Consider the following 206592-nt stretch of genomic DNA (forward strand, 5'->3'; position numbering starts at 1 on the left):
ACAGGGCTTAATCCCAGCCCAACCGCCAACCCATTCCTGGCCTCCCCTGCGTGATGCTCGCTTTGTGTATGGCTTCCCATTAGTCACTGGTCTCCAACAAGAACGGGGCGATGAGATTTGCATGCGAACCCGTGTATATGTGAATTAAAAATGCACTTCTTTACCTGCATGAGGAGTCGGTGGGGAGAGGATAGTTTTGTGCTTGTGTAATGAAAACATAAATATGTTTGTGAGTCTGTGTGTATGAGTATTATGTGTATTTGTATGAGCTTATGAGTATGGGAGCTAGTATCTTTTTTGCGTATTGTATGTTTTAAGTATCTGCATGTGTACTGATGTGTGTTTTATGTGTATTTTCTGTGTGTCTTTGCATTTGTGAGTACCTATGAGCGTGTCTTGGTAGGTCCATGTATATATGTAAGGGGAGGGGGCAAACTGGGAGGGCTATGTATGGGTTCTGGTTTCAGAACCATTCAGAATTCTGGTTTCAGACCAATATTTAGGAAGCACAAATCAAGATTCTGTTTTTACTTCTTGGGTAAGGGAGGGCACAGGTCATGCCTCTTACCCATATTCTTTTGCTGAATCTTTCTAGCCCTTCAAACCCCAACCCAAATACCATATCCTCTAAGAGACTCTTCTGGATCTCTGAGTGGGAATTAATCTCCCCCTCCCCATTTTCCCACTGCCGTTTGTTTGTTCATTGATTATAGCCCTGACCTATCAATCTATCTCTCCCCTGCCTCTTCCTAAAAGGATTAAGGATGGCATTCAGAAATACATACAACAGGATAAATAGAACTGCCCACGTGATTTTATTACTTCTCACAGGCTTGCATCAGCGGGAACACTAGAACTTGTGATTTCTGTGTCTGTCTCTCCCATTAGGCTGTTCTCTCTGTTCTCAGTGCTTAGCAAGGGGTAATATGTGTGAGCATTGACCCATGCTGGTTAAATTGAATTAAATTGAAAAGAGATCCTGTGGTGCCCTGGGAAGAGCTTGTATCTTTAGCATCAGACAGATCTGGGTCATGATTCTGCCAGCTGTGCGACCTTGAAAGAAACCTTTCACCGCTCTGAGCCTCAGTTTCCTCATCTATAAAATGGGACCAATGAATTCTGTCTCACTTAGTTGAGCTGAGGCCTGAAGAGAATGTTTTTACAGAGCCTGGCACACAGAAGTTGTCTGATCTGTGGACGCTCATTTCATTTATACCAGTGCTAACTTTGAGTCTTGTTGGCCTAAGGACCACAACCAGAAACAACTTCCCCATCAGGGGACATGGCCTGACAGTCACCCTACCAGATATCCCAAGTGATAGCTGAAAAATGCTGGGTTGGCCCTAAGCTGTGCTATATCAGAGATTCAATGGCACTAGGAGAGAAAAGCTGATGCAGCTTCTTTGCCTGAAGAATCACAGAGAAAAGACTAGAAGGCCTTGCCAAAGTAATCCAGGCCAGCTCCCTGCCTCAGACAGGGATCACCCCCACCATGGGTTCTAAAATGAGTTAATTACCCTGTAATAAGTATAGAAAATGTTGAATTTTTTGGAAAGGTGATTTAAGTGTATTAACATTGATCCACTCAACATGTAATCCTTAAATTTCCTGTTCTGCCTTTATCTCTAAAGTGCAAGATAACGTTTTTGTTTGTTTGTTTCTTAGGAATAATATTTTATTTTTGTGTTTAAAAATTGGAAATGCTCCAAATATCCAAATCAGAGAAAGTTGTTATTAAATCTCTTCAATTTAATCATATAAAGTCATTGTAAGGGTGGCTATGAAGACATTATAGTGAATATTAATAATCGACCATTGAGCTCTTACTACATGCTAGACATTATACTAAGAGCTACACATTAATTCTTTTGTTTAATCCTAAGAACAACCCCAGGAAGTAGGTACTATTATTATCCCTATTTTACAGCTAAGGAAACTAGGCCACAGGGAGGTTAAGCAACTTGCCCAAGGTCACTTAGTAAATGATAGAGCCAGAAATCAAACTGAGGCTGGCTGGCTCTAGCTGGCACGCTTAACAACTCTGCTGTAAAGGGAAAATGCTTATGAAATAAGTTTAAGAAAAGAGAAAATAAAAATTAGAGCTATGACTCTCTGTGTAACAGAATGTCATTTGGTACTTTTCCTGTGGCTCCAGAATTGCAGCTAAGGCCCAGGGCTCTCAAGAGAGCTGTCAACCCATCCATGGCATCCGGGCCTCTGGACTTAATGAGGGGTGGTGAGGAGGCACAGAACAGCAGGGGGCAGAGAGGGCTGATTCCTCTTTGTATCTTCGGCACCTAGCACAGTGGCAAATACAGAGAAGTGAATTGTATGTTGAGCTAAACAAGGCCTTATGATGTGGCAGACACCGTTCCAGGAGTTTTGCATTCATAACCCATTTATTCCCCAAAGGTAGGACTATCATCTGTACTTGAAAGGAGGAGAAAAGGAGCCTCTGAGAGGTTAAGGGATTTGCCCAACATCTGCCCAGCTCCAAAATCCAGGCTCTTCTCCAGACTCCACAGGCCATTAATGTAGCTACTATGCCTTGCACATAGTAGGAGCTCAGTGAACACAAAGAAAGAACAGGTATATACCAAATTTAACCCTCCTGCTAGAGCAGCATTTAAGAAAAGAGAAGCTTTGAGAGTAAGGAAAGAAGGCATAATATAATCAGCAAAATAACTTCATCTCCAGATTTCAATAAAACACAGAAACTTTCCCCTTTCTGGTTTCATTGAAACAGCAGTGCTGACATGGACTATTTCTTTTTTTTTTTTTTTTAACATCTTTATTGGAGTATAATTGCTTTACAATGTTGTGTTAGTTTCTGCTGTATAACAAAGTGAATCAGCTGTATGTATACATATATCCCTGTATCCCCTCTTGCATCTTCCTCCCACCCTCCCTAACCCACCCCTCTAGGTGGTCACAAAGCACCGAGCTGATCTCCCTGTGCTATGTGGCTGCTTCCCACTAGCTATCTATTTTACATTTGGTAGTGTATATATGTCCATGTCACTCTCTCACTTCGTCCCAGCTTACCCTTCCCCCTCCCCACGTCCTCAAGTCCATTCTCTACATCTGTGTCATGGACTATTTCTAATCCTGCCAGAGCCTGGGCTCCTATAAGATGTGGCCAGATGCAACGTTTGGCATCATCTGCAGACAACTTTAGTTATTGGGGCCACTATTAGCAAAGCCTGCTCAGCAGAGTCACAGAAAGAGAAATACAAATGGCTAAGCCACATAAAGCACTGTGTATTCAACTTAAGTCATCAAAGATTTGCAAACTGAGACAATAAGTTACCATTTTTTTTAACCTATTGATTTGGCAAGAATTTTTTAAAACTGGTAATACTTGTTGCTGGCAAGGGAATGCCTCACATAACTGATGAGAATGTAAAATGTAAATGATATGTAAAATGATACAACCTTTCCAGGAAGCCTTAAGCCTTTGACTCGTTATTTCCACTTTAAAAATCCATTCAAGAGAAATAAACAATTAGATGTAAATAAAGCTTTATGTATGAAAATGTTCATCAGAGTGTTATGGATAATAATGAAAATTAGAACAATCTAAACAGATAACAGGGAATTCCCTGGCGGTCCAGTGATTAGGACTCCACGCTCTCACTGCCGAGGGCCCGGGTTCAATTCCTGATCTGGGAACTAAGATCCCACAAGCCAAGTGGCTTGGCCAAAACATAAAAAAAATAAACAGATAACGGTAAGGAGAGGTTAAATACTTTGTGCCGTTATGCCCTCCCTATGTTGGAACACTATACATCCATAAAAACTGATATTCATGGGGGCTTTCCTGGTGGCGCAGTGGTTGGGAGTCCGCCTGCCGATGCTGGGGACGCGGGTTCGTGCCCCGGTCCGGGAAGATCCCACATGCCGCAGAGCGGCTGGGCCCGTGAGCCATGGCTGCTGAGCCTGCGCATCCGGAGCCTGTGCTCCGCGACGGGAGAGGCCAGAACAGTGAGAGGCCCGCATACCGCAAAAAAAAAAAGAAAAGAAAAGTCCATATATTGTATGACTCCAGCTACATGACATCCTGGAAAAGGCAAAACTATGGAGACAGTTAAAAGTTCAGTGGTTGCCAGCGTACGGTGGGGCGAGGAGGGATGAATAAGTGGAGCACAGAGGATTTTTAGGGCAAACAAAACTACTCTGAATGATATTATAATGATGTATACATGTCATTATATATTTCTCCAAACCCATAGAATGTACAACACCAAGAGTAAACCGTAATGGACTGAGTGAATATGATGTGTCAGTGTAGGTTCATGAAGTTTAACAAGTGTACCACTCTCTCTTAATAGTGAGGGAGCTTATGCATGTGTGGGGCAGGGGATATATGGGAAATCTCTATACCTTCTCAATTTTGCTGTGAACCGAAAAACTGCAATAAAAAAATAGTTTTATTAAAAAATAGATTACATGGTTATTTGTACTATGATCTCAATTATGTAAAATAATATGCAAATATATATTCATATATTACTATATTCATATATTGTTTTACATAGTATGATACATGAATATATGAATATATTATTAATTATATATAATATGAATATATTATTAATTATATATAGTATTAACTATGTATTAATATGAATATAACATTTTATATATACATAAAATAAAAGACTAAAAGGGAAAATACCAAAACATTAACAATCTCTGTCTCTGAATGATTGTATTATGGGTATTTACATTTTTTTCTCCTTCATACTTTTTCACATTTTTCTTTTTTTTTTTTTTTGCAGTAAGCACATATTACTTAAATAATCAGAAATAACCCACAATAGAACTCATTTGGATCTGGGGATATGTCTGCCAACCACATTCTGGATCTGCCTCCATGGTATCTCTTCTCAAGATGATGAGGAAGAGAAAGTTTTAAGTTGTAAACTCACATTAACTACAAAGTGCCTTCCCCAAGGAAGCTAAATGTTGAAATCCTGCTTCAAAGTCCTTCTGATGCTAAAATAAGCTCAGAAAAGCATTTGCTGCAGTTCTTGGAGATCCACTGAAGGACGTCATTCACAGTGGGCACCAAATCAAACCCTCACTCGTCATCAGCACTGGCTGCAGAGCAAAGAATTTGAACCATCTAGAGGAGGAATGGGGTCAGAGCTTCACAGATAACTCTTTCCCTTAGGTTGCTATAATTATAATACAGGGGATTACTGACAGGTGCAGAACACACAAAGCTTTCCCAATCATTGTCTTGTTTGAGCTTTGCAACCACTCTGGAGAGACGGTGGTGGTGGTATTAGTAGTAGTAGTAGTAGTAGTAGTAGTAATAGTAGTAGTAGTGTAATAATAATAATAGTGACTAACATTTACTGAGCACTTATTATATGCCAGACATCCATGCAAAACACTTCATGCACATTATCCCTTTTAATCTTATACTGTGAGGTAGGAGTGATTATCTCCACTTTATAGGTCAGTAAACTATTGCTTAAAGAATTCAAATGACTTGCCCAAGGTCACCAAACTAATAAATGGAAGAACTAGGATTCATAGCCATTTTTTTAGTCCTCAGGTCCAGAGTGATTTCCACAACTGCTTACTGAACTTCCTCAACTTTAATTTTTATTGCTATTGTTATCAGGAGAGACATTAGTGCAGCAGTAAAGAGTGCCTGGCTCGAGAAGCAACTAAGCCCGTGCACCACAACTACTGAGGCTGTGCTCTAGAGCCCACGAGGCACAACTACTGAAGCCCACGTGCCACAACTACTGAAGCCCACGTGCCACAACTACTGAAGCCCACGTGCCACAACTACTGAAACCTGCATGCCTAGGGCCTATGCTCCACAACAAGAGAAGCCACCGCAATGAGAAGCCCTTGCACCGCAACAAAGAGGAGCCCCTACTCGCTGCAACTAGAGAAAGCCCACGCACAGCAACGGAAGACCCAATGCAGCCATAAATAAATAAATAAATAAATAAATAAATAAAATCTAAAAAAAAAAAAGAGTGCCCGGCTCAATCCTGGTCTTTCTAGCTGTATAACTTTGGACAAGTCACTTTAGCTCCGTGTTTCAACGTCCTCCTCTGTAGAATGAGGATCATAGTATCTGTCTCACGGGTCGAGGTCAAACAAAGCAATGTATACAAAGTGTTGAGCTAAAGCCTGCCCCAGAGTAAACACTCAGAAGACACTGGAACATATCTGATTTTCCTAAACCTTGTCTTTTCACATAGTGGGTCAAGGCCAGGAGAATACAATGAACTTGGGGGTCAATGCCCAGTATTCATACTCCCCATGACCTCGGCCCTCTTGAAGAGCCTCCTTCACTGGAGTGAGTACCTGTCGTTGGAATGTGTACCTAGTATCTAGGGCTAGGGGAGTGGCAGGAGTGCACACCTGGCTCCCCGGTTGTCCCTGAGAAACCCAGGCCTTTGGGACTAAGATGCTCTTTGTTGAATTATTTTAAGGTAGCCATGTTGATTTCATGCTGACTTCTGAGGGCTGGAAGATAAGGAAACCCAGTCCTAGTGGGGAGCAAATGTTTCCTGAAAAAAGCCACAGAAAGAGCAAATATCAGAGCTGGAAGAGGACTCAAGAATTCGCCCCTCTGAACCTGTCCTTGGACCAGTGATAAACCAGGACCCAGAGAAGGAAAGGGCCTTGACCAGATTCCATGCTGCACATTAGTGACAGAGTCGGGGTCAGATCCAAACCCTCTGCCTCTCAGGCCACCAACAGACCCAAATCTTTCCTCACAAAGGTGGCAGCTGAGGGCCAGCGAGGGACAGAGTGTCTGCTGGCTGGGAAATCCAGGCCCTTCCCACCCACATCACTGCCCTTCTGGCTTCTGGTCCAGGGCTTTTTATGTCACCAGGCTCCCTCACCAGGAACTTTCCTCCTGGAATCAAAGAAATGGTACCCTGCTGTCAGCTCTTTACCAATGGCCAAGGCAGTATTTTAAATGATAACAATAATCAAGGTCCGATCTCGGGCAGTATTTGAGACCTCAAAAAAGGCAAAAATCTGCCAAATTAGGCCACATGAAACTAAAGGAACTAGAAACAACATCTTTCCCATTCCATCAGGCCTAAATTAGAACAGCTCTGAAGAGGACCCTGGGAGATCGGGCCAGCTCTCAGGCCTGTGGGTTTGATTTTCTTCCTCAAGCAGTCACTGCACTTTTCTTGTGATCATTGGATATTTATTAGGTGTGTGTGATGCCTCAATGCAGCCTGGAATTTGGAACTGATTGTAATCCTTAGCCACATACAGGCACCTCTTTAGAGATAGGAACTTTGGAATCTCTGCCATCGGGTCCCATGCTGTGGAATTAGTCTATGAATCAGCCAAGCTGGGTTCCCAACCCAGAGTCTATCTCCCCTCAAGGTTAAATAGTCTAGTGGGAAGAGTTCATAATCTAGGGCCTGGCTACGCTACTTCCAGTCTATGTGACTAGGGCAAGAATCCATCTCTCTAAGCTTCAGTTTTGACATCTGTAAAGTGAGCATATAATGCCTGGTCTATTCATTGTGCTGCTAGGAGGATTCAATCCATTCATTCATTTATTCATTCATTCATTCAGCAGAAATGTTTTAAACACTGATCGAGAGATACCCTAGTGAACAACACAAGAAAAGGGAGAGACCTTGCATTCATGGTGCTTACAATATATCAAGTGAGATAACCAATTAACATATAAACAGGTAAATAAGCAAGGTATTTACAGCTTATGATAAATAGTACAAGGGAGATAAAAGGGTGCTGTGACACAGAGAAACTGGGAAACATTCCCTTAGGGTGGTCAAGGAAAGCATCTCTGAGGATGTAGCATTCAGTCCGAAATCAAAGAAGCTGGTTCTGCAAAAACCACAAGGAACAGCAAGTGCAAGGCCATGAGGTGGGAAAGGGTCTGAAAAGAGGCCAGAACACACAAAGCATATTGAGGGAGAGCGTATTAAGTGGTACGAAATAAGGTGGGAGCTGGAAATGCAGAGCTCTGTAGCCATGTAAGTAGGTTGGATTTTCTTCTAAGAGCAGTTTGAAGTCCAGGGAGAATTTTCAGGAGGAGATGGAGGTGGATCAGAGGGCGGCAAGGGCGGGAGCACGGTGAGAAGGCTGAGTGGTCCAGGTGTGAGAAGGTGGTGGCCTGCATGGGCCTAGAGGAGACTCAGGATCAATTTTAGATGTGGGGTGTCAAGACTTGCTATTGGGTTGGGTGTGGGGTGGGGGAAAGAAAGAAAACAAGAATGATTCCTAGATGGGGAAATCAATAGGATCACTCATTGCACAACCATCAATGAAGCACGTAGATCTGCGTGACCCTATGCTTGGTGTTGTGGACAAAGACAGGGATGAAGAGCATAGCTTAGACGGAGGTAGACCGGAAAATAGGCAAATGCATGCATTTAAATAAGTTTAGTAGATGTTAGAGAACATCTAACTCTGCTAAGGGAAAAGGATCAAAGAGGTCTTCTGGGCTTCCCCGGTGGCGCAGTGGTTGAGAGTCCGCCTGCCGATGCAGGGGACACGGGTTCGTGCCCCGGTCCGGGAAGATCCCGCATGCCACGGAGCGGCTGGGCCCGTGAGCCATGGCCGCTGGGCCTGCGCGTCCGGAGCCTGTGCTCCGCAACGGGAGAGGCCACAACAGTGAGAGGCCCGCGTATCGCAAAAAAAAAAAAAAAAAAAAAAGAGGTCTTCCTAGGGGAGAGGAATTTGAGATGAGTCTTGAAGGAAGAACAGAAATGAGGAGGAGAAGGGCTCTGGGGTCATGGAACAGAGCTCTGAAATAGCAACAACAAAAACAACAATAATAGTAATGGTAGGTGATATTTGTAAAGCCCTCACAATGTGCTAGGAACTGTTGTAAGTGCAAGTTAAGGGAATTCCCTGGTGGTCCAGTTGTTAGGACTGTGCACTCTCACGGCCGAGGGCCCGGGTTCAATCCCTGGTCAGGGAACTAAGATCCCACAAGCCAAGTGACACAGCCAAAAAAAAAAAAAAAAAAAAAAAAACAAACTCTTAAAAAAAATGGGTGTAAGTTAACTTATTTAATCGTCACATAAGAACTCTGTGTGGTAGATACTATTATAATCATGTCCACATCATGAACGAGGAGACTGAGGCACACTTAACCCCTGTTCTATCACTTGCCCAAGGCCACACCATCTCAAACCAGGCTTCAGTCTCATGCAGTTTGGCTCCAGAGGTCAGGGTTCCACCACCACAAAAACTGCCTCTCCCTGGGAGAGCACTGCATGTTAAGGGGTTGACAAGTGCAGAAAGTATAGGGCGTAGGAAGGTAGAAGTGGATGGAAGGGGAGATAAATGACCTGTAAGTATTTTGCAAACTAGTAAGTACTGTCCCCCAGCGGATGATCACCACTGTGATTAAACAGTGTGAGAGACAAAGGTTTCTCAGCAGTGTCTCTGGATTATTGGCCTTGGGGGACTGTGGCTGCTTGGGGGGCTGCCCAAAGAGAGGGGATCTTAGGAGAGGATGGGCTGAAGTGAATCCTACCCTGAGTTGGGAAGCAGTAGGTGTGGGTTCCAGCCCCAGTTCTGCCCCTGACTTAGTACATGGTTTCAAGTGAGTCACTTTTCAGCCTGGTCTTCAGTTTCCCCATCTGGAAGACAGAAGGAAGGAGGAGTGGGGATTCCAAGGGCCTGTCCAGTCTTCACATTTTGAACGATTGCTGTTGCAATTGGTGCCCTGCTTCTTGACTAGACAAAAAAGGAATGTCTGCTTGGAGCTCTTTACCAAAGCAAAAATGACAGCTCAGATGGGAGTGGCACCTTCCAGAAAGCAGGACCCACGCTAGATGAGAAGCCTATGACATGTTTCCTGAGTCCACAGATCTCTGAGTTAAACCCCTCTCATCCCTCCTGTCCCTGCCAGGATGCTGGTTTCCAACACCCCGCCCAGCCCAAATCCAGCCCATTCCTATCCTTTTTAATCTTCCAGGGGTGGGTCTGGGCAGCACAGACAGCATTTTAGACAGTATATTTCTGAGAATGCAGCCAGAAGATGCTTTTACATCCTAGGGGGTCTCGTTTGGAGTCTTCTGCAAACCAAACCCTCGGGGCTTTTTTGCCTGTGCTGCTCCAGGCTCCATCTGTGTGATTGGTTTGGGTCCACTGCCCTGGAGTAAAAAGTGTTCATCTGGAGGCAGCATGGGATCTTTCTCTTCATGTCTTGGGATCTCCATAGTGAGAACAGATTCACAGGCCTGCAAGAGAACCTTTTCCATCAAAGCAATGCAATCCAATGCTGTCTTGCTGACATAGAATTTTGTAAACTGTAAAGCACATTCATACATTATTAATTCACATATTATTCCTTTTGCACCTCATAAAATTCCTGAACTAGTTTGGACAGGGGTAGGGTTGCAAGATAAAATACAAGATGCCAGTCAAATTTGAATTTCAGATAAACCATGAAGAATTTTTTTACCATATCACAAATATTGTACGGGACATACCTATACTAAAATATTATTCATTGTTTATCTGAAATTCAAATTGTTGCGAAGTCTAACAACCCTGGACAGGGAACATTAACCCCATTTTGCAGGACTGGGGCTCAGTGGGGTGAAAGTATTTAACCAAACTCTCTGAGAGCATGGACTATGTCTTGATTCATTTGTAAAATTTTAGTATTCATTTATTTTGTAGTATTCATTTATTTTATATTCTCATAAAACCAGTGTATCAGTTCCTTTAGTGGTGATCTGAAAGATTTACGTACCATGAAAAGTTTTGGGCTTCCCTGGTGGCGCAGTGGTTGAGAATCTGCCTGCCAATGCAGGGGACACAGGTTCGAGCCCTGGTCTGGGAAGATCCCACATGCTGCGGAGCAACTAGGCCTGTGAGCCACAGCTACTGAGCCTGCGCGTCTGGAGCCTGTGCTCCGCAACAAGAGAGGTCGCGACAGTGAGAGGCCCGTGCACCAAGATGAAGAGTGGCACCCGCTTGCCACAACTAGAGAAAGCCCTCGCACAGAAACGAAGACCCAACACAGCCAAAAATAAATAAATAATTTTTTAAAAAGTCTTTTCCTCTGAGAATCTAACCCCTGTGTTTGCATAGGTATTGTATTACACAGAGCATTAAAAAGGTAATGGTTCATTTTTAATCCCCAATTCCCAGCCTGGAGTTAGCTCAGAGAAGATACTTGGGAAATGTTTACTCAACGACTGGGTTTTCTGAGCCTCTCACTCTCCCTGTAAGAACCCTACAGGGTGAAAGAAAGAGTTGGCTCAGGACAGAGAATGGTCCCAGGAACCCAGTACTAGGCTTTCCTGTTCTTCCAAAGTGGTTGTGCCTAAGATTAATTCAGATGAATTTCAGGAAAGCAGAATGAAACTATAAAACATCATGAAATCAACACAGGACATGATGAAAAGTCTCCTTTTCACAACATCCCCTTTCCACTCCAGGTGCAGGAACACAGGGAGGCTGCCACACCCAGGGAGGTCTTGGGATAAAGGCCACCCAAGGAGTCCCTACACTGTCAGTGACAGAGGCACAAAGTCCCTCTCCTGGTGTGGAGAAAAGGGAACCTCCTACACTGTTGGTAGAAATGTAAGTTGGTGCAGCCACTATGGAAAACAGTATGGAGGTTCCTCAGAAAACTAAAAATAGAGCTACCATAGGATCTAGCTATCCCACTCCTGGGCATATACCTGGACAAAACTATAATTCAAAAACATACATGCACCCCTATGTCCATAGCAGCACTATTCACAATAGCCAAGACATGGACCTAAATGTCCATGGACAGATGAATGGATAAAGAAGATGTGATGCATATATACAATGGAATGCTACTCAGCCATAAAAAGAACAAAATAATGTCATTTGCAGCAACATGGATGCAACTAGAGATTATCATACTAAGTGAAGTGAGTCAGAAAGGGAAAGACAAATACCATATGATATCACTTATAAGTGGAATCTAAAAAAAGGGTATAAATGAACCTATCTAAAAAACAGAAACAAACTCACAGGCATAGAGAACAGACTTGTGGTTGCCAAGGGTAGCGGGGGAGAAGGAGAGGGATGGACTGGGAGTTTGGGGTTAGCAGATGCAAACTATTACATTTAGAATGGATAAACAACAAGGTCCTACTATATAGCCCAGGGAACTATATCTAATCTCCTGGGATAAACCATAACAGAAAATAATATTAAAAAGAATGTATATATATATATATATATATATATATATACACATATATATATATAACTGAATCACTTTGCTATATAGCAGAAATTAGTACAACATTGTAAATCAATTATACATCAATTAAAAATAGTTTTTTTTTAAATTCCCTCTCCTGCCCCTTGGATGAGTAGCCCTGTCAGGGGCACTGGTGGGACTGACTCTGGACCAGATTCAGCTCATCTCTCTCCTGATAGACATGCCGGGCTCTGCCCACTGAGAAGCTTGCATGCCAATGTCATCTGCCCAGCCAACGCTGTGACTAAACACAGACACTCGGAGAAGACTTGAGCTTCTGATGATGGACGTCGGGGGTCTTGGTTCCTTGCCAGGCTGTCCACTAAGAAAGATGTCCTGCTGAAGAACTGGAGCCTGGCACAAGCCCTGGCCACAGGTCTGAGGTTCGCTGGGTAGCCTCCTGGAATGTTAGGATTCCAAGAGAGGCCCTTAGAAAGCATCTAGGTCTAATACAAATATTCTCGTTTTTCCAGAAATACACACCAAGGCTCAGAGAGGGAAAGAACTTAGTCAAACTCACACAGTACCTTGGCAACAGAACCAGGTCTGGAACTCATATTTTTTCGAGGTGCTGCACTCCTGGTTCAGTTGATCAGCTTTTCAGTGCAAAGCAAAGAGCAGGTGGGACAGATGTGGCTCCTCACCAGTGCACTGGCCCTGTGGGTCACCAAACTTTAACCCTGGCACAAAATGAGCATCTTAATCCAGTCTGTCACTCCCTGAAGGCCCAGCAGTCCACAGGCGGAGGACTAGAAATAAACTCCTCTTTGCCAAGGCCCTGAAATTGGAGATGAAATGGCTCACAAAGATCATCCGATCTAGTTCCCTCAGCAATGCTAAGTCCCCAGCATCCGTGTTGAGGCCAGTTCCAAGTACCTGTGAGCTCAGCGAGCTTGCAGGTTGGCAGGCAGGCCCCATGGACACAGAGGGTTACGAATGGGCCGTGGAGGGATGGACCAGGGGTAAAGCTAGCCGAGGGAAGCAGCAGCATGCTCTTTCGGCCTCTGGCAGCTCTGTTCAAAAGTACAATTTACATCCACCTCAAGTCTGTCTCTATGAGCTTCTGCCCAGTGGGTCCAGTCTGCTGCTTCTTCAGGCTTGGGTAGAGGAGGTGGCCCAAGTCACCCCGTAAGTGAAACTACCAAGTTAGGCAGGAACCCTGATCTGCATGCCGTCCAGCCAGGGCTCTCTCCTGTGGTTTATCCCACTCAGGAGAAGAATGAGAAAACCGAATGAAGAAGGGCGGGGGCAGCTCTGCCTGGGATTTTTGGACGGATTCCCCTGTACTTGCCAGCTCTCAGCGGAGAACAGAATAGCCTTTGACCCTGCCCTTGTGGAGCTGATGTTCTGGTTATAGAGTCAGACAGTATGTGGCTAAATAAATGAATAAAATACTTTGAGGAAATGACAGTGCTAAGAAGAAAACATAGGCTGATAATGGGATAGTAAAAGGACCCAAGGGGCAGCATGACCTCTTGGGAAAGGTGCCCACTGAACTGAAGGTTGAATGAGGACCAGACGGTGAGCATGGGATGATCTAAGAAGAGGGAACGCGGCAGGCAAAGTCTCCGGGGCAGGAACAAGCTTAGTGTATTTGAGGAAGAGAAAAGCCAGGATAGAACATCGTGAATGATGGGAAGCGGGGGAGGAGATAAAATCTGAGAGGTGGTCGTGGTCTGAGCCACAGCGTATTGCACTGGGCTTGGCTAAAGATTAAATCATGGTGCCAAGTCTACTGCCAGAGTAGCAGAGCCTCCACAGAGCAGGAATCACAGCATCATTGTGAGGAAAACTGTGAAGGCCAGGTGCTCACACGCAATGTGGCTGGGATGGGGTCACTGGAAAACTCCACTGGGACCTGCGGTTCTAGTCTAAAATCCAACAGGAAACACCCATCCCAGGGTTCTGTTGAAGCCCAACAACACTGAGGGGCCTTGTCTGCAACTCCCCTGGGCGCACTGCACTCCTGGGGGAGTCCCACAGGTCAGAGGCAGTAGAGGAGGAAGCCTAGGTTTTAAGAGATTTTGTGAAAGCCTGGACTCTGAGCTTCACCTGCTTCCTGGGGCCCTTTCCCCTGCTTTCAGGGTCTTCACTGGGACTCTTCACCTCCTTCCCCCATCAGGCCTATTCTCAGAGCCAGAGCTGATACATTCGTTCACCCTGGGGTATAAATGGCACTGTGCCCTCTCCTGTGTTTTATCAAGAGTCAAAGTCCTGATCCAGAGGAATGCATCTGAAATTGTGTAATTTCAGTCATCAGCACTCCAAGGTTGGGGTGGGAGGGAGCGCTTGCTGAGTCAACAGGTTGATGGCAAGGCCCTGCCTGGAGCTTGGGTTCCTGACTCCAGGGTGGGTCCTGTGCTCCCTCCACCATGTTGCCTTGTTCTGGTAAAACATTGATTCCCACCCAAAACAGGCATTTGACTCTCTCTTGGGAATTCACGGGAAATTCTAGAGAGCACCCAGCTCTGTGCTAACTGCCAAGGTACAATTCCAGCAGAGGTAGTTGAGGAGGTGGAGTGGCCCTGGATAGACTGAGAGTCTAAGGACCGGGATATCAGTTGAGGATGGTCTCACAGAAAAGAAAAATCCAGCCCCTTCCAGAAAATTCCGCCTGGCTCAGCAAATTGTCCTGTCACCTCATTGGCACTGCTTCTGCATTTTTTTCCCATTTCAGACTGGAAAGAACATGTGGGCAATCTCCACGCATTGGTTTTATCTTCCTTCAGGATGATCTAACCTTCAGGAAAGGCCAAGAAGCCCTATTCTTATCCTTTGCCTCCTTAATCTGCTTCCAGGAATTCATTCCAAGGGCGTACTTACAAAGATTGATTTAAAATCTTGCTTTGGACTTCCCTGGTGGCTCAGTGGTTAAGAATCCGCCTGCCAATGCAGGGGACACGGGTTCGAGCCCTGGTCTGGGAAGATCCCACATGCTGCGGAGCAAGTAAGCCCGTGCGCCACAACTACCGAGCCTGTGCTCTAAGAGAGCCCATGAGCCACAGCTACTGAATCCTGCGTGCCTAGAGCCCGTGCTCCACAACAAGAGAAGCCACCACAGTGAGAAGCCTGCGCACCGCAACGAAGAGTAGCCCCCGCTCGCCGCAACTAGAGAAAGCCCGCACGCAGCAAAGACCCAACACAGCCAAAAATAAATAAATAAATAAATAATTTAAAAAATCTTGTTTTAATAAAGGTTGATAGTATATATATAATAGCAGAAAGTTAGAACTACCCAGGCACCAAATGACAGGCGGATGAACAAACTCTGGCCCATTCACTTGAAGGAATACTATGAGAAGCTTAAAAATGATAAAGATAAACCTAGTCGGGACGTGGAAAAATATATGTGAAGGAATGTCCAACGAAAACATTAGAAACCCCAACTGTACAAGTCTATCTTCCTTCTGTTCCTTTTTTTTAAACCTCCTCACTGTGCCCTTGAAAGGCCCTTGAAAGGCTACCTGTCTACTGTTCTAGTTTCCTCTTGTTAATGGCTGAATTCAGGGAGACATTGCCCGGTGTGAACTGGGCCCCACGACTAGGGTTTTCTTCAAGGATGAAGAAGAACAGCCAGTACCAATTCCAATTTACTTTTTACCACCTCTAAGACTTGTCCTTTAATAAACAGTTAGCTCTCAGAATCTACAAGTTTCCCATCCTCGGATACAGAGAGCTGACTGGAGGTCTATAGATGAAAACCTGAAGAGCTCAAGAAAGATTTAAATAAAACTGAAATAAAGCCCATCTTCTTTTTCATGGGTATTTGTGTGCTTAGGTAAGGTAAATAAAATAATCCCTGTGAAAATGCTTTCTAACTTTTTTTGCGGTACGCGGGCCTCTCCCGTTGCAGAGCACAGGCTCCGGACGCACAGGCTCAGCGGCCATGGCTCACGGGCCCAGCCACTCCGCGGCATGTGGGATCTTCCCGGACCGCGGCATGAACCCGTGTCCCCTGCATGGGCAGGCGGACTCTCACCCACTGCGCCACCAGGGAAGCCCAATGCTTTCCTTTTAAATGTTATTCAATATAAAATTATTATTCCCTTTCTTCAAAGAGTAAAACATCACTTTAATAACTGCTAATTGCTCAATTCTGCATTAGGTGGTTGGGACAGAAAAATGATCGTTTGCTACCCAAGATTCAGAAGAGTGGGGATGGAGTCTTGACCAGGCCTCCCCTTCCCAGGTTACTCTGAGAGTTGGGTTACAGAGAAGAAATAGCGCATGCTCACACCCAAAGGATGGGAGGTCGCTTTCTCCGTCACACTTGTGCTGGACCTGGGGAAACTGCCCATCTTGTCCAAGCGGCCTGTCCTCCTAGAAAACTGTCTTGCTCCCATAAGGAATAACCTTAACTGTATCAGTTAGGATTCTTAGCTGCAAGCAACAAAAATCTACCCTGGATAGTTTAATAATAACAACTATTATTATTGTTATTTTCATCATTAGTGTCACGGCTGTTATATGCAGGCACTTGCTAGGCCTGGTGGTAAAAGGGTCTTCAGTGCATTATTTCTTTTTATCTACAACTTTGAAAAGAAGGCAATTCCTCCCTGGTAAAAATGAAGTAATCGAGCTTTGGAAAAGTTGAGAAACTTGCCCCAAGGCCAGAGATTTAGTAAGTGGTGGAGATGGTTTTCAAAGCTAGAACAGACTACAGAGCTGGAGGTCTGCATTGCCAGGTCCTGCTCTCTCGACAACAAAGCTCCTTCTGGGCTTCTGCAAGAATCCACCAAAGTGGCGATGGGGCCTCCATCCTCTGGGGGCCTCTCCTGGCCTTCATACTTCAGGGCAATTTCCAGAGGGCTGGCTAGAGGTGGCTGTTGACATTCCCACCAGCAGAACCATGGAACCAGCTTTCCCAGCAGCCACATGAACTGGCAAGAAGCAGAAATGCTCTCATGGCCTCAGGAAACATCTGCAAGTCCTCAAGGAGGCAAGACCTGCTCCTTTATCCCCTTTCCAGAGGAGATAGCGGGCCTGTCCCATCTGTAGAGATTGGACAAACTTACTGCTTTTACTTTCCAGGCCGGGTTTCTGCAAATGGAACAATTCACTCCTACTACACTTTTAGGACTGGGCACTTGGGAGCAGACCCTGTACTGGGCAGTGGGGTCGCAGTCCTGAAATCAGAGCCACCAAATGCCTTCTAGGGCTCACAGGCAGTGATGGAGACAGTGAGAAGTAGCATTTGCAATTCAAGGTGATTGTTGCAGGAGAGGGGATGTGGGGAAAGGGGAAAAGTATGAACTTTGGAGTCAGAAAGACCCGTTTCCTCACATCCTGGTAGTGTGACTTCAGGCAAATTTCCTAACCTCACTTAGGTTGTTTCTTCATCTGAAAGAAATGTAAATAATGATATTTTTATTGCATAATTCCCATAAGAATGAAAAGGACAAAGTACATCAATACTTAAAACTGCCTAGTACATAGTGGGGTCTCACTGAATGATAATTACTAGTAAATATTACTAGCATTATTGTAAAGGCTCTAGGAGGGGTAACTATAAATGGTGTTTTTAAGGAGACAACAACAGAAGAGACTTATAAGCTGGGTTTTGACAAGTAAGTAGGAGTCTGTTGAGTGGCTGGTGGGCAGGAAGAGTTTTCTAGTTAGAACAACAGCAAGAGCAGCTTCTGAAGGAGCATGGAATGTTCAGGCAGCATAAGAGGACCAGTCAGGAACTACTGGAATATTCCCATCAAGAGATAAGGGCCTTGCCTCAGGCAAGATGACGCTCTGAAATCCCCTTTCTACTGTCCTCAAATAAAGGGCCCTCATTGACTTAGTGTAAATTCACAGACCAGCATTCTTACAATCTGTGCTACCTTGAGGGAAGCAGCCTCCACGCCCCTGGCCGGCAGGTCTACAGAGAATAAATGAAGCTCAGAGCTTCCCCCAGGCATCCAAGCCTCCGGCTCACCTTCCCCGGAGTTATACAGGCTTGGGTTTCACTCCCGGTGGAGCCGCTCTCCTTGCTGTATAACCCTGGCAAGCCCCTCGTCTCTCTACCCTCTCAGTTGTGTTATCTGAAACGATGGGAATAATGACACAGTACGTAGAGGTCCTTACACACCATCTCAGCTCCCAGCACACAGCAGGTACCCTGCTTCCAAGAGCAAGGGGCTGCTCTGGCAGCTGAACTTATCACAGAATCGGGGCAGGACCGACATAGTCCTGGGGAAGCCTCGCAATATCAACCGCTACAGATAGAAAAAAAGACTTCCACCAAAATGGTGTACTTTAGATATTGCTCTGCAATTTTGCTTTTTTCAATGAGTAAGAGATCATGTCAATAGACATCTTCCTCATTCTTTTTTTAGCTGAGATAGAATTCACATCCCATAAAGTTCACTTATTTTTTATTTTATTTATTTATTTATTTACTTACTTACTTATTTATGGCTGTGTTGGGTCTTCGTTGCTGCGCATGGGCTTTCTCTAGTTGCAGCGAGCAGGGGCTACTCTTTGTTGTGGTGCGCTGGCTTCTCATTGTGGTGGCTTCTCCTGTTGCGGAGCACGGGTTCTAGGCACGTGGGCTTCAGTAGTTGTGGCACGCGGGCTCAGTAGTTGTGGCGCATGGGCTTAGTTGCTCCGCGGCATGTGGGATCTTCCCAGACCAGGGATCGAAACTGTGTCCCTTGCGTCGGCAGGAGGATCGGCCACTGCGCCACCAGGGAAGTCCCAAGTTCACTAGTTTAAAGTGTACAATTCAGGGGGTTTTAGTATATTCACAAGGATATGGAACCATTACTACTATATAATTCCAGAACAATTTCATCATCCCCCAAAGAAACCCCGTACCCATTAGCAATCATTCCCCATTCTTCCCTCCTACCGACCTCCAGTGACTACTTAGCTTGTTTTCTGTCTCTATGGATTTGCCTGTTTCGGAGATTTCATATAAATAGAATCATCTGAGGCCTTCTGCGTCTGACTTCCTTCACTTAGCATATTTTCACGGTTCATCCATGTTGTAGCATGTATCAGAAATTCGTTCCTTTCTATGGTTGAATGAGATCCCACGGTATGGGTATTATACCACATTTTGTTTATCTATTCATTATTTGATGGACATTTGGATTGTTTTTACTTTTGGGCTATTAATCCCCATTCTTTTTTTTTTTTTGCGGTACGCGGGCCTCTCACTGTTGTGGCCTCTCCCGTTGCGGAGCACAGGCTCCGGACGCGCAGGCTCAGCGGCCATGGCTCACGGGCCCAGCCGTTCCGCGGCATGTGGGATCCTCCCGGACCGGGGCACGAACCCGTGTCCCCTGCATCGGCAGGCAGACTCTCAACCACTGCACCACCAGGGAAGCCCCCCATTCTTTTTAATGCATAGTGTTCTATTGATTGGATGTAACATAATTTATTTAAGCACTTCCTACTTGAGAATAGTTCTGGTCTTTCCCATCTGGGGCCGGTGCAAAATGCTAATGCAAAAAATGTTGCCACAACATCCTTCTGGTCTTCCATAACAGGTAGTCAAAACTTACCCCATTTCCTAAGGAAATTATTCAACTGAAGCAAAAAGTTATGTTGACAAAGATATTAATCGAAGCAATTTTTGCAGTAACACAAATGGAACTACTTAAAGAGTCCACAATAAGGAGCTCTTTCGATAAATTCTATTGTTTGATGAAATAATGTACAGTCAGCAAAAATGAGAACTATGAAGGCAATGGAGCAACAAGTGAATTGCTAATGATGATCTTAAATTTAAAAGAAAATACAACAGAATGCAAAATGGTATCCCTTGCCCACGCTGGTTCTCACAATAGCAAGACATGGAGCTGGGAAGCACACCCATGCCCTCTGTCCTCAAGTGTCCTGTCTCTGCCACATCACCATGACACACAGAAGCTGGGCTTCCTCTCTAAGGAGCAGACTGGGGATCACTGCCACCCTGCACTGCTGAGGGTGCCTTGAGAGGATCACTCAGCAGTGGAGGGGCAGCAGTCACAGTGCCTTCCCTAAATTTAAGATGCCAACTCCTTATGTTGGCAGAGGGTGGGTCATAGCTGGCTGTGTAACTGTGATGAGCATCATGGATCAAGGTCATCTTGGGGCTGTGGAACCAGTCATTCGTGGAGGTAATGGGTGACCTGCTGTGATGGGTACCCTCTGAACTTCCCATGTGCTATGCTGGAGTCTCTTGCCAGCATTCAGCATCTGGGACAAAGGCTGCCTTCTTAGAGTCCTGCTTGATACTGTACTGTCCAGAGTAGTGATTGCAAATACATTCAACTGTAGCAGTTGTGAATGTATTCATGTGAATCTCTTTTTTTTAATGTATGCTTTCTATTGTCATAATCATGTATACTACAATCATTGCCATTAAAGTTACACAATGCAGCTACAGAACAGACTTGTGGCTGCCAAAGGGGAGGAGAGGTGGGGGAGGGATGGATTGGGAGTTTGGGATTAGCAGATGCAAACTATTATATATAGAATGGATAAATAGCAAGGTCCTACTGTATAGCATAGGGAACTATATTCAATATCCTGTGATAAACCATAATGGAAAAGAATGTACATATATGTATAACCGAATCACTGGGCAGAAATTAACACAACACTGTAAATCAACTATATTTGAATAAAATAAATTAAAAAAAGAATATACAATGTAGCAAAACCAGTGATGAACACACAGTCTTTAAAATATTAATGGGAAAAATTTAGCCCCAATGGAGGATGTTGGCTGTACGCTCGTTGTTGTGATTTTTTGTGATGGGTTCTATCAATACACTTAGATTATATTGATAATCTACTATGTCTTAGGTTATAAGTTATAATAAATAGCAAGAGATTACAGGTGTTATTTCTAAACATTCTAAACTTAAAATATACTAAATATATAATTTTTGTGAAATCAAAGTTTATATGAAGGAATAGAAAAGACCAATATTTTATGGTATTCTGTAAAGTGCATAGTGACTTCCAATCAGCTCCATGCTCTGCTACTAGCCTCTACTCAGCTCCATGAACTGTGAAATGACCTCCAAAATCTCCCAAATCTTTGGCAGAGGTTTAAGGTGTGTTTGTTAGGGTCACAGCTAAGCTGCTATAACAAAGAGATACTAAAATAGAGTGGCCCAAACGCGATGAAATTAATTTCTCCTAAAAACAGGTCGGCCAGTCTGGGCTGGTGAGGTGACTTTGCTATGGACAGGTAGGAGGTTCCCTGTTGCTCGGCCATCCCCTAGGGGGTCATTATTTGCTTAATCAAAGCTGGGTTGCTACTCCTGGGAAAGAGGAAGGAGCCAGCATCTAAAATAAGGAGCTTAAGTTAGAGATGACTCAGAAAATACGTCCATCACTTCTTTTTATATGCTACTAGTCCGAACTTAATCATGGCCACATCCAGCTGCAAGGCTCAGAAATGGACTCTCTACTCTGCCCAAGAAGAGGGAGAGGAGGGATTTGGGAGAACAACTACGGATCGGCAGAAGAGATTTTTTTTTTAATTAAAAAAATATGTAACAATAGAATTATATCACTTCACACAACTGCTGACATTTCTCTGTGGTTCCTTCCACACTTGATATGTACATATCTTTTTACAAAGTTGTAAAAATAGTGTCTATGCAATTTACGTTCTGCTAGAATAAAACGACATGATTAAAATAAATGATATACTGTTTTTCATCTGTGATATTGGCAAAGATTTTTTTAAAACACAGTAGCCAACGATGGGGAAACGATGGAGAAATAGCCACTCTCAAATATTACTAATGAGGATGTAAATTTGTGCAACTTTTCTGGAGGGCAATTTGATGATACATCACAAAGGCTTTACAAACCTAAGGGGGAAATTTCAGAGGTGTGTATACAGATTTGTATAAAAGGCTAGCCACCAAAGCCTTATTTATAGTGCTAAAAAACTGAACCAATATAAATAATCAACAGCAGGAAATTGTTTAAATGAATTATGACCCATACATCCATAAGATAGACACCACACAGCCATTAGAATCATGATTTTGGTAAGTCAGAAAGAGAAAGACAAATACCATATGATATCACTTAAATGTGGAATCTAAAATATGGCACAAATGAACCTATCTACAAGATAGAAACAGACTCACAGACGTAGAGAACAGACTTGTGGGTACCAAGAGGGAGGGGGAGTGAGGGAGGGATGGACTGGGAGTTTGGGGTTAGTAGATGCAAACTATTACATATAGAACGGATAAACAAGGTCGTACTGTATAGCACAGGGAACTATATTCAATATCCTGGGATAAACCATAATGGAAAAGAATATATATATGTGTATTACTGAGTCACTTTGCTATACAGCAGTAATTAATACAACATTGTAAATCAACTACGCTTCCATAAAAAAAAAATTTAAAAAAGAAACTTTGAGATACCTAAAAAAAAAAAGAATCATGCTTTTGTAGAACATTAATGATATGAAAATTATGATAATATATTAACTGAGAGAAACACATTGCAAAAGAGCATATGTGATCTGTGTTGATGAAAATAATCAATAAACAATCTACAATAGGAATAGAAAAGAGTTTTATTTGAGCCAAAGTGAGCACTATAGACAGAAGACAGCCTCTCAGATTACTCTGAGGAACTGCTCTGGAGAACCATGGTTTTCAGCACAGCTTTATGTCTTGTCAGAACAAGGAGCATCAAACACGTCAGGGGGACTTCCCTGGTGCTCCAGTGGTTAAGAATCAGCCTGCCAATGCAGGGGACACGGGTTCAATCCTTGGTTGGGGAACTAAGATCCCACATGCTGCAGGGCAACTAAGCCTGTGCGCTCTGGAGCCCACACGCCACAACTAGAGAGAAGCCCACATGTCACAACGAAGATCCCACGTGCCACAACCAGGACCCGAGGCAGCCAATAAATAAAACATTTTTTGTTTTTTTTACGGGTTTACTTCTGGACCCTTTATTGTGTTCCATTGATCTGTACATCTATCCCTCTGTCAACACCACATCGTCTTGATTATGGTTGCTTTGTAGTAAATTTTAAAATAGGAAACTTTGAGTGCTTCAACTTTCGTTTTTTTTTTTCCAAGACTGTTTTGGCTACTCTGGGTGCTTTGAGGTTCCGTATTATTTTTAGGATCAGCTTGCTAATTTTACAGAGAAGCCAAATAAATGTTAAAACAAACAAACGAAAAAACACATCAGGGATATATTTCTTTCAAGGTTTCAAATAAAGCAGATCAGCACATGCACAGCAAGTCAGGATGGCCTTGGCACCTAGGAAGGGAGTCTTATTATCGAAGGAGGACCGGCATTGGTGTCCCAGGAAAGAAGGCATTTAATCTTGATTTTTAACATGGACATTCTTTACTTCTGGTCAATGTGCCCTTTCCTTTGATAATTAAAGCAGATGTACAATGTACAAACAGGCTGTTTTAGTTAGCAGAAAATTCAAGTTAACTCATGTATAAGCCAGAATTAACTTCCCCATCCCTCAAACTGTGAACATTTCTTTTATCATCTAATTCCAATTTTTTTTCACTTAAAATTATCCAGAGTTATAAAAAGGGCTTGAAGAATATTCACCAAAATGTTAACAGTGGTTCTTGTGGGTGAGTGGTGTAAGCAGTGATTTTTACTTCCTTATTTCTTCTTTTTAGTACTTTTCAAATTTTTTGCAATGAATATATGTTACATTTATAATAAAGGGGTTATTTAAAACGCTGAATCAGACGTACAGAATCCTAACACATTAGAGCAGGATGGCTCCTCGGCAATAACTCCCTCAAATTTCTAAAAACAATTTCACCTCTGATAACTTAGTCCGTGTTGAGGTGAATACAAAACAAAACGTGTATGGAGGACTCAAAATAACTTAAAACACACACGCACACACTCCCCAAACTTCCGATACAACCAGTGCTAATGGGAAAATATACACTGGGAAAACAAACATTGACATTGGCAGAGATAGGAGATGAGAACTTCATTCATTCATTAAAAAACTATTTGTGAGCACCTGCTATATGACGTTTTTGACACACTAGATCCTGATAATCAATGATGAACAGATATGGTTCTTGCTCTTCTTGTCCTACAGTATTTAAAGTCTGCTAATGGTTGCTGAATGTCTATTATACACTATACATTTTCACAGACATCTCTCTGTCATATTACACCAATAGTATTAATCCCCACTTATCGAGTTAGGGCCTAACTGTTATGCATGGTTACATAGGCACTATTTCTAATCTCACAGCAACCCTATGAAACAGCTATCATTAAGCCCATTTTACAGATGAGAGAACTGAGAACCAGAGAGACAAAGAGAATTGCTCAAGATTGCACAGATAATTAGTGGCAGAGCTGTTTTCCAAAGCATGTCTCTCTGCCCTTAAGCCTAGGGTTCTGTAGCCTACCCAGAGCTTTTAGTAGCACCACTCATCCCAAAGCCTAAATAAAAGCCCAGGACTCAATAAATTTGGACCTAACCAGACTTACTGAATTTACTGAGATGGGGCCCAGGAATCTTCTGCTCTTTTTTTTTTTTTTAAATCAGTTGTCAGATTTATTTTGAAAGTGTTTGTCAGAATCTTCTGTTCTTAATAAGATCTCCATATACCCTCATACTCATTCTAAAGTTTAGGACCACTACCTTAATCTCTTTATCTCCCTCAAAATCCATTCTGCAGAAATTATTCAAGTGAAATGGAAGGGTGGAACTAGTAAAACAAAACATAAGAAGAGGCCTTTGTGGAGACAGAAGTCTGTCTGGATCTGGTATGCGTACCTGGGAGCGAGGAGGTGGGTACCTGCAGCCTGGGGAAAAGGCTGATGGAGGCAGCAGAGACGATAGGCCGGAGGAGAGGCCTTTAAGGTCAGCGATTGCCTCACCCAGGTGTTATCTTGGGATAAACACTGCCTGCCCCTTCCCATTAGAAACCAGCAGCACAGGTAGCCACAAGGGTCAGCCTATCAGAAAAGCAAAAAGCCCCCAATGAGAAAAAAAATAAAATGGAACTAGAGATGACACCCTAGAGAGACTGCTCCCTCCCAGTACTTACTATTGAATATTTAAGGATAAATCCCTGCCCAGAGAATCAATCCCACCTAGAAAGGTGGGATTAAACCAGAGGGGCCAAGAGTGATTCTGTGGGTCCTGTGGTCCTGTGTTCTGGGGCTTATCCCCTCCTCTCTCCTTAAACCCAGAGACTACAGCCTGGTCTTCAGCTCTCCCCCCTGAAAACACTACTGAGGAGCTGCTGTCCCAGGGGACCATGAGCTCCTAGACCAAACTAATGAGCCACCTGAGAAACACAACCACAGTAAAAGAGGACAAACATCTACCAGGACCAACATCTACCATCTGAAGCAAGATGATTGGAATAGACTGGCCAAGAATATGCTTGATAAATACACTTTGGAAAATAAGGGCTTTTAAAGTATAAAGCAAGAACAGGAAATCATTTTTTTACAACTTGAATGGTATATAATTAACATACAATAAGATGCACATGTTGAAAGTATTCAGTTTGATGAGTTTTGACATAAATGTAGTGAATAGTGAAACCATCACTATAATCAAGATAATGAAGATCTCCATCACCTCCCCACAAGGTTTCCTCCTGCCCCTTGTAATCCATCCTTCCCTCCACTTCCATCCCCACACAGCTGTTCATCTGCTTTCTGTCTCTTGAGGTTAGTTTTATTTTACATAGAGAATTTTGTATAAATAGAACCATATAGTTTTCATTCTTTTCAGTATTGTTTCTTTCACACAGCATAATAATTTTGAAGTTCATCCATGTTATTATTTGATGATAATTTTTCCTTTTTTTTTTAAAGAAGATGTTGGGGGTAGGAGTTTATTAATTAATTAATTTATTTTTGCTGTGTTGGGTCTTCGTTTCTGTGCGAGGGCTTTCTCTAGTTGTGGCAAGTGGGGGCCACTCTTCATCAAGGTGCGCGGGCCTCTCACTATCGCAGCCTCTCTTGTTGTGGAGCACAGGCTCCAGACGCGCAGGCTCAGTAGTTGTGGCTCACGGGACTAGTTGCTCCACGGCATGTGGGATCCTCCCAGACCAGGGCTTGAACCCGTGTACCCTGCATTGGCAGGCAGACTCTCAACCACTGCGCCACCAGGGAAGCCTGATAATTTTTCCTTTTTTATTGCTGAGTAGAATTCTACCATATGGATATACCTCAATTTGTTTATCCATTTAAAAACAGTAAAACACATCGGTTGAGGTACTCCTAAAACTTTTGCCCATTGAGTCTACTTCTTCTAAATCACTTTCAAGTCAAGATTGTCAGTGTCTGTGATTTTCCACATAATATCTTCCCCTATGATATCAAGAGCACTGGTTTTGCAGCATTTCTTTAAAAAAAAATTAATGAAAGAATTAAACGCCTATACTACTGAGCTCTAAAGCCAGATTTGCAATTACATATGATGCTAACTTACTTTTTTGGTACTTTTTCTTTCTTTTTTTTAAAAAATTTATTTTATTTATTTATTTATTTTTGGCTGCTTTGGGTCTTCGTTGTTGCACGCCGGCTTTCTCTAGTTGCAGTGAGCGGGGGCTACTCTTCGTTGCGATGTGCGCGCTTCTCACTGCAGTGGCTTCTCTTGTTGCGGAGCACGGGCTCTAGGCATGCAGCTTTAGTAGTTGTGGCACATGGACTGTAGAGCTCAGGCTCAGTAGTTGTGGCACACAGGCTTAGTTGCTCCGCGGCATGTGGGATCTTCCTGGACCAGGGCTCGAACCTGTGTCCCCTGCATTGGCAGGCAGATTCTTAACCACTGCACCACCAGGGAAGCCCGGTACTTTTTCTTATTGTGGTAAAGTGTATATAAAATAAAATTTGCCATGTTAACCATCTTAGTTCAGTGGCATTAATCACATTCACAATGTTGTGCAACCATTACCATTATCCAGTTCCAAAATTTTTCATCACCCTCAACAGAAACTCTGTATCTATTAAGCAATAACTTTTCATTCTCTCCTGCCCCAACCCTATGTATACTGAATCACTTTGCTGTACACTTGAAACTAACACAACATTGTAAGTTAATGACAAGTGTTGAAAAGATTGTGGGCATATGGAAACCCTCATTCATTGATGGTGGGAGAGTAGACGGGGGCAGCCATTCTGGTATAATCTGACAGTATTTAGTCATATGAGGCATTCACGCCTCCCCCCTGCCCCAGTGGAGAGAAGCTAATGGGAAACCCAGGAAGGCAGCCTGGCCAGAGATCCAGCATCCAGGGAAAAGAGAAACTTGGGCCAGGGCTGTCCCCATGATCTGCAACAGTGCTCCACCCAAGTGCATCCTGTTCCAGAAAGTCCTGGTTCCCCCACGGGCACCTTTACCTCTTACCTGGACCACACCACCTTGTGATCTCATCCAGGTGCCGGAGGGAAACCTTGAGGCACACAAATGCCCAGGAAGGCATGAGTAAATCTCTGTGATGGGGAAGCCACGAGATGGATGGGAAAACCTCTGGTTTGTGGATCAACAGACCTATGTTTGCTACCAGCCCCTTGGTCTCGGGCAAATTTAGCTCTCTAAGCCTCAGCTCTCAAATGTTAGTGGGGACAAAACATTAGATGACATCTGTAGAAGTGTGTTGCATGGACTCGATGCTCAATATTAATTCCGCTGACCACATTTTTGACACGCCAGTGCTGAAAGTCTCTGGGGACACAGGGGCTCTTTTTTCTTGTTACCCTGAAGGATAGCTCTAAGCAGTCTTCCGTATGCTAAATCCAAATCTACCTTCCATAATGTTAAAAAAAATTTTAAATATTCAAAATAAAATTAAATAGAGCTTGAAAAGAAAAACAGTTTTACACTCAGAATGAAATAATACACTTGGAATAAACCCGGCAGTTTCTGCCCTATTCTCTCCCATCCCTAAGTCCTGCTCTACAGAGAGCCACAGAGCTGACTGCCTCCTCCCCCCACATACTTGACTCCATATTTTTAAATAATGTGTGTTTATACAGCTATTTCGTTCTTAGGAATTTATCTCCTACGTGAGGATTTAGCACTGTTGAATGAACTGTCCTTTCAGCATCCTCATCTGCTAAATTAGTCATCACTCCTCCATACACAACTGCTTTTAACTTCAAAAATATTCTCAGGAGTCTCCCATTTATCGATGCGCTGTCCTCAGCTCCCTTTGCCCTTGTGTGTTTTTTTGCGGTACGCGGGCCTCTCACTGTTGTGGCCTCTCCCGTTGCTGAGCACAGGCTCCGGATGCGCAGGCCCAGCGGCCTATGGCTCACGGGCCCCGCCGCTCTGCGGCACGTGGGAGCTTCCTGGACCGGGGCACGAACCCGTGTCTCCTGCATCGGCAGGCGGACTCTCAACCACTGCGCCACTAGGGAAGCGCCCCTGGTGTGTTTATATACTGTTTTTTATCCTTTACTATCATGTTGGGTCTATAGAAGGGGAGAAGATAAAGGCAAGATGAACTTGCCATCTTTTTAAACAGAAGCCCCATGAGAGAGCTTCTTCGAACAAAACTTTATTGAAAAAAAAAGAAGTCATTTACATCATTTTTGGTGAGTAGTTAATTCTTAGTCGTTAAGTCTGAAACCGTGGTTAAATATCTTTTGCCCTTGCTGAATATATATACATGAGTTGAGATTCTCCAATCTGGTTAATGTCAAAACTAAAATTTTGAATTGGATTACTGATGAAGAATTTATCTTCATCTTTAAAAAAACACAGCTAATATTGAACTGAACACTCCTTTAATATTAACTGATCATAAACAATTCCTTCTCTTAAGGAACTGATTTTCAGGTATGCATTTTTGTCAATTGATTTGTTATCAGTTGTAATTCATTGGAATTTAAAATTTGTAATTTAAGAGATGAATAGCCCTATTTGATTCCTACTATATTTCTTTTTAGTAGCTTCTAACTTTGGCATTTGCCAAAATCAGAGATCATTTAACTTTCTCTAGGCTAGACCTTTTCTTTTAAAATAAGGAATGGGGTGGAAATATCCGAACCCCAAGTTTTCTAGGGCTTTTTTTTTTTTTTTGGCTGCACCACCATGGCATGTGGGATTTTAGTTCCCTGAACAGGGTTCAAACCCGTGCCCAGGCTAAACCACTGGATCGCCAGGGAAGTCCCAAGACTTCTGTTGCTTTTTATTCTCCACCCAAAAAAATGTTTTACAAAAGTCAGATATTATCTCACTGGTTTCAACCCTCCCTTGGGAGAGGGCTTTTGGTTTTTTTTCTCCATACTAGAGCAGATCTAAACCTTTCATCAATTTGGAGGGGAAAGCCAGTTTTGTCAATCTGCTTCAAAATTGGGGGGAGGGGTCCTGGCCCCATTTATAACATCAGAGACAGGAACAGAGTTCCAATCATGATTCCTTTATTTCATTTGCAGCAGATTAAATGGGCAGGTCGTTCTCTGCTATTTAGTAGCGACTTTAAACAGTAAGAAGGCACAATTTGGGGGTTAAATTTTCTCACAGAAACTTTGCAAACGCTACGTGGTTCATTTGTGGCAATGATGTAAAAGGGATCTTTCTGAGAAAGGTCCATATGTATTTTAGTTTGAGAACAATCACAATTTATGCCCACCTTTTTCATGAGACACAGGAAAAGATTTTAAATATATCCTGGGTGTCAGGAAGCTTTCAGTGTATAAAGGGACATTTGACCGAGGGATTCTTAGAAATACGACTTGATGGCAAGTGAGAAATAGCTTTCCTTTAAAATAAATTCATACAAGAGAAAGCAGTTGTTTCAAAGAAAAACATTAAGTGTGCAGAAATGATAAAAACTCCAGGGTGGTATTTGAATACCAGAAGGTCTTGAAAACATTGTTTAGTTCATTTCTTTTTTTCCAGAAATAGTTATTGAGTAGCTTCTAGCTTTCAGGCAATCTTTTGGGCACAGAATACAGAGGTGAGTGAAAAATTGTTTGAAAGCTCAAAGCTCAAAGCTCAAAGCTCAAAATATAGAGCTCATAGAATGTTATATCTGGACAGGCTCTGAATAGCCACCTAGCCCAAGTCTCCTCTTTTTACTGACAGGGAAACTGAGGCTGAGAGAGCAGACATGACTTTGCCAGCTCACACATTTTGTTTGTGTGAAAGGAAAATGAAGGAAGCCTGCCAATTTCCCATCCAGCGCGTCACTGTGTCTTCATCCCTCTGAATCCCGATTCTCTGGAGTCTGTTCCTGGGACTGGCATCTCCAAGACTTTTGTCATGAAGGTTCTGCCCTGGCATCACCCATATTGGAGGCAGCACAGTTTACACCTGGGGGAAGTCACCCTCAGGAGAAGGACTGCTCTGTTCTAATCTCAGGTTCTACTCCCATGATCAACATTAGCCAATCAGTGCCAACTGCCAGAAAATACTGGCCTTGCTTCATTCTGAAGAAGCTACCCCAGTGTTTGTTGGAGGGAGGAATGAATTTTAACTACATTTATGGTGACCTAGTCTTCTCTTTTTTCTCTGTGTCCAGGAAATCAGGATGCCTCTAGTTTTTTTACTACAGATTTTGCTTACAGTCATATAATTCATTTTGATTCTGTACATCATACAGTTCTATATGATAAAGCCAAAAGAGAATTAAGGAAAAATAAAATTGTGGCTGCAGGGTCTTCCCTGGTGGTGCAGTGGTTAAGAATCCGCCTGCCAATGCAAGGAACATGGGTGTGAGCCCTGGTCCGGGAAGATGCCACATGCCGCGGAGCCACTAAGCCCGTGTGCCACAACTACTGGAGCCCGCGAGCCACAACTACTGAAGCCCGCGTGCCTAAAGTCCGTGCTCCGCAACAAGAGAAGCCAGCGCAATGAGAAGCCCGCGCACCGCAATGAAGAGTAGTCCCCGCTCGCCGCAACTAGAGAAAGCCCATGCGCAGCAACAAAGACCCAACGCAGCCAAAAATAAGTTAATTAATAAAATAAAATTAGTAAGTTTAAAAAAAAGAAATCTGTGGCTGCAGAGGGGAGCTTGCCAGAGATAAAAGCACACCTCTCAGAGATCAAAGGACATTTATAATAGCCTCTGGTTTTGTTAATCCTTCTCAACCAAATCTCATCCATGTCATTGGAATCGATCACCATGGAGAAGTGCAAGAGCCGTATTGTTTGTTGCGCTGCCTGCCTGCCGTCATAAGAGCAGAAATGGTGTTCCACAGTGATAGCAAACGGCTTTATTTTCTATACAGCTCGTGTGCTATGTGAGATTCCTGAGAATTCCTCCCTGTTGGCTCAATTCACTGGGCCAAGATGACAAACAGCCACATACCAAGGTTTGAAATCAGAAACCCAGTTCCCGTGGATCCTGCAGAGTTCACTGTGTGCATTTCACCTCTTTGGGGGGGGGAAATTATAAGAATATTCTACAATTTATACAAAGCATAGAGATGTGCAAACTTCTGGCTCTTCAAACCTGATAATTTACAAAACCAGCTGCAGCAAATTTCTGGGAAGCATCTTGCGGTATTGCATCACAGTAGGGTCAGGAGAGGTAATTCACGGCCTGACATGTCTCCTCCCTGGCACTTCTTCTTGAAGAAAAGTGACTCTGCTTTACTACAGCCAGAGGACAGCCCTCGGCAAGCACGTGTATGGACATATGCACAGGAGCCCATCTGTACTGCTCATTGACATTGAAGAGAGGGTGCTGCAGATCAGGTGCCGGGAGTGGAAGGCTATGGTCGGGGAGCTCAGGCATTTACATCCGGATGGGGGGATTTTCCTGTTTAAAAACTTTGTCTTCCCCAGTACTGTTCAACATAAAGCCCAGTTTTACAGGTCTTCATGGAAGCATCTCCTTGGGGGTGAATGTGCTGCAGTCTACTTATAAGGAACAGGACTGGTTTAAGTCATGGAAATCCAAGCAAATGTTGGTCAAGCCAAAGAAAGTTGTTCACATTTCAGCACACACTGTCCTGGAGAGATGTGGTCCCTCCTTTGATGTGCCCCTAGATCCAGATGCTGGCTTTCCTTTACCACTGCAGAAAGCCCCTCCTGAGGGACGAAACAATAGGGCAAAGTAGTAAGTCTGTAATTTAAAATGTGGGCTTTGTGCTAAGTAAATTATACTTGACAAAAAAAGTTCCTAGATTTCCTCTAAAGGAGAGAGAACCCTGAGTTAACTTTTGACAGGAGGCCCAAAGTCAGGTCCAGATGCTCCAAGTCATCGAATACAGCTAAACCAGACTCTAGCGGGACTTCTCAAATACAATTACTATTGAGTGGCAAACTCCCTAGAAGAGCAAAGAAAGTCAGCAATTTGAGCAGTCACCTGACGGAAACATCCATTAGCTTTTGAATCTATGGGAAAGAGATGATCCTAGGTCTTAACAGGTTCTCTATAAATATTTGAAGGACATTCTCTTCCAAGGACATTTAATTAAAAGTACAGTATTTCAATTTTTCTTTCTTTTTGTCTTTAGAATAATGTTATTGGAAGCAGAAAAGAAAAACCTTGTATTTGAGACCTAGATCATTAAATACTTCTCTAAAAAAAGTCTTTGACTTTGCTCTATCAAAGCTCTTCTCAAAATCATGTCTATCAAAAGGTTGTGGTGCTGAAGATGTTAGATGTCTGTAAGAAAGTAAGAGATGCCTACTTGAATGCTGATTGTAATTTTGAAAGGATGTTTTTTCTTTTATAAGGATTTCATGGCATTTCTTGAGGGAGGCGCTCCTGGCATTCCGGATGGAGCAGTTCTTTGTTGTGCTGGAACATGTCATGCATGTCAGGAAGTTTGGCGTCACTAGCCCTGAGGCACAGAACAGTCTAGTAACCTAGGTCCTGGGACAGCCACCCACAGATCCTACCACTGGACAAAGTCAGCAGTACCAAGTGCCTCTAATCCAGGCACTGTGGCCGGCATTTGGGACACAGACATGAAACAGAAGCACACCCATTGCCCTCAAGGAACTTACAGTCTAATGGGGAAGGCAGACATCAAACGACTCAGATCAGGGGCTCTGGCCCAGTAGGGCCCACTGAGCTCGGCCAGCCTAGAAGTCAGGAAGGCCGCCTTGTGAAGGACTGTGCCACTGACCCCCAGGATGAGTAGGCGGTAGCTCACAAGGCATCACCTGTTGTGTTTAGTTCTTACGTTGCTTCTAGTTTAGTCTTCACTTCTAAAATAATTTCTAATTCTTTTCTGAATTCTTCATTTTTGAGTTTTTCTAATTCTGATTTATGCAGTTCTTTCATGTCTTAGGCCACTTGTTCAATGTATTTTCATTTGTTTTTAAATAACTGACTGCTTTGAACTGTTTCTGACATCTCCGAGGTGTGCTTTCATTGTCTATGGGGATAGCATTCTGCTCCCTCTTATCCTTTTAATAAGTTTGGGTGGAAATTGGCCTTGATACTTTCCTATTGTTTATTTTTATGCAAAATTATTTTTCCTGACTTTTTCGAATAAGGCTATATTCAGGAAAGATTTTCAACCTTCACAGAGCCCACTCTTGTTGTTTTTGTGTAAAAATAAAGCAGCTTGATTTCTGGGATTTCCTGCCTCTGTCCTTATCCTTTCTTGGGTCTGGTCCATCTCATTCTTTCCTTGTCCTCAAACTCTGGTAGTGTCTTACATGTTCCTCTATCAGCTACAAAGACCACCCCCGCTTGCCCCCCCCGCGCCCCATGAGTAATACAGCCTCTCTCTCTCTCTGTGTCTCTCTGTGTTTCTCTTCTCTCATCTCAGTCCTGCTCAATTCTGATTTTAGCCTAGAAGACAGCAGGTCAGCCTCATGAGCTTATAAGGGCTACGCTGCTTCAATCCTTTCAGGTGTTCTAACCATAGGCACTTGCACTCACCCACTGTTGGGGAGGACACTCTCCCAGCTTCAGCTGACATTTTCAGGTTGGTTGCCCAACTCTCCAGTGATCACCGTTGCCCATTTTGGGTTCTGTTCTCAGGTCCATGATATACTTAGCCCTGTTCCTTCTTTCTTTTTTTCCTTCGCCTCTTACACAAATGCTGTTCCTGTGGCAGTTTTTGGTTCGCTCCTCTAGTTTGTATTTTGGGGCTCATGGAGTTACCTTGTTACCAATTTTGTTGTAAGTATTGTCTGGTTTTTTGGTCTTGCTATTTAGTTGTTATTTTTATGTGGGGATTCGAAAAGATTGAAGAACTATGCCGCTACCACGAACCACCTGCTCCTTTTGTGTTGAGTGTCAGGTGTTTACAATGATTTTGTCTTCAAATTCTGGTACTGTCCTATATGTACTTACATTGATTGTAAAGACCCCTGTGATTAATACAGTCCAGCCAACCACATGTATCCTGGAGCCCTCTAACAAAGGCTGGTAATTTACAGGATGTTTGCATCTAGACTCCTCATCTTAGCTTGGGAACTTGATGGAGGGTTACTTCCTCTGGGAAATCTTGGTTATCACCCCAAGAAGAACTTCTCCCTTCTTTGAGCTTCCTTCATTACACCTCTTGGGATTTTGTGTATACTATCCCAGAGAACCTGGAGCCCCTAGAAGCAGGGGCCATACACAATTATCTCTGTATCCTCAGGCCCTAGCACAATGCCTGGTACAAAGTAGGGACCTAACATTTCCTGATAGAAGGAATTTTAGCTAAATGATGCCTGCAGCTATATTACATACTTATATGAAAATTTTAAAAAATTATTCTTAAAAATAATTTATGCTCATCATAAAACACTTAGAAAATACCCCCCCCAGAAAAAAGCATACAGAAAATATTCACCTATAATCTCATCCCCAAGAGAGAACCATTATTACCCTTCTGGTATATTTCATTTTGTTCCTGTGTGTATTTAAATCATTTAATTTGAATCATGGTGTATGCCATTTAAAAAATTTTATAATAACTTAATTTTTAAAACATCTTTATTGGAGTATAATTGCTTTACAATGTTGTGTTAGTTTCTGCTGTATAACAAAGTGAATCAGCTATATGAATACATATACCCCCATATCCCCACCCTCTTGCATCTCCCTCCCACCCCTCTAGGTGGTCACAAAGCACCGAGCTGATCTCCCTGTGCTATGCGGCTGCTTCCCACTAGCTACCTATTCTACATTTGGTAGTGTATATATGTCCATGCCACTCTCTCACTTGTCCCAGCTTACCCTTCCCCCTCCTCGTGTCCTCAAGTCCATTCTCTACATCTGCATCTTTATTCCTGTCCTGCCCCTAGGTTCGTCAAAACCATTTTTTTTTTAGATTCCATATACATGTGTTAGCATACGGTATTTTTCTCTTTCCTACTTCACTCTGTATGACAGACTCTAGGTCCATCCACCTCACTACAAATAACTCAATTTCGTTTCCTTTTATGGCTGAGTAATATTCCATCGTATATATGTGCCACATCTTCTTTATCCATTCATCTGTCGATGGACACTTAGGTTTCTTCCATGTCCTGGCTATTGTAAATAGCGCTGCAATGGTACATGACTCTTTTTGAATTATGGTTTTCTCAGGGTGTGTATGCCATTTTTTTTTTTTTGCGGTACGCGGGCCTCTCACTGTTGTGGCCTCTCCCATTGCGGAGCACAGGTTCCGGACGCGCAGGCTCAGCGGCCATGGCTCACGGGCCCAGCCGCTCCGCGGCATGTGGGATCTTCCCGGACCAGGGCACGAACCCGTGTTCCCTGCATCGGCAGGCGGACTCTCAACCGCTGCGCCACCAGGGAAGCCCTGTATGCCATTTTTAATCCTGTTTTTTTCACCTTAAGTTTTTGCACTTCCCCCACAAATTATTCTTCATAGCATTATTTGACAGCTGTGTATTATTCCAGCGTATGATAAGAGAAATTTTAATACAAAATTAAAGGTATTTATTTATAAAACAATAGGGAAGAGTTTGTGTAGTCTGCCTACTGATGTCTTGACATGAAATGCGCTATAATAACTGAAAATAAAGTAGAAGCCAACTCCAGTTTTAGAACACATTCAGAGTGGCTGTAATTTTAAGTGCAAGAAAGTTCTTAGTATAATTAATGCATTCTACAGCAACCGACTTCTGCTCAACTCATTGCCAGATGCTATTCCCAAGGATTCCACTAGATGGCAGAACAGGCTAGGTAAGAGCCATGGTTCTCAACCTTTGTGGGCGCAGGAACCACCTGCCTAACTCCAGCCTCAGAGTTTCTGATTCATTAGGTCTGGGGTCTGGCCCAATAATTTTCATTTCTACCAAGTTCCCAGGTGATATGAATGTGCTGGAAGGATATCACACACATCGGGAACACTGCATTATAGGAATCAATGCAGACCAACCCAAAGCCCATTCACCCACACACCCATCCAGCCCCTCCTTCCGAGTTTATATTAAGCCAGTTCCAGGCAATATGGGCACAGAGAAGAGTAAGACACAGTTCCTGTTCGCAAGACATAGTCTTGTGGGGTAGAAAAAAAGAAAGTAAGAAAACAGTGCTTAGTGTTGTCCGCTTAAGCTGACACATAGCCTTCCTAAGCGTTTTTTGTTTTTCTGATTCCCTCTCAAAGAGTTCAAGCAGGAATTCCCCTGTCGGTCCACTGATTAGGATTCAGCACTTTCACTGCTGTGGCCTGGGTTCTATCCCTGGTCAGGGAACTATGATTCTGCAAGCCCCGCGGTACAGCCAGGAAAAAAAAAAAAAAAAAAAGAGATCAAGCTTTATGGCCTTAAAGCTTGAACGATCAACAAGCTCAGTCTGCTGAACTAACAACCTCAGGAATGTTAGCTCTCCTGCAAAACCTCACAGATGGAAAATCTCCTCACCGAACTCACAGAGGCCCGAAATATAAAAGCACACCTGACAGCACCCTCTGCATTAATGAGTAAAAATAAAACACTAGGATGACTGTGTTCTTGGAATCTGTACTTGGTGCCTTCTGAATTAGTTCCTCAATTTAAATTTCAACACATTAGTTTTGGAGAAAAACCTTTTGATTCATGATTGCTCACATTTTCCTTTAAATATTATTAATCACCTGTGGTATATCTTCATTAGGAAAAGTTTAAATTAAGACAGCTCTGTATATCCAGTACTGTTGACTGGCTCTCTTCTGAAGTTCTAGACCTACTCTGACAGGCAATGCAGTTTATGACATATCATGTTAATTACTGGGATGTAAACAGCGATTGTTGATAGGTTTACTTAACACGAATCCTGGAATGAAAGAAAACTTCATTGCATGCCTTGGGTTGAATTCTTCCTTTCAAGTGATGCCTAGATTAGTGAAATTTCATTTGTGACTATAATTCATCTCAATGTTTCCCAAGTTTTTGAAAATGTAATAAAAATAAATGGGTAAAAGAAGAAGAGTTCAGAAGAAATACAAATAAGCACACATAAAAATGTCTTCACATGTTAAAGAAACGACAATTAAAGCAACCTTGAGATACCTTCTTTGTACCTACTAAATTGGCCATTTCAAATAACCACTCAACACTGATGATGTGTTGAAACACGTACACTCAATCCAGTAAGGTGGCAACATAAATCCCTTTAACCCATTTGGAAAGCCACATGATAAATATGAAGCAAAAGCCATAAAGCGTTCCTTCCTGGAAACAGAGGAGGTTTCTAGGGACCCAGAAATGTTCTTTCTTGATTTGGACAGTGGTTAGACAGGCGTTCACTCTATAGCTACTCAATAAACTGTGTGTGTTTTATGGTCTCTTCCATGTCTAAATGTTAAGAAAAAAATTTCCTTTGCTTTTATCAATAAGTCATCTACTGGGAACTTGTTCTAAGGAAATCATGTGCAAAGAAGTTCTCTGTAGCATTACCTAAAAAGCAGAACTAGAAACTACCTAATTATTCACCAAAACAGGAATGCTTTGGCAAATTATATGTAATAAAGGAATATTACAAAGTATTATGGTAATTGCAAAGACAGAGCACAATTCTGACAATACAAAACAATGATTTGTAATTACATAAATCTATACATATATGCATAAGGATTAGAAGAGAATATTAAAAATTGTTATGATAAAGGAGTCTGGGTAATTTTCTCCAGAAGTTTCTGTTATTGTTAGATGATCTTTGCCACAAAGAGAACAGAACATGTGGTTAGGACAGGGGCTTCCCTGGTGGCGCAGTGGTTGAGAGTCCGCCTGCCGATGCAGGGGATGCGGGTTCGTGCCCCGGTCTGGGAGGATCCCGCGTGTCGCGGGGCGGCTGGGCCCGTGAGCCATGGCCGCTGAGCCTGCGCGTCCGGAGCCTGTGCTCCCCAACGGGAGAGGCCACAGCAGTGAGAGGCCCGCGTACCGCAAAACAAAAAACAAAAAACAAACAAAAAAAACCGCAAAGGACAGGGACATCTCACTGGCAAGGACTACCCTTGTCTAATCACAGAGTGATCGTCAAACATTGTTCGAGTGTACTCAGAACACTTTAGATGTTTATAGAACACGGCAGAACAATGCACCCCTATGTTCATAGCAGTACTATTCACAATAGCCAAGACATGGAGACAACCTAAATGTCCAAAAATGGATGGATAAAGAAGATGTGGTAGACACATACAATGGAATACAGTAAGTCCCCTACATACAAACCTTCAAGTTGCAAACTTCCAAAGATGTGAATGTGCGTGCATCCTCTACAAGTGGTTGTGCTTTTGTGTACTTTACTGTACAGTCCTGAATAGAGTACAGTAGTACAGTATCTTTATTTCAAGCCCAGGATGTCTGGAAGCAAGAGGGTAGATAGAATTGAATCCAGCAAGGAACCAGAACCTGTGCCATCAGCATCAGGCATGAGCAAGACTGCAGCTTGCCCTCCATCTCCTGTTGCTGACGATCCTTCAGCTCTACCATCTCCCACCCCCTCTCCCTCCTCCAGTCAGTAACTTTTCTTGCCTGTTCACTCGATGCCAGCCCCTGTATGCCAGCTGTTGTATGGTACTACTGTACTTTTCAAGGTACTGCACTGTAAGATTAAAACTATTTGTTTTTTATGTATTATTTGTGTGAAAAGTATTATAAACCTATTACAGTACAGTACTGTATACCCGATTGTGTTAGTTGGGTACCTAGGCTAACTATGTTGGACTTACGAACAAACTGGACTTAAGAACGCGCTCTCAGAATGGAACTTGTTCGTGTGCAAGGGACTTACTGTACTACGCAGCCATAAAATAATAATGAAGTAATGCCATTTGCAGCAACATGGATGGACCTAGAGATTATCATACTAAATGAAGACACAGAAAGACAAATACCGATTGACATATATACACCAATATGTATAAAATAGATAATAAGAACCTGTGTATAAAAAAATAAAATTCAAAAAGACAAATACCATATGATATCACTTGTATGTGGAATCTAAAATACAACACAAATGAACTTACCTACGAAACAGAAACAGACTCACAAAGAGAATAGACTTGTGGCTGCCAAGGGGTAGTGGGGTGGGGGAGGGATGGATTGGGAGTTTGGGATTAGTAGATGCAAGCTATTATATATAGAATGGATAAACAACAAGGTCCTACTGTATAGCACAGGGAACTATAGTCAATATCCTGTGATAAACCATAATGGAAAAGAATATGTAAAAGAATTTATATATAACTGAATCCCTTTGCTGTACAGCAGAAATTAACACAACATTGTAAATCAACTATACTTTAAAAAAAAATACGGCAGAGTAGGGAAGTCTAAGACAGGGAGAGCTGTGTGTAATTGGTCTTTCATTTTGCTTCAAGGCTCTGACATTCTCAAAAGTTATTTTTCCTCCATAACATGTAGCCCCTAAGATAATTCATGGAATTTATTAAAATATCAAGAATTTATTGAGCATCTTGTAAGAACTCAATCTTAAAATGTTACTGGAGAGACAAAGCATTCACCTAAATTTTGAAAAATGTATGGCTTAAGGGTAAAAGTTAATGGTTTGCCAACTGCAAAAGGTACTACATGATGAATTGCCAAATGAATTGCACACCTACCTACCCTGGAACAAAACACTGAGTCAGGCCCAGTGCGGGGTGGTGCTCACCAGAGGCTTTAAAGATGGTGGGAGGTTAATGGGATCCTACAGGCTGGCCCAAAGACAGGTTGGAAAAAGCACAGAGGGCTTCCCCACGAGGACGGGGGAAGACCCAAGGTGCAAAGGCAGGAAACGAAAGAGCAAGAGTCCTTTGAAGAGATGAGCTGGGACTCAATTACACTGATAGAGCTAGACACCCTCTGCTGATAACAGGGAGTCATTAAGGTTGTTGAACAGAGATACGTGCTCAAAAGAGTGGTTGGGGAGAGGCCCTGGAAGCAGAGTCCATGGTGGCTCAAGAGGTACACACGAGTGCTGAAGGCAGATGGCAGCGGGCCAGGTCTGGATTGAAGAGACTGAAGTAGAGAAAATGGGAAGGGAAACAAGGAAAGGCAGGAAAAATCCAGGTCTGCAGAGGCTAAACATCAGGGCCCCAGCCTCATCCTCGCTACTTACTACTCCTCTAAGCAATGAGCCACTCTTTCAAGCCTCAACTCCTTTTATTTTTAAAATAAATTTATCTACCTATTTATTTATATTTTTGGCTGCATTGGGTCTTCGTTGCTACGCGCGGGCTTTCTCTAGTTGTGGTGCATGGGCTTCTCACTGCGGTGGCTTCTCTTGTCATGGAGCACGGGCTCTAGGTGCCCAGGCTTCAGTAGTTGTGGCTCGCGGGCTTAGTTGCTCCGCGCAAGCCTCAACTTCTCACCTGTAAAACAGGAAGGACAATCTGCCCTGTCATGGTGCTGCTGGGGATCAAAAGTACAGGACCATGTTTGATGACAAGGAGTCCTACAAGTTTAAATTAAGAAGAAAGAATGAACCAACTTGGGGATGTGCTCAACAGAGGAGGGCAAAAGAGAGGAAGCTGATCCCAAGGTCTCCACCCTGCATAAACGTACTTTCCCTCCATCTGCATCTATTCATGAGGGTCACCAAAATCCTTCCTTGCATTTTACTTTTAAATTTATTGTTTTCCCTCTTGGATCTCATTCAGAAATTGTTACATCGTTAGACTTACATTCTAGAACATGCAGAAACAGCAGAAGAACAGAGTCACTTTAGATCACTCGAGGGGCAGTTCATTTCTAAAGATGCATTCTAAAACACTCGCTTTTGAAAAGTTTCCTTGGAATTAGTTGGGGGAAAAAAGCAAGAAAATAGTCTTAACTACAGAATGTAATTTTTAAGGAAATGCAGCTTTATTTCTTTCAAGTACAAACAATAACTTGGGCTTGGCTAACCAAATGTTGCCTAATCAAGGGAACCTGCTTTAATGTATAGATATAAATGATTTACAGTTAGCACAATCACTCACAGGTAGAAGAATGCTTCTATGATGCATGAAAATAACTTCTCGTCTTATAGAGACATCTTGTTCCACAATCACTCCACTATTTGCTTAAGCAATCCCTTCTCCCCCGCCCACCCACCCCACAGACAGTTCAAATATAAACTTCACTTCATTCCCCCTAGATCACAACATACATCGAATAAGTGAAACATAAGTTCCATGTTGCCACAGATGTCGGATTGGTGAGGCCAGCCTTCTTCAACCTGAGCATTCTCATCAAGAGTACCAAGTCTAAATGAGTGAAATATGTTCACAATTTGAGTATGTGGACACCAAACAATTGTGAGCTTTTATCATCTGAATTCATAATTTGCCAGGTTTAAATACAGAAAAACACATTTTTATCTGAGCATATTCATGAAGAGTAGAAGTAGCTGGATTCTTTAAGCTGCAATAATTAAGTATGTTTACACTGGTCAAGTCGGTAGTACTAGCTTTAAGCAACTATACCATTCTGGGGGAGATCGGAAACGCATTGAAACAACTTGACAGCAAAACACCTTTCTGCACTGAGCATGATCATTCAGCCTGATTAGGCTGAAGGGAGTGATACAAAGACTATCCAGTAATCCACGTGAGGATATATCCTGAAAGAAATTCACTTTCCTAGAGTAAGTACAGGGAGCTACGGATCAGAACACTGCCAAAGATGGCTGGTAGGCATTTCTGTCAAGAATGCTAACCTGTTCTCTCCATCAGACATCCTATCTGGGGACTGCAGAATTCTCGAGTGTCTTGGTTGTCTTAAGTATCTTGGCAAGCACCAGCATAACCAGGTAGGAAGGCTGTGTCAAGGGGACAGACCTAAGGTGCCTCTCCCCTATACTGACAACTCTATGGCCCTAAAGGCAAAGGGCACAGTGTGCCCTGGCCCAGGCTGCATCCTAGGGCAGCAATCTGACTACACACTTCCCTACAGAGGATGGCAAGTGGTTCAGACACCAAGGCCCAGTAGAGGCCCAGACAAGGAGGAGGTACGGAGAACTAGAAGAGGGACAATGGGAAGATTCACCTCTAGGCTCCCAAGAAGCCAGGGCAACAGTCACGGCTTCAAGGAGTTGGCTGGGTTTGGCCAAAGCAACGCATAAAGCCAGGCTCTACTCTCCTTAGCTACTTCTGTTTGGTTGAAACGCCTCACCTAACAGAAACAAATTCTTCATGTCTAATGTAATACTGTTTCCAGAAGTATTTCTTTTCTCCCTAAGATTTACAAATGCAGAGCAGTAATCATTCTCCTGAGAACAAATACTAGAATGATTACATAACCCTCATTCACATTTTACTGAGCATTTTTAGTGGCCAGCACAGATTAATTTTAAACTATGAAAAATGAAGTACACAGCTTAAAATAGCAATATTCCCCATCTTCCATTTAAAAGCTATTCAAACACGTGTACTTCCTGTGGAACGTCTTCAAAGTCTAGCCCCTATCCTGGAGGAAGTCTTTCTTCCTACTTCTCTGATAGGTCTAACAGGTCAGGTTTGACAACACTTATTACTTCAAATAATGGGGCTGGCTGGAGGAAACTAGCTTCCTTTGGAATGGGAACAAAGTCTGCTAAAACCACACTCCCTCAGCTCTCCTGGACCCCGTCCTCCCCCGGAGCCTGAAGTTGTTATGGTTCCCTACACAAACCGGAGAGGAAAGAAGCCCACCTTCTACCACAGCAGGGCCACTCAAGAAATCCAACACTCATAAAGAAAGATGGAGTCTATCTGCTTATGATTAAGAATTTTTCAGAAATGAGAATATTCACAAAAGAAGAGGCAAAGGCAAATCCCTTGCCTCTGAGCTAAGGAAGCAGAAGTCAGTGTGTAGGGCAGAGGGGCCCCTGACTCCATGAAGGGAGACTGAGTTATCCCCTACCCACTGTTCTCACTGACTCCCCACCTTGCTTTATTTCTTTTTAAAGGATAAGTTAAGTTTTCCATTTGTATAAAAGCTGACAATACTATGAATAAAGCTAGCATCCATAAAGCAATTAAATAAAATGCTCAGGTGAAACAAAGACCTCTGTGAGGAGGATCAAAGTTAGGACCCTAAGCACTGCTGTCAAAATCAGCTGTACTACCTTGATGGTAACTTTGGTATTCACCTCTGAGAACTTAAATGGGACATGCCATACAGGTTTCAGGTTTGTCACTTTCAAAACATTTTTCCACAAAGGACTATAGTTATAATCACTTGGTCTCTGAAGCTACTGGATATATCTGATGGTGAGGTGGGAATAGGGATGGTCATTAGATTAGTAATCTCAGTTTTTTTGTTCTGGCTGGATGAAAAGGAGTTAAGTTGTTTACCCTTATCATGGCCCAAAGCCTCCTGAGGTTCCTGCAAAATAGATTCCAGCTTCTAATCTGGTTCCACTTCTTGAAGGACCGAGCAGAGCTCACACACAGAACTCAATGTGAAATGGATTTGGGGGATGGAGAAAGATAATTGTTCTTTTACGTAATTCCCTCAGAGCCTCAACATGGATATTAACTAAACCCGTCCTTGAAACCAACCATCAAAATTCTCTGAAACCCTAACTTTGCAGCATTCAGAAGTCCACTGTCAGGCTCTAGGCTGATAGGATTCTGGGAGAGCTGTGTCCCCACTGTACTCTGAATCATTCTCAGCTCTGCCAGCAACCCTTTTCCTACCTGAAAAACAGATGTGCTTTGTATCAGAGTTAAGAAGATGAATGAATACCTCATATTCCCAGGCAAAGGCTCTCACTCAGGTTCCCATTAAGTTCATCTTCAAACTAGTTTCCTGTCGGTCTGTGAATGAAATGCCCCCCTCACTCCCCTGTAACACAACGGGGAAGAGCTGAATTCTTCCTACTACTTGCTCCCTCGACTTTCTCCCTAGTGTTTGTGACAGTTACTTTAAAACAGTTCCACTGCGGAATCACAGCATTATCTAATTTACAGGAATGAGAGGGTGGAGAATACAAACTGGCAGCCCGCAGACATGCTTTGTTTAGCCCACTACACCTTGAATGATCTTCAAATCGCTGTCAACATTTTTAAAATTAGGGAATTACAAATAAAATTCTGGAGTTCTACCTCCTTCTGAAAAATCAGAAGACCTGCCAAACACTGGGCCTGTTTCTGCCTAACACTTAGGGCTCCATAACTGCCCTGCCGGATAAGCTTCCCCTGGTGCAGCCCCACCCTACACAGCATGCTGCACTCACTTATGTTTATCTGCGTGGCTCCCCTGGGCGTGTGGCTTTGCGAACCTTAATCTAGGGCAATTCCTTCATTTCCAACAGAAAGTTAACCTGCCTGAGGCTACACATCAAGTTAGAGGCAAAGGAGGACGAAAGTCAGGGTCAGGGATCTTTCTTTCTAATATGGCACACTGCCTCTCTAGAGGACCACAGCTGCTCTCAGCATTTCTTCTACCAATCACTTACATTTTTAAAGTGGAACATGTAACATTTTCTACATTCCCTCTTATCCATTCTTTTTTGTACGTTTGGATTTCCTTATATGTGACAACCTTCTATCAGTGATTTCATTTATATATTATCTCCAAACCTAAAGAAGCAATGAATCAGCAATCAGACAAAACTGAAATATCAACTTTTGCACACCTCAGCAGACACAGGACCAGAAGGAGTCTTAGAAACCAAGTGACAGCCTAACAACTAGCTATACAGACAGGGAAAATGGGGACCAGAGAAGTATATGCCTGGGGTGCAGGGTTCCTAGGTAACAGAGCCAGTCTTCAATCTGCCAGCTCAGTGCTCTTTCTACTGTACCATGTCACCTCTGTGCAGTGACCTAGGCCGTGGGGGACCAAGGACCAGCTTGCTCCACCTAGAAACAAAAACTACATAACTTCCTCACATAGACATGGCCCACCTTCACTCCGTCAAGAACTAGGGTTTAGAATGTGTTACAAACCATCAATTTATAGAGCTGGATTTGCACTGGAAGATGACTTTTCTTTAGAACTGGTATTTGGTGGAGAGTATGCATGTCACAGAACCTGGTGGTCTTTATAACACGGGTTGTTAGAACAGCTAAGCCCCATGTGAGAAAAGTTGCTGTAACAACATCATAGCACCTTTGCTTCAACTTCAAAAGAGAAAAAGGCAATGGTAAAAAGCTTTAATAATAGACTGAATGTGTTTTTATAGGCAACCAATTAGCAGATTAATGAGCCATTTAAATATCTTTACTTAAAACCAATATTCAAGAAAGATGAACCCCAAATGCAGCCTCTTATACTGACCAACATAACTAAGTACGAATGAAGTCAACGGTGCACCCCATCAGCATGCTGCGGTGTATGTCAACGAAATGAGCCCTCCCCGACCCCGAGCCCTGGTCCCCTGGCAAACAGAGATAAATGATTGTGCACTGCGTGATGATACCATTAGGTGAGAACTTTGGTTCATGCAGTCGGCTGCCACAGAGGTTGCACTCAAAACCCGCAGCCCCGGCGCCCGAAGTCAGTCAGCGGCGCAGCTCGCGGCATCAGCCGTGCTCCTTCCACAACACCAGGTGAATACTGTGGTCAGGCATGCTGGTGGCAAAGACCAAGCCCGTGTCATTGTGCCCATCCAGTCCATTCAGCCAGGACGCTTCGCCTGCTAGGAAGCTGGAGCCTCTCTTGGATTTCCTATACTCTGGGAGAGGCCAGCGGCTAATCAGGCTCTCTGTCCGCAAGTCCATGATATACAGGTAGCGGTTGTCAAACAGCAGGGCAAAGATATCTCCAAAGCCAAGCAAGGCCAAGTTTGCTATCTCAGGAGTCTTGATGACCCTACAAGGATGAGAGTTAATAAACATGAACCAGAAGGCACCTGTGCTTCTGTTTATGCTACTGTAATCTTTTCTGGAGAAATTTAAAACCAATGCAAAATTCAAGCAGCAAATTTAGAGTTAAATGAAACATTTTTATAAAAAGGAAAATATGAGGATAAAAAGCTCACCCTCCTTTAGAAAAAAGGCCGGGGAGAAGAGCCCTTCATAATGATAAGGGAATATAACATAGGCATATAAGGAGATGAATATTTATAAAAGCACAAAATGCCCATCTAAGCTGGAAAGGATCTTACAGATTATCTCGTTTAATACTCTCACTTTTAAGATGTGAAAACTAAAGTACAGCCAGGGTAAATAATTTGGCTAAGGATTCACAACTAGTTAGTTACCAGTCAGAACGAGAGGGTAACACTCAACTCTTACCACTAGGTAAAAACTACTATACAGTCATCCCTTGTTATCCAAAGGGATTGGTTCCTGGACGCCCTCAGATACCCAAATCCGAGGATGCTCCAGTCCCTTACATAAATGGCGTAGTACAGCTGGCCCTCCACATCCATGGATGCAGAGCACACGGATATGGAGGGCCGATGGTACTGGCCTGGGGGAACCTCCCCCAGCCCAGAACAAAGACTAAAAACCAAGTGACTCAGACTCAGTGCTTCTCTATTCGGCACGTAGCAAACACAGGTTCCTCTCTAAGAACAGCAGAGGCTGAATATATAAAGTTCCCCCAAATAATTCAGAAACATTTATTAATAGATTGATAATAAGTTAGAGAAAACTGTGAGAGTTGGAGGACAGCCTTAACCTTCTCAGGTTGGCAGTTCCTAACACATCGACGACAAAGGCAGAAAGTGGGAGGGACCTTGCCAAGCAGGAACACAAATGAAAAAAAACAAAACGAAACGAAACCCTCCGTCTCTCTTATCTGCACATTTAGTAAGGCGAAAAGTTGCTGTCCTCTTTGGAGGCACTAGGAAAAGAGCTATAAGACAAGGGCTATACAAATTCTGCTGTGACAATATATTTAGCCTAGGTGAGACTCCAGTTTATCCTACATCTTAACAAGGACACTACCAACTAGTGTATGTCCAAGAGGTCAATCAGAAGGGACAGGGCCTGGTGACCAGGACAAGCAAGGAACAGCTGAAGAATATGAGCTTGAGACGGGGAGAAAGCAAAGTGGCAGGGACAGGGAAGCTATACATGATCATCGCCTTTCAATAGTGAAGGATGCGTGAGAGGCCAGGCATCAGGCGCTCTAGCAGAGAGAACGAAGGTCAAAGGGAAAGGCCGTTACAAAGGAGCAGATTTTAGTCTGGTATCAGGAAGGGAGGGGATTTAGCAGTGAAGAGTAAGACCTGCTCCTCACACTCAGACAGTCCAAAGCAACCTTCTTAACCTGCTTCTCTTCTTCATTTCCTTGCTTGCTCATTCACCCAGCTGCTCAAGCTAGGAAACATGGCAACCATGCAAATCTCAAACCACAAATCCAATCACCAAGATCTACGGATTTTACCTCCTAAACTTTCCTTTAATTTATTCACTACTACCTGAACTGCCCCAACTCTGACCCAGGACATCACCTTTGCCTGCACTGCTACCAAGAGTTTTCAATGGGTGCCCCCACGTCTGCCCTTGGCCCCTTCCAGTCAGTTAACCTCACACTAAAATCTAATCCTATCATATTTTAAACTTTTAAACCCTTCAATGGCTCTCTACTGCACTCACATCTGCCACTCTGGCCTTCTTTCAGTCACTCAAAGGCACCAGGCTCTGGCGTCTCGGGGCCTTTCAGCAGACTCTGCCCTCGCGTCTACAATGCTCCTCGCTGCACTCTCGCCCCTGGCGCTTAGTGAAATGCGTCTACTCATCCTTTACAGCTCGGCCCCAATCTCCTCCTCAAAGAAGCTTTCCTTTACTCCTCAAACTAGGCAGGGTCTCAAAGTACCCTGAACCCTGTTGCTCTTATCCCAACCATGAAAACACCTGAATGTAGTCAGCTGTTTAATTTAGTCAGCCTTCCCTGGGTAGTCATTTCCACAATTTGGTAAGTGTCTCTGCTGGTTCCCAGTGTACATCACAGTGCCTAACATACAGGTTAAATAAATAATTATCTGCTAATGACTAGAGAAGTGGTGCAGTAAGCATGGGAAAATACAAATTCCTACAAGAGAGAGCCAAAGGAAACTGGGGGAAGCAGCAGGAAAGTCTAGTAAGTCCCACATCATCAACACAAGCAGAAAATGACCAGAAACTTGGAAAACAAGAGTGGCTAGGGGACAGGACTTAAGCCTGAGGAAGTTGAGCTGACTCCAAAGACCCCAGCACAAATGTGCTGCAGGACAAAACACAGGTCCTGACGGGCTCACAGCCTGTCTACTTTGATTACTTTAGAACTGTAAACAGACATCCCTGCAGTGCACTCTGGGCCCTTAAACCTACAAAACCCCACCTGCTGTAGTGAGATAACCTAGCTCAAGGGATTGCACCATAGCTTAGCTTTATGGAGCAACATGCTACTATTTGTGCTTTCTTTTCAATTAGCATCAAAGCTTACAGAATGCAACCTGGTCCTGGCAACTGAGGCCACAGGATTTGTACAAGATTTCAAAAAGAGGCTGTTATGTTCATGTTTGAGGGGAAAAAGCAAGAGATAAAATAGCCCCTTTTCAAAAAATAAAAAAATCTGAACTTAGTACTTGCTAGCAGCAAACAATCTTGCAGATTTATTGGTTACAGCTAGTATATTGAAACATCAAAAATTAACAGAACTTTCATCTGGGACTCTGGACTCTATATGCCATTCTGAGTAAGAAGCACGAGAATATAGGATCAAATTAAACCTTTAGAGACTCTCAAACTCTAAGCATTAATCAGATTATAATACCTCTATTCCACCTTGCCTCTTCACCCCTCTCTCCCAAATTTTAATTCAAAACAAAAACAATATTAAACTATCAAAGATCTGATTTTCCCACGGTGACTAAGGTCATATCTGTGGGGAACTGGTTCCAGGACCCCCCTGGATAACAAAATGCATGGACGCTCAAGTCCTTTGTATAAAATGGTGCAGTATCTGCATATAACCTACACACATCCTCCTGTATACTTCAAACCATCTCTAGATTACTTACATCTAATACAATGCAAATGCTATGTAAATAGTTGCTGGTGCATGGCAAATTCAAGTTTTGCTTTTTGGAACTTTCTGGACTTCTTTTTTTTTAATATATATTTTTGATCCTCAGTTGGTTGAATCTGTGGGTGCGGAACCCATGGCCAAATGTACTTCAATTTCTTACTTTGCAAAGAATCAAGTTCTTTCAAAAGTTCCTTCTCTCTGGCTTGCTGGTTCCTTAAGCATATGCCTGCCCGATGATCCAACCACAGATGGATGGATGGATGGATGCTGGACTAGGATGAGCTGTGGGATATTGGGCAAGGCCCTTATCCTCTCTCAGCTTCAGTTTCCCCATCTATAAAATGAAGAGGTTGGACTAATGTTTTCTGGTATCTGTTCCAGTCTTTCTTTGTCAAAATGTAATTATCAATCATTTCTAGAAATTATTCTGACAGCTTGGAAATCTAACTGGTTAGAAATGTAGGTCTAACTCCAGGAAGACATAAATGAGGTTGTAACTTTACAACCAGAGAGACTGGGCCCACCAAAGTCCTGCGGGCTAGCGGGATCAGATTCCATACAAGTTGACCTCAAACAGTCATGCATAAAAACAATGAAGAAAATGTTCAGTTTCTGTCCCCAGGCCAGCACTTCCTGAAGCATGCTATGGAACACTAATTCTGTGAGCTGTTAACATGTGCTCCTCAAAACCAGGGCTCTATGCACAATACATGTGAAGTACAGTAGGTTAAACAAATTAAAACAGGTTTCTTTATGTACGACTTCTCACACCTATTAGTAATAAAAACCTGTCAGGTCGTCTGCTAGGTCCTCATTACAGGCATTTCATTTAAACTTTACTTTACAGGTGAGACAATTCAGACACAGAAAGGTTAAGAAACTTACATAAAATCACACAGCTCATAAGAAAGAGAACTAGGTCTTAAACCAAGGTTTATTTATCACCAAAGTAGGTTCTCTTAATCACCATATGTCACTGGCTTCCATCAGCCTCCAATATGCTAACAGATACCGCCAGTCTCCAAGAGGGGTCTATGATATACAGTGAATCACAAAATTATTTGTCTACAGACCTCTATTTCTTTCTTTGGAGAGAAACTTTGCAGGTTGTAACTTTCTCCAAGTTTCTCTGTCTTTCTGCTAGTCAGCAGAAAGCCACTCAATCCCTCAACACAGAATTTCAACTGACCAGGAAGTAGAACTTAAAATATTAGAACTAGAAGAGATCTGAAAGATCTTTTCATCCAAACTCTTCATTTTCCAGAGAAGCTGGAAGGGGAATTCAGAAATTCTTAAAGTGGAAGTAACTCAAAGCAAGACGACTTAGAATCTAGACCCTTTACATTCTAACATATAACTCTAATTTAATTACTGCCTTTAAAACATTTTTATGTGTGAGATTGTCAGCACACAACTGATGGACTAAACATTTCCCCAAAGCAAGTTACTAACTGGTTTATGGAAATATTTAGTCTTGCCTTTATTATTATTATTATTATTTTTTTTTTGGCGGTACGAGGGCCTCTCACTGTTGTGGCCTCTCCCGTTGCGGAGCACAGGCTCCGGACGCACAGGCTCAGCGGCCATGGCTCACAGGCCCAGCCGCTCTGCGGCATGTGGGATCTTCCCGGACCGCGGCACGAACCCGAGTCCCCTGCATCGGCAGGCGGACTCGCAACCACTGCGCTACCAGGGAAGCCCTTGCCTTTATTATTAAACTGCAAAAGACTGTTAAAGGTAAAGGTCCAAGGGAATATTACCTGAGAATATCATAACTGGCAAAGTCCCACTGGTAGAGACCCAGTGCCGAACTACAGACAATGTATTTGCCATCAAAATGAAGTCTTGGCTGCAGGCAGATACTTCTATCCTCAGAGACAGACAACGTCTTTAAGCACTTACAGTTAATTTCTCTCCCAATTGGCCAAATCTACAGATAAGAGAAAATTAGGAAAGATGAGAGATCACATCACCATAGAAAAGCTTGTCCTTAAACAATGTGGCCTGTGTTTGCTGACGTCAAATACAAAGTGAAGTAAACTGGAGAGACCACAGGTTTTACAGCTGAAGCATGGGTTCAAATTCTGATTTGGCACATATGTGTTGCGTAATCTTGGGTAAAATATTTAACCTCTTTGAACCTTAGTTCCTGCAGTGAAGATGGTTAGTGCCTACCATATGGAACAGTTTAAAAGATGCAATAAAAACACATGTAAGAGTGCTCTGTAAACTTTTTTGCAAATTGCTATTATTATGACACAAGTAAATGTTTATGTTTTCATACTTTAGATCTAAGAACTGAGGAGAGCAGGAGATATATGTCTTAAGAAAAGGTAAGAACGCATCGAAGATAAATTTCTGTGGATTTTTTCCCCCTTCATTTACAAATCAGAGTTAGAAACTGCCTAGAACACAGGAAAATGAACAATTCTCTTTCCAGTGTGTTTAAGAGGGCTTAAAGACATTCCTTCCTCCCTTGAAATATTCCCCCCGTGCCACACTCTTTCATAAGGCAAAGTAATGGAGGGAAAAAAAACCTCACCTTGATCTCATATTTGTCTGCACTTAAGAGGATGTAGTCTCCAGGGCTGTGCAAGAGAGACTTGACTTTGCACTTTTGCAAGACCACCTAGAAATAATAAATATCCATGTTACAGAAAGATCCTTTTAGTACTGTTCCTACCCCTATGAAAATAGGAAAAAGAGCTCAAAATGATATGGTATATGAGTAATCTATAACTCTATGTTAACTATAACACAAGTTAACCTTTACTAAGAGTTTTACTATTACCAGATTCTTTAGATTATTAGCAAGACCTAAAAGTGTCTAATGTTGGCAGCATTTACTCTTAGCTTTAGTCTGGAAGCAAACATTAGGACTGACTTTAAAAATTATAAAACGTAAAAAAAAAAAAAAAAAAAAATTATAAAACGTGACTTCATAAAAAATGTGAGGGATAGGAAAGAAAAAAGTCCATTCACATAGTAGATACAAAGGACCTGTTTTCATAAGCATGTGCATCATAAAGGGAAAGGCACTCGACTTGGGACCAGAATCTGTCATATGTTGACTCTGCAACCTTGGGCAGGACCATCTAACCTCTTCATTTCTCAGTTTCCTCATCTTTAAAATAGGGGATGGGGCACCTATTATCTCAAATAATTGTAGTGAAAATGAAATAAAACAAAGAAAATAATAATGTAATGGAAGCTAACATTCCATTAGCATGTGGGATAATCTGTAAACACTAGCTTCTGGTTATTTTAGGAATAAATAAGCATAAAGTGAGAGGGGAGGCCAGGCTCACTCATTCAGAAGCCTGGGTTGCAGATTCAAATGAAACTGACAGACCTGCTACTGAGTGCCAGGCACCTTGCTGGGTTCTGTCCCATCATCTCATTTAGTACTCACAGGAACATCTAGCAGATGATGAAACTCAGGCCCTGAAGGGAAGAGTAACTTATCTAAGACATCTCAGTCAGTGTCCTGGCCCCAAGTCCACTGTTTTTAACATAACACCAACTTGTATTATATAACTTTTCTATTTAAAATTGAATGCACCCAGTACAGAATTTTTTTTCCCAATGTTTTTATTGTCCTAAAATACACATAACATAAAACGTAGAATCTTAACCATTTTTAAGTGTACAGTTCGGTGGTATTACTGGTCTTCTCACACAATCACCCACCCAGTCTAAAAGCCACTAGTCATCAGATTCTTTCTTCTTCTTTGCTCCCCATGAGTAAGTTCAGTTGGCTTTACCTTAAAGACACATCCTTCGTGTATGCCCTTCTCTTTCTTTATTGCCACCCAAGTCCAAGCCGTGGGTCTCTTTTGCTTAGACTACTGCAAAAGCCTAACTGGCCACCCTGCATCCACTTGTGCCGCACTGTAACCCATTTTTCACTCAGCAGTTATCTTCTTTTTTTTTTAAATTTGCTTTTAAATTAATTAATTTATTTATTTTTGGCTGTGTTGGGTCTTCGTTTCTGTGCGAGGACTTCCTCTAGTTGCGGCAAGCGGGGGCCACTCTTCATTGCGGTGCGCGGGCCTCTCACTATCGCGGCCTCTTGCGGAGCACAGGCTCCAGAGGCGCAGGCTCAGTAGTTGTGGCTCATGGGCCTAGTTGCTCCGCGGCATGTGGGATCTTCCCAGACCAGGGCTCGAACCCATGTCCCCTGCATTGGCAGGCAGATTCTGAACCACTGCGCCACCAGGGAAGCCCAGCAGTTATCTTCTTAAAAACATGAAATTACACCAGACTCTTGCTCAGAACTCATCACTTGCTTTCTACTATACTTACAATAATCCAGAATCCTTAATGAGGTCTAGTAAAGCGTACATGATGGCCCCTCTCCCACACCTCCCCCAACTACAGCACAGCTCCGCTGGCCTTCCAGGGCATCAGCTTATCAAATGTTCTAGGCTCTTTCCCACCCCAGGGCCTGTGCACATACGGCACCCTCTGAAACACTCCATTTACACAGTTACCTCCCATTTATTCTTCACATTTGGCCCCTTCTCTAAAAGCTTTACCTGAATCAAAATGAATTAGACCCTGCACTTTTCCTCCATAGCACTTAACACAATTTGTGAACTTGTGAAATTACTAATAACTATTCCTCCTACTAGACTAACATTCGCATCAAGCCTGGGTCTGTTTTGCTCATTCCTGCATCCTTAGCCCCTCACAGAATAGCACGATAAACTCAAGAAAAGTGTTTCTGCATGGCATTTCCACTTTTTACATGGCTTTTGATTCTCACAGCAATCGTTTTTTTGAAAACTAGAAGACATCACAACATTCTTCTAAAGATCCTGTACATTTTTGGTTCTTCTTGCGAGCATTATTTTCTCCTCCTTCCTCCTTCCCTTTCTTCACAATTTATTTAAACTAAAAAACCAAAAAACACTGTCCACCCATTTCTCCCACTCCCCACATCCCACCCCCGGCCTCTGGCAACTACCAATCTGTTCTCTGTATCTATGAGCTTGGCTTTTTTTTCCCCTGTAGAGTCCACCTATAAGAGAGATCGTATGGTATTTGCCTCTTTATTGTCTTACTTCACTTAGCATAATGCCCCTGAGGTCCATCCATTTGTCACATATGGCAAGATTTCATTCTTTTTTTTACGGCTAAATAATATTTCAATACATATACCCCTTCATCCATCTATGGACACTTTGGTTGTTTCCATATCTTGGCTATTGTAAATAATGCTGCAATGAACATGGGGGTGCATGTATCTTTCTGAGTTAGTGTTTTCAATTTCTTTGGATAAATACCCAGAAGTGGAATTGCTGGATCATGTGGAAGTTCTATTTTTCATCCTTCGAGGAACTTCCAAACTGTTTTCCGTAGTGGCTGCACCAATTTACATTCCCCTAAAAGTGAACAAAGGTTCCCTTTTCTACACAATCTCACGAACACCTGTTATTTCTTGTCTTTTTGATAATAGTCATTCTAACTAGTATGACGTGATATCTCATTGTGGGTTTTTTCCCCCTAATATTTATTTAGTTAGTTGCCTGTGCTGGGTCTTAGTTGTGGCATGTGGGATCTTCATTGCCACGTGTGGGATCTTTGTTGCAGCATGCGGGATCTTTTTTATAGTTGCGGCATGCAGGATCTAGTTCCCTGACCAGGGATCAAACCTGGACCCCCTGCACTGGGAGCGCAGAGTCTTAACCACTGGACCACCACGGAACTCCCTCATTGTGGTTTTGATCTGCATTTCCCTGATGATTAATTATGCTGAACATCTTTTCATTTACTTGTTAGTTGTTGTTTTCATTTATCATCTATATGTCTTCTTTGGAAAAATGCTCAGATCTTCTGCCCATTTTTTAATCAGACTGTTTGGTTTTTTGCTATTGAGTTGTATGAGTTATTTATCTATTTTGGATATTAGCCCCGATCTGATATATAATTTTCAAATATTTTCTCCCATTCAGTAGGTTACCTCTTAATTTTGTTAAGTTTCTTTTGCTGTGCAGCTTTTTAGTATGGTGTAGTCCCACTTATTTATTTTTGCTTTTGTTGCTTTTGGTGTTAGATTCAAAAAATCATTGCCAAAACCTATGTCAAGATGCTTATGATCTCTTCTTCTAGTCTTAAGTTTTATGATTTCAGGTGTTAAGTTCAAATCTTTATTCGATTCTGAGTTAATTTTTATGTATGGTGTAAGACAGTGGTTGAGTTTCATTCTTTTGTAGGTGGCTGTTCAGTTTTCCCAACACCATTTATTGAAGACACTGCCCTTTCCCCATTGTATATTCTTGGCTCCTTTGTCATAAATGAATTGACCATATATACGTGGGTTTATTTCTGGGCTATCTATCCTGTTCCATTGATCTATGTGTCTGTTCTGCCAATACCATAGTTTTAACTACTGTATCTTTGTCATATAGTTTAAAAGCATGATGCCTTCAGCTTTGTGCTTTTTCAAGATTGCTTTGGCTTTTTGAGTTTTTTTGTGGTTCCAAAATTTTAGGATTATTTGTCTTATTTCCTTGAAAAATGCCGTTGGAATTTTGATAGGGATTGCACTGAATATGCAGATTGTTTTGGGTAGTATGGACGTTTTAACAATACCGATTGTTCCAATCCATGAGCACGAAATACCTTTCCATTTATTTGTGTCTACTTCAATTCCCTTCATTAATGCCTTGCAGTTTTCAATATACAGGTCTTTCTGTTATGTACTGGTTAAACTTATTCCCAGGTATTTTATTCTTTTTAATGCAACTGTAAATGGGACTGTTTTCTTTCTTTCTTTTTCTGATAGTTCATTATTAGTGTACAGAAAGGCAACAGATTTTTGTGTATAGATTTTACATCTTGCAACTTTACATGTAGTTTACAAGTTCTAACAGTTTTCTGGTGGAGTCATCAAAATGTCATGCATCTGCAAATACTGACAGCTTTACCTCTTCCTTTCCAACATGGATCCCTTTTTTTCTTTTTCTGCTCTGTCTAGGACTTCCACTTATATGTTGAATAAAAGTGGCTAGAAACCAGCACAATGTTCTTTTAAAGAGCCTGTACATTTTTCTTCCACTTCTCGCAAGCATTTTCTTTTTTAAAATGAAAATTACTTTTCTGATTTAAAAATATGCTTATCCTAAAGGGAAAAAAGTACTCAATTCCACAAGAAATAATCATCTTCAACATTTTAGTGCAAAAACACATTTAGAAACTGTCGTCATACTCTACATAGTTTTTTGTAAGTAACCTGTTTTATTTGCTCCCTCTACCCACCTAATATATTGTGGGCATATTTCCATGTCCATAAGTCACTCATTCATTAAACTATTTACTGAGTGTCTTTTACATGCTGGCCACTGTTATACACCATCATGCTTTGTGGTTGTATCTATCCCATCTTATGACTCATCTACCACTTATGAGGCAGCATCTACCATCCTCCATCCCACCCCCAGCTCCCCCACCCTCAGCAAGACTGATGTCAACATTTCTTCTGTAAGTCTTCCTACCTTGGTGACCCATTCTGTGTGCCCGGTGAGTGTGTTTAGGCACGTCCCAGCAGATAAAGCCCATACTTTCACAGTGAAGTCTGCAGAGCCACTCACCAAGATGTCCAGTTCATCATTGTAGTCGACGCTAAACACTAGTATATACAACACACACAAAGTTAAAATACGCCTTTGCCTGTGGGTCTTTCATAGTAGAGTTCAATTACATTTATTCTCCCTAGCTGCCCAACTGTATAATTTCTCAACCAGAACTACTGTAGGAATGATGCTTTCTCAGCTAGCAATTTTATGCTAAAAAATATATCCATTTCAAAATTCTTGTTATTATCATAGCTTATAATTCTAAGGATGAAAAGCTCCTGGAATAGTACGATCTCTTATACTTGTACTAGGTTCCGAGTGAGAGGTAAACCAGTGTAGTAGATAATGGCATTTCTTCTCAGGACTGCCTGCCTGATACTACACGTAACTTATCTAGCCTATGCAGGAAAAACAGAACGTAAGTGGACCAACTCATATTTGTACTATTTACTGCAGTAAGATAAAACGTCAAGAGTATAAGCTGCAAAACAATACCCATACTCAAGAAAAGCCAGTGTAATGAGAAAAACAAAACAAAGATCTTAAAGGTCAGACTGAGCCATTCTCTCAAACTGTCTCATTTTCTTTAGAGCTCTATCCCCAGCACCTAAAACAGTGCCTGAGTATAGCAAGTACTCAAATATTTGTTTTTTAAATGCCTGCCAAGCTCTAAAGGAATACTGGGGACCCAAAGATGAAGACACTGCTCTTTTCTTTAAGGAACTCAGACTAAGTGAGGGGTGGAAGAGGAAGTCCAAAAAAAAAGATAAATAAATGTTTACCTCTTGCTAGGGAAACACCAAGGAGAATGACTAACTCTGCCCAGGGGTATCAGGGAGGACTTCAGGGAAGAGGCGATATTGGAGATGGGCCCTGAAGGATGAGTAGAATTTATCAAGAAAAGAAAGAGAATACTGCAGGTAGAGGGAACAGCAAAGGCATGGAGTTAGGTAAAGCCACAGCAATGTCCAGGGAACAGCAAAGAGGAAATTTTTTAGAACAGGGCTCTCAAAGCTGACCAGGTATAAAATCACCTGGAAGTCAATGTACAACCCTGGACACTGTGGAATATTACACTCAGTTTGATATATAAGTTCCATGTTAAGTCATATATCTTCAAAATATTAATTTCTACAACGAACAAGTGGTAGCAGAGAAGACTGAAGAAAAATGTACAGGATGACAAACAAAATGGGGGGGGACTCGGTTTTTTGCCACAAAACAGCTAGGTTTACATTAAAGAATTACTGAGTACCAGGTACGGTGCAAGGAATTCAGGACCTAAGTGTGAATAAGACACGCAGGATCCCTGTCCTTCTGGAGCTTACAGGTTGGTGGGGAAACAAGGTTATCATACTTACTTGTATTGATATGGTAAGTGTTAACACACGTATTGGGAAACCTACAGCAGAGAAACTCAACCTGTTTAGGGAGTACAGGAAGGCTGCTCATAAGTGTCTCAAGAGCATAGACTATGATTCTCAGGGGCTAATGCAGTGGGTAAAGGGCAGAAAGGAAGAAGGGAGCAGCTGCACAAGAGGCTGGGAACTACATCAACATGATTTCTGCACAGAGCTCCAAAATACAGTGAAGCAGAGGGAGAAGCTCAGATCTGAAGGGTACGTTCAAATGACCAGTTTTTTACAAACTAAGGCTGCTGTAAAATTATTGTCAACCAAGCTTCAATTTGATGTAATCTGTATAGTCACTCCAAATGATTTCCAGTCCTAATTCTACAAATAGAGTGGACTGAATTTACAAGTGTAGCACTTACTCAATTTGGAGGTATGGAATCTGATCAAAACAGAGGGGGTGACTGTTCAATAGGATATAAATGAAATAGGGGAAAAGAAGAACTGCCTCTCCTAGCATAAGGGTATAAAGGACATAAGAGTTAAAAAATGGGCCAAGGAAAAGCAAAATTAGGGGGAAAATTCCAAAAAAGAGTAACTTGAATAAAGGTATTAACTGTAGTGACTGAGAAAGAAATTGGGGGAAAGACAGGTTAAATTAAAAAACAAAAACAAAAAAGGGATCACATTCTTGGCTCCTGGCTTTAAGGAATGAGGGTAAAGTAGCTGTTGAAACCCTCGAAGAAAGGCAACCCACCCGCCCCCGTGTGCCCCCGGAAGTGCTGGGTCCTGGCTCCGGAACTCCATTCCCAGCAGGCCACAGTGTTGTCAAAGGAGCCTGTCACAAGCTTCTGCTCATCAAACTTCACCGCTGCACAAGTGTGGGTCTGGATGCCATAAACACACTGCCCTGTGCTCACATCCCATAGTTTTGCAGACAAATCATCTGACCCTTCAAGAGAAAAACAGGGAGGTTAGTAAGAAAACAAACACTAAAGAAGGAAAATCAATTCCCCAAACCATAGTATTCTTAAAGGAGAACCTTAACAGTCACCTCCTCTAGCACTCTCACTTAATAGCTGGGAAAACCAAAGCGTGGAGACAGTAACACAACTTGCTCTGGGTCACCAGAATACTGTTAACAGCCCTGGGACTGAATCCAAGCCTTTTGGTTTAGTCCTTTTCCCTTAACTTTCCAGGTTATAGCGTGGTGTTAGACTAAAGCACCCCTTGGTGCTTCCACTTGTAAATTCTCCCAAATTTTTGGCTATCATGAGCTCTCTGATTTAAGCTCAAAATGGTGGGTACCACCTATGACTGGATGTGTACACTTGCATGCCTGTCCATTACCCAACAATTCTGAACAAATAAAGAATGGTGAATAGTAAAGTTGTCTGCTGGAACATGTTCTACTCTAAGGCAAATCATAGATAAGCCTCCAATCACTGGTTAATTTCTGCAAAGACTAACTGCTAATTTCTTGAGCCATCCTGAAATATGTGAAGGAACTTCAAAGAAAACTAGACATAAATTATTCTCAGACGTTCACAACAACTCAACAAAGAGCTTGTAAAGCCTCTTAAGATTCTGCAGAAAAGAGGGTAGGTTTTACTTCTGCCTCTGATGAAAATATTATACTGATTATGGTGACAATTCAGGACTTTGTCTTAATCACATTTAAAATCCTAATGATGAACACATGTCTCACAATTTACCTGTATAAAAGTAAGAATAAGAACTGACAAAGAGGGAATTCCCTGGCGGTCCAGTGGTTAGGACTCTGCGCTTCCACTGCAGGGGGAACAGGTTCGATCCCTCATCAGGGAACTAAGATACCGCATGCTGCACAGAGCAGCCAAAAAAAAAAAAAAAAAAGAACTGACAAAGAAAAAACCATTCTGAAGCTACAAAAATGTAGTCCCTGTAATAAGGACATGGTATCTTGGAAAAGCACCAACTGATCAGTTTTCTAAAAGTTTAAATGACTAAATAAAATTAGCCACAATGCCACCTTTAAGGGTTGATCAAGAGCCACTGTTTCAGACAATGGAAAAATAGCTATCACTTATGAAAGAGGCAGAGCATGAATTTCAACTGGGACAAACCCTATGAGAGCATACTGAAATGAAGACTATATTTGTTGTTATTTTACTATTTAAGGATTCAGTTTCCTCTCTATAAAATGAAAGGCGAGATTTGGCTGGTGGTTCTCAATGGGCATATGAGGCATCAGAATCTACTGCGGAGCTTTATCAAAACACACGTGCAGGGCCCTATCTTCAGAGATTCTAACTTAGAACATCTGAGGTAGGATCTAATTACTGTAAAAGCTTGTTAGGTGATTCTAATGTATTAGCAATGCATTGAGAACCAATGATCTAGAACAATACCGTCCAATAGAAATATAAGGCAAGACACATACACAATTTAAATTTTTCTAACATCTACTTTAAAAAGTACAAAAAAAAGGGGACTTCCCTGGTGGCGCAGTGGTTAAGAATCCGCCTGCCAATGCAGGGGACATGGGTTCGAGCCCTGGTCCGGGAAGATCCCACATGCCACAGAGTAGCTAAGCCTGTGCGCCACAACTACTGAGCCTGCGCTCTATGAGCCCGCAAGCCACAACTACTGAGCCCACGTGCCACAACTACTGAAGCCTGCCCGCCTAGAGCCCGTGCTCCACAACAAGAGAAGCCACCAAACGAGAAGCCCACACACCGCAATGAAGAGTAGCCCCCGCTCGCCACAACTAGAGAAAGCCCACGCGCAGCAATGAAGACCCAACGCAGCCAAAAATAAATAAATTTATTTTAAAAAGTACAAAACAGGGAAAATAATTTAATATTTTTAACTCAGTATGCCAAAAATATTATCATCTAACATGTAATCAATATAGAAATTAATGAAATAGTTTACATTCTAAGTCTTCAAAATCCAGTGAGTACTTCCTATTTCACATCTCAGTTTGAACTAGCCGTATCTCAAGCGCTCAAAAGCCATACGTGTTGAGTGGCTACCACACTGGACAGCACAGGTCTAGATAATCTTTAAGGTCCTCTCAGCTTTTTGGTCCAGTTAGCATTTTGTGACTATATTTCTAGGAAGCAAAGCAGGAAAAGAAATCATTTCAGATCCTATCTTAGCTTGGTTCTGATTTATTGCCAGTGTTCAGCCAGGGTCTCATTCATTCATTCATTCAACCCATATTTAGAGAACTTGTGTGTCAGGCAGGGCTCTTGCTCTTATGGTGCTTAGTCTTCCTATGAAGACAAAAAGGCTAAACAAACAATAACACTTCAGTACAGTAAGTGGTGGGCAGTACAAAAGCCCATAGCAAATACAAGGGGGGGATAAAAGGAGAAAGCGCCCCAGGTGAAGCTCCACTGAGTTTACAATCGTGCACCTCAACATCGAGGTGTTCCACGAACATGCCTCAGGAGATGGAGCGACTGGCTCCACAGCTATATCCTCTACTCTGCTGTTAAGCCGGGCTGTGCTGTAGGACTGTTGGAAGAAGGAATTTCATGGCTTAAAAAAAAACCCCAAACTTTCAGGTATTAACTAGCTGAAATCTAAAGGATGAATAAAGTAATCAGCACCCTCTCCTCAACCGAAAAAAGCAGTATATGCCAGAGCTCAGCCAAAATTTCTGTAAAAGACTAGACAGTAAATATACGAGGCTTTTTGAGCCCTAGAGTCTCTGTGGTAATTACTCCACTCTGCTGGATCCAGCCCCTGCAACTCGTGGTTTACCAATCGCTGGAATATAACTATTAAAGCACCTATTAAATATCCCTATATATTACATAAATATACGTGAATAGGCATTGGGGTCGATTCATAAAGAACTACTTGAATCCATTCTAAAAGCTACCTAGGAATTATTTACAATGCTTGTCAAAATGCATTGCCTAAAACATGGACACTGATAACAGTTCGGTATGACTGGGAAATAGTGGCAAGGTTAGGCTGGAGAACTCGGTCGGGAGGATGTTTAACTATGACCTTATCTGCATTTCTGAAAGATCACTATGGCTGCATCAAAGAAAATGGTTTGAAGGGGAGCAAAACTGGAAGCAGGAAGGCCAGTTATAAACTAGGAGGGAGAATAAAGAAAACGCGGCCTATACATACAAAGGATTATTATTCAGCCTTAAGAAGGAAGGAAATTCTGACATACGTGACAACATGGAGGAACCACGGAGACATTATGCTAAGTGAAATTCAGTCAGTCACAAAAGAACGAACACTGTAAGATTCTACTCTAGGTATTCTAGGTACCTAGAGTAGTCAAATTCAGAGACAGAAAGTAGAATGGTGGTTGCCAGGGGCTGCGGAGGAGGGAATAGGGTGTCATTGATTAATGAGTACAGTTTCAGTTTGGGAAGATGCTAAAAGTTCTGGAGATAGATGGTGGTGATGTCTGCACAACAATGCACTTAAAATGGTTAAAATGATAAATCATATAGTTTACCACAATCTGATAAAAAAAGGGAAGGAGATTATCTAAATTAATTATTTAAACTAGTTTATATAGGAAAACACGAGGCCATTCAGTTTTACACCCTAATAAACATCAGAAAACAATCAGGTTGGGTAAAGAGGTTGTAAATGATACGGTGTAGAGGAAAGTGAAAGGGAACTAAATGTAGACTATTTTTCATTATATAAAAGGGGGAAAAAGCCCTCTCAACTCAGAAAACCATCTTTGATATAAAAATTACAGAGATGGGTAATGTAACAAAGGTAAGCAGAAAAATGAGCCGTAACCCAAACAGAGTAAGCTATCTTATCAAGTTAAGTTTAAATATTTAACTGGTAGAATCAGATCTCAGCTCTCAAACCACCCCTCTGAGTTATCTGACTCTGTTAACCAACTGAATAAACATTTACCAGTGCCTCTTCAAGTCAGGCAACTTTCATTCTCCTTCTTGAAACTCTCTTCATTACCCTTGTTTCTTTACCTCTCCCCTTTCTCTGAGTACACACTCAAAGGATCCTCCTATGCTATCTTCTCCTCTCTCCATCTCCTTTTAAAATTTCACTTACAGCCATAGCTGTGATGTGACTAACTCCTAAATCATTCTCTCTAGCCCTGAGCACTCTCCAAAGCTCTCACCCAGCATTTCCAGATACTGTGGGAATCTCCACTTAGACATCCAACTGAATTCAGTTCATCCCAAATTGAATTCCATCTATCCTCTTGAATTTATCCCTTCATTTTCTATTCTTTTACTACTACTACTATCTTCCTAGTTATACACGCAGCTAGAAGCCTTCAGCCATTTTTGAAATCTCCCTATTCCTTACCACATACCCAATTCATTGACAAATCCTGTCAATTCTATTTCAATAGCTGCTCTTCTCTGCAACTGCTACTTTTAAAAATCTCTACCCTGACTATCCTATATCTAGACCTATTTAAGCTCATCTAAACTGCAAGACTAGTCATTTAAATTGCAAGCGCAAGATGTGTCTATGTCAAAGGGTATCAACAGAATTAGTATCATCTCCTAGGGGGAACACTTCAGAAATTTCTAGGGTGGCTTCACTGTCACAATGAGAGGACATTACTGGCATCTACTGGGCAGAGTCCAGGAATGCTGGACATCCTGCAATGTTTGCAGAGCACAAAAAGAATCTGTATTCTGTATGACATTCCATAAGGCTCTGCCAGATATTTGTAAGTGAAAATCTTAGTTATCTGACTGAACCTAAAATCTGTTTTACAAAGAGTATCAGCAGTTTAACTGTATACCTAATTTTCTATGAGTGTAACTACCAGATAAATTGAGGAACGACGTACTTTCCTGGGAACTCTGCTAAGAGTCTTTCACCATTTGAAAAGATGGTGTCACAGATGATACAAAATACAACATGATACAAATGTGTGACACAAACACAACATTCTGCATTCACAGCTGTCATGTTCACAGTAATAGTACACATAGGTGTAAACATCTGATTACTTTACCACCTTCTAAGCCATGCTTGAGCACGTGTTCAATATGTATTACTTTAAATCACAGTCCTCTTATTTCTCCTCTGGATCAAAGTTTGGGTATTATATTGATTTTTAAAATGTGTACTTATAGATAAGTTACTTCCATGATTTTTACTTCATGATAGGAGAATACTGTAAAATATGTCATCCAAAGAGGACCTGGGTCTGACAGAAACAAGAAACACTAGCTTATCTGAAATGGAAAGCTCTGAACTCGGCCCTTTTTCTGCTCAAAAATCTTTCATAGTTTATAGAAAACTGTCCAAATACATGTTCCTGGCATTCCAGGCTTGTGAAAACACAGCCCAAGCCTATTTCTTCAGATTATACTCTAGGAGTCTCTCCCTAATTATATTCTAAGATTTCAGCCAACATGGGTTTTCTTTATTTTCATCCTCCATGCTTCATGCTTGGCCCTTTCGAATGCTGATATTCCTATTGGAAAGCCCTGTGTATCTCAACTCTCCAAAAATCTATACATTCTTCAAGACCCAACATAAACGCTGCTCTACTTTCCCAAATGGAAGAAATCATTCCTTCTTCTGAACAATTATATAATTTTATTCCCTCATACAATTCAACAGTATCACTTTTTTGGTTGGTCTCTCTTTTAATTAAGATATAATTGACATATAACATTATATTAATTCCAGGTGTGTAATGTAATGATTTGGTATCTGTATATACTGTGAAATGTTCATCACAGTAAGCCTAGTTAAATATATCATTTGATCATACCTCTTTTATAGCTCTCGTTTTTCCCATTCGAATGTTAAGCCAGAGGTTACAACACAGCCACTTATAGGTTGAATATGACCCAACCACAATATTTTAAAATTCTGAATAATACTTAAAAATTAATACTTTTTAAAAAAATGAGGGTATTTCACAAAAATTTAGACTTGGGGCTTCTCTTGAAAAGTCAGATCTGACAACTCTGAGCCTGAATCCCACATGGCAATAATTTACTACAGTGGAGCAGCAACTATCCACTTCAGTGTTTTCTTATTAGCCACAGTTCACACGGAGACCTTTACTTAATCAGGTTACCTTCCTGATCCCAGTGTGTACGTTCTCTGCAGAAAGAACTGCTCTAATTCAGCTATGCATGCCCTCACACAGTCTGTCTGTCACACAGTAGGCATTTTATAAATAAATACCTACTGAACAGCACAAAGCACAACAGTTTCCTTTCTTACCATTTCAGAAATAAGCGGAATAACTACCTCATTCAATCCATACCATGTTAATTTTTAGCATTATCGATCTTTTTGGTAATACTGTTTTATTGCTTGCTTAAGGGCTAATTTGAGAGTCACTGTAAATTTATTGCCAAATTCAGAATTTCCCAATTCAACCACAGTGAAAATACAAGCTCTTAAGTAACAAAGTGATACAAACACATGTTTAATTCTATTAACAAATATTTCTCACTAGTTAACAGTCCCAGGAATGCTGCTTTAAACTAATGCTTTGGATCATTTTCAATAAACAAAGCATAATTTTCCATACGCCAACCTGGTGAATTTAATCATACTAAAAATAACATAGCATATAGACCCACCTGGAGAATAATCTTAAAATGCACGGTTGGGTCCACAGTTATCTGCAGATATTAACTGTCCAGGTAGTTAAGGAATTCAGTGAATGTATTCCATTTACTTCTGTGACAAGTAACAGGTTTCACGGCATTTTAAATGCGAAGTTTAACAAGAAATTAAAAAAAAAAAAAGCTGGAATTGGTTCTGAAAATGAGTCAACTGCCAGTATTGACCCAAGTGTGAATAAATGCGAAGCTCAAAGGCAATACGGCATCTTAATCTTTAAAAAAAAATTACCTGCCGGTGATCATGACGCGAAAAGGATATTGAAAAGCCATCACCACAGCTGGAAAAGTACATCAAAGTGTAAAAGAACAAATGATGTTGTTCCAGTAATCAGGCTTTTTATAGGACAGGGAAAATAATGTAAGCACGGAGTAATTTCAGGATGGCAAACAAACAAAACCATGAAATGCCTTAAATTTAATGTTTATTTTATAAAACTGACAAAGTGTCTAGCATTTCAGAGAATGTCACCACGTGAGAAAATGTACATCCTCAATGAATAAAGAAATGCCATTTTAAAACAATATTGAGAAATCATACCTCTCTTAATTATTAAAAATATTAAAACTGAGTCTGGTAGGACTCTGAGGGAGAAGCAGGTTACTTTAGACTTTGCTGTGGGCATAGCATCAATCCACTGTATCTGGAAAGGACATTTAAGAGGAGCTAGAAAATTATTCATACGTCTGGATCTTGTGATTCTACTCTGAGGCTTCTGCCCCAAATAAATAATTCAAGGGGAAAAAATAATGCAAACAAAAATATTCATAAAAATAGAAACAACCTGAATATGCATAATACGGAAATGGCTAAATAATTATGATATATTTACACAAAGGAACAGTATATACTATTAAAAATGACAACTATGTAATTTAGGTAATACTCAAGTGTTTATTAGAAATCATCCTGGATGATTTCTAATCATCCAGAACATGGAGTATCCCTATACTATATATATTATATATGATGGAAATAAATAGGCATTGCTATCATTGGTTAAGAACTGCCTAGAGCCATTCTAAATTTTGCTTGAGAATTATTTACAACACCTATCCAAATGTATTGCCTAAAACATAGGCACTAATTATAATCACACATGTAGAAACACATGCCCATTATAATTGGAAGATACACATAATTCTAATTTTAATGATTACATTTGTTATAAAAAGTTACCTAACTACTTGCTTAGTTTTAAAATACCCAACTGTCTTCATTCCCATGCCCAAACTCTTCTAAATCTTCTCACCACAGGATCTTAGAGCAAGACAGAAATATCTCCTTTTCCATATTTTACAGACAAGGGAACAAACAGAGAGGTTATATAATTCTTCCAAAATGACCTATTTGCTAGGACTAGACAGCAACTTTTCTACTGTTTTTTCCCCTAAAATCATAGCTGATAGAAAAAAAAAAAAAACCCAACATGGAGGACTGTACATGGAAGAAAAGCACAGAAACAAGTAGAGCTTTCTGACACACATCACGTTTAAAAAAATGTCTGGAGCTTTCTTCTCATAAAATTTTATAAAAATAATTGTCTTCTCAGAGTGAAAAAGGATAAAGAGGAGAAAAACCAGTCAGGGATGGAGGGATAATGCCATTATAGATATATAATTAACAATTGCCATTCTCAAGCCTGAGGAGTATTTTGTTCTATTTGTAAGACTACACTCTATGAAATGCAAAAAAAAGTTCCAGGCTCTCTTACCTGTACAGAGGAGTCCATCTTTGTAGTAAAGTGCATACACTCTGGCACTGTGTCCAATTAATGATGAGGTCTCAAAGGCTTCATGGTCCTCCAGTTGCTTCATTCTCAAAATAGCCTTCAAATAAACCTTCTTCCAGTGCAAAGCGTCCTGAACAGAATCATCTATCTGCCAGCCCAAATTTTTACAGGCAGTCTGCCACACCTCTGTACAGGCACTTATCACCTTATTCCACTGTTTAGAGACGAGGCAGCATGTGAGTAAAGTCTGAGGATCGAGCCATTTTAACAAATAAAAACTGAGCTCCAGGGGAAGGAGTTTGAGGAAGTCCCGCTTGAGGAGAGTCTCCAGGTTATTGGAGAGATGCCTGAGCTGGACTGCCCCACTCAGACTAATCAGGTGATCCAGAGTTTCATTTTTCTGCAAGTCCGTCAGAGAAAGAAATGTAACAGAAATGTTATCAAGCCATGTCTCAAAGTCCTTTCTCTCCATAAGGTTATGGAAAAATTTACCTGTGGCACATCAAAATATTGTATTAGTTCTGCTCAAAATGACCGTTCAAGCAAGACTGCTAACAAATGAAGTATTAAAAATTAGTGTAAAAAACTTGGCATTACAACATTATGCTTAGTTACATTACAACTTTACAGTTAATACACTGTATTTATCTGAAAAATTTCCATGCACACAAAAGAAAATACATTTGTGAAATCAAACTTTAACAAATCATGACCTCAAAACATAACTCAATGAAATTTATGCTGGTGTGTGCGTGATTTGCTCCTTTTGGAGTCTAGCACATGCTACATGCATCTCCACAGTAAAAGATTTACAGAGTATTCATTCCTTATGAAACAGTGTATTCTATACAATGGAACCCCCATCAAAACCATCATAATACCATTTCCTTAATACACTCTATTTGGGCACTAAAATCACAAAAATAAGCACAAGGATGTGACAACCAGAAAACAAGTCTCCGGAGCAGTAATTTGAGACATTGGTCATCATGCTAGGTACAACGTGACCTGTTACTAGAATCACAGAACTGACTACTGGCTTTTGCAATAGATATTCAGGCAAAAAGGTTTGGGGAAGAAAAATAAGCAGATGCAGTAAGTTATACGGCTCATGTATTCTGGTTCTTCCACTTCCTTTATGGCACTGCTTGTTATAACGTGAATTACCAAAGGCCTTATCTGGCCTTACATAGTCTGTTTTTATAAGCCTCATATGAGCTGGTGACAGCTCTTAACCTCATGTACCCCCAGAGAGCCAGGAGGGTCCTGGAAGCCTGCACAAATAAGACAAATTAGTAACTCTGATGCTTAAAAAACACCCAAAGAAAGGGACCATCATCTTCACTTTGCCGATGAGGAAGCTGCAGGTCAGGGAAGGTAAGTGATTTGCCTACAGCCAACAGAGCAGACTGAAAGCCAGTGCTCTCAAGATCAGTACTCTTCTAAACACACCAAGTGTCTCTCTCTGAAGCCAGCTACCACCAGGAGAACTGCAACCTGGTGATAGAATCTGGGAGCACCAAGCCTGATTATATGCCACCTTCCCCTTTAGGGCTAGATACAACAAAAAAAATTTACAAGTATCCAGCAAAACATACTATGTCAAGGTGTCAACACACTCTTAACAACGGGGACTAAACTAACAGGAAGAGAACAAAAAATAAAGCAAATCACGTAAAAACCATCGTTCCCAAGATAGGCCATGTTGGTAGATATTAGTGCTGGGTGATGGGTACACGGAGGTTTTTTATTCTATTTTCATATGTTGAAACATTTCAATGATTAAAAAAAAGAATAAAAACTTTCCTTCTAATCTGATCCCTCAGTTTCCCATCAGATTATCATACTAATTTAAAAACTTTATGTCCAAATTAAGGGCTTCCCTGGTGGCGCAGTGATTAAGAATCCACCTGCCGATGCAGGGGACAAGGGTTCAAGCCCTGGTCCGGGAAGATCCCACATGCCACGGAGCAACTAAGCCTGTACGCCACAACTACTGAGCCTGCGCACCAGAGCCTGCGAGCCACAACTACTGAAGCCCGTGTGCCTAGAGCCCATGCTCTGCAACAAGAAAAGCCACCGCAATGAGAAGCCCTCACACCACAACGAAGAGAAGCCCCCACTCGCCGCAACCAGAGAAAGCCTGCACGAAGCAACAAAGACCTAATTCAGCCAAAAATAAATAAATAAAATAAATAAATTTATTAAAAAAAACCCTTTATGTCCAAATTAAGTTAGAAGAGGAAAATAAACTCCTTTCCATATATGTCACCTAGATCAAGGTTTACACAAATATCCAGATCTCATCGTCCAACTTTGTTAATGTTAAGGTATGTAAAAATCATTTTCATTAATTTCCCAATATCAAATTTGGTGGGAATGTTATTAGACAAAAAGCAGTCAAAGCAAATAAACCTCTTCCAATCACATCATCTGTTGTCTAATATTTTTGAACAGTGAATGGACTTTAACCCTCAGGGTTTGGGCTAGGTAGGATTTATTAATTTAAGGATTTACTTGGCTGCCAAAAAACGATGATTTGACCAAAAGTTTTATCAAGTTAACACAAGATAACAAGCCTCCTGGGACTTCCCTGGAGGTCCAGTGGTTAGGACTCTGCGCTTTCACTGCCAAAGGCCTGGGTTCGATCCCTGGTCAGGGAACTAAGATCCCACGAGCCACTCGGTGCAGCCAAAAAACAAAACAAACAAACAAAAAACCAAAATAACAAGCCTCCTCCTTTTTCTGTATCCTAACAACCTTTTATCTATAAAATTTCTGGAAAAGTTTTACTTTAAAAAAATCATTCACAGCAAGACCAAAAAAAAAAGTTTCTGTGGACATTCACAAAATGTCACAACAGCTAATTAGTTAATACTGGCCAATTAAAAACATAACCAAAACATCTGCCCAGGCATCATTTTTTACAGTGAAGAAGCAGGGGGGCTTCCTCTATCTCACCTGCACCGCCACACACACACAGTATGCCACAGGTCCATCACAGAAACGCTGACATTTATGTAAGACGAACTGTCATTTAAATGGACACAACGCAAGTTTATAATACCCGTGAAAAAGATATCATTACCAAATAACTAAGAGACATCATACAGCATGCCAAATCAATGTACCCGTGACACTACAGAGATTATGGGACGACTTTTCCAACGAGCACCTTTAAAAACCCAGCCATTTCTGATATTTATATACTCTCCTAACTCCTAATAAGAATTTTTCTTCCCACTCTTACATTAGAAATTGCCCTTTAAGCTACTGAACCCTTTACGGGAGGCTCTTTTCCAGTTCTTCATCTTTCACTGTCATGAAAAAGGAATCTTTTTAAAATAGAGCAGGCCCCATTAACTTTGCAGAATGCACTATTAAAAAAAATCAGCTTTTGTTTCTCTAAAAAATTGAACTGACTCTGGAGAGAACTTTCTTAAGGTCACAGGTCTAAACTGAACTCTTAGAGAGCCTCTAGGAATATCATGTACTGGCAGCAAAGGTCCCACGGGGAAAACTTCAGGAAGTGGGATTTCAATTCAACTGAAGGAGGAGCTTTTAAAACACCAGAGCTTTCCAATAATGGAACAGCTGCCTCCGGAGTGGTGAGCTTCCCATTACTGGGAATGGTCAAGGACAGCTGGATACAGAGGCAGAATGAGGTAAATGAAAATGCTTTGGAGCAGTCAAACCTTTTACTGATTCAGCCACTTCCTCTGTGATCATGGACATGTTCAACTAACTTCTAAGCTTCCGTTTTGTCATCTGTAAAATGGAAGCTAGCTCACCTTGAGGGCTGTGAGAATCAGGACCAGAGTAGGGACATGCCTAGCACAGGGCCCTTGTAAGTTTTATTACTATGAATACCTGGCAGGAAAGCTCCACTAACATCCCTTTCAACCCTATGATATTACCACAGTTTATCTTAAGATGGCTTAAAATATACAGACCAAAAAACTCAAGTGCTCAAACTTACTGGGAATTTAATTTTATAATTAAGGGCAGTTACTGACTTGAGGCTATGATTTCCCACCAGGTGCATTTTCTCTCCACCCTCTCCACACTCCATGGTGTCTCATCCTTTTTTTCCCCCTCACTTAAGACTAAACATTAAACTTGCCCTTCTGCCCTCAATAGTAACAATCACAAACCTCTGAAACAGGTGGATGATGAAAAGATTCCTAAACTGGGAGATGGGAGACCTGGGTTTGGTCTCTGGTTCTACCATTAACTCCCTATGTTCCCTTAGGCAACTCTCATCTTTGTACTGGTTTGACAGACTGAAGTACTACTCATAGATGTTACCTCACTTGATTTTCACAACCTCGTGGAAGGTATCAGAATTGCCCTTAACTAATAAATGAGGAAATTTATGGCCCCAAAGGTGGAGTGACTGTCCCAGGGTCCCACAGAAAGGAACAGGTGCAACATCTGTCCCAGCCCCCACCCTCCAAAACCAAAACCAAACCAAACCTATACCCCCAGATCTTACTAAAGATACAACATTCTCGATTAAACATGATGAATGCATTTTCCTCTCCTCCCTCAGGACCCGGCCTAATCAAGACAGAAAGCAAGACACTTGTTGCCCTTGGCTTCATCTTCCCTCTCTTTTCTTATTAAGTATAGCCAGCAGTTTAAGAGTACAGAGGCTCTGAACTTATCTAAATGAACTTACATACTTATATTCTGAATATTCAAGAAGCTAGTAACACTGGTTGCTTCCAGAGAATGCTGGAGGGCTGAGGAATAAGGGTGAGGGTCCCTTTATGAATTTAAAACCGTGTGAATATCCGTTCTATGTAAATCCGCCTTCAGTTTTAAGATGAATTTTTAAAAGCTTTGAAAGAATACAAATAGTGTTTCTGAAATAAGGGCTCTGCAACACCACTTGTTGCTGGGTGACCCTGGGCAAATCGCTTCACCGATCTCAAGCCCAGTTTCCTCACTTACAAAAGGTAACCATGAACAGGTAACCCTACAAGGGTTTTTAAGAGGAATAAACAAGATAATGCACTTAAAACGTTTAGCACAGTACCCGCACACTGTAAGCCTACAAGAAATGCCGATTACCATCATTATTCAGCATTAACCTTGTTATCTTTATTGCAAACAGCACTACACATACACACCTGTTTCCATGGCATACCCACAATTATGGCGCAGTCCCTCACATTAGTACAGCGCTTTATACTTCATAAACCACCTCTCCACACTTCATCATCTTTCAAACTCATGGCAGCCCTGGGACATGACTGTTAACTCATTTCGCAGCTAAGGAAACTGAGGCACTAGGAGGCAGTCACTCCGAGACTCAATTCTCCCATCTCTAAAATCAACTCCAGATCCCTTCAACCCGTTCGTCGCTCCCGGGTCCCCTGCTCCCGGAGCCGTGTTCCGCGCGGCACTGACCTGAGCGAGCGCCCCGGGGCCCGGGACCTCGCGCCGGGCTCACACCGACTAGGCGCGTTCGGGCCGCCAGAGCCTCGCAGCGGCCGGGTCCGCTCCGCAGCCATGGCGCCTGCAGGGAGAGAAAGACAAACAGCCCGAGGCGCGGCGGGTCAGCAGAGGCGCCGGCGCCAGGCAACCCCCTCCCCGACCCGGGCCCGCCTCATATACAGACCTGGACCTGCGGCCGCTGCTCGGGTCCGCAGCCTCACAGGGGAGCGGCTTCCGGTGCTGCCTACGTCATCTCCGCGCGTCCCTCCACCCGCGGCGCCCGGCGGACGCGGCTGCACTTCCGGCCCCGCCTTAAAGGGGAACTGGGAGAGCTGAGGAGCGTAGAGGGAGGCGGACCATGCGTAGGTCCGCTTAGACCTGTGGCAGATGGACCAAAGTTTACTTCCAGGCTGTACACACGGATTTGTCCCGCAGGTTTATGTCCGTCATCCAATCTGATCTTGCACCGACTGTGCGGCACTTTTTCTTATTATGCTTACTTTACGGAGGAGAGAGGGAGAATTTAAGAGAGGTGTCCAAAGTCAAACAACGTATAGACATAACATGTATATAGACAATAAGGCACCCGTATGTCCAGTTAGTGGTAGAGCACATCTAGGGTGCTCTTGAAACATGGGAAATAAAAAGTTGATTCTTTGTGGTGGAAACTAAGTATGGAGTCCAGAAAGGTCTCAAGAGAGCAGATTTGATTCGGTAGGCAACAGGAAGCCTCTGTGAACTTCGAAGCCAGAGAGTGACTGATGACAACATTACAAGAAAATTTAGGAAGACATGGGTACACAGATTGGATAAACTTTATGAAAGAAAAGGCAGTGCTAAGGTAATCAAGAAAACCAGGCACCCCTATCTATTTGCAGCAAATGGTCTCAACCCCAGGATGGTAGGAGTTTGATGAATGAAACTGAAAATTCCAGATGGAGCTGCCCCAGAGACAACACTGTTTCAACCTCTCATGGACAAAGAAACCAAATTGTCTAAGTTTAAGCCCAGAGGCTATCCAGGAGCAAAATTTATGGCTCATTAAAAAATGAAAAGAAAATTGCAAAATTGAATTTGTATTTAATTAAATCCAACACCTGTGTAACTATTCAATTTAGTATATGTAAAAATTCCCTTTCATTTGAATTTTTTTTAGGATATATATTCCCACTTTGCAAAAATCTCCAAGATTGCACAATGATTGTTGAGAAAACATAGCCAACTTTAAAATGTAATGAATTATTCCTAGCCAAATAACTACAAAAACTGCTATGAATGGCAGGTAGGAAGATCAACACGCAAAAAGAAAAACATGAAATATGGCCTGGCGTAGGAACCGAATGTTCATTACAACTGCTTATGTGACAGGAACATATAAATATGCTGGATGTTTTTTCTTTCCTTCCTTCCTTCCTTCTTTCTTTCTTTCATAAACTTGCTGCTCAAATGGTATTTGGAGTAATTCCTACACATTCACGCAATAGGAAAATTGCAAACATCAAATGCTTAGTTTCTCTGATTCAGGCTAAAATGGACTACACGTTTTCCATTTTGAGATAAAGTTGCCTGGGAAAGGTAGATGGATGACATATAATTTATTTAGGAATGTTCTTCCATGGCCTATACTAGGAATTCAAAATCCTTCTTGATGAGACATAAACCAAACCACACCATAAGTTTATTTGGGTAGAAAAAAAATGCACCCACTAGGGATGACAAGTATCCCTTGATATTTAACACATTTGTTGCATGTGCAGGTACCAGGGAGCAGAAACTACTCCAACTATTTAGTTTCTTGAGATGCACTCCTTCTGTGATGATGCTATGGAGAGATGATATAGGTGAACTAACTGTTCTTTCAATTCCCACACACATTTCACCAGGCACTTCACCAGGATCATTTTCAAGAGGTAAATAAGGTTGGAAGCATTTGAAGAGGTTTGCTTTCTAGTCTTTGTTCTGGATTCACTCTAGCTGTAACATGATCAGCACTTGCTGTCCTATGGAGCCAGCAGGTATTCTGGGACAAAAGCTCAGGTTGATTGACAAGAAACCTTATCCTTAAAGTCTCAGGCACAAGGTACTGTACCTCAATTGCTGTTAGACTGAGTGATCCTGAGATACATTTGGGCATACTTTGGCATCTGGACTCAATAATTTCCAAAGCCCTGAAATCGTTCACAGACAACATGCAGGCAAGTTTCTTATAATCTTTGAAGCATTTTATATCTATTAAAATAAGCTTTTAGTAGGCTGAATTTTCTTCTGTGTGTAAATCATCAGAACTGAGAAAATGGAAAGGAGTTCAGATTATAATTGTGAGTTTGTTTTGCTTTGTTGGTTTTTCCTATTCAATAGACACGGGAAAGTAAAAGATGGAACTCAGGATTCTCTAGTGGTTAAGAGTGAGCTTTGAAATCTGACAGATTTGAGTTCAAATCATGGCCTTACCTCACCCTCTTATTCACTGAGAGATCTTGGGCAAATTCCTATACTGCCTGTATGCTCAGCTTAAGTTTGAAGATAACATATCTGAAAGGGATATTACCAGGGCTGAATGAGTTCAGGCATGTAAAGTGCTTAGCACAAGTGCCTTGCCCCCAGCAAGCGCTCAGGAAGAGGTAAGTGTCATTAGGGGAGTCTTTGTTGATTGAAGCTCCAATGAATAGAGATTTAATTCCTCCAATGTCCCCTGGCTCTGTTATATTGCAATACTACATTGTATATGCTCTTCTAGATGGAAAGTTTCCATCTCTTTTGATGAGGTAGAGTAAGCTTGGCACAGGTATGTCCTAGATTTCTGAAGAGGTGCTATACAGATAGCAGAAATCTGCCCATATTGATAGATGCGTCAGATGGATTAGGGGACATTGTCAAAACAATGTCAGAATTTATTGTTAAATTGAAAAGTCATACTAGAAGAATGTAAATGTTTGATAGTAGCCATTGTTCAGTGGCCAACAAAAGCTACCACTCCATTGAAAAACAGCCTTTGACCTTTGTAGTTAGAGAAGAAACTGATCCAAGTGCTTCAATTCCAGAAAGAATATCATATATTTTCCTGTAGGCTTTTATCACAATGGCACTTGTTACTTTATATCCATGTGTCTATGTCTGATTTCTCTTTGCTTCCCCAGTGTCTAACACAGTGCCTTGTATATAGTAAGTAGGCTTTCCTCCAAGCAAGAAAACAACCAGCATTTTATTGATAATGCCTGCTGTCCAGGGGGCCATGACATAGTGGGAGAGACAAATAACAGAACTAAATAATAAACACTTAAAACAGTGTAGTGCTAAGTGTTGTGAGAGGTACATATAGTGTTCAGTGGGGACGAAAACAGAAATGGAGATGGAGCTTGAATGTGTGTTCTTTTATTTAGGTGACATTCTGCAGACTTCGGACTCACCAGTGGTGTTTCATTCTGTTTAATGTTATTCTATTTCATGCCTTGCTTTTTGGGGCTGATTTTGTGGAAGAATATTTTCTGCATGCTTTGCCTTATATAGATATGAAAGTTCTTGAAATTAAGGATAAGGCAAGAAAATTGAACATGGAGCCCCTAAGAAGTAATCTTTCCAAATACTATATCCTGAGCCAGTCAGAGGTGTGTAAAGGGAAGAACATATTTTTGCTCTCTCTTATCTTCAGTAGCCCAGGAAATGGAACAAGGCGGGACCTCATCAGGAAAACCTGGGGTAACATGACCAGTGTCCGAGGGCATCCCATTCTCACACTGTTTGCTTTGGGAATGCCTGTTTTGGTGACTGCCCAGCAAGAGATAGACAAAGAGTCCCAAAAGAATAATGATATAATTGAAGGAATCTTCTTGGACAGTGCTGAGAACCAAACTCTGAAGATTATCACCATGACGCAGTGGGCTGTGACTTTCTGCCCTAACGCCCAGTTCATTCTCAAGGTTGATGAAGAGATGTTTGTCAATCTACCAAGCTTGGTAGACTACCTCCTCAATCTGAAAGAACACCTTGAAGATATCTATGTAGGAAGAGTTATCCATCAGGATACACCCAACAGAGACCCTAATAGCCAAGAATTTGCCCCTTTCAGTGAGTACCCAGAAGAGTACTACCCAGATTACTGCAGTGGTGAGGCCTTTGTTATGTCCCAAGATGTGGCTCGGATGATGTACGTAGTTTTCAAAGAAGTCCCCATTATGGTGCCTGCTGATGTGTTTGTAGGAATTTGTGCTAAATCCATTGGCCTAATACCCATACACAGTTCAAGGTTTTCTGGGAAAAGCCACATCAGATACAACAGATGTTGCTTTAAGTTCATTTTCACATCCTCAGAAACTACAGATGCTGAAATGCCCCTGGCATGGAAGGAAATTAACAGTGGGAAAGAATGTACTCTGTTTGAAACCTACTATGGGCTCATTTCCTGCAAACTTCTGACATACCTTGACAGCTTTAAACTTTTTCACATGGGTACCATAAAAAATAATGTCATGTATTATGGTGATTAGGATTTCTTTGTTTTTCTTAAAAGTGTGTTCTTTAAAAATTCCTTCCTACCTTGTTACAGAAAGTGTCCCTCCTTCCTTGTGTTTTATGTAGTTTCTCTGAATCTTTGATTGTACTCGGCAGGTTGCAGTGTTCTTAGTGCTCTGATGTACTACATTGAATTGAGATCTCATTTTAAGAAATTTAAGTTGGTGTAGCATAATTCTTTTCAAAATAATACCTTTTGTCTAGAAAAGAGAGAACATTAAATTTAATTATAACCAAGAGTCTTGTTTCTCTTTACAATTAATGGATTTCTAAAAATCACATTCTATGGAACTGTCATGACTCAGTGATAGCAGCTGTGACTGATTTTTGAGAATTCTCAGAATTAAAGGAAAACACTAAATAAGGAATGTAACAAAATGTTCATCTTGTCTGTAAGATAAAACATTTTAGTAATCTGAGTGGTGGAATTACACTTAAAAGTTTTAGCTACCTAGTATATATTAACTTAAATCTCACTAGTGTAAAGACTTGGATCTCTAATTTTTGTGAAACAATTTTCATCAAGTCCTAATTAGGCAGTATTTTACAAACGGGATGCAACAAATACACATTTCATGTTATGTATACACTCTATTAGTTTCCTAAAGATGCCTAACAGAGTACAACAGACTAGGTGGCTTAAAACAACAGAAATTTAGTGGTATTAGCAGTAGGAAAATGGCCCATATAGAAAGATGGAAAAAGGGGACTCACGGATACCAGAGATGGCGGAACAGAGATGACTAATCTGGGGACAAGAAAATTCCAGTCACTTGAGAATCATTTTGTAACAGAGCAGGGCTGGTTTATCAACATCACCACCATGGCTTGAAAGAAACCTATCTCTCCATTCTGAACCATCACACTCTGATAACATATTCATGTAGAAACCTCTGGATTGGTGATCACTTTGCTGTTTAGAGAGCAGAGCACTGGAAAACAGGTGGGAACATTTTTTGTCAATGAAAAGCAAGTGCATCCTTTGTTAATCAGTAAGATGGTATCCTGGTTTAGGCATAGTGACCCCTCCATTCTGACTCTAGTTATTAGGAGTCAGTTTCCCTCTCTCTGATCAACTCAATATGGACCTGATGGATCTCAGAAATTAAAAGCAAAGCTCTCAACAACGATGACCCACCAATAAATAAAATAACAGTTTGGGGACCTTTCTGGTTTAGCATGTTATCACTCCTCCCCACCCAAAACCACAACACAGTAAGATGCCTTGATAAACAGCAAAAAAAAGCATCGAGGAACACTAGAAACATTTTAAAAAGATTTATTATCTATTTTTCAAAGGAATAATAGTAACAAAAAAGCAGAAGAGACCTTATTAAAAGTATTTATTCTTAGTATAGGGAACATAATTTTAAGACTGCATATTACTTGTTTTTCAAAGAATATTTATATCCAAGACTTTGAAAGTGGAATCAGAAGGGAAAAACAGACCAAAAAAATAAGGGAGTGGGGGGATAGAAAGAAGTCAGAAACAATTTGGTTCCATTTTAGTTAAAGTGGATTTTAAAATAAGATGGTAAGTCCACGAAAATTTTCTGGGAGAAGAACAAAACTTCCATCTTCTTGCAAAGATTAAGGCAGCCAAAGGAATCTGAGAAACATCTGGTTCAATTACGATCAACTTTACCTGCTTTCCTGGCTTTACGTTGAATTTCAATGTAGAAACACAACAAATGTTGGTGATAAAATTACATTAGACACTCCATGATAATTCTGGTGGGAGGGAAGTCTGTTTTGTAAAATGCAGATGGATTCAAATGCCTCAGGAGAAATTTTGGTCAATAAATGGTCTAGACTCTAGAAGAAATCACTCTGCTCCTTCCACTGCTGTTGTGGAAATAGGTTTCACATAGTATGGACCTTCGCTCAGGTAAGTTCTGAGCCTCAAATAATTTGGGTTCCCAAAGATTTCTGCAATTGTCTTAGAATTGGCAAGTGCTTTCACCAGTTCATATTTGGCATCCTTTGAAGCTCTGTCACGCTCTACGGACCGGTCCATCACATATTCTACAAAACCTGGACTGTTAAACATAAGTTTCTGAGCCCAGGGTTGGTTTGCAATGGCCTGAAATAGAAGGGGGAAAGAACACAATTCCTCTGAGCCTTAAGTTAAGTTTGTTAATAGGATGGCACAAACCTTAGAAAGAAATTTGGCAACATGAACCTTAAAAATGTTACATTTTGCCCAAGTAAATTCCCTCCTGAAACTCTAACTTAAGAAAATAATCAAAATATTAAAAAAATCTGTAAACGAAGATGCTCATCACACTGTGAAAGGTACACTATGAATCCTTAATAGTGCGAAGATGAGTTAGTAAATTACGGTATATAGCAATAATAAATTAAACATTAAGAATAAAGTTTATAAAGGATAAGTAAATCTGTTATATGAAAAAAGTAGATCCAAATTATACATATGGCGTGATTACAACAGTGGAAAAATCAAGACAAAGACTTGAGAAGAAGACTACCCTAAAGAAACTCTCATAGATGTGCATAAGAGGATATTTTTGAGAATGTTCATTGTAGCATCATTTGTAATAGATGCTATCTAAATCATTTACTGGAGATTGACACACTGTGGCTATACAATGAAATACTAATGACTTTCTAATTGCGTCTTTTAATATAGATAAATCTTAAAAACATAACATTAGGGAGAAAAAGGAAATTGCAGAATGATATGAAGAGCACGATACCATTTGCAAAGTTTAAGAATATTTAAAATACTGTAGTTTAAGCATATATGCATAGATAGTAAAAGTACAAAATCATGCATGCACTTGTAAACCCTGAATTCATGACAGTGATTACATTCAGAGAGGGAGGAAGGGGAATTGGATTGGGCAGAGGTAGCAAGGTATGACTGTATGTTTGAAATATTACACCAATAAATAGATAAATACTAATACCAATACTAAAAGGAAACACCTTAAAGTCATACCAAACAGGTATGACTCTATGTGCTTTAAAAAATTTCTACGTCTCAATCTTTTCCAAATTTAAAAATAATGAATAAGCAACGTTTATTAAAAATGTTTTTAAAAACCTCACTACTATATTTTAATGAAGAACAAGGCACAATCAAGTTTACAGCCTATGTCTTCCTCTCAAAATGTGTTCTGCAGGCCATCAGCTTCAGCATCACCTGTGAACTTGTTAGAAATTCAGGATCTCGGGCTCTATTCCAGAAGCAATGAATGAGAATCTACATTTTAACAAGACACTACAGTTTGAGAAACATCAGCCTACTTCACAATAGTTGAGGATGGATGGGTTGAAATAAAAACAGCTGCCCAAACCAGTAAATCAAAAATTATCTCTACAACTATGGCTAAGTGGAGCATAACGTAGAAGAGTGGGAAAAAAACAAATCATGAGAATACCAGTGCAGGAGCCAAAATGACCATCACAGTGACTACTGACAAGGGTGAAACAGTCTAGAAACAACATTCTTGAAGTTGACAGGTATCCTGTACCCTTCAAGATGCAGATCCTGTATCACATCCTGTGGGAAGCCTTCCCACTTTTTAAAAAAATTTTCTTTATTTTTGGCTGCGTTGGGTCTTTGTTGCTGCGCACGGGCTTTCTCTACTTGCAGCGAGCGGGGGCTACTGTTTGTTGCGGTGCGCAGGCTTCTCACTGTGGTGGCTTCTCTTGTTGTGGAGCACGGGCTCTAGGCGCATGGGCTTCAGTAGTTGCAGCACACGGGCTCAGCAGTTGTGGCTCGTGGGCTCTAGAGCGCAGGCTCAGTAGTTGTGGTGCATGGGTTTAGTTGCTCCGTGGCATGTGGGATCTTCCCGGACCAGGGCTCGAACCCATGTCCCCTGCACTGGCAGGCGGATTCTTAACCACTGCGCCACCAGGGAAGTCCAGCCTTCCCTCTCTTGTCGCCCCCACCCTCCTTGTTCCCTCCCTCTCTAGGCCAAGCGTGCTGCCCGAGATCCCATTATTAAGATTACTAAAGTGATGACTACATTTCTATGAGCCCAGGGAACCACAGCAAGTGCTGAAGCTACAAAGTTAAATCAGCTATGGCTCTTATTTTCAATAAACTCTGTTGAATAGGTCAATAAATAAACATTTTTCAACAAAGTGTAATAAACAGAACACAGAGGTATGATCCTTACCACAACTATAATTATACAATTAACTTTATAATTATATTTACTGCTTGGGTCCTTCAATAGACGATGAGCTACATGAATGGAAGGTCTTTGTATCTTTTGTTCCCTACTATATCCCCAGAACCTAGCAAAGAAAAGAAACTCGACAAATATTTGCTGAATAAATGAATAAATGCAAAGTAGGAAAGCCAGCACTGCTTAACTCAACCTTGTGGGTTTGGGCAAAGCTTGCTGAAGAGACACCCGACTTAGTCCTTGAAGAATAAATAAGAGGTTAACAAGCAAAGTCAGGGAAGAGTGTTGAATGTAGAGCGTACATGAGGGTCCAGAGATATGAAGCAAGCAGTCTGCTATCACTAGAGCTGCCAGTGCCAGAAGCGAATGGCAGGAAATAAGGCTGAGGGAAACCAGGGCTAAGGTAGCGAGGGCTTGCTTGATGGCAGATAAGGAATGCGGAATTAATTCTGTGATCCCACAGCACCCTCGAACATTTTGCCACAGCACCTAATACCTTTTACTGAAACCATTTGTTTACATATTTGTCTCCCTAATTAGTCTACAATAATAGTAGAGGGCAGAAACTTCCTATGCACTTGTGCATCCCCAGGGCATGGCAGAGAGACTGGCTCACTGTAAGTACGCGTGTGTTGAACTGGCAGAGTCCCAGAAGGCATGGAAAAGAGGATGCCTACCGTGAACACTTTTAAGGCAGCACAGTGTAGTTCAAAGAAGGGTTGAGTACTGATGCCACGGAAGAGCTCCATCGGGTCCCGAGATAAAGAAGAAAACCAGGATTCTGTCATCCTCAGGAGGTCATCAGTCTGCTGCTCAGCCTGCAAGACAGAAAAGGAAAACCTCAAGATATTAGGAAGTCAGGAAACCTGTGTTCTGCTCATACCCTGTCATTAACTAGCTGTGTGAGCTCTGCCCAGTCTGGAGCATTCTTCCCCAACTCAGCCCAGACTTCCCCAGTTTTGTCTTGTTTCTTTTTTGATGGGGTTGATTAAGCAATCTCTAGGGTCCTATCCAGTTCTAATACTCTATGATTCCACTTTAACTTTAAAAATGTCACTAGTCACATAATGAGGGTTATCTTCTTTCACTAGGAGTGGGAGAGATGGCATTTATTTGGTCAACATTTATAGTAAGTTAACTAGTATTATACAGACATATTCTCCCCCAGATACACCACTGTTCTTCATTACTTTCCCAATCTACTTACTGGTAAATAAAAAAGAGACGAAATTGCATCCAAACACCTAATTTTGAGCTCTGTTGAGGCATTCTTTGCTTGATATCCTATTCTCATCAGCAAGCGTTCAAAGCGAGTTCCTTTGAAGAATAACAAGATATTTTTTACTGTGGTAAAATACACATAACCTAAAATTTATCATTTTAACCATACAGCTCAGTACATTCACACTGTTGGGAAACCATCACCACCATCCATCTCCAGAACTTTTTCATCATCTCAAACTGAAACTCTGTACTCATTAATCAACAACTCTCCTTTCCCCTCCCCCCACAACCATCCCCTGGTAACCACTATTCTATTTCCTGTCTCTGTGAATTTGACTATTCTAGGTACCATGTATAAGTGGAATCATACAATATTTGTCTTTTTGTGTTTGGCTTATTTCACTTTGCACTATATCTTCAAGGTTCCCCCATGATGTAGCATGTGTCAGAATTACATTCCTTTTTAAGACTGAATAATATGCCTTTGAATGTATATACCGCATTTTTTTAATCCATTCATTCATTCATCAATGAACACTTGGGTTGTTTCTACCCTTTTCGGTTATTGTGAATAATGTTGTTAATGAACACAGATGTACAAACATCTATTTAAGCCCCTGCTTTCAATTCCTCTGGGTATACACCTAGAAGCGGAATTGCTGGATCATATGGTAATTCTATGTTTAATTTTTTGAGGAACCACCATGTTTCCACAGCAGTTGTACCATTTTACATTCCCACCAGATATGCACAAGGGTTCCAATTTCTCACATCCTGTCAACACTTGTTATTTTCTGTTTTTAAAAAAAATAATAGCCATCCTAATGGGTGTTAAGTGAACAATGAGATTTTTAAAAGTATGCTTTCATATACTATGACTGTTACCAACCTAAACCAATATAAAAATAAACATGAAGTCAGAAACCAAGTGACAGGCCTAAAACACATTCATATGCAATACAGCATATATAAGTTAAAGTGTAGAGCTCTGGAATCAAAGGACCTGGATTTGAGTAGCAGCTGCCCCACAGTCTGAATGATCTTAGAAAATTTTCTTAACTTCTCTGAGTGTCACCTACCTTATCTGTAAAATGAGAATGACAATAGTATGTTCTTTGCAAGACTGTAAAAGGATCGTATGTCATAGGTACAAGCAGTTAGAAAAGTACATATAACCTGGATACTAGCTGTGATACACAACAGCATATATAATTTTCAACATATATTTCACAAGGGTTTTAACAGTGCTGTACATTTTTCTTTTTCTTTCTTTTTTTTTTTTTTTGCTGCACGCGGGTCTCTCACCGCTGTGGCCTCTCCCGCCGCAGAGCACAGGCTCCGGATGTGCAGGCCCAGCGTCCATGGCCCACGGGCCCAGCTGCCCCGCGGCATGCGGGATCCTCCCGGACCGGGGCACGAACCCGCATCCCCTGCATCGGCAGGTGGACTCTCAACCACTACGCCACCAGGGAAGCCCTGTACATTTTTTTGTGTGTAGAATTCATAGTACTTGCAAGATACTCATGAATGTGCCATGAGAGTATCACTCTTAACATAAAATCTTGTAACATATTTTTGTTTTCCTTCCTTGACATACAAATATAAAACAAATGTGTCTTTTCAGTAAATATTCACAACAACCCTGAGAAGTAGTTGTTATACACTTGTTATATATGAGGAAAGTGAGGCCTAGAGTAGTGAAGTGAGTAAGTGAAGCTCAAAAAGCTAAGTTAGTGTTAGAACTGGGACATGAATCCAGGTCTTTCTGACTCCAGACTATGGCCTTTGTACTATGAATACTATTTAAGAAAGATGTAGAGGGGAAAGAGTGCTTGGTCCAGCCAAGTTAAAAAAAAAATTCAGTAATAATTATGAAACTTTTTAGGGATTAGTCCAAGGTCATGATAAAAAGACTGCCATCTGTAAAAGTAGTTTCTACTATGCAGTTAACATACAAGCAAATGAACTTATATGATGAATTCTTTCCCCCCCCCCCAAAAAAAGAGATATCCTTAAGGAAAGCCAAAACAAGGCATACCAACCTGTTTTCTGTAAAACTTGTTTTCCTTCAACATTGGATCCTAGAATTCCAATTGTGTCCACTGCTACACCAATCATGGTGGGGTCTTGACTTTCTGTCATTTCAAAGACTTTTTCCACAAAGACAGGATAACGCTCACAGATCTGCTGAGGACTATCCATGATAGCCAGGTTTCCAAAAAACTTCACAAATCCTAAAGATATTTACAAGAATGTATTTTAATAGAAAAAGAAGATAGCATAAATTGTGGGCCCTAGGTTTTCATGGGACAGTTAATAAACTTCAGGCCAGAAAGAGGAGAAAGGTTACAGTACTGTGTTGCCTGGAAATCAGACAGACCATGAGGAGATACTGAAGGACCTGTGATGTGTGGTCCTGATGGAATAGAAACCCCAGGGTGTCAACGGAGCTGGGTCCGAATACTGAAGCATTGTCATATGCAAGAGGGAGGAACAAAGAACAAGGACCAGCGGATACAAATTATAGGAAGGCAAGTTTGGAGTCATTATCAGGAAGAAATTTTTAAACAGAGATGTTCATCGACAAAATAAGCGAGGCTATCTAAAATTAATATCCAATTTCTGGAAGTGCTCAAGAAAAACTAATCAACCAAGTCCTAGAACAGAATGGCTAGAATAATTCTATATTAGATAAAGATTCCAACTCAAGATTTGATGAATCGGTGAAATATACTGTAAGTATCATTACTAGTAGTTTTATTATGATTCTTTTGGCTAAGGTTCAAGGGAAACAGCCTAATGCTCTAAACAGCAATATTTCCAGAAAATTAGAATCAACAGTGCATGGCTCCCAAGGCAATAGATTCCACTTCATTAAGGGGCTATGGGTATCATCTTAAGGGAATCAGCTCTACAGAAAACAATCCCTGGCCTCCTCTGTCAGAGATAACTCTGAAAACAAATATACACTGTCATTTCCACAAGTGTCAGTATTTCTTACCTGGCAAATAGAAGCTAGAGAAAGGGTCTGAATCTGCCCCAACAATTATATTAGAAATCTGGTCAATTACTCCTTCTTGAGCAAGGTACTGTCGTCCATGATGAGTATATGCCAGTGATGTCACCATTTCTATACAGGTGGCTCTGAAATGCCAAGATTTTGCATATGATTAGTATAGTTTATAAACTGTTTTCATATAGGTTATTTTATTTAATTCTTCCCACCAAGTGTGAAAGGTGACTGATCCTGGCTCTACTTTTCAGATCAGGACACAAGGATGAGAAAATTGTAACTTGTCCAGAATCACATTGTTTTAACAAGGCAGTTAAGACTTAAATCATGACCTTCTGACTTGAGGCCCATTATTGTTTTCATTATAACACAACTACCTCCTCAAAGAGTTTTTCAACCTTTGTTTTATTTTGAAATGTCAAACATGAATATTTTCTCACAAAATTATAATGCCTTTACCACATATTTAAAAAATAATTCTTTGGTATCATCTAAAGCCTAACCATGACCAAATCTCCTCAATTAACTAAAAAAAGTATTTTTATAGTTGATCCTAAGGTATTTTAACTGATTATTTGCAAGGTTTTTTCCTATGTCACAAAGTCTGATACTAAGTTAAAGAAATTTAACAAAATAATTTCCTTATTAGGAAGGCTTTGAAACAATGTAACTCAAATGCTCTGAAACAGTATGACTGAGGACTGGTTTATGCATGTGAGTTCAACAAATTCAATCACATTTAAAGAACACAGGACAATCAGAAAATCATTTAAGATAAGAAAAACAAAGTCCTGTGTACACAAAGGTAACTATAGCGCTCTTATAACAGCAAAATACTTGAACCAAGTATTCAGCAGTGGGGATGTGTTAGTAAATTGTGGAATATCCAAGGAAACACTTGGCAGATACTCAAGGGGACTTAAGGTATAGGGGCTGGGAGTAAAGAGACTGGAATTAACATTTCTTTGAGAGCCTATATCGGCCATTGTAGTGGTCTCTATGGTCAATTCACTTAATCCTCATATTATCTTCTTTACAGAATTGTCATTGTTCCATTTAGGAGATAAGGAAATTCAGGTGCAGAAAGCTTACAATAATTTGTCTAAGGTCAAACAGCTACTAAGTAGTAGAGATGCATGTAAGCCCAATTCTCACTCATTTTCAAAAGTCCATGTTTCTTCTATCATGCCGTAGTGCTATTATTTAACAACATCAAAAAACGTGCATGTTGGGAATTCCCTGGCAGTCTAGTGGTTAAGAGTTGGCGCTTTCACTGCCGAGGGCATGGGTTCAATCCCTGGTTGGGGAACTATGTTCCCATAAACCACACGGCATGGCCAAAAAAAAAGAAAAAACTTATATACATACATACATATATATATGTACATATAATGTGCATGTTAACACATTAAGTCATACAAAATGACAGTTACCATGTGATTGGCAACTTTTAAACAGCACACATGTCTAAGGACAAGGAACACTGTTATTCAAAAGTAGCTGAATTGTCATGCTAAGTTCCAGTATGTTGTCACCATGTAAGCTGAGCAATTTTCAAAAAGCCCCTTCTTAAGGACATAATCAGTCATGAGATTGCAACCTGAGCATAGGCTCTACTAGGGGAGATCACACTAAGTTCCGATGTTGTCTCCTGTCCCCCCAAGAAAGGACATTTTGCTTTAAGAACTCTCTCCATCAACATACCTGACTAGCACATCCTCACCGGTCAGTTCTCGGAGGAGCTGCGTTACCAATCCACTGGTGGTACAGTAGTTTAAAGATTCTGGTGACACAGAAGATATCTCCACAATTAGCTGAAAGAAAACAGAAAAAGCAGAAAGGTCAAAATAGCCCCAAACTTGTTAGATGGCATTTTAAGTTAAATGCAGGACTAGGAAGTATATTACATACTACTATATACTAGTATAAATTATATACTTAATATAATTGAATTTTTAAAAATCCATTATTTGTCTCCACAAGCAAGAAAACTTCATTGAACACACAAGAAATTACTCTGGCACAGAAACACTCACCCAGATATACCTGGGTATATCTGCCCTTTTTAAAAAAGAAACCATCAATCAGGACAAAAGCCCCTATCAACAATAACGAACAGACTGTAAAAATCATTCATTCATTCATTCAATCAGTCGGCTATTCACTTACTCGTTCAACAAGTATGTTCTGAGGGCTTACTGAGAGATCTAGGACACCGAGTATTTTAAGCAGAGGAACGACAGAATCAGATTTCGATTTTTAAAAGATCATTCTGACTACATGTAGCGATAGACTAGGGGTGACAAAACTGGGAGCAGACCAGTTTGGATGCAAATACAATAGTCCAGGTGAGAGATACTGGTAGCTTAGACTAGGGTGGTGGCGGCTATAGCAAAGCAGAGAAATGCACGAGTTTACGTAAAACTGACACAATGTGATGACTGAGTGGATACATGGCAGGGAGGACAGGGCCTCACAGAGAATAAGCTGGAGGTCCAACAGCCAGCCACGTGGACTGGGAGACGGGGTCAGTTTGTTGCTGCTGTTTTTATTAGGGGCATGAGGTGGATGGAGAAGATCAGAAGTTTGGTTTGAACTTGAGCATAAGGGGCCTACCATGCCTTCACAAACTCCAACAATTAAAGGTCAATAGAGGCTAAGGAGCCAGGAGACCAAGAAGAAACAGCTACAGAAGCAGAAGGAAAATCAAGATTGTGTAATATTAACAATGCTGAAGACATTGTTCTGAAGAGGGAATCAGACTGTAAACGGTTCTGTTTTGAATATACAATCTATTAATTGCATGGCCTTGGGTCAATGACTCCATCAACAGCGAGATTAATGATAATGAAGGATCAGGTTTACTGTGAGAATTGAAGAGAATATATATGAGAGGATTTAGCACACTGCTCAGTACAAAGCTTCTTCTTACTACCACTACTACACTAATTTTTTCAGCCTAATTTCAATGGGATCTCCTCTATTATAGTACTCAGAGTGCAGTGTAAATATTTTTTATATGACTGTCTCACACACTAGGCTGGGAGTTCATCCCTACATCCCAAGCACCCGGTATATATAGGGCCTAACATAGATTATAAACTCAATAAATACATGTTAAATGAGCCATCTCGCCTTCTGATGTAAGCCTTCATGCATTCTGAATTATAGGCACCAGAAACGATGCTTTTAGTCTTACCTCATACACCCTGTATCGAACAATGTCATTTGTTTCCATTACACTTTTCAAATCATCCAGCAGATTACTTTCAAATAAAGCCTCCAGTCCAGCCTGGGTCAGTGATATTCTTGACAGGGATTTAATGGCCTTATAAGGAAAGAAAATATCTCTTAAGTCATAAAAATACCAAACTGTACTTTCTACTTCATAAGATTTATGTGAAAGTTAGTGTATGGAACGCAGCTTACCCAAGGAGCATTCACTACATTTTAGCTATAATTACTTATAGTTGGAAAAAATACATAGTATTCCCAACAGAAAATAGAAAAAGCTTCTTATCAAGCAACCCAATGTAAGCTCTATGATGGTTAATTTAGAAATGTGCATTCTAGAAAATAAAAGGGGTTTACTAGTTTTATTTTGATGCCATTTATTTATTTCATACCATCGATATGAGGCTGCAAATTCTATTACGCAAATCATTCATTCTAAACCTCCACCTCTCAGTCCAGAAGGCCTTTCTCTGTCTTTTAGGACATTAATGTCTCTGCATGTTTAGGCTAACGGTTGTAGCTGACTCACCGCTTTAGCTACAGATAGATTCTCTCCACCAATACAATAAACGATTTGTTTTAATAATTCAGCATTATTTAGAATCTCAGTAACAGCATCAGAATTTTCAACAATTCTTCCAACCTGAAAGGAAAAAAACAATCAGAAATACTCTTCCAAGGTAGGGCAACATGGAAACACATGATGGTCAAATTTCCTTAGTGTGCGGTTATTTTAGGAGTTACTAACTACAGCTATGAGTCATTAAAAAATTCCAAATGACCCCAATTCATTAAAGCCAAACACACAGATGGTATAGTCACATCTTTGAAAAGAAAGAAAAAATAAAACAAAACAGGTGAGTTAAGACTTGAGACACCTCAGTGAGTGAAAACAATACAGATCTTAGTTCTACCAACTTTCAGTTCTTGATCTTGAGCAAATTAAATAACTTTTTTTGAGCCTAATTTCTTGTCTGTAAAATGGGAATACAATACTTAACTGCAGGACAGTAATAACGATTAAATGAAACTAAATAGGTAAAGCACCTCCTACAGAGTTTTGCACGTAAATGGTCAATGGATAAATCGATCCTTTCTCCTTTTCTTGAATAAATACTTTAGAGAAAAAAAGAAAAAACAGTAGTTGAACATCTAGTGGATAACTAACTGCTCAGCTTCTATCCCTTCAAGATAATCCTCGGCAGCAGCTCTTCATCCAAACACTAGCATGTTTGGTTACCAGGGTGGTAAGAGTTACTGTCTTAATTTGTTGGTATAGTGACCTTTATAATAGTACTTCACTCATGCCACTATAATAAGACTTACCATGGCAATCTTTCTCTCTAGACTAGGGGCTCCTTGGAGGAAAGAAACAGGCTTTATTTATCTTGGTAGCTCTAACAGCATATGGTACAATGCCTGATAAAAGGAGCTCAGTATTTGATGACTAACTGATTCAGACGGTACTCAGTGGAACTTCTTACTTTAGCTTGTAGCTGCTGGTTATAGTTAGCTACGCATACTAGAATAGACTAGATACTCCCTACACAGAGAGCACATGTTTTCTTCACCTCTCTGTCTTTGGCTCCCAGCATACACCCTGGCCCAGGGCAGGTGGTCACTAAATGTTGATGCCCTTATTATGTGCTAGTAAAATTTCATACCTGGGACAGAGTGAGGATTTTTACAGAATCATTGGGGTGAGTCAGTCCCCTCTGCAGGTCAACCCTGAGGTTCCGGGCCATGTGAACTGGCTCCAAAGCTTGCAGCAATCTCTCCAGGATGGATACACACAAAGTAGTCTGTTCCCTAAAAGAGACACCACAGATCTCATCAATTCATGTCCTACCAGGTAGGAAGCAACAACCTAATATCTGACACCTAGCTTAATGAGGCTCTTCTCCACACAGACTTCCCTTTGAAACACCAGCTTCTACTAGTTTATTCAAAGTTACCTAGTACCAGGCTTCCCTGGTGGTGCAGTAGTTAAGAATCTGCCTGCCAATGCAGGGGACACGGGTTTGAGCTCTGGTCTGGGAAGATCCCATGTGCCGCGGAGTAACTAGGCCCGTGCGCCACAACTACTGAGCCTGCGTTCTAGAGCCCACGAGCCACAACTACTGAAGCACACGAGCCACAACTACTGAGCCCACACGCCGCAACTACTGAAGCCTGCGCACCTAGAACCCGTGCTCTGCAACAAGAGAAGCCACCGCAATTAGAAGCCCGCACACCGCAACTAAGAGTAGTCCCCGCTTGCCGCAATTAGAGAGAAAGCCTGTGCACAGTAAAGAAGACCCAATGCAGCCAGAAATAAATAAATAAATTTACTAAAAAAAAAAGATTCTAGGTTTACATCTATCAGAAAAGATCTCGAACCAATATATAGTGCAGGAAAACAGCAATATATCTAGAGACTGCCAATCCACCATCCAGAGAATTATTCCCACAAATTGCAATTGGTATCTACAGTGTACTAAGTTCTGAATTACCTTGTCTTTAAATTTCCATTAAAATTGTTTCCTAGAGAGCTGCTCCTTCATTCAGCAAACCATGACCCCACAGACCTTATTCTTCAAACTCCCCTTCATTTCAGTTCCTAGTGCATCTCTGGTGTTAACTTATAGATCACTGAAAGTCTCTTCATCTATAAAATGAAGTGGTTGGACTAGGTGGGCTCTCTAAAATTTATGAGTTTAATCTTTTATTTGGCATATATTGTATTATGTGCTTCATCCTAAGAGGGATGCAGAGAAGAATTCTTCAAAGAATTTACAAACTAGACAGAAACACATATGGAATTACAACATAAGGCAATAGTGTCAAGTATTATTAAGAGAAGTAATGATAATGTCCTTTAGGAGATCTAAGGCCAGTCACTTGCAACTGGAGTGACCAAGAAATACTTTTTGGAGGGGGTGGCACTTCACCTGGGCCTTAAAAGATGGACAGATTTGGAGGGGAAGGCATTTCAGTTAGAAGGACTGGCATGAACAAAGTTAGGAAAGTGCCAAGTCATGCTCAAGGGAAAGTAGTGCCACTTGGTAGCTGGAGCAGATGAAATATGTGTAGAGTGGAAAAAGATGAGGCTGGAAAAGTAGGATGGAAATATATTGTAAAGGTCAAAGTGCCAGACTAACAAGTCATGATTTTACACTGGAGGCAATGGGAAACCATGGCAAAGATGTGAGCCAAATATCCTGAGAAGTTCCCTGTGGTTGCAACGTGGGAAGGACACACTAGAAAAGGAAACTCAGAGGTAATGAGAAGTCAGACTAATGCAACAGACCTAGCGAGAGGGAGAAAATGAAGGCCTGAATTAAAATGGACAAATAGAGATTTCATAGGCAGACCTGAATAATGTTAATTAACAGAATTAATGAAGGGAGAACACATATGAAAAAGGGAGGATTCTTAGAAGGTCAGAGCCAAGAAAGCCCTCTGAAATCATCCAGTGTTGATTCAGTGATTCACTATCTTTTCAAGAAGAATGGCCACTTTTAAATTTCTGGATCACAAACATTTAAAAAGTCTTTTAAGTTATCAGATGATCAAATACAAAGTGTTTTTAAATCAAATACCACAGATGTACATAAAATGAAAAGTAAAAGTTGCCATCCTACCATTCTAAGTCCCACTACCATATTAATAGTTACTGATGTATCTTTCAGCTATTCCAAAAGCTACACTGGCCTGTGTTCAAGTGGGTGTGGGAGGGTGGTAATCCTTTTTAAAAATTACACATAACGGGATTATAAACTCCTACAATTTTCTTCTTTCATTCAGCAACATATATTAAAGATCTTTCTATGTCCACATATATAGATCTACCTCAATTTTCCTAATAGCTGCATAGTATTACAGTCATGTGTCATAATTTAAGAATCCCCTTTTAATAGATATTCAGGTGGTTCCGTTTTTTTGTTTTGTTTTGTTTTTTTGCTGCCTCCTTCTGTTATGAATATTCCTGTATATACAGTACATTTTGTGTGTGAGTAAACCTGCATGTTAAATTTCTGTAACAGGGAATTACTGGATCAAGATATGTGAATTTAAAATATCGATGGATCCTTCCAAATTGCCAGGATAGGACCCCTTCTTAAGAGGTGGGAAAAAGTCAAGGACTTGGATACGTGGTTGTGGAGTCCCCCCCGTAGGTGGGCAACCTTGCTTTCCTCCTCCTATTCCAAGGATGAAGGCAGTGAGGCTAGGCGACGGCCACCTCAGAGCCTGGGCTTGAACCCCGTCTCTCGCCTCTCAGCCCGGGATCCTTCCCTCTCTGAAATTTCAGCGATATTCAACCTTCACTGTGACTGGGGAAAGCCTCCCCCGTCACCACCACCCCCATCCCCTTCTCCATACTTGGGGGTGTCGCTCTCCCCCGCTCAAGCTGCCGGGTCATCTCACCGATGGTTCTCGTTGAGCAGGGAGAAAAGCGGGCCAAGGCGCAGTTCCGCCGCTTGCTCGCGGAGCTCGCTGAGAGGCACCGACTGCAGCACCGACTGCAGAGCGCGCAGCTCCTCCAGCGGCGCTTCCAGCCGAGACACCTCCCTCAGAAGCGACAGCACCTGGGCCGCCATGATGCCCCCTCCCACCCGGGCTCGCCAGTCAACTCTCCCAGCTCCCGGCTCCCGGCGCGCTTTTCCAAGCCTCGCGAGATCTGCCCGGCGCAGACTCCCTTCCCCGAGTTTTGGCTGGGCCAGAACGGCCCGGGCTGCACCAATAGAGTTGCGGAGCTGCCGGGCAGCGCGCGCTCGGGGGCTGCCAAGCCTCGCGAGAGCGGGGCTGACTAGAGTCGCCGATGGTTAGGGGGTAGCATCATGGCGTTGTGTTGGACGCTGCTCAGTTGGTCCTGCCGTCCGACTCTCCGGTTGGTTTGCTTCTGTCTCACTGAGAGCGAAGGCTGGGTAAATGCCTGGCAAGCGGTGTGGTGAGAATGAGGACCAGCCAAAGGTTGAACGGCCTTGGGGGCGGCCCCCTGGCTCTAAAACCAGGCTCAGCAGCGGCTCTAGTGGACGCCGCTGCGGCTTGGGCAGGGGCTTAGGCCGCCTGGGGCGGGGCGGAGGCGGTGGGTATCCTGCTCCCGGGCCAGACACGTATTAAGAGGAGGCGGAGGGTCATGTGTCTGGAAGACGAGATGAAAATTCTCGAGAAGCTGGAAGAAGGGTTTGCGCACCCTTAAGCAAAACGAGGAGGCGGTCAGGACCAGCATGGAGAGTGTTTCGCCCGTCTGCTCCTAGGTGCTGTGCATTCCTCAGGACGTAAACATCGAGAAGATGGAGACGAATTAATCTTTGGGGTCTAGGATTAGACCAAAGGAGGAGGGGGCAGCCTGTGACGCTGAAGGCCATCTGCAGCCAGGCCAAACGGGTTTACATGCAACTGGTGGAAACCACTGGCAAGGGCAACCCAGAGAAGTTTCATGCGAGCAAGGGATGGTTGGAGAAGTTTAGAAATCGCTATAGGCTGCTGAATTCGAGGTTGATAGGGGAGGAAGAACCGTTAAATGCCCAGTCGGCACCCACGTATTCCAAGCAACTCCAGAAACTGATCAGAGTTAGTGGCTTTGTACCTCAACAGGTCTTCACCGCCAAGCAGATGAGCCTGTTTTGGAAGTGCTTGCCTTCGCGTACTTTTGGGGAAAAAGACAAAATTCTGGAAAGCTTAGAGGAAGCTAAGGACCAGATTTCTTTCAATTTTTGTGCCAGTGCCGCCGGTGACAAAACCATGGCTGCTTTATGAAGCAGCACCTGTTTTATGGAAAAAAATATAAAACGCCTTCCTCTTTTCCGGCGATCACTAACAGTATCATTAACAGCTGCCCTCATTTTGGGTTGGCTTCGTAATTGTTTTATTCATTGAACCTGGAGTTATTTAACAGAAAAAAATCTTGCCTTCAGAGTGTTACTGTTTTCGGACAGAGGTCTCAGTCACCCAGACTCCATTCTTTGCTCATCCCAATGATGATATTGTGTTTCTTCATCTGGAGGGCAGTAGCTATCTTAAGCCCTTGGATCAGGGTATAATTGAAGCATTCAGGAGGTAATACACCAAGCATATGTTGGACTACTTTGCCGACTTCTTGAAAAAAACCCTTGCCTCACTTTGAAAGAAACATGGCAACAGTACAACTTTAATGATGCTTTGGTAGTAATAAAAGAGGTGATGGATGATATAAAAACCAGCCTCTCTTAATAAAGCTTGGTGGAACCTTTGGGATGATGTTGTGAATGATTATGCATGTTTCCCTAGAGCTAATGAAGAAGTTGAAAAAAATCATAGAGTCTGAAAATGGATGGGCTTTAAATTCATCGATATTGATGAAAGTGAAATTAATAAGCTACTTAAGTTTCAAGCTTTGGCAATAACAGAGAGTCTATATCTGTAGATGAGGAAGAAGGCAAATCTCTGGAACCAGAGAGAAAGTTGAACTTAAGGAAACAATTCTGTCTTACACCAGGTGTCAGACCTCATTGAAGCTGCAATTGATCTTTACTGGATTGAAGTTTGGCCTTTAAAGATTTCAGTAAAGTGTTGTATACCTGTAAAGAGGCCCAAAAGAACCTTCAAAATAAAGCAAAGGAGATGAAGAAAGAGAAGGAAGACACAATAAAGAGGAAGTAGTGTGGGTGAAAGAGATGGGTACAGAATCTGACTCTGAAGAGGATTCTGAGTCCATATCTGAATCCAGTAAGGAGGAGGAGAGAAAGAGGGTAAGAAGCCTCCAGAAGAAGAGCTTATAATCTCAGGCAGTGGCACTGAGGCTCTTACTAGAGCTGAAGAATCTGCCAAGGCCATAAATGCAGAATTGGACTTTTGGAATCTAACCTTGGAATTGAATCTGAAGAGAGTGGAAGTGCCTGAGTTGAAGTAAGAAGAGAATCCAGAAGCGGTTTCTTCCAAATAACAGTTCATCTCTTGCCATCCTTCCCCTGCTGCCCCAGCATCGCCTTCATCATGACCATCCTTATAATCACCAAATCAACAAACATTTATTGAGCATAATCTCTGTGGGATCCTGTGCTAAACTCTGGGACATCATCTCAGGATCTAAGGTAAAATGGTCATTAACAGTGGCCTTTCTTATTAATGTAATAGATTTAAAAGATCATAGCCTTGATTTATTTTAGTGGACTTTGAATATAAAGCGTTTTTTTTTAGGATCACTCAGCCTCATTTTCTCTAACCGTTTTTTTCACACACGCTAAGTTTTTCAATCACAAATGGAGATTTTCTGAGTTAACCTTGTTTGGTAGTTGACATGAGACTACTTGCTCATGAAACGCTGACATGGTCTTACATTTTATAAAGCACTCTTATATTAATCTTCTCTGTTAATCCTCACTTTAAACCTATGAAGGAGGTATTAGCCCTTCCTTTACCAAAAAAACCCCAAAAAGCTCAGAGAGGTTAAGTTATTTGCCTGAGGCCACATAGCTATTGATGTAAATGATAGGACTAGGGCTACAGCTGACTTTGTTAGGCACTTTGCCAGGAAGTGTATCAGGCCTTTAAGAATTTATAGTCCCAAGGAATGAGACAGACAGGTAAACAGGTAATTAAAATAAACACAGAGGCTGTGAACTGGCAGCCTGCAGGCCAATTTAGGTAACAGGTGTGTTTTGTTTCGTCTGCCCAGTTTAAAACAATTTTGAATTGTTTTTCAGCATTCCCCCCCTCCTTTGTTTAAGGTACTATTTACATACAACACAATTCACCAATTTAAGTGTATAGTTTGTTGAATTTTTACTGTTTGTGTAACCACTACCACAGTCAAACTATAGAATAGTTTCCTTGGCTTAAAATTTACTTATGGCCTTGTGTATTCAATTTCTTCCCCTGAAGTGTTGTCATTTAAAAATTAAGATATTTCACATTAAAAAGCTGGATTAAAAAATTGGAAACCCTGACAACAGTGAACTCTGCATCCCCAAAGGGCAACAGTCAGTCCTTAGCTTGCTGCTTTTAAAGATTTGTTTAATAGTTGTTAAATGCTGCAACGGAAGTGTGGACAAAGTGCCTTAGGGGAAAGAGAGGACTGTGGGGATTAACCTTGGGAAAGACTGCACAGAGCAGCTGGCCTGGAAAGACAAATGAGTTCACGGGGAGAGCAATGAGGAGCCAGAGTGTGTGCTCTAAGCCAGAGAGGATTAGAAGGGAGGTCCTAGGAGGAGAGAGTGATGTGTGGGGGACAGGGAAGGGAAGGCAGCCACGTGTGTGCTTCATTTATTTGGGTTTATTTGGTCGGATGGTCCTCTACAGCGGTCCCCAACTTTTTTGGCACCAGGGACCGTTTTCGTGGAAGACAGTTTTTCCAGGGACTGGGGCGGGGGTGGGGGGTAATGGTTTCGGGGTGATTAAAGCGCATTCCATTTATCGTGCACTTTATTTCTATTATTATTACATCAGCTCCACCTCAGATCATCAGGCATTAGATCGCGGGCGTTGGGGACCCCTGCAAAGTGGAAGAGTTTTGTGTATGTGTATTTGTGTTTGGGCTGACGATTTTATATATCTAAGAAACTTAGGTCTTTTAATCTGTACATCTCTGGGGATTTTATGGGTTTTTTTGTATGTGTATGTTAGAACGGGAAGGGAAAATTAGTATTTTTACTTTTGCAGGGGTTGGAGGTTTGCATATGGTGCTTGGGTTGTATGTTTCCAGAAGGAGAGTTGCCCAGTGAAAAATTACTCCCTCTTTCCCCGCCCCCTCCACTATCGCCTTCCGGCCAGCCTGGCTGGGACCTGGCTGGGCAGTGGGGCAGGCAGCAGGTGGTAAGGGGAGAGGCAGTTCAGGCCCTTCGTGCCCGCCCGTCAGCCAGCAACTCGGCCTCAGGCCACAGTTCCAATAGGCTGTGCTGCTAAATTACCAGCGACGCCATGGACAGGCTGGGCTTACGGTGCCCTTGGCCAGGCTACCCGCGGCCCTCTGTCCTTTTATGCCTTTTGGTGAGTGTTCCACACTACAACGCTATGAACCCTCTCACCTCTAAACCTCCAACCTGGGGACTGAGGGAAGAACGTGCATTTCTCTTTTACTCTTCCTGGGGTTTTGAGCTGGGGGCGGGCAGGTAGTGGGTGGGCGGTAAAATCCTTGGAGGCATCACCCTGTGTCTTGGAGATTGTGGTGTGAGTGTGAAGATTACCAGCACCTCTTTATGCCCTGCCTTGTGAGGAGGAGTGACTGGGCTGTGTTTCACTGCCAGGGTCCTTGGGGTGGTGAGGGGTGTCTGCTGGTGAGTTCTCATGTAAGGGTCACATGATAGGTTCTTTCCCTCTTTCCAGTGCAGTTACCGTCTCATTTTTCTGGGGGCTTTGTTTTCTCATCTCTGAAGTATGTTAAAATGTTAAGGTTGGCAGTGGCTACAGAGTCCCTACAGTGGTGCTGGTGGTCGCAGTGGGCGGGGGCTGAGTGGGGTGGGGTGCGGGGGTGGTGGAAGGGAGAGCTGTGTGGGAGGGCCACAAGCCTAGGGGTCTAGCCCAGCTCTGCTGCTCACTTTTTGGTGATTTCTTCCCCTCTCTGGCCCTTAATTGACTGGCACAAATCAGTGGCTCAACATTTTGGGGACATTTCTTGATTTTGTGTGTGTGTGTCTATGTGTGTGAGTGCAAGTCTGGATTTGCACCCAAGGAAAGTGTATAAACACAATGTCAATTTCAGAGTATTCACAGATTCCTTAAAACTAGATGGATTACAAATTTAGAACCACTGGGTGGTTTCTGAGGTCCCTTCTGCCTTAACACAGACAGTAGAGTCAACCATAATCTCTTAAAGGCTAGGCGAATACTGCAGGACGAAAAAATAATGAAATAATTGAAAGGGTACATAAAATATTCTAAACGAATGTAAAATTAGAAAAGGTATATAGTAAAGACATAAATGTGAAAATGCTATAAACTTAGAGTAAATCTTTTCCCGTTATAATGTTTCTATTAGGGAATATGGTGATGTGTGTATTTTGCATTCATATAATATCACTTTCTAATATACTGTAGTCCACTTTTGGTTCCAAACCGACCTTTACATGCTTCTGATTCTTTGTTGATATGGTCCACAAACATTTCTCAAGCCCATACTCCTTGTCAGTGGGTTATAAAGTGCTGGGGATACAGAAATGTATGAGGCCAAAGAGCTCATGTCCAATGAGGGAGACATATGTAAACAACTGTCTGTATTTCAGTGTGATTGATGGTACAATAGAAGGATGTTTAGCAGCAGTCCTGACCTCTACCCACTAGATGCCAGTGGCATCTCCTCCCCAATCATGACAATCAAAATTGTCCCTAGATGTTGCCAGATGTCCCCTAGGGGGAAAAATTGCCCCAAGTTGCGAGGCGCTGGATTAAGTGAAGCTGAAATAAGCCCACTGTATCAATTCCTAGTCGTGCTCCTTGCAGTTCAGAGAGCCCAGAAAAGGAGGCAGGAGTCTTGGATTTAAGTCTTGCTTCTGTCACAGAATTTCTGTATGTTCTGCCTCAGTAACATTATCTGTTAAATGAAGGGTTATCTTAGATAATACCTGAGGGCCCAAAGTACCTCTTAGTATTTTTTGACTATGAGTTCATACAAGAGTTTCAATACATTTTAGGTGAGTTTATAGTTAATCCTGTTAGCTCAGTGTTACACTGATAACTGCTGGCCGAAATGCCCTAGATCTTCCTTAGGAATGGTTTTTTTGGTTGAGGGACAGACCATTACTCCTTTTGTTCAGAGTCTGTACAGGAAGCCACCTTAGAGTCATGTAGTTGACCCCTTACAGTTTTTTAGTTTGTCCGATTCTCTGCCAAAAGCTCTGTGGGTGACCCAAAAGCCCTACTTACTTCACAAGGCTATTTTGTCTCAATATCAACATCTTGCTGGTGTACTAATTCACCAGTCTACAAGTTATTTCTTGAGAACCTGCTGTGTGCCGTGAACTGTCCTGGGGACACAGTGATGAGTAAACCACAGTCCCTTCCTTTATTGGATTAGTGATTATATATTGTTTTTCCTATCTTGTTTGAACCCATGGCAGCTCTGAGGCAGGCAGCACAGATGTCATAATCTCCAGTTTCTAGATAACATTTATAGAAGGCAAAGGAAGTAACTTGTTGAAGACCACAGGCAGCAGTACTGGCGCTAGGATTTAAATCCTGCTCTTTAGTGCCTTTATTTTTTCCCAATATAATCTAATTGAGTTGTCACCAAAAGCTTCATTGAAAAGCCTGGTTCTTTTTTTCTTGTGTGGTCACTGGTTTAGTTCAGAGGGCTAGTGTGTTGGATTGGAGGTGTTGGTGGAGGTAGTGGGAGGGAATGAGAAACCCACCCCAGACAGGCTTCTAGTCAAACTGAAGCTAAAGACATAAAAACGCTACTCAGGCCCTGCCAAGAAGTAGGAGCCAGGCAGGGCCGGGCAATAACGTAGGAGTGGGAGGACAGAGGTTTATTTGAGCGAGATGTGAGCCCCGGGCTGGGAGGCAGAAGCACGCTCTTGTTCAGTCTTGCCTGAGTCACAGTGGGACTCCTTGCAAGTTGCCTCTATCCCTATTAATGACTCCTTTGTATTCCCCCAGCAAAGAACCCTGGAATAGAAGATGTCCTCCAGTTTTCATTTCCTCTTATTTTAAAAGTTTGTCATTAAAAAAGCAAGAAAAAGTATACCTTGCCTGTCTTTTCCTCTCACGGTGTCACTGCCGTTTTCTTAGCTCAAGATCTTAATGTCTTTTTCCTGGAACATTGTAATGGCCTTTTGAATGGACTGCCTTCTGGTCACTCCCCATCCTCCTTCAGCTTGATCATATTATTACTCTTCTGCTTTAAAACCTGCAAAAGCACCTTATCACTTGAGTATGAACCCTACATTCCTTAGCCTGACCCCTTATAGTTCTAGCCAGTCTCATTCTCCTCCCAATCTCTTATCCACAGACTAAGACCCATGCAGACTAGATAGCTTATCTGTCCCTACATACCTCTTGAGTTTGTACATATTATCATATCTCTCTCTTTTGTAATTCTGCTTATTATTTCAGTTCCAACTTAGATAGTACCTTCTTTTCAAAGCCTTTTCCTGTCTCCAACAGGTAGAGCCTTCCTCCTGGACCCTCCAGTTGTCTGTCACAGTAGTACAGGTCACATTACTTTAGAATTAGCCTTCCTTTTCCACTAGACTCCCTGTAGCACCTGGCACATACACAATTGAACGAAGGTGAAATTAACTCCCTAAAACATCGGCAGGTGTAAGAACTTGTCATTCATAATAATCTCCATAGGATGATAGCAGTGCAGTGTATGCTAATTGGCGTTACCTCCAGCAGCAGTTTTGTGCAGTAGGAATGGATTTCAAGTTATCCAGACTCGACTCCTAATCTTGGCTTCAGTTAAAAGCTGTGTGATTTTTTTTGGCCACACTGCATGGCTTGTGGGATCTTAGTTCCCCTACCAGGGATTGAACCCAGCAGTGAAAGTGCTGAGTCCTAACCACTGGACCGCCTGGGAATTCCCAAAGCTGTGTGATTTTGAGCAAGTTTCTTGATTTTTGAGCCTCTGGTTTTTTTCTTTTTTTTACCATTTGTAAAATGCAGAGGCAAATAATCTAGACATGAAAACTTTAAGCACTAAAACTCAATACAGATCCCAGGAATTATTTTGTGGATGGGAAATAGGGATGAAAATATGGGGCTCAGCTTTGGTTCCAGTCTGCTTGAGCTGGCAAATAGTGAGTTGGCCATGTCACTGCTGATCTGTGCTTCTCTTTTCCCACCGTGTAGATCCTGACTGCTTCTTTCCTGACATACCCCATGCTCAGGACCCTTAGCCAGCAGCTCCTTTCAGTTGTCACTGGCAGCTATGTCTCCGGCACTTACTCCATCGTTTTTGTCAACTGTCCCAACGAGCAGATTGCCAGAGATATTGCCAGGTATGGTGAAGGGGCTTAGGTGCTGCCCCAGGAGGCTTGGGAGCTACCAGGATGCTCCAGAGGGGCCACTTTGGGGTACTTCTCTTGCTTTTGACAACCCCATCTGTCCAGTGATGAACTACACAGCTGTCTGCTTGGGGTGATATGAGAAGCATGGCTGAATGACACTTGGATGGATCCTGCTGCTGGGCCTGAAAATGCTGAGTGGTGCATGGGGGCGTAAAAGTGATATGAGACCCAGAGAGATAGCTGGCTTGCGCAAGGTGTTAAGATAAGAGAACAGTGGAACTCTGCAAGCTGAGAATTTAAGAGTCCTAATTCCTGACCCAGCTGTCTTTTTGGAGATAGTCTTTGCTCAATCCCAGAGGTGCCCACCATGACAAGAGGAGGAGGAGACCAATTCCAAGTATATGGCAGATTTCTAAAAGCAGCTGTGCTGTGGTGGAAAGAGCACTGGATTTGTAATCAGAACAGTTTGAATCTTGGCTCTGCCGCTTGCTGTGTGACCTCGGGCAAGTTGCTTCCCTTCTCTAAGCATTAGTTTTCTGAATTATAGAACAGGATAATGCCACCTACCTCACAGGGTTGTTGAGAGGATTATATGATATATGTACAGTCCTTATACCAGTAACTCAAATGTAGTAGATGCTCAAAAAATGTTTGTTGTATCTGAATTTCCACCCTTCACTTCTCTTTTTTTTAAATTTATTTTTCTTTTTTTGGCCGCGCCTTGAGGCTTGCGGTATCTTAGTTCCCTGAACAGGGATAGAACCCAGGGCCACGGCAGTAAAAGCGCCGAGTCCTAACCAGTGGACTGCTAGGGAAGCTCCCCTGCCCTTCACTCCTTTATAGCTGCAGCTTTGAAGCGGGTTAGTGGGGCTGAGGGGTACTGGATTTGGCTCCTGGCTCCCTTTCTTCTTGCTCTACAACTCAGCGTTCTTGAGGTTTGATGATAGCTTAAGTTACAGTGTTTTATGTGTTGAATTTGGTCTTTGGGGGCACATAGCCTCCAAACTGATGGTCACAGGTTAACTTTGCATTTGATTCCATCTTTCCTGCCCCTAACCAGAATGTCTATTTTTTCCTTATTTACATTACTTTTGGAGAACAGCTCTTGTCTAAAAGAACATGTGATTACTCCAGAAATATGACCTAGTATTGTATTTAGCAGCTAGGAATTGAAATCCCTCCTGTGCTTCTGGTATACCCAGGATCTGTGCTGAACTCTCTGGACCCCTGGATTAGCCACTCTGGGTCCTGTCAGGGAACAACTTCAGCTGACATCTGTGAGGTGTTGGGTATCAGGAGGAGAAGGATTCCAAGGCCTGGATTCTAAATACAGTAGTTGAAAGGCCAGTTCAGGTAAATGGATCAGTATCAGCTTGGAGAGGGGTCTCTGTTGTCTTTGCATCCAAGGTTGCTGATGAGAGGTCAGGAATGGGGTCTCATTGCTTCATAGGTAATGCTTTTTCTCTCTGGTTTTTCTCCTAGTTTTTAGGAATTTCTCTTTGTCTTAATGTTCAAGTATTACTTTGTTAAATATAGCCTCTCTACTCTATCTGCATCACGCTTTCCTGGAACTCCTTATAGATGTTGAATTTGTTTTCTGTGACTGAACTTTATAGTTTTCTTTAGACTGAATTTTATAGTTTTCCTTTTCAAGATTTCAGATTGTTTTTAATAACCAACTGCTCTTGTTTTGTAATTGTCTGATCTTGTTTTATAAATGCAATAATCTTGCTTTATCTTTCTGTGGATAGTAATTATACTTATTTTATGCTTAATTTTCTTCCAGCTTTATTGAGATATAATTGACATATAACATTGTGTAAGTTTAAGGTATACAACATGATGATTTTATATGTGTATATATTACAAAGTGATTACGACAATAAGGTTAGTTAAACATCCATCATCTCAGTTACTTTTTTGTGTGATAAGAACTCTTTAAGATCTACTCTCTTAGCAATTTTCAAGTATACATAATTGTACTTATTTTTAAATCTTGGTTTCAATTATCCTTCTCATGTAAATTCTTTTTTGTTGTTGAATTTTAGTCTCTCATGGTGTTGACTTTCCTCAAATACTTTGTAATTCTTAATTGTAGCCTCTCTCATCTTCTTAGCTATGCTTATGGGGAAGTGTAGAAACAAATGGAGGAATTGACCTTAGGTGGTACTCTGCAGTGTGCGTGTGGGGCATGTGGACATTCTACTGGCTGGGATACCCAAGTAACAGGTCTTCTGGGCATGCACTCTCCCTTTTGTCCTTGGCTGTCGCCGGCCACTAGGACAGTGTTTTGCCTTTTGTCCAAAATTCCCAAGCTCACTGCTCTGCCTATATCAAACATCCCATTACTGTTGCCTGGGCCATGGGAGATTTAGGGGGTCTACCTGCTCCTGCTGTGGCATTCCAACTATTTACCTTGATGGTTGCCTCCAAGTTCTTGCCTGCTCTGGTTCCCATTACATCTAGATTTCAAACTGTTGCTTTCATTTTCTCTCCCCCACCTCCTGCCCCAAGTTCAAAAAGGCACATTTATTTACAAAGGAACAGTATAAATGTAATAAGGAATAAAGGAAATAAAATAATAGGCATACATATTTACATAGCAGATGTAGGCAAAACTTACTAAGAAGATTCTTGAAATACTTTTACAATCTAGGATTCAACAGTTAAAATCAGTTTCTAAGAATAATTTATCACCTCAAGAAGAATTTTTAGGATGGTCAAATTATATGATTCAAACTATGGCTATGTTAGTGAAAAAATTATAATTTTATATTCTTCAAAATTCTCCAGGTTGCTGGAGGCCAAGAAAACCAGATCACTGCCAATGTTTAAAAGATTCAAAGGCTCTTAAGTTAGGAAGTCCCCCTACATGCTCCCATGCATGTCTCAGGGCTGCCTTTTTTCTTTAGGGCCTCCTCCTAGTTGCTAGTACATAAAGCGTTCTTACTGTGCTCTGGCACGGTGAAGAAATGTTTTGTTGTTTCTGGTGTGGGGTGTAAAAGGGAGGTTGCAGTGTGTGTGCAGCCCACCAGCTGAGCTGGAAGTCTCAACTGGAGTCCTGAGTGATGTGGCAGTGGAGCTCTCCCCTCAGCTGTTCTGTTCAGTATTTTTCGTTAATGATTTGGGTAGAAGAGAGGCAAATGGGTTCGCTTCCAGGATTTGTAGAAGGAGAGTAAGTGGGTACATGGTGGGGAGGGCCCCACAAATGTTAGCCGGCAGGAACCCCAGCTCTGCCTGCGGAACTAGTGCTGGGACCAGGTCTTTCAGCTCCAGTTTAGTGCTCTTTCTTCTTTAATGCTCTTTAGCGTTCAGTCTGCTGCCTCTCAGTTCTGGTTCAGTTCCATTCTGGTTCCTGGCCATGTTCTTAGAGCTCTTCATTGACAGATGCATTCTAAACTGGAAAAATCTCTTATTGGGGCTAGGGTGAAAACCTGAATGTTGAACCAGGAGACCTGGATTCTAGTTTCCTTTTTGCTGCCAACACCACATATGACCTTAGACAAGTCTTCCTTCTCTGGGTTTTGATTTCATACGTAGGGAGAGGGAATTGGATTAGGCCAGGGTCACAGACAAAGATATCACAAGCAGGCAACTTAAATGAGTGAAGTGGGCTGGGGTGTCGCGCTGAAGAATGACTGTAGTTAGCAACCCTTACTTGTCCCAGGTGTTGAGAGGGAGAACAGTGGAAACTGACCCGAGAAGCATATGTCATGCCTAGAGGGAGTAGCCCCTGCTCAGCTCTAGCTAAATCTGACCTTGTAGGACTACAGGTCCAAAATGTTATAAGATTCATTTTTTGGTGAGAAGCTGGGTAATGTGTATTTTTTTTAATGTGAAATACCCTGATAGTAAATATTGGTAGCAAAATCAAGATTTTTTTTAAATGCCGTGAGAGCCAAACCATGTATCTGGTCTGTGAGCCTCTAGTCTGTGAACTTTGCAGTTTCTAGAGACCCCAGAAGCTCTGTCTTCTGCTTTACTCACATGAGCATGAGGGCTTGAGCTTTCCGTCTGTGACTCACTGCTGGGCTTTAGTGTGTGTGTTTGTTTTTTATTTGTCTGTTTGGCCACAGGAGCTTTTTGAATAACACAGCCCTCCATAACTTTACAGTCTTTTACCCAAGGACAGGTTGCTGTGATTACTCAGGAGTTGACACTACCAAAGAGATTGGAGGCCCGTGAGGCAATGGATTATTTTTTTCTAGAGGTTTAACTCACTCCCTCTGTTTGCGTGCCACCTTCAGAACCAATGAAGTGTAATTTCTCAGCAGATCATTTGATTGAGTGAGTGAGACTTGCAGACGTTGCTTAAATTTGTGCCGTGTGCCTCTCCTTACAGTCAGATTTATTTAGCACCTGGAACTTTCCAAGGGAATGAGGGTGGTGGTAATACCACCTTAAAGTGGAGCCTTAAATAGAGCACTGTTCAGCCTGGAACTCAGGGGAAGAGAAAGTAGGTCAGTTCTCTTGGCAGCAGTCAAGAGAAGGAGAGATCAGTAAGCAGGGCTCAGATTAGGGTTATCTGGCAGGGGCCACACACCGCAGAGAACTGAGACCAGGCCCCCTCGGCTGACTGAGACCTGAGAGGGGGTTGTCAGGGCCTGCCTGATTGCGAGGGCTTGAGGTTTGATACTTGGGGACACTTCTTTGCATCGATGACTTGGTGGTGCTTTTGTTTCTATGACACTTGTACTAGTTCAGGCACTTTTTATTGTGTTCACCAGGGCTCTGCACAGGAATCAGACTATCAGAGCAGGAATTCCAACCTGTGGTCCGTCAAAGAAAGTTTTTAGAGGTCTGCAAAGGTGATGATAATTGTGCTGTTAGGATTGTGGTAGGAACCTTCACAAAAATAAAAAGTGAAAAGAGCCTGTATTTGCCAAAGACAGACATAGGATAGGATGCCTTTTTTTGCTTTCCCTTGGAGTTATATCAGTTCCATGTGGTCACATGATATCTACAGACCAGAAACCCTGTCAGCCTAGTACATATCCAAGAGAGAAAAGGAGAAGGTGACATAATAAAAGGAGTTTTTGGTGGTGAAAAGAGTTGGAAACCACCGACTGAACCAGTCCTCTGATTGTACAGCAGGAGTCAGGCTGAGTGAGGGGGTTGTGCCTGTCTTGGATAGGTGCTCAAATACTTATTTCTGTAATGAAAGAAAGAGCTTGCATAAGGTCACACAGCCATCCTACTGCAGGGCTGGATTGGAATCCAGGTCTTTTTGTTCTCCGTCCATTGCTAATAAATTCCCATTCCCCAAGCAGACTAGGCCTGTCCTTTAAAACTGCCTTCCCATAGCTGCTTCCCTACTTCTCTCCCCACCCAGGGAAGGACTTATAAACAACTCTGTCTTCAGAGGTTCTGTGCACAGTAGTTACGAAACATGTTGGTTTGAGTTGGGAGGGGCACTCTAAATGGTTATCTATTTAGAATTAGGTTTCCTGAGTAGTTCCCAGGAACTGCTGGACACTTGCCACAGTAACTGTCACTCTCTCTTTGCTTTAGGGCTATACTGGATAAGAAGCTGACTGCCTCTGTGAACATCCTGCCTAAGGCATACTCACTGTGAGTTTTGCTGTGGCCAGTGGAAGGGTGTGGGAGTGCTAGGTCAGGTCCTGCCTGGTGGAAAGAGCACTGAACTAATGGGGAATTGTCAAAGAACAACTCAAAGACATTTAATTAATCAATAGTTCACTGTCAATTTCTATTCAGAGGAAATCAACCAGTGGGTTTATGTCATTCAACAAAAGCAAAAACAGGCTGTGTTTAGAGAAGGGAGAAAAAAATCTACAGTTTAGGAACAGTGAATCTTGTGTGCACATTCTTTGTTTAAATCAATTAGCTTGCTTTTAGCAAAGAAGTCAAACTGGGCATTCCATCCCTGAGTAAGCCAACTAGGGATATCAAAGATTATAATTTCCATTACTTTTGGATTCTCTGGAAAACTTTGAGAGTTTAGCATATGCGACAGGCTGTTTCTGTGTATTGTCTGCCTTTCATTTCATCAGCTCCTTTACTTAAGCCTGGTCTGCACCATTTCCCTCATCAAAATATGTCAGTATCCCAGTACTGGCTGTGCAGGATTTGTCTTGTGCCTTAATCTCTCTGATCAGCCTGTTTCTCATCTCCTTCCTCCCCTGATGAGCAAGAGGGAGGGAGGGAGGGAGGGAGGGAGGGAGGGAGAGAAATAACGTCTACTCTAAAGGTCAGCACAGAAAAGTGCTATATAGTGAAAGCTTTCCCCTGCCCAGCAGTGCCATTCCCTCAGTGGCTCACATCACCTGTAGCTATGGTTCCCAAATTAGGCTATGCTTTGGATTCCTGAGCTCCCTCCTGGATCTACTCGATCAGTCTCCCTGAGGATGGGCCTTGAATCTGAATTTTTAAGAGGTTATGTAAGTGATTCACATAAAGCCAGCCTGGGAGCTACTGCTTTGGAGCTAGAACAGAATTTTAGCCTACTGTTTCCCCTCATGTGTTCATCCTTCCTTGTAATTCATCCTTTTACCACAGCTCTGTGAGATGAGGCCAGTGGCCTAAGTCATCTTAGATTTGCCCTGGGTTAGCATAGGCATTCTCAGGCCAAATTTCTTTCCCTTCCCATGATGCTGTTCTCGTACTCTTTTCTAAACATTGTCACTGACTTTGTTTTTAACTTTTGGACCTGTTTCCATATTTTATAAGGCTTACTTCTTCCCTGAATCTTCCTGTGCTTTTTCATTTACCCATTGGTGGGCACTCAGCTTTGAGAGTCAGTGATACAGATAGCACCAGTGCAAAGGATGGGGAGGTGCCTGGAAGCCAAGAGTATGGGATGAGCATTGAAAAAGCTGGAGATGGCCAGTTTAGAGGAGAGAACATATAGGAGTTTCTGTAGGGCTGTCCTGAGGTGGTTCTTCATGTGGAAGTTGGGGAAAACAATTGGGTGGCAAATGTTGGCACACCATAAGAAAAACCATCTCATGTGAAAACCTTTCAGGAGATGGTGAGCCCCTCACCTCCAGGAAAGTTAAGGCAGGTGCTAGAAGCGTGCATTAGAATGTTTAGACTAGATGACCTGTAGGGCCTTGGCCAACTCTAGGCTTTTTTATATGGGCTTGGAAAGATTTTAAAGTTTCCCCCTTAGTAAGTCACCTAATTGGGCCAGGCTTATTTCACTGAACTCATCTTGTAAGCATGATAATTTTTTTTGTTGTTATTCTCTTCTCCAGATACTATTGGAATGGAGAAATAGAAGAAGCCACTGAAATCCTGCTGGTGAGTGAGGATAGGGGGATGCGGCCTTGATAGGGAAAGAATGAGAGCACAGTTCCAATTAAAAATTAGCAAAGATCAATTAACTGAGGTTCTTGCCCCACATAAGATGCCCTAGGTTCATTTGTAAGCCACTAACAGGGCCTGGGGACCCGGAGGAATCTGTCTCCTAAACAGCCAGTTGAATGAGCAGCTGCAGAGCTGGGGCTGATCCCCTGAAGCAGTGATTTTTTTTTTTTCTTTTACAGTTAATAAAGACAAAGACTTCCAAGGTCCGTATGCTATGCAGCTACATCAGGTAATAGTGCAATCTCTTCCCATCCGGGACATGCTGGGAACTAAGTGAAATGAGCTTGAGAAGTAGGATACCTAGAGCTTAGTCACCAGCCTCCCATGTGACCCTGGGTATGGCCCTGTCCCTCAGACTCTCCATCTGTAAAGTGAGTGAGTTTTAAACCAGCGGTTCTCAAAATTTTGGTCTCAGGATCCCTTTACACTTTTAAAAATTATTAAGGACCCAAAAGACCTTTGTTTATGTGGGTTATATCAAAGTTTACTGTATTAGAAATTAAAGCTGAGGGGCTTCCCTGGTGGCGCAGTGGTTGAGAGTCCGCCTGCCGATGCAGGGGACACGGGTTCGTGCCCCGGTCCGCGAAGATCCCACATGCCGCGGAGCGGCTGGGCCCGTGAGCCATGGCTGCTGAGCCTGCGCGTCCGGAGCCTGTGAGGCCACAGCAGTGAGAGGCCCGTATACCGCAAAAAAAAAAAAAAAAAAAAAAAGTAAAGCTGAGAAATTTTTAAAATATGTATTTTTAGTTCATTTAAATTAACAGTAATAGAACAATTACATATTAACATAAATACAGGCATACCTCAGACAGCTTTGGTTCCAGACCACCGCAATAAAGTGAATCATATGATTTTTTTTTTTGGTTTCCCAGTGTATATAAAAGTTATGTTTAACCTATACTGCAGCGTATTAAGTGTGTTAATAGCGTTATGTCTAAAAAACACAATGTACATACCTTAATTTAAAAATACAAAACAAAAGACAATTATAGTAACATCAAAGATCACTGATGACATCACCATAACAAATATAATAATCATGAAAAAGTTTGAAATTTTGCAAGAATTAGCAAAATGTGAGACAGAGACACAAAGTGAGCAAATGTAGCATCAATAGACTTGCTTGATGCAGGGTTGCCACAAACCTTCAATTTCTAAAAACACACAGTATCTGTAATAAAGCGTAGTGCAATAAAACAAGGTATGCTAGTAATGTATTTTTATGGAAAGTAACCATATTTTCCAAAAAACAAAAAAGTGAGAAGAATGGCATCATTTTCCATTTTTGCAAAATCTGGCTTAATAAGAGAGCTGGATCTTGTCAAAAGCATCTTTAAGTGTTGGGACACTTTTAAGCTCATGATGATAAATTCAGGTTTTCCAAACTTCTGATTTTTGCTTAAAAACATGATTTTTTTTAAATTTACAATATTGTGTTTAATTTCTGCTGTAGAGCAAAGTGACTCATTTTTATATATATATATATATTCTTTTTCATATTCTTTTCCATTATGGTTTATCAAAGGATAGGGAATATAGTTCCCTGTGCTATTCAGTAGGACCTTGTTTACCCATCCTGTATATAATAGTTTGCATCTGCTAATCCCAGACTCCCAGTCCTTCCCTCCCCAACCCCCAAAACATGAATTTTTAAATTGGCATTAAATGATATAAATTGTCTTCGTTTGAGTGATGGGCCCACTTTGTTCATATTTGATAAAATGTCTACCTAATACTCAAACCTGAGTAACCTTAATTTGTAAAACTGACAAATGATGGTTACTCAGGCTTGAAAGTAAAAATGGTATTCTTTGGGAAAAGTCTAGTTTAGCTTGTGTCTCAGTCAGACAAGTGTAAGACAACATTGAACTTAGGTATATAGCAGAAGTGCTTTATGTATGCTTCCCATTCTGTCACACAGAATATTAAAAAGGCACACTCAAGGGTCAAACTTTAATAAAAATAGTAATTTTTACCACATTATCAAGAATGTTCTTAAGTGAATTTGACTTTTTTAAAATGCAAGTATTGTGGTGGTGAAGAATACAGTGAGAGCTAGTACAGTTTGGTGCTGTTGTCTTGATGCATGCTAAGGTGCCACCAGTTTTACCCATCATTGCTTTTGTACCATCAGTGCAAATGTCAACGTAAATGAAAAGATAAATAACAGTTAGTATTATTATGAAAATAGTTTTGGCCTCATGGACCTCCTGAAAGAGGCTTGGAGTTCCCCAGGGGTCAGTGGACTCCACTTGAGAACCACTGGTGTAAATCCTTATTTATCATTCAGAGTGTAGTTTTGTAATAATTGGCATCACCTGGAAGCTTGCCATAAATGCAGAATCTCACACTCACCCCAAACCTACTGAATCAAACTACAGTTCAACAAGATCCCCAGGTGATTCCTATGCACAGTAAAAGCTTGAGATTCTCTGGTCTAAACCAGTGATTTTTGATGTTGGCTACATATTATAATCACATGGAGACTTTCTCAAATTACCAATTTGGGCTCCACCTCAGATTCTGACCTAATTCATCTGGAATGGGGATCAAATATGGTGTTCTTCAAAGCACCCAGGTTGACTCTCCTTGCAGCCAGGATGCAAGTCACCTGTCTGGATGATAAAACCCTTTCCTTTCACATCTTAGGGAACCAGGCAGGATTCTATGGTTATATGGCTATACTGGGTCTCAGATCTATTGGTAGAGAAGGCCCTCATGTTACTGCCTTAGCGCAGGTGTGGAAATAGGGTATCTTTGGTAGAACCAGTGCTGTTGAGAAATTACAGCCTGACTGGTGAAAGACAGCTTCAGGGTTAAGACAGTGAACCCCAGAGCTTGACCTCCAGCGTCAAATCCTGCCTCTTCCACTTGCTGGTTGTAGCATAAGTGCATGCAAATTACTTTCTGTGCCTCAGTTGCCCCATCTATAAAATGGGGACTATACTAGTACCTTGGGTTGTTATGCATATTGGAAAGAACTTATGTCAAGTATACGCATGAATTGCTGTATCAGTGACAGCTCTTACTACTAAAGTGTTATTAAAATGCCTTATACTGGGGGCTTCCCTGGTGGCACAGTGGTTGAGAGTCCGCCTGCCGATGCAGGGGATACGGGTTTGTGCCCCGGGAGGATCCCATGTGCCGCGGAGTGGCTGCGCCCGTGAGCCATGGCCGCTGAGCCTGCGCGTCTGGAGCCTGTGCTCCGCAATGGGAGAGGCCACAACAGTGAGAGGCCTGCGTACCGCAAAAAAAAAAAAAAAAAAAAGTCTTATGCTGAATGCTATTCAGACCTACATACACTGAATTCTGTGTGTCTGCTTATAAAAACACATACACTGGTCTAGGTATCCGTGAAATAAGAAAATTCATTTTTCTCAGGCATTAGATAAAATTACCCAGCTTACTGCTAATGTTTAAGCACCTGTACATACACATGTTGTGATTTAGTAAACATTCTATCTCATGAGAACTTTACAGTGCCTAATTCAGCAAAAAAGCAGCAGAGGATCATTACTCCTGTGTGACAGATGGGACCAGCGCCCAAGGCCTCATGTTTTTTCCATTTGGAAAGTGAAGAGAACTGGCATTTTGTGCCAGGACTAGGTGAGGACTAGGTGAAAGAAATGGGGAAAAGGGAGAGATTGCTGTGGGTTTGGATGGTCAAGGAAGATCCCTGGGGAAAGGTCAGTGGTTGAGTTGAGCCTTGAGGAACAGAGAGGCTTTTGATTTATCAGCAGGAACAGGGAGAACTTTCTAGGTGGAGAAGAGAATACAGAGGTACAGGGGAAGGGGGAGTTGTTTGCGGAAGGCCCAGTGATGAGTGAAGGATAGTAATAAAAACAGTAGCTAACATTTACTGAATGCATACAGCGCCAGTGTACCAGGTATGTGCCTTATATACCTTGTCTCATGTAATCCTCAGCAATCCAGTCACATAGGTACTATTTTTATCCCCTCTTTTGCAGGGCCTTTAGGGAAATTAAGTGATTTGTCCGTGCTTACATAGCTAGTAAGTGGCAGGCTTAGAATTTGAACCCATGTCTGTGAGACTCTAAAGCCGTCTGGCCTAACTCATCACTTGGTGACAGATGGGTAACAGGCGTAGGAGTGGTGGGCTGTGGGGCTGGAGCAGTGGGCTGCAGGCATATTGCAGAGGGCCTCAAGTGAGGCTGCCCAGTTGGGTTTTATTGCATAGGCTGACTAATCCTGGTCACTCACAGAGCTCTGCTTTCTTTCCAAAGGTTGGTGCATCCTTTTGAAATCCCAGAGGTCTTCAGTCTTCCCATGGACCAAGGAGATGTGCACTATTTAAAGTGGCTGGAGGAGGGCATGGAGGAGGAATGAGTGGGGGCTTCTTGTGCCTCCTGCTGGCTGACTCTAACCTTCATCAGCTGTTCTCTGGGGGAGGGGAGGCTTCTCTCTGCCCCCTCGCATCTCTGGATTCCATGCTTTTGTCAGCACAGAGGAGTTAAGTAACTTGTGGAGGGTGAAGGCCCAAGGCTTCTGAGGCTGGAAGAGGACGCTGGGCCAGTCAGGCCAAGCAAGAACCCCGTGGATCTTGTCTCTGAGTGCATCATGCGTAAAGGTGGCTGGGGGTGGGAGGGCGAGGGTGACTGTGTATGGGGACCAAGGGGAGGCAGCAGTGAGGGTGAGGTTTGTCATCTACATTCACTGAGCCTATATTGAGTGCCTAGTATGTTATTACTCTCCTGCCTCTCATGAGGAATGGACCTGTTGACCTGTCACCCAGAAGTGTGTGGGGCGAATGCCACCTTCTAGGGGAACTGGAAGTGCTCTATCCAAAAGCATGAATTGCTAATGGTGGAATTTCAGGGACAAGCAGGATTTTATTTCTTCTAGCTAAAGATGGTGTTTGTTATTCCTGAGTCCTGAGGAAGTGGGACTGGAAGTGGGCTTCCTGAGTGCACGTAGCACTAGGGAGTATTAGGGCTTAGACATAGCCTCACGGATTGGGAGTAGGTCTTGACTCTTTCCTAGCCTGAAGGGGCAGACATCAGAAGGTTCTGGTGCCCTGATCAGTGGAGACATGGGTTCTGAGCCCACCATACTAACCTCTCCACTTGAGCATTGAAACTGAGCATCCTGAAGGAGGAAGAACCCAGGGGGACTGCTAGACAAGTGTTTTTCAGACTTGCTCCACAGAACCCCAGGGGTTCACAGAAGGTATCCTGGGGGCTACTCATACTTCAACCAGTGCAACTGTGCTTTTATTATTTTTATGTATTGAGCTAAGTTTCTGTTGTTAAAAGTTTGTAAACCAGTGGCCTAAGCCAGTCTCCATTTTATAGGAAAGGAAACTGAACTGCAATGAGGTCCAGAAAGTGGGTGGCAATGCTGAGTTACAGACGGGATAGCCAAGGCTGCTCACTCTGTCTGGTGCTCTCCTAAACCTGTTCCACAGGTGTCTTCTCCACGGGGAAGATCCCTGTGGGGTGAGAAGAGAGACCTGATCTAGGCTGCTTCCATGGCTCTGTCACAAGGTGACTCCGCTCTGGGGACACCATGGGCAGTTTGGGTGGGAGTCCACAGACATCTGCGGTATCCTAGGTCTTCCTTCTCAAGAGGGAAGGGTGTGTGGGAAGGGTGTTGCCAGCCTCTGGTTCTGACACCTTCTGTGCTTCTTGGACCTTAGTTCCTCCAGATATAAAATGAGGGAGGATCTGCAAGGACCCTTCCATGAAGACCATGTAGCGACTTCAGGCTGAGCCCCTTCCAAAGGTCCAGAGGATCCTGTTTGTGATAGTGGGGAGTTTGGTGGGCTGCCTCAGGAGAAGAAAGAAAATGTTAATGGTGATGTCCTTTTTTTTTATGACAGATGTTTCTGGTGCATGTGAAAATCTTGTGTAAAGTAAACCCTACCGAAAATGTACTGGGGACCCCAAATGGACTGTCCGTATTGCTTTCACGATAAAGTCAATTTCTTGGTCTGGATTTCAAGGCCCTTCAGAGCCTTGTCTCAACTCAATTTTCAGTCCTCACCTATTCTGGCATGTGGGTGCTCCAGTGTGCTGTGCTGTTACTCCCGTGTTCAGGCCATCCCCTCTGCCTGATCACCCTTCTGCATGAGTGCTTAAGAAGCCTTCTTGGCAAGGGCTGGCATCCCTGGTTGGAAGGAATCTCTCCTGCCTTGATGTCCTGTTATCCTTGTGTGTCACAGTCAGTCTCCTGTTTCTAGACTGTGAGCTGCTCGAGGTGAGGGATATGTTTGAATCCATTTGATCTCTTGCACTGGGTTTGGCAGATAATTTCCTGAATTGATGTTACAAGGATTTGAATAGCTAAAGCTTTCTCTATGGTCCACAATTACTTCCTAATTTATGGAGTTGGCAAAAATCCAACTTTTTTTCCTTCAACTTTTTTTAGGTGGGACTAATTCCAAAGGAGGTTTTTCTTTCTATCTCTGGCCTTCATTAGTTCATTTTCTGTGCTGACTGTGCATTGAAAACTGTTTCTTGGTGGCCTTCCTTTGTGACAGTGTCACAGCTGACTATAGGCAATAGGAGAAGACAGGGACAAGACACCAGCTGTCTCTGCCAGGTACTGCCCTAGGTTCTTAACATTATTTTATCCTTACAAGTCAGTGTTATCCTCATTTTGCAGTTGAAACCTGAGGTCAGAGAGCAGGAGACACTTAAAAGTAAATGGCAGAACTAGGCTCCTAACCCAAGTCTCTGATTCTAAATCTGATGCTCTTACTGCCTCTTTCAAAGAGGTTGGGTGTATCCCTTTGTAGGCCAAAGATCCAGAGAACCTGCTGTAGCCAACTCTAAAGGAAGAGTTATTCGCTCTGAAAACGTGTGGTAGTTGGTGTTGATATATTGCATTACTTCTCCCCACAGATCTGTATGTTGGTGATATCTTCAATTCTGCAGATGAGGGAACGGATTTAGAGGAGTTTAATGGTTAGGGTCTGTGTGACTCCAGCTTACATGGTTTGGCCACTATACCACATTGTCCTCCCAGATGATGCTGTGGGAGCTGGGGCTAGGACCTTCATCAGGGTTTCCACGCGGGAATTCCTTCCCAGCATTTCTCAGGAAACTTATGTTTTTTGATCCCAGAATCCCTGGGAGAGGAGAGTCAGTTGAGGAAATGTGAAAAAGTATTAAAGTTTTATCCGTGAACACTAAAGCTTAAAAGCATAGAGACGTTGCTGGTTTGAGGGACTCCAGCTTCATCAAATAAAAAACTAGAGCAAGAAATGCTAACATAGAGTTGAAGACTAAGAGAACCAGGACAGGAGCATGTAGAAGAGAGATGGTTTCCACTGAGTCAGTCTTGCCTGTGATTGTTGGCACGTCATAAGAGTGTGTGTGTAGCCCTGTCTGCCGCAAACTGTGAGTTATTCTTGCAAATAAGATAAGTTTATACATGTAGTGTACTTTATACAAATCCTATGAGCAGTGTTCCAAGAAATAAGCTTTGGAAGCAAAATAAATTCTTAATTTGGCAATTTTGACACATGATTCTGTATACTCCTAACCTTGTTAGGATATTTGAATGTTACATTATTTGAATACTATCCAATAATGTTCCCTGGTGTTTTCCAGTGTTTAAGTATTCCCTAGAGGCTGTAGTTTTCTCTAAATTCTACTAAGCTTACTATTCCTATTTGTTAATTTTTTTTTTTTTTAGATATCTGTAATAACGGGGAAAGTATGAAGAATGTTCACAGTATTTTAAGAATAAGTTATGATTTGGGGAATTTTTGAGAATTCTGATTTCTTGCTCCTAAATTCTAAACGTAGATAGATATGTGTTGTAAATTTGTGAACACTAACGTAGACCACACAGGAACAGCAGGGACTCCCCAGCTCGGGGAGACCACTCACCTCAGGAGGGTGTATAGGGCTCTTCACTGTAGAACTTGGACTAGAGCCCAGATCTCTGGATGCTTGGTGCCGTTCACTTTTTATTCCATTACGCTGATTTCAGCCCAGAGAATAATCCCATCCTCTACCCCGCCCTAGCTCCAACTGTGGTTTTGTTCCAAGGGCAGTTATAAAGTTGCAGCAGAAAGAGTGGTAGGAAAAAGCGGGAGCCGTAGTTAAAGAAGATTTTTAAGGGCAGACATTAACACTTGGGGTTTAACATGCTACACTAACCTCTGAAAACAGAGTTCAGTTGAACTCATAGCCTTCAGTTCCCTGTAGCTTTTTCCTATCCCTTCATGCTGCCTCTTGTTCTCTCTCCAAACTACCCCCGATTTAGAGAAGTTTATTTAAGGTGGTAGTCCATCACATTTGTATGTGAGAGGGCTCCCTCAGTATCTGCGGTGCTGAATACAGCGGGGATTCTCCCAGGCATGTGAAGGGTGAGGAACTGGAGCAAAGGAACCTGACAAAGTGGTGCAGGTTCCAACCAGCAGAGCCAGGCCAGGAATGCACTTCAGATTTCTACAACTGTGTGCTTGCAAACTCTGAACGAAGTTTTACAGTGCCTGTACTTAAGCATCTTCGTAGGGTCGCATTCTAAACTCAGTCCCCAGCTTTCACTTCTCTGTGGCCCTCAGCAAATGTTTTTTGCCCCCATGGGTCAGGTACTCACAGAAAAAAGGTTCCACATCCTTCTGGTGGCAAAGGTGAGAATATTGCTGAGAGAATGTGGTGGTGGTAGGAGTGGCACAGTGGCCAGAGAGAGGATGGGGTCTCACCATTCCTCTTCACCTTCCAGGAAACCAGAGCTAATTCCTCCTGGTACCCAACAGCTGATATTTCACTAGGGGAATGACAGGCAGTTTTTCAAAGTGAGCCTTTAAATTGTAAATCAGACACATTAATTATAATTTTAATATAACAAATGTTATTAAAAGCAGCAATTCAAAACCATAAATCTTTTCGAAGGTGCACAGGGTTATGATAAGGTCAGTTGGCAGTAATGCAGCTGTTTTCAGGTATGAATGAAATGCTGGGGTGTGGAGTCAGTGTGACCTTGCCAGGCCTTACACTGACCTCCAGGTGAGGAAGACACTGTCTCCCCCCGTCCTCCTCTTCAAGGCCAGAGCCTCTGGAGCTTGAGTGGAGGAGGTACAGGTCCACTGACAGGCTGTGTTCATCCTGCACTTTCTCAGGAGCCTGGAAGGCAGGCCTGGGAGGCTGCTGTGTTCTCTGGAGCCAGGCAGGAGGCACCCGGTTAGGTCTGGCCCCGTACTTCAGGCGGTTGGGAGCTGCCTTCTCAGCTCCCCTTCCACCTGGCCCCAGTTGCGGGCTTCAGTGGCAGCAGCTGTGGAGCTGAGAAGGGAGAGAACTGGGCCCAACCAGCTTGTTCCTGCCTGGACCATGCTGGGAAGCAGAAGGAAGTGGGTGGGCTGTGTACAGGAGGTGAGGTCCCAGTTGAAAGGCACTGTTGGGGCTGAGGTTTGAGGCAAGGGGCATCTGAACTCTCTCAGGGACCCCCCTGAATGCCCACAGATGGGGAGGGGTCAGCCTAATGGAAAAACCAGCTCCAGGCCTGCTGCCCTCAGCTCACTGTTCACCCCCCTTCACCTTGCAGCCGGCAGCCTCCAAAACCCAGCCGAGCCGGAGGCCACAGCAGCAGTTGGCAAGGATGGTCCCCATCAGGTAACACCCCTCGCCCCAGTCAAGGCACTTCTTTCCAATCAAGTGAGTCAGTTTCTAATACCTCTGGAAGCAGCAAAAATGAGGGGTCTCCTCCCCCTCCCATTTTTGGTCTCCCTCCAGGTGGGTCTGAGTTTTAATGTTGGTTCTAAGAACTCTATGTATATTCCCACTGACAAAGGCTTCCCTTTGAGGGGACTTAATGACTCAGGCCCTTTAAAAAAATCCCAACCTGCCCCAAAAGTGATTGTCAATTTCAGAACGGGGCAGGGGATAAGGAAGAGGGTATGAGTCCCCCGTGCCTCCCTCTAGGGTCGCAGCTGGTTCACGGGCAGGTGCTGGATGTTCACATTGAGTTGCAGCACATGGCCCCCAGAAGAGAGCCAAGGAAAAGCCAAGGGCAGGAGCCACGCTGGCACCCTAAGGAATGTGTGTGGGTGTGGGTGTGGGTGTGGGTGTGGTGTGTGTGGTGTGTGTACACCTGGAGGCCGGGGCCCGTGTGTGTGCCTGGAGGTGAAAGCACACATGCAGATGGAAGCTTCTGCGTGGGGGGGTGAGTCTGCGGGTGGGAGGCAGAGGAGACAGTCTGAGGTGTAGCAGGACACAGCTTCCTTTCCTTCAGCCTCAGGTTTGCGAGGCCAGGCCCAGCTCCATGGTAACAGAGAGGGATGTGGCCAGGGGAGGGAACACGGGTCTCAGAAGCTGACGCCTGCAGCCTGCACTCTGGGCCTTAATAACTGGGCTCTGGTGCTGGTGCCTTCGGAAGCAGAGGCCGAGTCTCCTCACGCCTCAGATCCTGAGGTCCCAGGGCCTCTGCCACACGGGCTTTCCAGAGGCATTCTCTCTCCCACCCTCACCACCTCTTCCCAAGGGCAGAAGGAGAGGCGGGAAAGTGAGAGGGAAAGGCTCCTCAAGGCATCCTCTTACCCACCTTCACCCAGTCTTTCTCAAAGGTTTCTGTTCTCATGATGTGGTCCCTGGGATGGGTCAGGTGTAAGGATGTCCAGTGGAGGGTTGGGTGTGTAAACACACACACCCAAAAGGGGAAGGAAAGGTAAAGGGACGCACTGGGGACAAAGACTCGGGCATCAGGAACAGCCCTCAGAGCCAGCAGGACACTAATTCAGAGGAACAGGTAAACAGTTTGAGGGAGTGTGTGGAGACACTGAGAAGTAGCCAGCGGGACCTCAGAGACACAGGCAAAGAGGTGGTGAGCCTGAGGGGGCCGGAGAGCAGAACGGGCACAGTGGAGGCACAGCCCTGGCAGGCAGGCGGGCAGGCAGGGCTCTGGCCAGGCACTTGCAGCTCCGTCTTGCTTCCCTCCCCCACCCCAGCCTGGAGAGAACTGGGGAGCCTGTGGCTTCCGCTGTCTCTCCTTTGGTTTCCAGGACTGCTGGCATCCTTTAGGGGCTGGTCAGTAAGGGGTAGTCCCTTCCCACTCCACCAGGTACTGAACCTTGCCCTCAGGCGTGACCCTCCGAGCCAGCACCTGGTACTTCTCCCCACAGGCTAACCGCCCGGCTGCGCCAAAATAGTTGGTGATGGATGACTTGAGGTGGGACAAGGACGAGTCATCTTCACTGATGCTCTCGAACGTGTGGCTGTCGATGCCCTCGTCGGGCCGCTCAGGGCCTGAGGCCCCCTCTGCGCTGCTGTCGGAGGGGCAGCGTCCACCCAGCTCGGCCGCCCGCCGCTTTGCCCTCAGTGGCATGTACGCTTTGGCTGCCAGCTTCCTCTTGCGGCTGCCCACTGTCCGTCTGTATCGGAAGGGGAGGAGGACGACGACGGGAATGAAACGGGATTATCCCACCAAGTCCCTGTCCCTGAGCACTCCGGGCACCAGGCCCTGGGCACCGATGATCCCCCTGGATCCCTACAACAGCCCTGAGGAGGCTCCAGAGGAGAAACCACCAGCCGGGGAGTGGCAGAGCCCGGATTCAAACCTAGGCGTGTCCAGCTCTAAAACCGTGTTTCTTACGCTGAGGAGCTCAGTGTGGCCTGAGTCCAGGAGCACCATCCTGGTGCTTCCTGCAGCCGTGCAGTGCAGAGGCCCTGCTTACTCCGCCTAGTCGGTCACCTGGACTCACTGTAGCCGGAGGCGTCATGCAGGGGTAGGGATGGGGAGGCAGACATGTGTCCCCTCTCCTCCCCTCTCCCCTCCACAGGGGCAGAAAGAGGCGGAGCGGGGGAAAGAAACGCACACACAAAAGAAGAGGTACACGGTCACAGATACTTAGGAACAAACCAAGACCCAAAGAGCTAGTGAGAACTGAAGAGAGAAAAGAAAACAGAGGCAACAGCAGAGAAAGAGATGTTTGGAGACAAGACACGCTTCAATGGGCATTACATCGATACTTTAAATTCTACTTTTTGCAAGGGCCTCAAGTATCCTAAGTACAGTTAAAAGAGCCTCAGTTAAAAAGTTGTCTGTGTGCTTTGCAGCACCACCCTCCTTTTGCTGCTGAGGACCAGCTGTTGCCAAGCAGGCTGTACCCTCAGCTAGGCCTCCAGGGATTTCTGTGCCCTCTCCTAGTCCTTATACTTTGCAGGATGCCATTTCCCCTCTCCCAGGCTCTTTTCCTTAAACACCCACAAGACAGACACCAGGTTCAGACAGCCAAGAACCAGGGTCAGGGGACCCTGCAGTCAGAGGCACAGACATTGCAAAATCATGGCAAGCAGAGGCCAAGAACCCCAGAATGGAAGAACCCTGGATCTGAAACTGCCCAGCAAGAGGTGTCACATAACCTGTAGCAGGCTAAGAGGAGCAGCCCGAATGCCCACAACTCAGAACCGGAGGGTCCCAGACCCTCACGCACTTAAGGGCGGCCAGGTCCTGAGACTCAGATGCACAGAGTGAGCCACACATCCCAAAGGGGGTTGGGGGTTCTGGGGGGAGCGATGGAACTTGAATCCATCGTGCTGGGAAGCTAACCTGGAGTCGTAGGAAAGGCTGGTGGAAGCGGAGCCAGAGGTGCTGGCAGCATCAGTGGAGTCCACGTCGGAGAAGAAGGTCTGGCCTGAGCTGGCGCTAAGAGGGAGGAGAGGGTGAGCCAGCCGCTGATCCTCAGCGCCCCTTGGGACCTCCCCGTCATCTCCTGGTCCCTCTCACATGCATCCTTCGTCCCAGTCGAAGCCACCTTCCCACTGAGCTTCCCGCCACCACAGCTGCAGTGGCACCTCCTCTCTCCTGAACATTTCCTACCCATCCAGCCTTCAGAGTCCAAGGAGTCACAAAAGCCTTCCCTGACCACCCTCCCCTGGCACTGACATAAACACTGTGACAGTCATTAGAGATGATAATCACCATGATCCCAGACACTCGTGCAACACCGTACAGGCCAGGAGTGCTTTCGTGTACAGGATTTTGAGTCTCATAACAACCACGCAGGAACAGGTGAGGAGGTTCAGAGAGGTTAAAGAATTTTGCTAACGTTACACAGATGGCAACTGGTAAGTAGGGGCCGGAGCCCAGGCCTGACTGACTGAAACCCTTGCTCTCTCCTCCATGCCCACAGGAAAGCACGAAACGACCTTTAATAGTTCTGGAAATAAAACGATGGATGCGGCCCCTCCCCTTGTGTGTACCAAGCACGAGGCTCTGTGGGAATACACAAGGAGCATCCGCCACAGCCTGGGGAGGGTTAGGGAAGGCTCCCTGGAGGAACGTGAATGTGGGGTGATCACAGCAATTTTGGTGTCAGGTGTGAGGCAAGGAGAAGTGGGAGAGGTAGGGAGGGCCGGGCTAGGCAGGCCTTGAGCGCTGCCCTGCGGAGCTGTCCCCGGGAGCCCTGCAGGCTTACAGCATGGGTGTTAGGCTGCCCTAATGCAGACAGACCTTTCAGGCAGCCTTCTGCAATGCAGACCCTTTAACTCAGTGACCCCAGGGGAGCTTCCCTTCCCTCCAAAGGCTCTCTGCTTCACATCTTCCATAGCTAGAGGAATGGTGGTCTCCCTGCTTGGTTCCATCCCAGTCTCCATAGCAGACCTCTGTGCCGGGTCCCTCATTGTTACCTTTTTAAACTCTGTATCTCATCCAGCGTGAAGTCAAATATGCTGGCTAGGTGGTGGTTGGTGCTCCAGGCCGAGGTAAAGTCACTCTGTGGACACAGGAAGGAGGGGCGGTCAGCCGGCAAGCATCACTTCCACCTTTCACAGCACCCTCCTCCCCGCTGAGGGCCGCACAGGCTGCACGGGGCCAGCTGGCCTTCTGAGGGTCAGACTTGTCCCTTCCTCTTTTTTCCAGTCCTGACCAGGGAGCCAGGTCATGTCAGTTCTAGTCCTGGCTCTGTCTCTGGCCGGTTGTCTGACTGTTCGATCTCTGGGCTTGAGTTACCTCAACTGCAAAAGGTGGGTAATAACCCCTTCTGAGCTTCACTCTTAAGAGGTGTCAGGGAGCATGGCAGAATGGAATGACAGTTGTGAAGGTGCCTTATAAATGGTCCATTGGAGACACGGCTAATGTTACTGCCCACAGCGAGGGCCTCAGTGAGGATGCAGGGCTACTGAAGAAGGCAAGAATGCTCTGGAGCTCTGGTTCTGGGCTGGGCTCTGCCACTGCCTGAGGTGTGACCTCAGGAGGATCACTGCCCTCCTGGGCCCTCAGTTTCCCCACCTGGACAGTGGAGGCAAGGATATTACCTGCCCTTGCCCAGCCCCGCTCTGGGTTCTTGGGAGAACTTGGGGAGATGAAGGAGTCGTCTCGCAGTGCCTGGCCCTTCCTTGTTTAACCAGCTGTAAAAGGATCCTTTCGGGGACGTGGGAGAGTCCCCTGGGCCTGGGGGACTTAGTTTTCTGCACAGGAATCCCTAGTATGTGCTGACCCTGAGTGTGAAAGTGGAGAGTGAGAAAACGAGAAACTAACACTGGGGATAGCATCTTCCAGCAAAAACTTTGATCTTTTTCTTCTATAAACTCGCCTTTTCTGCTGCTGGAAATCATGAGGCAACAAACTGTGGAGACAGAAAAGGGAAAGGGTGGCCCAGTCAGAGCCTGAAGGCCCAGAGGGTGGCCCCGAGGGAGGAGTGGCTGGGCAGGGGTGGGGTCACAGCGTGGGAGTGGGCACAGGCTCTCCTTTACAAGGAGACCTGGGGAGGCGGCGGGGGGGTCCTCTGGGGCAGCAGGTGTATGAGGGTGGTGGGGTATAGTGGGCAGGCAGGAGAGGAGGTGCCTCTCCTGCCTCGGGCATCCAGGTGCTCTGCCCCTCACCCCCCATGCCAGGAAGAGGGGGCTGGGCTCAGCCGGGAGCGCTAGGGACCCCTTACACACTGACTGCCCCTTGACCTCTGCCTCAGCCCTAAGCCAGCAAGACTGGGTCCCGTGATCTGGCTTTCCCTCCAAGCGAGGCCACAAGGGGCTGTGGCTGAAGGAGCGGGAGCGTGGTATCAGGTCCCGGCTCAGCCACTGACTGGCCGGTTCAGGGTGCCTCCAGCTGGGACTAACTGGCTGGAGGCCTGCCTTGATCACTTGGATGCCACCACACAGCCCATCGGAGGGGGCTGCAGCTGGAGCCGGGAGCAGAGGACCCGAGGTCGGCTGCGGCCCCGGCCCAAGGGCCCCAGGCACTGACCCAGGCTTGCTCTTTCCTCTCTTACGCAGCTCAGAGGCGCCGTTCTCAGTGGGCACCAGGCCCTTGTCGGGCAGCAGCTTCCCGGGGGGGTTGGGCGGGACGCGGATGCGCAGGCGGAAGATGCACTTCTTCTTCTTGATCTCCTTGCCACAGAGGAACCTGGGGGTGGGCAGGGAGAGGAGAAAGCTCTGGAGCCTGTCCGTCCATCCTCCTGGGGAGGAGAGTCAAGTGTTAAAACCTCCCTCTCTGCCTCCCCGGACCCAGACCCGTGGAGACACTGATTCCTCGAAGCCTGTGGGATCAGGGGCTCCAGGTGGCGGCCGAGAACGCAGCCGGCGGCTCGTCCCCGTGCTTCCTTGTCTTGTGTGTGGCTCTTGCTGCTCCTCCCTTTTCTTCTCTGCCTCAACCAGCCCCAAGGCCTCTGCCTACAGGAAGCCCTCCTCCAGCTCCCCGTGGAACCCTGTGGTCAAAACACTGCATTCCACACCACTCTGTTCTCTGCTCTCCCCAAGGAGACTGAAAGCACCTCCAGGCACTTCCCTCACCCTTTCATCACTGGCTGAGCTGCCATGAGGCTGCAGAGGTGACTTAGCCACAGTCCTACCCTCAGGAGACCGTCCACAGAGAGGTCAGGAGGCCCCATGTACTCAAGTAGAGGGCTGTGTCTGGGCCCCAAACCGTGACAAGATGAAAGAGAGAGTGGATAGTTCTGTCTAGAGATGTCTGGGGAGGTTTCACAGAAGCAGGGACCGTGTCTTATTCACGGTGTCCTCAGTACCTACACAGGGCTGACACAGAGCAGTTCAATAAATAGTCATTGATGGAACAAATGAATGAAAGGCATCAAGGAGCATCCTAGGTGAAGAAAGAGTGTGAGCAAAAGCACTGAGTAGGAAAGCAAAGGGTTCAGAATGGCTGACGCCCAGAATAGATAAAGCAAAGGGTCCGTGGCAGAAGGTATGGGCAGGGTCTGATCATAAGAGGCCTTGAATGCCATGCTAAGGAGCTTGGGCATTCTCCGTGGTGGTAGCGAGGGGCATGCCAGCCGTGTGTTCTGAGAAGAACTCAGCAGTGTGGATGGGCAGACATGGGCTGGGGACAGGTGATGAATCCGTGCTTCAGTGCCTGGCCCAGAACCACAGATGGCTACTGCAAGGGAGACCTCAGACAGCAGCGGGCCCTCAGAGAGCAGGGGTTTCAGCCCCCTATGGAGCTGAGTCCAGTATCAAAATGTGTCTGGCTGCTGGAGTGGTCAGGGGAGGCATCCCAAATGAAGTGGGTGCTCCCTGATCTTGAAGGACGGGTAATATTCATATAGTCAAAGAGAAGTGGAGGGAGACCCAGGTGGGAGCATAGCTTGTGCCAAGGTTATGAGGTAGGAAGACGCTTTAACTGAAATCCAACCTGTCGGGGGGCCCACAGCACTCCCTCCCTTCCCTGCACGCACCGGCTTTTATAACTGTTCAGAGCGTTGAGGAGATGCGGTCCTCGGTCCGTCACGGGGGTGCTGGTGAGCTACGGGGGAGCAGGGCAGAGGACAGTCAGACCTGGCGCATGGCATCTGAGAAGACCTCAGCCCCTGCCCCCACCCTCCCCTCAATCTCCTGATGCCCCGAGTCCTCCAGGCGAGGACCACTGACTTGTTCCATGATCTCAGACAAGTCTTTTCACCTCTGAGCTCACGTCCCCATCTGTAAATGAGGAGCGTAACTCCTGTCCTAAATGTATCAAGAGCTTTAAAAATGTCCATGCCCTTGACCCAGTAATGCTGGTCCGTGGAACCTGTCATACAGACATGACACACAAATAAAGCTTTATGTACAAAAAAGTTCACCGCATCATTTTCCTAATGATGGGAAAGAAACTACATGCCCAACAGGAAAGAAACAAGCAAGTAAACTATGGTGGAAACCATGCAGCCATGAAAAATGCTGATTAAAAACTTTTTCATAACATGGAAAAGTATGTATGATATAATGTAAACTGAAAAAAAATGACTTAAAATTGTATATACTGTCTGTTTTGTATACAGATTCATTTGTATTATTTTTAGATTCTACATACAAGTGACATAATATTTGTCTGACCTATTTCACTTAGTGTAATATTCTCTAGGTCCATTCATGTTGCTGCAAATGGTAATATTTCATTCTTTTTATGGCTGAGTAATACTCCATTGTATATATACACCACATCTTCTTAAACCAATCATCTATAGATGGGAAATTGGGTTGTTTCCATGTCTTGGCTATTGTAAATAGTGCTATGACCATTGGGGTGTAGGTGTCTTTTCGAATTAGAGTTTTCATCTTTTCTGAATATATGCCCAGGGGTGGGGTTACTGGATCATATGGTAGCTCTATTTTTAGTTTTCTAAGGAACTTACATTCTGTTTTCTATAGTGGCTGCACCAATTTACATTCCCACAAACTTATGGTTACCAAAGAGGAAAAGGAGGGGGAAGGGATAAATTAGAGGAGTATGGGATTAAGAGATACACACTACTATACGTAAAATAGATAAACAACAAGGATTTACTGTATAGCACAGGGCACTATATTCAATACCTTGTAATAACCTATAATGGAAAATAATCTGGATAAAATATGTGTGTGTGTGTATGTATACACACACACACACACATATATATATGACTGAATCACTGCTGTATGCCTCAAACTAACATAATATTGTAAATCAACTATACTTCAATAAAAAATTGTAAATACCGTATCATCTAAGCCCTATAAAAAGAAAAACAGACGTAAATGAGAGGCTTGAACTCTGTGCACCTGTGTGTGTTAGCAGTGGATGTTTCTGAGTGGTGAGATGCAGGAGTATGGATGGTTTTCTTTGAAGTGTACTTTCTTATACTTTTTGGTACTTTGAAAATTTTCTACCAGGAACATGTATGATTTTTTTTTTAATAAATCAGGAAAAAATTATTTAAAAATCCCAGCTCTACCTATCTTTAAGGGCTTTATAATATGTATGTCTTTTGTAAATTATCAAACACTGTAAACGAAGATGTTACTATATGAAGAACTTCTGCCAAGCATAAAGTTACTTTAAAAAAAAAAAAGCCCTATTTCACTAAAGGATTTGGGGCAGTCAGCAGAGATGACTCACTCTGGATGTGGTGGAGAGGATTCAGAGGCTGTCATTAAAGGGTGCATGGCCCTGCCGTGGAAGTGGTTGGGGAAGCCCTGGCTCAGCTCTCTACCTCTGACATCCTGAAAGTCTCTGGTTTGTGACTTCACTCCGTGAATCCCAGTTCCCAGACCCCTGGTGATCTCTTCTGCTATTCAGAGTACGACCGGCAGAGGGCAGGCCCACTTCACTTTCCATCCTAGCCAGGTAATCTGGAGTGGGTCACACAGCTCTGTAGGGAGATCTCCTCCAGCCAGACTCGACCCCCAGCTCCCTACAGCTGAGCTGGTGAGGCCCTAACCCACCCACTACCAAAGCCTGGGTTAGGAAGCTCCTTGCAGGGAACAGGCTCAGACGCCTGGACTCAGAGATGCAACGGCTCAAAGGCTCTGGGTCTTTGTCCCCACTCAGCAGCCCTCACGGACAGCCAGCGTTGCTGAAGAACTGTGCTCAGAGACCCAGATCCTAGTGCGGCGCCGTGTGGCCCTGGGCAAACCTCTCACCTCTCTGGACTTAGGGAACCCCACTGTGGAACGGCTTCTCGCCATTCTGACGTCCCACGGTCTTGCATACCTTGCCAAGCTGCAGGAGCTCCCAGTGGTGGTTGACAAAGGCCAGAATCTCCTCAAAGTCAAAGTACTTCTTCTTGCTCTGCACCCCCAGGTTGTAGAGGGCCAGGTGAACCACATCGACCCTGGGCAAGGGTGCAAGGAGGCAGGCCCAGAGTGAGCTGGCAGCCTGTGCAGCCAGGGCTGGAGCATCCTGGGTCCAGGCTGAAGGGCAGGGGCAAGGCTGGGACCTGGTGGCTGGAAATGGAATTGTTCCCGGAGGGAGGAGGGAAGGGAGAAACTGGGAAGGGACAGGAGTGGGCCTGGGCCAAGCCCCACCCTCTCACCATCGCAGGGGCAACCTCTCGATGTACTCTGGGCCCTGGTTGCACACGGAGCAGAAAAACAGGTAGAACCTGTGGGTGGGTGAAAAGGGGGCCTGTGGTAGGAGGGGCTCTGACACCCGACCCTGGTCCAGTGCCCTCACCCCCACCTCCCGCCTGCTTTCCCAGAGTCAGCATTGTCCTCATTCCCTCTGGGGAGGGGATAAAGATGGGGCAGAACAGGGACCAAGAACTACTCCCCTACCCCTTCTAACCAGTACCTCAAACCCTTTCCCAAATATCACTGCCCTGGAGGGTGGCTGAGTTCTGAGTGAGCTGAACTAGGCTGGGCTGCAGGGACCACCCTCTTCCCCTCTGCCTGACACACACACACACACACACACACACACACACACACACACACACGCACTCAATCACAAACCACGTGAGACACCAACCAAGACACACACAGTATCCTGTTTGACACACATAAGCCTTCCACTAGCTTAGCCCCCTTGGTTAGAGGCCAGATCAAGTCATCCATTTCCCCCACTGCCTCCTCCAACAACCCCGGTCAGGGCTGGGGCAGGGCCTGTGTCTCTCCCCCTTCCCCAGACACTTGAAGCGTCTGGGGCTTAGGGAAGGTGGGGCTGCGACTGGGGATGTGGCCCAGAGTGTCCCTCTACTGGGAAGGCCTCCTTACCCTGAGCTGCCTCTGTAGACAGGGACACGCTGTCCCAGCCCCCCACTGGGGGTCTGGGGCTTGGCAGGCAACCTGAAGGAGTTGCTGCAGCTGCTGCCCCCATCCCCCCACCTCGCCCCCAAGGCTGAGCCAGACCAGATTAGCACCTACCGGTCTCCGAACATCATGGGCTCATTGAGACACTGGGTGCAGGCCTCGTGGAACCACTGCCTGCACCGGTAACACTGCAGCATCCGCAGGTACCATCTGGAGAGCCAGAGGAGCCAGGGTCAGCCAGGCCCACACTCCCAGCCAGGGATCAGCCTCAGCAACCTTTCCCAACACAAACTCGCCCTCCAGTGGGGGGAAGGGAAGAGAACTCACAGTTACTGAGCACTGGGCTGTGCCAGGGGAAGCCCTGGCAGCAGGGCTTAGGCTATATCATTTGATCTCACCATCTGGTCAAACACGGGCCGCTGACCACTTTACAGGTGAGTCAGAGGTTAAACAGATTGTTCAAGGTCACTCAGGAGGCAAGTGGTGGATGGTGACTCAAATCCTGGCCTCCCTGACTTCAAAGCCCACGCTCTTTGTGCCACACTGGAGCCCCCATCTCTGGTCTGTGCCTCACACGCTGCTTCCCAAACACTACTGTTGGGGAAAGGTTTGCCCTGGAGACTTCATGGGAGAATAAAGGCTCCTATAAGCCCCTCACCTGGTAATGTATTTACCCTATCACAACCATTCAACAACTACTCACTGAATAAGAATGAAAACCAAAAAGGTGCTTTCTTAATTAACAGTCAATGCTTTGTTCACACCTTGTCAGGTGTGGTCCTTGGACCACCAGCATCAAAATCACCTGGGGTCCAGGTTAAAATGCAGAAGATTCCTTGACCCGTTCCAGGCCTACTCAATCTTTGGGATAGCCCCTGGGAAACACACTTCTGACAATCACCCGAGCAACTCTGCCCAGTAAGCATTGAGAACCACCACCTCAATGCTGCAAAGGTCTCTATAAGCATTTCTCCATCTGTTATCCCAAAGGCCTCAACACCCACGGAAGGATGATGGGGCCGAGGTTATTAATCCCACTTGAGAGATGAAGTACTTCAAGTGATTTGCCCAAATCACCCGGCTACGTCGTAAACACAGCCTCCAGACCCCTAGTGCTTGTCAGCAGAACTTGGGGATGAGACTCAGGACTTCAGGGTGAACTGGAGGCTGTTTCCTGAGGGCAGAGGTTCCATCTCTCACTTCCGTGGTTCCTCCCACAGTGTTGGTGCAGTCAGCCCAAGGGAACAGGCTCAATCGGCCATGGCTGCATGGAGGCCCAGGCCACAAGGAAGAATCAAAGACTCCCATCCTACATATAGTCAGGGTGAGAACCCCCTCCACAGCGTCCCCAAGGTATTCCCCCCAAGCCCTGCTTGCACACCTCCAGGGAAAAGGACCTTCATAGCTCATCAGCAGCCTGTCTCATTGACTCTGGCAACGGAAAGGTTTATCTCCACGTCCATGCACCAACAGTAACAGCTCACAATTGTTAAAGTGCTTACCAAGAGCCAGGAACTGTGTGGGCCTTTACGTGAATGACCTAATTCACACACCGCTCACAACCACCACGTCACGGGAAAACTATGATGAGAACTGAGGCTCAGGGGTAGCACAGCTCTAAGGGGCTGGTTGGACACTGGGGGCCAGTCTGGTAACCACTCTTCAGTACTGCCTTCTTTTTCACGGTGCCCCAAGAAAACAACCGCCACTCCCCTGCACCCCGCTGCGGAGAGCGCTAGCCCTGTGCTCTCGAGCCTCGCGCGCGCTCAGGTGTCATCCCCGAGGCCTGAGGGAGGATACGGGCTCTTCCATGGGGGTCTGGCTCCCTCAGCCAGCCGCGCCTACCCCGCTTCCCTGGGGCCCCGCCCCGCCCCTCGGGGAGGCCCCGCCCCGCCCCGCCCCGCCCCGCCCCCGCGGCCTTACTCTCCCGGCCCGCCGCAGTAGCAGTAGCATTGCTGCTGGTTGGTGCGGTGGGGCGAGTCCCACTCCAGCTCCTCGGGCTGGTAGGACAGCACCATCTTCACAGCCTGCAGGGTCCTGGCGATGGCGCCCTTCTTCAGCGCGCCGCCTTTCTGCGGGAAGATGAGGGCCCGAGTTACCCGCGGGGGTCCCGGTTGGGCCACACATGGCTCCCTATCAAGGCTAATGCCGACCAGGTGGAACAAGATATTCCAATGTAGTCAGAAACGCACAAAGCCTCTTCTCATCAACCCCAGATCCATCCTCTCTCTATCCCCAAGGAGCTGCATTTTCAATAATATTAATAGTAATAAGCACAACAATAAAAGTAACAATAATAACCAACACATATTGAGAGTGGCCGCTTATATGGATTTTCTCTCTTAATAGTGATTTCTCACTATTTGTTGGGGGCCTCCTACTCCTGACACCAAACCTGCATCCATTTAAAGAGAACTTGTTTTCTTTTTTTTGGCCGCACAGCATGTGGCATCTTAATTCCCCCACCAGGGATCGAACCCGCGCCCCCTGCATTGGAAGCCCGGAGTGTTAACCACTGGACCACCAGGGAAGTCCCCAAACCTGTATGCATTTAACAGCCAAGGAAACAGGCTCAGGGAAGCTGAGGAACTGCACAAGGACATACAGCTGGTTAAGTGGCAGTCTCTGTCTGCCTCCAAAGCCAGGCTCTGTGACCAGGAGTGAGGCCCGAGCCCAGGGGGCCTCTGGGCTTCCAGACTGGAGGATGGGGAGAAGCAGGGTGGGAAGGATGGAGGGCTCACCCGCACAGCCAGCGCAAAGATGCAGCGTCGGCAGAACCAAGGTGTGAGCAGGGGCCGGTCGGCACTGCCCGCTATGGGGATGTGGCACTGCTGGTGGTAACCTATGGCAAAGGAGAGGGGGGTGAGTGCCCACGAGGAAGCAGTGGCCCGAGGCCAGTCAGCCCAGAGGCGGCAGGCTGGGGAGGGCTGCGGCAAGTCCTAGGAGCTATGTGCCTGCCAGCTGCCAGGGGACTGGCTGGTCATGCTCACCAGGCAGCCAGGCTGGTGTCCAAGCAGGCCACTAAGAGCCAGCATTGGCCCACAGCGGGAAGCACCAAAGGTCTGGCTTCAGCCTCTGTGTCCCATCTCTCCTACCCATCCTCTCCACCCACGGGGGCTCCAAAGTGCATAACTTCTCTCACTTTCCAGAAGCCCCAGCTTTCCCCAGGGATCACCTCCCTGGGCCCTCATTCCCAGAGACTGGCCCCTTGTCACTCTGGAGCTCCAAAAGAAACAGGAAGCCAGCTAAGGCCCCAATGGTCTGAGGCGACGCAGGTCCCGAGCCAGCGGGGAATGGGGACCCACAGGTCTGGGCCTTCTCCATGCCCTGCTCATCACACTCACCCAGGCCACACTTCCCACAGATGAGGATCTCATTCAGTGGTCCTGATGTCTTCCCCAGGCAGATGTTGCACTTGGGTTCCTCTCCTGGAACACCAGCTGAAAGAAAGAGGCCCTCTAGGGTCAGGTCGGGCTCACAGGAAACAGCAATTTTAAAATTACATTCCAGGTGCTGAGCCTCTACTGAGTGCTGGGCCCCATAGGCCAACTCACTGAATCTCCCCAACCAGTCTGAGCTGCCTATTACCATTAGCCCATTCTAAAGATGGGGAAATTGAGGCTCGGAGAGGTTAAGTCCCACGCTCAGCTGGTAAGTAGGAGGGGGGGGATTCAAACCCGCAGCTAACTGACATCACATTATTTGTCCTTTTCACCGTGTCATGCTGCCTCTCCTGCTTAATTTAACTTGATTTGTTAAAGTATTTTATGTTAAATAATTTTTTTAAAAATTTTATTACGGAATAATAACAGAATGTTATAATGAAACTCCACGTTCTTATCAACAATCATGAACTCACGGCCAATCTTGTTTTGACTATATTCCCACTCACTTCCCCCCCTCCTGTATTAAATATTTCAGTACGTATCGCTGAAAGTTCAGGACTCTAAAAAAAAAAATAACTACAGCACCTTTATTGCACCTAAAAATTAAAAATAAATTCTTAATATCAACAAATTCAGTGAGTGTTCACATATTCAATTGTCTCAAAAAAGTCATAACAATTTTAAGTTTGATCAATTGCTTTTAATCTACAGTTTCCCTCTCCATCTCTCTTTTTTTTTCCTTTGCAATTTAGCGTTGCTGAAGAAGAAATATGTATTTATGACTGAAGGGTTTGAGTGAATAAAGTAAGATACATTTTGATGTGTGTTTCTGTCTCATTTCCCCTAGCAGATGGAAAGTTCTGTAAGGGCAGAAAAGGTATCTGTTCATCTCTGTGTCCCCAGGACCTCTTATGGGGTGTGGCACATAACATGTGTTCAAGACATGTTTGTTGAATAAATGATGTCTTGCCTCTTATCCCTGAATATGTTCCCAGGAAGGCGGGACCCACTGTGGGTCGCACTAAGTCTTCACTGGCTTAAGGAAGTGATGGATCAGTAACTATAGCGTGCTCAGCCTTATGCTCTAATCTTGGGCGACCCCGGAGGGCTGCTGTCCTACCTGTGAGGAGCAGTGATCTGGCTGGGGAGCCACACGGTGAGCACTGCAGCACCTCCTTGGTGCCTGGCACACAGTGGGCCTTCTATTCATGGTGTGCTACTTCGATCCATGGTTTGGACCGTCTTTCCTCACCAGCTGGCTCCTTCTGCTTTGAAAAAGAAGGTAGCCCAGGAGAGGAGACCCTCGTTGCTTTGGATTTTTAAATAATACCTTTAGGGTGAGAGGGGCTTGGAGAAGCATCAGCCTGTATTAGCCACAACGTCTTGGAGAAAAAGGCAATTTGGAAGCTCGACTAACTGGCTGGGTTCTGTGGCCTCTGCTTGGCAGGCTCTTGAAATCATCTCTTACGGTAACAAATTCTTCAGAAACAGCCTCCCTGTAACTCAGCAGCACTGGGCTAAGCATTTAACCACACTGTGAGGCCAGTACGTTCAGTCTCCTTTTTCTCAGATGAAGAAACAGGCTCACAGAGGTTATGTCACTCACCCAAAGATATGCAGCAATAAGTGGCAGAGCTAGAATATCTTGGTCCGAGGAATACTGGACCCTAAAACCTGCCTCTTCCCCACATACCGCCATGTCGGTTCTCCTGTTAGAGCATAAATGGCAAAAAAAAAAGTCTCTTCTCTCACGGTAACTCTGACTGGTAGTGGCTGCTTGGAGCTCCATGTTGAAAATATACAAGTGTTGTGATTGATTAGTGATGTCTGTCATGTACATGGCAAGGAAGAAAGGTGGCAAGAATGCCCCCAATCTGTCATCTCTGTAAGACAGTATCAGCTCTCTGAGGGCAGGAATGGTACCCAACCCAGCTCCCTTTCAACTCTGAAAACTGGCCTAGCTCATCCCGGTAAGTCCATCATCACCTTGCCTGGTTCACATCTGCTTGTTTGGTCTTTCCCCCATGAACAAAGCGGCCTCCCTCGTTTTCTTACCATGCTGACAGGGGACACTGCTTATATCGAAAGGTGACAATTCTGATTGCCTGGGCCCTTCCCTGTTCCCTAGCCCCAGAGTGACCCAGAGCTTTGGGCAGCAAGGAGGCAAACACAGGCCTGGGACCCAACCCTGCTCTCCCAGCACCTCCCTGGGCCACTTTCTCCATCTGCCTGCCTCCCTCATGAGTAGGAGTACTCAAGGGGATGACAGATGTTACAAGTGTGTTTCCACATAAATGTACAGCTGGTAATCCGATCAGCATCTCAGGTGCACCTGGGGCTCCAAGGACAAGGCCAGTTGCCAGAAGTTAGAGACAGAAGGCGAGAAGGAAAAAATGGAGGGAGAGGCGGAGAGAGGATCGGGGATTGGGCTGCGGGGCGGGGGGGTGCCTGAAATCACAGGAATACTCACCATGCTGTATGTCCTTCCACAAGACCCAGTATTTGGAGTTATCTTCAAAAGTTACAAGGCAGCTCTGCTTAGAACTGCTGACCTGCGGCAGAGAGAGGGAGGGGCAGTGTGAGACAATAGCTGGGGAAAAGCCACTTGAACACGGTCTTCCTCTCCCATTTCTGTCCCCACAGGTCAGAGGCTTTAGACCTCTCCTTGTGCTGCAAAAAGGAAAGCCAGGCTAGAAGGGGAAGGAGGATGGCAGTTCCGGAGGTAGTGCACACCCACTCACCGGAGTTGTGCAGTCAGGGACTGGGGGACGGCAACTTGGCGGGAACGCCAAGGACAGAACAGGCCAGGTGATCGTCTGTGGTCCTCTCCAACCTGATTTTGTTTTGTTTTGTAGGCTCACAGAGCACTTTTCTAAAGATGTTGGCCCTAAGGATGGCACCTGCCTTTGCAGGCTCCGCCTCCTTCCACTTTCAGTTTGGAGCATAAGAACAAGGTGGGAATTTCCCAGCAGTCTCCCAGCCTCCATCACTGGTCTGAGGCCAAGACCAGAGGATGAGCAGAGAGATGCTGAGCCTGGGAACTGGGGCCAGGAAGGAAAGGTTTACCCTCTTGATCTTCCCGAGATAATACAGTCCATCTGTCCACCGGCACAGCACATACTGGCCCTCTGTCAGCTTGGACATCAGGTCTTTGAAGTTGTTCTTGGCTTTTGCCAGGGCCCCCTTGTTGGGGAGGTGGCTGGTGGCACCATAGGAGTCCCGAGTCCCTGGGTCCAGACCTCGATTCTCCATCAGCTTCCACTGACACTGGAAGAGAAAGAGAAAGGGGTTTTTACTCCTTACTTCAGGAGAAGGGGAAGGAAGGAAAGAAACAACCATTTATGTAACCTGTGCTATGTGCCAGACGCGTTTATCATCTCACTGGATCCTGCTGACAACGCTGCGAGGGAGGCATTATTATTCCCATTTTACCAGTCAGGAAACTGAGGTTTGGCAAGGGGAAGTGGCTATGGGGTCAGAGGCAGAGTCATGGTCCATAATCAGGCGAGCTGATTCTAAGTCCTGCTCTCTCCCCACCCATACCATGCAGCCTTCTAAGTAGAAAGGCTCTCTCAACCAACCACGGAGCAAAATCTCCCTGCCCAGTGGGGCCTGAACCTCACTCCCTGGCTTCACAGCCAGAGGTTTTATCCCTAAAGCAAACACACTCTGTGTTCTCTGAGTGGAGGACCTTCTCCAGGGGGCAGCGGGAAGTTCAGACCCCTGACCCCTACCCTGAGAGCTGGCCAGAGAAAACTCACCTGGAGAGGGAAACTCCTGGGTGGCTTGTGAACTGGTATAGACTTGGCCATCTGTGTCTTCTGCAATCTCCTTTTCTGTTCTCAATTATGGGATGATTTAATGGACACCAATTCTGGGACATTTAAACTCACTTATGCTTTTACTCAGATGCAAACCGGCTCCAAGCAGTGAAGTCATTGCCATGCCAACCTCTCCACATCTGTCTTTCACCATCCTACAAATGTGCTGCTCCCATTGCTTTCGCTGCTTCCTGCTAATGGTACTACTATGGTCCCCAGACCCCCAAGCATCTTAGACTTCTCCAACCGATCAGCTGCCACAGCAGCCAAGCACAGTGGCCTCTGGCAACCCACTCCTCTCTTCCATCCCCCTGTCCTGGTCTGAGTTCAGGCCTCACCTTGCCTGGGCCATTCATTCATTCAAGAACTGTTTCCTGAGCCTTGTGCTCACTCACCTATGCTGGGAACCTGGGATTCGGAATGGAACCACCAGCGCCCAGTGTTAAACAGGCCACTCCCTGTTTCCTGCCTCCCCACCAGACTCTTCCACAGGGCCCTCAATTCCCATCTTCTTATTCTCCCAGAAACCTTCTGTGGCTCCCCAGTACCTTCAATGGCATTCAAAGCACCCCCCACGGCCCCCTCCTCCTCAATCTGGGCTCACCTGGCTCCAGGCCCCTCCACACACTCTCCACTAAGCCAAAAGCACAGCATCCCTCTGTTCCCTGCACCCGCTACTCTGGTGCCCTCCTTCTCTGCCAAGGCGCTGGGCACCTGGTGTTATGATTACCTGTAGACAGGGAGAGAGTCCTGTGTTTTTCCCTGTAAGTGTGTGTGTACTCCTGTGAGACTGTGTTTGATGTCTACAGCCTTATGTCAGTGAGCATATGAAATGGAATACATGTGTGTGCATGTCAAGGGCCCTAGGGCAGGCAGGGCCTTGCTGGGGTCTTCACTCTCCAGATGGTGGCGCGGCCACGTCCCCTCTTGCCTCCCCCCCCCACCCCCGCCCCCGCCCCTCCCCCCCCATTCCTCTCTTTTCTCCAGGGCAGAGCGCGCAGGCACCGGGCAGGGTGTGCAGTCCAAATCTCTGCCTTCTCCCTGCCACCTGGCTCCCGGGCGCTGCAAGGTCCCTGCCCGCCGGGCCTGGGGCCCGGGCCCGCGGCAGGTTCACAAACTGACACTTCCTCCCCCGCCGCGCCGTTGGGAGCAGGCCCGGTCGCCGCACCCCCCCTGGCGGGGCGGGGGCCCTCGGGTGACGGCCCCCCCAACCGCGCCTCCATCCTCCCGGAGCGGGCCCCCGCGGGCTGTGATTGGCTGATTCAAACCCATCTGCAAAGAAATGCCTGTTTGCGGGTTCCCGTCGGCGTCCAGTTCAAATCCGCGGCACCCGGACCGCGGGGCCGGGCGGGGGCAGGAAGCGAGGATGATTCATGCGCAGGGGCCTCTCCCAGGGCGGCCGTTGGCTTTTTAAAAAGGGTGTTTGGGAGGGGAAAAAGCTTGCAGAAGTACCCCCTTCGGGTTCAAGCGCTCCTCTCTTTAGTCGCTCCGACGCCAAGCCTCCCCCATCCCAATCCTGCCGCAGCCTGACTTCGGACGTGAGCAAAATCCCAAACGCCCCCGTCGGTCTCCAAGCCACCCACCCCCCGACACACACAACAGGAAAAATAAAGATTTTAGGCACAGGACTAGCGACCTGTCACACACGCCCCCCAAAGGCTCGGGGACCCGGGCGGGGCTCCCGCCACCCCGCGGACACCGTTCACCCCTCTCCACCCCCAAGGCGTGCGGCTTCCCAGGACTCCAACGCCCCCGGAGGCGTCTGACCCGCCAAAGTTCGGGAAATTTCCAAAAGAGGGATGATTGCAGGGAAAGGCGAGTGTGGCGGGGAGTCCCCCGGCCCGGGCCGTCAGCCCGCAGCGCTGAACTTACCGCGAGGCTGCGTGTCCGCCGGTCCCACTTGGAGTCTGGCCACCAGGCGCATCGGCGGCGGAGGTGGCTGCGCTCGGCCCGCGGCTGCCCGGCCGAGTGTCCGCCCGTGGGGCCGGGGTCGGGGTCTCGGCGGGGGCGGGGCGGGGCGGGGGCGCCGCGGGGAGGAGGGGGGGCGGAGGAGGAGGGAGGGGCCGGGGCGCTCAGGAAGGGGCCCCCCGGGCGCGGGGCGCCATCTTTTTCGCGTTTTCCCGCGAATTATTGACGTCTCGCTTATGTAATTAGCGGGGGCCGCGCCGGCCTCGCCATTGGAGCCCGCGGCCGCGGGGCGCCGCAGCACCGCCCGCCCGCCGGCTCGCCCACTCCCGCCCCCGGGCCGCCCCCGCGCCGCGCCCCGGCCTCCGCCCCCGCCCCCGCGGGCGCGCATCCTCCGCCGCCACCGCGCGCCGGACGCAGACAAGCGGCGCGAGCGCACACGGACGCGGAGCCTGCACCCCGGCACGACCGCCCGGCGGAGGCGCAGGCACAACGCGGGCACACGAGGAGGCGCGCGCGGCACTCCGAGCCGGCACACACTTGTTGAGGAAACACAACTCTGCGCGCAGGGCACAGATGTCAGCTGGCACAGACACACAGCGGGGAGGTGCAGATACACACGGACTCACTGCGTAGACACAGACCTAGAACAACCCAAACGGGATTCGCACAACAGAACACACAAACATCCTGCACTTGCGGTGTAGAGAGCACACACAGAAACAGATCCACAATGCGCACGGCACAAACACAAATTCACAACACATGATACACACGACACAACACACAATAAAGAGGCCATTACAGAGTATGGACATAGATACATAGGAGAGACACACCGTGTACACAGCACGGACACACAACAAAACATACACATAAAGTAGACAAACAGGCATAGAGCCGTAACAGGCGCACAAGAGAAACAGAGTACACCAACAGCAAATTGCACACAGACGTAATGCACCGAAACACAACACAAAGATACAGTTGCAAATACATACCACACACACAAACACAACATTTAAATAAGTGGCACACAGTGAAAGACAGCATACAGAGTCATAGGAATAGCAGATTGAGGAAAGGGGCGTGGCTCCCGTCATATCCAGTCCTTGCCCTGGGGAGAATGGGTAGCAATGTCCCCATCCAGACTTACTCTTTGGGGGTTGGGGGCTGGAGAATACTTGCCAACCCCTCTCCTTATCCCTCAGCCCTCTTCTCACCTGCTACCATCACACTGCACAGACACCCGTGAGGCTGTGGAGTGTGGACATCATGGGTGTAGCGGGTGGACCATACTCCCCCAGCCCCCAGTCCCTCCTGTTGACTGTCAAGTTGCCCACCCTTGGCCCCCTGCCTCTGGGCCTTGGGGTGCGATCTCTCTGGCTGGCTGGGTCTACCTTTAGGATGCACAGAGCAGAGATTACGGTTGGAAGCACTTACCTCTGGGTCTCATAGGCCAACTGCACTGATTACCGGCCGTGGGACCCTGAGCATAGCACTTCAACTCTTAAACCCCAGTCTCCTCATAGAGTTGTTGGGAAGGTTAGGGTGAATGTATGCAAAGCCCCCGGCAGCCAGTGGGTATGCAGTAAGTGATTATCGTACTTTGTCAAGAAATTATATATTCATTGAGTGCCCCCCTGGGTAGGACTAGAACTGGGAGCTATGGGGCCCACAGTCTCATGGGGGAGTCAGGTGTTGGCTCAAGCAGCAACAACATGCATATATAAATATGAGGGGCGTGATGCAGCAAGCTGGACATGGAATTGGAGGAGTCCTGGCTTCAAGTCCACCTCTGCCTCTGAGCCAGAGTAAGATGTTGGGTGAACTATTCCCCCTGTAGGCCACGTTCCCTATCTGTTCAGAGAGGGTAGGGGTACTACCCCAATTCACAGGGCCATTGCAGAGATGAGGACAAAATAGCATAATGCAGGGGCGGGTGTTTTTGTCAATGAAAAAGTGATGGGCAAGATGAGGAGTGGTTAAAATACTACAAAAGGAGAAATGATAAATGCCACTAGAAAGGTATAGTTTCACCTGACCGTTTAGAGGCAAATCCAACTTTGAATTGAGAACTGTCACAGAAAAGGTGGCATTCAGAGGAAATGTGGAGATAGGAGGGAGGCATTCCAGGCCTAGGGCATGGTGTGTGCAGTAGGCCTGGGACGGAGTGAGTTGTGTCCGCTGGACCGGAGTTCAGGGTGCAGACGGTAAGGCTGGAGGAGAAGGTGGGGCTGAGTGTCCTGGGCTGAGCTTTGTTTTCAGCCCACGGCAAATCAGGACCACTGAGCAAGGTTGTAAGTTATGTGTATCCTAGAGAGCCTCGGGGAGTTGAGAACTGAGAAGGGCCATGATCCGAGTTTGCTTTGCGATCTGGCAGAAGTAGGTTGAAAGCATGGACAAACCAGAGAAGGACAATCATTTTTTTAAGAAATGGGTTAAGACCATCAACAGGCAATTCACAAAAGAGGAAACCTAGGTGGCCAAAAATGTAAAGAGATGTTCAACCTCACGGGTCATGGGAGAGATGCAAATGAAAAGAGCTGTGAGACGCCATTTCACATCCTCCGGACTGGCAAGGAGTAAGCATTCTATCAATGTTGGGAGAAGGGTGGAGGGGGTGAAGAGGTGGCACCCTTGGAACCCTTGTACAGTCTTGATGGAGGTGTAAATTGGTACAACTTCTCTGAAGAAGAGGTTTGGCAACATCTAATAAAGTTGAAGATGCTCGTGCCTACAATTCAGTGACTTCACTCACTCAGCACATAATTATGAAAAATGAGGAATTGATTAATTGTCCATCAACAGCAGTGCAGATAGATAAATTGTGATCTATCTGTGCAATGGAATAATATACTGGGAGGGAAAATAAAATGAGGCTGTAGCCTCAACATAGATAGAGTCTAGAAAAAAAAAAGAAAAAGGGAACATCAAGTGGTAGAATAGTGTGATACCAAAAGTTTTTTTTTTAATTCAAAACTATGCTATATATGTAGTTTTAGGGATACAGTCAGATAGTGAAAGTGTGAAAACATGCATAAGAAATCAAAGACACTAAATTTAGAATAGTAGTTACCTCTGGGAAGGGAGGGATGGGAATGAGATCAGAAAGAGGAACACAGGGGATTTAATTTTATCTGTAATGTCCTATTTTTCAGAAAAAAAAATCTGAAGCAAATATGGCAAGGTGTCGAGATTTGGCAAAGCTGGGTGTCTTGTCTGTAATTCTTCGCAATGATCCTTCTCCTTCTCAAGTCCAAAACGTTTTCTCTATTCTCTGTATGTTTGAAATACTTGGTAATTTTAAAGATGGGGGGCGGGGGCTGGGAGATTACAGCAGAGGAGGTTTAGTCACAGCACTAACCTGTCACATATGCAGGGCCATCAGACCTCACGGTGTCCTAACATGTCTGTTCCCTGAGACTTGTCACAGCATGGTGAACCAGGCATGGCAGGCATCAGATCTGTTCACAGGGGAAAGAACAAAAGCTTGGAGAGGTGGAGTGACTTCCCCAAGGCCACACAAAGTAGGGGGAAGTACTCTTACTCTCAGCTGTGTCTCAGGGGAGACCAGCAAAGGCCAAGGAATGTCGAGAGAAGGTCTCCCACCTTGCAAGAATCCATCTTCTTCCATCTGCGGCCCTCTTCTATTTTTGCTTTCAATTAAGGACACCATGGAAAATATAGAAAAGCACAAGGAAGAAAATAAAAGTCACTTGTGGTTTTCACTGTCTTACTTTTTAAGTCAGCTTTATTGAGGTATAGGTAATTCACATTAAAAAATTCACCTATTTCAAACGTGCAACAGTACCTTAATTCTAGAGGACATATTTGAGTCCTAGACCAGTTAGTATATATGAAAGTGCTCTACAAAGAAGAAAACACTTTTCACAAATTTGAATAATTATGATTATAATAAAGGTTTTGGAAATCATTGACAATAATTATTTGGAAATAATTAAGATTTCATCCATGAAAGCAGATGGCCGGTAGGCAGGCCTGTGTTTTGTTGCCTGAATTTGGGGGTCAGTTTATTATGGCCTCAGCATGGAGGTGCTGAGAGCTTTCAAATTATAGTAGAAAGGATGACTTTTAACACCATTTAAAAAAAAAAAAAAGAAATAGTTGACAGGGTCAGACTGTGGCCTATTGAAGTGCTTGTGGCCTTTGTTGGCTGCTAAGCCATAAACACCTTTACCTGTGGCTTTTGTGGGGAAAGGAGAGACATCAAGTGTCTGTCCTCTTTGGGAGCCCAGGAGCGCCTCCATTGGGATGTAGGAGATCCTGTTGACCCTCCCTGCAAGCTTGCTATAGAACCAGGGGTGGGTCCCTTCTCTTCTCTGATTTGCTCTCCCCATCTGTTAAAAATAAAGTACGGCTTTATTCACACTTGCAACATTCAGCAGCCGGTTAGGGCAATGTGCTGTAGGCAGGTACCCCTAGGAATAAGGGTCAGGGCAGAGGGAGATGTGCTATAAAGATAAATAAATCCCAGTCGTTGGCATCAAGAAGCCCATATCCGGCAGGAGGGCTGGCGGACAGACACATCAACAGGTCACTGTGATAGTCTGTTAAGAGATGGGATCAACAAACACTCAGGATTGTCAGAAAGTTTATTTTTTTGCCAATACAAACTTTGTATTTCTCATTGTGTTTCAATTTTTATTACTGTAATTACTATTAAAAAAATTTTTCACGTATATTAAAAACAGAAAAAAAAGAAATGGCTCAAGACAAGGAGTGGTTGTTTCTGAGTAAATACCCATGATCTCTAAAGTGCCTCTGACTGCAAAAGTATTTGATTTTATGAACTTAATCTGAGCTTTGTTTCTCCCTCACTGGGTAACCTTGAATAAATCACTTCTGCGGTCTGGGCTTCAGATTTACTCACTGGTCAAAGCATAACGTTTAAACAAATGAGTAGTTCCCAACCTTGCTGCACAAAGGATCTTATATAAAGATTTGAGGGACTTCCCTGGCTGTCCAGTGGTTAAGACTCCAGGCTTCCACTGCAGGGGGCACGAGTTCTATCCCTGGTCGTGGAACTAAGATTCCACATGCCGCAGCACCGCCATAAAAGAGATTTGATCCACCAAACATCGCATTTATTATGTGAGAGTTATTTTGTTTTCTTTTTTATGAATTAGGTCCATATATTATATTCAATCAGAGATTTTGATTGGTATGATACAAATAATGTGATTATAGAAGATAGAATTAGATAAATAGGTAAGTAAATTGAATAAGTAAATAGAATTCTAGCCCAAAGCAAGGGCACTGTGTCTTTTGTTAATCTATGCCATTGTACAACAGATACTTCTGGGGAAGAGTAAAGATATCTTTCAAATTATCCCCATATTAAAATACAGAGGAGAATTTTATTAGTGAATTCCAGTATTTACAAGGCATCTTTTCTAGAATCAAGCAACCCATGAGTCGGTCAACTTGGTGGCTGGGCGCCCAGCCCCAAGCTGAGCAGATAGGAAACAGACAAGAACTGGTCCCCAGGAGCCAACCCCTTGCTGGGCATTTCATGAAGGAGACAAACTATTAACTGCTCAAGAAATAATCAGAGGAGAGCAAAAAAGAAGACAGTGGATATCACATGATCATTTGTATGATTCAGCTAGTAGAATGGAGGTTTGAACCCAGTTAGTTCTGGCCAGCAAAGCACAGGGAGATCAGCTCGGTGCTTTGTGTCCACCTAGAGGAGTGGGATATAGAGGGTGGCAGGGAGACACAAGAGAGAGGAGATATGGGGATGTATGTATATGTATAGCTGATTCACTTTGTTATACAGCAGAAACTAACACACCATTGTAAAGCAATTATACTCCAATAAAGATGTTAAAAAAAAACAAACCAGTGGCCATCCCACTGCCCCACCCTTCCTCCTTGCTTCGTGATAGGAAGATAATCATGATAATCATCAGCGTTGCTAGAGAGCACACCACATGCCAGGCACTGCGCTGGGTTTCACATGTGCTATTCTTAACCCAGTTTACTCATGAGGAAACTGGTAAAGGTGGGAGAGCTGAGCCACAAACCCAGGCAGGCTGGGTCCAGAGCCTTTGACCACCATGCCCTTCTGCCCCTATGAATGCTATTTGGTCTTGTAGCTTCTTATGCAATTAAGACACCATAGATACATCATACAATGATATTTCATCTTGCAATAATACTTCATATATGAATAGCTCTTTGGAGTTTACACAGGGTATTTTCACATCTCCCATTCCATCCCCACAGCAACGCTACAAGACGAACAAGGCTAGGATTACGAATCCCCCATTTTGCAGATGATGAAACTGAGGTTAAGGAGGTTGAGTGAGGTACCCAAGGTCATGCAGCTGGAAGGTATTAGACACAAGTCTCAGGGTCAGGTAGTCACCACTGGAGAGGACCTTCCACGTCACGTTACCCAACTGCTCATGTTCAGTTAGGCAAACTGGTACCTGGAGAGCAGGTGAGGCTTGCTCAAGGTCATCCAGGAAAGACTTGTTCAAGTGGTAAATCAGCAAATGAGCCATAGTTTGATCAAGGTTTCTGCCTGCCTGCTGAGAGATTTACACCCTGTTGCTTTTGTCAGATCTCCAGCAATCCTCTTGGGTTTTCCTACAGCCAAAATTTATTTTAAAACCCTTCTTGTTCAGTGTTCTGTGATATATGACATTCTCCTGAATTTCTGAGGGAGTCCTTGCCTGGGTGGGGGAATGTCTAGGTGACAATCAGCTTGGAGAGGCCGTGAGTCTCTAGCGATTTAAAGAGAATCTTCGCGCTTTTGCTGCTCTCAGAAGAAACTCCCAAGGCTGCTCTCTCTCTGTGGTCTGTTCTGCTCCCTAACCTTTGGGCCTAAACTGGGGCAATGGCTTTGAGAGGTTTAGCTGGGACCACTTGGATCTGTGTCTTACAGCTGCCCCTTCCAAGATTACAGTTCAAGATCCCGTACATCTCCTGCCATGGACAGGAAACATCTGGGCCAGAGCTGCGTGGAGGGAGCCCAATTTGTGAGACACCCTGGGTAGGAGCCCGTGAGCCAAGAGCTGTTCACTTCAGATGCGGTTAGGCCACTGGGGTCTGGATCCCACCTGGGAGGCTTCGACAGGCCCAGGGTGTGTGTGATGGCTGAGGTGGGGGTGGTTAGAGAAAGGGAGAGGGAATCCGGAGTGGTAGGCTTCCAGGAAAGAGGCCCTGGGACTTAGGTTGGTGGGAACAGTAGGCACAGTTTGTATGAACATTCAGCCGAAAGAGAGATGCTGCGGCAGTTGGACATAAAAAGGTCAGGGGCTGGGGGTGGCCACCGGGAAAGGGAGAGGCAGGGACAGGACTCTGCAGCGAGGGGTCTTGTATGTCCAGGTTGCAGCGGGAGCAGAGAGAGCACAGGCTCAAACCATGAGTGATCTGTTCGCAAGCCCTTCACAGCCAACCTGGCTTTGGCAATGAACCCTTGGTGAGATCAAGGACCATGTCCTCGTCTGCAGTCAGGAGATGACCCAGTGCCAAGTTGAGTGTTTCTCACTCCAATCTCTGGTCCATCCTGTCCATAGTCACCCCCCTCTGACAATCCCAGGAGGTACCAACCTGGGATGACCCTTCCATGAGGGTTAATTTTAGCACCCAGTTATTTAATCAAATGTGGATCTAGGTGGGGCTGTGAAGGGATTTTGTAGTTGTGACTAACATCTACAGGCAGTGAAGATGACCCTGGTAGCGTGTGGGAGGGCCTCATCCAATCACTTCGAGGCCTGAAGAGCGAATACTGATGTTTCCCAGAGAAGAAAAGCTGTGTCAAGAGCACAGCGTCAACTCGGGCCTGCGTTTGAGCCTGTGAGCCTGCCCTGGACTTGGCAGTCCCCCCATCCCGTGAGCCAGTTTCTTAAAATAAAGGTATTTCTTTTAAAAACTGTATATACATATTTATTTTATAGCTATCTACCACCTATGTATCTATCTATGTGTCCATCTATGTGTCTATGTCTGTATCTATCCTCTCTGTATCTATCAATCAATCTACCTATCTTTGTATCTGTGTATCTTTGTATCTATCAATGTATGTATCTATGTACCTAGGTACCTATCTATCTATCTCCATCGGTTCTGTTTTTCTGGAGAATCCTGACTGATGATCCCTCTTTCAGAGCCTTGAGAACAGATCACCGATCAGACTCTTCCCAGACCATCTCCTGGCACATATTCGGGTCCCCTTATTCCCCTCCCTCCTGCCCCTCTGTCCGTGTACTCCAGCCCGTTGCTCCTTCAGCAGTCCACACCCGTGGGTTTTACCTCAGCCTCCATCTCTACACTCATAACCCTTAAAAGGCCAGAAGGACCCAGATGAGAATGGAATCCCACAGAAGAGCAAGCAGCTTGAAGGGCTGAGAGGTCTGGACCAAGGGCGCAGCCATGGGAGCCCCAGGAACCCCAGCTAAGGGAATGCTGCAGGCAGTCTGATCTGGGGCCCTCTGCTCAGAGTGATTTTGACCTCCAAGGGTCCTCTCACCACTCACTCAAGAGTCAGTCCCAGCAGGGAGGATCTGATTGGAGGAGGTTGTATTTCACATGTGCCTATCCACTGTCTGGGCAGGAGATGCTGGGGAAGCACTGGGTCTCACTAGGCTTACATGGTGATGGAGCCATGGGAGGTGGGTGCTAGTTCCCCTCCCTCACAATGGGGGAATTCCCTCAAAAGAGAAATCAGGTTCTAAGACGAGGGCAGATACTAGACAGATTATAAGTTGCAGCTAAACCTCTTGGAGCTATTGTTCAACTTAAGCCAATAACGGTTAGATGGTGTTGCTTAAAAAGGAGCAGGGTGGAGTGGACAGAACGTGGGTTCTGAACATGGATGACCCAAGGTTGAATTCTACCCCTTATTACTATTGTGACCCTGGGCAAGTTACCTAACCTCTACGAGCCTCAATTTCCTCCTCTGAAAAATAGGGATAATAACATTACCTACAGCTCCCAAAATTACACGTGACAACACTTTGTAAACTCTGAAGTATTTTGAGCCCTTGGGGGCAGTGGGGAATGGGGCAATCATGCCTAAGGCATCTTCTCAGCTTGGTGCCCAGCTCAAGCCTGGTACCCAGTAAATGCTCAGGAAGTGTTTGTTGAGTGAATGGATAAAGTGATCATGGGATTATCATCATCGTTCTAACTCGACCATCAGCCTTGCAGAAAAACCCAGGCAGATGCTGTTGGACTCTGATGTGAGTTTTGTGAGCTGAGTTGCATCTTTTTCTTTTCTTTCTTTTTTCTTTTAAACAACCCTTTTGACATTTTCATTTTAATATGTGAAACCTGGCTACTTGTCTCAGGGAAAGTTTATGGAAAAAAAGCTTCCAGCTGGCTTTGGGGCAGCCCATAAAAATGTACTGAAAACTTTGACCGGTTAGAATTTAGGAGCTGTTGGATGACAGAGATCAGTGACGCCATAAACCCTGGTGAGGCCCACAGTATTTCAATAATTAGCTCTCTGGGCAAGAGGATGCGTTCTTTATTCCTTCCTGGTTCCTAGTCAAAGGATGGGGCCCAGAATCTGCTAAAGAGAAACCACAACTTTCAAATAACCGACAAACACAACTCTAAACAGGGGCAGCTTGTGATTCAAATGGTTTCAAAGGGCGTGGGGGAGGGAAGGGTTTTGAAGAGCTTTAACAGTAGCAAGCTGATCAGAATACCCACACCTCTCCCTCCCGGCCAGCTTTCCAAATCCTCCCCCTCCCTCAGCTCAAGTCTGACCTCCTCCAGGAAGCCCTCCTTGATAACCCAAGCCCATTATGGATTTGTTCTTCCATATGACTCTCGGACTTAAAACCCTCCAGAAGTTCCTCTGAGCCTCAGGGCAAAATTCCATCTCCCTAGCTTGGCATGCAAGGCCTTTTGTGATTTGGCTCCTTCCTGCTTCTGTGGCCTCTTCTCATATTCCTTTCCCCTACCCTTGACTCAGCTGCACCAGACAACCTTCCGCTCTATCTCTTCCCCCTCTCCGTTCGGGCCTCAGAGTCTTGGACTGTACCCTTGCTTTGGCTGGGATTCTCCTTCTCCTTCTTTATGTGGCTGGATGGTATTTATTCCCAAAATTCAGCCCAGGCCTCTCCTCCAGAGGATGGGGTGGTGGAGAGTTTGAGCCCCTCAGGCTGGCTTAGGAGTACTCCCAGAGTACTCATCACACTTACCCTGACAGTCCACTTACCTCCATCCACTCTGCTCTCCCGGAAGCCTTCCTCATCTAAGTATCTCTCCAGCTGATACCAGACCTCGCCCAGAGAACATGGTCCTTTTTAAGCCCTGCGCCTCACACCTGGCAGTCCTCTGGGATAACCTGGGGAGCTTTAAAATGCTGATGCCTGTGTTCTCCGCAGAGATTCAGATTTAATTGGTCTGGGAGGTGGCCTGGGCCTGAGGATGGGTTGAAAAGTTCTCCAGGTGGTTCTAACGTGCAGCCAAGGGCAAGCAGCACTGTGATTGACAGCACCTGACTCAGGACTCCCCCAGAGACTCAGCAGAGCTACACTCTGGGCATCTGTCAGGGAGCGTGATCTTGAACTCAGAGCCCCACCGTAATTGCCAAAAGCTGTGTTCAAAGGATCACTATTCATCCATTTCCCTGGATCGGTGGTGCTGAGCAGCTATACAATCACTCCTGGGCCCCAGCCAGCCATCCAGCCCGTCAGGAGAGACGCCTGCACCTCAATACCTGTTAGAAAGACTGAGCCCCACCCCAGACCCAAGGAGCGCAGCCTGGGACCCCGCACTGTAAACAGTTACTGACTGCTGCTGACGCACACCAATGTGACACAACTCAAAATATCCCAAACCAGGGCTGCAAGCCCCTGACAACTTGCAAAGCCGGGTAGGGAAGTTGAAAACAAAGAGGGCCTCAGGGAACCATGGAGGGATCATCGGAAAACTACTCAGCTCAAGCCAATTCTCATCCTTAGGGAATGTAGGTCCCATGTAGTCAAATCCATTTTTTTTTTTGCGTTACGCGGGCCTCTCACTGCTGTGGCCTCTCCCGTTCCGGAACACAGGCTCCGGACGCGCAGGCTCAGCGGCTGTGGCTCACGGGCCCAGCCGCTCCGCAGCATGTGGGATCCTCCCGGACTGGGGCACAAACCCATGTCCCCTGCCTCGGCAGGTGGACTCTCCACCACTGCGCCACCAGGGAAGCCCCCCCTTTTTTTTTTAAAACAGACCGTCAAAATCTGGCTTTTTAGGTGAAATTTCCTAACAGTTTAAAGTTGGCAATGAATCCAAACAGAGCTTACCTGAGGACTGCATGTAGCTAGCAGCCTGCCAGTCTGTTCTAAATGTTTCCTATAAATGCTGTGTGGGGATTAAACCAGAGAATGGAGACCGGCAGGCCTGTCCTGCGCTGTGTTCTCTCCCCTGAGCTGCCTTCCGCTTTGGGACTTGGGCCAGCATGGAGGGGAGCACAGGAAACAGCCCCCGGGGCCTGTGCTGCACGTGCAGCCTGTACTCCTTTTGGGGACATTGCTCCCTTCGTTCCACCATGTTCTCCTCACGCCAACTCCCTAGGAAAAGGCCTCTCTGGTATTAGGGCCCAGGAGAGTCACGTTTTCCTGCAGCCGCTGATTCGTTGGTATCTTATGGACCCTGAACCTCGTGGGATTAGATTTTGGCCGCTAGAAAGCTCAGAGGACAATTTGGGGCTTGTCTCCTGTAACCCAGAGGACCACGAGCTCTGCCTTTTGTCTGCCTGTCTTATTCCCGGGTTCCTCTGACCTTTCCAGCTTCTGTTTTCCATTTGGCAACCGTCACGTGACCACGCCTCTAAAATTTTTATTCTCTTGTACATCAAGAAGTTATGTTAAGTGCTTTCTGGAATAAGGCATGCTATAAATAAAGAAGCCCATACAAAAGAGTAAGTGCTCAACAAGAAAAAAAAGAAAGCTTGTTGAATCAGTGACTTCTTGAATGATTCATCTGTGGTCCCTCCCAGGGCCGTGCAGGGAGCAGGTGTTCAGGAAATGAAGGGCAGGGTGATAGAGAGGAAAGTGACGGTTTAGAGATGGTGAGACAGTAGCCCTGTCGTTTCCTAGAGACTAGGACCTTGGCCAAGTTATTTAAGCTCCCTTAGCCTCAGTTTCCTCATCTGAAAAATGGGGATAATCTCAGAACCCACTTTCTGGAGGTTGTTGGGAGGACTGAACGAGGTTTTGTATGTAAAAGTCCTGGTGCATAATAGACACAATAAACGGCAGCTGTGATTATTAATTATGAAAACCCCCTTGTGTGGCGATGTCATCATTTAATAGCCTAATTTATAAGGTGTGCCGCATGGGTAAGGGTACTCTTGCTCTGCTCAAAGAAGCCACATGTAAACACTGGCGGAATAAAATGGAAATGCATTCCGAGAACCCCCTGATTTCCTCAGCTCTCTGCTTACCAGGCCCCGGGCACCCCTGGTTTCAGCGGTGATGCAGGTAGCTTCCTCTCCAAGTCTGCAGCTGCCCCATCACTCTTTTCCCAGCATGCTCAGCTCCTGTCCTGCCTTCCACATTACTCAACTCTCCAGCCATCCTGTATATCCCTTTCTTGGAAGCCGCTGTCAGTTTTCTCCAAGCCTTCCAGCTCCTTCTTTAGCTCTGACTGTCCCCTCTCCTGATGGTCACTTAAGGAAGCAAATTCATCATCGACAATCACTTGCCCTCTTTGCTCAATGGACGCACCCCACTTTAGGAAGTCCGTGCCCTGTGGTGTCCAGGAGGAGCACTCAGACGACTGAACATAGTATGGGGGAGCGGGGCATTCCCCTGCAGATGGAACAGTCAGGAATGGAACCCTCTACTATCGGTATAGGGAAGGCGGCTCACCATACATCCTTGCCATGGAAAGTGGCCCATGGTGAATGTCACGTCTCCCTAATTGCTGAAAATTTATTCAGAGGGGGCACCATAGTGTAGGCAGAGCTTCCCAAATGTGGTCCTGGACCAAGAGCAGCAGCATTAACTGGGAACGTGTGACAAATGCAAATTCTCTGGCTCCACCCCAGAACCACTGAATTTAAAAATCTGGGGGTGGGGCTTCCCTGGTGGCGCAGTGGTTGAGAGTCCACCTGCCGATGCAGGGGACGCGGGTTCGTGCCCCGGTCCGGGAGGATCCCACATGCCGTGGAGCGGCTGGGCCCGTGAGCCATGGCCGCTGAGCCTGCGCGTCCGGAGCCTCCGCAACCGGAGAGGCCACAGCAGTGAGAGGCCTGCGTACCGCAAAAAATAAAAATAAAATAAAATAAAAATCTGGGGGTGGACCCAGCACTGTTATTTTTTTTTAATTAATTAATTTTTTTGGCCATGCACGCGGCTTGTGGGATCTTAGTTCCCTGACCAGAGATCAAACCTGGGTCCCTGGCAGTGGAAGCTCAAACTCCTAATCACTGGGCCGCCAGGAAATTCCCCTAGCACTCTGTTTCAACAAGCCCCCAGCCTGGTTCAGGTGAGTGGCAGTTTGCAGACCTCTGGAGTGGAGGGAAGGGCGAAGCCTGGATTCCAGTTCTGAGCCTCAGTCACCTCCTCTGTAAACAGGGACCATGCTCAAGGCAGGGGCCTTCTGTCAGGGAAGTGAGATTAGTGTGGGACTTATGCCCGCACATGGTTGGTGCCCAGCCATCCCTCACCCAGTCATTCATCAAACCAACCACTGAGGGTCAGGTATGACCTCACACTGCTCTGTGATAGGCCCAGAATCAATCACGTACCCCAAGACTCCTGACGCTGTCAAGGAGGGGAAGTAAGACAAAGTTACGGGAAACCTGATTAGAAAGATTTGTGGGGGACCTGCATGCCCAATTGAGGATTTTTAATTTAATTTTATTATTTTATTTCATTATTTCTTTTTTAAGAAATTGAAGTATAGCTGATTTACAATGTTGTGTTAATCACTGCTGTGCAGCAAAGTGCTCAGTTAATATATACATATATATAATTTTTCATATTCTTTTCCATTATGGTTTATCACAGCATATTGAATATAGTTCCCTGTGCTATACAGTAGAATTTTTATTTTAAATGTTTCTACTACTTTTCTACAACAAAGCAACCAGATGCTGTGATTCCAGCGGCCCCTGGGGCCACTTGGTCTCTTCTCTCCAGGCCGCCTACCAGTCCCTGCCAGGGCTGTGGAGGAGCAGCTACAGAGCATCGGGGACACCCGCCACCCCCCCGCTGACCTTGACGTTGCACAGGTGGAAGGCAGCCTCGGGGAGGCCCTCGTATCAGGCACTGAGGCCCTGGCTGCCTGCAGAAGGCGCGGCACGGTTCAGGAAAAGGCGCCTGGGAGAGCAGAGCCGTGTGTTTGGCATGCTGGAGCTGCTCGATGCATTCCATACGGCTGCGGGTGCTGGCGGCCTGGCCCGACCCAGGGGACCAAGGGAGGGGGACGGACTCTGGCAATCAGCCGCTCCCCCATTAGGCCCTTGCCAGCCCCTCCCTGCAGGAAGGCACATTTATTTGGGCTCATTTACTGTCTGTCTCCCCTCTGCCCTGTGCTGGGATGTTGAACACTGATTGCCAAGACTAGCCCGGTGCCAGGAACATAGATGTTGGGAGGATTTGATGAGTGAACACCTAATAAACAACTTATTGGTAGAAAGCTTTAGGGATTCTTCCTCTTAAATAAGCCCAGCACACAATCCCCCAGAGCACTCAGCTTCAGTTAACGTTCCTGGGAATCTTCTGTGTGTCTGGACCTCACATGTGTCATCCAGCTGCCCCTCATAACCCCACCAGTTGGGAACTGTGTCACCCAGCTTTGCCCATGAGGGCAGTTAGGCTCAGAGATGGTGATGTGACTTGCCCAAGGTCTCACAGCCAGCAAGGGTAAGGATCTGAAAGCAGATTAAAGGATTCCAGGTCCAGTGCCCTTTCTGTCCAAGCTCCAGAGGGAGGGAAGTCCCGCTGAAGCTTTAATCTACCCTGACTTCCTGGGGTTTGTCCTCACTCAGATCCCAGAGTTCCTCAGACTCGTAAAGTAAGGAACTGACCCGTTAAGAAAACAAGGCACAGAAACCTCCAGCAACCTTAAAAATTTTCCCCCCAGTTTTATTGATGTATAAATAACAAACTTGTCAGAAGTTCTGAGCTTTCAGATTTAAGGGAGAACAATTGCCTTAAAGAGGAGTCTGTGATTTTCATGTGGTGTTTATGAAATAGCTCTAGAGGCATGACGGCTTGGTTAATAGGCTCTTTGGGTAAAACCGTGGAAGTCCTCCAATCAAAATTAGGAACTCAATAAAGAATAGAACCCAGGGCTTCCCTGGTGGCGCAGTGGTTGAGAGTCCGCCTGCTGATGCAGGGGACACGGGTTCGTGCCCCAGTCCAGGAGGATCCCACATGCCGCGGAGCGGCTGGGCCTGTGAGCCATGGCCGCTGAGCCTGCGCGTCTGGAGCCTGTGCTCCACAACGGGAGAGGCCACGACAGTGAGAGGCCTGCATACCGCAAAAAAAAAAAAAAAGAATAGAACCCAATACTATTATTCAACATTGATCTGAAAGTTTTAGCCATTGCCGTAATGTGAAGCAAGGAGGTGACTTAGGAAAAAGACTACCACTTCTTAAGGATTCTGAAATTGGAGATTATATTAAATATCTTATTTTACTGAATACTCATAGCACCTCAACAAGATAGATAGTTATTTTATGTATTAGCATTGTTTCCATTTTTTTCCTTATAAGGGAACTGAAGTCCATAGATGATAAGTAACTTGCTTATGTTTATCCATCAAATGATCCTTGTGGCTCCAGCGTTTGCTGCTATTTGTAAAGGAGTCAAAATTATGCTGATTTAAACAGGATTTGTTTGTCCATCTTGAAAACCAGTAAAATTAACTGAAAAAGCTACCAGAATAAATAAGAGAATTCAGCAAGGTGACTGGATATAAAAGGCAGTCACCATCCTATACATCTGTACCACCCTACATACTAACATAACCAATTAGAAAGCATAAGTTTAAAATTTTTCGGTCATAACATATCAATAACTAACCTTAACAAGAAATGTAAAAGACTGATAAGAAGACAGTCACACATCTTTACTGAGAAACAGAAAAAGATAAATAAATGAAGCTTCATTCCTACTGTGGTCTTGGATAGGAAAACTGGATGTTGTAAAGATGTCAACTTTTATCAAGGTAATTTGCAAGTTTAATGAGACTCCCATAAAAATCTCTGAAATATTTTTTATCATGTTTGTTCCATCTGCAAGAATAAAAAGTCAAAAAATGTTGCAAAATACAAGTAATTACAAAAAAAGGGTTAATTTGATGTGTGAAGGAACCCAACACCTGTCATGTCACATTTTAAAACATACTCTGAAACTTTAGTAATCAAAAACAGCATGGTAAGGACATAAGAAATGGTAATGGATCAGAAGAAGAAAAATAGCCCGGAAACAGTCCTTATCATTTACAGGCTTCAGTGTGTAATAAAGGTGGTGACCAAATCACCGGGTAAAGGAAGACTGATTCAACCTCAAGGCTAAGACAATTGGCCAGCCATCTGGAAAAGAATTAAGTCAGTCTCATCTCTCACTTTATATCAAATAGATTTCTGATGGAGAATGAGTTAAAATATGAGTCCATAAAACCTAGAAGAAAATCTAAATAAATACTTTTAAACTTAAAAAAAACTTTTTTAACATTGTATTTGGAAATAATTTGACTCACATAAAGTTATAAAAATAGTACAGAATTCTTGTGTACCCCATCACATAGTTTTCCCTAATCATAGCCTCTTACATAACCATAGTGCATTTTCAAAACCAAGGAATTGAAGCTGGTATGACACTATTAAGAAACTACAGACCTGGCACATATATGTAATGGAATATTACTCAGCCATAAAAAGAAATGAAATTGAGTTATTTGTAGTGAGGTGGATGGACCTAGAGTCTGTCATACAGAGTGAAGTAAGTCAGAAAGAGAAAAACAAATACCGTATGCTAACACATATATAGAGAATAAAAAAAAAAAAAAGGTTCTGAAGAACCTAGGGGCAGGACAGGAATAAAGATGCAGATGTAGAGAACGGACTTGAGGACACAGGGAGGGGGAAGGGTAAACTGAGACGAAGTGAGAGAGTGGCACTGACATATATACACTACCAAATGTAAAGTAGATAACTAGTGGGAAGCAGCTGCATGGCACAGGGAGATAAGCTTGGTGCTTTGTAACCACCTAGAGGGGTGGGATAGGGAGGGTGGGAGGGAGACGCAAGAGGGAGGGGATATGGGGATATATGTATATGTATAGCTGATTCACTTTGTTATACAGCAGCGACTAACACAACGATGCAAAGCAATTATACTCCAATAAAGATGTAAAAAAAAAAAAAGAAACTACAGAACTGGGACTTCCCTGGCGGTCCAGTGGTTAAGAATCCGCCTTCCAATGCAGGGGACACGGGTTCCCCTGGTGGGGGAGCTAAGATCCCACATGCCACAACTAAGACCCGAGGCAGCCCAAATAAATAAAATAAGTTAAAAATAAAAAAGAAACTACAGACCTTATTTGAATGGGGACATTTTAAACAATAAGAAATAAAACTCCAGGGCTTCCCTGGTGGCGCAGTGGTTGAGAGTCCGCCTGCTGATGCAGGAGACACGGGTTCTTGCCCCGGTCCGGGAAGATCCCACATGCCGCGGAGCAGCTAGGCCCGTGGTCATGGCCGCTGAGCCTGTGTGTCCGGAGCCTGTGCTCTGCAACGGGAGAGGCCACAACAGTAAGAGGCCCGCGTACCGCAAAAAAAAATAACAATAATGAGCAGCTATCACTTTAATATTATTATTTTAATGGCTTATTGAAATATAATTTACTTATCATAAAATGCACCTTACCTTTATATTATTTTAAATGATTATGTATTTTGTTCATTTAAAAACAAATTTATATTTATTTTATTTTGTTTTTATTTATTTATTTATTGGCTGCAATGGCGGCATAAGGGAGTGGACCTGGGCCCCCTGCAGTGGAAGCACAGAGTCCTAACCACTGGACCACCAGGGAATTCCCTAACAAATTTATATTTGGAAAATAGAACAGTATTTAAAACTAAAAACAAGTCTTCTAGACTGCAACGGTATCAGTTAGGGTTCTACCAAAGAATGAGAAATATATATATAAATGCCATTGAACTGTACACTTTAAATGGGTGAATTGTATGGTATGTGCGTTATATCTTAATTATACCTTCCTAAAGCTGTTACCAAAAAATTCCTAGCTCTGCCTCTCACCAGATGTGTGACCTTGAAAAGTGACCTCACCTCCCTCAGCCTCAGTTTCTTCATCTGTTAAATGGGGATGATGACAACAGTAACCTCATGAATTGTTGGGATGTTTTGCTGAGAGGACGACCCCTCCTACGCTGATTGTGCAGTGGAGGAGACCGAGGCTGAGGGCTCCAGCAGACAGGCAGCATCGAAACCTGGGTGTTCTAGAGGCCGGCACCTGAGTTCTAACCACAGGGCAATCCTGGTTTTCGTGTTGTGTTGCCTTTCCATACGTGTGGGTGCTTCATTACTGGGACCCACTGCAACAGGAGATGTCAGCTGCACACCTGGAAGCTTCATCCACCTCCCTCCCTCCTTCCAAATGGATTCTCTCCTTTTCTCTGGCTTAGAATACTTTCCAAGGTAGAAAACGCTCCAGAGAAATGCCACCCAAGAATTGGTGACTTCCTCGAGTCCCTGAGCAGGTCAGGCCTTGGGGAGGAAGACTCAGACTCAGCTCTGCCCCCTCCTCGCTTGGAGAGACCTCTGAGTCTCGGCCTCGTCACAGAAAACGTACAGATTATGATAGTATTTCCTTGCCAGGGATGTTGCAAGGCTGACTTACGCGCCCTGAGAGGCCCCATCACCAGGGTGTCAGCTCCTCCTGAGACCGCTGTTGGCAGGGAGAGGGCAAGCCTGGGGCTGGCCCCCACCCAGCAAGCCTCGGAGCTAGCTATGCGGAGCCAGCGAGTACAGCTGCTAAAAATAGAAGTCACATCTAGCAGGGACATGGGTTGGCCCAGAGGCAGGGCTCAGCCCAGGCAGATGGGAGTGGCGAGGGGGGGCCAGGACACTCGCCCACCACCAAGGCCCCTCACCTGCAGTGTGTGTGTGTGTGTGTGTGTGTGTGTGTGTGTGTGTGTGTTGGGAGTGTGTGATTCCATTACTCAGTGCAAGGCCCCATCCCCAGCTACAACAGAGGGGTGGAGACTACTCCTTCATCAGGGCTATGAGAAAAGTCCTCTAGGGATGTTCAGTAGACATATAATGTGAGCTACACATGTAATTGTCAATTTCCTAATACAAACATTAAAAAAAGATCAGGGGAAATTACTTTTAATAAATTTTATTTAATCTAAAATAATGAAATGTTGATCATTTCAACATGTCATCAATATAAAAATATTAAGGAAATCAATGAAATTCTCTTTTTCATACTAAGTCTTCAAAATATGGTATGTAGGACTTCCCTGATGGCGCAGTGGTTAAGAATCCGCCTACCAATGCAGGGTACATGAGTTCGAGCCCTGGTCCGGGAAGATCCCACGTGCCGCAGAGCAACTAAGCCCGTGCGCCACAACTACTGAGCCTGCACTCTAGAGCCCGCGAGCCACAACTACTGAGCCCGTGTGCCACAACTACTGAAGCCCGTGCGCCTAGAGCCCGTGCTACGCAACAAGAGAAGCCACCGCAATGAGAAGCCTGCGCACCACAACAAAAGAGTAGACCCCCCGTGCTCTGCAACTAGAGAAAGCCCACACACAGCAATGAAGACCCAACGCAGCCAAACATAAATTAAAAAATAAACTTATTTTTTTTAAATACGTTACGTATTTTAGGACTCATGGTTCATCTCAATTTGGAGTGGTCACGTCAAGTGCCATGTTAGTCTTCCACCGCTGCTGTAACACATTAACACTTAGTGCTTTCAAACAGCACGGATTTATTATCTTACAGTTCTGGAGGTTAGAAAGTTGGAAATGAGTCTCAGGGGGCTAAAATCAAGATGTTGGCAGGGTTGTGTTCGTCCTGGAGACTCCAGGGAGAATTCGTTCCTTGTCTTCTCCAGCCCTCCTTCCATCCATCCATCCATCCATCCATCCATCCATCCATCCACCCACCCACCCACCCACCCATCCATCCCTTCCTCCATCTTCAAAGTGCATATCCCAAACTGCTTCTGTTGTCACATCTTCTCTCCCTCTGCTTTACTTGTCGCTTTGCCTTCTCTGACTCTTACCCTCGACTCCCTCTTATAGGACCCTTATGATGATATTGGGCCTGCCCAAATAATCCAGGATAACCTCCCCATCTCAAGATCCTTAATCACATCTGCAAAGTCCCTTTTGCCATGTAAAGTAGCATACTCACAGATCCGAGGATTAGGGTGTAGACATCTTTGGAGAGCGTTATTCAGCTGGCCACACACTTTACAGCCCCGCGTGTCAGCGGCTGCTGAACTGGACAGTATTGCTCTAGGGAAGTAAGGGGAAAAATCTAGTTAGAGCTTCTACCTTCACCCTCCTGCTCAGTCACTAAGCCCCTGTGGGATCTCAGGCAAGTCAGTTCACGTCCCTGGTTGTCCATATTTACCTTGTGTGTAAAGTGAGGTTGACAGTAACCCAAGCTTGGGAAAATGCAACAGGCTAGGAGGCACATCCATGCTTATTTAACTGTAAAATGGGGGGCAGTTCAATTGGCAGGTTGGAGGGGCTGCTGCCCTGTGGTAAGAGAATTGAATACCAGGAGGGTTCTCAGAGGCCATTGGGTTCTCAGCTGCTCCATTTTACAGACGGGAAAACTGAGGCCCAGAGTGGAGAAGAGGCTTGCCAGAGGTCCCCAGTGAGTTGGTAGCTAAGCCACGGTGGGGATCCAGTGGGAAAACTGTTCCCTGTCACATCACACTGCCCATCCGTCTGAGTTTCCTCACTTATAAAATGCAAATAGTGATGGCATATTATCAGGGCTGTTGTGAGATCAAAGGACCTCCTAGGTGTGAATGTGCTCTGTGAAGAGCTAGAGGGTTGTGTAAAAGAAGGTCAGGATGACACCTGGGCACAGGTGTTTATGGTCTCCCTCCAGGGCGAAGGCTGGCTGCACCCTCTACCTCCCTGGCCTGCAGTGCTCTGGGCACCTCGGAGGGTGTCAATCCTGTCTTTCCATCTTTCCCCTTTCCCACTTCTAGAACCAAGTCTCGGAGCCTCAGGAGGCAGGCCTTCCCCTGGTTGACAAGGGGCCCTTAGCCCTTTCCTGAAAAGTGACCTCCTCCGGGCTTGGCCCTCCCTAAGCTCTGCTCCTCCTGTGGGGACTGTGTTCTGGTCAGGGCAGGGGCCAGGTAAGCGCTCTTCCAGGCCTGGGTGGAGGAGCCTGGGTCCCCTGCTGGCTGGCTGTGCAAACCTGGGCACGTTCCTTGGCCTCCCTGTGCCCATCTGCACAGTGGGTGACAGGGGTTAGACCAGAGATGCTCACAGCCCCCTGAGACCTAAGATTCTGGGGATCCCTTCCCTGTCTTCACAGAAGCCCAAAGACAAACTATTCCTGATTCAAACTCTCACCTGCACCGGTGGGCAGGGCTGGCGGGCTGGCGGAAGCCAGGGCGAGAGTCAGGAGTAGAGCAGGAACGCAGGGTGGCCTCCATCTGTGTCAGGCTCTACCCCCCTGCCAGCCTTCCAGCTCCACCCTGGACCTTGGGCAGAGGGCAGGGCTGTCCTGCGGAGCCGCAAAGAGGCCTCTGGGCCGGAAGGAACTGATGCCGGCGTCAGTGAGTGGTGAGGCTCTGAAAACACCTGACTGCAATGAAAAAAGGAACTCTCTGGATCTTAACAACCCAACACACAGTTTAGGCAGGTTCCATGCCAGAGGGAGGAAGGGGTGCACGTTCCCTCCCCCTCAAGTCCTGATGATGCTGGGCTTTGCAGAAACACCGTCAGAGGTGCACAGCACCCAGCCTGTGGAAGATCTGTTCGTGATTGTCTCCTAAGTGTCAGCTCTGTGCTGTGTCTCGCGACCCAGAGTGAAGTCCAAGTGTCATTTTCTACATGAGGTCACTGAGGCCCCACAAGGGTAAGGAGCTGGCCTCTGGTGGATCAGCGATCGGGAGACAGAGCCAGGGCTAGTGGGAAGAGAGCTGTATGGCCTTGACTCACGGCTCCTCAGTGGGCTGGAGCTTGAGGGTTAAGACCTTGGTAGTAATTGTAGCAGGAATACTACATGCCGCTCACACCAGGGGCTCCATCGAAGTTCCTGCCAGGTGTTGGCTTGCTTCCTTCCCACACATCCCTACAAGGTAGGAATTTATCATCACCTTTTAACACTTGGGGAAATGGAGGCACAGAGAAGTTAAAGAACTTGCCCAAGGACACACAGCTACTAAGTGACAGAGCTGGGACTTGAACTGGACTATTGGACTCCAACACCTGCTCTTGACCAAATGCAAGTGAGAGGCTGCGGGGAGACAGTCTGAAGTGATCTGCATGCCCTGACCAGGGCATGCTGCTCACGTGCCGTGGGGAAGAGGGCCTCCTTCGGTCTGACTCTTTGCGCCCAGAATCCCACATGGTCAGCACTGTATCTGTCCCCACCCACCTGTCCACTATGCAGATGGGAATGTGAGCTCAGATTTGCCTTTGTGTTTTTTTTTTTTTGTTGTTGTTGTTTTGCCACACCATGCAGCATGTGGGATCTTCCCTGACCAGGGATCGAACCCGTGCCCCCTGCATTGGGAGTGCGGAGTCTTAACCACTGGACCGCCAGGGAAGTCCTGGGAACGTGAGTTCAGAGATGGCAGGTGACTGGCCCAAGGTCCCACAGCAAGAGTACAGAGTCCCTGGCAGGCTTAACACCGGACACTCAATGGTCTAGGGGGTTGGGAGTGCACTCATACCCCCACCCCGCCCCCAGGAGACATCCGAGGGGCAGGCAGCTCCGCAGGGGGCACAGTAGCAGCAGAGAGGAGCTTTTCTCCCACCCCCCCAGTCCCAGACACCCGTGTCCCAGGTGGATTCCACTCCATTGCCGGCCCTGGGATTTCTCCCCAGATGGAGCTGTGCTTGTGAGAGGGAGCGGGGATAGAAATCAGTTGTTTCCATAGAGAGAACCTTCAATATTGAAATCGACAAGTTAGTGGGTACAGCCCAAGGGCAGGGGTGTGTAGCAGCAGACCCAGGTCCTAGGAGGCTCTGCCTCTAGGCACCTGGCTGCCCCAAGGGAGTTGCTCTTCTCTGAGCTCCTGCTTTTCATCTGTACAAAGAGAACAGGGGCCCTACTGCTGGAAGAATGGATCCAACTGCCCAGAGGGCGGCAGGAGGGTGAGAGCGGCAGGAGGGTGAGAGCAACAGGCGGGGAGGGACGATGGCTCAGCTGACCTCCTCCCACCAGAGGGGAATCACAGGCCACCATAGCCGAGCCACTGACCTGCTGGGTGACCCTCACCTCCCTGCCTTACCAGGATTGGCTGGGACAGCTATGATGACATTTGCACCATACACCCCGGATTTTCTTCGGAGGAAATGCCTTGAGACAGGTGGGAGTTGAGGAAAGGACCTGAAAAGGAAGAAATGTCATCAGCCAGATGACTGTAATATCCCAGCCTCTCTGGAATGGTCCCCAAACTCTGTGCCACATGGATGTGCTTTGCTTAAACGAACGCAAGTCCCAGATGCCAAGGCAGCAAATGAGATCCAGCTCCTGGCAAAGGCTCAGTGGCCCCCCAGCAGCTCCCCTGATTTCGTCCTTCCCCTTCCCCGTGGCCGGTGTCAATCCTACCCAAGAGGTCCCGCCAGGTGGAGTGCTCCAGGCAGGCCCATCTCCCCTGGAGAAGAAGGGCTGGTGGCTGGTCCAGAAGGGACATCACATCCATCTGACCCTCTCCTGCTCCCCAAAGCACTGGAGAGGACACCACCATGGGTAAAACCTCTCACTGTGGAGGCAGAGACCTGCCTACTAGCTGTGTAACCTTGGGGAAGTTGCCTGGCCTCTCTGAGCTTGTTTCTTCATCTATAAAGTGAGGACAACAGTGCCTTCCTCCTAGGTCAGTTATCAATATTAAGGGTGGTACTTGCAGGTAATGCAAGTAAAGTAGGTGCTCAGTAAGCTGTCGTTCTCATCGTTATGCTTGTTTAAAAATGAACCTGCAGTCTGCGCAGACCTAAAACCGACCTCACCTTTTTCTGTACCATTTCCACCTTATGCTGATCACGTCATGGGCTAAGGGTTTGAATCTGGCATGGACTGATCTGGGTCCAAGTCCTGGCTCCCGGCACTTGTGTGACCTTGGGTGGGTGATTTTTACCTCTCAGAGCCTGGGTTTCCTCCTCTATAAAATAGGGGTGATAATCATCACACCTCCTCTTGGGGTTTTTATGCAAGTTTCATGCAATGATGCCTGGGAGCCCTCAGCTCAGTGTCTACCGGTAGGCTCGGCACTCCATGACTGTTTGGGACCCTTGTTTCTGTTATTATTAGACTGGGACCCCACAGTGTCCAAAACTAGTGGTTTCCACAACCTTGGCATCCTCATAGCAACACTGTGAGGCTAGGATTTTCACCTTCATGCAGAAGTAGGAACTGAGGCTTAGCAAGTCTCTGCTCTGGAGCTCAGTAGGGGAGCAGGGGTCAGGAAGGGGAAGTGGGTCCTGTCTGCTCCACTGGGGTACAGCTGCTTGAAAGCACAGGAAGCATCACTCTCCCAGGCGCAGGTGGGCACAGCGTCCCGCCCACTGGCTTCTGGACCCACGGTCTCTTTCAGACCCACAGAGCAAATCCTCTCCTGAGATCTCCGGGAGCCGTGCCCAGACACCAGATGAAAGGCAGAGAAGAGTCCAGGAGCCCTGCAGTCACATGACCTCAGACAGGCTGATCCTCTTGGTGCCTCAGTTTCTCCATCTGACTGTGAATCACATCGAAAGTGTGAATCCTGATTCCACCACTGATTCAGATTGGGCTTGAACACATTATCTCCCTCTTCTTAGTTTCCTTGGCTTCACCTATTAACAAGGGCTAACGGAAGAATGGGATAAGGGGGTGTTAAGTGAACAAAGGAGAGCATAAGGCTGTAATTAGTATGATTTAAATGCATTTTAAAAAGTCCGTGTGTGTGTGTGTGTGTGTTTGTATCTACTGTTTCAAAAAGACATAGAAAATTTATTAAAATGTTTCTAGTAGTACTCTCTGGACACTGGGCTCATGACTGATTTTTACTTCCTTTTGTATACTACATTTGTAGTTTTCCAGTTTTTCTACCATGAGTATGTGTCTCTTGCAATCAGAAATGAACAACTAAAGGCATAAATAGTCGTCCATATGGCTCAGGGTGGTCCGAGGATCACCTGTGGACACCCCCAAGGAGGCCTGTGAGCCGCCAGGTAACAGCAAACGTTCCCTTTGCTGACTGTGCTCACGCGCCCCTCCTGGGCACCATCGGGGTGACGTTGTGGTTCCCACGGGCAGGCCCTCTGGCTGGGAGCAGAGGGACCCGTTGCCTCCCAGGGCTTCCCGTAAAGATGTGACTTCATCTTGGCTGAAGACACAAAAGGAACTGAAGATTCCTCGTCAATCTAAACGAAGGAAAGTAACTAGAAGCAAAGACCTGGCTTCGAATTCCACTGCCTCCCCTTCTCCCACCTGACATTAGGCAGGGCACCGGGCCTCTCTGGCCTCAGCTTCCCGGTCTCTAAAACGGGATTACACGATGCTTGCCTCACAAGGGTTTTGTGAGGAGCCAATGAAACAGCAGCTTTGCCTGCATCTTGCCTCCCCTCCTCTTGAATCGTCTGTAAGAGGTAAGACATCAGGTGTTTGGTGCACTTAACATAGGGCTTTGGTGGAAGGTAAATTAGTTAACGGTTTCAAATCATCGTCTCATCCTGCTGTTAACAGCCTGAAAGGTCACACGCAGGTTGATTTGGGAACCTCCCACCCAGTGCTGCTACTTTCGGGCAGTTGGGACCACCTTAGATGCCTTCTGTGCCCCAGCCCATCCTGCCTTCCTGCCCTCCCCTCCGCGGTTCCGCCTCCCAGACCTTACCTGAGGGCAAGACTGCATCCCAACTCTGGGTCTTTACTGTCCCTCACAGCCCTATTCTCTGCATCTCAAAAATATTTTAAGGGTGAGTTTACAGGCCACCTCTTCCAGGAAGCCCTCCGCGCTTCAACCAACGGATCTGAGTTCCTGTGCTGTCTCTGAGCCTCTCTTATGTATCAGTTTCAATGAGCTACTTATACCTGTTTCACCCACTGCACTAAGAGTTTCTTGAGGGTAGGGTGCACATCTTACCGTTCCCCACACCCTAGGGGCCAGCACAGTAGGTCTCAATAAAGCTTTACCGAAAGAATGGCTGCAGCTCACAGTGTCTGAAGAGAGTATGTGTCTTTTCCCATTAGATATAAGCGATGAAAGGGACAGAGTGATATTTGTCCCTAGTAGTGCTTGTCCCACAAATCGCTTGTTACCTTAGTGAGTAGGGATGATTTTTTTTTTTTTGGCCAGGATACCAGCTTTGAGACAGATGTCCCCATCACTTGCTGGGCCAGACCTTTGTTTCTACACACATCAAGGAAGCAAGTCAGCCTCATGACAGGTTGTCAGCAGCGGGGACGAGAAAAAGAAGCCCTGACACGTTTGTAGCCTATCACGTGTGGCAAGATGCCATTACACTACAAAGCACTAGGGCTCGGGTATCATATTTGGGCCTCGTGAAAACTTTGTGAGCTGGGCAGGGCCAGGCAGGATGCTTCCCCGTGTTTGTAAATGAAGAGGCTGAGGTATGATGGGATACCAGGTCTGGACTAGGGGTGGGTCTGGGTTTTCTGATATACTGATCCCACTGGGCCGTGCTGCTCCGTTACCTCTTATGTGAGCATCATCCTCACAAACGCTGGGCTAGAGAGGACAGGCAGGGCTGCTGACCCATTTCACAGATGAGAACCCTGAGGGTGTGAGACATGAAGCCCATCACAGCCTCGGCAAATAGAGGAAGAGTAAGCTGCAGGGAAGCCTGGTGGGGAGAGGAGCGGGGGACCTGCCCTGCATCTCTGAGCGGCAACGTGCCGCCTCAGGGCTCTGGAAAGACGGGCGAGGGTCCTTACAGGAACTGGTTGTGTAGGGACCTCCAAGGTGAGAAGACAAGCATGGGCCGCAGCCAGGCCAGGCCAGGTGGGCAGTGGTGCCCGGGCCTTTCTCTCTCTAGCCTCTCCTGTGTAGCATCTCCTTTGAGGTCACAGAACTCAGCGAGGGAGGCAGGCCAGGGCGGTTCCCCCATTACAGTCAGAAGACTGAGGCAGAGAGGCATGTTCCTGCCAGCACACCAGCCTTGGATGCCACCTGCAAAACTGGCAGCGCCACCCAGAGCTCACAAGTCACCACCAACTCCCACAACCATACCCTTCATGAAAAGTGCAAAAGACATTTAAAAAAATTCTTTGGTTTTATACATATAAAAGGTCAACATCTGTGGGTGGCTCAGCGGTCCTGATCCATCAACTAGAGATGTGGTTGCCTTCGTTCAACAGGAGACACGGGATTCTGGAAATGGCCAAGAGTGGGGCCCCCAGGCAGGCAGCGTGGAGAGTCTGTGCCCCTCTCCTTCTCCGCGCTCCTTCCAGCTGCCTCTGGGAGCTAGGGACCTGGTTTCACCTGGAGAAGGTGGAGGGGCGCTCAGCTGGGGGACGCGCAGGACGCAGGGCCTCTGCGTGGCTCTGCATGGAGGGCAAGCAGACTGCCGGGCCCAGGGTGGCAGGTACCATGCGGGTCAGCTCAGCCCACCTGGCGGTACTGAAGGTGAGTCAGGAAACTGGAGGGCATCGGGCTCCTGAATGTTTCCAGACCCCCTGTGGCACTAGGCCTCATCTGGCCCAGGAGGCCTAGAGTCAGAGACTCTGGGCTGGAAGGATCCATGAAGGTCTTCAAAACCACCCCTCCCCGCATCTGATGCCCTCCCCGCAGCGTAGCCCCCTGGTTTTGCTTGTTCACCTCCAGTACTGGGGAACTCGGTCCAGGCTGGGACAGATTGAATTCGCACTGGCACCCTGTCACTTCCACCCCCTGGTCCTGGTTCTGATTCCAAGCAGGACGAGAGCAAGCTCACTCTCCGTGGCGGCCTGCAGAGGTCTTCCCATCCCTGGAGCTTCTTTGCTGAGGTCCCACACCTCCAGTTCCCCATCCACGCCCCAGCCTGGTCCCCACACCCTCCCCATCTCGGCCAGAGTCCATCTCAACATTCAGGGCCAGGTGGCTCTCGGGGCTCCAGTGCTGCACGGTCAGTGCAGGGGGATCAGTCCTGCACCACCTCCTTTGGGACCGTGTGCCTTTGTGGGCCCAGTCCAAGGTCCCGCCACACTAAACTGATAGCTAGCCACGGTCAACCTGTCCGCTCGGCTCACGTCATGCCAGCCCCGGCCCATCACTGTGCCTTGGGATCTTGGGCGCCAAAGGCAGGACCTCAGTCATCTTGCTGAACCCCCATCTGAGCGGGTGCTCCCTCGGGACCCGGGTGCGGCTCGCTCGGCCCCTCCTGCCCTAAGCGTCTGTCTCCACGATGCACTTGAGGAACATGGTGTCGTCCTTCACGTAGGCATGCTTGGGCGACTGCAGCTTGTTGAGGGGGAAGAAGAGTGGGCAGCCGCTGGCCACATTGGTTTCGCTCTGGGGCCGCTGGAAGGATGCTGAGTTCAGGTCGGGCCGGAAGGCGTCGATGGCGTGCTCACGGTTGTTCTGGTCGAGCAGCATGAAAGTGACCTGCGGGGCAGGGGCCAGTGGGAGATCAGGGACAGGGTCTGTGCCTGTCACCCGTGCAGCCCCTCTAACCCTGAGCTCACACTGATCAGGAGTCAAAGAAACACGTAAGGACCACACATGGCGTACAGGAAGAGCCCGGAAACAGAAGCACCTGGTACCGTGAGCAGGCTTCAGGGGTGTCCCACGATTAGAGCTCAGGTGTTCTTAACAGGACGGGGAATTCAGATGCCACTGCCAGTTGTGGTTGGCTGTTGGGGGCTAAAGGGGGGACTAAGCCCGGACAAGGAGGTTGGACTCCATAACCCAAGATGTCCCTTCCTGCACTGAGATGTCTGTCTGATCCTTCAAACACAGCTGGACCCTCCCAGGCGAGAGCAGACAGGCCTTCCACTGAGCAGACGGCAATCAACACCCTGAAACACGAACCCAGCTTCTGGTCTGTACAGGGGCCCTGTGTGCCTCCGAGAAGCCAACGATCTCAAAGTGACACACAGCCTCCTCCCTGGCACACGTCACTGAAATGCCCATCGCCCACTGCAGCAGTCAGTTCTCAAACTTGGCTGCACTTTAGAATTCCCTGGGAAGGTTTGAAAACTCCCAATGCTCATGTCTCACCATCTATGGGAGTGAGACCCAGTCATTAGTATTTTGAAAATCCCCCCAGCACATATGGGAACCACTGACCTACTGACTCATAGCCAGACCACTGCGGCACTACCGCTTCCACCCCACCTGCTCGCCCTTATCTTCCTCCACCCAGCTGAGGTGTGGAGTCCACACCCTCCCCCCCTTCCCTCTCCCACTCCCTTGCTGCCGCTGTCCACCTGCGGGGAATCCCTGCCACACTCCCACCTCTGGCGGCCCTTTTAAGCATTTTTAACAAACTTTATTTTTCAGAGCAATTTTAGGTGCACAGCAAAATTGAATGGAAAACACAGAGATTTCCGAGTACATATCCCCACACGACCTCCTACACTGTCAACATCCCCACCAAAGCGGTACATTTGCTACAGGTGATGAACCTATGTTGACGCATCATATTCACCCAAAGTCCCTAGTTTAAGGTTCATTCTTAGCGTTGTACATTCTATGGGTTTGGACAAATGTATAAGGACGTGAATCTTATCATTATAATATCATTCAGAGTATTTACACTGCCCTAAAAATCCTCTGCGTTCCACCTATTCATCTCTCCTCCCCTCCATGAAATCCTGGCAACCACTGATCTTTTTACTATCTCCACAGTTTTGCCTTTTCCAGAATGTCATGTAATTGGAATCACACAGTATCTAGCTTTTTCAGACGGGCTTCTTTCACTCAGTAATATGCCTTTAAGCTTCCTCCATATCTTTTCATGGCTTGGTAGCTTATTTCTTTACAGCACTGAATAATATTCCACTGTCTAGATTGACCAGAGCTTATTTATCCGTTCACCTACTGAAGGACATCTTGGCTGCTTCCAAGTTTTGGCGATTATGAATAAAGTCGCTGTAAATATCTGTTTGCAGGGGTTTTGTGTGGACGTAAGTTTTCAACACATTTGGGTAAACACCAAGGAGTGTGATTTCTGGGTCACATGATAAGAGTATGTTTAATTTTGTAAGAAACCGCCCAACTATCTTCCAAAGTGGCTGCGCCATTTTACAGTCCCACCAGCAGTGAGGGAGAGTTCCTGCTGCACCACATCCCTGCCAGCATTGGGTGTTGTCAGCGTTTGGGATTTTGGCCATTCTAAAAGGTGTGCAGAGGCATCTCCTCCTCCTTCCTTTTTTCTGAGAATGCTGTCAGCTCAGGCCAGCCCCACAGGACCTCCTCCAAGAAGTTTTCCTTATTCACCCCCCACGTGAACTTCATCTCTACATGTCTTCCAGGGTCGCTGGTCCAAACATTTTAGCTCCTAGACTCAGAATGCAGCAAAGAGCCTTGGCTACTAGATGTGAACTCAGGCTCTTGTTTTATGAGGGGAAACTGACAGCACGGAGGGCAAAGGATCTGCCGAGGTCACACAGGCAAGTTCATGGCTCAATCAGGATCAGGACCCAGGTTTCCTCCATCCCACCCCCACTGTCCCCGAGGCCCATACCTTGTTCCGGAAAGGCCACGGCAGCAGAGCATCATACTCCCCTCTCATGATCACGATGAAGAGGGACAGGTGGGTCCTCTTCCCCGTCCCGTCCCCATTCAGGTAGAGCCGCAGGCACAACTTGTATCCGTACTTGGCAGTGTAGAAAGCTGAAATGAGGAAGCCAGAGTCAGCGCCGAGGCAGCTGGAGAGTGCTGGGCTTTGCAGATGAGGAAACTGGGACTGACAGTTAGGCATGCCCAGGTCATGGCTCAAAACTACAAAATCGGGAATTCCCTGGTGGCACGGTGGTTAAGAATCTGCCTGCCAATGCAGGGGACACGGGTTTGAGCCTTGGTCCGGGAAGACCCCGCATGCCGCAGAGCAACTAAGCCCGTGTGCCACAACTACTGAGCCTGCGCTCTAAAGCCCGCAAGCCACAACAACTGAGCCCGCGCACCACAACTACTGAAGCCTGCATGCCTAGAGCCCATGTTCCACAACAAGAGAAGGCCCGCACACCACAACGAAGACCCAATGCAGCCAAAAAAAAAAAAACCATAAAAATGAAATCTGGGGATGGAGCTCAGCATTCTTCTCTGTTATAGAGCATCAAATCTTGGAGATCATCTGGCCTGGTGGCTGTCAAAGGCCATCAGAATCACAGATTGCCCCTGGAGCTTCTGACTCAGTAGTGCTGGGGTGAGGACTGAGAATTGGCTTTTCTAACAGGGGATAGAGATGCTGCTGGCCCTGGGATCACACTTAACCAACCTGCATTTTGTAGTCGGGAACCCAAGCCCAGCAAGGGGAAGTGGCTGGCCACAGTGTCATAGTGTACTGGGGGCAGAGACAGAATTAGGGGCCAGGCCTCCTACCTCCCAACACGGACTTCTTTCCGCTGCCCTAGGCCAGGCGGTTGGGGTCTCCTGGAGGCTGGGAGAGAGTGCGGTGAATCACAGTGCTGCCGGCCACCGCTGGCAAAGGCCCCCGGGATGAATCATCCCCTGCTGATTAGGCACAGGGGCCTGTGGGCTCTCTCCCTGGGCAGCTGAAAGAGCCATCTGAGTGTGGGTTCCAGTAGCCGTCACCATGAGGGCCCTTCTGGGAGGGGCTGAGCGGGGACAGGGTGTGGAGGGTATGCGGGAAGGGGTGGAGGAGGGACAGGCTGACAGGCTGACTCATCTGTGCCCCTTGCGTTTTGGTAGAACAGGAAGCCAGAGACACTGCTTGCTTTTTCCCTCTCTGGAAAGAAGCCAGGACAGAAAAGCTTATGTGTAGGAGGCGAGGCCACCCCCTGAAGGGGCTGTCCCTGTTCCTGAGGAAAGGGGGGCTGGCTTTGGGACCCAGCCTGCTCTATGGTGTGGGGCAAGCTCCCATGCCCCTCTGAATCCCAGCACTGTTGACCTTGGGTGTGTCAGAGGAGCAGATGGCCAGGAAAGGCACGAGGCTGGAGCAGATGTGAGTGGTGGTTAAAACTGCCATCGGCAGAAATCCTCCTTAACGACCCACCCGTTTACTTAGAGGCACGCGAGTGAGGCCAGGGGAAAAGCACACAGGTCTGAGCACAAATACACACATTGTTACACAGACAGCTATCAGTTAATTAGGAGAAACAACAACCGAGTAACTGCCTACTTCATGCAAGACATCGTGCCAGGCCCAGGGGCCCCAGAAGCGACTAAGAACTGCCCCAGTGTACACAATACTCAATCACGTGCTCCCCACAGTGGTACACAGAGAGTTCTCCACTTGTCTTATGTCAGACCACGGGGTCTCGGAGGGCGGGGCCCCATGGTATTTACCCGTGAAAGTCACCCTGGGCTTCCCTCGCATCTACACAAACTTTGGTTCACAGCACACTCTCTTTCACAACCGATATCCACACAACGTAGATCATTTTATTCCTAGTTGCAGACCATGACGGATGTCCAGGGAGGTACGCCTGGTGCAAACAGCCCCTGATCCACGCGGCTGAGCGGGGAGGGGCCTACTACCTCCGCGGACCTGGTAGGGCCGGGGGCCCGAATGGACACTGGCCTAACTGGACGCAGCCCGCCTGTCAGAGCGGAACACACGCACCCCCCCCCCGCCTCCCCCAGCTGGTGTCTGTGCCCCCGGGGAGGGCTTACCTGGGGAGAAGAGGCTGACGGTCCTGCCGCAGGCTGACTCATGGCACCGCCTGGTGACACTGGTGACCTTCCATAGGAACGTGCCGTCGTAGGAGGCCTCTTCCATGAGGCGGAAGCTCTGCTCCAGCTTGCCCAGGGCCTGGTCTTTCTGGGCCAAGGTCTGCTGCAGCTCCATCACCTGGGGCGGGGAAGCCCATTCAGCCAGGGGCACCAGAATCCAGCTTGGCGGTGGGATGGGGACAGCGGGATGTAGAGACAGAGCTGCCCCCAAATTTGCTTTCCTTGCCTCCCTCAGCCACGTGCATCTGCCTTTGTACATGCCGTCCCTCCTGCCTGGGATTCCTTTCCCTTCCTTGTCCACTGGCCAACTCCTGTTCGTCCGTCAGGAACCTGGCTCACAGAGTTCTTCCTCTGCGAAACACTTAACCACTGCCCTAGCTCAGCTGGTTTCTCTCTTTCATCTTCGATCTTATAGAGGCTTTACAACCACCTGAGATATATTTTTCTGCCTTTCCAACAGGATAGATGGTCTCCCCTATCAACGGCTGGGCCCATGCTCATTTTATCTGTGTCCATGCCTTGCACAGTGTCTGGCACGTAAGAGTAGAGCCAGGAAATTCGTTAATGAACTGAAGACACAGTGACTGCCCTCGGGGAGGCCATCACCTTCCAACTGGGGCAAGAGTTACATAAATAAATCCTTTACTTCGCCACCCAAACCCAGTGCCTGGCTCTTCTGGTAGGTTCCTCCACTGACATTTGAAAGAATACAAATTTATTCTTGGGTGTACTCAGGTAGGGAAGTCAGGAATGGAAGTGAGTGTCCTTAAAGAAAACTGAAGCCCTAATTTTACGGATGGGAAAGCTGCAGTCCTGTGATTTGCCCAGATCTATACAGCAAGTTAATGGTGGACCTGGAACAAAAATCCAGGCCTAACTCAACATGAGACGGTGAAGTAATGTTGCTGCCCCCCCAAAAAGCAACATTAACATTGTGACTGGTTATATTAAGAAAAGTATAAGCTCTGGAGCAAAGGAGGGGACAGTCTGGTGCAACCAAGAACTGTCAGATAAGTGGATTATCTGGTGGTTTGACACCACCACTCTGAGTGTGTGGAATCCTTTAGAGGCTGAGCCAGCACATATGAGGACAGCATGAAACAATGTGCTCTGATGAAGTGGTGAAGGCACTGGGGGTGTTTAGCCTAAAAAAGGAAACACTCAGGATATTATTACTGAATGCTCATCTCTGAAGGGCTTCCATGGGGCCTAGAAGTCAGATGTTTTGGGGGCCCCGAGGGGCAGGGAAGACACAGGAGGCTGATTTTAGTTAAGTATGAGGGAGAACTTTCTAGTGGTGCAAAATGTCCAGCTGTGGAATGAGATGCTTGGGGTGGGAATAGTCTATTGCAGAAGTTTAAGCAAAGGAAAGGAAGCACTGGACGGGGGAGTTTGACCTTGACTATAACTTCTGACTCAGTCCTCTTCCTAGAAGGCTGTGGGATGCAGGAGAGATATCTTTGAAGGAGGAGTGACTGGTCTGCACAGGGAGAATGCTTAGCAGGAAAGCTGGTCCTCTGCTCTGGAGACAAGATGGGGCGGTGGGGGGGGGGGCCCCTGAGCTGCCTTGAGGGTAAACGTGCCTCCCATGCTCACCCTCCGTTCCAAGCTCAGGATGTGCTCACGGCCCAGCCGGCTCTGGTGGATGGAGGCGGCCAGGGCCAGGTGGGAGGCCTCCACCTCCTTGTTGAGGACGGCGACAATGTTCTCAAACACGCACAGCTTCCCCTCCAGCTCAGTCAGGAGCTTCTCCTTCATGAAGTGCTGCAGGGCCAGCTCCTCCTGGCTCTCGGAGCAGGGGGCCCGGTAGCAGTCCACCTCTAGGTCCCCAGCTGTCTCCACAGCCCCCTGCAGCTGCAGGTCTGACAGATTCTGCTCCAGGGCCATGGGTCCAGACCCCAGGCCAGAGCCCAGCTGGGCCTTCCACTGTTTCATGAACCCTAACAGCAGGTTCAGGTGGGTAGCCTGGGAGGTGACCTCATGCTCCTGCATGAACTTTGGGCCCCCCTGCCAAGAGAGTGGGGCTGATCAGTGAAAACAGAGGGGGAGGGAGGACCAGGGAGCAGTGGAGAGTCCTGCCACCAAAGGTTGCCAAGGGAAGTCATATCCATTCATCCGGCCAAGGGAAGTGTACAGCAAGAGGGATTCGGAGAAGGACCCTGGCATGAGACATACCCATGATGAGCTGTGTCCATCCCAGCCTCCAGAGCAACAATTCTGCCATGCCCTTGAGCGCACTGATGATTCAGGACCATGGAGAGAGGCAAAGGGGTTTCTGGGGGTGCGGGCGGTGGTCATTTTTGTGATGCTACAATGCCCAGGTGAGACATTAAGAAGAACTCCCCTGAGTACGAAGATGATTTACTAGTGATTTTGTTGCTTGGGAAAGTCATGTAAGGTACACCCAGAGGCATAGCTTGATGTTGTGGGAACATCCCAGAGGGGCTGATGGGAAGGTCTGAGACTATAGTATACAGATAGATCTCCTCTCTCACACTCAGATGCTTACCTTGAAGGCGCAGCCAACACCTGCAAAGGGACACCCAACTCCAGCCTCAGCCACCTCGGGGTGATCCTGGAAATAAGAACCATGTCACTGGATGTTATGGGGCTCCCAGTGGCACTGGGGCTCTCTGCAAAGCACCAGCATCCACCAGGCATGAGCTGGGCTGGGCCACAAAACTTGGCACATGCTGTTCCTTCTGATTCAGCCGTCCTGTAACCCTCCTTCAGAACAAGAGCAGGGCCCCTGCTGTGATCCTGGGAAGCGCTGCCACCTCTCCTGATGGGACATGTTCCACTCAGCCCTGTAATCATCATTTACTTTTTGGTTGCCCCCACTGGTCTGGGGGCTCTGTGAGGGCCTCTAACAAGCAACTTGACAATACTGTTAACCTATGTATAAGTCTGAGGAGTTTACAAAATGCTTTCATAGTCATAATTCTTCCTAGGGCCCCTAACAACACTTGGGGATAGCAGGGTAGGTTTTTTGTTCCCATCTGATTGATGAAGAAACTGAAGCTCACAGAGGGGCAGGGATTTACTCAAGGAGGAACAGCTAGGAAGCAGCACAGCTCCAGGGATCTTCCTACCCCATGTCTCTATCTCTTATCAAGAGTAAGTCCAGGGCTTCCCTGGTGGCGCAGTGGTTGGGAGTCCGCCTGCCGATGCAGAGGACACAGGTTCATGCCCCGGTCTGGGAGATCCCGCATGCCGCGGAGCGGCTAGGCCCGTGAGCCATGGCCGCTGAGCCTGCGCGTCCGGAGCCTGTGCTCCGCAATGGGAGAGGCCACAACAGTGAGAGGCCCGCGTACCGCAAAAAAAGAAAAAAAGAGTAAGCCCAGGAGAGACTGGGAGAACACTTTTTCCTAAACATAGACCTGGAAAGGGCTTATATCCAGAATATATAAAGAACTCTTACAATTCAATAAGACAAACAACCTAATACAAAATGGGTAAAATACTGAACAGATACTTCACAAAATAAGATACACAAATGACAAGCCTATGTAAAGATGTTCAACATCACCAGTCATCAGAGAAATGCAAATTGTAACGAAATGCCACTGTCCACTCACTAAATGGCTAAAATTTACAAAGAACGAGAATATCGAGCTTTGGTGAGAACGTGGAGGAACTGAAACACTCATAGGTTGCTGGTGGGAATGCAAAATGGTACAACCGCTTTGGGAAAATCTATGGAAGTATCTCATAAAGTTAAATCATACATACACAAGACCGTGCTTATCAAATTATCAGACAACCCACACATTCCACTCCTAGGAATTTACCCAAGAGAAAGTGAAAATATGTCCCGGTATATGTAAATGTTCACGGCAGCTTTACTCATAAGAGGCCCACGCTGGCAGCAATCCAAGTATCCATCAACTGGTGGATGGATGAACAAAGTGTGGTATATCCGTACTCCAGGACACTACTCAGCAGTCAGATGGACTAAATGACTAATACGTGCGATAATACGGAGGGACCTCAAAACATGCTAAATGAAAGAGTCAAACACCAAAGACTACATACGAGGATTCTATTCTTACAAGATTCTAGAAAAGGCAAAACTATAGTGACAGAAAATAGACCAGTGGCTTCCTGGGCTGCAGCTGGGGGAGACTGACTGAACAAGGGCACAAGGAAGCTTTTTCTGGTGCAGAAACATTGACTCTCCTGACTGCAGGTCACACGATTGTATACATTTCCCGGCATTCATCAATCTGTACACTTAAAATGAGTGAATTTTATTACATGTAAATAATATCTTGATTTTCTAAGAGCTTTGTTGTTGTTTTTAAGAATAACCTCATGGGGTGATGTGAAGGGAGATTTGGATGAAAGGAGGGGAGGACAGAGGTCTTTTGGGCTGAGCAAATACAAAGCCACACTAGTTATTATTCTCTAATAGTAGAATAAGTGAGAGCTGTAGGCTTAATGAATACAGTTGGTTTGGGACACAGAGCACAGCCCAGCAAAAGGCCAACCCCCACTTTGCCCCATTGCCCCGGGCTTCAAGCACAAGTTGCTCCCAACAAAGAATAGAAAACAGATGTTTTACTGGGGAGGGGTGGGTAGCCTTGTCAGGGAGACTGCAATGGCTTTGGAAAGTGCCCTGTGATGCAGCCTCTCCCAGAAGGTAGTTCCCGACATGAGGGAAGGATAGAGGGCCTGAGGCCAGTGAGGAACCTGGCGAATGCACAAGGGGTCATCTCTCAGGCCCTGAAACTCCCTACGAGCCCATGATTAGAATCCTCTGCCGTTCTAAGGGTATATGCTTGAAGTGAGAGTCAGAGGGAGGTAAAAACGTGAAAGTGATAGAACTAACGGTGGGAGTCCAGAATCGCCCACAGGTGGAGAGGCACACGTTCCTTTGGCATCTGAGCCCTGTGGTGTGTCTGTGCAATGAAAGCCCATGCAGGCTGGCAAGTGCTACATGGGTGGAGCGGGCATCCTTATTACCATGTACAATGGGAGTGGGCTGGGACCAGCCTCTCATGTCTGGCAGAGGAGGGGCAGGGCGTAACTTGAGAGGCCGCTGGTGGCCAGCCAGGCTGCCCAGAGTCCCACCATCAGTCACTCAGCACTCCTTGGGGTGCTTTCCAGGGTTAAGGGGGTGGGCTCTGGAGCCAGCCTGTCAGGGTGCAAAGCGCATCTCTGGCACTTCACACACTATCTATGTGGCCCTGGGAGAGTTATTAACCTCTCCATGTCTCAGTTTCCCAGTCTTCAAAATGAGTATAATAACAGAACTCCCCCTTATAGAGTTATGGTGAGGATTAAATGCCATAATATAAGTAAATTCTGACATGAGTGACCTACTGTGCTATAACAAAATACCACAAACTTATTGGCTTAAAACAACCCCCATTGAGACTTCCCTGGTGGCACAGGGGTTAAGACTCCACGCTCCCAATGCGGGGAGCCTGGGTTCGATCCCTGGCCAGGGAACTAGATCCCACATGCATGCCGCAACTAAGGAGCCCACCCACGTGCTGCAACTAAGGAGCCAGCGAGCCGCAACTAAGACCTGCCACAACCAAATAAATAAACAAACAAACAACAACAAAAAGCCAACCCACATTTTTTGGGTTGGCCAAAAAGTTCGTTCTGGTTTTTCATGTCATGGGAAAACCCGAATGAACTTTTTGGCCAGCCCAATATTATCTTACAGACCTGGAGATCAGAAGTCCTAAAAGTGAGCAGGATTGTGCCTCTTCTGGAGGTCCAAGGTGAGCACCTGTTTTCTTGTTCTTCCAGCTTCTGAAAGCCACCCGCATTCCTTGGCTCAGGGTCCCTCCCTCCATATTAAAAGCTAGCAGCAGAGCATCTTCCAATCTCGCTGTGATTCTGATTCTCTTGTCTCCCTCTTTTGGGGGCCCTTGTGATAACAATAGGCTCACCAAATAAGCCAAGGTCATCTCCCCATCACAAGATCCTTAATTTAATCACATCTGCAAAGTCCTTTTTGCCATTGTTATGGGCTGAGTAGTGTCTCCCCACCCTGAATTCATATAGGGAAGTCCTAGCTCCCATGAACATGACTGTATTTGGAGACAGAGTCTTTAAAAGAGGTAATTAAGTTAAAAGGAGGTCATTAGGGTGAGCCCTACTCCAATATGACTGGTGTCCTTATAAGAAGAGAAAATTAGGACACAGACATCCAGAGGGAAGATGATGGGAAGATGCTGGGAGAAGAGGGTATCCACAAGCCAAGGAGAGGGGCCTCAGAAGAAACCAACTCTGTCTAGAACTTCTTGCCTCCAGAACTGTGAGAAAACAGATTTCTGTTGTTCACACCACCCAGTCTGTGGTACTTAGTTACGGCAGCCCGAGCAGACTAATACAGCCATGTGAGGTAACATATTCACAGGTTCCAGGGATTAACACGTGGACATCTTTGGGGAGCATCATTCTGCCTGACGCGGTGCTCAGTAAATGTCACCCATGATTAGTAGAAGTACTATTATTAGCAAAATTATTCCTGTGGATTAAGCACTGCCCTTGGGACATCTTTTTCCTTTTGCTAATGGCTGTCACATACACGTGTCTCATTTAATCCTCACATCTCAAACTCTTAATAACTAATTCTGTAAAACCCTATTTTCCCACTGGAGGTTCTGCCTCTCGTGTAGGTGAGGAAGCTGAAGCTGAGATGGCCGGTGACTTGCAGGATGCAAGTTTGGGGCAAGGCTGTGGCAGAGGCCAGGGGCCTGGAATCTACGGCCAGCGTCCTTCCTCCCCACCAGGAGTCCTCACCTTGACTAAAGGGTAGCCTCATCTGAAGTCCAGGGACCGAGGGGACTGGAGAGGGAAGGGGCTGGGGTCGCAGACGAGGAACGGGGCATCTGTCCTGAGCCAAGCCTGTGCCTGTCTGGTGCCACAGGAGGCCCTTGTGTGAGCGGTCTCATTGCTTGCAAACTGCTAAAAATAAAATTCGCAGTGGAATTTCCTCTGAGGAGGAAACAGAGAAAACAAAATCCCAGCCCTGAGGGAACACTTGTCCTTCTGTCCACGTCCGAGAAGTCTGGGGGTGTGTGGTGCTCCCAGCTTCCCTGCTTCCCCAGGCCCTTTGTGACGGGGTCAGGAGAGCTCCATCAAAGGGCCCCCACTTGGGGACCTGGGGGCCTCCGAGAATGTGAGCGTCAAGAGGGTGCCGGGAGCATGAGAGCTGCCTCCGTGAAGCTACTGCACAGAGAGGAGGGTCTGCAATGTGCCAGGCACTTCCCACGCTGCTGTGCTGGGCACTGAGGCTGGCCAAGGTCTTGGATGCCAGGAGGGGCTGTTTTTGCTTGGGTCTCAGCTAGTGCTGAGGGAGAGGCACTCAACAGTGACAGGGTGGACTCGGTCCGCTCGCCAGTTCCTGCCCGCCTCTGTACCTCAGTCAGTTTCCTTTCTGGCAATCTCTGCTTGGCTCAACTGCCACCTCCTCCAGGAAGTCCTGCCTGATTCCCCTAGTTGAAAGTAGTCTTGCCCATTCCTGTTTCCACAGCATTTGGTGGATTCCAGCACTTAAGGCGGACTGTGTATTTAAACCTGTGTAAAACATTTGGGGGTGATCCACCATCTGGAGGCAGCAGAGAGAAGATGTCAGCAGCCTAAGGGGCAGGAGTGGGAGCCTGGCTCTGCCCCCCCTTTGCTGTATGACTGGTGCAGGCACACCTCTTCACTGAACCTCAATATATTACCCACTGGTGAAATAGGGGTATCACCACTGCGCATGACACAGGATGTCACGGGATCGATAAGGTTACAGATGCAATTGTCAAGCTCAGAAGTGTAAGGGGGTTCATTTCCAGGCATTGCATTTCAAAGGACACAGATATGCACAGAGGCTGAGGACAGACTCAAGATGGACGTGGTCAGCGTCCTTCCACAGACTCAGGACCGCCTCAGGGGACAGGAGGCTGACTGACTTACTTTTTGTGGCCCCAAGGGAGACAGACTTCAGCTCAGTACAAACAAAGAGGAAAATGGTACAACAGTTAGTTCCCCATGGTGGAAGTGGTGGTTTCATGCAGTAATGAGCTCCCCATCACTGGAAGGACACAAAGCCACTTGGCAGGAATCCAGTACAGAACGGAAATTGGACTAGACAGCTTGACCTCCTATCATTTTCTGATTCTAGAATAATTTAAGGCACTCTTGTAAGCCACTGGCAGCAGATGCCAGCTTGCTTTTGACCTTCCTGAGTGACCTCAGAGGGAAGAGAGTGAGAGAAACAATCCCATTCAAAGGGTCTCAGGCAGACAGAATTGACTGCTATTTCCCAGCCACCGGGCCGTCCCCTACTTCATTGTCACTTCTGTAGGAAGGTCATTCTAGGCAAGAACCAAGTCTCTAACCAGGTCAACAGTTATCCTTTAATATCTGCTTCTTACATGAGCTAATCGGTCTCGGGCTTTGAGCACTTCTTAGAGAGACATTAATCTAATGAAGTCAGAGGAGGAGGACAAACTGATAAGCAGATGGCATGGAAAGTGTTGCAAGAATGGGCACCTCGGGGCTTAGCTCAGCTGGTCTCCGGCCCGGCCTGTCCACCCCACCTTCACTTCCCAGGTTTCCCCAGATGCACAGACTGCAGAATCACCACGTATGCAAAGTGTTGATTTATAATCAGCTGCTTTCCTTTGGTCAAAAGTCCCCCCAAAGTTCCCATTGGGTCAGAAGCTGAAGGAGTCCCTGGTCTTTCCACTTGTGGCTTTGTGCAGGTGTCAGACCACTGGCTCACCCCACCCCCCAGCTTTCCACTGGGGGGTGTACCCTCCTCCCACTCTGTAGCCTGTTTCAGTGCCTGTAATTCCATCATTAGAGTCACTTCATTTGGTTTAAGGCAGCAAGTTTCAAACTGTGCTCTGCAAGGCCCTAGGAATCCCCAGTGTCTCTGAGGGGCTGGGACAGGAGAAGGAAGCGGGGTAACCGAAAGGACAGGGCTCCAGGCTCCCCTTTAATCAGAACGCTTCTACTTTCATCTGATTTCACATTAACAAAGATGAAAAAATTAAGACTACTGGGTTGAGAGATATTAAAATATCTCATCTTTATGTTATCTAAGATTTGTACAATGAATCTGTATTCATTTTGTTAAGAGGCAAGAATAAAACACGTCAAAACAACAGCCCTGATGCCTTCGGGCAGGCAGGTGCCTTAGAAAGCATCTAGCCCGTGTCCTCTCTTTCGAGGGTAGAGTACAAAGATCTCAAACAGGGAGGCCTGGAAAGTTATTCCATGGGTGTTAATCCTATTAGCTCTTAACCACATTGTAGAGTACAAAGTTCTGGGGAAATGCACTGAGCCTTACTATTATTCCCTTGAGGACCTGCGGGGGGAGAGGGTTGCCGACAGGAAGACAGGAAAGCCCTCAAAACCAGCTCTGGTGGGACAGGAAATTCCTCCAACTCTCTGCAGGAGAGGGGCCAGAGCAGAGAAGGGGTAAGGAGGCGTGGAGACCTGCCTGCCTCTGGTTCCACAGCGGGAGGGAGAGCCGCCCTGCCAGCCACTGACTGGCAATGGGACATTGCAGATGCTGGAAAGACCCTGCACAGTCAACCTAGCATCTTCACTTTACAGGTGGAGACAGGGGAGTCATCTCAGCCATGCACTGAATTATAAAGCCATCCTCAGACACCAGTCTCCTGACCCCTGGGCCATGGTTCGGGCAAGGGTGGAGCTTTGGTTGAAAGGAGCCAGTGCCTCACAGTGTGGACAGTGCTGGTGGCCAAGTTGGCGAGACCCTGGTCGTGAGGGAGCTTTGCAATGAGATGCCCCTGTGGGTGTCGGGGCCCATGTGTAAGAGAGGGTTAGATTTACAGCAGGGATTCTTAAAGCTTTGGATTCACAGACCAATACCAGTTTGTTTGCTTTTTAAATTAGGAGATTAAAGATTGCCATTTTAAAATTTTACTAAATAAAGGCTTTACCCCCGAATTCTATCACCTATCACGATCATTTCCTTTATACAAAGACATGAATAGGAAGGGCATCATCTCAGAGTAAAGGTTGACTCTATAAATGGAAAGAATTTACTTTTATAAGAAAAACTCATAACAATTTCCTTATTATTTTTTTTTTTTATCATTTTTGTCATGAACTGGTGGGAATGGACCAGTGCTGGTCAACATGTGGGAACCTCTGGGCTGGACGGATTACCTACGAGGGTCCTTCTCCAGCTCAGAAGGGCTGGGGTTCTAAACTGATGCCTGAGGGTATCTCTTTGGCCCCTCACACTACCAAAGTTGTATCTTATTCCTGGAAGCACGGTTTGGCAGAGCCGGAGAAGTGAGATGAGGATGGCCTGTCCCTGTCTGAGGGCAAACAGGGCCAGAAAGAACTGTCTAGGTCAAGAGTTGGCAAACTTTTTCTGTCAAGAGCCAGATAGTGAATATTTTGGGCTGTGAGGCCTCTGTTGCAACTATTCACCTCTGCTGTTTCAGGACATAAGCAGCTACAGGGACTTCCTTGGTAGCACAGTGGATAAAACTCCACGCTCCCAATGCAGCGGGCCCAGGTTCGATCCCTGGTCAGGGAACTAGATCCCACATGCATGCCGCAACTAAGAGTTCGCACGCCACAACTCAGGAGCCTGCCTGCTGCAACTAAGACCCGGCACAACCAAATAAATATAAATACATAAATAAATATTAAAAATAAAAAAGCAGCCACACGCAAGGCATATATACATGAGTGAGTTGTGGCTGTGAACCAATATAACTTTATGTAGGGACCTGGAAGTTTGAATTCCTTATAATTTTCATGTGTCACAAAATCTCATTCTCCTTTCAATTTTTAGAAACCTTTTAAGTGTAAAAACCATTCTTTGCTCGTAAGCCGTACAAACAGGCGGCAGGCTGAGTTGGGCCCGCAGGCTGTGGTGTGTTGACCCCTGTCTAGATGCTGTTCTCACCCTGAGTCTGTCACGGGTCGGCCAGGTGGCTTGGGGCAAGTTGCTTCCCCACCACAAATGTCAGTCTCCTCACTGCTGACAAAATGAATTCAGTCTAGACTCAGACAAGGAAGGAGCCACCTGGCAGGGACTAGGTGGGCAGATACCTACTTGGCCTCTTCCCCTGCCAACGGAGACAACTGACAGACAGTCTTTCCTGGCAGTGCCAACTTACCTGCTCCTGAGACAGAAGGCTTCCTGGCCTTTCAGATGGTGTGTCATCCCCTTTGCATTTGGGACAGATCCGATCCTCACCATTCCTGGGGACACATGAACAAATGCCACTGAGTGAGGCATTCACGACTCCATGGCACCAACCACCGTCCCCAGAGCTCCAAATGCCTAGCCCTTGCCCAGTGTGGCAGCTGATACCAATGAGCGTGCAGCTCCACCATCCCAGACCCACCATTCCCCAACAAATGTTTTCCTGTAGTTTGCAGTGAGCTTCTCTGGCAGCCAAACCTGACCTGAAGTGACTAGAGGCTATTCAAGCCCCTACTTATCCCACTTAGTGTGAATATTTATGTTTGCAGAAATATTCATTGCTTGATTATAAGGTGCATCCCCAATTCCCGCTGGAAGAATTACACAGTAATGCACTGACTTGCTTTTCTAAAATCTGAAAAACTTCTCCATTCCAAACTACATCTGACCCCACGGGTTCAGATAAAGGATTGTGGATGTGCAGCTATATTAGTTCTTCTCAGCTTCCTCTATTTTATTTTGGTCTCTTATTTTTAGTAATTACAGATGACCATGGCCTCTCAGAATAAGAAGGGGCCTCCGAGAACACCTAGCCTGAGGTTCTTAACCAGGAGTGGGTGCCGGACTCTGAATGGGGTGACACATGGTCCTATGTGCTTTAACAAAGCTCCCAAGCGATCCGGTCCTCAGTGAGAGCCACGGGGTCAGGCCCATTTTACAGGAAGGAGAATGAGGCCTCAGAGGACGTATGGATCCACCAAGGTCGAGGGAGGCAGGCGCAGAGCTGGGCAGAGCTCTTCAGGCCTCAGGCCTGGATCCCTCTCCTGCCTCTGCCAGGTTTTGGAAGGACAGCGAAGGAAGCCAAGAGGCCCATTGCAAAAGCCTGAGATGAAGCCAGGATGGTGAAACCAGTCGAGCTTTGCTCCTCCCCCCACCTGCCCTTCTCACCACCACCTCTCTCCGCCTTCTCTCGGCCTCCTCCTTTGTGAAAGCATTGGAACTCCTCAAGCTTGCCTGAGAAGTTTCCCACCTTCTTAAACTGTAAAGTCCCAAACAAAGGTCATGCTGGGGGTGCACGGCAGTTTAAGAACACATCTGCCAGGAAACTGACCTGCGGCAAACTGACCTCATCTGTCCATTAGGCCTCACTGTCCTCATTTGTAAAATAGGGTAATAATAGTATCCACCTTTCCAAGGAGCTTCTGAAGACACAAGGAAAGAGTGCTTGGCACACAGTTGGTACATAATAGTTGCTTAAGGTGGGATACTGACGATCATATTGATGTCACACCTCTCTGAGTTATTTATATTTTACATATAAATATACACATTTTAATATATAATATACAATGTAAATTATATACGTATATTTTATACACATGCAAAATGTGTGCATTGTATACATTTATATGCAAATATATACATATTTTATATATACATCCATAAATGTATAATATATGAATACAAAAAATATCTAGTCCCCTTTAAAAGCATTCCCAGCAAACAGTCTGAGGTGATGGGTGATATTGTGGAAGAAGATATATTTGTACAGCAGTTTGTCATTTACCAGGGAGTTTATATTCATTATTACAAGGAGTTTTTGGAATGTTATTGACTGGGCCTTGTAACAATCCTGGGAGGTAGAAAATCACTTTACAGGCATTTTATAGACAAGGAGGCTGAGACATCAAACAATTTGCACAGGCCACACAGTAAGTAGCCCAGCTGGACCCAGAGGCTCTCCCCCTGACCCCGGATGGCCTTCTGCTAAGGGAGCTGATGTCTTTCTGTGGCTACTTCTCCTCCCACCAACAGTCAGACGGGGCAGTGTCTGGGACCCTTGAGGAACAGGTGTGGAAGCTGAGGCCAGAGAGGTGAAGTCACCTGCCCAAAACCACAGCTCCTCTCACCCCCGCCTCCCGTGAGGGGTCCCTCCCTGGCACCTCCTTCCCACCCGCCTCTTCTCCTCCGACCCCTCACCTCACGTTCTCAGAGAGACAGACGGCGCAGCAGAGGGGCCTGGGCTCTGGTGGGTCCTGGCAGACGGTGGGGGGGCACCCAAAGGGGAACTCGTTCTCATCGGGGGCCGGGTGGCGGCTGCTGGCCGAGCCAGAGGCCATCTCAGGGTCCCAGGCTGGCTGGTGGGGGGCCCCTGTTCAAGCTCCTCTGGGGAGGGGACCAGCTCCGTGGAGTCTGTGCTGGGAGAAGAGGTGAGTGCTGGCCGGGCCACCCTCTCTGATGTGCAGGAGTCTGATGATTTTATCTTCTCGCTGGCTTGTGCGGTTCAACGTCACAGCTGAGTCACAGCAGGGGTGAGACAGGAATTACCCTTTGTGGTGAAAAAAATCCCCTGGATGGTGACTGCAGGCTCTAGGAGTGTCCAGTCATTCTTTTGAGCAAGAGGGAGGGGAAAGCAAGTCAGAGAGAAAAAAGAACCGTGTCACGGACTTTCAGGAACCACAGTTAGAGTTTCCCCAGTCGGAGGACCTCAGGCTGCCACTGGCTTCCTCCACTTCCTCCCCAGGGGACAGGAGCAGAGAGAGCCCCAGTCGGTGACTTGTCTATGTTCCCTGGAACCTCCGAGCAGCCTAGGATACTCGGTGTGGGTGTTCACTGCCCCACTGGAAATCCCCAGGGTTCTGGAGTCAGGTCCCAAAATGCAAGTTCCGTGCATATTAGCTCTGCCCTGTCCAGAGTATCTTAGGTAAAAGTCACTTTTGCACAGCGGGCCTCGGTTACCCCATCTGTTTATTTAAAAAAAAAAAAAAAAAAAAAAAAGGAATTGCAACAGGATTATCTCCAAGACTTCTCTGGGGTCTAAAATTCTGGGACCCCGTGGCCAAGGCCAGCAGGAAGGCTTCTGATGGCCCAGCCCTGCCCGTGGCGTTCTTCATCAGTATGTGTGACACCTGGCCCTCCCCTCTGAAGTCCGAGGCCTCAGGACCATGGACTGCTCAGGGCCCTACCTCCACGGCCCCACTCAGGAAGTCATAGGTGGCCACAGACTCGGATCAGGCGCCACCACTTCCTGGCCCTGAGGAGAACAAAGGTCTAAATAAATACAAGGTCACGAGGAGTTGGTCTCAGCAGCCAAGTGGGACGCAGATCCATGGTTGTGTGGGAAGCATGGCTCCTGGCACATCTACCATGCCCCAGGCAACATTTTCCTTCCTATTCCTTAGAGCAACCTGTTAGGAATTCCGCAGGCATGTGGAGGCACAGAGGAGCAAGATGCCTGGTCCAAAGTCACACAGCACCTGGTGGTACAGCACGATGACCACCAGGTCTGTGGGACTCTAAGCTCTGTGTTCTTCCTCCCATTCAAGAGAGGCAAAAACAAGGCAGCTTGGTGGAGCCTACAGAGCCCAGGATGGAAGTCAGAGCTTCTAGCCTTTGTTTTCTCACCTACCAAATGGAAAAGATGATCCCTCCACATCTTTCTATTCTGCTGGGTTGCTACTAGGGGTTTTGCAAACTTCCATAGTAGTTTCAAATCACAGGCTTCGAGGTCTGACAGATCTGAGTTGGGACCCTGAGTCCATCACTTACTAGCTGTGGGTCCTGGAACAAGGTCAGTAACTTCTCTGCACCTCAGTTTCTGCATCTGCAAAATGGGGTTAATATTAATACCTACTTCACCTGACTTGTAATAACTAAATGAGATCATGGGTGAAAGCATGGCATGGTGCACGGCCCAAGTGAAGTGCCCGAAAAACTTTGATATTGATGATGGCCACAGCCCTTCCAGCTCCTCAAGGTCACGAAGAAAGACTAAAATGGTAAGTTATGCTTATATAGTGTTTTCAAATCCATCAACTTTAGATGAGCCTCACAAGTGGGCAAGGCAGGTCTGACGTTGTCCTCTGACCCTAGTAAATTCAACTGTCCACTTTCCCGGGAGCGATGCCGAGTCTGCCTGGGGTCGCTGGCAAAGAGGGCATGGCACCCTACCCTACTGCTGCAGTGGAAATCAGGACCTCCACCCTCTCAGCAAACGACCTTGAGGCCTACTTCGGAGAAAGACTATCAGAAAGCCACTCAACCATATACCCCAAACCTGCAAACTTCCCTGTGTCCCCACCTGCTCCCTCCTTCCCTTGGTTTGGCACAGGAACCCAAGATTTCTCTCTCCATCCAAGTTCTTCGGTCCCTTTCTCTCTGCTCCCTTTTCCCTCCCCTCTGTCTTCAATGCCTCCCAGCTCCTTCCTATCAGCAGCAAAATATCGCAAGCTGCTCTAATAATTACAAGTGAAAAGTAACAGGTGCTTTTAGTGCCGTTAAGTGCTTTTACAGGCACCATCTCAACTAAACTTCACGTGAACCCTATGAGGCAGGTATTGTCATCTTCATCCCCGTTTTACGGAAAAGGGAACTGAGGCACCAAGAGGTTCAGTGACATGCCCAAGGACTCCCCGATAGTGAGTGGGGACTCGGGAGCCCTGAGCCTGTGTTCTAACCACACATGGTGCTTTAAAACGCCCTTTACCCTCATTCCACATTCCTCTCCAACATCTACACCTTCTCACTTTAACATAACTCCTAGAAAATACTGTCTACACGGACGCTCCGCTTCCTCACTCCAATCTCCATGGAACCATCTCCCCAAGGTTCTCAAGGTCGAGGGTGCCAAATGTCCGGGGCTTGTCCCAGTTTCTATCCAACCAGCCCTGTGGCCAGCACCTGACACGCCTCTTGGCGCCTCCTTTCCAGTTCCCTTCCTTGCTGTGGCCTCCTGCACCCGTTCCGTGCTCCCCCCCGCCCCCACTTCTGTGGCTGCTCCTCCTTATGTCTCCTTGACCCCCTTCTCTTCCACTCTGAACCGCCATCAGCCCCATCTTCGCGCCTCTCCCCCCCCCCCACCGCGGGCCCCGAAGACGCGGAGTCTCTGCACTGTACACCCGCGTCTTCCCAGCCTTCCACTTGTCCTTCGGGGCGCAGCTGGACCAGACCCCACTTTCCCTGGGAGTCCCGGTGGGCCGCCCCAGGATGAGGTTGGGCTCCCAGCTTTGTGATCCCACCGCGTCCCGCAGCCGGAGCACAATCACCCCCCGCCCGGCTCAGTGATGCTGGATGACCTGTCCGTGTCCCCCAGCCCCGTTCGTGCGCCCCGCGCGGGCTGGTGACGGCCGTCTCGCCACCGCCACATCTCCGGATGCGTGCGCACTGAGGGGAGCAGAGCGGCGCCCGCGACTATTCAAGGATGAGCCCCCGCAGGGCTGCCCCGGGCGTCCGCAGGAAGGGCGGGGGCAGCGAGTCCGGGGCAGGGCTCTGCAGCCGGGATTCCAGGTCCCGGAGGCGCGCGGGGGGGGTCCCGCACTTGGGCAGCCCCCGCCCCCGCCCCAGAGAGCTGGAGCCGGGCTGTCCCGGGCGGGCAGCGCTGGGGCGGCGGCCGGGAGCCCGCGCAGTCCCGGGGCGGGTGGGGGCGGGGTGCAGTGCAACCAACCTTGGCGCCGCCGCCGCTTCCCAGCGGCCCAGCGGGAGCTTCCGGTGGCGCGAGGACTCGGCCCAGGCGGCGGAAACCGGGGAGGGCAGGCCCGGGGCAGGTTCCTGCAGCCGGAGCCGCCTTTCCGAGGCGGCCTCGGGGGCGGGGCGAACGCTCCCCGAATGGGGAAACTAGGCCCGGGGCGGCATCCACGGCGTCGCAGGCTCTGTTTTTCCACTGAAGACTGACCTTCCGTTCTCCTTCTCCCCGCGCGAGTTCCTGGCACGTGTGTGGGACTCAAAGTGTTCGCAGACTAAACGAACACGGACTTGGGACTTGAACCGCCATCCTGTCCCCTGCCTGCCTGCAATCCCGCGTGGGGTGGGGCGAGCAGCAGCAAAACCCAAGTCTTAGCCCTCTTAGATTCCTGCAAGGTCCTAGGACAGTGTCAGGCTCGTCCAAGCTTATTGGGTTGGAGCAATCAGCGAAGAGATGTACAGAGCGGTTCTGAAGGCACGGGGCTTCCACAGAACTGGGTGTTTTCAGGAACCGTTTCTGGTTTTGTCTAAACACACACACAGCCACTTATTCCCTATGAATTTTGTGTATATCAATCAAAATAGTTATGGTACTTAGTGTTGGGGTAGAATTTTTGTCTAAAAGGTACAAACAACCTTTATTTTTGCGAATTTGATAAAGGCTCCTTCTCCATCAAGACCTAACATCTGCAGGACTGTTAGCTGAGGAAGGAGTGCGCCTGCCTACTTTGTTGGTTTTGTTTCCTTTCTGTGGCTCAGAAGCACCCATTACATTCTCTATGTATCAGGGTCCCATTTTTTGTCTTGACACCAACTGGAGTTGGGAACTGTGTTTTACTCCTTTGGTTTTGTTTGTTTTTAACCTGGGATGTATTTAAGCCTCTCACTCACCTGGGGCAGAACTCCCAGCTTCTGCCTGAGGAGCTGATGCTGCAGGATAGAATCCTCCTGGAGAAAGGAGGCCCTCAGTCCTACCTGGAGGGGAGGCGCCTGCCTGCAGACAAGCAGAGGGTCTCAGGGGCCTCCAAGACAGGCAATCTGTGGGACACTGACCAGAGGTGGCTTCTGTGGTCACGTTCAATTCTAAGAGAAAAGGATTTAGAGCTTTGAGTCTCTGATTTAAAAATTCATTGATTCTCAGTGCAGTGGGACCTCTAAAGGCCCTTCTGTGCTCCCACCTATCTCCCACCCGCCCCCTTCCTCCCTGATCCGGGCCAGTGTAAGTGAGCAGGCAACCTGACTTTACTGTCTTCATGTGCCACATCCTGTTTTCAGATTAATGAGCTCATTTGGTGGAAATTTACCAAGGGAAATAGTTTAATTTTGGAAAGTACCAAAAACTTATCTGTAGTCACTCGACTTATTTTTGGGGGCTCTTGAAATAGAGGGGGCATCACCAGGGGACCTCTGAGCCCTCAGCAAGTGGCAAGCCTGCAGAAATCGAAAGCGGAGCCCAGTGAGGCTTAACCTGACTCAGAAAGGAATCGAAACCCTTTGGAGACCACTCATCTCTACCCAGTAGAAAAAAAAATTTCTTTTTCCCAAAAATAAGTTTAAGAAGAAAAGTAGTCCATCTGGCTAAGGCCTAAGATCTGGTGGTGTGAACCTGGGGCCATGATTGGGGAACAAGAAAGCACACACAGGGAAGTAGGGAATGTTTGAGCCTCAGCAGTCCCACTCACATCCATAATCTGCTCTGCTTGTTCTACAAAGCACCAAAAGGTTTCCATTCTCCAGTTTTGCCCCAATCCTTCAGCTGTCAGGCTCTTGACATTGAAGTTGCCTGCTAGCCTTGTAGCCTTTTGAGCTTGTGATTCCTGCAAGGAACTAAGGACTGAGTGGCCAGGAGGACTATGGAAAATTAAAGTTTGGTGAGCCATTCTGCATTGAAGATGGTAGAGCACGTGTGACAAGCCCCGTAAGTGTTTGACCACCTCCTGGCCTGCCCTGTTTCCTAGAGAAGAGATTTTTCATCCCTTCTGAGATGCAGAAGAGAAAAATGGTGAAAACTGACAAGGCGCTGACAGTTCAGTACTGGAATGAAAGGAATTGTGTCTTCCTTCTCTGCCCCCATCTGAAATCCATAATGATATTTTGGAGGACATATTTCTATTTTGGAATGAGCACTGGACTAGGAGTCAGGATACTTGTGCTGTTTTTTTTCTCCCTGCCACTAAAGTATTTGGGGGGCAGTAGATAAATAGATGAATGCTTAAGCAATAATTCAAGAAATAATAGTCCATAGTTTTTTTGTGTTTGTTTTTTAGTGGAAAATGACCTTAAAGATCATAGAATGCATTGGGTTTTTTCAAAATTTGTATTAGCTGTGGGACTGTGTCTTCAAATGCTTTTTCACATAGAGCCCAAACGTATAAACCAGCTAGAAGCAAGGATTTTCTGTTAAGCGGAGCAGGCAGCTGGGAGCCTGTGCGCTGGGCTTCTCTCCTCCCTGTCCGGGCCTCTAGGCTCTAGGGACACGGTTAAAAAAAATCATGGATCTAATGAGATGCTCCCAGGTCCCAGAGGTGGAAACTGGGATTCTCTCCTGGGCTGGCTTGCCTCTAGTGTCCCAGCCGTTCAACCTTTTCTTCAATAACTGTGACTTTCCATGTGTTATAGCCCAGATGGGCATTGGAGGAGGGAAAGATTACATTGGCCTGGGTCATTAGCCTTGCAGGTGGTGAGGGGGCAGGACCAGATTGGAGCCTAAGCATCTAGAGGATTGAGGTCAGTGGTCATGGTAAAAATAACAGTGACAGTAATAGTGGCTACACTTTATTTAATATCAGTCACAGTGACACTGCTCTAATCGGAGCACATCACATGCCTTGCTCCATTTATTAAGATCATCAAGAAGAGATGAGAAAACTGTTTTTCTCCTTTCCGAAAGCCAGGCCCCAGATTATAGCAGTAAATGAGGCAGACCGAGCTCCTGTTCTCATGACAGCTGCCTCCTAGATATGAATGCACCAGCTGAGCATATCCAGTCAGCTAATGCCAGCCATTTGGGCTGCTTCTGTTTGTCAGCAACCCTTAAAACGTGGAGCCCGTAATGGGCTACTACTTCCTCTACTCATAAATACCAAACATTCCTCGTTTTGCCTCTATATTCCTTCTTTTCATTGCCAGCTGCAGGCTTTGTCCCTGTCATACTCACAGCTTGTGTTTAGTAAAAACAATTAGTGAACAGCTTTCCTGCTAGCATCATCTAAATCTCCTCTGTAAACTTCTGGTTCCCGAACCAGGAAATTTAATTAAACAGATGATTACATGTTATCAGTCACCTAGTAGATTAGAAGACCAAATTGTCCTGGGTCCCTCAACCCAAATTCAATACCTCCCCATGGTAACTCACACACAGCTGATATCAACAATAAAACAAAGAAATATACCAAATGATCTTGTAAAAACTGTAGCCTATAGTACACCTTCTCTGCCTTGGTGTGATGATTTAAAATGTCCCAAGTTTCCTTCTGTTAATCTCCATCTGGTTCTTACTATACTTATTATAACTGGCAATTTCTAAAATGTGCCTGTTTACAACTAGTTTTCTGCCCCACTAGACTATGTGGATTATATGAATATGAGAAATTAAGTTAATTAAAGGTGTTAAAGTAAAGCTGTGTCTGATTTCTTCATTGTTCTTTCCCCTGACTTAGCACAGAGGAGGCTGTCAAACATTTGTTCAGTGAATGACTAATACTCAAGACACTATCCATACTCATTTTTACTTAAGGTAATAATCATTAATGATGATTTCGCCATCATCACAAAATGTTTATTAAGTATCTTTGGCCTGGCCCTTTTCAGGGTGTTGTGAAGTTAGAAATAGCATTCTAACAAAAATTTGAAAAGAAATCTGGGGTTCTTTTTTGAAGGGAGTTTCTATGTCTGGTGATTTTCCCTATCTCAGTAGATTTCCAGATTTTAAGGAAAGAAACAAAGCACCTCAGAAGTTTTTTGAATTGTAGGCTCCAGACCTGTCCCTAGGGGTTTTCCAATTATTTGTGGGGCTGGCCACTTTGAAAGTGCCATGGGGATTTCACTTTGTGATGGAGGTACCAATGACACTCACGGGGATGGTAAAGTGGTCCAGGCAAAGAGCTTGGCAGATGGACCCTTTGATAAAGACAAGCTCTTAAGAGGCCAATAATGAGGAAGGCAGACAACTTTGGGTCAATGCTGGTCAACCTGCTGCTTCTCTTTGCCATCTCTGGCCACTTGCGTGCCTTGTTCTAAAAGTTTGCTTTTGCTACGTGTCAAATTCCTTCTTTCATGGACTCTGGCAATAAAGACTCTTCTTATTTTTATTTATTTATTTATTTATTTATTTTGCTGTACGCGGGCCTCTCACTGTTGTGGCCTCTCCTGTTGCGGAGCACAGGCTCCAGATTCGCAGGCTCAGCGGCCATGGCTCATGGGCCCAGCCGCTCCGCAGCATGTGGGGTCTTCCCGGACCAGGGCACGAACCCGCGTCCCCTGCATCGGCAGGCAGACTCTCAGCCACTGTGCCACCAGGGAAGCCCTAAAGACTCTTCTGAAGGTGGGTGCCTGGACCTCCAATGCCTTTTACTGGGCTACAGAATTATTGCTCTTCCTTCACACTTACATTTGTGAGGTTGGGTTTCCCGGGCTCTTTGCTGGATCAGATCAAGAATATCTTGATGTTCTAGCCCCAAAGCAGTTGATATCTGCCTGAGGAGCAATGTATCCTGGGGGTCCTCCTCTCCCTCCGTCCTGAGGACTCAGCCTGAGAGAGAAAAATCAGTGAGTGAACAGAGCCCTTACTCAGGAATCAAGAGATCTGCCTCTGACATTGACTTCAGGACTGTGGGGAAAGTCCTTCCCATCCTTGGGCCTCCTTTTTCCCATCTGCAAAGTGGGAGAATGACCTCAGAACAATCCTTCAGGGCAAATTCTTTAACCATTCAAACCCTGGTGCTCGGGAAGGGGTACAACTCTCCTACCTATTGAGGGGCTGCTCTCCTCACCTGGACCAGGAACACCTATAATGGAGGCTGGAAGCTTCCACTAGATGCCTGGTCTTTTTGGACTCCAGACTTTTTTTTTCAAGAAAAAGCAATGAGAAAAACCTCCTCTGATGGATTTTTTTCAGCGCTCAAGCCAGATGAATTCCCAGCACAAGCCAAGATTTGGGAGCAAGTATGTGGGGCAGGGAGTAAGAGGCTAAGAACCAAAGGGCTGCAGCCTGTGTTCCCTCAAAGAATACCCAAGCTGGGGGCTGGGGTTGTGAACGTGGGATTGATGTTTGTTCATCTCTTCCGAGCTTCTTGTCTAAAAAGGGGAAACGGGGACTCAGATTGGGGAAAGAGCTTGCACTGTAAATCAGAGGTCCAGAGGCATCTTCTTCTATGTTCTGGTGTCTTTTGACCCCAAATGTCTCAATAATACCCCTGTCCTTTCTTGTTCCTGCATTCATTTCTTCTTGGACATCTCTCCACAAGACTGAGTTTCCCGAGAGCCAGGGAGCAGGGTGTATTCATCTTTGTAGTCCCCTCGTACCCAGCCTACATCTCGCACACTAGTAAGTATCTATTAAGAGAGACTTATTTGCCATCTTAAGAGGATCCAGGAATATTAGGAAAACATCCATCCTACCTTTCACATCTGTGGGTTCCCAAAATGTGTTTAACAGTTATATTTGTAGCTTCTACCATGAGGCTATTTGCTCATTTTTAGAAGAACCATAGTATAGACATCTAGAAAAATTTTCTTTTTCTGGGAGATCATTGCCTTAATCATTTTGGAGCTAGGATGCAGGAATTTTTAAAATGCAAAATCAAATACACAAGCAAAGTTAGTCTGTCTGGCTGCCATCCTTGGTTGCTATCTTCTGTAACCAGCATCCAGCTACACAGCCAGAGAGCCTTGGGGAGGGCCCACAGTGGTCTCCATCCCCTCTGATTGCTGAAACCAGAGCTGCCTGGGGAGGCCAGGGCCCTGGCATCAGTCCCTGCCTGGTCCTGCTTCTCTGTTCACAGAGAATGTGTTTGCACATGAGCTCTCCCAAGCCACCTTGGAGTCCCTCCAAGGACAGGCCTGGAAGCCGGCCAGGAGGGAGGGTGCTCCTGGAAAGGACACATCTCGGAAGCAGAGACCGTGGCATACAGGCACACACATGCAAATACTTGCAGGATGGCCACATCTTCCAAGGTTTCAAGAGAACCTGGAAATCTGGATTTTTATGTGCAGTGTCTTGATTTTTAGAACGCTCCAAAAAACAAACCCTAACCAAATGAGCACCCCCACAAACTGTGTCTGAGGGCCACGATTTACAACCTCTGGTAGAGCCTGGCATGTCACACACATGACCTAAGCAGGTGAGCTAATGCCCTGCACGTAGCTCACTGGGACTACACACACCATATATGCTTATCCAGGGTTAGACCTTGTGTGCACCTGATAGAGACCAGTCATCAAATATTTACACACGCTTGCTATCTCCTAGGATGTCCTTTTAATATTTTCACTTTCCAGCTAAGGAGACTGAGTATCAGGGATCTCCAGGGTCATGTAGCTGGTGGGTGGCTGGACTCACATCCCAGGCTGCCTGGCCACAAAGCCAGCATTTGCCCTCCACTCACCTCCGGGATGCCTGCACTCTGAACTGAAATGTCTGCTACTCTGCATCTCTCAGTAAACTCAGTTCCCTGAGTTCAGGGGCTGTGTTTCATTTGCTGTTGCATCCCCATCACCTAAAAGAATATAGAAGGTGCTCAATAAATACCTGTGGGATTGCCCACAGACACACAAACACACATACAGATGTAAACCCACACAGTCACGTAACTCCACCCCAAGAACCGCCCAGGAACATCCCAACTCTCAAGCTCCCACAGGCACACGCCCACCCCCATCTCCCACCTCCCACAGCATCCCAAGCCAGGCCTCCCCAGCTCCCCTTGCCAGCCTTGCCCAAAGCCTTCACAAATTGTTTCCTGGAAATCTTGAGGCGGCTGTGGTGTTCTTTTTCCCTAACTCAGGAGACAACTCAGCAGTTTTGTTTTTCAAAGTCTGGGACTCATAAACCTGGAATCCTTTCTTCGTTTTTTTCACTAGAATTTTCCTTGGCCGGGTGCCTTTCCCCAGGGCGGTGGCCAGGAGGTCACACTCAGAGCGCCCTCTGCTGGGCACCGTCCTCCCGACCTAGTGGGCAGTTGCAGAGGGGGAAGGGACACAACTGCTTTACAGATGGGGAAACTGAGTCAGGCGGTGGTACTGGGGAGAGGTTGGGGGGTGTGGGCTCATTCCAAGTGTGTGCCAATGTGCACTACTACTAAGTGGTTTTGTGATTTTTTTGATTGTTGAAAATAATAAAAGAAGAAATAGCTCCCAGAGCTCAGACATGGCAGAGAAAGGCCCTCTGTTCTCCCCAGGACCTCTTGTGGAACAGATGGCAGAGGTTTGGAAACTTCGTCAGATTCAACTTTATCCTTGAATCCCCACCACATTTAGTAGGCAAAGAAACTGAGACATAGAGAGATGCTGGGGGAAGAAGGAGGGAGAATATTTATTGAGCATCTGCTATGTGCTAGCTATGATCACAAACTCTCATTTAATCTTCACAGCAACCTTGTGAGGTAGATGACTTGATTTCCATTTTAAAGATTAAGACATAGAAGCTGAGTGAGGTCTCAAGATCAGAAAAGAAGGGGAGAGCTGGGATTGAATCCAAACCTGCTGTTTTCTTGGCTTTGCTACCTCCTGGATTTTTCCCATTTGGCTCCAGTGGGCCCAGGGCGGAGCCTTTGTGGCTGGGCTCATAAAGGCAAGGTTTCCATAGCCCTCCTGCTCAGAAAGGGAAGCCCCTCTCCTCAGCCTCTTCCAGAGGGCAGCCCCTTCCAGGGGACCATGGGGAGATGGGACGAACAGCCCCATCAGGCTTGAAGCTGAGGGTCCCATAGCTTGGAGGAGGGTCCTGGCAGCTGTGCCAAGGCCCCTTAGCTAACAGTAAAAACAGGATTGGATGTCTTTATAAGCTGAAGTTGTGAGAGGTTCCAAAGGGCAAGGGTTTTCCTGGAAAAGAAAGCAGGTCCTGGAAGGTCTTTGTTTTGTTTTTCTTCTTAATGGGGCCCTGGTTAATGACTCAAGGAAATGAAGAACACATTTCACCAAGAATTAGTCACTGCCCTCCCCAGCCCTCCATCCTGCTACCCTTTCCAAACCTTCAAAACTTCTCACTTCCTGCAGGAAAAAATCCAAACCCCTGGTGTTGTTCATCTTTGGTCTGGCTTAGCCTTATCTTCTACACGTCTCATTGAAATAAGCCACCCAGGGGTCTCTACACAGCTCCCTCTGTTCCCATGCTGGGCATTTGCTCTCATTATTACCGCTCTCTGAAAAGACTTCATTTCAGCTTGTCCAAATCTTAGTCATTCTTCAAGACCCAGCTCAGAACTTGCCTTCTCCGTGGAGCATTCTCCACTGTGCCCAAAAGGAACCATCCTGCCTTGTGCTGATGGATGCAGGTGTTAGTCTCCCTAACAGATTGAGACCCTTGAGAAACAGCATTGGATTCATCATTGATCCCCCTATATGGGCACACATGCGTGTGTGTGTGTGTGTGTGTGTGTGCGCGCGCGCGCACCCTTTATACCACCTGGCAGTAGGGTGCTATAGAAAGATCCCGAGACCCTCTGCTCTGTCATTAGGAGATTAGGGTTGAATAAAGATTGAATGTGTTGGAGAGAGCTGCTGTGCTTCCCCCTTCTCAAACCAAGAGAAAAGAACTTCATGGAGTCTACTTAGCATAATTCGTGTCTACGGTGGTTTGAGATGGGGAGACATAGTAGACTTTCATCTGACAGCCACCAGAGAAACCGAAAGATTGAGAGATGGGTGTCATCTTAGACAAATAAGACAAGGAAGAGATAGCGCTGCTCAGATCAGCCTGAACTCCCAAAGCTGGTTTGTGCAAAGGATGCTGTTCCCATGGACGAGAAGTGGGCCACACACTGGAAGAACTGATGTGAAGGCCTCTTCGGTCTGTCCAACAGGGGGACAAACTGAAGGTACCGCTGGATTCCTAGGGCTGCAGAAGGGGTTACCAATGGGATACAAGGTAATGTGATGCTTGTGTAAGGGTGAGAGGTCCTCAGAGCTTGGGAGCAGTGTCTGAAAATTCCATAGATGTGCCCACACAGAAGTAAGCTTTAAAGCCATCTTACGACAGTGCTGTTGAGTAAGAGTTCTCCTGCTCCCCTTTATTGTCTCCTCACTACCAACCGCTTAGCCCTGGAGAGGTCAGAGGCCACAGTTAGCAAACTGGGGAGGGCAGTCTGGGGAAGGAAAAGCAGCTGTCCATGCCCCCATTTCCAGCTATAGGGGTTCCACCTGCAGCAAGCCCTGGTTGGGAAAAAAGATTGAACTTTAAATCAAGTTTGGATTTTGCTTTTTTTCTTGGGCCATGCTGTGCGGCATGTGGGATTTTACCCCAATCAGGGATGGAACCCCGTGCCCCCTGTAGTTGGAGCGAAGAGCCTTAAGCATTGGACTGCCAGGGAAGTCCCTGGATTTTGCTTTTGTATGGGACCGATTTATAAAATAGAATTTGTTTGGTGACTGAAGTGGTCACAGGAGTTTTTATGTCCTGAGAATGATCAGATGATCAGAAAAGTCGTAGGAAGCTTGAGTTTTCATCAAAGGTCAGAAAAAGGGCTTCTCTCCCTTTCCTCTGAAAAAAATTTTAGAGGGGGGTGGGAGACAAAGTAAAGTTGATTTATGATTATACACTTCAAGTCTTATTTACTCAGTGTATTGATTATATTTGCTATTATAAAATGGGTTGTTGTCTTCCATCATATTTTTCTAATTTGTGCTATTTGCTTCGATCACTTCTTCCGAAGTAATTAAGTACCTGTGCTCCCCTCAGCTAAAGCCACTTAACCATCACCTGAATGTTCAGCTGTGCTTCAGGCTTCAGGTACCTACCTTGCGGGGATTTGAAGGAGCCTCACATGCACAGGTCGAGGGACTCAATATCCATGTGCCTTTACTGCTAGTTCCTGTGTGAATCAAATTCTTCACGTGGCTGGCTTCTCTCATGTGGCTGTGTTCTTCACTCTGTGTGCCTCTGTCTCTGCGTCTAAATGTCCCTCTTCTTATAAGGACACCAGTCACATTAGAGTAAGGACCCACCCTACTCCAGTATGACTTCATCCTACCTTGACTAATTACACCTGCAACCACCCTATTTCCAAATAAGGTCACATTCTGAGACGCTGGGGGGTAGGATTTCAACATATCTTTTAGGGGGAACACAGTTCAAACCATAACATCTTCCTTTCTTATTTTCCTAAACTTGCAACTTCTCCTGCTTTCCCCAGCCGTATAAATGGCACCTGCAGCAGCTCGACCCAAGAATCCATGAGTAAACCTTGAGTCCTTCGTCTTCATCACCCCCATCCCAATTCCTTCAGCAAGGCCTTTCAGCCCTACCTCCAAAAATATCCTGAATCCATTCATGTCTCTTCGTCTCCATTTCTACCATTCTAGTTCAAGCTACAATTACTTCTTGCCAAGACAGCTGCAATAGCTCCCAACTGGCCTCCCTGCCCCTTTCTTATCTATAATGTGGTCTCACCTGCCTTGCTTAGTACTCCCTACTGAATCAAATCTAGACATTTCATCCATGCTTACAAAATCTTATTAATCTGGCCCCTCCCACTCCTCCGACCTCATTTTCCATCACTTGCTTTCTTTGATCTAGCTGCATCAGCCTGCTTGCAGTTTCCTGAACCACTGGCCTCCCCTCTGGAATGCTCTCCTCTGGGCCTTGGTATGGCTGCCCCTTCTTGCCTGAGCATCTCAGCTTAAATGTCATGTTATTTAGTGACATCTGAGAGAACTTCCCTGACCACCCCATCAAGAGCAGTCACCCAGTTATTCTCAGTTGCAGACCTTTATTTTAATTCCCTGCAGATAATTTAGTAAATAGATTATTTTTCTCATTTATGTAGATACTTATCGTCTTTCTGCCCATAATCCCTAGGAGAGCAGGGACCTTGTTTATCTTGATTACACCATCTAGAACTATGCCTGGCATATAGAAGGAACTCAATAAATATTTACTGAATAAATCATTAATCCTGCATAGAAGATCTTTGTGTATGAACTTCCCTGCCCCCTCTGCTTTTGGGAATTTATATAAATAATCCATCAGGAGGAGGATTACCGGATCAAGGGATATAAACATATTTTGGCTCTTGAAATGTATTGTCAAATAGGTTTGCAAAGATGTTAGGTCAGTTTTCATCTGTTAGGCAACCTTCTGAATCCCCCGTGCCAAGGTAGTGATTTCTGGTATGTGGGGGAGGGAGGTGGGGAGGGCATGTGCTAGAAATGGCAGGGGAGGAGGTGCAGGTCAGAGCTGCTGCCTCTGGTGGGTCAGGGCCCGCAGCAGCAGCAGCAGTAGTGACTAGCCAGCTCAGCAGGGCCCTCATCCAGTGCCTGTCTGGAGGGGCAACAGCCTGGTCTTCCAGGCCTGCCTGAGGCAGACAGGGCCTTCTGTTGCATGAACTTGGGTCTGGCTATAGGAGCCAAGGTGGGCAGAAGAGAGCAGTGCCCCTGCTCTTCAGCAGGGAGGCCATCCTGGAGGCGGTGTTGGGAAGTGGTGAGGGGGTGGGAAGCTGAGGATGCAAAGTGGGGCTTGGACCCGGTTCTGGAGGCCCCTTTGCAGAGGCTGTTTCTGGACTGAAGCTTTCCTGCTTAGGACATGGAACACTGGGCGATATGAGTACCTCCATACATAAACCAACAGGAACAGAGAGACCTGTTCGATGCACTTCCACACACAGCCAGGCCCATGCAGCAGCGCCCTGCCCCCGTCTTGTAGAACCACTACAAGAGCTAAAACAGCAGCTGTATGTAAGGTGCTCAGAATATGGCACGTGACGGGCATCATTCAAGTGTGGGCCATTATCAGTCCTCGCCCATATTCCTCATGGGACTATAAGCTTCCTGAGGGCAGAGGCCAAATTTGAGGTGGAATTAGTGCTAGTGAGCCAGGCTGCCTGAGTTCTAAATCCCGGCTCCACCACTTATTAGCTGAGTGACTTGGATAAGTGACTTGTGTTCCTCAGTTTATTCCTCTGTACGAAACTCATGGGGTTGTTTTGTGGATTAACTGAGCTAATGAACGTAAAGAACATATCACAGTGCCTAACATGTAGCCAGCACTTGGTAAGTAAAAGGATAAATTGATGCCCAGACCTGCTCGGGCCACATTCTACAAAGGCAATTTCGTTTTCTTTTAGCACCTCCTACCCCCTCTTTTTTTCTTAAGACCTCTTTCTCTTTGCTGCCCTGTGTTTCTCTTGTCCCCAGAATTCCTCAGTCTTTTCTGCGACCCATTCCTGAAAGGCCTTGTGCACGACTCTCAACTAAAGTGTCGGCTGTTAAAGGTTGCTTCCCTTTATGTGAGAATCCCTGACTTTATAGAACAATCTAGAGCCTTGTTAGGTCCAAGAACCAGCAACATAGGCATCACCTGGGAGATGCAGAATCTCTGGCCACCCCAGACCAACAGAATCAGAGCCTGCATTTTCACAAGATCTAACACAATACTTCTTAAATTTTAATGTGCCTATGCTTTTCCTGGAGATCTTTTTAGAGTATAGATTTCAGTGCTCCAATTCTAGAGTTTCTGATTCAGTAGGTCTGAGGTGGGGCCCGAGAATGTGCATTTCAGCACTTTGTGAAGCACTGCTCTAAGACTGCCAGCCTATAGGACCAAAGGAATGAAGCTTTAATAGAGAAATTTGAGGCACTAGGGGGAGATTGTTTTTTAAGATAGCGGACACTTTCCTAATCTTTTAAAACCACACCAGGCAGTCTCTGCCTGTGGTATCAGCACAAAGATGCTTTTGATTATTAATGCCATTTCCATATTTGTTCAAAATTCTACAGCTTAAGAGTTCTTTCACTTGTTTGATCTGATTTCATCCTGCAACAACCCTGTATGTTGGGCCCAGAGAAATTACTACCTCATTTCCAAAAGAAAGAACAGAGGCACAGGGAGCTGTGGGAGTTAGAGATCACAGCCAGCTGGCCTACACAGGCTGCACTCCCTGAGTGGGCTCATAGGTGTTATTTCTAATCCTTACATCCCTTCAAGGCTGCTCATCCTACTCTCACTGGATAGAGAGGCAAACCGAGAGGCTGGACGAGCTTCAGGAACTTTCCCAAGGTCCCTAACCAGGGCAGGTCTTACTTCTTCCCCTTGTCACTTCCCCATAGTAACCACTCCTTTGTCTGTGTCTGTCTTTTACACACACACACAACTTCAGCAAAACAAAAATCACTCTTTCCAGGACAGGTCTGATTTCTCTCATCTCATCTGCTAGCAATGTTAGCCCTGGGCCCCACCCCCTGGGCTCTGGTCTCTGCCCGTCTGCCCCTAGGCCCAGCTGGTGGGAGCAGACACCAGGCACTAATATGGGGAAGAGGAGCTTGGCACTCTGGTTCCATCCCTGATTCCCACATGGGACCCTTGGAGAGTCCCTGCTCTTTCCTGGCCTTTTTCCTCATCTGTGAAACGGGGAGAGTTTGATTAGATGATCTCTAGGGAATCTTTATCTTCAGTATTTTATGATTCTATGTAGGAGGCTCACAAAAGAAAAAAACCTCAACTCTACTGGCAAATTAGAGTCTTTTGAGGGGAGGTAGGAGAACCTGTCAATTCAGAGTTTTACAAATTGTGTTATATCCACGTGGAAGACGATTTCAGGACACATTTTGCAAATCTATGAAATTTCTCTCTGATGCCACCTTCCTTCATTTTCCTACACCAATGTCAGTGCTCCCACTGCCCCAGTACCTGTCCCCAGAGCCCTCGTCGGCCTCACTCTGCCTCACCTGTGGACCTAGCACAGGGACAGCTTAGAGAGCATATAATGAACATACTTATTGCTGAGGCCCAGGGAGGCGGAGACTTTGCTAGGATTACACGATGACCATGTTCCTACCCTTCCCGTGTGTGAGAAGGCGGTCAGCTCAGACGCTGAAGCATGGCTGCCAGAGCCCAAAAGATGCACCTTTGAGTTGTGGCCCTACTGCTCATGAAGGTATGAGACCTGGGGCAAATTACTGAGCCTCCCAGGGCCTCAGCTGCTTCCTTCCTAACAGTAAGGATGATGACAATCACCACAGGATGGGTGTGATATGTCAACAGAATACTCCACGAAATGCAATCAGCATGACGCCAGGCAAGAACTTTGTTGAATTCATCACTTAGCATGTGCCAGGGCTGTATTATTAACAACGGCAAGTTACACTTATCGTGCCAGGCCCTGTGCTCATCACTTTATGTGCATGACCTGTGTTATTTAAGTCTCACAGAAATCCTCTGAAGTGGGAATTATTTTCAGATGTGAAAATGGAGGTGTAAGGAAGGAAAAGAGATGTTTTCCTTTCTGTTAATGGCCTCTTAGAGTGGCAGGGACACTGGATGTCATTGGGGCCAACCTCCTACCTTGAGAGCTCCTGCAACATTCCTGGACAGTGGTAGTGATGGGGAACCTGGTCCCTCCTAGAGAGCCTAGTCTATCTTTGAACAGCTCTGGCTCTAAGGAAATGCTTCTTTGCAGGGAGCCCAAATTGATTTCTCTGTAACCTCCATTCAACTGTGTGGTGGAAAGAACACTGAGCTCAGAGTCAGAGGCCCTGGGCTCGTGTCCCAGCCCTTGCGCTGTGCAGAGCTGTGACCACTGGAAGCCGCTCCTCTGGGCCTGTTTTCCCAGGTCCTTCCTGGTTTGGACATTTGAGGATTATATAACTCATGATGGAGTACGTAATACACACATATCTGATTATAATGATGGAAACAGTGAAGGAGTGGACACCATGTTCCAAGGAATGGATCGGTTTCTGCCAACATGTCTGTCAGGGTGGGGACCCTGCCAACCAAGAAGAATCCAGAAGGTTCTTAGAAATGGAGTTCTCATCTTTAAACAAACCCCTGTCCCTTCCTCCCTCTTTCCCTCCCCTCTCCTCCCACCCGCCACCCTCGCTCCTTCATTTTTTCCTCTCTTCCTCCTGTCTTCCTTTCTGCCTTTCTTTCTGATTCAGAGGCATAAAGGGATATTTTAATCTCCAGTCAAAGTTAAAGATCGTGCCCCTGGTGACACATTTCTCACATCACACTAAACTCGCAGAATCAGTCTGATTTCAGGAGTAGGGAAAACCTAGGCTGCAGGTTTTCCTCTTTGTATCTCTGAGAACCTCCCAGATTTGGCTGCTAAATTCCCAGCTCTGAGACAGAGGTTTTCAGTCATGAGGTCAATGTGTGCACTTGCAAGGGGCCTCTGAAATAGTATGCAGATTTGTCCATTGTGTGCACATATGGTTTTTTTTTTAAATTTTTTTTTTTTTGCAGCACCTCGTGGCATGTGGGATCTTTGTTTCCCAACCAGGGATTGAACCAGCGCCCCCTGCAGTGGAAGCGCAGAGTCTTAACCACTGGACTGCCAGGGAAGTCCCAAGTATACATTTTCTAGGAAGAAGGGTCTGTGAAAGGGGAGAGTAGCCCTTGACAGCTGGGAGCTAGACTAGGAGCTGGGTCTTAGTGTCCCTTGGTAGTGTCCCTTGGAGCTGGCCTGGTTCTCAGAGCCAAGCTGTGGTGTTCTCTGTGTCTGATGTCACAGAACATCGGCATCAGACAAAATGGATCAAGACAAAAAAAAAGAATGCTCCATAATCATGTTTGAGCAGAGAATAAAACAAGAATATAATCTGAAATGCAAGAATGACCAAATATCCCCCTTTCCTGACTAATGTGAGGGACTGCTTCTTCTTTTCTTCCCAGTTAGATAAGAATTAATACGCTCAATCAGAGGATTACCTCTGCTTCCTGACAGCATCCATCCCAGAGCAAAGCCCACTTCCCTGAACCCTCCCCAAATAATCCATCACAAGCCCAAATCCTATAACAAGTTCTTTCTAACATCCATTGAGTGAGAAGCTCCATAAACTCAACTTTGTTGAATTTCCATCAGCTTTTGTCTGGTTTACTGCAGTAACCTCCTAACTGGTCTGTTTTGACCCTTGCCTCATTTTCAGTGGAGCAGTAGCATGATCCTCCTAACAGGTAAGACAGACCATGTCACTGCTCTGCTCCGAGCCTTGGAGTGACTCCCCTCTCCCTCTGAGTAAAACCAGCACCCTGTCCATGACCTGCACAATCTTGTCCTTGTGACCTCTCTGACCTTGTCTCCACCTACTTCCCCTCTGCTCAGTCTGCACCTGCTACGCCAGCCTCCCTGCTCTTCCCGGAACATACCAGGTGTGCTCCTGTTTTCAGCTCAGGCACTAGGTGCTCCCTCTGCCCGGAACACTCAGCCCCCAGATCACCACATGGCTCACTCTTACCACCTTCAAGTCTTTGCTCGAGTCTCACTTCTCACTGAAGCCCACCTTGACCTGACCACTCTGTTGAGCTGCAACCCCTCTCTCCACCACTCCCAATCTCCCTTAGTCCACCACTCCCAATCTCCCTTAGTCCACCACTCCCAATCTCCCTTAGTCTGCTCTGCTTTTTCTTTTTCCCACAGCTCTTATGACCTGCCAACATTCAAGGTCAATCCCCTAATTATTGACTTTATTATTTACTGCACGTCTCCGGCCGCTGGAATCTAAGTTCCACAAGGGCAAGGATCTAGGTACCAAGCTCCTAGAACTGGGCCTGACCTGCGATGACCCATCAGAACATATTTGTTGGATGTTGCTGAATAAATGAGCATCACAGGGGCTGGAAAGTAAAACTGAGCATGACTTTGGCTTAGAACCCCTCGCTGAGAAATAAGGAGTCAAGCTCCCTGCTTTAAGCTTGGCTGGTTGTCAATTCCACATATTTTCTTAAGACAGGGTTTCCTAAACTTCAAGTATGTACATGCCAACCTCATGAGTTTTGCCCTTAGAACAACCTATACTTTTATTTACTTAAAAACTCCTTAAATAGACTTTTTGACAGATAAATTTATTTTCAAAGAGAATTTTATATCATGGCTTTGTTGTGCTCATTGTATAGTTTTCTAATACATGTTAAAATAAGCATATAACTATTTACCACCTAAATTGTCTTGCTTACCCCCAGTGGAAACCTGCCTTGTGCTTTTTCCTTCAACCAGAAAGACCCTCCTGTCCCTCTCTACCTACCCAAATCCTGCTGTCCATCTCCAGGAAGCCTTTGGAAGCTCCTCCAACTCACATACTCATTCACGTCTCTGAGTTCCCTCCACATTTATAGGAAGAAATACATACCTAACACCTGGGTGCGTACATGCCACGTAGTCTTGTTTTCTGTTTCATAAGATTGTAAAATTTCTTCTTCGAGCTCTAGATAAAAGAGGCATTAGACTGTTTCAACTCCTTTCACAGGCCATCAGAAAGGTGAAGAGGCTTGTCCCAGACCCCTGCCAGGGGCACAGCCACACTAGAACCCGGGTCTCCTGATGCCCCACACTCACTGGTGAATCCACAAGCACTTGCTGAGTCCCTAGAATGTGTCTGGCATTGTGCCAGGAACAGGAGACAGTGATGAAGAGAAAGGACCCAGACCTTGCCCACATGGAGCTCACAGGAGAGCCAGGAAGCGGCACACCAAAGAACTATACATGAGTAAGTAAATAATTGCAAGTACCTTGGAAGAGAACTGCAGGGTTGAGGAGGGGCCCTGCTGTGTGGAGGGTCAGGAAAGCCTCACTAAGCAAGTATGTTTAAGTACTTAGGAGTTTGCTGAAGAGGAGCTGGTGGATTTCTCAGGGATCCAGGCTCACTCACAAAGGCCTGCTTTGATGTTTGGAAGCTCAGCTGCATTGTGGGTTAATTAGGCCACTGTGGCTGACCTATTTGAAACAGTGCTCAAGGAGAAGGCGATGTGAAGGCTCAGAGACGCTGGTGCCTCGGGGGTGCTGCAGTGGTCCTACCCACCCTGCTTTCAGCAAGAAGGTGACAGGAGGCACTTCAGGCCTGCTCTAGAGGGGCCCTTCATCCCTCGCTGGCAGAGAGTTTGGGCATATTGGACACACTGGTTGTTTTTGCCAAGGGAGTGCCTACAATGTGAGTTTTGACATTAACAAAAATAAATCCTTAGTTCCTGGAAGTGGAAAATCTTAGTTTAACTTAGGAGGCACACTGCAGGGCCTTGTGTAGTTTCACCTAACTGGTAAGGGGCAGATTTTTCAAAAAGGGAATGCATTTTAGTCACTATTACCGTTTCACCCAGAGTTTATGTTTCCTTGTAATATTTCAGTGGGGCTGGTTAAACTAAATCTAAGAAACTCCACCTGCATCCTGACTTGGTCTTAGGAAATTAAACCCGACGAGCAATAGGATGGGGCAGAGAGGTGGAAGAGGGATGTATTTAGACTGTGAGTGAGCCTTGGGGTTTGGTCTCCCACTCTGCCCCTTA

At 45.7% G+C, this 206592-nt stretch overlaps 6 protein-coding genes across 51 annotated transcripts; 2 read left to right on the forward strand and 4 right to left on the reverse strand.

The window, feature by feature from the left end:
- Nucleotides 1–41356: 41356 nt before the first annotated feature.
- On the reverse strand, nt 41357–73481 carry FBXW2 (F-box and WD repeat domain containing 2). 7 transcript variants are annotated; one of them, XM_033427319.2, is made up of 8 exons: nt 73347–73481; nt 72856–73244; nt 67703–68212; nt 59135–59329; nt 56945–57078; nt 51988–52074; nt 51206–51375; nt 41357–46295 (listed from the first exon to the last, which is right to left on the reverse strand). In XM_033427319.2, the coding sequence occupies exons 2-8, from the start codon at nt 72863–72865 to the stop codon at nt 46007–46009; spliced, it is 1395 nt and encodes a 464-aa protein (XP_033283210.1). In that variant the 5' UTR covers nt 72866–73244; nt 73347–73481; the 3' UTR covers nt 41357–46006. The 7 variants fall into 7 exon arrangements, 5 of the variants coding, with proteins under 5 accessions (XP_033283210.1, XP_012388265.1, XP_033283212.1 ...); XM_012532811.3 differs by having other exon boundaries at nt 73136–73244; nt 73347–73480; XM_033427321.2 differs by having other exon boundaries at nt 67703–68120; nt 73136–73244; nt 73347–73478.
- Nucleotides 73238–77646, forward strand: B3GALT9 (beta-1,3-galactosyltransferase 9). The gene is made up of 2 exons (XM_004269387.2): nt 73238–73399; nt 76543–77646. The coding sequence occupies exons 1-2, from the start codon at nt 73238–73240 to the stop codon at nt 77644–77646; spliced, it is 1266 nt and encodes a 421-aa protein (XP_004269435.2).
- A 666-nt stretch (nt 77647–78312) lies between these two features.
- Nucleotides 78313–93935, reverse strand: PSMD5 (proteasome 26S subunit, non-ATPase 5). 3 transcript variants are annotated; one of them, XR_004483022.2, is made up of 11 exons: nt 93710–93935; nt 90967–91111; nt 89832–89945; nt 89268–89396; nt 87773–87882; nt 86057–86199; nt 85098–85289; nt 83039–83148; nt 82509–82649; nt 79317–79754; nt 78313–78603 (listed from the first exon to the last, which is right to left on the reverse strand). XR_004483022.2 is itself a non-coding variant. In XM_004269276.4 (10 exons), the coding sequence occupies exons 1-10, from the start codon at nt 93880–93882 to the stop codon at nt 79497–79499; spliced, it is 1515 nt and encodes a 504-aa protein (XP_004269324.1). In that variant the 5' UTR covers nt 93883–93935; the 3' UTR covers nt 78935–79496. The 3 variants fall into 3 exon arrangements, 2 of the variants coding, with proteins under 2 accessions (XP_004269324.1, XP_033283209.1); XM_004269276.4 differs by lacking the exon at nt 78313–78603 and having other exon boundaries at nt 78935–79754; XM_033427318.2 differs by lacking the exon at nt 78313–78603 and having other exon boundaries at nt 78935–79754; nt 93665–93802.
- A 144-nt stretch (nt 93936–94079) lies between these two features.
- On the forward strand, nt 94080–115501 carry LOC117201078 (protein CutA homolog). 2 transcript variants are annotated; one of them, XM_033427331.2, is made up of 6 exons: nt 94080–96357; nt 102050–102198; nt 107719–107778; nt 109425–109470; nt 109716–109765; nt 113781–115501. In XM_033427331.2, exons 2-6 carry the CDS (start codon nt 102080–102082, stop codon nt 113881–113883), a joined length of 378 nt encoding a protein of 125 aa, XP_033283222.1. In that variant the 5' UTR covers nt 94080–96357; nt 102050–102079; the 3' UTR covers nt 113884–115501. The 2 variants fall into 2 exon arrangements, 1 of the variants encoding a protein (XP_033283222.1); XR_007478191.1 differs by lacking the exon at nt 102050–102198.
- Nucleotides 110260–138754, reverse strand: PHF19 (PHD finger protein 19). Of its 16 annotated transcripts, none has more exons than XR_007478171.1 (16): nt 136594–137580; nt 135899–136099; nt 135303–135384; nt 132791–132886; nt 132188–132288; nt 131370–131518; nt 129561–129656; nt 128732–128800; nt 128410–128530; nt 126134–126201; nt 124687–124845; nt 123982–124069; nt 123132–123217; nt 122053–122148; nt 118512–120874; nt 110260–118278 (listed from the first exon to the last, which is right to left on the reverse strand). XR_007478171.1 is itself a non-coding variant. In XM_033427308.2 (16 exons), exons 2-16 carry the CDS (start codon nt 136642–136644, stop codon nt 120532–120534), a joined length of 1806 nt encoding a protein of 601 aa, XP_033283199.1. In that variant the 5' UTR covers nt 136645–136668; nt 137258–137580; the 3' UTR covers nt 118320–120531. The 16 variants fall into 16 exon arrangements, 11 of the variants coding, with proteins under 11 accessions (XP_033283199.1, XP_004269323.1, XP_033283201.1 ...); XM_033427308.2 differs by lacking the exon at nt 110260–118278 and having other exon boundaries at nt 118320–120874; nt 136594–136668; nt 137258–137580; XM_004269275.4 differs by lacking the exons at nt 110260–118278; nt 136594–137580 and adding an exon at nt 138526–138754 and having other exon boundaries at nt 118320–120874.
- Nucleotides 138755–138970: 216 nt separating this feature from the next.
- On the reverse strand, nt 138971–188301 carry TRAF1 (TNF receptor associated factor 1). 22 transcript variants are annotated; one of them, XR_007478184.1, is made up of 12 exons: nt 184686–188126; nt 182677–182761; nt 174066–174131; nt 173153–173563; nt 171497–171674; nt 169386–169534; nt 163116–163566; nt 162014–162111; nt 160125–160359; nt 158941–159044; nt 142171–142217; nt 138971–142025 (listed from the first exon to the last, which is right to left on the reverse strand). XR_007478184.1 is itself a non-coding variant. In XM_049711595.1 (10 exons), the coding sequence occupies exons 4-10, from the start codon at nt 184823–184825 to the stop codon at nt 167084–167086; spliced, it is 1248 nt and encodes a 415-aa protein (XP_049567552.1). In that variant the 5' UTR covers nt 184826–185094; nt 185672–185739; nt 186255–186309; nt 187781–188122; the 3' UTR covers nt 165974–167083. The 22 variants fall into 22 exon arrangements, 9 of the variants coding, with proteins under 9 accessions (XP_049567552.1, XP_049567553.1, XP_033283220.1 ...); XR_007478185.1 differs by having other exon boundaries at nt 162860–163566; XR_007478182.1 differs by having other exon boundaries at nt 162732–163566.
- Between the last annotated feature and the right edge of the window lie 18291 nt (nt 188302–206592).

Source organism: Orcinus orca, chromosome 6, assembly GCF_937001465.1.
Source record: "Orcinus orca chromosome 6, mOrcOrc1.1, whole genome shotgun sequence".
NCBI classification, from domain to species: Eukaryota; Metazoa; Chordata; class Mammalia; order Artiodactyla; family Delphinidae; genus Orcinus; species Orcinus orca.

Bases quoted from the DNA above. Each gene is read 5' to 3' on its own strand.
- TRAF1 (XM_004269273.4), bottom strand. From the start codon at position 184,825: ATGGCCTCTGGCTCGGCCAGCAGCCGCCACCCGGCCCCCGATGAGAAC. The intron at 174,132-182,676 runs GTAAGTTGGCAC...TCTTATTTCCAG, and splicing joins GCCTTCTGTCTCAGGAGCAG to GATCACCCCGAGGTGGCTGA. The intron at 169,535-171,496 runs GTAAGCCCTCCC...TCCTCATTTCAG, and splicing joins CGTCAGCCTCTTCTCCCCAG to CTTTCTACACTGCCAAGTAC.
- FBXW2 (XM_033427319.2), bottom strand. The intron at 57,079-59,134 runs GTGGGTTGCCTT...TGTATATACTAG, and splicing joins CCGGGGGCACACGGGGGCGG to TGTTTAGCGTCGACTACAAT. The intron at 46,296-51,205 runs GTAATATTCCCT...TCATCCTTGTAG, and splicing joins GCCAGTTATGATATTCTCAG to GGTCATCAAGACTCCTGAGA.
- PSMD5 (XM_004269276.4), bottom strand. From the start codon at position 93,882: ATGGCGGCCCAGGTGCTGTCGCTTCTGAGGGAGGTGTCTCGGCTGGAA. The intron at 89,397-89,831 runs GTGAGTCAGCTA...TTTCCTTATAAG, and splicing joins ATCTATCTGTAGCTAAAGCG to GCCATTAAATCCCTGTCAAG. The intron at 82,650-83,038 runs GTAAGTAGATTG...TCTGTCTTGCAG, and splicing joins CGTCTCTTTTTTATTTACCA to GCTGAGCAGCAGACTGATGA.
- LOC117201078 (XM_033427331.2), top strand. From the start codon at position 102,080: ATGCTCAGGACCCTTAGCCAGCAGCTCCTTTCAGTTGTCACTGGCAGC. The intron at 109,471-109,715 runs GTGAGTGAGGAT...TTTCTTTTACAG, and splicing joins AAGCCACTGAAATCCTGCTG to TTAATAAAGACAAAGACTTC. The intron at 109,766-113,780 runs GTAATAGTGCAA...TTCTTTCCAAAG, and splicing joins ATGCTATGCAGCTACATCAG to GTTGGTGCATCCTTTTGAAA.
- B3GALT9 (XM_004269387.2), top strand. From the start codon at position 73,238: ATGGCGCCTGCAGGGAGAGAAAGACAAACAGCCCGAGGCGCGGCGGGT. The intron at 73,400-76,542 runs GTGCTGCCTACG...TCTTTTATTTAG, and splicing joins TCACAGGGGAGCGGCTTCCG to GTGACATTCTGCAGACTTCG.
- PHF19 (XM_033427308.2), bottom strand. From the start codon at position 136,644: ATGGCCAAGTCTATACCAGTTCACAAGCCACCCAGGAGTTTCCCTCTC. The intron at 131,519-132,187 runs GTGAGCCCTCCA...ATCTTCCCGCAG, and splicing joins TCTTTGCGCTGGCTGTGCGG to AAAGGCGGCGCGCTGAAGAA. The intron at 123,218-123,981 runs GTTAGTTTCTCG...CTGTGTCCACAG, and splicing joins TGGAAGATGCTATCCCCAGT to AGTGACTTTACCTCGGCCTG.